Source organism: Anguilla anguilla, chromosome 10 (genome assembly GCF_013347855.1).
Source record: "Anguilla anguilla isolate fAngAng1 chromosome 10, fAngAng1.pri, whole genome shotgun sequence".
Taxonomy (NCBI): domain Eukaryota; kingdom Metazoa; phylum Chordata; class Actinopteri; order Anguilliformes; family Anguillidae; genus Anguilla; species Anguilla anguilla.
Window position 1 is genome coordinate 28,792,398 of NC_049210.1, and position 288,358 is coordinate 29,080,755.

Consider the following 288,358-nt stretch of genomic DNA (forward strand, 5'->3'; position numbering starts at 1 on the left):
AGCTGTACTTGCATACCTTCGTCTATTGTTGGGTTTATCTTGTGGCTACTACGGAATATAAATTTTTGGTGGTAAAAGAATATTTTCATGTATGCCCAGTTCAACAGTTCAGTTCAACCACAGCCATAAACATAAAAATGTCTGCATACCACAATATACTGCTATACGTACATTACCTTTTTTATATCCAGCATTCCTATCCTTTTGCTTTTAATCGGCCAAAGACAAAATTATGTATTGTTTCCTTCTAACTTTATTTTCCTTTGCTGCATTCTTTCCTTTCATAGCATTATGGTGTATTAATATACATCCTTTTCAGTTTTCTGACAAACAACAAAAAAATGTATTAAACAGAGCAAGTGACAAATTCAGGAGTCAATCAGTGGTTCCTGAAAATGAAAAAAACAGCAGTTACACACAAGGGAATATTTTCATATTTACAGAATCAAAATATATTCACATGGCAAATTACTTTATAGAATGTATTGTGGAACATCAAATCCTTCAGCATTGTACATAGAGTTTAGCCACATGTCTAATGTCTGAGGAAAAGGTAACAGAAATTAAATCACAACACGTAACATTAACATTAAGCTCAGCTTCCACAGAAATCATAAGAGCAAAGAAAATCACCTTTAAGTCCAGTCCATTGTCTTGGTACCTCTGAGACTTTGAACAAGGGAGGCTCCCAAGAAAGCAAAGCACTCCACATACACTCAGAAGACAAGCACTGACCATTATCAAATGGTGTCCAGCCAAATCCCTCTCCTCCTACAGGTGACAGATCATTGATATTCACAATGAATTGAATGGAATGTTTATTTCTGCACCATTATATCACTGTAATTGCGATTTTATATTCAATAATGTTTAACTCTTGAGCCACAAATTGATTAGCATTCTCTATATGTAATATTGGACAGGCCAAACCCCCAATAGTCAACAGCAGTTCTGTTTTGTATCAGTCTCTGATGTGGACTGTGTGCATTACTTAGACAGATAACCGTGCCATATTATTTAATTAAATCGCACTCATTTTGCAGATGCTGTTATTCAGAAGGACTTATGATGAAAGAGAACATAAGTGTATTCATCTTATCTATATGAGCAACTGTGCCAGACCGGGCAAACAACATTCTCAGGTGAGCAAGGATAAATAAATCTATATCCATAAAAACATAATAACCTGAATTAAGTACAAAAGCTGGGGTGCTAGGGGGTGGAGATTATTGGGGAACAGCGATGCAGTCTTAAGATATGTCGTTCAGTCTGCATTGGAAGAGTCCCAAAGATTCTTATGCTGATCATTGCAGGAAATTCATGTCTCCACTAGGGGCAGGCATTCTGACTTCTGAATGATTAATGATGACAATTTGTCATAATCTGTTATAATCAGGTCTCTGCAATACAAGTTCAAACTATACCACAGGATTTAACAAAGTCAGCCTTTGGTAGCCAATAATCTTTTGTTAAGTGCCCTAAATGTGCTTACCTGGGATAATATAACCGTAAGGCTGGGATTAGGGGTAAACTTCAGACAGTAACACTCCAAAGTGCTCTGGGGGTTCTGGTTCCATGCTGAGGTTATGGCATTCAATGGGGAGTCCTGATCGTCACTGACTGGGCATGCTGGAGGATGGCTAAGAGGTTAAAAACAGTTTATCACAGCAGTTATTCACATTTTGCAAATTAAAGCATTATCATTTTCCAGTCTGGATATGTCTCTGACAGAATGTATTGGATATGTTCCCCCAAAAACAAACTGAATAGAAGTGGGAACTGCCATTTGATGGAGAAAAACACTTGGAAATCACTAGAATCCATGGGGTCTCTTCTGATGTTTCTGGGATGTGGTGAACATAAATGTACAGTTGAGGCCAAAAGTTTACATACACCTAGGCTAAAGATATTCAAACTCACAACTTAACACATTTCATGTTACCATACATTTCTTTTGGCAAGTCAATTAGGGCATCTACTTCATCTGTTCACATCAGAGGTAATTTTAAAACAATCGATTAGAGGCAGATGTATTTCAGCTTTAATTCACTATATCAGAATTCCAGTGGGTCAAAATTTTACATACACCAAGTTGACTGTCTCTTCTGGAAAATTCCAGAAATTGATGTAATGGCATTTTAGAAGCTTCTGATTGGCTAATTGTCATAATTAGGAGTTAATTGGGAATTAATTGGCACCTGTAGTACCATTGGCTGTATTTAAGGGCCTATCTTTAAAGCCACTGCATTTTTGCCCTTGATACGATGGGAAAATCCAAGCAAGTCAGCCAAGTCCTCAGGAAAAAAAATGATGGACCTCCACAAGTCCGGTTCCTCCTAAGGAGCCATTTCCAAACAACTGAAGGTACCACGAGCATCTGTACAAACAATTGTATGCAAATATAAAAATTTTGGGACCACACAGACACTGCATTGTTCAGGAAGGAGGCACAAATTAATCCCCAGGGCTGAATGAGCTTTGGTCCGAAAGGTTCAACTGAACCCCAAGATGACAACAAAGGAACTGGTGAAGGAGTTGGAGGCATCAGGTACCAAAGTATGTCCATCCACCATTAAGAGAATCCTACATCGCTATGGCCTGAAAGGCTGCCACGCAAGGAAGAAGCCCCTACTCCCAGACTGGCATAAAAAAGCCAAAATAAAGTTTGCAGGTGATCGCCAGGACGAAAACCTTTTGGATGAGTGTTCTCCGGTCAGAAGAAACAAAAATTGAACTGTCTGGTCATAATGATCAGCGCTATGTATGGAGGAAAAAGGGTGAGGCTTTTAATCCGAAAAACACTGTGAAGCATGGGGGTGGCAGCATCATGTTGCGGGGGTGTTTTTTTGGAAAAGGGACTGGTTCACTTCAGAAAATAGATGGCACCATTAGGAAGAAGGATTATCTAGAAATATACTGAAGCAACACCTCAAGACATCAGCTATAAAGTTAAAACTTTGTCATAACTGGGTCCAGCAGGACAATGATTATAAGCATACCTCCAAAGCTGTAACAAAATGCCTTAAAGACAACAAAGTGAAAGTATTGGAGTGGTCATCACAAAGCCCTGACCTGAATCCCATAAAAAACTTGTGAACTGAACTGATAAAGCGTGTCCGAGCAAGGAGGCCCACAACCTGAATGATTTACACCAGTTCTGTCAAGAAGAATGGGCAAAAATTCCAGCAAACTATTGTGAGAAGCTTGTGGAAATCCACCCCAAGTGTTTGATTTAAGTTAAGCAATTAATAGGCAATGCCACCAAATACTAAGAAAGTGTATGTAAACTTTTGACCCACTGAAAATATAGAACATAAAAGCTGAAATAAATATGTCTCTTAGCTATTATTTTGAAATGACCTCTTATGGAAATAAAGTAGATATCCTAATTGACTTAACACAGGAAATGTATGGTAACATGAAATGTGTGGAGTTGTGAAAAATTGAGTTTGAATGTCTTTAGCCTAGGTTTATGTAAACTTTGGCCTCAACTGTATGCTCTCTGATACCAGCATGAACACATATTGCACTCAGGTGTTGGCATTAATTCTTAATTTTCATTTCCTTGATGAGAATGGATTTATTCTAGCTCACTCCAAATTTTCTCATGCAGTTGCAGTTTGATTGGCGGATTGAAGATTGAAATGTGTAACCGTGCAGGAGTTGATCTCAATCTGGGCTCAACATCTAAATACTGGAATAAAAAAATGTAGTGGTTTCTACATATAGGGGCGACATAGCTCAGGAGGTAAGACCGATTGTCTGGCAGTCGGAGGGTTGCCGGTTCAAACCCCGCCCTGGGCGTGTCGAAGTGTCCTTGAGCAAGACACCTAACCCCTAACTGCTCTGACGAATGAGAGGCATCAATTGTAAAGCGCTTTGGATAAAAGCGCTATATAAATGAAGTCCATTTACCATTTCATTTGACATTTACACTTAAGAAATAGCATATTTCACCTAAAACCTGCATGCACTTATGTATAATTTAATCAGCTGCGCTTATTTCTACCTGCTGAAACTACTGATAATCTACAAGCAGTGACTAAAATGATATAAACACTTATTAATAAGTGGTCATTAGGAACATATGTAAAGTGCTGTGAAAAAGTACTTGCCTCCTTCCTGATTTCCTCTATTGCATATTTCCCACAGTGAATGCTTTCAGATCTTTAGACAAAATGCAATATTAGGCAAAAGGAAACTAAATAAACACAAAACGCATTTTTAAAATGATTATTTCATTTATTTAAAGAAAAAAGTTATCAAACACCCATATCACCCATGTGAAAAGCTAACTTCCCCCTAAGTTACTCAATCAACCAATTAACCAAAGTTAATTGATAATTACATTCAGCAGATTGAACAACACAGCCAGGCTTGATTGCAACTAGCCCTGTTGAATCTAAATCAATCATATTGAACCTTACCATCAGAGTGACGTGATAACCACAACGTTTCAACAAGCAGACTATGCCATGATCAAAGGAAATAAATAAAAAAATAAAGTAGATAAAATATAGTTCCTTGTTACTGATAGAGAGTTCAATCATCCAATCCCCCAAACAACTCAAAACAATAGAGTCAATACCAACAGGAGAATACACTGTTTGACATTGGCAGGGAAATTTGGCACATTTCACTTGGGACCCCACCCCACCCTCAGCTGTGCTGCTCATCCCACAAATGCATGATCCTTACACATAGGACATCATTGTAAAGGGAAATGAACAGGCTTTCCAATGAGATAACATATATTGCTAATAATACAGTGACAACAGAGATATGATCGACCAAACACAAATTTCCAAACTTTTTTTGAGGAGTTTAAAATTACTGTATTACTTTAATATAAGCCATTCAAATTTGTGCATAATATCAAGTTCATTTAGGCGTACGCCAGCCTCAATAATAAGCACCCTTCTAGTTTCCGCGCAAGGAACACGTTTCCTTGGCTGCATCCCATTGGCCAAAACGTCTCTGGCTAGCTCTGATTGGACTTTGTAACCAGGAAGTGGTAAAGACACAAGTCTGAGTTGTAACTTTCAGCCAATCGTTGACCTTGATGCTTGTGCTTGTTATTGAGGCCGGCGTGCGCCTAAATGAGACGCTCTTGAACTTGATATTATGCACAAATTTGAATGGCTTCTATTAATATTAATCCCCAAAGCAGGCAAAATGCATATATTTATTGGCAATTGTCTTTTTTCTTTTATCTATAGTGTTAATTCCTGCATTTATTTGTTTTTAATTGTTTATGGCTGTTCAATACTGTGTGCTGGGGTACTGTATTCCTTATTTATTTATTATTTTCCTTATACCCATCTGTAATAAGAATGACAAACATAACTTGAACTTGAATAATCTTTTCATTTTACTTATGTGACTGTAGTTAAAATGATAGCTACATGCAAACTACATTAATTAACTGTATGAGCTATCTCCTCCCTAGCTAATTTAATCATCAACCCTTGATGTTCCGCTTGAGGTGCCATAGATTATTTAGTGATATGTCTGCACTACGGCAGTCACTTTCTTGTTCAATAATCAAAACTTGTGGGGGGGGGGGCGCTGTTGGAAGCCGAGGATGTAGGACGCGTCTCCCTATCGCTCCTGAGTTAGTGACCAAATTTATATATTTAATCTTGCTAAATTTAATTTCTGTTTGGTCAGGCGTCTGAAAAGACCTCTAAACAAGTTAGACAAAATTTGAGAAATTTACGTTTGAAATGACATCTACTCGGCCAAAAACAGAGTCTACAAAAGTAGGCCGCAACAAGCTCCCTCTCCTGATTCACCCCCGCCATCGGGTGCTGCGGCTAATGTCGGCCCCACGGGAACACTGACTGTGGAGCTGCTACAATCCATGAAGGGCTCCCTCAAAACCGATATTTTTGGTAAAATTGACTCTCTTTCTACAAATCTCAGGTCAGAGATATCACTGGTCAAAGACGAGCTTAAAAAATCTATAGAGAGTATACAGAATAAGCTCGACACACATGGAGAAGTTTTATCGGAGCTGGAGCGCAGTGCTACGGACCACAGCACTCGCATTAGTGAGCTAGAGGCTAACGTCAGCTCACTAACAAATAAGGTGGCATACCTGGATAACAGATGTTAGGACCTGGAAAGTAGAATGAGGAGGAACAACATTCGTCTTCTGGGAGTACCAGAGGGAGTGGAGGGCCCACGACCGATGGAGTTCGTGGCCCAGCTGCTTCAGAAGCTGCTCCGTTTGGAGGAGAAACCGCTGCTAGACCGGGCCCACCGCACCCTGCGTAGTTAACCCCGGGATGGAGAACCTCCGTGACCATTTGTCTTCAGGGTGCATTTCCTTCACATCCGCAATGACATATTGAAGAGATCTAGGGAAGCATCTCGTCTCCTCTACAGGGGCAGGAGAGTCTCGATATTTGCGGACTAGCTACGGGGCTGTGAAGCGCCAGCTACGCAGCTGCCCGGGCGTGAAGTTCGGTCTCATCTACCGTGGGGTTCTCAGACTGACTCTACCGGACAGCTCCATACACAGATTTGAGGACCTGGCTCTTGCGGCCAATTTCATCAACAAAAACGTGAAAATGGCTGTTGTAGGGACAAATGGTCGATTAGCTGGTTTTGTTGGCAGGCTAGTTGGCAGACTGGCTGGCTGGCAGGCTGGTTGGTTGGTGAAGCTAACTTTGCTGGGTTCACAGATACTTGAATGCTGTTTTTCTTTTTCACTTTCAATCCATGTTGCTGAGTATACAGTTGACTCCCCACTATAATGCTATATAACGCGGATATGCATGTGTATGTATGTGTGTGTATATATATAATAGAGCCCGACCGATATATCGGCCATTATTTGACTTTTTTGACGACATCGGGATCGGCAGTTATGCAGCCGATGTGTCCCGATTTTTAAATAAGTATAATAAACAAAAAAAACATTGATTATTTATCTGTACTTGTCTGTTCTAACGTTGTAATTGCTATTTACTAGAATTATCCAGTAGAATTACTACTAAGTGTGAACTGCAGCAGCTGACGCGCTACTTCTGTAATAAGACGTTTGTCACTCGTGCCTTATCCAATATTCTCCACTGCAAGACTTGTCTGCACAGACTCGATAGCCGCAATAAAGGTATGTATATTTAGTTTTCTATGAAGTGGCAGTGAGCACATAAGCAGCGTAGGATCTACATTTCCAGAGGACATTGCTGTATTCTCAAATAAATAACCAGCCAAAATAAAATGGTGATTGAATGCATCACACATTTGTTTTTTTATCTGAGATAATGATATTAGCTACTATATGATGCTGTGTCAATAGCCAACGCGTTATTGCAAGCGAGTGTGTCATCTAGTCACGCGTCATCGTAGCAGGCTAACCAGACAGTAAAAACGCAGATAAAACACTTTTAACGTGGATCATTTTAAGCCATGTTATCTAGCTTTGTCGTGATAACATGAGAGAAGGATTGCTGTTGGAGAAGTGAATTAATTAACAGCGGGTAACCTGCACGAAAGCGCATTGTAGTTTTTTCACGTATTTCATCCAGTCAATTTAATTTCATCTAACGTTACACTTGATTCACTCATTAGCTCCACTAGATAATGTCTTACTCTTTGAGATCATGTAGTAGAAATAAAATAAGAAAATATAATTCATTTAACTTACTGAGAATATATAATAAGAAATAATGAGGCTGTGTCAATAGCTAATGCGTTATTGCGAGCGAGTGTGTCAGAGCCCATTGTAGTTATTTTCACCACCGAATTCTTATGGACAGGGAAGCTCGCTAGATAAAGTCTTACTCTTTGAGATCACATAGTAGGAATAAAATAAGAAAATATAATTAATTTACTGAGAATAGATACTAAGAAATAATACCAAATTAATAACAACAACAACAACAACAACAATAATAATAATATTCATAAAAATATATGTTTGAAACCGGAAAACTGATTTTTTAAATTAATTTTTTGTAGACGGCTGGAAAAGAAAGGAGTAAAAGCAAGGTGTGGAGTTATTTTGATTTCACACACTTAAAGATGGTGTTAATGTATATATTTAATTTAATATCATCTTTTACATTTTTTTATTTAAAAAGGTCTTTGTGCGTTTATTTTTATTTTTATTTGTTGGCTTATAAGTTAAATGTTCTTAAAACTATATACTTTTATTTCAATACATTTACTCTCATGCTTCAATGTTTTTTTTATTAAGTAATCAAATTTTTTCTGAAAACCATAGGTGCCATAATTATTGGCACCCCTAACAATTATTGTAAGTAAAATCAAACAAAATGAAATTGGCAATACAATTTTACTTAATTTAGTTCATCTCAGTCTAAAGGCACTATATTGTGTCATTCCATCACTTCCAGTTTCACTAGAGAATAAAAATGAGGTAACAAGCATACAAAATCCCTTTGTCATCCATCAGCATGAGAAAAGCCAAATAACTGTCAATTCAGAAGAGACCGATGGTAATTTACCGTCACAAGTCTGGTAATGGGTACGCAAAAAGACATAAACGGTTAAACATACCACTTAGCACTGTAAGGGCAATAATAAAAAGGTGTAAAACATATGGAACGGTTGTAAATTTGCCAGGAAGAGGAAGCAAGTGCATGGTGTCCCCACGGACAGTGAGGAAGATGGTGAGAGAGGCCATTAATTACCCAAGGATCACTGTTTAAGAATTGCAGAGATTGGTTTGTTTCTTGTGGTCAACAAGTCTAAAAAAAAACATAAAATGGCACCTCCATACCAACTAACTCTTTGGAAGGGTGGCACAAAGACAGCCCTTACTGAGCACAATAAATAAAACCAAGAATCTGGAGCTTGCCAAACCTCACTGGAATTATGACTGGAAGAGAGTGCTATTGTCAGATGAGACCAAAATTGAACCATACACACCATCGACATGTTTGGCGGCAAAAGAGGAATGCATTCAGGAAAAGAACCTCATACCTACTGTCAAATATGGAGGTGGGTCATTGATATTTTGGAGATGTTTTGCTGGCAGTGGTCCTGGGGCACTATTTTAGATCAATGGCAAAATACCACGAAATTCTGGCAGAAAATGTGGCTGTCTCTGCTAAGAAGCTAGGACTTGGTCATAGGTAGATTGTCCAGCAGGACAATGACTCCAAGCACACATCAAAATCTAAACAGAAATGCTTAAGTGAAATCAACATCCATGTTTTCCAATGGTCATCTCAGTCTCCAGACTTAAATTCCATCAAAAACCTGTGGTCTGAACTGAAGAGGAGGGTCGCAAACCCAAAGATATCAATGATTCTGAAAAGTTCTACATGGAGCAATGGTCAAAAATCCCTCCAAATGTGTTCTCTAAACTTATCACAAATTATAGGAAAAGACTCATGCCTGTCATCTTTGCCAGGGGTGTTTTCACAAAGCATTAAACCAGGGGTGCCAATAATTGTGGAACCTGTTTTTTGGGGAAATATTTTTTTTAATTAAAAAATTTAAGGTTGATTCCAATGAATCATTAATCAAGTACACTAGTTTACACATTGGAAAATAAAGCTTATGTCAATAACTGTATTATTTTTTAGTTCAGCAATTTTTTTTAGCATTTTTTTGTGCATATTTATCAAGGGTAACAATAATTACGGAGCCCACTGTATATGTTTTTTTAAATTCTTTACTCCATGCACCTTACTGCTTTATATTTGTATCATTACTATTTTATTTTGATCCAAACTGCCTCTAAGGTCAATATTTAGCTATTTGCATAGTTCAGTCGCAGTTCTACCACTTAAGCCGTTTTATTGACCTTGGCCTCGCTTAACTGATGCATGTTTGGTTTACTCAGGTTCAATGGTCACAAATCTCAGGTAGCAAAGAGTAAGAGTTATCATGCTTTGCTCTAAATGTTTTTTGTATTTAGGGTTTTGCTTGCATCTCAGTTGGGGAGATGCTTCGGCAAGGGAGGTTTTTGGGAAGGGGTTTTTCCCTCTTTATTTGTATATAGTCTTTATATGTTCTTTGTTTTGTCAATTGTCGTTGTTCTTTAAAGGAGTAACATGGTGGTTTTCACACTTTCTCGGTTTTATGTGCTATTTGCACAAGAGGCATTGAAGAAACACGATGATTAAAGTATTAAATATGTCCGTTCTTTGTTTTTGGAGAAATATGCGTTTTAAATTTATTGTCCTATTTTCAGCCGGTTGAGAATGTTATCAACTTAGTGCATCACAAGTACAGTAACCACTCCCCTTTCCACGCCCCGTAGAGAAATCTGACTGGACACATCGTCCTGCTACAAGTGTGGTGTGAAGTTTAGGTAGCAAACAACAAGGCTGAATCCTTCTGACGTAATTTACATAGAAACCATACGCTCAGATCGCCTAGTTTCACTCACTGTGGCCAAGCAGAATCGATAACGTTACAGAAAATATATAACTTTAAAAGGTTTAATTCAATCGTCTACTGTGACTTGTGCCGTTTATTGAGGGTGTGAAAGAAAATTTCGGTGCCGCTGACAATAATCAAATGTTTTTCAGATTTACCGTTCAATTGAGCAAGTATCATTCAAAGTATATTTTTATGGGTCAGTGCTGTTCGATTGTGCTAGCTACTTCACATTAACCTTGTACGGTTTATCAGTAAAGGCTAACAGAACAGCACCACTTAATTATTGTGACTTCTATCACCACTGTAATAAACTAAAAAAAAAGGCGACAAACAACCTTTTCTGTGAAAAAGGTCACAGCTCACACGCATGCACTACTGGCGACATTCTAAAACTACGTTTTGCCCTCCCTACAGTCAGTCAGATTGCTGTGAAAGCTCATTCTAAATGGATAACTCGTGACCCATAGTTTGTGCCGCTGGCTTACAGGCAAGACAATACAAATATTTGACTAACGTTAGATTCACTTATTAGAGTGCCTTTTAAGGACTATTAGACTATCTCTGGTTGGTCATATTCATTTATAGCTAGCTAGCTAATGTTAGCTAGCTATGTAGTTTGCTTTCATAATTTAATAATATCGATAACGTTAGCTAGCTAGTTTGCTTTCATAAGGACGTTATAGTTGTGGTTTTATCTTAACTTGGCTGGCTAGCTAGCTAGCTAGAAAAAATTATTATTGGATATAAGTAAACGTCCTTAGCTGTCGATACTTGATATACTAAGTTAGCTAGCTTGTGATAATTCAGTCTCTCAAGATGAGCGCGTATCATGGAGGTAGCTATGGTAACGGGGCATAGTCTGTCAATCATAGCTAACTGACAGTTCTTATTACCACGCCCAGACAGTTTGGGTGAACTTTTATAGTGGGACATTTAGGCTTAGAAAAATACGTTTTAAAATACATTTAAGTGACTGAATAATAAAAAAATTATGCACATTTGTTTTGTTGTTGCCTAAAGACAACTGGCAAGTGTCACATTCAACCACCATGTTACTCCTTTAAACGTGCACTATTATGGTCAACTAAGATCTTTAGTTTACATTGTGCCTCGTCCTTTACACGTCCTCTCTCTCTTAAGAAATGACTCAGCCTGCTGTAGCCCTTCCAGCTGGAGGGAATGGTTTTAATTTTCTTACTTGGAATTGCAGTGGCATCAATAACCCAGTTAAACGTATTAGGATGCTCTACCATCTTCATCAATTGAAAGCTCACATTATCTTTCTCCAAGAAACTCATCTCAAGGTATCACAACACTCAAGCCTTAGGTGCAGATGGGCGGGTCAAGTGTTCCATTCCACATTTCAGAGTAAGGCAAGAGGGGTGGCTATTTTATTTCACAGATCAGTACCTTTTACATGTTCTAATGTGATCGCCGATCCCAATGGGAGATACGTAATGGTCAGTGGTAGGCTGTCCAATATGAATGTACTTATTGTTAAGATTTATGCTCCTAATGGGGACAATTTTTTCAAATTGGTTTTCTCTACTCTCCCCGATATGTCCTCCCTTATGTTGATCTTAGGCGGTGACTTTAACTGTTGGTTAGACCCACATTTGGATCGATCCTCCACTAAACCTACTACCTTGCTAAACTCAGTTTGGGTTGTCTGAACCTTTATGTCTGAATATGCAGTTTCAGACCCCTGGAGAATTTTTAATCCTTCTGGAAAAGCATACTCTTTTTTTCTCACCGGTTCACCACACTTTTACGCGCATAGACTTCTTTCTAGTAGATGATAGACTTCTCCATTACATATCTTCATGCTCATATAATCCAATTGTTGTATTTGACCATGCCCCAGTTATTATGGAAATAGTCTTTTAAACTGTTGATAACCTGAGACCGTCTTGGCGTCTAAATACTCAACTGCTCAGTGATGAAAACTTTGTCAATTTTGTTTCAAATCAAATTGACTTTTTATAAGAACAAATAGAACCCCAAACATCTCTACATCTATTCTCTGGGAAACTTGGAAAGTATATATCAGGGGTAAAATTATCTCCTACACAGCACATGAGAACAAACTTTAAAAAGATATTAGTGTTAACACTCTGTATTGCCCAATTAGATGACATTTATGCCGTTTCACCATCCCCAGATATTTATAAGGAGCGTTTAACTTTGCAAGCATGAATTTGACACATTATTAACAGATCAGGTTACTGAACTGCTTGTCAAGTATAGGAGCACTTACTACGAACAGGGAGATAAAGCCAATAAATTATTAGCTCATAAGATACGTCAATTATCATCATCACACCAGATTCCTAAAATTTGTACATCATCCGGGATGTCATTAGACCCCAGGGAGATCAATGATGAGTTCAAGAGATTTTACCAGTCTTTATATACTTCTGAAAATGAAGCGGATGTATTAGAATTGGATAATTTTTTCCACTCCCTTGCTGTGCCTTTAGTCGCGATTTGGTTAAAAAATTAGAGCAAACGATCACTGCTGAAGAATTGTCTAATGCTGTCAAACCCCTTCAATCCAGGAGAAGCCCAGGACCTGACGGCTATTCGGCCGAGTTGTTTTCAAAATAGCCCCTATTCTAATTGAAATGCATTTGTAAATGGTACTCTCCCACAGACTCTCACTCTGGCAACTATTTATCTTATTCTCAACAAAAAAACTATGACCCTCCTGACTGTGCATCATACCGTCCAATTAGCTTGTTAAATGTTGACTATAAAATTCTAGCCAAACTTCTGGCAACACGTCTGGAAATAGTCCTCCCATCATTTATCTCTCCCGATCAAACAGGATTTATTAAAAATAGATACTCATTCTTCAATCTTCGACGATTATTTAATATCATATATAATCCCTCTGTCACCAACACCCCTGAGGCCCTTATATCCCTGGATGCGGAGAAAGCGTTTGACCGGGTAGAGTGTAAACTTTTTTTAAACTCTAAATAAATTCGGCTTTGGCTCCAAATTCATTACCTGGATAAGACTGTACTCATCCCCCAAGCCTCTGTCAGGGCTAATAACATTCAATCAGGATGTTTCCCTCTGCAACGGTCAACACGCCAGGGTTGCCCTTTAAGTCCCTTGTTGTTTGCCCTCGCCATAGAACCCCTTGCGATAGCATTTCGCTCCAACTCTCTCATTAAAGGTATAGTCAGATACGGCCACGAGCAAAAATTATCTTTATATGCGGATTATTTATTATTATACATATCCGACTTTTCTGTTTCTGTTCCTGCTGCCCTTGCCACTATCACATCCTTCGGTCACTTATCAGGGTATAAACTGAATCTTAGTAAAAGTGAATTGATGCCGCTTAATGTGGCCGCAAAAAGTTTCCCTTTACATAACTTGCCATTTAAAATTGCTCAAAATAGTTTTAGAATTAATTCTCTCAAAATGAATACTCTCCCTAAATTCTTATATCCCTTTCAGTGCCTACCGATTTTTCTTCCCAATACATTTTTTAATAAGGTCGATGGCCTAATTCTACCCTTTATATGGGATAAAAAGACTCCCAGGATACGAAAAATGCTTTTGCAGAGGCCCAAACCAGATGGAGGTCTTGCACTACCAGATTTTAGGTTCTATTATTGGGTTGCTAATCTTAGGATCGTTCAGTACTGGTTGCAGAGCAGAGAGATATCCCCACCCCCTGTTTGGTTAGAGATGGAGGCCGCCTCATCTATGCCGGCATCATTGTCTTCCCTCACTTACTCCTCCATTACAGGCCCTTACTCCTCCTTCACCAAAAATATGTCAAAACAACATTGAAGATCTAGAATCAATTTAGATTGATTGTTTCAGACAACTTCTTTTTCCGTTCCTGTAGGCTCAAACCTGGCTCTTTCCCCGTCTATGGTTGATAGTGCTTTCTCAACATGGTCTAGTCTCGGTATTAAAAAATTTAGAGATCTCTATATTAACGATACATTTACTACGTTTGAGCAATTATCAGTTAAATTTGGTCTCCCCAGACAATATTTTTAGGTTCTTACAGATCCGAAGTTACGTCCGCAGCATGGATCCCCGATTCCCCACCCTTCCTGGTGAAACACAGTTTGACACTTTTCTTACCCCACGTCCTACTCTGAAAGGTACCTTGACAATAATCAATAGACAAATTTGCTCTTTACAATCCACCTCATTAAACGACATTAAATCCTCATGGGAGGAGGAATTGGGTGAGGAAAAAGGGGGCACTCAAAAGGGTACACACCTCCTCTGTTTGCGCACAACACGGTCTCATTCAATGTAAACTCAATCATAGGGCTCATTGGACAAAAGCAAGATTATCCAAAATTTAAGGATGTGAACCCAAACTGCGTAAGATGTAACCAGTCTCCTGCAAACCACGTACACGTTTTGGTGTTGCCCATCTCTCGTTGGTTTTTGGAAAAAATCTTTAACACACTCTCAGAAATAAGTGGCACACAGATCGCACCAGACCCTTTTATTGCATTATCGGGGTTTCCTCACCCACATTATAACTGACCAAAATGAATAAGGATGTAATTGCCTTTGTCACTTTGTTGGCAAGACGATTAATTTTGCTTAGATGGAAATCCTCTGCACCCCCCTCACATGCTCATTGGATTAAAGCAGTTCTAAATTGCATAAAGTTGGAAAAAATTAAACACACAAGGGTCTATAAATAAATTAAAATGTGGGCCCCCTTATTTTCTTATGTCAAGTGTCTTAATTTCCCTGCAGTTCCAGAGTGATGTATATTTATATTTGTATATATATATTTTTTTTAAATCCTCACTGGACATGACACATTCTGATGATGTAAGAGGCCTGGCATGCAAGGGCGTAACTTTGGGTTGAACATTGGGGCGGTTGAGGTCTCCACCCATGTAGAGGGGGTCTGGGGGCATGCACCCCAGGAGATCTTTTTTTGCAAAAAGGCTGTTAAATTGCTGTTTCGCATGAATTTTAAGGGGAAGAGACATACCAAAACAACATGGTAAATGGACTGCATTTATATAGCGCTTTTATCCAAAGTGCTTTACAATTGATGCCTTTCACTCGCCAGAGCAGTTGGGGGTTAGGGGTAGGTGTCTTGCTCAAGGACACTTCGACATGCCCAGGGCGGGGTTTGAACCGGCAACCCTCCGACTGCCAGACAACCGGTTTTACCTCCTGAGCTATGTCGCCCCTACATGATCTGCATATCTCACCTAGTGCAGTGGAATAGCATAAAATCATTCACTTTGTGATAAAAGCACCAAATTTGTAACGCATCAATTTGTTGTTCCAGTATTAGTAAAATGGATATTTATCACTTCCTGAACAAAGATGTTCTGAACAAGATTCTGTGGTAATTTTCTGTCCCTGGTGTACAGATTTTGCAATATAACCTGTTTTCCTGCGAATGCCATGTAAATCATAGGTATGCATAAATGTACGCAATCTGTAAGCATAGCATTAATGGTAATTCCTAAATTATTATTTGTTAACAATAAATAATCACTTGATATACCTTAGAAATAATCACTAGTCATACCTCATACTAGCAAGATAATCGCAACCAGGGTGTAAAATGAACACCTGCCAAATGCGAGTGGCTGGTAAATTTGTGAGGCTCACACGCCACAGTGGCGGATGCCCAACATTTGTCTGTACTGTGTTATCGCGTTATTTACATGGCAGTAACCTGGCAACCCATCTCGCGTCACAGCCCTGAGGTGATATTTCAATGAGAAGTGGCGACATGATCAGATGTTCGAGCCGTCTAGCAAAAAGTATTGCTCCTACTGTAGTATTTAGCCTTTTAGCAGCAACTGGTGAGCTGAAAATTTTCCTTTAAACTATTCATTGATCTCAAACTGTTTTAATTCATTTTCAGTGATTAACAAGCATGCAAACAATCTGACTAATCAATTAGAAAGTGACACAGCTTCTTCACATTGTGTTAGGGAGATTAAATGATAAATGCGATTTAGAAAAATCTGTTTTAATCACTAAGCAGTGGCGGAAACTTCCCCTGATTTTCTTTGAGTATCAATACAATTAATCCACAAAATAGGCTACTCAATACTATCATGTATAGAGGGTATGCACATGACGTCACAGTAGGTGGAAGTCACTGCGGTTACACCCACTGAGTGGCAGAAAGACTACTGAGTGATAGCGTTAGCGTTCAGCTTGAATGCCGTGAAAACACAAAAAACACATCTAAAATGGGAAAGAGCTGTTGTGCGATTGACTGTACAAATAGATAGATTGAATTTATGATTTAATCCCACTAACACGGTATGAAGACGCTGTGTTAAGCTACTTGCCATTTGATTAGTCCTATCGTTGGCACGCTTGATAATAAAGGAAAATGAATGAAAACAGTTTGAGATCAATGATTAGTTTAAAGGAAAGTTTTGCATCCCATCAATTTTCAGCTCAGTCTCCGCTGCTTTAATATTGATTTTTAAAAAGTGGCTGGTAAAAAAAGGTGAGTGGCTGGTAGAAGTTGAGAATCTACCAGACACAGTGGCTAGTGCGTAAAAAAGTTAATTTTACACCCTGATCGCAACTAGCTAGTAGCTACGGTAAAAGTGGTCTGATTCTATGATGGCTAGTCTAGCTAGCTAACACAATGAAACCACAGAAGAAAATAAGACTTTCATTCAATTATTTGACTCGAGTGGCAGCGACATTACAGTGGCATACCTCCTGTTGGGAGGAGGTTTTTCTCTTTTTGTTAGACCAACAACTTAAAATTGTTGGTTGGTCTTTTGTTGCTCCTCTTCTCATTTTGTACGCCGGCTTGCTACGGCTCGCACCAGCTACTACTGCTACTAGACGCGGGAAGAGGAGGATGGGTTGGGCGCAACCAAGTCTTACAATACAGAGGCGGGGGGTTGAAAAAATGTTATTCTTTGCTTGCTAATTACATTGAATCGAGAAAACCAACCACTTTAGTTAATATTTTTAATTCATCGTGATGATATGATTATTTGGGGGGGTTGTATTGGCCGGTTTTGATTATTGGGGGGGTTACAACCCCCCCATCCCCCCCGTAATTTACGCCCATGCTGGCATGTGTATACACGACATCTATGATGTTAAGGATGACTGTATTGTCTGATCTAGATGACCTGTAAAACAACTGTATCAAAATACATTTTTGTTTCTTTTTTATTTTTATTATATATATATGTATTTATTTATTTTTCTGTCTTAATTTTTATTTTTATTTATTATTATTATTATTATTTTTTTGTGATTACCCTGTGTTATTGTATTGCTGTTTTTGATGTGTTGTTCTATACTCCTACCAAATAACTTACAAGTGCAATTATTTTATAAATGCTGATTACGTTGAAAATCCAATGAACAAAGTTTGAAAAAAATTAAAAATAATCAAAACTTGTGATTACAAATATGTAATTAATTGAATTTGTAGTTTCATTGCCCAGGTGAAATGAGGAGCCCAGTTCCGCTCTGTACTCATCCATTTTGCGAACATAGTAGTTCCCAATATGAAAAAGATTGATAAACAACAAGCTATGTTATTGTTTTGTCTGGATGGTATACCATTAGGTAGCCTAAAATTAAAGTTCATGTGTGGGTCATACTATCCTTGTAGCCTGTAGGCCATAAATTCCAAATGGAAACTCACCACACCTGAGGAGTGCCATTTTGCAAGGCACATATGCAACATATGCAAGGAGCAACTTGCCACTCCAAAGGGGTTTAGTTTGTTCAGTTTAGTTTAAGTAGGCCACGCCATTATTTTTTAGAATTTTTTTCTTTTGTCTGAGCAAAAGCTGACCTACTGAGTCATTTTCTTGCTTTCAATGGCATCATTGACATTGTTATGATCTTCCCTGGTTCTATTTTGTTTAATAAAATTTTCCAGATACTATTGTCATCATTTCTTAGTTAAGCAATATAGCTACAGGTTTAATGGGATTCATTTGAACAAAATTTTTGGAAAAAGTGACAGCCCTATTCTGCACCTCCGGCACAAGAATGTAAGTTTCCTCTTGGAAGAGGCTTCTTCTGATGAGTGAATCCTCATCTTCGATTGTAGTGGTAGATCATGGACATTGGCAGTACGCAGGCTCTTAATGTGAATGAAAATAGGTAATTTCATTGGCTATTATTGAATTCAGCTGCAGCACACCCACTTATAATATATTCAGCCTAATCCAGCCCACTTTCCACCTGCGCCGTGCGCCATGAGCGGTACACATAGTACACTCGAAAATACCAAAATTCAGCCGCCATGCCCAGTGCGCCTCCCTGTGAAGTTCCAGGAACAATGAGTGTTTTGTACTGCTAGGCATGAGCTGAATGACTTTCTCGTAGAAGAATGTTACTTTATCCCTCCTGCGGAATCTGAGATGCCCGTAGATTCTATACCAAAGACAGTGGCTCTTCAGGTGGTGCACACAAGCCTAATCAGGTAGCAAATGACAGTATATTGGTGTTTACAACTTTTTGGCCACTACCTGTAGTTTTCCTCTACCTACCATAACTCAATACATTGTGCTATGAATGGAAAATCTTCATGAATGACTCACGGAGTTTGAGGTAGAATGTATGCAGGCGCAGTGACCCTCAGGCATGTAAATGTTGATCCAGTCTCGCCACTCAACCCATTGTGTATCAGTTCAGGCTGAGAGTAGAACAGCAGTGTCAAGTTCAGAGACTCGTTTCCAGCAGAACCTTTAAATGGAAAGAAAGAGATAAGCCCACATACTTCATAAAGGAGACCTCCACAGGAAAAAAAAACTCAATTTGAAAAACTCAAAATTCTGTGAATTATGAATTTAGAGTATGCAATTACTAATTAGTCTCACTTGGGGCTCTATAACTTGTCTAATTACCTCCTCTTCTGTATCTGATGTTCTCCTCTCTGACTCTATTCACTCGCTCTCTTCTCAACTTCTGACACTCATAAATTTCTCACTAGAAACTGTCCAAAAAAAAGTATTATATTTAACATATAGTGCCATCTCAAAGCAGACAAGACTTTTTATATTACACACTAGAGTATTTGGCATGCTGATCACACAAAATCACACAACATCAGTGAAAGGCTTTAGGTAAATTCAAACAATCACAAATGTTAAACTGACAAATATATTTGCAGGAGGTTGGAGCAATCTACCTAGTTAATACTCAGTAGGAAGAAAGCTCTTTTGAGTGACATTGGAAGCTAGCAAACTTAACCTTAGCAGCTCACATACTAAATATCCATAGCTTAGCTACCTTCACACAAAACAGGTTAATACATACTACTTAAACTGGCACAATGTATTGGTAATCCAAAATAGGATCTTCACATAGGGTACAATATAATTTTCTTGTCTTAACTACGTCGCATGGATGCCAAATTTACAGCTTTATAACTCTAGGTGTGAGCATCACAGAGACGTAGAAAAAGGCTCAAATTAAGCAAGACAGTTGTACCATTTAGAATATAATAATTTAGTTAGAAATTAATTGCCAGAAATGCAATTATCTTGGTGAAAATGCAAAAAATGTTGCTGTCCTTCAGTTTGAAACGAAAATACTGAGAGATCCCATATGTAGAAGGTAAAACTATATGTCCTGGATCATGAACTCCTTGACCACAAATATGCTAAATCTGAGGGTAACTGCTAAAGATGTATGAAGCAAAAAGTCAGCAGTGCACACTCGTGTTCTCACTTTTGCATCATTTTTAAGTGAGAATGAATCTTTTCATCAGTATAGGGATCTAAGATTTCTAGGAGTTCAAAAACCTGTCCAAAACCAAAAATGAAGAAAATGTGTTTTGTCCATTATTAAGCATATACATTTGCCCCTTTATGGCGATTTAGATAAAACATTGATATCACACTGAAAAATAATGCAAAACCATTGTGACACACTGTATCACACATACATAAGTATTTCCTACTTGTATGTTTTTCTATACTCTACAGTATGACATCTTCTGTTGTATGGGAATGGGATGACATATTTCCATTATGATCAAGGGAATTTTTTATCTAGCACATATCATCACACAGTGAATCTGAAGGAGTATTTCCATTTCCATTCCATACTAACAGCGAGGGCTGTAAGTTAGCCCCAATACAAATGTGCTGAGCATTAGCAAAGGTTAACCGTTATTGCTTATGGTCAAAGCAAATATACAGCAATATCAAAAATATGACACAACGTAATACGTGCATGTTTGTATACTGTATGTACTAGCTAGACTTCATGATTCCTCTTTTTCAGACCCACTCCCTAAAGAATTTGCTTTAGCCACACTGATGAGTTGGCAAAATTAGTAAAATCTTCCAAAAACTAACATAAAAAATTTTTGGTGTGGAAAGAATATTTTTGTGAACTACCAGATGGGCACTATTGTCCAGTGTGTCACGTTTGGGGGGTATAGTTGCAGATGAGACTGCTGTGAGACCTGCGTGACAATGGTGGCACTCAGTAACTCTGTATTTAGTATCATTGTAGTGTATCGTGTACTAATAAAGCTAAACCAAGTTTGTTGTTTCTACTCAGTTTGGTTGCAGAAGCAATGAATGTCTGAATTGACCACTAGGGGGCTTGCACAGAGGGGTTAATGAAGCAACAAACCTGCTCAGCAGTCACATGTACTGAAGTAAACGTGTGGACCTGGCTTTTGTATGAACAGCAGGTCAGGTTTTTACCCGTGACCATTGTGTGGTGTGAATGGGTGAAATGCAGGTTGTGAACAGGTGCTCAATATCCCATGTCAACCCTGGGTATTGTGTGAAAGGGGAATTTGTGTATGTGCTCCAGTTAATGATAATTGGCATTACTCCAAGTTGTATAAGCATCAGCTATAGCTGCAGATGATAAATGTATTCTCTGCTCAAGTACATGAGTGAACCAGGGTATTTCGTTGGAACAAAAACCAGCAGGCAGACCGGCCCTCCAAGCATCCCTCTCCCCAGCGACTTATTTCTTCCAAATGTATGCATATAAACTAATCTAAGTCGGTATTGTAAATGGTACAAATGTCTTGCTTCATTTAAGCTATTTTTCAAGTCTCTGTGGTGTTCACATCTGGAGTTATAAAGCTTTAAATAGGGTACCCCCTAAATGGGCAAGGATTGGCCAGATTTGGCATGTGCACTAAGGGGTTAATGAATCTATTTCAGTAGACTGATTTACGTTTATTATCTTTGAACTCAATAAAATCTTCCAAATTGATTAGTGTTACATTTATATTTTTGTTCAGTATAGAAATTATTTTAGGTATGTAAGGATGATCAGTGGCTCCTAACAGATTGAGCTCCTTTCTTTTGTTTGTACACCTTTTTCATCCTTTAGTTTCGGTTTTCATGTTCTCTGCACCCTGACTTATGTTAAATGAACCTCGCCATTGTCTGGCCATGTAATCAAACATTAGGTAAATGCTCTTTGATATTGAGAAACACCATCAAATGGCTGGATGAAAACTACACATTGGTAATTAAGTCTTGCACTTATTTAGGCTAACTTGATAATGTAATTTTGTCGGTAATAACGCTTCCTAAAGCATCGGTACATTACCAAATAGCATCATACTCTTGCAACCCCTTATAGCATAATTCTAGGTCAGCCTTACATTTTCCAGTAGTAGCCAAACATGGTAGCCTATAGTAAAATAATCAAAGAATAGCTGGAGAGGAACACATTAAACACAGTACAGTATTAAGCACTGAATACAGTATAGACCCTTCAGACAAAACCCATTGCAAATGATACGCAGATCAGGCGAAATATGACAACAGTAGTTTTGTTATTCCAAACAAAGAAGTGGTATGCACCCGATAGCATCAGAATTTTCCACTTTACCATAATAGTAATAGTTTAGTGAGCTATATAAACGGCAGCATTTGTGTAAAACCGCCTCCCCATTGTATCAATATTCACATATCACTCAATTGTGATACCACAGATAAAATCTTTTAAAATCAACTTTAATTTTATTTTTAACTGCACTCAGGGTACTTATAGGAATGGGAAGAAATGGCTTCTTAGAATATTGACAAATTCATAACCCAGAAGATCTTCAAAAGCAAAGTCTAACTTTACACAGACTTTATTTAGAACTGCAATTACACTACCAATTTGCAAAGCACCGGAACAAAATTATGTAAAAGGACCAAACTAAACATCAAATCATTGAACTCTCATCTAAGAGAACAGAAGCATACACAAAGAGCGAAGTCAAAAGCTAAAATATATAATATCAGTAGCCCAAAATGTAGCAAAGCGAGCAGCCAAAATAGCCAAGCATGTAGCTATGTGAGTAGCCAAACAAAGAGCCATGCATGTAACAAAACCAACGGCTAATCATGTAGCTGAGCAAGTAGCTTCACCTGTCACTAAGCCAATTGCATTGTACAACGCAGGTAGCAAAGCCAACCACATTGCAGGTAGTCCAGCAATTAGCGCAGCAGTATGCCATCTCTTTTGATGTCATCACTGAAGGTCTTGATGAGGGTGAGAATACCACTTTGCTGGTTGTCGTCTCTGGCAAAAGTCTTCAGGTCATTCATATAGAAGAGATTGTACAATTTGCCATGTTGCAACATCCATAACTGCTGTTATTGAGCAAAGTACTAAGTGGTGCTACTGCAATGCAGATGAGCAATGCTGAGAGTGAATCTCCTTAGAAGATCTCACATTTAATGTTGATTGGTCTAGATGTTAGTGACCCACCCATATAGTGGGAATTAAGGGTGGTCTTCCAGGACCTCATGCTCTTTCTAAATGGTAAATGGACTGCATTTATAGAGCGCTTTTATCTATAAATTTATATATCCAAAGCGCTTTACAATTGATGCCTCTCATTCACCCACTCACACACACTTGCACACCAACGGCGAAAGGCTGCCATGCAAGGTGCCAATCAGCTCGTTGGGAGCAATTAGGGGTTAGGTGTCTTGATCAGGGTCACTTCGACACTCCCAGGGGGATCGAACTGGCAACCAGGCAACCGCTCTTACCTCCCGAGTCATGTCGCCCAGAGGTAAAACACCTGATGGTGATATAGCAGATCTTACACATTTCCAATCTCCTCTCAATCTAGAAGTGTGGCACGCTGCAACTGCCTTCTTGTAACTGATCCAAGCAGTGGTCACGTTCTTCTTTTTTTGATTTTACCTCTTCTATAATCGATTTACTGATGAGAAGTTGGTCCTTGCATCCATAAATGTCTCTGTTCCACCCCTTTTGTTCTGCGGGTAAGAAGTTTTTACTCTCAAGGAATGTATAAATCCTCTCAGTGATAATGGAGGTGAGGACCTTATTCATGATTGGCAAGCAGTAGTTCTTTGGGTCCTGGGTCTCTTCATTCTTTGGAAGTAGATAGGTGATACCTTGCATGAGCCAGTTAGAGCATTCTTCTTTATTCTTAATTTTTCTGTATACTTGCGCAAGGTCCCCCTGCATATTTGGCAGGTACTTGATTCAGAAGTTGGCTATTCCACCTATTCCTGGGGATATCCAATTACTGGTCTTCTTGATGGCAGTAGTAGTCTCAGTGGTGATAACTGACAATTCTCGGTTTTCCAAATTCTTGTACCGTTTATCCTACTTTGGAATTCAGGTGGCCCTCTTATTGTGTCATTTCACATTCTCCCAGAAGTTAGTCCAGAACACTTACTTTTAATACCTATTATAAGCCAGTCATTTAATTTTAATAACTCAGAAAACTGACATAGTCTAAGTATTGTCAACTATGTTTTTCAAACATCTGTATTTGTCCAATGTTAGCAAAGCTACCCCATTAAAATTTAAGCATTCCCCTCTTCATTTGAGTAGGGGTGTGAAACAATCCAGTGTACCGAAAAATCGTACCGAAAAATGGGTTGTTTTAGCCCTGGATGCTGATTTCTTTACCGCGACTTGTTCTAATGGCTGCTTGAAAGAGAAAGTGCTATCTGATATAGGCCTACGTTGGCTAAGTAGATACATCGTTTTCTCATAAAATGTAGTCGATAAAATAGTACTTCTTTGAGACATGTAGCCTAAAAAAAAGTCTTGTTTCATTGAAAATAACCAGCACATTTAAAAGTGATGTTCGATTATTATCTATTTATTATCCATTATTCCATACCGTACCCACTCTCCTCCCTACCAGCAAGAGGAATAAAGCCACGCCCTCTGGGGACGAGATTGTACCGTACCGTGAGCTCTGTATCGTGATACGAACCGTACTGTCAGTTCAGTGCACCGTCGCATCCCGACATTTGAGTGAAAATAATTATGGTCTTCTTCAATATCATAGTGGAAAATATTCTGATGGGTATTACTGTATCACCTTTAAAAGATTCAGTCCTTTACATTCTAATCATGCATGTGTGATAGTATGCTGCAGAGACCACATGCACTCCTATATTACATACTGGTTTCTAATGCAGTAATTAGGTCAATATTTAGTAACAACATTAAGACTTTTTAAAAGACAGTGGGTTGTTGTTGCATCATAAATGTAATTGTAAGCCTTCTTTTTTTTAAATGGACAGTTCAACCAAAAATTAAATTAACGTACGTTTCCACTTACCTCGATTACAATCTGTAAATCGAGTTTCCCTGAAATGTTTCCCTGAAATGTTTTCTAGATGCTCACTGCAGCTCACCTGGACAAACTTTGCGGGTTCATCTTCGTGTGGCCTTATAAGGACTTTATCATGATTTTAGTTGTCTGTAGATTCCCAAAATGCACCAGGACTCCCCAAGTCTATTTTGCCGCCCCGAGGTTACAAAATAAGGAACAGTTGGCGATAAAACAATGGTATTGTATAATTGTCTATAGAGATAGAACTGTGAGATTTAACACCTTCAAACTGTATAGTGTGACCAGATTGATTGAACATTTTACAGTAAAAACATGGAATGAATCCAAATAAACCCCCACAGCTCATTTTCGGGTTAAAGGGTATTTTATACATGTTTTTTTATTTGGTTTCACCATGTAGAAATTACAGCACTTTTCCTATTTCAGGGCACCATAATGTTTGGGACAAATGGCTTGTTATGTTCCCTTGCTCTGTGAGTCCGTGTGCATGTGTTAATTCCTTTCCTGCAGTTGGAGCTGATTGGGGCTTGATTGCTTGCCAATGCGCACCTGGATCCACCTAAGTCAACTGGATAAAGCCTGAAGACACCTCGGTTGAATGGGTTTTTTGAGAGACTCCTTTTTGACTCTGATGCCTTTCTAACACTCCCTTTACTTTTGTGTTGCTGCTGCTACCACATTTTGTTGTCTGTTTATGTTTTGTTTTGGTACTTTTCTGTTGTAGGTTGCAGGTGGTCAGGCAGTTTCTTTGTTTTAACACGTTTTTAGATGGTTAGGCCAGAGCAGGAAAAGGTTTGCCGGAAGACTCACTCCTTTTGCTTTGCCCCGGTAGTGAGGTTTAGAACGGTGCTTTCTTTTAGATGAAGAGTAGCCTAGCTCTGGTCTGTTTTCTACCTGAATCATCCTGTTAACCTATACATGGTAATGTGTTCTGTTTTTTGTCTTATTGGTCGTAACAAATATTATATTTTTGTTACTATACATAGATTTTGACTTTGTTTTGTTTGTGGCATTTGTGTTGTTGTCCGTTGTTGCGCCCGGTTATTGGAACTCGTGTTGGCTTTTGGGATGTAACAGGCTCCACAGATGGTTCTCATTAGTCAGATATGTTCAACTGCTTCCTTAGTGCAGGTATAAGACAGCTTTTAGTATCGAGACAAGGAAGACCTCTACAGTTGATGACTGAAGAATTCTCACCATAATGAAGAAAAACCCCCAAACATCTAACCGTCAGATCCGAAACACTCTTTCAGGAGGCAGGCATGGATGTGTCAGTGACTACTGTCTACAGAACACTTATGCCAACCATGGAAACTATGCAAACCACTAGCCACTAATACAGGATAGCCAGGTTACAGATAGCTAAGAAGTACCTAAAAGAGCCTGAGTTTTGAAAAAGGTCTGGTGGACAGATGAGACCAAGATTCACTTGCATCAGAGTGATGGTAAGAGCAAAGTGAGGAGGCCACTCATCTGTGAAACATAGTGGCCAGTGTATTATGGTTTGGTGATGTATGGCTGCCACAGGTACTGGCTCACTCATCTTCATTGATGATGTAACTGTTGATAGCAGCTGCAGAATTAATTCTGAAGTGTACAGAAGCATCTTATCTACTCAAGTACAAGAAAAAGCCTCCAAACTCATCGGACAGTGCTGCATCCTACAGCATGACAGTGATTCCAAACATACTGCTAAAGCAACAAAGGAGTTTTTTTTTTACTTTAAAACAGAAAAATTATTGACTGACCAAGTCATTCACCCGATCTGAATCCAATTGAACATCAATTTCTTATGCTGAAGAGGCAACTAACCCCTGAAATGGATGGCTGCAGTACAGGCCTGGCAGAACACCACCAGAGAAGATACTCAGCACCTGGTGATGTCTATGGGTCACAGACTTCAAGCAATCATTGCATGCAAAAATGTACTAAACATTCATACTTTCATTTACATAACTGAGCTGAGAATGTGCACTTTAACCACATCTGAACTGGTTACAAATCTAAAACTATGGAGTACAGAGCCAAATCATTTAAAAATGTGTCTTTGTCCCAAACATTATTTATTTAATTGTGTTAAAATTGTGTGGATTAATTTTATGCATAGTGTCTATTTAAATAAACATAACCAATATTAACTAACACCACACCAGAACTAGGGCCACCAGTATGCTTCCCCTTCTTTTCTTGCATGGTATTTTAGTCCTCTGCTAGAGGATGCAATAGCCTCTTTGTCAAGCCCATTCTTAAACAATTATCCCATTTGCACCACTGATAAAGTAACTGAAAGTAATTGGCATTACATACGCACAGATGTTTACAAGGACAATCATGTTAAATTCAGTTCAATTACTTACTACTGTGACTATGCCACAGTGTTTTCATATGTTGTACAGGGGTATGAAAGTAGATTGCAGCTGAGGTACAGTGACGTGAAAAAGCATTTGCCCCTTCCTGATCTCTGCTATTAATGCATATTTGTTACACTGAATGGTTTCAAATCTTTAGACAACATTTGATATTAGACAAAGGGAACCCTCAATAAACACACAAAACACATTTTGTATTATTTAATTTAGTTAATTCAAAAAGTTATTAAACACCCATATCACCCATGTGAAAACTTCCCCCTTGAACTTCGTAACTGAAACCAAATGCTTCCTATAATTAGATATCGATCTTCAAATTTCAGCCCACTCTTCTATGCAGAACTGCTTTAATTCAGACAAATTGGTAGTTGTTCAAGCATGAACTGCTTGTTTCAGGTCCTGCCACAGCATCTGCATTGGGTTCTAGTCAGGACTTTGACTAGGACACTCCAAAATTTGGTCCTGCTCAGCCAATCAGATGTGGACTTGCTTTTGTGTTTTGGGTCATTGTTCTGCTGCATAAACCATTTACGCTTCAACTGACAAACATACTTCATAAGAATTTTCTGGTACAGAGCAGAACTCATGGTTCCTTCAATAATGGCAAGTTTTCCAGGTCCCAAGGGAGCAAAGCATCCTCACACCATCAAACTACCGCAGTGGTAGTTTGACTATTGGTATGTATGATATTCTTACTGTGAAATGTTGCATATGCTTTACTCCAGACATACTGGGACCAGTGCTGTCCAAAAAGTTCCACTTTTGAGTTATCTGTCTACAGAACATGACAATGATTTCGTAGGCTGTGTGTTTAGGGTCAAAGTATTCATCAATGGGAAGGTGTGATAAGTTTTGGACTGGCAGTCAGTTGAGCATGCATTTCACTGGCTGAACAGGAGATTGCAGACAGAAACCCCCGAAACAAAGATCAATTGAAAGCAGCCGCAGTGAAGGCATGAGAAGTTATTTCCAAATAACGATTTGTGATGTCAATGGGTCATAAAGTTGACACAGTTATTGAATTTAAGGGCAAAAATGGTAAACAGATGCATTAAAATATAATTTGAGATCATAGCTTTTGAGATCATCTTGTCCCGGGCAGTGGTGTAGGTTTTGTTTGAACATTGGGGGGAACACATTAAGCGGGGGTCTGGGGGTCTTCCCCCAGGAAATTGAGGGTCAAACACTTCATTTCCTGCATTCTGGTGAATTTTTATGCACAAATTTGTGCCTTTTCTGCATCAATTTATGGTGGAAATGTAAAGGAAAACACAAAATGCAGGGGGACAAATGCACATGTTCTAAATATTGAGGGGGAGCTAACGTTAAAAAGAGATATTGATAGCTAAAACAAACATGTAATTTTATAAGACGTGTCCATAACGTTACACAAAATATTGGCTAAAATACTAACACTGCAACATGGGGAGTCACATAAGTGAACATCACATTCAGACAGTGTACCGACAGCTATTAACTAGCTAGCTACTTATCATACTATCAGATATCATAGTTCATTCATTGATAACTAGCTAGCTAACAATGACGTTAGCTGGCATATTGATAGGTAACGTTACAAATAAGATTACCGTTACCGTTCTTTCCAACCCCTGGGATTCACTGACTTTAGCTGACGTTGTCATAAAAGTTTTCCCGACCGTAAAAACTGCCTGGCTTGTTTACATTTTGGACAGATGCTAGTGGGTAAATCTATCGCTGTTTCTGTCGCAGAACTTTCGACACAAGCAAATTCAGAAGCGCTATCCTAAAATTTCTTCTTACCATTTTTATTTCTATAAGGGTTATGGGTAGTGAAGTCCATAGTATGATCGGCTTGAGCAATCACCTCTAATTGTTGACTACATATCCCATTTGTGCTTTCGTAAGCGCAAACTTTTCGTGGCTATGGGGGTAAACCACTGCTACTGTGTGAAGAGGGGAGTCAATAATTCACGTTATGTTTACAGGCGTTACAGTCCTTTCCGCATAATTTTGAAGTCATCTTTTATTGCTGTTGCAGCCTTTACTGAAAGTTTTACATGGGAGAGGGATCAGTTATGGTTGGGGGGGACAATTAGATTCTTTACAAACATTGGGGCGGACACGTCCCACCCGTCCCACTTGGTTCTTACGCCAATGGTCCCGGGCACGAGCAAGACACACAGCAGGCCTGGTTCCAGCATAACACATAGATTCAATCACACCAAATTGAAATAAAAACTTCTTTACTTAGTAAAACAATATTTGGAGACGAATCGAAATTAGTGGAGCTGTACCTAACAGCAGAAAGTCTTACCCTTTAACCCAAGCTCACTTCCCTGTAGCACGGCATGAAGATTTGCTGGGCCTCGGCCCTGGCTACTCTCAGCCAAGGCTAATGGCACCAAGAGAGACAGATGAGTGGAAGCAAGAGGAATGTGGGAGGAGTTCAAAGGGATCCCAACTGCTGACTTGTGATCCACAAACTGAGGAGAGGAAACTGCATGTTCCATAGGAAAAGATGGGGCATCAGTTTCATTGGCAAACACACAGAATTTCAGGTCTGCGATAGAAGCCAGAATCTGGTTCCAGTCCTGCAAACAAGAAAGGAAAGGAAGTAAACAAGCACAAATTAAATTATTTTTAACTTTTCAGGAAAAAAAAAACTTTTTAAAAGAAGTAACACAAAAAGCCTATCTTTAAATAAAAAAATGTACTCACAAAATTTAAAAAAACAATCTGTTAAAAGATCAGGGATAAACACTCATTTGTGATTTCCACCCCCCCCCCCCCCCCCCCCCCCCCCCGTTCTCTCTAATTTCAATGCACAATCATACTTATCCGAGCTAATTCCTGCAAGCTCCACTAATGAATGATTCAGGACAATGCAGACTGACGTGCTTTCCTCCGAAGCACATGATGTCAGTCGCATGACATCTTATCACACTGCAGTTTAGTATGATTTAGTATTACTATCTCCTAACTTTTGATAACTTTCATATACTTGCTTGATGGATAAGATAACTCCTAATCTTGCTCCTCCTCCAAGAAAAGAATTCATTTTACAGTTTTCAGATATGGCTAGGAAAACTAGAAAGTCCATTAGAGGTGATTGTGTAGTTCATCACAGACCATGAATTTGGTCGATCAGCATTTTCAATCAAAGCAACAAATATTTGGAATGCAACACTTACCAGTATAAGAAAATGTATCAGTTTTAAATCATAATTTATAACTTGACTTCATGGCGGAAATAAAATGAATCGTGTGAACAGTTATGTAGTAAGTACTGTGTTTCTTCCTTTCTAATTCCATGCACACTGTCTTTTCCGGTTACCTGCCTAGGGACAACAGATGAATATTAGCTTGATAGCGAATTCTGGGACAGTCAAGTGGCTGCCCACTGTCCCTATCAAATAAATAAACAAGCAAATAAATAAACAAATAAATAAATAAATAAACAAATAAATAAATAAATAAATAAATAAATATAGATAGCACCAGAAACGACTGAAACTACTACTGCAAGTCCAAATATATGAGTATAACCACATTTAACAGCTACTTTTAATTATGAATACAGTATTGTATATGTACCATTTTTTATGGATCATGCTATAGGGAGGAAGTTTATGGGTAGAGTTTAGAACAGTTAAACAGTAATGTCTAGAATGATGAATAAAGACATACCTTGAAGTGAAAGAGACCCATTTTAGACCACAAAATTTGCTTAAAAGTAAGCTTCACAGAGAACTATAAATACCCCCTCCCGGTTGTATGCCTCCGCCAACCAAGGCAAAAACATGTTTTGTGAGGTAACAGTGACCTTGACCTTTGACCACCAAAATCTAATGAGTTCATCCTTGAGTCGTTTGTGCCAAATGTGAAGAAATTCCCTCAAGGCGTTCCTGAGATATCGCGTTCACGAGAATCGGGATGGACGGACAACCCGAAAACATAATGCCTCCGGCCACGGCTGTGCCGTCACAGAGGCATAAAAAATGTATTCAGATGTACCTCTTACAAAAACCCTTTACAATCCTTCATGTAATGTTTTTAAATAATTGTCCCATGAACCAAAAAAGAGAGCGAAAAGTACAATAGCTGTGGTTAGGAAGGCATATTTTGGATATGTCATTTGTACCTTGTTAGGTTGCTTGTTAGTTTTAAATCATCCCATTTTTTCCTCATATAGTCAGCCACAAACAACTGTTTCTGAGATAATAACTGATTGAAAATTTCCGTGTGTCTGTTGAGCCCACATGAACCCCCAGCCTCATGTGGGGATATCACCAGGTATTGGCAAATGTAGTAAGCCTTAATTGACCTTAAGACATGAGGTATTTGCAAACATAGTAAGCGTTCATTGACCTTAAGACATGTTGTACTGCAGCTGCAACAAAGAAAGTGTGGTAGTGTGTCAGACCCACAACAGAAAATATTAATCAACTACAGAAAAGATGACTAGTTCCTTGTCTGCTATTTGTGACCGCTACTGTATATCCATTCCTACTTCATTATGTTCCATTCATATTTATGCAGGGGGTTTAAGTGCCCATCATGACACTTTGGGCTCTATTTTCCAGAATGAGTGTCATGCGGCACATGGGTGCAGTCAATGGCGTGGCACGTGGCAAACTGGGTGTAGCTTGTGATTGTTGGTTTTTTTAGGATAAGTTGCGAGAAGCATACTGTGCAAAATGTGTGATGTGACACAAAACAGGGCAGGGTTATATTGAATACATTATCAGTGGCTGTGGTGCAGCTGAATTTATTAGTAGTCAATCAAATGACCTCTGTCCATCCCCTTTAAGAGCCATGCACATTGCCTACCACTGTAATGAAAGATGGGGATACCAATATACTAATCAGATGTCTCTCACAAGACATTCTTTTGCTGGAGGTCCAGAGTTGGGCTGTCAATTTTTAGCAAAAATTGAGTTCTAACTAATCTCATAAATAAGAGAAATTTGTTTGGATTTAAAAACTTTAAAACTTCAGATGTGAGCATTACAGAGACAAAGCATCAGTCAGTTGTTGAATAGTGTGTCAGAGTAGACAGAGACACATTTGCACTTGGGTAATAGCACCTGTTGTTGTGGAATGTCTGGCAAGGGTTTTGTAAAGAAAATGGCACAGACTACCTGTGTTTCATTACTGAATCTTTTTTTAATGCAGTTACTTTAAGCCCAAATATTTAGAAAAGTGGAAGGAGGGGGATAATAACATTTACAGCGTTGGAGTAATTTCATATTTAAAGTCCCCAAAGCCCCATGGTGGCACTCTGGCCTATCTAGTGTTAAGGGAAACTGTCTCTCTGCAGGTGTGTATCTAAATTCAGGAGGAGAAAACATTTGAAGAGAATGAATTATTTGAGTGTTGCCGAATATGGTATTTGTATTCGGCACCATCCCTACTGTGAAATGTGTGCATTCAATGGTAAAGCCCCGAAATGACCAATTAACCAGATGATGGCCTGCGCCATACGCCATACATGTGGTCTGGGCAGTCAGGTGGCGAATGGTGCAAATGACAGAATGGACTGACCCAAAAATTTTAAGGAGCTGCCGAAATTGCACTGCGCCATGCAATATTGACTGACATAACCCAAGCAGCGGCTCTCCTCCCACTTCGGCACATGGTGAGTGACAAACCGCTCAGGTGTGTTAAAATACATCGCAAAAATTCCTTTTTGCCAGTACAATAGTTTGCAACACGCTATACACCAGCCAGAAAATACAGCCCTTGATGTACAGTAATTGGTTCACTATCTGTAAAATTCTCCTTTCCCTTTGTCAGAAAAAATACATAAGAAGGGTTGAAGTCCTCTTCTTTTTTTAAAGAATAAATCCAAGGACGTTATACTTATCTTATACATTTGTTAGACCACACTTGGGAGTATTGTGTGCAGTTCTGGGGACCATACTACAAGCAAGATATATAGGCTCTGGAAAAGGTTCAAAGAAGAGCAACCAAATTATTTTCTGGTATGAAAGATAAAAGCTATGAGGAAATACTTAAGGTGCTTAATCTCTAGTTTAGCAAAAGGAGACTCGGGTGAGTTGATTGAGGCTTTTAAATTCATAAAGGGGATCAACAAAGTGAAATATAAGAGATTCTTCAGGTTGAGTTCTGTTAGTAGAAGGAGGGGAAATAAATGGAAATTAGCAAACCACCGAAACCGGTGAGCATCAGAACTGCCCTATCGGCAAGTAGAAAAAATAAATCTTGGCTGTAACCCCATCGCGACCCTGATTTCCAAGAACATACCTTGCAGGAGTACATATACCTGCTGGGACCATGGATCAGCTGACAAGCTGACATCACTAAACAGAGCAGGGACTGGATGTCCCCTTCTTGCCGTTAAGTATTAAAATGCATTTTATTTAGCAGTGACATCAATCAATAGGCTAGCGTAAAGCTTGTAGTACCCGATTGAGTCACCTTCTTGCTGTTTGTCTTTTTGTTTATCTTATGCATGTGTTGGTCTGGGATAACAAATTCCCTGACCTTGTTGTTTTACCCTGTTAAAACTTTATCTCATGAGACACATAATATAGGGGAGCATGTCACTAATCCATAACAACATAACCTTTGTTAAATGGCAATACTGTTAACTTCAATATTTAGTCGTCAGAGATTGAGTCATATATTATTGAGTCATATATTATCCCTCATGTTATGCATATGATTGTTTTCAGTTAGCCTATTCATGCACTCATTACAATGGCTTATGATTAAAAAGTCGACTTACAGAAAGAGTCATATAAGCAATTATATGAAATATCATATAGATCTTATGGTAACTTGGCAAATGTATTTCTGACGGTGTACCTTTAAAAGTCTAGATTGTCTAAATGTATGCTGTTTCACCCCATGCCATGTCCCTTTTGAAATGTAAGCTAGAGCGGATAGACTTCAGCTGTGGTATAAATAAAAGTGCTTTAGGGGACTAAAGGACCTCTCGGCCTGCATGGTCAGTCTTGGTATGGACTCCCTGATCCTAACTTATGATTGGCTATTAAATAAAATCTTGGATGGAACAACAGTTCTTTGTCTCTGAAAACTATATAAACTCAATGATTGAACTTTAGGTTTTAAAGACTGTACTTATACCTCTTCCCGACCAGTCGTATTATTAAATTATAAAAAGGAGCTCCTAACTCATTTGTTATCTTTATGTTCAACACCATCATTTTTGTTAAGAAATTCCAATTATCATCGCCAATAAAATGCACAGTGGTTTAGGGTTTCATTTGAGGCATTTCTGCCAGCGAGAGAGAAATACCTGCAGGGTTCTGACAGTAGGGGGCAGCAGCATTTTTCCTCATAATGACTGCATCCATTATTCAGCATTGAGAAATTGCAGTTAACGTGATACCACAATGCATTTCGGGATGACTCGCCATCTTTAGAAGAATGCTTAGCTCTGTGATTTGGAGATACAGTATCATTCAGTATTTGGGGAAAAATAATGTCCCAAATAATACTGGGCTAATATTTTAGGATAAAGGTCAGCATAGCCGCCAATTGAAATATTTTTATGGATCTGGTAACTCTCTTATCATATTACAGTATAATGTCTGCAATGTAATAAATGCCACAGTATAATGAAATAACAACATATAAATCGCTAACTTTCCAGAAAAGAACGGCTGTTCATACAATTCTAAAAATGAGAGGATTCCCTCTTCCGTGTAATCACTCTCAAGGGATGGACATCACAGCACACTGGCAGCAGGTTTGGAACAGCAGGTTGTGAAAAGGTGTATATTTTGCCCATTTGTAATACTAAAATACTTTACAGAAGATCTTGATAAAGACCTACAAAATCTTGTTAAAACTAGTTTTTTAAATATATGAAAGTATGAATAAATATGAAGTCTTAGTGAGTAGTGAAATAGTGAGTTTTTCTGGTAATAAAATGTGTAACAATGCATTCAATTCGATTACATTCGATTGTTAATGCATTTCTGAAAAAAAATTAATAGCTATCGCCTAATTTTGTTTATTTAATTGTTAAATGACCGGTTAAAGTGAGCCCAGATGCCAATTTCATTTTACGTTTGTGATTACACACATTGTGATTACATAGCGGGAAGAACGTTAGGTTAAAAACAGTAATCCAGGTGAATGTCTTATTTAAAACCAATATGTTCACAGAAGCACCAAGACAGTAAATCATACCCAGGGTAGCCTACTGTAAGAGAGAAGTCAGTTGCAAGATTTAATCAGTGCTTGCAGCAGTGACATACTAATGCTAGTTCTGCTGCAGCTGCAGAGATATTTGGCTTTAAATGAAAGCACGCTGAACCCAAGCCAAAAAGTTACTGCTCACAAACATTAATCCAGTGACACTGAAGTGGAGACTGATAAGGAACTACTGTAGTTGTTTAACAAACGCAAGAGAAATGAAGGTGGCCATAAAACAATTTAGCTGTCACTTGGCTGTGATAGTTAATAGGTACCTACTACTTGTTTGTGATAGGTACCTGCCAGCTAGCTAACTAATAAAAATGTTTTCATGAAATTTTTTAGGAGTTAGGTGAACTTCTGTGTATTTTATTCCAACAAACTCAATAATATAACCTAAGTCTGACAGAATTACTTAAAATTTAGGACAGTTTACTGAAAATAAATGTAGGCCATTTGTGTCCTTTTCCTCACACCCAACTGCCAGACAAAGTTAGGTGTTGAAGTGTGAACATGCCTGTCTCTCCTCTGGCCCACTATTTAGCAACTGAATTACGGAGAAGAGGAGGAGGGATATTATTCTCTGATAATAATTCTTATTCTCTGAGCATCAAACATCAGTGGAATAAACTATCTTCACATTGTAAGCTAATGTAGGCTATTGTACTACCATGGAGACACACAAACTAATAGGCTATATTTGAGAAGCGCTTTAATTATATTAAAACAGAAACAACAGAAGACCACAGATACTGTAGGTAAAGCACTACCTCAGCGGGATGAAAGAAATCTAATGAAACTCGGTCCAGTGAAATCACAATTGCTCATTTAAAAAAGAAAAGGAACCTGCGTGGTGCAGGTTGAATGGAGATGTCCAAATAAAATTTCGTTAAGATCATCACTTGCTTTCTAGCGAATGTGGTAACAGAAACAGAACATTACAAAAAAATAGTATTTCTGTGGGTTTTTACACAAATGTTTTAACACTAGGGAGGCTGTGTTTTTATTACTTCCTATTACTGTCCAACATCACCACATCGTCTTCTCACCCAAAGCGACCCAATTTCATAATTACAAAACCGTATGTCGCAAAACATATGGTTTTATTATATTGAAATAAAGAACACATCTGAATCAATTCCGAAAGTTACAATCCAATTCCAATCGTTTACACTTCAGCAGTTGTAATCTATCCCGTTTATTCAAAGTTTCAGTGAAAAACCAAAAATACTTTAGAGGTGTTACCACCACAAACCTCATTTCTATAACTACAATGCACAATTGTCCCCACCTTATAGAGGGTATGCACATGACGTCACAGTAAGTGGAAGTCACTGCAGTTACACCCAGAGTGGCAGAAGGACTACTAGAGTGGCAGCGATAGCGTTCAGCTTGACTGCCACGAAAACACAAAAAACACATCTAAAATGGGAAAGAGCTGCTGTGCGATTGACTGTACAAATAGATTCAACAAGAAATCGGAGCCCAAAAATCCAACATACCTGACACAAAATAACAACCGCAAATCCACGTTTTGGTGCCTGGATTCGAGCTGTTACTGCGAATTGCAGCGATCCATTTGTTTCTATTTTCTTTAGCTTTCGGCAGTCTGTAAAAAGATAGCTCCGATTTTTTGTTGAATGTTCATGGACCACTGGTTCCTTGGTAAGTTGTAAGGATCACTGTCGAGCCCAACTGCCTTTAATTTAAGCAGATAATTGTTTGTAGGTTTTGCAATTTCCTCTACTAAAGGCAGCCATGTCGCAGCATGTTTTGCCACTCAGTCTGAATGAGGGGGCATATTCTGGTGGAAAAGTGACGTCAGTGCATACCCTCTATAGTCTTCATCAACTTCATCATTCAATGCAATGAATGATGAATGACTTTTGTGTGATTATATGTGTGAAACAATTGTGCAGTTTGTATCAAAGCGTCGGTCATAGAATTGCACAATACCGTGCAACGAGAGAGTGACACATTCGCACCTGGCCGCCAGGACATTTTGGCAATTTTTTTCCATTTTCCAAGATTTCATCAAAAAATTAAAAATAAATAAAATACAGATTTTCCAGGAAGTGTAGGAACCGTGTAAAGGATAAGGCTGCCATAATTATATATTATATATATAATTATATATTAAATATTTTCTTATATGACGATATCCTGGAAAAGACCAAAATCTAGGCTACAATTAAATAAACAAGTACACCTATTGTCAGTATAGCCAACACCAGGTACGGCCTATCCAATATCCCCTTAGTCACACAACTTCACTGTCGTCCAAAAAACTATTAAGACAAGTTGCTTCAGTCAGCATAATTCATCACCACGATGAACCAATCCTTTGTACTTCTTAGCAAAAGTTTTTAATACAGCTATGCTTTTTTCTAATTTTGGCTTGCCTATTCACTACTGCGTCGAATCTATACAAATGTGCAGCACCGACATAGGCTTCTGAAAATAGTCCCCATCGAAATGAACATTTTCCTCCGCTTCAAAGTAAGTTTGGCAGAAGGGTGACGAATTAAAGGTAAAACCTGAATAAATGAGCGAGGAAACATAACGAATAAAGATGTTTCCACACAGGTGTACTGCATGATACAATTAAGCAATTAACATCCTATCATGCTCTGTGGCATGTATAAAAATGCTAAGCAGGTCGAGTTGACCTCAATTTTGGAATATGGCAAGCGGTAAAGATCCAAGTGACTTTGAAAAAGGGTTAATTATTGGGGCACGGATGACAGGAGCTTCAGTCACAAAGACTGCTCAACTGGCTAGTGTTTCGATAGGAACAGTGACTGAAGTAACATCTGCATTTAGATCTATGGGAAAGACATCAGTAAACAGGGCCGGAAATTGTAGTCGAGAGCGCACATTCAGTGACTGTGATGCTTGTGGATTATTGCGATATGTAAGGAAAAACAGAAGAGCAACTGAGAATGACAATGCAGGATGTGATCAGGCTGTCAGCAAGAACAGTCCGTTTACAATTACATATGGAAGGAAATTATAGTAAGGTTGCTGTGCATACACATGCTGACGTGTTCGACAGCACACTCCACCACATCATGAAAACATCAAATGAGGGAATATCGTTTGGAAGAATGGTGCTCCATCCCTCTAGTAGAGTACCAGACTTGTAAAATCTATGCCAAGGCCCAATGAAGCTGTTCTGACAGCGAGGTGTTGGGCCACCACGAGCTAAGACACTTTATGTCCTTTAATTTGTCACCCCTCTATATATATTATAGTGAGGTTTGGTCATGTTTATATTTGGCCAGGTTTATTCAGAACACATAAGTTCAACAACCAGTTAAAATTCTGTATGTCTGTAAAGATAATGCAGAAAGAATGAAACTCACCTGAGTTATGTCTGGGTTCCTCACATAGTGAGCCTTGATGTATAATCCAAAGCTGAGAAAAGTTATAGCCAATGAGAGGAGACACATGAAAAAGATGATGGTTGGTGGGTGACGCTCCAGGTAACTCCTAAGGTTACCAAAAGGTTGCCACATTCCCATGCCAAGTGTCAAGAAAACCTTGAAAGAAAGAAAATCTACAAGTTAACTGGAGTTTGCATGTTTAGCATGACAGTGCAGTGCATAACTACCTGCCAGTAAACATAGTTCGGTTACACGGTCACACATTCCAAGTAGATTGCTAAAATGTATAGGTTAGACTGTCGTAAAATTTCTTCTTACCGTGAAGAATCCCTGACTTGTTTACATTCTGGACAGATGTAAACGAAGTAAAACTATCTATATACGAAGAGTCATGAATACATGAATACACAAGCTTACTTGAACTGGGAGTTTTTGTGTTGTTTGATGTTCTTCTGGCACTGAGGGGAGTTCAGGAATAAGCTGCAGTCCTATTATCATGCATTTTCAATGACCTCTCAATAATAATAATAATCTTTGCCGGTGCATTGTGTTCGGCATTTGTTCTGAAACTAGTAACCAATTCCAGAACCAGTTCTCATTTTTGGAACCAGGTAATATAATCGGTCCCAAAATCCATATAAATCTAAATACATTTAAAATGTTTCCCATGAAATGCTGTAAGCATGTTGCTATATTAATTAGGGACTTCACTTGCCGTTAACCAGAGCCCAGAAAAAGAGAGCTGTGTTCTCTCTGTTCACTCCACAGCTCAAATTTTAGAGCAAAGGCACATCGAGGAGAGTCTCAATCGTTCGGAACACTGTGGGAGTTAGTACGAACAGAGTAATAATGCAGGATGCACTTTTCACAGGTAAGAAGTTAAAATGTGAGTTAAAGCATGTTATCTCATTATTTTTGTAGGCCAGTTCACAGAAGTCTGCCACTTAAGGGCTCATGTGTAAACTTACTATTTTCACATACTGCTAGTTATGAAAGTTTTTGTTTATGGGGGAGGAGAAGGAGAAGGAGAAGGAGAAGAAGAAGAAGAAGAAGAAATAATGGTAAATGGACTGCATTTATATAGCGTTTTTATCCAAAGCGCTTTACAATTGATGCCTGGCATTCACCAGAGCAATTAGGGGTCAGGTGTCGAACCAGCAACCCTCCGACTGCCAGACCGCTCTTACCTCCTGAGCTATGTCACCCTTATATATATATATATATATAAGAAGAAGAAGAAGAACCACCTAAGTTTGGGGCTTTATTGTGTGGATGTGTGAAGTTATTTCTGAATTCTGTCTGTTGACATGAGTTCAGACGGTACAGAAACTAATGTTGTTAAGAGCTGAGAATCTGTGGTAATTTCTGTATGAGACCCTGAAAACTGCCAAACTCTCTGTGCTGTATAAGTATGCGGCATGCCGCCCCGCCAAGGCATAACTTTCCGGAATGTTACATTTCCGGAATGTCTTACATATTATGAAACAAAAGCTTAAAACCGTAGCCAACAGCATTCACTAACCAGAGAACATGCTGATGAGGAACACAACAGCTAGGATACAAGTTAAACATTAAGCTTTTGTTTCATAATATGTATCATCTCTTGGACTCAAAAGTAACATTATCTTTACTTCTATACAACTTGGGCATATGAACACAGATATATTTGCATGTATAGACAAACGATTGCTTTGTATTTTGTAATCATTCAGCCGGGTTCATATAAAGCTAGCTATACTGACAGATTCTTCACTCAGCCACACCAATTAAAATAGAAAAATGTTTGATTAAATACAAGTGTTATAAGAATGCTAAATAAATCCCAATTAATCATTTATGTGTAAAGTTGTTACTTTATCAGCCTAAAATGAAAACCTTTTTTGCATTTAATGTTTTAATGAGTTTTAAATTTAAGTTTGGACACACCTGCTTAAACCAGTTTTTTCATGATTAAAAATGCTTTACACTGTATAAACTTATCTATAAACACTTAATATTTCATTATATGATATCTGTACTTATACAAGCAGATAATTATATGTTAATTGCATTCAAAAGTTTAATTTTTAAATGAAAATGGAATACACCCCATTCATTTTGAAATATGGCGGGTGGTCTTTATTTTTTTTAAATATGAAAAATTCTACAGGTCCTGGAGCACCTGTTAAGATAGATGTGATCATGAACACCAATACGTACCTAGATATTTAAATAACAAAACAATGCACCCCCCCTCCCAATGAGCTTACAAGATTTCCATTTTCATTTAAAAATCTAACTTTTGAATGCAATCCACTTACGATTATCCGCTAGTACATATATCATAAAATGAAATATTAAGTGTTTATAGACAAGTTTATACAGTTTAAAGCATTTTTAATCATGAAAAAACTGGTTTAAGCAGGTGTGTCCAAACTTTTGACTGGTACTGTATGTATATATATATATATATATATACATACACACACCACAGTTTTGTGTTCCGAACTCAAACATGTTTCTTAAAGAACTAAGCAGAATAAAGCCATCACTGTGCCGTAGCCGGAAGTTGTTTCTGTGCTCCGTCAGAGCCACAGATCAAATCAATTTCACCACGTCAGATATTTAATCAGGGCAGCATAGTGCAGTGGATACTACTGTTGCCTCACAGCAAGAAGGTCCTGGGTTCAAATCCGGCCTGGGCCTTTCCATTTGCATGTTCTCCCCGTGTCTGCGCGGGTTTCCTCCGAGACTCTAAACTGCCCATATATGAGTGTGTGAGTAAAACAGCAACTTAGAGGAGGCCTATCTACAGCTAAGCATATCAAAATACCTTACAAACCTTAGAAAGAGTAAGTGCGTCTCAAGGAAATAACAGAAAACGGAGCAGGACAGGAGGATACACAAATTGCGACCTAGGGAGCTCACATTCTACGAGCTTGCTGATAATTTTGAGAAGCCTCGTTGGATGCCCGTCAGAGTACATAAACTGAGGACATTTATGTTGTATTTCTGATGCAAGGGTCAAGTGACTTGAAACAATTTAGAAAACATTGGGTTGCATTTCGTTGGAATACAGCTTCTTTAATTTCGGTGAGGCAAGATACCCTAAATTGATTTTGGTACAGTAAATTGGTGTCATTTTGATATCAACACTTTTAATGGCAGGCCTAGATTTTGCCAATTTGAATGAATGAGTTATAGACAGTGCCTTGCATGTCGTAAGTTGGAATTTTTGTACGTTGAAAACGTGTTTTTTAATGAGATTATACCATATGATAGGGATAGACCTAAAGGCTAAAGTGCACTTTGACACAGTGGACCCTACAAAGGTCTATAAGCACACCAATATAGCTTACTTTCTTAAAATAAAAACTATTATACACTTCAGGAAAATATTCTTGAGCTTATACCTGAACTTCATTTTTGTACATCAAGAAAGCTCAAGTAGGCTAAGCTACAGAAAATCGTGCAAAAATACTAAACTAGTAGTAAGCCACTTTGTTCTCACTGTGTGTTTGAGTTACTCTTGAGTTTTATGCACTACAACGTGAACCAGTTCAGTCCCAATTGAAATATGATTCATTGAAAGATTTCGAAAGTACTGCGAGGGTCACAGCAATATATTCGCATCTGTCCAGAATGTACACAAACCACTCATTCTTCAATATAAATTTTACGACAACGTGTATTTACGTTATTTTTCTGCCTCAACTTTGGTGTACCGTTCATTTAAATTCAGCCAATACACAGTTCAGTTTCAAAAGTTCACGCTGATAAATACATAAAATTACGACGATACATGGCAATACGTTTGGAATGGGAAAAGGAAACTTCCGCAAAGTGCCCAAATGGGTGGAAATATTTTGAAGCGATATCTTCCTAACGTTCAGCCTACCTCGTTTGGTTGATCAGTTAACGTTAGCAAATGAAGCCTATCAAGCGATCTTACATTTGTGCGCTGCAGTTGTCTAGTGCCACACGACAATCGTTTAAAAGTGTTTTTTTTTAACAGCAATTTGCCTAGAGGCCTAACTAGTAGTAAGTGCAAGTTACATACCCATGTGCTCAACTCACCGAAAAATGACACGCCGAACTATCCCACTACCTTTAGTCATAAAGTATTCTGTATTACCTACGGACTGGGAGTTCTGCAACTTTCTATGTGAGCCACTGATGACGAGGAAGTGTTTCAGATTTGTCTGGTCACGTGCCAAATTTCTGAGAAGGGTCTGTCCAGAGCATTTTTTACAGTCTCTGGTCCAGAGCCATAGGCTTCGTCCGAATAGTCTTCTTGCTTAGGAAGGTTCCTAACTGAGTGAAACGACCCGGAAGTATTGTGACAGCCATGATAAGAGCTGGGCTGCGTCCGAATAGTCAAAAAAAATTACGCCCTATGTCTTTTCCTAACCACTTTTAATTGACCTCGATGGAAAACGTCATGAGGTTAAGGAAATATGTGAAGGAGAATTCATAAGGACTTAGGAAAAGACAACCGCGGTGCTAAGAGAATCCGACGGTACTTACATTAGGCTACGTAATTATGCGACGGCGGATGTTATTGACGTGCGTCTGTGGTGAAACTACAATGTTCCGAAGATGGACTACTACTTAGATACTTCGCTCCGTGCGTTCTTACCGTGTTGTTTCATGCAGGCTATATAAACGTAGACAACCCGGTGAAAAATATTACTTAATTACCAAGCTTGGAATTGAAATAAAAAAGGAATATAGGCTACCGGTCACAAAAGTGAAACGAAATGGTTGTCACATTGAGAACGGTTGCTCATGCTCACCCTCCTGTCCACTCATATTTATCGATATGAATCCCAATTAGTATGATTGTATGAATTGTTAAATGTATGCAAGATAGGCATAACATGCTAGGCCTACAAATCTGTACATATCATCATTCTTAAGTTTCAAACATGTTGAATTAAAAACATCATCTGGCTAAAAACGTCTCATATCTCTTTTTCTTGAAAGACAGATTTCTGTGTTATGGTTAATATGCTGATTATGATCTGATTATAAGCCTATGCATATAATATCTTAAGAACCACCACACAACTCAGTCATGTTGATCGTTTGTTTTCGTGAACAGCCGAATGGTGCGTCGCTTTAAACGTTGCTGCTGCAAGGAGTTGTGGGACGGCATTATTTCCTTTCTTTTCGTAAATGATGGTCCAGTGTCCCCTAAGAGAATTCGAACCAGAGACTGTAAAAAATATGGACAAAGCTACTGTGACATCACCCATTGACTCTCCGTGGGTCTCCGAAAATACGTTTTGAAGCTCAATGGCGGGCGCGGCCATTTTGGAGTTGGAGCCAAAACCACAGAGTTTAAAAGCCGCTCTGTGATTTTTACAATTTGATTGACAGTCCGGTGCGGAAAAGCCCATCAACCTGAACGAGGCTAGCTGACTGTCTGCAGTTATGTTTTAAAATATATTATCAGATGTTTACGGAGTTTAATTTCCATCCGTGACTGTACTGTCATGTAATCACGTTATATGTATGACATTAAAAATACAATTAGGCTATGTTCAGTTATCTTCAATTCATGTTTCTCAGCAAAACGAATATGCTTAACTAGCATATCAGCTTGCCAGTGAGCTAGGTAGGCTATCCGTGGTTAGCTCACGCATTAGCAATATGAACCACAGGGGAAGAACATTGACTACACTGATGGTCAATCAATCGGAGATGTGTAGGCTACTGGTGATTTGACTAGGCTAATTTTCGTATAACTGTCTGGTAGATCTGCTGTTAACCGAGCAAGTTATCGTCGTAGGTTTTCGCCAGTCAGTTAATGAGCCAGTAACTGCTACTACTAGCTACTCCATCGCCGTTTGTGGTGTTCACTTGCTGGGTGACGCTAGCTGACCGATCGTTCGCAAATCACTTTCTACCGAATAAAAATTAACACTGTCAGCGGTTATTAACAAATCTACCAAGTATTTTAATAACTGATCTGCAGGCGTGTAAATATGACAACGCACTTTGTACAGCAAGTTTTCCACCTGGTGCATGAAGACAAAAATAATGTAGCCTACGTTGAATTTCTAATTATTATTAGGCTATCGTTTTTTTCTTGTAAATCATCAAAACCAATGGAGAAAAGCCAATATACGCAAGGAGCCCCCAGAACCGATTCTGAGAACCACTGTCTTAAATGCCTAGCTTGTCGGTCTCTTAAATGCTAAAAACATATTCCTTTCTAAATGCCAAGATGGTTAATTTCGTTAAATTCTGTGTGTGTGATTTCAGCAAATGAACCTTGAGACTCTTAATTCGCTTCGTGAAACTGAAAAAGTGTTTATCCCAAAATCGGGATTATAGTAGCTTTGTCACATGCTTGAAGCATGGCCCAGGTAGACATTTACGGAATGTACACGACTGACAAGCCGCCAAACACGTCTGACAGATTGAATGTTTGCCGGTTAAGGTTAGCTAGCTAGTCAAATGGCTTGGTAGCCGAAGTTGCGAACTGTTTTAGCATAGGCTACTACTGGACTACCAAATATAGCAAGCTGATTACGCTTTCTGCCAACTAATTATTTGGTTAAGTAGGCTAAAGGAAATAGTAAAAATGACTCGGCTACCGAAAAACTTAAGAGGAGGATTATTTTATGGTCGTCTAGTGCAGCTGTAAATAGCACACGCCATAATTAAATCACCACGAAATGGGATGCTTGCATTTTCAGACTTAGCACAGGCGGACCGTAGCCGGCGCCGCAATGTCAAGGCCAAGAGACGCCACCGCCCACCCCAGTGACCATAGACTGTAGCCCCTACTATAGCTCAGTCCTCCGCAGTAATCCGGAAGTGACGCAAGCTGTACCTCATTGGTCCAGAACAAATATTGGCACTGTGCCCAAATGACGCAATAAATCATGAAATCGACCCATGGACAGTCATAAGACCAATAAAATACACCTATTATGACTATTTGTTCTTGTGAGAAAAAATTATTGACTTTGTATTTTGATCGCATTTGTACCGTAGACTTACATGGAAACCGGATATGAAAACACCTATACTGGAGCCATCCGTAGTGGCGCTAGTGAGCAACCAGGAACTACAACACCAGGAAATGAGCTTCAAAAACGAAGTCTGGTTTTGATTCGAACAGTTCTTATAATGGCTGCCACTTAGATACTTCCGGGAAGCTTCCTAAGCAAAAAAGATTATTTGGACTCAGCCCTGGTCGAATTCTCTAAATGCTAAGAAAAGGTGCTTCAGTGCTTCCTTTCTTATCTCCTTTAAAATAGGGCACACTGGACCGTCCTTTACGAAAGGAAAGGAGATAATGCCGTCCCACAATTCCTTGCGGCAGCAACATTTAAAGCGACGCACCATTCGGCCGTTCACGAAAACAAACAATCAACATGACGGAGTTGTGTGGTGGTTCTGCCCTACAAAGCCAAAGTGCAGTATCTGCAAAAATGCCAAACTGAGAAAAACAGCTTTTTGTGTTTTTCTTTCGCCAAATGTAAGCATCAAATTAGAAGTGAATTTCAAGCATATTGTAGGTTGACCTTCAGGCTGACCTTGGCAGCTTTACAGCAGATACTGTACTTTGCCTTTGTTTTACTGCAGTATAATTATATGGCCATACAGTGATAAGCTGCAGTAAGTAAGCATTTGTGGGAGGAATTTCACTTAGCCAGAGCAGCACAGTCTACAGCATGACAGCCAGCATAGAGGTCATCAGGATAAGCTCTGCTGCCCTCTACTGGTGAGAACTGCATACATAGTTTTTGAGCAATAGCGTAATACTGTATGTCATAAGGGCAATGTTTTCTGCCTAAAAGAAATGCAAGACAAATATCAATGTTTACTTATCATGAACACATTAAACAACAACATACATTTGTTGTATATTGTATTTATTTGTGGAATTATTCAACATATTATATAATTTATCTCTCACTTAGTTTTTAATGTAATTTTAATTTTAATTTTTTAAAATGTAGTTACTAAATTTTCAGTCAGACCTGATGCCTAAACAATGGCAAAACCCAATCTCCTAAAATACGTACATATACATGTAGAAACTGAAGAGAACTTTCATTGGGTACTCTGAAGTATTTTAGAGCTCCCTGTAATAGACAAGCATTACTGCACTAGCATTTCAGAATACGCACTAAAATCAAACTGGCCTTTTGTAATGAAGTACAACAAAAATAAACACAGAGTTATCAGATGAAAATGTCTTTTAATGTTATTACAAACAAACTCTTACAGTACAGGCTTGCATGTTTGGGTATGGGAACAAGAATTTAACTTAACTTTTAACTTAACTTTGACGGGAGATAGGCCTACACATGTAATTGTGTAACAGTTTCAGTTTAATTGGCCAGGACATCCTCAACAGCCATCTCAGAAACTTTCAATTCCTGCCAGAAGCAGGTCCCTGGCATAAGAGGGGTGAGCTTGTTGATGATGTCTGTCTTCTTGCTGAGAGGTACTCCTCTGTCCTCCTCACAGAGGTGAGGTGGTAGCCCTGGCTGGTTCTTCTTCAAGTTCTTCTTCAAGAAGTCAAGCTCACAGTGTTCTTCCTGGCCATGAGAGGTCTTGTAGAAGAGATTCTTGGAGTATTTCCTGGCCTGAATCTCCGTCATGCTAGCCAGCTTCACCCCAGTCTGCTTGAGCTTTGCCTGACTTTGGCCACCCTTCCAAGCCAGGACATCTTTGTTCTTGAGTTCAATGACTTCAATGTTGGGGTTGGAGTTGCTGACGATGTCGACAAAGTCATCAAAGTTGTACAGTTTTCCACCAGGGAGCTTCTTCATTGCCAGCTCCACCCCATGGTGGATAGAATCTGCACTCATGAAACTGTGCCCAAGTTCGAAAAATTTGAGCATTATGTCCTCCACTGCTGCCTGGTCTTTGACAATAGTGACTAAGCTTGTCAACAGAGTCCAGTTTTTGTTCTGGGCTGTGCAGTTATCAGCCCAGATAACTGCATGTTTGACATCTCGTTCTGTGTGGTGTGTCAGTGCTGTTGTAAAGGCAGAGGTGATTTCTTCTGCATTGCGTCTCGCAATGCCCTCATTCCATACAACCGACAGTGTCTCTTTCTTTTTGGTAGTCTTTTGGGTCCTCCTCTTTGGTTGCATGCCAACTGTAGCAAAAGTCTCATGAAACACCACCAGGCGTTTCGTGAATATCGCCGTTTTATTGCCAGGCATTCTTGGTAGCATCACTACCTTCTGTAAATCAGCACTGCGAACAGACCAGTCATCTGGCCAGTCTTTGCCTGAATCTACCTGGTAGTGACGTCTCGCGCTGTCAGCTGCTTTCTTATGTTTAATCCACCCCATGCATTCAGGGAAGTCAGTGGTTTGCTTGTCTGTGTTTGTCTGTTCATCAGTTTCAGTATCCATGGCCACTGGTTCATTGTGTGTGCTCGTGCCTGGTCCCACTGGTTCGTTGCTGCCTATTACTATGTCTGCAGCTCTGGCCTGTGTGTCCGTGTCTGTACCCATGTCTGCTGTACCTGCTGTCCGCCTGTCACCCTCTTCATCTGTGTCTCCAGCTGTCTCATCCGTGCTCTGTTCAGCCCTGCCTTTTTGACTTTGAATGGTTTGTTCATGACCAAATGCTTTAGCATGAATTTCAATCTCAGAACATTTCTCCCATTCTTCCTCTCCCAGTTTCGTGAAACTAATGTTTAATTCACGAACAACTTTGCGGTAGGTCTCATCTGAACATTTAGTGCTAGGATTCTTGTCTTAGAAGTCTTAGTACATGAACCTGATTGTAATGTCGCTTGGCAGGTATCTCCGTTTGGGGGCATGTTCTCGTCTGTAGTGGCTAATGGACGGGCCAAATGACTCTATGTGAGCCTTTATTGGGTTGGTGTCCAGTTTGTTTGAGGGGACGTGCTTCCCCCATCTGTCCCTTGGCGATACAACTGACTCAAGTGACGTTGACCGCAGAGCCGTCATGATGAACCGATCATTTTTGGGGTGGTAACTGAGGGTTGCTAAGAAAAAAGTCTTGCAGACATCATAGGATGTTCCATCTTCTGCTTTGAGGTGGTACGAGTATGTCATACTCCGACGACTGATGTGACCCCCGCTAGTTGTGTCCCTGTGTTTTAACCCTCTGGGGTCGAGAGCTCCGCCGGCGGAGCTCGACAAGATGAAATTAACTTTCGTTTCTATTTGGATGATTAACTTCACGTGCTGTTATCATACAGACGCAACAAAAACATTGACAGAAACCTTAGAATCGCGACTTTCCAATGCGCCCATTGGCAAATAATATGAATTGTTTTAAATGTTCTAAATTTGATTAATTAGATCATGTATGCTTCGTTAAACTTTACTCATTACTATGTGAATTTCGCTCAGCAGGAAGTCCGCCTAAATCGCATTCACATGTTAACAACATTATAATTACTCTCCATAGAAGGAGACTATAGGAGGGGCGATGCGAGATCCATGTGAGAAATGCCAAGTCTGCGAAAGCGGGATAGAATGTCAAAGTGTCGCCTAATTCACTTCTTTTGAGGTGAACATTTCGTTTAATTTTGGAAAATGGTCCGTCCGGAAGCCGACACTGATGAAGAGCGGTATCATTTCGAACAGCAAACAGATCCAGCTGAGGACCAACTTCATGCGTAAGTACATTTCTTATGATCATATTGGTAAATATGTGTACTGTATTGCAACGTATCTGTGTGTTTGTAGGAATATCCAGCAATATGCGCGTTTGTAAATTCCCACACTACGAACGATTCAAACTATTGCATCTCAAAATTATAGGCTAGGCTCTCTGCGTCTGGTTGTGTTAGAAGTATCAGGTAGACTGTATGTTTTTCGATCATATTGGTAATAAATAGCCCGTGGCGTGGCTAAGATTCTAAAACTGATGTCCTCGCACAATCGATATTAACATACTGTAAGTAAATTCGGGAAATAGCAATATAATAACCACTTAGCTAAACAGACCTAGCCTACTTCAGATTGAGGCATTGTTATTGATGAGTTGCGTGTAGTTGAGCTGGAACAGCAATGTTTATTTAGTTTAGCTAATGTTGTTTCGTTGATAGCTTGCATTATTTGTAAATGTGTGCTGTATTACATTCTCTGTGTGTTTGTAGGAATATTCACTAATATGCGCGCTTGTAAATTCCCACACTACGAACGATTCTAACCATTGCTTCTCAAAATTATAGGCTACCTCTCTGCGTCTGGTTGTGTTTGTTTGGTTCTTTGTTTGTATATGATGTAACCATGTCACAGTTTTGTTTTCATTCGTTAGTGGTTTGCCCCTTTTTTGTAAAGCACATTCAATTTTCACCTGTTGAAGGAAATGTGCTATATAAATAAAGTTTGATTTGATGTCACATTTCCTAACAATTTTGTTTTTATCATATTTACAGAGATGCTGATCAGGAAACACGGCCTAGTTCACCACTAGCTAAGAGGCCACGCAAGCGTTGCAAGAGTACACCAGTCTCATCTCATCTTCCATGTGTATAGTTTGCTTCAATAAATGTTCTGAAAATCAAAAGATGTCTTTGTTTCTGTCTTCTAAATGGCTCACTGAGTCTTTGTCTTAGTGGTGGGGAGGCATGCGGCCAGGTGTGAATAGCCTACTTAGCTGGCAGGTCGTCCTACCCAATGCATATTCATTACAGAAAGGCCATTTGCCCTCCCATTCTCACCTGGTGTTGAAAAATAGTAGTCACAACACTAACTTTTAGCAATGTATTTAATATTTCTCATTGGATTTGCTAAAATATTTTGTCATCTTTTGATACCCAAGACCTTGATGAACACATTTCAGTGACCAAAAGTCTTAGTCACAATTGTTCAGTGTGCTTTATTACAACATTCCTGTGCATGTTCAAAACTACTGTTTACAGTTTGTGTGTTTTTAGAGCTGTTTACAATCCAAACATGATTATGACCTACTTACTGCTGCCATATTATTGTAGCTGAGTCTGTGCTGAAAACAAAGATATGAAACACTTTGGAATCACTGCATATAAAGTTGATGGAATTTACACAAATGTCAGAGCATCGTACAATCACCGGTGTGCCTCATTTTACCCTTAGACCCCAGAGGGTTAAGCCCCTGGAGACACTGTTGGAAACCCATGATTTTCGTTCATGTCAGTTTATGGACCAGTACGCATCAAATATTGTCTTGCGCCTGTCACGTGAGATGTTCAAGGTACATTTCTTTGCACATCTGACTTTGTCACACTCCAAGACTCCAAGAGAGGGAATCTTTGAGTCATTTGATGATGATGGTCGCTCCCTTGCCTTTGGCTGTGACATGCTGACTCTGGGCTTTTTCTTGGGTAGTTCATCAGCAGCTAGAGGGGAATCAATCTGCTCAGGATCTTCATCCGTGTCATCTTCCTCAGATGGGATGTAGCTGGGGTCGTTTTCATCATCTAAGCTGTCGTCTGCACTGGAGACAGTGGTGTTTGCTATAGCATCTTCAAGGTGGGGGAGGGGCTGCCCTACAACCTCGTAAAGCTGGAAGGTTTCCTCCGTCTGAAGGATCTCTACAAGATATGGCTGGCCCATCTCGGCATCCTCCACAGCATCTGGCTGGCCCATCTCCATTTCAGCAAAGAGAGACGCAGCCGTCACAGCAGCTTTCTTGGTGTCATCTGGAACAGGAATACAGTGCTATTTTAATTCCGATGGTACCATACGCTTAATATTACAGCAAGAGTGATAATGCACTGCAGTAATTTCGCAGAATTTACTATTATTTTATAACTAACACCAGTGTAATGCAGGAGCAGCGGTCATATTTCATTCGCTGCAAGATGCATATAGGGGAAACACTGTAGTATGCATATGAACAAATAAATAGCCATCTAACATTTATGACCCTGTCATTGTGGTATCAAAAGGTATCAATGGGAGGGCTAATGGCCTTGATTCATGCATAATATGCATAATATGTGGCGTGCTCTCACAGAATCAGTCAGAAGTCGCAATGGCTAATTTCCATAGAAATGCCTTTTATGTCAATACGTTGATTTTTGTCCGTTTTGGGCTTGTTATCTATGTTATGTTATTTAGATATGTTACTGTTAGCTACAGCTTAGGCTATTTCGTGATAGAGCTAGCCAAAGTTTGTGAAGTGAAATGGGCCAGCTAGCTAACACTAATGAACAAAATTGACTTCAAACTTTGAAGGCTTTTTTCTACACAACATGCTTTGGTGACATCCGATATGGATGGTCAAGGAAAAGTGGTTAGGAAAAGACATAGGACGTAATTTTTTTGACTATTCGGCCATAGAAAGAGAGAGTTGCGACCAGTCTATGGCTGCGTCTGAATAGTAAAAAAAAATTACGTCCTATGTCCTTTCCTAACCACTTTTCCTTTGTGCTCGATGGAAAATGCCATGAGGTCAAGGAAAGATGTGAAGGAGAATTCATAAGGACTTAGGAAAATACTACCGCGGTGCTAAGAGAATCCGACTGCACTTACACTAGGCTACGTAATTATGCAACGTGTTGGTTTGCCATGGTAAAACTACAATGTTCGGAAGATGCACTACTAAAAGCACAGCCATGGACTACTAAAAGCGTCATATATCTTTATATGGTCTATGATTCGGACGCAGCCTATGGTTGCGACACTCCCATAGACTTCTGTTGTAATCGGAGAATGCGGAAGTAACGCGTGTCGTGGGGCGACCAATAGTTCCAATGTTTATCGTAAGATAATAGCTTGTTATATCCTAGATGCAGTTAGCTAACGTAAGCAACACTTCACTAGCTACCATAACCAGATGTCAGTTGGCCTACATTTACCTCCCATTTCAGATATCTACAATCCAATTGTTACTAGTATAAATATTGTGGACATCCATAATTGTAATTCCAGAATGCAGTTTTAGATATCTGAAATTGTAATTCTGGATATCCAAAAAGATAATAATAAATGCAAAAATGGTTATGCCAGTTATGACTAGTAACAATTGGATTGTAGATATCTGAAATGGGAGTTTTTCCTAGTAAGAATTCTATTGCAGATATCCAGAATGTTCATTCTGGATGTCAAGAATGAACATTCTGGATATCTGAAACTGAAAGCCCAATACACATGAATGGCAAATGTGATGCCATTTGTCCTAGGAAGAATGACGTTGTGGATATCTGAAATGACAATTGTGGGTAGGAAGAATGTCATTGTGGATATCTGAAATGTTCTTTTTGACTAGGACGAATTGAATTATGGATATCTGTAATATACAGCATATCCAGTCGAGCTATTAAATGTTAAATCGGCCACTTATACTTTTTAAGGATTTTTAGATATCTTAAATTTAGTTTTGACTAGTACAATCAAAGTTGTAGATATCTTGAAATATAATTTCTACTAGTAAGAATGTTATTGTGGATACCTTTAGTTACCATTCTGACTAGTGAGAATACAATTTTGACTAGGTGAAATGCTATTATGGATATCTAAAATGTAATTACAGATAGGAGTGTGGATCGATTAAATATTAAAACAACTTGAAATACACGCTATGCCTATCACCGTGCATGGCTTAACATAAGTTTTTTAAATATGCAAATGATTACGTGGTGACGTCATACATATGCAAATTAATGTATGACATCATCTAGCGACTTTTAGAGGAGGCCTTAGCTACTTTCCATAGAAAATAGTTGGCAACACTGGGGAACAGTCCCCCTTCCCAGCCAAATTAAACACAGAAAACTGATTAATGCTGTCTCTCCGCCACTCCTTAGAAATGCTATTATATATATTGAATATAAGTGTTGTAAGTAAATTGTAATGTGGGCTAATGAATAAAAGAACGCCGGAGTGTTTAACAAGTGCTGTTTACTTCAACAGGCTAACGTTAAATGTAAAGTAAAACAATAGTCCTCAGTAGCTGGCATAGTAGCATAGTATTATAGCCATCTCTAGCTCTGCTTTTACTTGATATTGCCGCTTAGTGATATAAAGTAAGTAATATAATATAAATAAATGTAAATAATAATAATAAAGTTTCAGACATATAAATGATAGAACACAACAGTAATCAATGCACATTATGCATTAATATTTACCGAAAAGTGCTGTAAATATAGTCACTGCTGCTGTCTGTCCCGCTGAAAACCATTCAAACAGGTTGACAGCGCGGATTTGTTTGGAACTATTGAGAGCTACATGAACCACGTGATCGCGTGGCGGCGAGATCAAAGAGTGTCACGACTCTCTCTTTCTATGGCTCTGGCTTCTAACACTTCACATGCGTGTCTCGCATAGTTCCCTTATCGCGTGAAGCAAACAACATAGTTCATACCTCAATGAAAACGAGCCAATATTGCAGCAGGTGACAAGTTCTTATTTTATTACTACACATTGTTTATATGCATAGCCAAAAACATAAATCACATTGCATGTTTCCATTTGAATCAAAAATAAAATGTAATATTGATTCAATCTTTTGCTTTCTATGCACCGTACAGACATTCAGGACAAAGCAAGCAGATAAATCAAGGGAATTATATTAGCTAGCTCTTCCTGTCTGCATTCACTTTTCACAACAATGCATTTGGATTGAGAGCAGAGTCACGCTGGCTAAGAATAGTTAGGGAGGTCATTTACGCACCTGTTACACTACAATCAATCACCGAGTTACAGTTACTAACGATCACATTTATATCTATTTTGGAAGTCACTTATCTGTTTCCTTTAAACAACAGTAGACTAGCTAGCTAGCTCCCATAATAACACAGAATGGCTGAGAGTACACACTTTTTGACTGCTGTATTAAAGTTTGTAGTCCTAAAACCCGAAAGTAAGTCCGCATTTTTGAGCCATGGGTTCCCTCGTCAGATTTCCAATGCATTTTTCTCATAGGAATTTTGTTTTCTGCAGAAAATATGGTCTGTGGTTAGCGTAAGCCAAAGAGAGTTTCATGTTTTGTTCTATGAGATAAATGTCATGGAAGTGGTGGTTTCCAGAATACGACCGTTTTGTAGTTTCATTATAGCAACTAACCGATATTAATCGGTGTAATTTATCTCATAGAACAAATCATGAAACTCTGAGACTTACGTTAACCGCAGACCTTATTTTCGGTAGAAATCAAAATCAATATGGAAAAAAGCATTGGAAATCTTCTGAGGGAACCCATGGCTCAAAGATGCAAACTCTACTTCCATGTTTTAGAACTGCTTTCTTGTGTCGGGAAGTTAGATTCTTTAAAATGAATCAGTACATTGAAATCTATAAGTGAAAATTAATCAAATGAGTTTGAGTCATTTGATTTATTTTTTCATACAAAACTCTCGCTTTGCCGAATATAGCCTACTAAGACGTTGCACCTAACAAAACGTGGTCAACGATTTTTCGAAATTTCTTGGAAAATACTATTATTATTGAGGACTTCTGGGCATAGGCTATATGTTTGCCGATAGACCTAGCTGACATCGTTTTCTGGATCAAGACAGAAGTGGATAGAACTGCATTATTGATTTACTGTCTCTGTCTCTACTGAAAACAGATAAGATTTCATCACTGAAGTATTACTGCTAAAAATATTTCGGTTATATACGTTATTTTTGAAATTGAGTGTCTTTAAATAGGTTAATGGTATTTTATAATGAGAATATTTCACACTGTAATGTAAGCATTTTTTGGTAGTATAGTAGTTTTTGTGATGCATGCAACAGTGATGACAAGAGTGTTGGAACACTGCCAAAACGTGGTGGACGGTTGAAAATTGTTTTCATGTCCTCCATCCCCACACAAGAAAACATAGGAGAGTACAGAGTATAGAAATACATACAAGAGATACGTATTACACATTTAGGTACTGTACAGCATTGTGTGACAATATTTTTGCATTATTTTTAAATCTGATATCAATGTTTCATCTTAAACCTTCAAAAGGGGCTCATTAATATGCTTTACAACAGACAAAAAGCATTATATTCCTTTTTGGAGAGATTTTGGATATGTTTCTGGATCCCTAGCTATTTTAGACTACTGTACTGACGAAAAGCTTGTAATTCCCACTTTGAAATGATGCAACAGTGAGTTTATTGAGTCAAAACAGTTGATTTGTAGTGAAATACTTGAATATGTTGTGATTTACAGTAATGCATAATTTAGACATTTTGGGTAGATTTGGAGATGCTGGGTACACTGCTTAGTTTTTGGTTCATATATCTTTAGTAGTTCTACATATCCACCCTGAGATTTTATGAACTTGTGGTCAAGAAGTTTTTGATCCAGGATACTTTAACCTGCTGTATATATGCAATCTCTCAGTATTTCATTGTGAACTAAAAAAGAGCAAATCCAGTGACCTGGGAGGCTGTGCTGCAGTTGAAAAAGAAAGAGCCTCATATGGTGGGAGAGGTCAGGGCTCTACTAGGCTTTCTCAGTTATTACAGTTCATTTATCCAAGACTTTTCTAGACTAGCCAGACTTTAGTTTGAGATGTTACAAAGTGCAGGAGAAACCAGTGGAAGAACTATCATGTCCAAACCCACTAAGAGCAAATTCAAACCAGTGGACAGCTGCCCTGGAAAGAACCAGTTCAGTGGACCTCTGAACATAGTGTAGTTGTAGTTAGATTGCGTTTGTGTATTCAGAATATCTACCATTCTCGCATACCCAGACTTTGACTTGCCTTTTGTTTTGCATACTTATGCAAATAAGGAGGGGTTAGAAGCCGTGCTTTATCAACAGCAGGGAGGAAAATTGAGAGTAATAGGATATGGGTCCAGAACACTTACTCTGGCTAAGAAAAGTTTCTTGAGTTTTTAGCTCGCAAGTGGGCAATCTGTGACTAAATAAGTTTAGGGACTATATTTATTATGCCTCCACTTTTACTGTATACACTGACAACAACCCACTGATTTATGTTCTGAGCATAGCGAGACTAAACGCAGTTGGTCACCGTTGGATTGTGGAGTTAGCGGACTTCCATTTCGACATAAAGTACTGGCCCGGGAAGATGAATACAGACGCTGACACTAGGCTGGAGACAAAAGTATTTGTGTTGCACCGCAGTTTACTGTTGCTTGTCAATGACTTACCTCTGGAGAGGTAAGTAGTTGACTTAGTTAATGCACTCGTGTCTTAATTACTGCTTGTATTTTTGCAAAGACTGCGTTGTTGCTGTTCTTGTTTGTGTTAATGTTAATCAGTTTAACCTGCAGGGTCCAAGTTAAACTATGCGGTTGTTCCCTGCACTTGGAACGGTACTTCTCTCTAGGGTTTTGACACACTTGTTCCTGGTTATGGTTATACACATTTTTGTACGTCGCTCTGGATAAGAGCGTCTGCAAAATGCTTGTAATGTAATGTAATATAATGTAATGTAACGGAGAAAAATATTCAATCCAAGCTAGTGAAAAGACACACAGATAAAATAAGATGAGCAGTAGTGATGTGGTTGAGCAGGACTCTGACAATTCAGATGTGGAGGACTTATACTTTGTCCACCCAATACCCCACTTTCAAGTGACTGTCAGACCCCAGACAGCTCTATCTGAAGAACGGAGAACACAGTCTTAAAAGCACTATAGGCTCTAGACTTAGCCTGAGTCACTCTCCAAGCTAAGAGCGCTGGCAAGAGAGTGCCAACCTGGGAGACAAGCGCACTTTGAGGAACAGGAGATGGCAGCAGAACGTGAGCCTGAAGTGGAAGAGATGCAGGTCCAAGAAGAACTGGAGGTCCACAGTGAACCCAAGCAGGACGCCTGTGATGAACTGGAATCAGTGCTGCAAAGTGAAGAAGAGACTGTGAAGAGGTCAGCCCGTACTGCCAAACCCAGAGAGCTGTTCACCTATAACCGTCCTAGGCAACCGTCATACCAGCTAAGGAGACTAAGTGCACACACATAAAGCTGATGCCTCCCATACAGTAGACGACTTGTAGACAACAAAAGTCTGACACTCCCACGTTTAGCAACAATCTATCCTAAATCAGGGGTTTCTAGTCTCGAAGTGCACACATCTTAAGATTTTGCAAAGACTGTGAACTATGCAGCTTCACACATTATATAATTCCGACAGAATTATTTTATAGATTTTTACGTTCATTTTAGCCCTCCTCTGCCTTTGCAAAACTCACTACCGATTTGCTGATGTCAGACAAAAGCCCTGTTTGGATGGGAATAGTTTCACTAGGGGAGGTCAGATCTTACTGCATTTTTTCCATAATTGCTTATGGGGAAATTGAGAGGTGTTGTGCACTGGACGCCATATTGGTTTCTGCAACTTCAGCAATCGAAGCAAGAGGTGACGTCCATTCCATATGATAGAGTTCAGTGGTTTCCATTCATAAACACGCGCTAAAAGCCTCTGCGTTCGCGTACTGCAGCGTACATACAAGTAGGGCCTGTTAGGGTATGTTTCAGGCCTAGGTTTGTTCACCACATATTTGAAGCATGAAGTCTTTGTTCAGTGAGGGTGGACATGGCTGATTCCAGCGTCGTGTTGTACCAGCTGCTTGGACCTCAGAATCGGTGCTTTGCAGCTATATTATTCTTTTTTTTTTTTTTTTCTTTTTGGGGGAATTTGTCACCGTTGTCTTTGGGGTCACACTCCAGCCCACTAGGTGGGGGTAATGCATCACTGTTGGTTATCAAAACGCCATAAACTTCAAAGAAGAAGAACACGAAGTAGTTCTTAAGCAGTTCTGTTGTTCACACCAACAGTTTTCGTCTTGCTTTTGTTTTGGAGACATATCGCTATAGTCGAAATCTTTGTGACAGGAAAGCATCACAAGACCAGCAGGCGAGCCTCGTAATTCTAGATATACAACGGCATTATAACATATTTTATGTTTTAGGTGTTTTAGGCTAGATCTATAGGAGACATTTTATTATGTACATTCTAAAATAAAATTATATCTCTAATAGACTTCCAACCTGATCTAAATTAGGCTACTAGGCTAGCTGTGTTGATAATGTGAGCACATTGCAAATGGTTATCCGAAGCTAGCTATGTAACTGACGTAGACTAGGCTATTTCTATCCTGTGCAGTGCTTGAACTTTGGAATAGATTCCTTTGATTAATATGGGGTGTTTACAGTACAGTAACTTGCTAATTTAGTGTTAGTCTAGCTAGCTAGTTGCGAGAAGTGTGTATCAATGATAATTAACGTTAGGTTTAATATGCCCACACTCCCATAAGATTACTTAGCAGTTTCAGTAGTTTCATGTTAACATTCGCCAACGTCTCCTACGTTAAGTTCTTGTTGAAATTTACACAGAACTGATGCGTTTTAAAATGTTTGGATTTTGCAGAGTGTAGCCGAAACTGAGTTATAGCTATGGCAGTACGAACACTGATTGTGCCACGGTTGTTGCTGGGTACCCACATTACCAGAGGAGCGTTCCCCAGACAAAGTCGTTTGCTGTCCACTGGCCATCTCCAAGGAAGGACAGAGAGTCGTCCGGAGCTCGGAGTCTTCACACGTTCTTCCATCGGTACATTCTTTCAGGACAGACCACTTCTGAAGAACCCATTTCTTGAAGATGCTTTACTCCAAAAATACCTCAGTAGGAACCTGCCGCCTCAGGTCAGTTAATTTAGACAGTTCTGTTCGCTGACATTTTTGCGTGGTGTAGAGTCGACACACAGCTGAGAGAGCCTGCTAGCAGTACACGCAACTTTATGTAGGATTGACGCTATAGTTAAAGCAGCTAAATATTTGTTAAACTAAATTGGCACTGTTTCTTCATATTGCCATATAATATCCCGTTTGGTTTGAGATACTTTAGTTTTTGCGATTTTCTTTTTTCAATTTTAGTGCATGTTTTTGATCCTTTTGACCAGGACAGTTTTCGTGTGACAGTTTTCGAATCGGAAGTGCTGTCCTAAAATTTCTAGAAATGTGTTAACACGGCGACACGATTAAATCGAGAAATATCACCTTTGGGGTGGAAAAACCGCGATATGCTGTGATTGCATTTAGATCAATTTGCCATGCATAAAAACACTCGTCAGTCACCCACTCAATCTGTGTAGCCTATAATGCCATCATAGCGCGGAGTGTATAAAACCATAAAACACACCCTTACCAATAAAATAAAGTAAAAACTGTTCTGCCAACTGGTCGGACTTTGACCTTGTGACTAAAATGGCTCACGTTTTAGTTAATAAAACTCACAAGCAACTTGTGGACATCCAGAGCACTAGTGACTTACTACTAGTTTAGAATTTTAGTATCGTTTCTGCAGCCTACTTGAAAATACATTGTGTACTAAAAGTTGACAAGACGTTCAAGTATAAGCCTATGCATATTATCCTGATGTAATAATTGTTCAAAAGTGAACCAAGTACACTTTCTTATTAGAAAGTATGCTATATTTGTGTGCTTATAAAACTTAATAGTTAAAACTTTTATTGTAAAGGTTTCCTTCAGTCTAATACTGGTTATTCAAGAAGTAGGCCTATCATATGATATCATGAAAGACTTCCCTGCACTACTCCATCATACAATTTAGGGGAGAATCCATAGTTAGTCTACATAAGAAAATTTAAGTGAGCCTCCACCATGTTTTTGGGTTAATGAAACTGACTGCACAGGCTAAGATATAATTATTGAGAAACCATTGAAAATGCACAATAATAAGACAGCACCTTATTCCTGAATTATTCCTGTGAATAGGATAGATTCAATAGCTAAACATCTTATGGTGTGTTCACACAGTGAGTAACTCATCAACCAAGTTGCCGGAACTCCATTCATTCTCTATGGAGCTGAGCGATGTCCAGCAACACGAGCAACTGGGTGACCGAGCGAGCAAAGTTGCCCAAAAAAAGTTTGCCACAGTTTAACTTTTCGCGGGCATCGCCCGTCAACAGCCAGTCAGAGTTTCTGGCTTCCTTTTTCTCTAAGGCCAAGGAAGGAGTTCAGCTAAAAGAAGGAAGATTGGAGCTGGCGGTACTCTCTCCCAATTTGAGCACCGGCCCCTAGCAGCAAATGAGGCAGACGGGAGCCAGAGCATACAGAGTTTAGTGACAGGCCTTTCCAGGTAGCCTATCTTGGTTCTCTGTCTCAGGCTCTTCCTGTGGAGCCTCAGGCCCTACATGTGGAGCCTTAGGCTCTTCCATTGGCATCCCAACTTCATCAGAAGACTTCTCTTTAAAGTCTTGATTGTACTGAGCAATCAACAGATTCTCCACTTTGGCAATGGAAATTCTGTTGGCAGTGACTAGGGCAGCTACTCTTCCCCAAGTCACTCTCACCTCCTCTTAGTAGACCGTTCACAACCCACCCCAGTAGGGTTCGGACGGCATAGGGTCCAGCTGTTGATAATTTCCCATGGTTCAAGAAGCTTTGGGGTGTTGGTGCCAATCAGCAAATCCACCTCAGCATCAAGAAAGGGAGCTTTGGTCTTTTCAAGATGAGGCCATGTTCTGAGGTCTTCCTGGGTCACAATGTTGTCTTTGGTGACAGGCATGTTCTTTTGAGTATGGACATCAGGGAGATCACCGTTGTAACTAGAGACCTCCAATTCAGTCAAGACAAGGGTGTTCACAGTGTTCTCCTGGCCCATGGTACGGAGAAATATGCTGGTTTTGGTGCCGTTTAAATCCAGCTTCCTCATTAGATGTTCTGTACAGAAGGTAGCTGAACTACCTGGGTCCAAGAAAGTATATATTTCCAAGATGTTGTTTCCACTCTTTGCTTTGATTGTACCGGTACAATTGAGAGAACATAGTCTTGTTTCCCCGCCCCAGTACGAGCACAGGTTTGCTGAGATACAAGGGCACTGCTTAGTGGTTGCTCTTCAGATTTTTTAGGCTTAGCTGTAATGTGGAGTATTGTGGGATGCTTTAGGTTGCACACACTGCATGTGATGCGATTTTTACAAACATTGCTGGTGTGTCCAGGTTTTAAACAGCCAAAGCAAATTCCATTCTCTCTGAAGAGATCAATCCTTTCACGGTGGGTCATCTTCTTCAGCTGTGCACATTGCTCTAGAGTATGACCACCTTTACATGCACAACAAAGAACAGACTTGCTCATAGATGGAGTGGAAGTACTGTGGGCCTGCTGCTCTGTAGACCTTATATCCTCAGAGGTGTTGACGGCTGCCACAGTGGCAAAGCATCTTTCTTTGCTGAGAAATTTTGACATGACTTGGTGTTTGACAGAGTTGTGAGGCTGTGTTTCCTGTATATTTCCAAAGAGGGGGTCAAAGAGAATTTTCACCTGTCGCTCGATTAAGTTCACCAAGTCAGGGAACATGACCCTGCAGCCCCTGCACTCCTGTATCTCACAGGCAACAGCCCTCCACCTTTCCCACAACCTGTATGGTAGCTTCGTTGCAACGAGCCTGAGGTTGGATGGCACATTCATCTCTTCCATATACTGTAAACTTTCCATCATATTACAGCACACTCTTAAGTGCGATTTATGGAGACATTAGATACACTGTCGTCAGGTCCAACATCAGAGTTTATCACTGATGCATTATCTTTATTTTCATCCTCCGTATGACAAGATTTTCTAGCATCCAACAGCTATTCCCTTGTATGATGCAAGAATATTTCATTATTTTTACTTTGGCGTCCAAACCAGGTTTGTTGTTTTTTGTATTCATCTTCAGGAATTGACATTTCCATTAATGAAGAATGGGTTTCAGCAGCATCATTGCACAGTTTGTTGAAGTCCTTTAAAAGATTTTCAACCTCAGACAGTTTCAGTTGTGATTTTAAGAGATAGCAACTTATCCACCTTTTGTTTGATTTTGTTGACTTGAGTTAGTTTAGATTTCCGGGTTTTCTGAAGAATATCTAACAGGTGCCTTTAGTAGCCATTTTCCTTTTTCTTTTTCCCATTTCACTTGTGGCATCATTGCTATCATTTTCAATAGTAGCATCATTTTTAACAGCATTAACATTTTCAAAAACATCTATTTTGACAGCTTTTCAGTTCAATATGTCTTTTGCATTGAAATTCATTTGCGGCCAAGTTGAAAAACGTTCACAAAGCAAGTCCTCGAGCAGAGTTCATCAACAAGTGTGCGTGCGTCACACGCGACAGGACAAGCCAGTTCAAACCGCATAGGCCTGTAGTTCAATGATCCAAACAATAAAATTTCCATACAAAAACATAAGCAAGCCAGACCTGTTCAAATTTCCATTCATATATGCCACGTTTTCCAATAAAAACCCAAACTTCATACAACAACTCAACGCAGCTCCAAACGTTCGGCAAGAGAAAAGCACAGCTTGGCTTATCCGTCGGTGCCTCTCTTACCTTCGGATTTGCAGCGGAGTTTTGGCGACTCGTAGTGCTTGTGATGAAGGCGATTCCAATCCTCCAATGCGTCCTTTCCAGCATCCTTATCCGCTGGATCCTCTGCTCCGTTCTTTTCCTCAGGGCGGGTTCTTTGTACTTTTCCTCCGAGTCAGTTCTTTATTCTTTTCCTCCGGGTAAGGTTCTTATTTATGTTGTGACTACCGATTCAATTTAAGTGTTCCAACGTAGTCACTTGCATAGGTGAAAAAGAATGTTCTTGACACGTATCCAGTGAGGGAGTGAATGTCCAAACAATGACGTATCTAAGGTTTAAGGTTTATTTTATTTAAGAAAGGGACAGTGCACATTGATAAACATGAGAACTTAGATGCACCATGTAAATGTGCCTAATTTTCATCTGTAGTCCCTGGGCAGGTTGATGGTTTAAGGAACATAAAAGAACATGCATAACGCATACGCACAGAGAAATTAGTAAAACTATTGAGCATTAACAAGATGCATTACGAGCAGCATAAAAGAACATACAAGACACGTAAGCACAGACAAGCTAGCATCAACAAGTAGCATCACAAGCAGCCACAAGCCCATGGAGCACATGGAGACAAGGAGCCCGGCACCCATGTGCCTACGGCTGCCCGAAATACCACCTGCCAATGCCCGCCCGTCCGCGCCTACCAACAATCCAACATTCAAGCATAGGGATGATCATACAGCAGGAAACACACAAAGCATAGCACAGGCATCTAGATGTCAGTACCATAAAGCATGACAACACATCATAATGAACACTTGACATCACAATATGACATTACTATTAACCTAGTTTCTGTTATGAGAGCATTTTTGACTGTCCAATAACCACTGTTTTATAAATTTGGAAAAGGAATTAAGAGATGTGTGATGTCCCTTAGTTCTTTGGGTACAGTGTTCCAGGTATGTGCTGCTCGATAGGAAAAGGCTGAATGCCCAAAAGCACTTGTTCTAGAAGGTGTTTTACAGTCCCCTCTGGTTACAGCTCTGGTGGATAAGTTTTGATTTTTCTTAATGAATTCATTGAGTGGAGGGGGGGCTAAGCCATGGAAGATTTTATATACAAGCAGAATGTCTGAAAATTTGATCATTCTTTCTCAACTTAAGAAATAATATTTATTTAAAATTTTACAGTGATGATATGACTTTGGCTTTTTATCCAATATTCTGAGTGTTTGCTTATAAAGTGTTTCAACTGATTTTAATGTTGACTTACACATGCCTGTGTCCAGCTAGTAAGACAGTTCATGTATGAAAAATCATAGCGTCAATGTACAGCTTTGAGGCCTCAGTAGTTAAATTATTCCTAATATATCTCAAATTTGCCTAATTAAATTTGATTGTGTTTGCAACTTTTTAAACTTGTTTTTGAATTTGAGTTGCGAGTCAATTAATATACTTATATAAATTCATGCACTATTGCTAGTCTTCTCCCTGTCACAAAAACATCAGGATCTGGGCCGACTTTGGGGGAAAAAAAAACATACACACAGTTTTGCTAACATTGAGATGTAAACAAGAGTTTGTTAACCAATTTGAGATATTGACTATGGAAGCTGATAGTTCAGCTTTACCTTGCTTCTTATTTTTAGCATGTATGTATAAGACCGTGCCGTTGGCGTACATCTGGCAAATAACAGTAGGCGGGCAAACGTCAGGTAGATCATTGATATACAGACTAAATAACAGAGGACCTAAAATTGAGCCTTGGGGTACAGCAATATCAATACCAACCGTTTCTGATGTTTTATGGTCTACACAAACACACTGTTTCCTGTCTGTAAGTTTTGATTTAATCCATTTAATTACATTGGGTGAAAAATTTAACTTTGATAATTTGGTAAGTAGGACCTCATGATTCACCGTGTCAAAGGCTTTCTTTAGATCAAGGAAGACAGCCCCTACCATACCTCCCTTGCCCATTTTGGACTTAATATTTTCTAGAAGGAAACTATTTGCAGTTTCAGTAGAATGATGGTTTCGAAACCCAAATTGCATAGGATGCAATGCGAAGGAGCTGTTGTTCAAATGTGATATTATCTGTTCTGCAACCCATTTTTCTGCAATTTTAAACACTGCACAAGACTCCAGAGTGTGACCATTTTTGTTGCACATGCGACCAAAAATCTGTGAAGTACGACTAAACATTTTCATTGGTCGCACCGGTGCGCCTGACATTTAGCAGGTCTGGCTCTGTGTGTTATGACAGAGTATTAGGGCCACATTGAGGGGAAAAAAATTCTGAGATTTCGAGAATAAAGTAGTAATTTTACGAGAAAAAGTCCTAATATTATGAGAATAAAGTCATAATTTTACAAGAAAAAAGTCGTAATTTTAGGCTACATGTTATTTTAGACGGGAAATATCAGAAGAGCAGCCTGCCGTCTGCGTTAAAATGAGGAAGGTGGAGCATCTTGTGAAGTTATACTTTATTATAGGTTTCACAAATAACAAAATACTCTTTTGGCACATCAGCACCACATTATCATAAGTATCAGGACATTGAAAAGATTGTGCAAGAAATTGTGTCTATTCCGAAGAAAGAACCACACGGACTTGGAGGAAATTGCAGGCTCAGGCTGCCATTAGACTGTCCTCTCGCCCGTTTTGTTGGTTGCTGGTAATATATTTTCCTAAAAATGATGTTTTTTTCCTCAAAATTTTACGATTTTATTCTCGTAATATATTTTTTTTCTTGTAAAATTACGACTTTATTCTCATATTATTCCGACTTTTTTCTTGAAATATGACTTTATTCTCATTAAATTTGTTAAACTCATTAAACTCAGAGGACGGAGTGTAGCACAGTGGGTAAGGAACTGGGCTTGTAACCGAAAGGTCGCAGGTTCAATTCCCGGGTAGGACACTGCCGTTGTACCCTTGAGCAAGGTACTTAACCAAAATTGCTTCAGTATATATCTAGCTGTATAAATGGATACAATGTAAAAATGCTATGTAAAAGTTGCGTAAGTTGCTCTGGATAAGAGCGTCTGCTAAATGCCTGTAATGTAATGTAAAAAAAAAAAAGAATGTGGCCCTAATGTGGAGTATTAGGGCCACATTCCCCCTCAATGTGGCCCTAATACTCTGTCGTAGTACAGTGTGTATATATGTGTAGCGTTATTTATTTTTCCCGCCCACATTCTGCAAAGACCCACCCCTACTCAGCCTCTGATTGGCTCTGACCATGATATTCTTCTTCGCTGAATGTGGGTGGGGAAAAAAAATAAGGCATGTATGTGTGAAACCGCACCCTGTACTCCTCCGGGAACAGCGCACACTTTCGTTTGAGTTATTTGACTTTGATTTATTTATTTGAGTTTGTCAAGCACAACAATTTATGGATAACATGGGAGAGATTGTTGTTGATTATTTTTCTTGTATAAGGGAATGGTTAGTGTTATCACTGCATGATAAACAGTTCAGTAGCATGTTGGCTTCCATGGCCGGGGTTGGTGGAGTCTGTAAATGGCTTCAGTATAAATGGTTAAATAATACCTTTGTCTTTCTTTTCTAAGCAGTCCCATGCTTGTTAGCTCTCCTTTGCGCTCTCCATCACCCTATCCCCTATGATTAGTTATTCAGGGATTTCCTCCATGGCAGCCGTGTCCTGCAGGTCTTCCTCTGAAGAGCCCACACGGGCAGGGTGCTGGCCAGAGGACAGGGCACTGGTTCTTGGGCAGCACAACTGCTGTCTGTGTCCCCCCAGCTCCCTTTGTGTCTGCTGCACTAGGCATTGCTCCCAGAAGACATTCCCTTTATTAATTTAAATCAATCAAATTCCCCCATAGTCTCCTTTTACTAAACTTGAAGAGATTAAGCAACCTAAGTCTTTCCTCATAGCTTTTATCTTTCATACCAGGAATCAGTTTGGTTGCCGTTCTTTGTACCTTTTCTAGAGCCTCTATATCTTTCTTGTAGTACAGTCCCCAGAACCACACACAATACTCCAAATGTGGTCTACCAAATGTATTGTATAAGATAAGCATAACTTCCTTGGAATTTTATTCAATACTTTTGGCTGTATATCCCAGCATCCTGTTGACCTTTTTACTGCTCCTGCACAGTGCCTAGAACCTGAACGGCTTTGATCAACTACTACTTACTATTACTTCCAGGTCTTATTCATAGACTTTTTAAAAGACTTTCCAATTTTCCACATTCCAGTTTTGTTTCTCCCATAAAGTAATCCTGCCTAATGATTTTATTTCTCACGTGCAGAACTTTACATTCGACTACATTGAATTTCATTTGCCAGGTTTCCGCACTTCTGGATTTTATCAAAATCTTTTTGGATTACTTTAGTAGATTCCCAACTGTTAACTATTAGCTGGGCCTCCCAGTTTTGTATCGTATGCAAATTGGACAAATTTACTCTCTCTGTCCCTGTCAGGATCATTAATATGAATGAAGAACAGCAGTGGTCCCAGAACCGATCCTTGTGGGGCTCCACTTCCCACAGTTCCCTGCTCAGATAATAGCCTTCCGACTACTCTTTGTGTTCTACCCTGTAGCTGAATCTACTCTGAAATACCTCCTAGTTCCTTCCGTCTTCATTTTTTTAACAAGTCACTCATGTGGTACCTTATCAAATGCCTTTTGGAAACCCAAGTTTATAATATCATAAGCCTTGTTATAATCAAAACACTTGGTAGCTTCTTCAGAAAATACCTAATTTTATAACTTTTTTTTTTTTTTGCGGGGAAAAATTCTGAGGGCCTGGTGGAAAACCACCAGCCACAGTGGCTGATGCACCAAAAAGTTTATGTCAAGCCCTGCTCATCAGGGAAAAATTAAAAAACTTTAATGTTTTTATTATTATTATTATTATTATTATTATTATTACTACTGCTATTATTATTACAATTTATGTTCATAAATTGTTTGAATGAAGTATCATACATTGGATTTATATGAACTCTGTGAAAAGGTACAGTTAACAAAAGTTGTTAACCATATTAGTTTCCTTTATTGTTTTTCAGTATGGAGCTTTGTTTGATGCTAGTGAAATAAAGGCAAAAATTTGCCTATTTTGCCCTTGGTAGGAGTTAATGGAAATTCCTATGACTTAGATGAGTAGATCCTACTCCTTCAGATGAATAACTATGCCTGAAGAACCGGCATTGGCAACCATTTTGTTTTTCCGCCATTTTTTACGAACTTTTGTGAACTAGTCTGTAGCCATTTGGCTTAACGTCACCAAATTAGGCTTGAAAAAACCTCTGGAGTAAAAACCTCAAAAATCTTGACTTTTCAAAACAATATGGCCACCACACATCAATACATTTTTATGGGCATGGCCATTTTTCAGCTGTGAACAGCTGTGAATGCTATGTCCAATCCTCACAAACTTTGGTGTGCAAGTACAGTACATGATTATGAGGAAGTATGCAAGATAGGGCACCTCTCTGCCAATAGGTGGCACTATAGGAACCAAATAAGTTTAAGTGCCTGTAACTTCAAACATTTGACCAATCAGGCTGAAATTTTGAAATCTACATATCTATGAAAGAACACACCAGCAAATATCTTTGCCTCCAGAAACAAAATCAGCAAGCATTTTGTTTTTCTGCCACTTTGAAGTTTTGACACAACCTACTTTTTGCGAACTAGTCCTGGGCTTTAAACCCCTTAGCGCACATGCCAATCCTTGCCCATTTAGGGGGTACCCTATTTATAGCTTTATAACTATATGTGAACACCACAGAGACTTGAAAAATGGCTTAAATGAATCAGAACATTTCTACAATTTACAATACGAACGCAGATTAGTTTATATTCATAATTTTGGAAGAAATAAAGTGCCACAAATGCAATTGTGTAGACAAAAAATCTAAAATGAATTTGCACTTTTTTACTTTGCAATGAAATACTGAGAGATTGCATATATACAGCAGGTTAAACTACACATGTGCTGGATCAAAAACTTATTAACCACAAGTTCATAAAATCTAAGGGTGGATATGTAGAACTACTATAGATGTATGAAGAAAAAACTAAGCAGTGTACCCAACGTCTCCAAATCTATCCAAAATGTCTAAATTATGCATTGCTGTAAATCACAACATATTCACGTATTTACATTACATTACATTACAGGCATTTGGCAGACGCTCTTATCCAGAGCGACGTACAACAAAGTGTATAACCATAACCAGGAACAAGTATGACGAAAACCCTAGAGAGAAGTACCGGTCCAAGTGCAGGGAACAACCGCATAGTTCAACTTGGACCCTGAAGGTTAAACTGTTTAACACTAACACAAACGAGAGCAGCAACAACACAGTCTATGCAAAAATACAAGCAGTAGCTAAGACAGGTGCATTAACTAAGTCACCTACAAAACAGCTACCTAGTTACAACCCTAAGCTTACAGTCATTTACAGGGAGGTAGGGTGGGATGGGGAGAGGTGCAGCCTGAAGAGGTGAGTCTTCAGTCGTCGCTTGAAGTGGGTCAGTGTTTCAGCTGTTCTGACCTCCACGGGGAGGTCATTCCACCATCGTGGGGCCAGAACAGACCGGAGACCTGTTTGGGAAGCGCAGGTGCGAAGAGGGGGAGGTGCCAGGCGTCCTGAGGTAGCAGAACGGAGGGGTCTGGCTGGCATGTAGGGTATGAATATCTTGTGGAGGTATGATGGGGCTGATCCCTTGACTGCCCGGTACCAATGTTTTAAATTTGATGCGAGCTATAACAGGCAGCCAGTGGAGGGTAGTGAGCATGGGAGTGACGTGGGAGTGTCTGGGGAGGCTGAAGACCAGACGAGCTGCAGCATTCTGAATGAGTTGCAGGGGTCTGATGGCAGATGCCGGTAGTCCAGCCAGAAGAGAGTTGCAGTAGTCCAGGCGGGATAGTACCATTGCTTGGACCAGGAGCTGGGTTGAGTAGATGGTGAGAAAGGGGCGGATTCTCCGGATGTTATACAGGAAAAATCTGCACGCCCGGCTTACTGCTGCGATGTTCTTGGAGAGGGACAACCTGTTGTCCATCACCACTCCGAGATTCTTGGCACAGGGTAATGATGTCACTAAGGTGTCCCCTAGGGAAATGGAAAAATCGAGGAGGGGAGAGTTTAGAGCAGGAATAAAGATTAGCTCTGTCTTTCCCAGGTTGAGCTTCAGGTGGTGATTGTCCATCCAGCTCTGGATGTCCCTCAGGCAAGCGGAGATGCGGGCAGGGGCCTGTGTGTCCGATGGGGAGTAGGAGAGAAAGAGTTGTGTGTCGTCGGCATAGCAGTGATAGGACAAGCCATGGGCAGACATTACAGGGCCAAGGGATCTGGTGTACACACTGGTGTCACTACAAATTAACTGTTGTGACTCAAGAAACTCACTGTTGCATCATTTTCAAGTGGGAATTACAAGCTTTCAGTCAGTACAGTGTTCTAAAATATCTAGCGGTCCAGAAACATATCCAAAATCTCTCCAAAAATGAATCAAATGCTTTTTGTCCATTATGAAGCATATAAATGAGCCCCTTATGAAGGTTTAAGATGAAACATTGCTATCAGATTAAAAAATAATTAAAAAACATTGTCACACAATGCGGTACAGTACCTAAATGTATAATAATTAACTCTTGTATGTATTTCTATACTCTGTACTCTCCTATGTTTTCTTGTATGGGGAATGGACGACATGTCCTATCGTTTTATAAAAAAATAACATATATAACCGAAATATTTTGAGCAGTAATACTTACATAGCAAGGATGAAATCTTATCTATGTTCAGCAAATGGAGACAGAGACAGTAAATCAATTATACTGGTCTGTTCGCTTCTGTTTTGCTCCAGAAAACGATGTCAGTTAGGTCTGTCAGCAAACGTATGGCTTAGCTATGCCTAGAAGTCCTCAATAACAATAGTATTTTCCAAGAAATTACGAAAACTCGTTGACCACGTTTCATTAGGTGCAGTGTCTTTTACTGCTACCACAGAGTGAATGCAGTACGCAGTAGCGTCGAAATGTTGGTCGTGTTTGCACATTAAATATTTAAAAGAACATCCGTGTGCTCCAGTGGCTTGCTCCGGTTAAGTCCTTTTAAGTGAAGTTACCCAGAGTGTTTTTGCTGATCTGTATGTCTATTACTGAGGGCACTGGGATTCTGAAGAAGCTGGCTGAAGCGCGAGTGTGTCTGTATAATTGGGCATATGAAAGGTTGACCTCCCAAGAGGAGGGTGGTCCTGCAGTGCTGAAGATTTTACAACAATAAGAGTACTTTTATCCAAAGCATGCGGTTTATCACACTTTGTTTAACTTTCTTTTTCCTTCTCTCCAAATAAAGTCCTTGTGACAAGACGTGCAAAGAAATAAATGAAATATTTTTTTTGGAGGAATAAGTCTCCCAAACTTAAAAAGGATGTCCTTTAAAATAGGAGATCAGACGGATGCTTAGAAGTTCTTGATTTTGTTGGTGTTAATGTTACATTTTAAGTTAATTGTTTAAAAAGGTGCCTGTTAAATGCAGAGCCAATTTGGTATTTCATCCCTAATAACATATTTAACAATGTGGACGGTCTTATTTTTTCGATGACATGTAATTATATGCATTACCAATCAAATTGTCAAAATTACATCAACAAGCTTTATTTTCATGGACAATGTTTTCTACATGATTACTTACCCCACAAATAATAATGGTGACTGTCAAAGGAAAATCTTTATTCCTTAAGAAACGGCATGAGAACTTAATTTTATTTCTGACTTGCTAGATCAAACACGTAATATCCTTTGCTATGATACATTTATATCATATATGGTTTTCAAATTTTTCATTCAAAATAAATGTAAATATATATACTTTCAGGTTCTTCGCAACATATATCTATGTAATTCTATGTTATCCAAATTTTGCGATGTTTCTTCATTCTGTGGGAATTGTAGTGCGGACTTCATTGATTTGTTCTACAGCTGCAGTTGTGTAATAGGTTTCTGGAAAGACCTTGCCACATATTTTTATGAATAATGACTTCATCAAATTTTATTTGAAAGACATTGTCGGCTACTTTTATTATACTAATCAAGCAATTGAAAACATTTTTTGTGTGAATTCCAGATTTTGGGCACCATCAGAGCAGACCTGGCTCAGTTTGGGAAGCGGATTGTGACAGAGTTGGATGTCCTGGGCCAACAGTGTGAGGACAGTCCTCCTCGTCTGCAGCACTATGATGCTTGGGGTTGTCGTATCGACCGTATCCTTACCTGCCCTGCCTGGGCCCGCATGAAAGAGATCTCTGCCCAGGAAGGCTTGGTTGCAGCTGGCTATGAGAGGACATATGGCGAGTGGAGGTAGCTTAAAATGTATCCACTCTGATGGAATGTTTTTCAGGCTGTCTGACCAAAATGCAATGAAAGCTATCTAAGGTGGTTGCCCAGGGTATAATGAAAAATGTCCATCATGTACAGGCATTCCATTTTTTTTTTTTTTTTTTAAATAGAAATCAGAACTGTTAGAAAAATGTAATGTTTAATGAACAACAAAGTAATAAATTGCATTTGATTTCTCCTCACTCACTCACATGCTCTTCAGTGGTGGCATTTTTCCAAGCTCTTTTGCTTCCGGCAACTATTCTAATCACTGAATTTTGTCGAGTGTCAGCATACCTGGCATATAAGCAGTCATCTTACTGATAGCCTGGAGAGCAAGACCAGATAGATAACCCTTATGTTTTTTATTGATATTGCTGAGACCAATGTCAGACCAGAATACAAGCTTAACAAATGGCGGAGTATGACTGCCGACCGCATTGTACAGGTGAAAATGATGCAATGGTAATATATATAGAAAAATGAAAGGGGCTACCAAAAAGTGGCCATTATGGATAGTTGGCTGCCTTGGACTTATCAGTGTAAATATGTATAAAATTTATAACTTGTCTTTTTCCATAGCCGAGTTTTCCAGATGTCGAAAATATATCTCTACTCCCCCTCTGCTGGGCTCTACACATGTCCATTGGCAATGACTGATGGGGCAGCCAAAGTTATTGAGGTTAGCTTATAAGCATCAAGATTGTTGTTGGATCTTAATCTGCATAAAGGGTGTTGTACTGAGATATTTTTGTGGGGACATACAGTGCTTTGCAAAAGTATTCAGACCCTTCATCCATTCTCACATTTTACTGAATTACAAGTGATACATTGAAATTTTGTTCTGCGTGACATTTGATTTAAAAACTGTAAGTATCCACTCAGATACACCAACAGCGGAAGTATCTGCATGGCAGAGAACACGTGTAGTCTTACCCAATGCTACTGCAATGGTATTCATTTCATGTTATCTTGGTTATCTGACTTAAAATAATGTTTTAACCTTTCCATTGTGTTAACAAATATACATAGAAGGAGACTGCAGGTGAGGGCCTAAAGCATATTTCTGCCAGTAGTCTGACTCTGTAATGATAGCTATCTATTTTAGTAGACGCGGACATGCCACTGGCTTGCGTGGCCTACAAGTATACAATTGTGTATCTTGCGATGACACTAGTGTATAGGTGAGTGACGACAGATTGCACATATCCTGAGCTCTATGTGAATATTAGGACCTTAAAACCGCAAAGTGTGTAGTGGTACTGTAAGAGTCAAAGAGTAATGCCTGGTTAAAGTGAATGTAATTTATTATACAGGGTGTTCAATAATAGCAATATACAATGTGCACTGCAGAATTTGTGTGGTCAATTGGCTATACGCAAATGTCTCGCAGGTGGTCGGATTGATGAGTTTTGACGAAGCATTCCACTTTTCCCCTTATATACCCAAGAATCAAAGAAAAACCCCAAGTTATAAAAGAAAGACACAATCACAACAAAATGGGAGTAAAATTTAAGATCCTGCATACGCATACAGCTGGCTGCTGACTCATGGGTACCCTCCATTACCTATTACTTATGAATGGTGTTCCAAGATGCTTATTATGTGCCCACTGTGCCACGCAATCAATGACATTTACAATGACGTTTACACTTGGTTTTAAAATGCGTCTTGGGCGATCGGATCGCAAGTGGAAAGCGCTAAATACAAGCGTAAATGACCACCAAGACGCATTACATTACATTACATTTATTTGGCAGACGCTTTTATCCAAAGCGACGTACAAAAAGTGCATTTCATGGTAATGGACAACTACAAAACACAGGTTCAATAAGACACAATACTTATTTTGTACAGCTATTTCTAGCCAAGAACACCTAACCTCTGCAAAGCCAACTAGGCAGAAGAACAAGCTACAGTATTAGGACAAATACAAATTAACAAAAAGTGCTGGGATGGGAGAACATGTAACGAGTGTCATGAAAGGGGGTGGATTTAGAATGAAATATACAGAGTGCTGGTAGTTAGTCCAGGTATAGTCTGAAGAGATGAGTCTTCACACCACGGCGGAAGATGGGTAGTGAGGGAGAGGTTCGAAGAGGGACAGGGAGTTCGTTCCACCACTGGGGAGCTAGGGTGGAGAAGCTCTGTGATCCTTTTGCTCGGGTGGGAGGAGGTACAAGGTGCCCTGCTGCTGCAGAGCGGAGTGGTCGAGCAGGCGTATAGGATCGAATTATGTCCTGCAAGTAGATAGGGGCTGTCCTGTTGGCTGCAGTGTAGGCAAGGGTCAGGGCTTTGAACCGGATCCTGGCAGCGACCGGTAGCCAGTGGAGTGATCGCAGCAGAGGAGTGACATGGGAGAATTTGGGAAGGCTGTAGATGAGTCGGGCAGCGGCATTTTGAATCATCTGTAGTGGCTGCATGGCACAAGCTGGCAGGCTTGCAAAGGGAGAGTTGCAGTAATCAAGGCGGGAGGTCACTGTAGCCTGGATGAGCAGCTGGGTAGAGTGTGTAGTCAGGTATGGTCGAATCCTTCTGATGTTGTACTGAAGGAATCTGCAGTACCGTGATGTTGCCTTGATGTGCTCCTTGAGGTCCAGTTGGTCATCCAGGACCACCTCCAACCATGATTGAGAGCTCACGTAGTAAGGAGGTCTTGTATGGGAAGAAGAGCAGCTCAGTTTTGTTGAGGTTGAGCTTCAGGTGGTGGCTGGCTATCCAGGTAGAGATGTCAGCCAGGCAGGACGATATCTTATCATCGACCTGTGAGGTCGAGGGGGGGCAAGAAAAGAAAGAGTTGTGTAGCATCTGCATAACAATGATAGGAGAAGCCATGTGAATTAATAACTGAACAGATTCAGTGTATATGGAGAACAGCAGAGGACCCAGTACAGATCCCTGCGGTACTCCCATAACAAGGGGATGAGAAGCAGAGGCAGACCCCATCCAGGTGACCTGGTAGGACCTATCTGCAAGATAGGAAGCGAACCAAGACAGGGCAGTCCCAGCAATGCCTATCTCAGCGGAGTATTGGGCATTGCTGGGTGGAGAGGAGTATTTTGTGGTTGACCGTGTCGAATGCTGTAGACGGGTCATGAAGGATCAGGACAGAGGAGAGTCGTGAGGCTCTTGCACTGGCGAGTGCCTCCGTCACAGCCAGAAGCGCAGTCTCTGTTAAGTGCACGGATCGGAAGCCAGACTGGTGAGGGTCTAGCAGGTTGCTCTGATGGAGAAAAGAAGTTAGTTGTTTAAGCACTGCTCGCTCAAGGGTTTTGGACAGAAAAGGTAGAAGCGATATAGGTCGATAATTCATTACATCAGAGGGGTCTGAGGTGGGTTTCTTCAGGAGTGGGGGGGAACATGAGGGAACATGACCAGAGGCAAGAGAGGAATTAACAATGGAGTACAGATAGGGAAAGATCTCGCTGGAAATGGATTGGAGAACTTTAGATGGGATGGGGTCAAGTGGACAGGTGGTTGCACGATGAGAAGTGATGAGTTGTAGTACATCGGAGTCCTCCAGCATCTCAAAGGAGGTCAGTGTGGCTGTGGGTTTGTCCCGGGGGGTTGGGGGGCTCACTGGATGGGTAAAGGAGTTCCGGATTGTAGCCACCTTTCCTTCAATGGCGGCCAGAAAGTCATCTGTGGAAAGGGAAGAGGGGTGGAGGAGGAATGAGGAGGGAAGAGAATGTGGAGAATAGTTTGTGGGTTAGAGACACATGCACTGGTCTTAGATTGGAAAAATGAGGCTTTAGCTAATGTGAAGGCAGATATGGAAGTCGCCAACAGGGTATGATCTGTGGTTAGGTCATCAGAGGATCGGGATTTCCTCCACTTCCTCTCTGCAGCCCACAGTGATGTTCTGCTGGAGCGTAGTGACTCAGTCAGCCATGGGCAGGGGGGTGAAGAGCTTGCTGGTTTGGAGACAAGAGGACAAAGTGAGTCGAGGGACTAGGAGAGGCAGGAGTTGAAGGTGGAGGTAGCAAGATCAACTGGCAGGTTAGAGAAAGAAGCAGGAGGGGGAAGTGTAGAGAGAGCAGTGGAGATGAGGGAGCATTGTGACAGAGTAGAGAGATTTCTCTTGAAAGTTACTGTGGGTGAGCTGTTGAATGAATTGTGGGGGAGTAAGTAGGAGAAGGAGAAAAAAAGAAAGAAGTGGTCTGAGACATGGAGGGGCGTCACCGTGAGTTGGGGAATGAAGCAGCTTCTGGCGAATACAAGGTCTAGTTGGTTACCTGGGGGTGTGCAAGAAGGAGTATCCCGCAGACGGTTCAGCTGGGGTGGCGGAGTTGTCGGGAGTGATCCATGTTTTTGTGAGAGCCAGGAAGTCAAGAGACTTCGTCTTGGCAAAGGCAGTAATGAAGTCAGCTTTCTGGACAGCTGACTGGCAGTTCCATAGTCCACCTGTGACAGTGAATTCCTGAGGTGTGGACAAGGGTGGGTAGATCAGGTTAGATAAGTTGCGCCTGCGGTGGATGGTCCATCTAGGGCGAAGCAACGTGCACAAGGGAATTGGGGTTATAAACATGACAAACTGATGACGAGGCAGCATCCACTGGAGCTATAAATACGGGGGTGGCAATTACGTAATTGCATTGCTGTCATTAGGGCAGATGAGCAGCAGGTGAAGCTGCTCGAAATTAGCTAAACAATACCGGGCAATTTAACACCAACACCCATAAACAGTTTCACTAATGCGTAATTATGTTCATTAGTTTACCTAACAACAGAGAGTCAATTACGGAGATTCTGAGCTAACGCACAACTATGTTTGCTAACTAGCAACAGCTGAGACAAATTAAAGAGAGATTATCTAAATTAACACACAACTATGTTCTCTAACTAGCAGTAGCAGAAACAAATCAAGTAAAGATACGCTTATCTGAAACGTAGAGTAGAAGCGACGACACAATCAGATGCACACACAGATGCACATGCATCTGTGATCCGATCACTCAAACCACTTGTCGAGGTGGTCTGGGACGCATTTTACCACATATCTTTTGTAGTGTAAATGCGTCCTGATGCGTCCCTGACAAGGATGTAACAGGAAAATACGTCATCAATGCAATTTTTCGTCTTGCCCTGCGCTCTTTTGCAAGTTGCAAATGACTTTGTCCTGCCAATCTCAACAGTAGGAATAGCCCATACGTTTATATTAGTTCTTGAAACATTTTTGTTTTCATAGCTAGCCCGTGCGAAACAAATCTGGCACTTGTCTGGCGACAGACTTTTGACCTAGCGGAAGTGATGTAGGCAGTAACGAAATCTGAACACAAGTGGTCAGCTGGACACCTGGAGACGCATGATAGACACAGGTGTGAACGGCGACGTGTCTCGGCTGTCCGCTTGTGTTCGGATCACCTAAATGCATTTTAAAACCAAGTGTAAACAGGGTCTATGTCAGCACCATTAACAAAGTCTGTTTTCCTTTGGGGCCGTAATAAGGGGCACACTTCTGTAAACCATCATACAAACACTAACTCAAAATGTATTGTTTTAAGGTATCTTTGAAAATATTTTAAAGAAAAAAAAAACGTAAATATGCCTGTTTGCATAAGTATTCAACTGTGAAGTTTACACAGATGAAAAAACTTGACTTGTCCTACCAAGCACACTGTTGCCATACCATTGGCTTCTACATGTGAACCTTAAAGATAACTCAAAACTAGATGAAAATTCCAAGCTATTTAAGGATCATTGGTCAGGCTGTCAATCTGCAGGAGGTGTGAAAATGCAGACTAAAATACTATGATCCACAAGAAGGTTCATGTTTTCAAAGCGAACGCACAAATGTATAGGAAAACACACTCAAAACCAAGAAATTATGTCATGAACACATACAAAAAGCTGAAGCAAACCCAACAGTGGAAACATTCTGGAAGTCAAGTAACAGGCTAAGGCAGCGTTTTAGTGGCTCAAGAACAAAAAGGTGAATATCCTACAGTGGCCCAGCCAAAGTCCTGATCTCAAATCCATTGAGAATCTGTAGCACTATTTCAAAAATTCCATCGCACTGGAGGTTTGTGCTGGTGTAACGAGATAAATACAGCATCCCTAAAATTTATGTGTATGGGTTAATGCATATGTATTTTATGGCGTTCTGATGTTAGACTGCAAAAATATGGGTGGAGAGAAAGGAAGTGTATGTACAGTTGAGGGCAAAAGTTTACATACCCCTAGGCTAAAGATATTCAAACTCAGTTTTTCACAACTCCGCACATTTCCTGTTACCATGCAAGTCAATTCTACTTTGTTTGCATCAGAGGTAATTTTAAAACAATCGATTAGAGACAGATTTATTTCAGCTTCAATTCACTATATCAGAATGCCAGTGGGCCAAAAGTTTACTGTCTCTTTAAACAGTCTGGAAGATTCCAGAAGTTGATGTAATGACTTTTTAGAAGCTTCTGATTTGCCAATTAAGTGGCACCTGTGGCTGTATTTAAGGGCCTACCTTTAGAGCCATGGCCTTTTTGGCCTTAATACCTTGGGAAAATCCAAGCAACTCAGCCAAGACCTCTGAAAAAAAATTGTGGACCTCCACAAGTTCGGTTCCTCCTTAGGAGCAATTTCCAAACAACTGAAGGTACCATGAGCATCTGTAAAAAAATGCAAATATAAAAATTTTGGGACCACACAGTTCGGGAAGGAGGCACAAATTAACTCCCATGGCTGAACGAACTTTGGTCCGAAAGGTTCAACTGAACGCCAAGACAACAACAAAGGAACTGGTGAAGGAGTTGGAGACATTAGGGTCCAAAGTATCTACATCGACCATTAAGAGAATCCTACATCGCCATGGCCTGAAAGTGTCTTGCAAGGAAGAAGCCCCTACTCCAAGATAGGCATAAAAAAGCCAGAATTAAGTTTGCAGGTGATCACCAGGATGAAGACCTAGCCTGTTGGAGTAGTGTTCTCTGGTCAGATGAAACAAAAATTGAACTGTTTAGCCATAATGATCAGCGCAATGTATGGAGGAAGAAAGGTGAGGCTTTTAATCCAAAGAGCACCATCCCAACTGTGAAGCATGGGGGTGGCAGCATCATGTTGTGGGGGTGTTTTGCTCAAAAAGGGACTGGTGCACTTCAGAAAATAGATGGCATCATGAGGAAGGAGGATTATCTAGAAATACTAAAGCAACACCTCAAGACATCAGCTAGAAAGTTAAAACTTGGTCGCAACTGGGTCTTCAAGCAGGACAATGAACCTAAGCATACCTCCAAAGTTGTAACAAAATGACTTAAAGACAACAAAGTGAATGTATTGTAGCAGCCATCACAAAGCCCTGACCTGAATCCAATCGAACATTTATGGACTGAAGTGGAAAAACATGTTTGAGCTAGGAGGCCCACAAACCTGACTGAGTTACACCAGTTCTGTCAGGAGGAATGGGCAAAAATTTAAGTGTTAGAGTTAAAATAAAAATACCTATTAGAAAATTAAGTGTATCATTTGTAATTCAGAAAAATTTAACATTCAATGGATCTGAATACTTGACATTGTATGCTTAATTTCTGACCCAAAGTTAAGTGTTCACACTACACAAGATTTGTGTATAAAAATCAATAACAGTATTTTCCATGGTGACATGAGGTGTTTAGCAATGCCTTTTTCTACTTGATCAATGTATGGAGGATTGCGATCACTATAACGCCAAGTATTTGTGTGGCAGTCCTTGGGGATGACATGGCCTCTGGAGAAGGCATTTCAACGGCTCACATGTCGTGATCCACAGCGATTCTGGACATCAGGACAGTGGATGACTGAGCGGAAAGGGGGCTCGGATGTGGGTATGGTCCTTTCTGTGCTGTCAGTCTTTGAAGTTTTGATTAGGTTCATGGCAGTATTCTGTGGGGCATGTCTGTTGAAATACATTAAACATTTTCTGCTCTGTCTGAATTATATGGCTTGGCTGTTGCTAGAACCAAATAATTTAATGATGAAAAAATAACCTTGATTTTCTTTTTCCATTTTCTGAACCCTTTCACCCTAAGTTGGAGTACTCGCTATACATTGACCCATTATTTGTTGTTTTGCCCTAAAATTGGGAAGTCGTTGAGGACCTTTTTTGGTTTACATCGAATCAGTCCCTGCACTTTCGTTATGTCATCCCATTTCATGCAACCAAGTAGTGCTAATATTTTTCTTTTTTTGGCACATCAAGGCAATCTCGGCAGGACCTCATGATAATATGATGGTGGGTGCTGTGCATCTGTGCCTCCATCTCGCACCCATGCTTACTTTTCTTAGTTCTGTCAGAAAGTGTATGTGACAATTTTCTGTGCTTTGTTTTATAATACAGTACTGTATCACTTTCAGTAACATTGCTGAATGAGTGACAAATGCAGATAAATTGTTAAGAATGCACCAATACCCAAGAGAAAGTGATCCAGTGTAAGCATAATGTTGTTTACTGTGCCAGAACCTAGAATAGGCTGCAGAAACATAATAAAAATATGTGTTTGTGATGAAGAATGCAGTACAAAAAAAAATGCAGTAAAACAGCTGGACGTATGGGCTTGTGTGTGCATGCATGGTCCAAAATTGACATGCCATGTGCCAAATGCTGGTAAATATTCTCTCTGGCGGGTGAATCATGGAGGCCCAACCTCTGGCATGTAAAAAAAAAAAAATGAAACATACATTCTAATTTTTAGGTAAAATTGCCATGCTTTGGTTTGAGGAAAAGAAACAGAGACGCGCAATCGCTTAGTCCTCTTGAGACACTGTAGCTTGTAATTTTGTGTGCATGAACAGCTGGTGTAAGTACTCCTGCTGCTGCACCCAATTTACAGTTCCGGTGTCATTGTGTTGTATTTATCCTTTATTGGATACAACACTATCACCTGTGACACATACACATTGAATGACCACATTCTCTTCAGATGGTAAGATGAAAAAACACTGGGCCAAGTTACTTGAAATAATTTAGGAAACATTGGGTAGCAGCATTGCTTTGGGATATGGCATGTAACTTGTAATTTTTACATCAGTACTTTTAGTGGCAGGCCTAGATTTGGTAAATCTTAATGAGTTGTAGTTAATGATTTGTATGTGTGAGTAACGCATTTTTGTGTGTTGAAGACATGTTTTTCTTCAGATGTGCTAATTCACGTAGGACTAGCCTGCTGGCTAAAGAAGCACTGCAAGCTGGGTATGTAGCTATCGCTAGCTAAGTGGTCACCTAGACCGCTTCTAGCAATAACCGAAGCGTAGAAGAATCTCCTCTGTGTATTAAAAGCAATAGGTTAGCATCAGGATTAACTGATGCTATGTTAACTATGTAGTGTAATTCATAACCGCTAGCTAGCTAGCTAGTTAGGTAGCCTTCTTAGCTACTATTTATTAGCTACATTTAGAGTTCAAAGGCTAGCGAGGCTACTAAGTAAACTAATCTACCGGTAACTATACATATGCAAGCGCAAAATAAACTTTCACCGTACATAGTCATGTGATAACATTGTATCCAGTGCAGGTGAAGTTTGGGGGTGTGATGACTTGGGGGTAGGGAGGCCAGAGTATGAGATTTTGGGGCTCCAGTGGTGCTCTGTTTGTCAGGGAGTGAGGATGACAGGGATTATAAACAGCCAGGGGTTGTTTTTTTGTTCCACCTCACACAGGACTTCCTAGCACTTCTGAGAGGATGGTGTGATTTCCTGACGAGCCATTTTCCTATCAGTTCCCTGCTTGGCGGATTCCCTGACACAGTTTGAGGACCAGTGTTGTTGGGGGTAGTGTCCTGGACAATATCCCAGCCCATCAACTCCTCCTCTCTCCACTCCAATGGTCACTGCACATATTGGTTTTAATGGCAATAAATCCCTCTCTTCCTTTGCATTTGGAGCCATGGGGGGATTTGCTATGCTGTCTGTATGGGACTTTGTAACCAAGCCCACAGAGCTGTCCCATTCTCCCTGCACAGCAATCAGAGATTCCCTGGGTTTTGCCAGGAAAGCCGCAGAGTCCCCAGGGGGTTGGGCAGTGTTCTTGTTCTGGGTTAGGTTGCCAAAATCCGGAGAGCCAGTGATGTGATGTGATGTCTTTCGCAGAGGTGAAGCTGCAAATCTCTCTCTTGGCCAGGTATTGGTCCTAAGTGGTTCTTGAAGCTCACTTCCTTGTCTCATTGAGAGACGTTGCCCACTAGCGCCAGTGTGATTGGCTCCAGTATAGGTGTTTCTGCCACCCATGTTAATGTAAGACAATGGTAACAATACAGTCAAAATACAGTCAGTCATTTTTTTCCACAAGAAAAAGTAGTCACAATAGGTGTTTTTTCTTCGTCTAATGTCTCTCAATATGCAGATTTGTAAATGGTAAATGGACTGCATTTATATAGCGCTTTTATCCAAAGCGCTTTACAATTGATGCCTCTCATTCGCCAGAGCAGTTAGGGGTTAGGTGTCTTGCTCAAAGACACTTCGACACGCCCAGGGTGGGGTTTGAACCGGCAACCCTCCGACTGCCCTCCGACTGCCAGACAATCGCTCTTACCTCCTGAGCTATGTCGCCCCCGATTTGTCAAGTTATTGTGCTATTTGGACAAGCCAGCAATAATTTGTGGATGAATGTGGGACAGTTTGCATCACTCCCGAGTCACTGTATCTCACGCGCTTAGTGGATGACAGAACTTCATGTCCCTACTGCGCAGTCTCTGGCTCCAGTTAGTACAACATGGTGGCGCCCAAGAACTGCACTTCCCGGACTTCAAAATGCTTTTGACCAAGCCCATGGAGGGTCAATGGGTGACATCACAGCAACTTTGTCCATATTTTTCTACTGTTTATGGTTGTTCCCCATGTTGTGCAACCAGAAACGGACCTTTGCTGGATCACTGGCCTCCATCTCTATAGGTGTCTATGATGTTCTGGAAAAACTGCTGCGCTAGCATTTCCATAGCAGGAGCCCATGTGAGGAAAGGGGGCTGTCCCAGTCTCTCCACTTTTGTGCCTGCATGCATTGGGGTCCATTTTTAATGCTAAAGGGGGTGTTTGTGGAGGTATTTCCTCAGTATGTTGGCTACAGAAAAACTCAAACATTTGGTTATTGTAGCCACTATACCCATGGGCAAGGGAACACAGTATTATATACTGTTCTTTATTGAGGCCATTTGAGGACTCCAGTAGTTCCTCGAGGCTTGGGTAGCTCTGAAGAAAGGACTCCTTCAAAGTAAAACACTCCATGCAAACCTCCCCTGTCAGTTTTGGATTAGCAGCTAAGGATAGCACCTCCCTCATTTCTCTCCTCTGTGACTGCTCAATGCTAATTTGTAACTTAATTTTTAAAAATTATTATGAACAAATTGTACAACAGATATAGTTTACCACAGTTTGCTCAAAATCCTCTTTCAGTGGGAACCTCCAATATGTTGGTGAAGTGAGGATCAAGTGTAATGTTACATTTTCTGAATCCAGAAGTTTTAACTGCTAACACCATTGCTTGATGTCCGGTACTCTGAATATCGAATACAAGTGCATCAACAGTTAAAACCCCTCACTTATCCAACATGCAAAATAAATTTTGTCAATTTGATTTAAGTTGTCATTTGATCAAAATCTTTCAGGTTCTAAAAACTGCTGTAGCAGTAAAAATGGTTGACAGGATGTTTGGATATGTAGCCAAAAAAATAAATGCAAGGAAGTTATACTTATCCAATACATTCGTTAGACCACACTTGGAGTATTGTGTGTAGTTCTGGGGGCTGGACTACAAGAAAGATGTAGTGGCTCTGGAAAAGGTTCAAATAAGAGCAACCAAATTAATTCCTGATATAAAAGATTAAAGCTATGAGGAAAGACTTAAGATGCTTAATCTCTTCAAGTTTAGTAAAAGGAGACTTAGGGATGATTTGATTGAGGCTTTTAAATTTATAAAGGGGATCAACAAAGTGAACTACAAGAGATTCTTCAGGTTGATTTCTGTTGGTAGAACAAAGGGACATACAGTAAATGGAAATTAGCAAAAGGTAAATTCCATACAGACATTAGGAAGAATGTTTTCACACAGAGAGCTGTCAATGTGTGGAATAGCCTGCTAGTAGAGGCACAAACTCTGGGGATTTTCAAGACTAGGCTTGATACGGTGTTAGATACTGCCTAGTCTGTCATCAGGACACTAGGTACAGATTAGTCAGGAAAATGGTGAACAATGTTGGGCAGATTGGCCTGTGGTCATCATTATATAATGTAATGTTAAAACAATCTGAAACGTTAGTCCTAGCTAGCCATATCAAAGCAGTTGGACAGTTAGCTAGCTAGTTAGTCTAGTTAGTTTGACATGTGTCGTCATGAAGATCCTAGCTACTGAAAACATAACATTAGGCACCCCAGCTGTAATTAGCTGTCTAGCTAACAAATAGCAAAGACTATACGATACATAACATTAATAGAACAGGCTAGGGAACTAGGGCTGTCTGGGTAGTGTAGAGGTAAAGTGTAAAAGCACTCGCCTACCACCGCAGAGACCTGGGTTCAATCCCCGGCAGCGGTACTTCCGGCTTGGTCAGACACTCCTACGAACATGCTTGGCTGTGTTCGCGGGTGGGAATTTGGCGAATCCTACTGGTTGGTCGGGGCGCCTGTTCAGCAGGGACGGGATCTGGTGTGAACCTCCGCACGCGTTACGCTCTCCCAGTGAAACTCCTCGCTGTCAGGTGAAAAGAAGCCCCCTTAGTTTGGGGCTTTATTGTGTGGAGATGTGAAGTTGTTAATGAATTCTGTCTGTTGAAATGGGGTCAGAATGTACCGACATTAATGTTTTTAAGGGCTGAGAGTCTGTGGCTGTTGCGGTTATTTCTGTGGGGAACCCTGAAAAGTGCCAAACTCTCGGTGCTGTATAGGTATGGGGCATGCCGCCCCGCAAAGGTGTAACTTGGCGGGATGACTTACCTGCCGTACCAATCAGACACAAATTGCCTGCTTGCCACTTCAGTGTGTGACAAGGGAAGGGAATGCGTTTGTTCGTTTTCTCCGCAATCACGTCATTTTGTTCTTAGGACTTCGCCGAACTTCGTTTCTGCAAGAAGTATGCTGCCCGCTTAAGTTTTCCGTGATTTACACCGACCTAGCTGCTCTCTCTTGGGCGCTTTACTGGATTTGACACATTATCACAAACTGAGTGCTGATCACTTTGTACAATCAGTAACTGGCTGTTCCTACTGTCAGCATGCCTATCTGCAGCTGCTGCCTGCCTTTGACACCGTCACTGGACATAAATGTCTCCCATTGTCCTCATCTAATGTTCGTTTTGAATTTTAGAACGATGGAATTATTAAAAATTGGAGAAGCTAGCCTGATTTTGTAAGTTAGAATTGTGTCTTCCCATGTTGAGTCTATGGACATTTTGGCATCCAAACAAGTTTTAAGGTCTCATTCAAATTTAATGTAAATATAAAAAGCATGCATGTCTCAATGGTGAGTCCATGGCGATTGTAGTCCACCCAAATTAAATGGCACTGAGATTTGTTTTGAAACAGCAGAGGTACTGAATTTCAAAAATTGGGTGTTTTTTACAATATATTTGTACCTTGCTCAGTGTATTTAGCTATGGGAAACTAGGATACTTCATCTAACCATTCTTCTAAAGGGAATGTGGAGAACATCCTGAATGGCCAGTGTATGCTCATACCATTGCTGTTCATTCAGGTCATTGCAAACTGCCTTGATACACCATGTGCTGACTTGCACCACTTGCATTAGTGTCTTTGAAATGCCAAAATTAAGTTTCCACTAGCGCCTGCCAACTGCCTTTAAGAAAAAGTCAGTTTTATGGTGATCATCAAAAGCCAGCTATCAAAATTTCAATTTTAAATAAACTTTGAACTTCTAAATAAATGTAAATAAACATTGCAATTGTGTCAGTGTTTAAAAAAAAAATTGAATTGTCATGTTTTAGACCTATACTCATGTTTCCAGTGTGTTTTAATACTGTACGGTTTAGGCATGCATGGACAGGGCGCTTATCCTGTTCATGGTGGTATACAGCCATGCAGCCAAATTTCCAGACAAAGAAGAAAATGTATAATTTCCTGCCTTCAGGTGATTTACTCCTCATCCCACAGAACTGCCACATCCCACAGCCAGGGCCCTTTTTCAAATGACTGCCGTAATTACTTTTGCCCTCTTCAGCTAACGGGACGGAGACAGTTGCCTTACCCCAGGCTGACGGGACCTACAAATTGTATGGCTTCAAGTGGTTCACTTCTGCCACAGATGCAGACATGACCCTCACACTGGGGCGGGAGCTAGATGAAGAAGGATTCCCCAAGCAGGTTGTGTCCGTAGTCTGACCACTTGAGGCCTCATTCATAAAATTTTTATACACATTGGTTTGATTGTAAATCATAACTTCACCAAAATCAGATCCTAAAAAACCTTGAACTTGATGTGTAATTGTGTGCACCTCTAAGAAAGATCTAGACCATGCATACAAATTGTACTTTGTGGCGGGCAGTTGTACCGGTCCAGAGGTACAGTAATAAAAAAGCCAGCAATACTCCTAATATAGGCTTATCCTGATGTATTATAATGTAAGTGACCAACACAAGAGAAGGACAATGTAGGCACTGAGCTGAAAAGTAAGAAAAGTGTTTGAAATGTGTAGCATGCGACAGCAAAATCAACTTTATAGGCCTGAAATACAAAAGATGGAGAATGTAGTATCACAATACGAGTGTGTTTTTGAGAACCACGACAACTGAGCATGGCCATTAAGTCAGTTGAGTAGCAATTTAAGTTATTCAGTCAAGATATTAGAGTGTTCATGGGGTGGCATCTTAAACTTGTGCAGGTTTCATTTTGTGAATATTTGATTTATAAATGAAACAAGTATGTGTGATTTTCTATTCTTTTGAAAACATCATGAGAACGCACATAGAACCGCATTTTGTTATGTGTGGTTTTCCTTAGGGGAGCAAAGGTCTATCTCTGTTCTATGCAGAGGTGCGGGATGAGCAGGGGAATCTGAATGGCATTGAGGTCCAGCGGCTGAAGGACAAACTGGGGACGAGGCAGGTGCCCACAGCAGAGCTGCTGTTGGACGGCCTCCCTGCGCATAGGGTGAGCTTTACAATTTTGTTAACTATCATGCAAAACCTGAGTGAAATTTTAGAACCTGTAGGCTGAATACAAGCTTGGTGCTGATGCGCAGTGCCAAATGTAGTTTTTAAACCAGCACTACTGAGTGTTTTTCTTTCTTTTTTAAAACAAGCATTTAACAAAAGTGATTCACTGTGTATTCAAAGCCAGTGTACTGTCTTGTACATTTACTCTTATTGTACATAACAGCCTTCGTAGTCTGGAATGTCAGAAAAACTTAATTTCATGCTGGTTCTTTTTTTTCCCTAGATCTCAAGTGAAGGGAGGGGTGTGGCCTCAATCTCCAGCATGCTGACGATCACCCGCATCCACAACACAGTCTCTGCAGTGGCTGCTATGAGGAGGTACTGTATGACTAACAACCAACATTTCATGAATATTTTGAATACCTGAAATATAGTCAGGGCCATAAATATTTGGACATTGACAGAACTATTGTTATTTTAGCTGTCTACCATAGCATATTGGAGTTGAATTTAAATAATGAATATGGACTAAGTCTAAGTGCAGACCTTCAGCTTTAATTTGAAGGTATTTACATCCAAATTGTGTGAACGGTGTAGGAATTACAGCACTTTTTATATGTGGTCCCCCCCTTTTTAAGGGACCAAAGGTAATTGGACAATTGGCTGCTCAGCTGTTCCATGGCCAGGTGTGTGTTATTCCCTCATTATTTCATTTAAAAGTAAGCAGATAAAAGGTCGAGAATTGATTTCAAGTGTGGCATTTGCATTTGAAATCTGTTGCTGTTAACTCTCAATATGAAGTCCAAAGATCTGTCACTGTCGATGAAGCAAGCCATCATTAGGCTGGAAAAAAAACAAAAAACCCATCAGAGAGATAGCAAAAACATTAGGTATGGCCAAATCAACTATTTGGTTCTTAAAAAGTAAGAATGCACTGGTGAGCTCGGGTACACCAGAAGGCCCGAAGACCACAGAAAACAACTGTGGTGGATGACAGAAGAATACTTTCCCTGGTGAAGAAAAACCCCTTCACAACAGTTGGCCAGACCAAGAACACCCTCCCGGAGGTAGGCGTATCTGTGTCAAAGTCAACAATCAAGAGAAGACTTCACCAGAGTAAATACAGAGGGTTTACCACAAGTTTACCACAAGTAAACCATTGGTAAGCCTCAAAACAGAAAGACCAGATAGAGTATGACAAAAAACATCTAAAAAAGCCTGTACAGTTCTGGAACAACATCCTATGGACAGATGAGACAAAGGTCAACTTGTACCAGAATGATGGGAAGAGAAGAGTATGGAGAAGGGAAGGAACTGCTCATTATCCAAAGCATACCACCTCATCTGTGAAGCATGGTGGAGGTAGTGTTATGGCGTGGGCATGTATGGCTGCCACTGGAACTGGTTACCTTGTATTTATTGATGATGTGAATGCTGACAAAAACCAGCAGGATGAATTCTGAAGTGTATAGAGCTATATTATCTGCTCATATTCAGCCAAATGCTTCAAAACTCATTGGACGGCGCTTCACAGTGCAGATGGTCAATGACCGAAGCATACTGCGAAAGCAACCCAAGACTTTTTTAAGGCAAGGAAGTGGAATGTTCTGCAATGGCCAAGTCAATCACCTGAACTGAATCCGATTGAGCATGCATTTCACTTGCTGAAGGCAAAACGCCCCAAGAACAAGCAGGAACTGAAGACAGCTGCAGTAGAGGCCTGGCAGAGCATCACCAGGGAAGAAACCCAGTGTCTGGTGATGTCTATGGGTTCAAGACTTCAGGCAGTCATTGACTGCAAAGGATTTGCAAACAAGTATTAAAAATCACAATTCAATTTATGATTATGTTAGTTTGTCCAATTACTTTTGAGCCCCTAAAATTGGGGGGGGGGGGGCGATGTATAGAAATGGTTGTAATTCCAATATTTTTTACAAAACCCTTAAATTAAAACTGAAAGGCTACACTTAAATCGCATCTTGATTGTTTAATTTCAAATCCATCCAAAATGATGAAAATTGTGTCACTGTCCAAATACTTATGGACCTGACTGTATAGCACTGTGAATACTGTGTGCAACACAGTAAAATAAAGTGTTTTCATAGCTGAAAGAGAAGGTGTATACTGAATAATTAGTATCATGTTTGTAAAGAAAAGAAGCTGCAGAATCATCATTGAAATTGAAATCTCTAGATTTTTATGTCATGTCACATTACTTCATACTTTGTCATGCAGTGCTGATTGGACAGCCATACATTTATTGTCATGGATACGTGTTATTTCACCGAGCGCTGCCATATTTTCAGAAATGTAACTGTCAAACAAATTGTCAGGAGTTTGGCGTATTGTTACCATGGAGACAATAGAACCCTCATCAGAGACTTTCACAGGAGTATAAATGCAAAAAGTTGTGCAACACTTTCGTTTTTGTCACACGACACTTGTCAAAATGGTCGTGCGACAAAGTATAAATCAGGCTTAAGGCTTCACTCACTCTTCTGTCAGGATCATTCAGCTGGGAAGGGAATATGCTGCAAAGCGCTTTGTCTTTGGGAAGTTCCTGAGGGACCATGCCCTTCATGTACAGACCATGGCTAGAATGGAGGTGAGCCCGTTCGGTCCAAAAACACAGTGCCTGTAGTACGCAAATTGACACCACCAGTCCACATCCAGTATCTGACATCTGTATGCCTTATGTATACTTAAAGTCCAGAGGTCTTTGGTATCATATCACTCAGAATGCAAGGGAAAGCCAAAGTGCCGTATTCCTGTCAGATAACTTGTGCTACCCATTTTTAGTCTGCAGGAACTTCATGTAAGGAACTTTTGAAGTGCATCAAACCATGCTTTTAAGGAGCCAGTCCGTTTGGATTTTTTCTTGCATTTGAAGTGTTCATTTGACCACCTGATGAAGTATGCTTTTCAAATTTATTATTCACAAAAAACTATTATAAGTGAAATGTGTACATTTGCTGAAAGGCTCAAAGACGGGAAATTAAATTTATCAGCCCTAACATCAGCCTGCTGCCCATCATCGTGTATCAGCACAGATCTTTGACAACTGCCACAGCCCTGAATATGTCCACCATTCTTCAAACAACATGTAGTCACCACTGAGCTGATTGCTAAACCACGTAGCGCACGCCCCCTAGTGGTCGGAACGCCAGTGTGCCTATGGGCTATATTTTAACGATCTAAGCACGCGGTCTAAAGCGTATTTAGGGCGTGTCTAAATCCACTTTTACTAGTTTAATGGCGGATAATCTGAGCGCAAAGTAAGACGCATGGTTCAAAGGGGTTGTACTTAGTCTCTTAGTTAATCATAGGTGTGTTTTGGGCGTAACATGAAATAAACCAATCAGTGTCATCTCCCATTCCCTTTAAAAGCCAGGTGTGCTTGCACTTTGGCGGATTGCTATTATAATGGCGGATTTGCCAAGTAGTAGGAAAGAACGCTTCTCTGCAGAGGAAATAACAGTAAAATACTGCGCCATTGAATTAAGACCAGGTTTTGTTGGTCAATCGCGCAATCGCTTTCTGCTGCCTCAAGTTAGCAATGCGCCAACAATGCCACACCTCATTTTAATACCAACACGTCCATGGGCGCTCAGATGGGCGCAAGTACATTTGCTATTTAAACAAAGAGGGCGCTGGACGGGAAAATGACAACTGCGTTGGTCTGAAACTAGCAAAGACACTTGCATTGCGTTTGGCACGGCTTTGCGCCGGGTGTAAGATAGAGCCCTATATTTCTAAATTCAGATATGCTGTTCTCCTGCAACCAAATTTTGAGTTTAAAACACGAACTCGGTGTTCTAGTTTTATTAGTAGACCATTCAGGACAACCATGCCGAATACGGAGTTTCACAGTACTACCATTGTTGCACTGGTTGTGCATTTACCAAGCACCTCCTCCTTCCAGTCTCATCTGTAACTACACTCCCCATGCATGACACAGTGGACAATAGTGTCGATCTGGTGGTCATACATGAAAGCATTCTTTTACCACTAAAAATGTGTATTCCGTTGTAGCAACAAGATAAAACCAACAATAGCCGAAGGTATGCCAGTACAGCTGTGAAAAATGCTGCTGAACACTGAAATGAGAACAAGAAACAAGAGAAATTTTTCAAAAATTATACCGTGTCATTCTACTGTCAATATCTGCAACTAAATATGGAATGAATGTACACTTTTACCAGTGGTTTATGCGTTTTAGAGATGTCCCTTTCAAGTCGGAGTGGTCATATATTGTCTTGGACAATCCGTTTGTGAAATGTGAGCATTTGTGACACCTGGGTACCTTCCAAAATAGTTGTGCGTAATACCACATGTGTTGTTTACGGCATTGCCGCCCTTTTTAGTACAGTCTGGCTTGATTGACAATTCATTTATTCAGTAGGTGAGAGTATAAGCTTTCTAACGATGTATAACATGTCTAATTCTTCTTTTGGAATAGTGTTTTATGGGCGCTGCACCTAACGAAACGTTGTCAACCATTTTTCATAATTTCTTGGAAAATACTATTATTATTGAGGACTTCTGGGCATAGCTAAGCCATATGTTTGCTGATAGACCTAGCTGACATTGTTTTCTGGAGGAAGAAAGAAGCAGACAGAACTGCATCATTGATTTACTCTGTCATTACTGAAAACAGATAAGATTTTGTCATTGCTATGTAAGTATTACTGCTCAAAATATTTCGTTTATATACGTTATTTTTTAAATTGAGTGTCTTTAAATATGTTAGTGGTATTTTATAGTGAGGATATATCACACTGTAATGTGAGCGTTTGTTGTTGTGTAGTAGTTTTTGTGATGCATGCAACAGTGATGACATGAGAGTTGGAACATTGCCAAAACGTGGTGGACTGTTGAAAATTGTTTTCATGTCGTCCCATCCCCATACATGAAAACATACGAAAGTACAGAGTATAGAAATACGTACAAGAGTTAATTATTACACATTTAGGTACTGTACAGCATTGTGTGACAATATTTTTGCATGATTTTCAAATCTGATATCAATGTTTCATCTTAAACCTTCCTAAGGTGCTCATTTATATGCTTTACAAAGGAGAAAAAGCATTATATTCCTTTTTGGAAAGATTTTGGATATGTTTCTGGACCCCTAGCTATTTTAGACCACTGTACTGACGGAAAGCTCTTAATTTCCACTTAAAAATGATGCAACAGTGAGTTTCATGAGTCAAGACAGTTGATTTGTAGTGAAATACGTGAATATGTTGTGATTTACAGCAATGCATAAATTAGACATTTTGGGTAGATTTGGAGATGCTGGGTACACTGCTTAGTTTTTTCTTCATAGATCTTTAGTAGTTCTACACATCCACCCTTAGATTTTATGAACTTGTGATCAATATTTTTTTGATCCAGGACATGTATACTTTAACCTGTATATATGCAATCTCTCACTGTTTCATTGCAAACTAAAAAAATCACTGTTTTACACTGGGGAGCTCACTTATAATAAAATACATTAAAAAAAGAAAAGAAAATGGGGCTGACAGAACCATTCTTGTTCTAGTGTATGGGTGGACCCTCATGGTGCAGGATTGAGACCAGACCATACCAGTGCTGACTGTGACCAGTAACCCTGCAGCATGATAATTGGCAGTAGTGTCACCCAGGGTTAAGGAACGTTTATCATTCTCTAGCAACCCACACTGGTCGATTGGGTGTCTGCAGGTCCACCTCTTAAGCTGCACATGAAGTGTTGTTCTGACTCATCTCTATATGAGTCTGACTTACAAGTTGTCATAACAGTGTTTCCGTTAGGTCTCAAATATATTTGTGCTGGTAGTCTGTGTGGGGTGCGGTGGGGGGCAATGCCACAAAAAATGGTCTATTATATTATAAACCCCTTTGCGCAAGCCCCCTATAGTGGCCAGAATGCCAGATCGTTAAATAGCTCAACTCAGACATGCAGTTGTCCTGCAATCAAACTATGAGTGGATACAACAAACTTTGTGTTCTAGCTCCATTAGTAGACAACACATGACAACTCTGTCAGTTTCTAAGTGCCATAATTGTTGTGTAGTTCATCCATTTAACATGTGCCACCCGCCCAGTTTCATCTGCAACTAGCATGACACATTGGACAATAGTTTCAATCTGGGAGTTCATAAAAATATTATTTCACCACCAATTTGTATTCCATCATAGCCACCAAGAGCCCAAATGTATGCTAATACCACAGTGAAAAACACTGCTCACTGAATAGTGAAATAAACAAGATGAATTATTGTGTAATTGTACCATGTGGACCAACAAGTGTTATTTGCTGATAAATATTGGGGGAAAGCCCCACTTGCTTTTATGCTGTTGTAACTCTTTTCAGTTTATTCTGCTTTGATTGATAATGCTGTTATCCAGTAGAGGACAGTGTAAGCTTTCCAACAGTGTGACATGTCTTATTGGAAATTTATAACCACGATTGCGAGCCGAGCAAAACAGAATGAATGGTTGCTTCAGCACAGCGTTGTGCAGTCAACCATAACATTATACAGTAATATAAAAGCAGTCATTGAGGTGTAATTGTTGTTTTCCTTCGGCTTTTGGAAGATTTTACAAATTTTGCCAGCTCATAGATTTAGGGATTGGGTCATAAGAGGAGGCAGAAGTCTAGCATGGATACATATGAACATGGCAAAGATGGACTTATTCCTGCTTGTAAGATTTCAGTTATTTGAATTGACATATTTTTGATATTGTTATATTCACAATGGCCATAACAGACAACTGTTAACCTTTGCAAATTGAGTGTCTTTCAAGAAATCTGCACTAATTTCCAATGCGGGCGTTTCAAATACTGTAGTGAAAGCATTCATAGGTGGCTCAGTCATGTTATGTTTGAAGCACCAGTTTACCATGAAGTTAGAATATCGCCAACATTTGGTGGTGGAATTTTATTTCATTGTAAAATTATTGTACATAATGTTGGGTATTGGTATTGCACGGTGCAATTTGGAGTGCTCCTGGACTTTCACCATTGCTGAAGACTGGTGAAACCACAACTGCCACAAGTTAAAATAGACAAACAGCAACTGGAAGGGGTCAAACGTACAGGCAGATTACCCCCCTGGAATACTCTGCTATGGACGATACCAGGTGAAGGGGTCAACAGGGCAGGACAAGGCTGGACACTGATGGAACTAAACCACTCTCCAATGCATCAACAGTGCCACACACAATAAATGTGCATGAATGAATGTTAAAAGAGGGGAAAGAGTTAAATAAATGTATATGAATGTGGAACTGAAAGTGAAAGAGGCAGTGATATAGTATAGGAATAAATGTGGGAATGTGGTCGGAAATAGGGTTTATCAAAAATGGGCTTTACTTTCTTGAGTGGATCACAGAGGGATCATTACCTTAGAACTCCATAGAAAAGTATCTTGGAAGATAGTTACGATCATAGGATTGTGTGGAGTCGCACAAAGTATCTTATTTCTATCAATAGATCACGAAGGAGTATACTCTGCGGTTTCTCTGTTTTTGGAGAAGAAGGGGTTTTGGTGCGTATTCCTGTCCGGACAAACAATGGGTATGGCTTGCTCATGATTGTATTTATGGGAAGCTCAAAGAAGCATACAGGGAGACACTGCTTCTCCTCGTACCATAGTCATTGCTGTACAGAAATGGGAGGAACTGGGGAATGTAATTTCTGTTTTCGTTTTTTTAATACGCACTTTGTCTTTGTTCTGGAGTGGTGACACCTTGTCTGTAAATAAACAAATTGAATAAACAAACACGAAACTGTCCATACCCATGGCGCAACTTGGCGAACTATATGTTTTGGTTGATTTTACGCGCTCATATATGGCAGTTGGTTGAAAATAGACACTTTGCTACAATCATGATAACGGCAATGACTGCTGTGAAGTTTAGGTAGCAAACAACAAGGCTGAATCCTTTTAACGTCATTTACATAGAAACTATACGTGCAGATCGCCTAATTTTACTCACTGTGGCCAAGCGGAATCGTTAACGTTTCAGGAAATGTATAACGTTAAAAGATTTAATTCAATCTTCTACTCGGAGTTTTGCCGTTTATTGAGGGTGTGGCAGAAAATTTTGGTGTCGCTGACTGTAATCGAATGTTTTTCAAATTTACTATTCGATTGAGCAAGTACCATCCACAGTACATTTTTATGGGTTAGTGCTGTCAGATTGTGCTAGCTACTTTACACGAACCTTGTGCGGCGATCAATAAAGGCTAACAGCACAATACCACTTACCTCTTGTCACTTTTACCACCACTGTAATTAACTAAAAAAAGGCTACAAACTACCTGTTCTATGAGAAATGTGTTGTCAAGCTCACGCGCATACACTGCTGGCAACATTCTAAAGCTCCATTTTGCCCTCTGTATTATATAGCTAGCTAGATATGGCACGTCCTCACCTCTGTAACGTTATTTGTTGTCCTCCGTGTGTTGATACATCTGTGTCGGTGGTGGTAGCTGTGTGTCCTTAGCTCCTGCTCATGCGTGCAGGATAGCATCCGTACGCGCTAACTAGGTTAACTAAAGTAGGCGATCCATACTCGCTATCTAGGTTAGTTAAAGTAGGTGAAACGCGAACATGTTAGGGTTAGCTAAAGTAACATTAGGCGATAAAGCTATGCTTTAAAATGTCGTGCCGTACCACTTGTGCATGCGTCCTACTAAAGCAAGCACCACCTGCGCATGCGTCCCACCAGACCTCCCTCAAAGGCTGTCCGTGAGTGAGTGACCACAATTTGCCACGCATAGCCCACGGCGCCAGTTGCTGCGCGCTGTGGGGGAAAAAAAAAAAAAGTCCCAGTTCCCCACTGGGGGGTGCTAGATGAACATAAAATTTCCCTTGGAGTGATCATAAATAGTAACATTTGTAAAGTGCCATCCGATCCCCATGCAGGAAAATATTGCATACTGTAGAGTACAGAGAGAAATGTACAAGAAAGAATGATTATATATTTAGGTATTGCATTATTGTCAGTGTGATATCAATGTTTCATCTTAAACCAGCATTTTATTCATTTTTTGAGAGATTTTGGATTGGTTTTTGGACCCTGTATCTTAAAACCCCTATACTGATGAAAAGTAATTCCACCTAGAAAATGATGCAAAAATAAGTAGCAAAAGATAGTCAAAACTCTTAAATTATAGTGAAATATTTGGATTTGGAGCCACTAAAGGGTACACTGTTTATATTTTGCTTCATAGATCTTTAGTTCTGCATGTCAACCTCATATTTTGCACACTTCTGGTCAAGGAGTGTATGCCCTGGACATGTGTCGTTTTACCTGTTTTAAATATGTGGCTCTCAGTATAGATAAGAAATGGTTCATCGTGTTCTTTAAGGAGTGTAGTACATGCTTGTCTGCTCTCTCCCAAATCAATAGTAGAGGATTCAGTAATGAGACTGATATATTATTCATCATTCCAAATTTGGAGAAAAAAGGGGGGAAAGCAATAAATAAGTAAATAAAAAGACAAATGATAGAATTTTCTTTTGATGTACAGAATGTCATTTCTATACACAAGAGCTGGCATATTTGCACATTGAATCAGCAATTTATGTAACAACTATAAAATATTTTCTAAATTTTCCAGCAGTTCCCACAAATTATCAAATTTATCTAACAAATATGAAGTCCAAGGTTCATACTGATAAATATTAGCTCACAGGATACAAATGGATGGAAATAACCATGCCTACTTAAAGGGGCAGAGATTTATTGCAGAGCCATTAAAATTAGCAACATTAATGATCTTAAATTGCTTTAAAATTTCTGTAATCTTTTTGATTTACATCAGTTTATTAAGGAACACCAGAGTTTGTGCTTCCACCCAAACCACCATTGACCTCATTCTAGTGTCAGACAAATCAAGGATATCAAATAGTGGGGTCATAAGCTATGGACTAAGTGATCACTCCATTATTTTTTGTACCAGGAAAGTTCAGAAAACTGTATTCAACTGTCATAATTCCATTAAAATGAGGTCTCTACTACAGTGCTGACATCCTTATTCATTGTTTATATAAAGTGGATTGGTCTATGGTATTGAAATGTAGGGAGGTGGACAAAGCATGGCAATTTTTTAAAACATTGTTTTTAGAGGTTGTTGACAAGCTTGCCCCAGTAAAGATGGTCAGAATTAAGATTAGAACTGAACCATGGATGAACAATGACATTTTAAAGGCAATCAAGGCAAGAAATACTCTTTTTTTAGAATACAGGAAAACCAGGGAAGAACATTTTTTCTCAGAGTCTAAGCAACTTAGAAACAAGATTAACAGAAAGATAGAGAAGGCTAAAAAGGAATACTTCAATTAAAAAATGGTAGAGAACAGGAACAACCCACGTAAGCTATGGAAGTCTCTGAAACGACTAGGCTATAGAGGGTATGCACTGACGTCACTTTCCCACCGGAATACGCCCCCTCAATCGGACTGAGTGGCAAAACATGCTGCAACATGGCTGCCTTTAGTAGAGGAAACTGCAAAACCGGGAGTAAAACAAACAACTATCTGCTTAAATTAAAGGCAGCTGGACTCGACAGTGATCCTTACAACTTACCAAAGAACCAGTGGTCCATGGACATTCAACAAGAAATTGGAGCTATCTTTTTACAGACTGCCGAAAGCTGAAGAAAAGAGAAGCAAATGGATCGTTGCAATTCGCAGAAACAACTGGAATCCAGGCACCGAAACGTGGATTTGCCGTTGTTATTTTGTGTCAGACATGTTGGATTTTTGGGTAAAATCATACCTTAATTTATATGCTTGGCTAGCTAACACTATCTAACCACCCCCCATTTGTTTGTAGAATACGAGGCTCATTATCATGGATGTTTTTTAATAAATGCTGACAAACTTCACAGTTACACAGAATATAAATGAAAGATGCTAAATATTTAATTGATGAGTAGTCAATACAGTACATAACTTAAAGTATGATTTTACCCAAAAATCCAACATACCTGACACAAAATGACGACAGAAAATCCACGTTTCGGTGCCTGGATTCCAGTTGTTTCTGCGAATTGCAGCGATCCATTTGCTTCTCTTTTCTTTAGCTTTCGGCAGTCTGTGAAAGCTCCGATTTCTTGTTGAATCTATTTGTACAATCGCACAACAGCTCTTTCCCATTTTAGATGTGATTTTTTGTGTTTTCGCAGCATTCAAGCTGAACGCTAATGCTGCCACTCAGTAGTCGTTCTGCCACTCAGTGGGTGTAACCGCAGTGACTTCCACTTACTGTGACGCCATGTGCATACCCTCTATAGCAGTGGTGTCAAACTCGTTGCCATGGAGGGCCGTGTGTATGCAGGTTTTCATTCCAACCAATTAATGCTGCCTTAATTGAGTCCAATTACTCATTCAGCCATATGCGTTTAACTGCATTGAAGCACAGAATATAAGAAAAATTTTATTTAGACAATGCGGGTCACCATAGACGTCGGGTCACCATTGTGCACAAACCTGCATCCCTAATTCAGCAAATAATTTAACTAATTATATAATCAAGATCTGAGGCTGGAATGAAAACCTGCATACACACGGCCCTCCATGGCAACGAATTTGACACCACTGCTCTATAGTGACAGGCTCAAGACCACAACTCACAATCTCAGCCAGGATATTGGAGGCAAGGATACATCAGACAAGGCTAGGGTAGCTGATAGTCTAAATAGTTACTTTACAACCATTGCAAATACCTTGGTTAACAAGTTGCCAGGTCAGTCAGGAACCTATGGAGAGATCCAAGTTCAGACTTTTTACTCTAAACAAGGGGTCCAGGCCGATGCTTTCTCTTTGGCAAAAGTGTCTGAGGAAGCAGTGTTAAAGAAACTCAAAGAACTTAACCCATCCAAAGCAACTGGCTTGGATAACATTCCTGTCAGATTTCTTAGGGATGCTGTGGAACCCATCACCCCTTGTGTAACGCACATAGTAAACCTTTCCATTGAACTAGGGAAGTTTCCCAGTGAACTTAAACTGGCAAGAGTTATTCCTCTCTATAAAAAGGGAAGTAAGCTAGACCAAGGAAATTATCGGCCTATATCCATCCTATGCATACTATTAAAGGTAATGGAAAAGATCATTTTTGAGCAGATAGATGCATACATTTCTTCTCATGATTTATACTATACATTTCAATCTGGCTTCAGGAAATCTCACTCCACTGACACTTGCCTACTCTATCTTACCGACTACATCAGGAAAGAGGTAGATGGGGGAAAGTACTGTGGTATGGTCATGTTAGACCTCCAAAAGGCATTCGATACTGTTGATCATGCCATTCTACTAATCAAGCATTGGGATTTAACAACTAAGCCATAAAATGGATTAGCTCATATCTGGGAGGCAGGAAGCAAATGGTGGATGTGGATGGGACCCTGTCTAAACCCAAACCCCTGGAATGTGGGGTCCCTCAGGGAAGTGTCCTAGGCCCATTGTTTTTTTTTTTGGCTATATATTAATGATATGAAATCTGCCTGCTCATGTGACCTTTTTCTATATGCAGATGATTCTGCATTATTAGTATCTCATAAAGATAAATCGGAGAGAAAGATAAATTGTAGCAAATTGTTTTCCGTTTATGAAGTTATACGTGTGCTTTTGTAATTGGATACACTAGTCCTAGTCATCCATTTTGTTTCTTGTTTTATTGTTTTGCAAAACTGATAATTTATGGAATAACAATAACTTAAGTGTAAACAAGTAAGAGATCGATAGAGATATTTATTTAGCTTAAGTTCAGAGTTAATACCAATCACATTCCATTCTGAATACATGAAAAAATTGTTGGGAAAGTATTATCAGCCAACTAGGCTAACTAATGTTCACTAGTCACGTTAACGTAGGATTCAGTGTTTTTTAAACAGAAAAATAGTCAAAATGCAGGAAAAAAAGATTTTTAAAGATTACAACAGATAATGACCCAGCCTTGAACCACAAGAATTACTCCTGTTTCTCTGAGTCAGTCGTCTTTCCTTGTCTGACATTTGTGGTGTATATTGATTATAACATTTACACAGCTGTTGGCAGCATTGCGTGATTCAAAGAGGAATTGCTTCATTTGAATGAAAAGTTGAAAAAAAGATGGCATGCTCTAGCTAGCTTGCTGAACATCTTTAAAAAAATTGTTTTGATCAGAATGCCAAAATATTATTTGTAGCTGATTTCATCCCACAATTTCATCCTGATTCGGTTACAAGTGTCATAATAAAACCTTGAAAGACATATTTATTGTGTTATTTTTGTGAGCTGGCATATTATGGCAAAGCAATTGCTTTTTATCAGAAAGCAGGTGAATTATGGTAAAATGCAGATTTCTAAATGTCCTGTGATCTAAACATGCCGCAATCCATGGGCTAGCGCGCCCATTGGCTATGCTACAACTAGGAAATAATGACAGCGGCATCTTGAAGTTTTATTTAACAAAATAAAACCAGAGAAGATTATAGCAATGCCTGTGATTCGTTCACAGCAATAAAATGACTTGGTTGGTCAACTGTAGCTCAAAGGAAACAAAAAACTATGACACATCATTAGTTCACAACAGTGGCAAAAAAAGGGGGGGAAAAGTGTATTCCTTTGGGGGTTGGAGGGTAGTTGTTGCTTGCATACGTTGAAGACAAGTTTTGCCTTGGTTATTATTTTGTCTCCAATTTTATATTTCCAAATGGAACCTCTGAGGTGCAGTGGAGTCACAATTTTTTATCAGTCTCTTTGATATTGAGCATTAGCTTGGGAGGGAATAAATAATGCAGTTAATGCATGTTGTTTGCATATAGATCAAATTTTAACTATAGTCACATAATGTAACTATTTTTTAATATAGTCACATTCTTCTCATTACAGATGGATTAAGAAAAAGAATGGAATGCAGTACCACTGAGATCACAGTGCAATAAAGGAATAGTCATAAACAATTAAAAACAGAAATAAATATATGAATTAACATTAAAGAGAAAAAAGACAATGGACAATAAATTCCAAAATTATGTGTATTTTTCTGCTTGGGGATTTTATCAAAGTCAATCAGCATATGATTTACCAAAACAGTTTATTGGCCTTTGAATAGGCTATGATCATGCTCGCCTTGATTGAAAAAGCCCCAAAATTAGCAACTGGCTGCAAGCTGGGTGACAACTAGTACGAAAGACCTGGGCTGACTTAGCAGGTGTGAATCGTCTGGGTAAAAAGAGCCCTTAATGTTAATTTCTGATTTGACATTGGCTGTAATTAGCATTGAATAACAGTTATTTATTGCCAGTCATCCAGTCATTCCCTGATGATTATAATTTACTTTTAGGTCATCTTGCCATACATTTTCCCCTTCAGATGAGCCATTTTTTCTCTCCTGGTAACTTAAATTTAGCAAACAGACCACCTGGGTTAAGTCAGTACACCAGGAAAAAAATTACGCACTTGCAGATAGGTAATGTTGATAGAGCACACAAAAATAATAGACTTTTATTTATCTGCTCATATTAGTTTTAGTGCTGTAAGTATGATTAAAATACCTATTTTCCATGAGCTCAGCTGAGACTCACACATAGCTGAATCTTCTGGGAACTGTTTTGCAGCAGAGCCCTCTGGAGTCTCTTATTCTGCCTCTCTGTTCAGGTGGAAACCCGTGGGGCCTTCCTGCTTCTGATGGAGGTGTGTCAACTCCTAGGCAGAGAAGAGTGCGGATTGACATCTGAGCTGGATTGCCACCTACTCCGTCTTCTCACACCTGTGGCCAAGCTCTACACCGGGAAACAGGTACACCAACTCAGAGTTTGATCTACATTTGCAATTTTCTGCTGTTATATTGTGCTCAGACTTTGTTTTTCAAATTCCTGTATATGTTCAAGAAACAAGTCTTCATTTGATGGTGATGTGTCTGACAAAGCTATCTAAAAAATGTTATTGAGAAAAAAATTTACATCGTTTACCATGGAAATCTCTGCTTTCTTGAAGAAATGAGCCAGTTTGTTCATTCTTTTGGGCAGTTCACACAGACCTGCCTCCTATCAGACCCCCTAAAGGAAAACAGACACTTAACTGTGCTGGCAGGTAGTCAACAGGTGTGATAAAGAGACAGTGCTCAGTTGCAAAACATCCTGCTGAATCAGCATTATGTGAACTTTAGGTTCTCCATAAGTAATCATGTTTTGTATTGCTAGAAAGTCAATGTCATGGGGAACAAGCTGGTGTCTTTGGTTGTGGGGTGCTGACTTCAGATCTTGACTGTGTCCCAGTATGAATTCAGCTGCCTTGGGATGCTGCATTTGAAGGCAGTTTACTACAGTTGTGGCCAAATGTTTACATACACCTAGGCTAAAGACATTGAACCTCAATTTTTCTCAACTCCACACACTTCATTTTACCATACATTCCCTGTGTTAAGTCGATTAGGGTATCTGCTTTATTTCCATAAGATGTCATTTCAAAATAATAGCTAAGAGACAGATTTATTTCAGCTTTTACGTACTATATCAGATTTTCAGTGGGTCAAAAGTTTACATACTGTGGCAGGCTCACGGGTGTGGGGTTTCCACGTCACCAATTCGATAACTAAACACGCACACGAAACACAACTGGAGTGCAATTGGGGGATTTATTTCGGAAAATTTACACAAGGAGGGAAAGGGGGAAATTCAGCAACCAATCCAAAGTCCACAATCCGTTCTCGTTGTCCTTTTTCCGTATTCCAGGGGTAATCCAAAAACCAGGTCCTCAGCCAAAACAGTTCGGTACACAGCGGGGTTTGTCAAACAGTCCGGGTCACAACAGGTAATCGCACAGATATTTTCGCTTTCTCTCTCTCTCCACAACACGCGTTTCCCTCACGGTACTTTGCACTGTTTGTGCAACCCGCTTCCCCTTTTATCCCCCTGCACTTAATGGCTTAATGAAGCCCAGGCTTGCCCCGTTGGGGCAGGAAGTCCATATAAGGCTCGGGGGTGGAGCCAGCGGGCTGCAACATATCTGCCCTCAATTACCACTCCCCTCACCTCTCCCTGCCGTCTGCCACAATACACTTTGTTAGTATTTGGTGACATTGTCTTTTAATTGCTTAACTTGAATCAAACGCTTGGGGTAGCCTTCCACAAGCTTCTCACAATACTTTGCCAGACTTTTTGCCCATTCCTCCTGACAGAACTGGTGTAACTCAGTCAGGTTTGTGGGACTCCTTGCTCGGACACGCTTTTTCAGTTCAGTCCACAAATCTTCTATGGGATTCAGGTCAGGGCTTTGTGATGGCCACTCCAATACTTTCACAATTGGCCAGTTAGCAGCTTCTAAAAAGTAATTACATCAATTTCTGGAATCTTCCAGACTTTTTAAAGAGTCAGGCAACTTGGTTTATGTAAACTTTTGACCCACTGGAATTCTGATATAGTGAATTAAAGCTGAAATACACTTGTCTCTAATTGATTGTTTTGAAATTACCTCTGATGTGAACAAAGTAGATTCCCTAATTGACTTGCCAATATAATTGTTTGGTAACATGAAATGTGCAGAGTTGTGAAAAACTGAGTTTCAATATATTTAGCCTAAGTGTATGTAAACTTTTGGCCTCAAGTGTATCTTCACTATTTTTCACACTTGTCCTTCATAGTCATGTCCCAAACCAAAGTCATCAAAAATGCATCCTTCTAAGGTGCCTTATTTTGGTTAATTTTTAAGGCAACATTTGATGCATCCTTCAGCTGGAAAGATCCCATTGGTCATTGTGATTTCCTTAGACTTCTGTTAAATTAATGGTGGCTTAAACCAACGAAGTGGTGGAAATAAAATCGATAATTTGTTATAGTCACACCTAAAAGTACATTTTATTTGTTTTGTGCACTGGATTAATACATTTAATGTTTTTAAGCCCCGTCAGTTTTCCCTGAACTAGCCAGCTAACATGCTAGTAATCACGTTACTTTCCAAAAGAACAACGAAGCTAGCATTAACTTTGCTTACATACAGTGAACATACTGAAATCATGATAATATGGTTAAAACCAAAAAAAGTGGCTGAACTAGTAGCTGGTTATGTAGTCAGCTGCATGTAAAACTAATTTTGTTTTCCTTTAAATAGAAAATCAGGACAATTCCGGATACGAGAGAATCTATTTATTTGCGTTGGGTCTGTCAGTTGGAAAGTAAAAGCCGTCAACTGTAACAGTAGAAATACTGATCTAGTGTGGGTATGAGAACACTCTGTGATGCCATTCTGCCTTCAAAGTGCGTTCTAATTTCATTGCCTTTTGAGGTTCCTTTACTGTTAGGATGCTGCCTTCAAAGGGAGCTCATTTCTAAGGATGCAGGCAGTAAAGCAGCTGCCTTCGTATTGGGACACAGCCCTTGAAACCAATGGGTCAGCGCCCAGCCAGATACAAAGGTTAACCTGGTGTGATATTACATTACATTACATTACAGGCATTTAGCAGACGCTCTTATCCAGAGCGACGTACAACAAGTGCATTAGTTCAAGGTGCAGAGGTGCAAAATGCTTGGTAGTTATGTCTCATTGTACTGGTTTCCCGTCTTGTGGATATAATTCCCCAAACCTGGCATTTGTAACAGTGCACCTAATCATTGTTTGCAGAAATGGACTAGTGGGTAAAATACACAGGCATACATTTGCACAAACATAATACATGAGCTACATAAAGCACATATTTAAGAGTAGCACATACAGAAGCTGAATAAACATACCAAACATAATCTCAATATTAAAATTAGGCCTACTTTGTGAGCCTAAAACCTGGAAGATGATCGAAATACTGATACAAATTAAATTGCATAGCATAGTAACACAGCTAATAGTAACATACCTAGTAACCAGCTAGTATAAACAGTTTAGACTCACAAAGTTCTGAAGAGGATATCCGTCTTCATGTGCTGCTGCTTCTACCGACTTGATGCTCTCCAGTCCAGAGTCGCTATCACTGCCGTACTGTCACTCACCAATTCCTTCAGTACATCCTTCAAAGTCTTCTTCTTACAGTTGCTTGCCATGATTTTGCTTTTGCAAGCATACGCCGATGAACAAAGACTTTATAAACAATTTTTTTTATTTTTACTATCTTCCTGCAAATTGCTCGTTACACAATAGAATATCTTGCGTATTTCAGCTAGAAAGAAGCCGTAAACTAATTTCAAAAGCTGTGGAAGTGATCTTGAAGTATACAAGACTCTCAGATGACAGTAAAATTTAACGGGGTTTCCAGCAAGGGCTAGGCTCACGATTGGCAGATCACAGAGAGGGTCGATTTTTCCAGGTGGGTACTTCAGGTAATGTACTCACTGGTTGTAAGCTGAGAAGTTGCTTATTAAGAAGTGCTCCTGAAAGGGCATTCAGCTTAATGGAAAATAATGCATCAACTTTTCCTAGCCTATGTTCAAAGAGTGGAAGACTGTTCATTTGTTTTGGCTCAGGGGGTAATTTGTTTGTGTAAATCCCTGTAGAGAAGGATTCGCAGCCGTTTTGCTTGTTGCAGATATTTTTTTGATTATAAAATATTGTCACGCTGTGGCTAGGACTGTGGACTGAGGGAGAGGGTGGAGGTTTGGTGGTTAAGGTACTGTGTTTTTGTGTGGGGATTTATGAGAGAAATGTTGCTGTGGGGCTAAGTGGCTGTTAGTTCTGTGGCTGGGTCACTTTGATATTTGGGACTGTGTGGAAAGGGGGAAGATTGGCTTTGAAAGAGAAGCTGTTTCATCGTCTTTGTAATCGACCGTCTAGTTTGTGACCGGTCACTATAATATTGTAATCATCAATTTGGGATGTCAGTTTCAGCCTCCCATTGGGATGGGGGACAGCCTTGTTATTTCTTTTGTTATCTCTAATAGCTTTACCTCTCACAGCAGGCAGGCTCAATAGTGTGACCGTTTTGGTCACATATGTTTAGTGAGATTTCGTCAAGTTTATTCAGAACAATGGAGTTCAACAACCAATCAGAATTTGGTACATGAGTAGAGCCCGACTTAGAGAAAAATCATAGACACGACAATGGTTTGGAAATAAAGGATATACATTTTTTGCTTATGATAATGAATATGTGAATAAGCTCATTGAAAACAATGATTTGCATAATATGAGGAATAATATTATACGATTATAAAAAGAGGAAATGATAATTCTGCGATGGCTAAACACAGAGGTCAGTAGTACTACCATTTAACAAAGATTTATTTGTGTTATGTATTAGTGATATTCTACGTGGTTAGTTCATCTAATCAGTCTCATAAAATAAAGTTTTAACAATGTAAAACAACAAGGTCAGGGAATTTGCAACATACAGACAACAAACAAACAGCAGTAAAATAACCTTATCAGGTATTTCAAGTTTTACGCTATCCTATAATAATGTCTAAATTATGCATTGCTGTAAATCACAATATTATCAAGCATTTCACTACAAATCAACTGTTTTGACTCAAGAAACTCACTGTTGCATCATTTTCAGGTGAGAATTTCAAGCTTTCAGTCAGTACAGTGGCCTAAAATAACTATGGGTCGGGAAACATCCAAAATCTCTTCAAAAATGAATAAAATGCTATTTGTCCATTATAAAGCATACCAAAGAGCCCCTTATGAAAGTTTATGATGAAACATTGATATCAGATTTAAAAATAATGCAAAAGTATTGTCACACAATGCGGTACAGTACCTAAATGTGTAATGATTAACTATTGAGTGTATTTCTGTACTCTACAGTATGTAATGTTTTCTTGTATGGGGATGGGACGACATGAAAACAATATTCAACTGTCCACCACGTTTTGGCAATATTCCAACTCTCACGTCATATCTGGTGTATGAAACACAAAAACTACTAAGCTACTAATGAACACTTACATTACAGTGAAATGCCCTCATTATAAAAAAACTCAGTTTCAAAAGTAACGTATATAACCGAAATATTTTGAGCAGTAATACTTACATAACGATGATTAAATGTTATCTGTGTTCAGTAGATAGACAGAGACAGTAAATCAATGCTGTACTTCTCTCTGCTTCTGTCTTACTCCAGAAAACTGTCAGCTAAGTCTATCAGCAGACATATGGCTTATCTATGCTCAGAAGTCCTCAATAATAATAATATTTTCCAAGAAATTACTAAAATCATTGATAACATTTAGTCAGATTTAGTTTTCTTTTACTGCTACCACAGCGTGAGTGCGATGATGTGAAAACCTTCTGCTGAGCTATAAAACGCTATTCCAAAAGCAAAATTAGACATGTTATACATCGTTACAGAGCTTATGCTGTCACCTACTGAATAAATGAATTGGTAATCAAGCCCAGTGTTTCCAATTTAGCGACTTTGTCACTATATTTAGCGACTTTTTGACCTTCCCTAAAAATTGACTTTGACTAAAAATCTTATCTCGCGACTAGCGACAAATTTGGAAACTTCTTGCAACTTTGGCAACCTCGATTCTCATTTCGAGCAACAGCAAAAATCACCTTTCACTGATTTGTGAATGATGTCACGTCTGCCTTTCCTAGTGCTCTAGCGTTGCTCACGTTTATAAAAGTAATGATTGACCTATGTAGAATCAGCCGCTGTAATTACACGGAAGTCGATGTTCTACAGATCTAACAGATATACGCAGCTCGGCCAACGTCACTGAAGGGCAGGCGCTATGCCTAACATTGTGTGTGGCTTAACATACGTTTTTTTTATATGCAAATGATTGTGTGGTGATGTCATACATATGCAAATTAATGTATGACGTCATCTAGCGACTTTTAGAGGAGACCTTAGCTACTTTCCATAGAAAATAGTTGGCAACACTGATCATGCCGGACTGGAAAAAATGGGGACAACGCTGTGAACAACGTGTGGTATTACGCAGGGACATCTCTACGTGTAAAACCAATATTTATTCATATATATTTAGTCCCAGATGTTGACTGTAGAATGACATGGTGTAATTTTTGAAAACTTATTTCGTTATTCAGTGAGAAAGTGTTTTCAGTGCTGTATTGCCATATCTTAGCGCTATTGTTGGGCTTACTGTATCTTATTGCTATGACGGAATACGAATACGAGTGGTGAAAGAACATTTTTATATTGTCCATTATGTCATGGGTGGGAGGTGTAGTTGCAGATGAGACTGCAGGGAGGAGGTACTTGTTAAATGAATGACCAGAGCGACAATGGTGGCGCTGCTAAACTCTGTATTCGGCATAGTCGTTGTGTATGTCTACTAATGAAACTAAAACAAAGTGTATCTGTTTTCAAATCATACTTTGGTTGCAGGAGCAATGAATGTCTGAGTTGAACAATCTAGACACGCCGGCGTGCCGACCACTAGGGGGTGTGCGCTAAGTGGTTAAGGAGATGCGTCTGGTCAGTATGACAACGCCTCACCTCAGAGCAAAGTTGTTAGGTTTTTTGGATAAAATGTATGCTCAAAAGTCACTGATGCGACGGAACCCCACGTGTGATCTCGGTAATTTGATTGGTGTATTATTTTGGGCGCACAAACATTTGATTGGCCTGTGGTATTGGAATGGTCAATAAAACATGGATAGAAATTGATTACTGCTTTAATGTTTAACCCTGTTAAATCGGGCTTCCCATTCCTCCAAAAGGGACTGTTCCTTGCCCCAAGCTGATGCCTAATTGATCAAGCAGAAAGTTTATTGCAGGGTCACAAGAGGAAGGGGACAGGCACTTCATTATGCCTTGATTGACCAAAAAAAGTTTATGATGAACGTGACTCAGCAGAGGGTCAGTCCCATAGTCAGGGAGCCAGAGGCCTCAAAGTTCCTGTGTATAGTTAAACGTCGTTACATATGCAACCTAAATTTAAACTGTTCAACCTCAAATTTAAATTGGGAGCACTGTTTCGACAATAAACAATTGTCCGGGTGCAACTTTCAGTTTGAATTTCAATGCAAATAATATGTTGCAGTCAGAACTACCATCTTTATTTTCCCTGTAACCATTCTAGCCAACCGTCAGCTTCTCTAACTCTATGCTGGTTTTAGAAAGCTAGCATTCCCTAACGCTTTGTAACAAGTCCCAATGAACCACACAGGCACGGAGGTGTACGATGCGCACGATTTATTAAGTGCACGGGTCACAGTACTGTCGTTGTCATCGTTGTTGTTGTTGTCATTGTTGTCGTTGTTGTCGTCATCGTTGTTGTTGTTGTTACTCTCAGTGTCCTTGACCGTGGCCGTGTGCATCTGTTCATCAGTCTCACTGCAGGCAGCACATATAAAGGTTAGCACTGATCAAGTAACTGCCTGTAGCTATGACTGCCGGTGCCGGCTAAACCACTCCCCCATTTCTCTGCCTTCAACCGGCACCACAATCACGCCACCCCCTCACTGTAAGGTAAAATTTTGGCTGCCCTAGCCAAAATTCCAGGATTGGGGTCGTAAAGAACAGAAGGCTGCAAACACAGCTGAAAAGACAATTGCCCCGCAATCTGGAGATTGCCGTATGACAATCTCACGACCTTTTTACCCCACCAACACTTGCAGGAACCCAGAAAAAGGATTACCTGTTTTCATGTCGTTAAAGCACCCACAGGCACCGTTGGGCTAGGCAGGAACCTGGTTTACCATTACCCACATTATGGACTGTTGAAAGTGTTATATGTATGTGCATGTAAGTTACTGGGAATAGTGTGATAAGTGTGGTGGACTGAGAATAATACCATTTGTAATGCAGGGGATACTTTATGTGCGGACAGGCACAACGACCTATTATAAGTTGGTATGGGGAGGTTTATCCCAGGTATGTATTGCCTACATAAGTGTTTGCATTATAGAAAGACCACCACCTTGGGCCTCCATAGAAAATTATCTTAGAGACAGATAAAAGCATAAGGTCACGTTCCATTGTATGACGTATCTTATAAATGTCACTAGATTTTTAATGGTTCCCCTGTGTCTACAGAAGAGGAGGGAGTATGCTCCCTTAAGGAAAGTAGTAGGGGGTGGGAGTCTCTTGGTGGTGTGGAAGGTGTTCCTGTCCAGACCGTATTTGGGCATACAAGGGGAGGTGTGTAATGTGGAAGGCTTGCTCAGGATTGCATTTAAGGGAAGTCCAAAGAAACATTCAGGAGAATCTGCTTAACAGTTCTCCTGGTACCACCGTCGAAGGTGAATCTGCTTGTCAGTTCTCCTGGTACCATAGTCTTCTCATATGAGTATTTTGTAATTTCAGCATGCGTCATTCGTCTCTTTGTGTTCCTTTTATTTGTCTTTGTATGTCTTTTCTTATAGAATAGCTGTCTTTATTTGTCTTGTTTTGTTAATGCAATATTTACCTCTAACTGCCTGTCCTTGGTTAATGTCAATGGTCATAATCATTATAAACTGTTTTTCCTTTTCAGTGCATCTAACATACGTGGTTTGCATATACGCTGAACAGGGTGTGCATCTCTGCAAGGACCAGTCAATGTATTGGCCTTATATACGGTTTCGGGGTAACACCATAATTGGGTTACTCACTGGGCATAGTGATAATTTCACTGACCGGAAGTGCAGCTGCTCCGAGACAGATGTTAGTTTCAATGTCCAGATGGATCCTAGTATTATTTTACATAAATAGTAATTGGGTCATAGTCTGGGATATTTAGATAGTTTCACTAACCAGACGGAGTAACCTTAGTTAGTGCTTCCTGGGAGAGATGTTAGTTTCGGTACCCAGACAAGCATATTTTACAGATTAAAGTCGCTTATTCATGGCGTAACATTATTTGCAAGATTCCCATATGAGTAGCACCTTTACCTGCCAGGATAGAAGGTCTTAGTGTCAGAGAACAATTAGATGAATGCTTGGCAGCAGTAGATAGTCTTGTTATCTACAAGACTTGCCACCCACTATTTCAGCACACCGCAGTCAATACACGTATACGCATACCTATATTCGCACAAACATCCACAATACATATTTATGGAGTCAGATAAACTTGGTTTTCCTCATTGCAAAACATATCTAAATAAACTTCTTAATCTTCTTAATCACTTGATCTCTTAGTCCCTGTCATTAATTTTAAATCCTTACAGTTTGGTGTCTGGATCGATGTGATTGGCAGGACACTAACTTTAAACCCTTACATCACATACCCCTACCACCCGACTTAGGCCGGGGAGCTACCCGGCCGATAACAGACTCTCTCTCCCCAACCGGGAGAGGTAGTCTGCCACCACCATCCGCACCCCCAGCCTATGGATCACTTTAAACTTATAGGATTGTAATGCTAGTAGGGCTGTGCCCTAATCGGATAAATCGGATTCGGCAGTTCAATATGACTATTCGACGATCCGTTTTATATAGAAAGGTCTATAAGACTTTCTGGCAAAATAGTACATTGGCATGCGTTTCAGTGCTGATTTAGACCACATTAACATAGTCAAGTGCAACAGAGTCATATTAACATTTTTTTGAGCATTTAAAATCAATAAATCCGTGAAGACAACTGCATATGACACCAGATGGCTGAATTGCCGACAATGTATTAGCCTGCGTGCGGATTTGTCGGAATCATGTGTTGGAATAATGAGACAGTAGGCTACACAGATATTTCTGGTTAAACCTAGCTCTTATAACTTCTTTATTTTGCTTTAAACATTAAAAATGAACAAACAACAAAAAAAAAAATGAAACATAAATTCACGGCATTGTCTGCTTTGAAATAACTGACATATCATATTCAACAGGATAGAGGCCTAGGCTACTTCTTTATTTCTCATTAATTAGCCTATAAGAAGCCTAATATAGGCCTGTACATCTAAACAAACATGTAAAAGAAATAAATTATCAGATGAAGCAATTGAATTATTTCAGTTGAAAATAATGCATTTGTAAACAACAGTTTAAATAAACGGTATTGTCAGCCTTGAAATAACTGACGTCTCGTCTTCAATGAGACCCTTTTCTCTTAAATACAAAAAAATAATATATAAATCTAAATAAACGTGTAGAATAATACATTAACAAATTAAGCAATTTAAGATTAGGCTTCTTTTAGATTAAAATAAATGCAAATGGTTTAAATAAATTCTGGGCATTCTCCGCTTTGAAATAATAACTGACCTCTCTTCAAAAGAATATTCTATTTCTGAAGGCTATTTTCCTTTAAACAGCCTAAAAAATAACTAATAAATCTAAACAAGTGTAAGAGCCTAAATAAATAATCAGCATAAACACAAATTAGGATTAGCCTATAATTATTTAAGATGAAAAAGCACACGTTTGTATTCAGGCTTTTCCTACACAACAAAATAAATAATAGGGCTATAAAATGAATGATTTAATGGGAGTGGTCTTACTTTCCCAAGTTATGCAGTGTTCTTCAGGTTTCGGCTTCTCCCTCCAGTTTACCGCGCATGTTGTCACATGGAATTTTTCTAGCATGCGCAGGCTGCAAGAATATAAACACTAAATTTATAATTCAATATTGTAATATAACCACTGTCCATTTTTGTAAGATTCTATAATGATGTATTCCGGTATTGTAATGCACATTGACTGTCCAAAAAAAAAAAAAATACTGCTTGACTCGAAGAATCTCAGTTGACTGAGGGGTCTCTGACAGATGATTTGAATCGTCGACTTTCAGGGGGCAGTCCTACATGCTAGATACCAACAGGTGATGCGTGCATTGGCATCTTTCATGCGGTGGAGCCACTGACGGGGAGCGTGGTCCGAGCCGAGGGTGAAAGAGCACCCCATGATGATAACGGAGAGCACCGACCACCTACTTGATGGCGAGACACTTCTCCACTGTGCTGTACTTCACCTCCTGCTGAGACAGTTTTCGGCCAATGTACAGCACAGGACGGTCGACCCCCTCCACCTCCTGGGACAAAACGGCCCCCAGCCCTCTGCTGGATGCATCCATCTGCAGACAAGCAGGGAGAGAAAAGTTAGGTGTATAGAGGAGCGGTTCCCCATGGAGAGCCTGTTTTACCCTCTCAAATGCCTGCTGGCATCGCTTCGTCCACTGGACCCGATCTGAGGCACTCTTTCGGGTCAGATCCTTCAGGGGACTGGTCAGCTGGAATACATGTCCTATAGTAGCCTGCCAGCCCCAAGAACTGTCTCGCCTCTTTTTTATGCCTCCGTGACGGCACAGCCGTGGACGGAGGCATTATGTTTTTGGGTTGTCCGTCCGTCTGTCCGTCCAATCCCGATTCTCGTGATCTCCTGATATTTCTTCAAATTTGGCACAAACGTCCACTTGGACTCAAGGATGAACTTGATTTTGGTGGTCAAAGGCGGAGGCATGCAACTGCGAGGCGGTATTTCTAGTTTGTCTTGGGCCGAGAGCAGGCCGCAGTCGCTACCTTCTTATTCACCTGGGGACGCACCTGCCCTCCACCCAAGTGGTATCCCAGATACCGTTCCTCTCTCCGTCCAACTGCACACTTCTTCAGGTTGGCCGTAAGCCCCGCACGCCTGAGGGACTCAAGCACCGCCCCCATGCTGCTCCCAGTTGTCACTGTGAATGATCACATCATCCAAGTAGGCAGCAGCATATGCAGACTGAGGTGTTGAAACGTGGTGCCCCAAACAGCCCGAAAGGAAGAGTGACAAATTGGTTTGAGCCATACTGAGTGGAGAAGACCGTTTTCTCTTTGGACCCCGGCGACAAGGGAATATTCCTGTAGCCCTTGGTCAAGTCCAGCGTCATGAAAAAACGAGTAGTGCCTAACTGGTCCAGGAGGTCATCGACACTAGCATTGGGATAAGCGTAAAAACGTGAGACCTCATTCACCTTGTGATATTCAACACAGAACCGTACAGACCCATCCTGCTTATGTACTAACACAATGGGCCTGCACCATGCACTGGTTGATTCTTCTATTACTCCCATTTCTAGCATATCCTCTAATTCAGCCTGCACAATTTTCTTATTGTGCTCCGGCAGCCTATAGGGTCTGGAATGTGCTGTTACTCCAGGAAAGGTTTCAGTATGGTGGTGAATGAGATTTGTGTGCCCTGGCAGGGGAGGGAACACATCCGAAAAGCGTTGCATCCGCCCTCTGGGTCGGCGAGAGATTATCAAAAAGGACTGGGGTGGAATTGGCTGCTTTTGTCACCTCAGGTCCCAACTCATCTCTCTAAATTTCCGAAGTAACCAGAGAGACAGGGACCACCTCTCTCCATGCTTTCAATAAATTTAGGTGGTAAATTTGTGTTGCTGTCTGATCACACAATCTCCGACTTGCTGTTTAACCACAAACGGCCCTTGCCACTTAGCGAGTAATTCTGGGCTAGATGAGGGATGCAATACAAGTACCTTATCTCCCGGTGAAAATGTCCTCAGTGGAGCGCCTCTATTATATGAGCGCCGCTGATGTGTGGAGTTTTGCTCGCAGGTCCAGAACATATTGAATTTAATTTTTATTCGCGCTTGGACCCACCTCCCAGCTTTCTTTAACCAGGTCCAATATACAGCGTGGTCGATGACAAAAAAGCAGCTCAAAGGGAGAAAATCTGGTGAAGGCCTGGGGCACCTCATGCACTGTAAATAATAGAGGGTTCAACCACTTATCCCAATTTTTGCTATCCTCGTGTACAAACTTACATATCATTGTTTTTAAAGTATTATTAAACCGCTCAGCCAGTCCGTCCGTTTGCGGATGGTACACAGAAGTCTGGATCGATTTAATTCCTAATAATTTGTATAGTTTGCGTAGTGTGCGTGATATAAAGGAAGTGCCACGATCAGTTAGAATCGCTTTTGGGATTCCAACTCGGGAGATTATCTGAAACAATGCTTGTGCAACACTCTTAGCCAATATGCTGCTCAATGGCACTGCTTCAGGGTATTGCATTGCACGTCGCCAGCACTCCTGCCCAGACATCTGAGGAGGCAGAAGGAGTAGCGGCGAACGCCGCGTCCGCTATCGACGAGGGTCCGGCAGGTGGTCCTGTCCTCAGAGACTGGAATTCCCTCGGAGCAGGAGCAGCAGATGGGGCAGTATATGGAAAGCGAGGCTGGTAGGTGTTTAGATGATCCTCCTTAAGGCTTCCAGCGAGATGGGACGATGGCAGTGCACCAAGTCAGCGGCAGCAGTCAGCAGGCTTAACAAGAATTGCTTGAGTTTCACTTGCTCGACCACCTCCGCTGCTTTAGCCACCGGTTTGCAGCGTCCCGGAGTTGCTGTGCTAAGGCGAAGGGACAACCGGTGTCCTCGTAATGGAGGGACCTGAAACAGCGCCGGTGATCTTCAGGGGTCCACCCGACCCGGTCAAGGATCGCTCACTTCAGGTCCTCGTAGCTGGCCCTCGAGAATGCCGGCAGGCTGTGCGCTGCTTGCTCTCAAACGTAGCCAGGTATACCTCCATGTCCTCCGACTCCCCCAAGTGGGGCATCTGTAGCCCAGCACACCTGCCCGCTGAGGCAACCGCGGGCTGTTGACCAGCTGGGTCTGGGCGCAGCAAACTTTGCAGGAGAGCCTGGAGTTTGGTCACACAGTTTTTTCCTCAAGATTAATAAAATCAAACGAGCAATCATTTTTGCAAAAAATAAAGTAACATAGATCTTAGGAATTCATAAGATGCGACCCCCTCAACCTGTGGTTCAAGTTGACTGAGGTGTCCACCTGTTCACCCACCAGCAAAGAAGTAACCATAGCTAAGAGTGTCTAAAAGAATTCTCCTGGTTAAGGTACGAGGCAGGCAATATTCACTGCAGTCAATGTGGAGTGGAGATTGCAGGTCCCAGTTTGCAAAACGGCAGCCAAGATAGGCTCGCTTGTTGTTCGATATTCAAATTCAATCATGGATAACTTTTTATTGTAAGTTTTCTTTGTGAAAAAAATCCCCACGGACAGAAAGCGTACCTGCGTCCGCCATGTGTGCTGTCTGAGTTAATAATTCAGTGACCAAGAGATTTCAGACTTGCATTTTGTAGAAGGTAATTTGTGTTTTTTTTTCTCAATTTACCGTGTCTGCCCCTCATTCTTATGTCAACGAATAATACCAACAATGTCAGAAATTTTTGTTTCCTGCGAAGTAACCCTATGACAAAGGTGTCTGAAATGAATCGGTAATATGTGTGGATTTTTCATACCCTTTGTAACTGTAAACAAGTGCGAATCCGCAATAGCTGCGATCGCACACGTGCATGTATCCATGTGTGCATGTATCCATGCACACACAAACACGTGACCTCTTCTTTGGTTCATGACCAACCTTTCCACAAAATCTGTGAATCCATTCAGGAGTTATGCGCCTTTTTGTGATAGGCCACGCCCATCGCCACGCCCCCTCACACAAATATGTGACCTCTTCTTTGGCTCATGACAAACCTTTCCACAAAATCTCGTGCAAATCTGTGAATCCATTCGGGAGTTATGTGCCTTTTTGTGATAGGCCACGCCCATCACCACACCCCTCACAAACCCTCACACAAACATGTGACCTGTTCTTTGGCTCATGACCAAGCTTTCCACAAAATATTGTGCAAATCTGTGAATCCATTCGGGAGTTATGCGCCTTTTTGTGATAGGCCACGCCCATCGCCATGCCCCCTCTTGGTCAATTGGCCTTGAAAGTTACTCAGATCTACCTTCAGTCATGACCAATGTCCATGCCAAATTTCAGCCTCCTGGGGCGAAAACTGTGGTCGCTACAGGGTGGGACACTTTTTGTGGACCAACCGACCGACTGACTGACCGACCGAGAGAGACACAGCTATAGAGCTGCCGGTCGCAGCTAAAAATGTTTATTATCAATTAAAGGTTTGTTGCATTAGTGCAGAAATTGAGAGGCATCAATTGTAAAGCGCTTTGGATGAAAGCGCTATATAAATGCAGTTAATTTACCATTTTACCATTTACTAAACCTACGTTCAGAAGTATTTGCACTTAAGCTAGCTGATGTGCACCTCATGTAATTTTCGAAATGTAATTATGGAGCGTTCCCATACAGGTAACGCTGGCTACATAAAGATACTGTAGCTATACTGGATTAACTCTAATCGAATAGGTTAGTTATTAAGTACACAGCAGGTTTCAAGGTTCATTGGTGACAATAATCTCAATCATCTGGATGAAGTGGATCCCAAGTAAATCTTTTTGCAAGCTTTTCCTGATTTGTGAACCCTTTCATTAATTTAAAATTATTTTTATAAACCATGTTCTATAACTCATCATGGACTTGGAATACACTATTCAAATTAATTTTGCCACTTAACCAAAACACATAATGGCCTTAGTCCAACTCTACGATATCTGAAAGAGGGTATATATAAATGGTATATTCAGTACCCCATTATGGGCCTTGAAGAAGATATTCAGAAGCCTACTGCTCATTAACCAAACTAGACAGTATATTAACTTAATTCCAAGTGTACATGGACAAGGATCCCATGTGCTACTATTCATTCACAACTTTTTTAACTTTTATTACCAACAGACATACAACTGCTGTCCACTGTTAATTATGAAATTGCTGGTGCCCCTAACTTTTTGAGTTTGGGAGCACTGGTGCAAGTAAGTAAAAAAGTTAAACTGAACACAGACAGGGTTTTTTTTGCATCAATATGTGAAGAGTTTAACCCTGCATTCACACAGTGAGTGATTTGGTTGAGTTGCTCAAGGGTAGGCTGAGGGAGGGGAAAGAGCTTCCTGTTGTGTTCTCTTAGTGGTCTTGTGCAGCTACACATTTTTGAAGATAAATAATGGCATTACACAGTGCATCAAAGATGTATTTTTGCCATGTGGCCTTACAGATTTACTCATTGGCACATCTCAGGTTAACCCCTATGTGCAATCCCCCTAGTGGTCGTGCCTAGATTGCTCAACTCAGACATTCATTGCTCCTGTAACCGAACTATGAGTTAAAAACAAACTCTGTGTTCTAGCTTTATTAGTAGATGATACGTGACAACTATGCCGAATACGGAGTTTCGAAGCGACACCATTGTCGCGCAGGTCTTCCATATAGCAAGCACCCCCTCTCTGCAGTCTCATCTGCAACTACACCCCCGCACATGACACACCGGACAGTAGTGTCTATCTGGGCATTCATAAAAATATTCTTTCACAACCAAAAATTTGTATTCCGTCATAGCAACAAGATAAACCCAACAATAGCCCTAAGATATGTCAATACAGCAATGAAAATGCTGCTCACTGAATAATTAAACAAGATACATTTTTCTAAAATTATACCATTTCATTCTACTCTCAGAATTGTTGCATCCCAAGTCCGCCCACAATACAATAACACGGAGAACAAAAATTTGGATGCAACAAAATCACCTGTGCCCAAAACAAAGCAAAGTCCAAAAGAAACTTCCCAAAGTAACATAAACGCATTTATTAGAGACAGACAAAAATAACAATACCAAAAAACCATAAGATACAGTGGCCCCAAAAAGTATTTGGACACTTAAGCCACGCTTAAAAATGTATGGATTTCATTGAATTAAATAACAAAATTTTAAACCAAGTGGCATTTATGTTAAAGACAGATACCTTAAGCACACCTTTCAAGCAAAACATTTCACAAAAAGATGTTTGTTAGGTTTTAAATTATAAAACAATAGATATACTGTTCCAAATTAGGACAAAAAAGTATTTGGACACTCAAACCTATACTGATTGTGAAACTTAGTGGAACATGTCCATGGTTAATTTGATGATGAACTACACCTGTGGTTGGATCACCTGTGTGAAATTAAGGATAATTGACTCATTTACCCACTATAAATGATCTTGGAGCAGTTGTTTGAAAGTAATTGCAAAAATGGCTAAGAAAAGTGAAGTAAGTTCTGAGAAAAGGTCTAGCATCATTTGTTGGCACAAAGAAGGCAACTCTATTCGACAGATCAGCAAAAAACTTAATCTCCCATCTTCCACAGTTGGGTATATTGTAAAAAAATTCAAAGATGAAGGACTTGTGAATGAGAACAGAAAACGCAAAGGCAGACCCAGAAAGACCACCAGCAAATTGGACAGGATAATTGTTGGTAGCATCAAGAAAAACAGGCGAGAAACAGCAGCAAGGATTGCCTCAGACATCAACAAGAATTACCAGATACAACTCAGTTCACAGACTATTCGAAACAGGATCAATGAGCATGGGTACAGAGGGCGAGTAATGCGGCGAAAACCATTCATTAGCCTAAAGAACAGGAAAGCCAGGGTAAAATTAGCAAAAGAACATGCGCACAAAGACGGCAGCTTTTGGAGTCTTATTTTCTGATGAGTCCAAATTTAACCTCCATGGATCTGATGGCAGAGCATTTGTGTGGAGAAAGCCAGGAGAAGAATTCCAACCGGACTGTAAAGCATGGAGGTGGAAATGTGAAAGTCTGGGGCTGTTTTTCTTACAGTGGTGTTGGTGAGCTTGTGTGCATTGATAGAATCATGAACTCTGAAGTATACAGATGCATTTTGGATGCAAACTTACAGAAATCAGCAAAGAAATTATTCAAATGACAGAAGTGGATCTTTCAGCAGGATAACGATCCAAAACATACCAGCCGCCTGTTGAAAGAATACTTTGCCAAAAAGAAAATTTCAGTCTTAGAATGGCCGTCCCAGAGCCCTGACCTAAACCCTATAGAGCATCTATGGGATGCAATGGAGAAGAAAATGTCAGGCTGTCGATGCACTCGTGTGGATGAATTGAAAGCTTTGCTGGTTGAAACGTGGAGGAAACTTTCACCACAGCTGTTCATGAAACTAATTGATTCCATGCCCAGACGTTGTCAAGAAGTTTTGCGAAGTAAAGGGTGGCAAACTAAATACTAAAACACTTAAACTGTGATCTTTATTGAAGGCATTATTGAGTGTCCAAATACTTTTTTGTCTTCATTTTCAGCAGTATATCTATTGTTTTATTGTTTAAAAGCCAACCAACATCTTTTTGTGAAATGTTTTGCTTGAAAAGTGTGCTTAAGGCATCTATCTTTAACATAAATGTTATTTGGTTTGACATTTTGTTATGTAATTCAATAAAATTCATAAATTTCTAAGCATGGCTTCAGTGTCCAAATACTTTTTGGGGCCACTGTATATACAAAGAGTTGTTGGTGTTGGACCAGACACAGGTTAGGCGAAAGCAGGGCGTACAGAAGACCCTGATCTAATAGAAATAATCATCTTTCTCCTGATAAAAAAAAAAATTAAAAAAATGGTGAGTCTTCAGAAGTTTTCATAATCTGAACTTAAACCTAACTAATACATGCACTTAAAAGAAAAAAGAACATTATCTGTCCAAACACCATACATAAAGCATTCATCAAACAAAGCTGCAAAAGTCTATATCATCATGCAGGGTCCATCCACAAAACTGCTCAGCAACGCATCTTTCTTCTTCAGCTGCTGCAGGGTTATGTAGGGCCAGAGGGAGGTGAACCAATCCGGCAATCAGCAGCTGAATCTTGCCTCTGAAGACTTGTATGGCTTAAAGGGGAATTGCACTTTCAAACACAAAAAATGAAGGTCGATACATTCATCAGAAGAAAATTAGAAATAAAATAAGCCCATATGGGTTTTAAAGTGTAATTCCCCTTTAACATGTTTTGAATGCCCTCAACTATGGAAATATGTTGTAAAATCCACATAAAAGCCCTGTTTTTTTTTTTTTTTTGAAGCCCTGTCTTTAATGGGAATTTTAATCTACGGAGGTATTTATTTTTTTGACGCGCAGTATACTTTTGGTAGATGCCATGTTGCGGCTTTCCATGCGCCATGAAACCATAAGCCGTGGACAATGGGGTAGATCTTCAACGCACCTCCAATACAAACAAACTAAAGGTCCACTCAAAAATAAAACTCAAAATGTTTATTATAGGCGTTCAGTACTCAAACACTTTCAGCGGTTCCAAAGCATTAATAAACAATGAAAATTCTATTTACGAGTGTTGAATTCTAAATGCAATGATAAATGTGGTGTGGTTAAAAAATTGTATGGTTACCCCTGGTTGTATCACATTGAATTCCTTCAAGGCAGGTTTCCATTTAAAGGTAATGCATCCACAATCCATTTAAGGTGAGTATGACTGAAGGTAAGGTTAATTGCAATTACCATGGTTTAAGTTAGGTGGGGTTATCATTCCAAAATGTGTTGATGTTAAGGTGAATAATGATGGTTAAATAAACAGGATTATGTATAAACAATTAATGATTTCAAAAAACATGATTAGTTATGTATATATAAAAAACGAATTAGTCAAACACAAAAATATTCTACTTCAAGAGAAATGGCTCTAACAGTTGCACTGGAGGTTAGCTCATTTGTTTTGTCCAGCAGTTGCGGTTATTAATGGTGAAAAAAATCTATATAATGCCACAAAATTTGTGCGTGAAGTGATACACGGGATATATGGGAATAGGGTGGATTCAATAAACATCTTGGGTTTCCAGCATGTATTATTGCAAAGTATTATGCTTTTAAAGGAGGTATTATCACCAGTTTAAGCTTATATCATAACATTATTACACGTTGTTTGTATATATACAATGTTACGTCAATTAAATTAATGGGGGTGATGACACGTTTCAGTTTCACCAAAAACAATAGCTTGACCAATATGGTAAAGTGACTTTGAACAGCTGCTGATAGAAAGTGCAGCTCTTTACAACAGGAAACCTTTCCATCTCTGTTGGCCTAGGCGAGCATTTGCTGCACAGACATGATCTTTAGTCTTATACCCTACTCTCATCTCCTCCGATCTTCATCGTTTTAAGGGCTGTTCTCTGTGCTTTCTTCCTGAGTAATGTCCCGTTCTAGCTTGATTTGAAAAGGCTGAACAGAATACATTTTCAATGCTGCTCTATGGACAATAGCAATGAACCAACACCTGCGTAACCATTTTACGTCACTACCCAGAGTGCATTGCCACGGTAATAACAATGGCGTCCTACGAGTTGATGGATTTTAAAAAAATATTTAAATAACTAAATACTTTCATGTGGTTTTAATAACATATTTATATAATTGAGGGAGAGAGAAGCACAGATCACCAACACATAATCCCAATTAATTGTTTTTAAGTGGACATAACCCCACTTAACTTTTTAAGTGGAAGCATGAATGTAATCTAATGATAAATACCATGCAATAATATGAGATCCCACCATCTTTGTACTATTGTCTTCTAGGCTGTTGCTGTTGTTTCTGAGGGCCTGGAGTGTTTTGGGGGCCAGGGGTACATGGAGGACACAGGCTTACCCAGAATGTTACGGGATGCACAGGTGGGCTCTAAAGCAGTGGTTCTCAAACTCAATCCTGGCGTACCACTGTTGGTACCACTGCTGGTTTTTGTTCCAACTGCATTTCCAGTCCCAGAATTTTGGCAAGCTGCTAATTTCCGCTTTTTATGTTTAGAGGAATTATTTACCCTCTAAAGCCGCATGTCAGAACTAGCAATGCATGCTATGAAGAATAAAAGTCCCTTATTCACATTGTGCTATATTGCAAAAGATTACATAAAGAGAGGTAAAAAAACAAGTAATGTTTTAACTGATCAAGTTAAATGTGGATCAGTAGGCTACTAATTTGTGAAAGTGTGGACTCTTGTTCATGAGCGTGCCACCCAACTCACTAGAGGCAACAATAACATGCAGAGAAACTGTTCAGGAAACATGGTGGAACCCTCTTCTCATTTATATTAATAGGCTGCTATTTTCTGCCCCTTTATTTTTTTGCGTAATAATTCATGCAGCTACTCCAGGGAGAAAGTATTTGTACGCTAGTAATAATTTATTAGCTAGTAAAATTTATGTCTTATTTACTGTGACTACAGCTAATTATGCAATCAGTGAATGGGACTGCCTAGTAATCGTGTTATGCATATGAAGCATAGCTTAAATGAGTTTCAAAAAACTCCTGTTTAGTGCTTTAAATGTCTTCATCGGATGTGGGAAAATTGATGTATCTGATGGTACACCATGAGAGTGTATCCAGCACTACAGACATTACTCAATAAAATGCATGGACTGTGGTATTCCAACTGCGGTGGCAATTGTTGAATTGATCAGATGCACCTGTAATGTAAGGTTATTTCTATACGTAGGTGCTTGTCAGGGAAGTTTGTCATGGATTTTTGTCTTTTATTTTTTGGCAGTTCCGTGACTTTACACGTTTTTAGTGCTTTCCATGATTTTTTGGCAGTTTTTGATGGTAACAGTCAGCCTTAATCCAGCCTAGTCAGTTGTTGCAATCAAACGTTGATGCTCCTTCTACAATTACCTCACAATGTAGGATGCATGTATAAAAACTAACTCTAAAGAAATACATACAAACACATGGGAACACACCTGTTTTATAAAATTTGTTTAGTAATACAATTTAAGCATGCTCGGCTTTGTGGTCTCGGCATTTGCCTCCCACCTGTAGGGTTTTTGTTGCTGTTAACCCCGATTTATGCACTTGTTTTCTCATTGTAATCTGCTAGTAATGTACTCTATTGTAATGATCAAACACTAAACAAACACTGATCAAGCTTCAAGCTGCTATGTATGGGAGACCAAAAATGACAAAATTATAAAAATAAAAATAAATGAATAAATAAATATAAATGCAAGAAAAATGTAAAAATAAATGAATGTACGCAGAAACAAATGAATTGGTAAAATCTGACGTACAGTAAATGGTTATTTCTGGATTTATTTATTTATTCATTTCTGTATATATATTTATTTCCATATTTGTTTTTTGATTCATTAATTTCTGTATATATTTATTTTCGTATTTATTTCTTGATTAGTTTATTTCTGTATATATTTTTTTTCATATTTATTTATTTCTGTATTTCTCCCTCCATATGATAATGAAGGGCGTGGTCTTTGCATTCAAGCTATCAAGCCGAAAGGCGGGGAGTAGGAGGTCAGCGCAGGCATGCTCGGAGAGAGATAGTGCATAGTTCCTAGATAAGATATATGATCCAGTATCCTAAATCCAGTTAAGATGGACTCGTACATCTAGACAAACTTTAATTGATAGGAGGCTTGTTGCCGTAAGATCTCAGACTGACCTTATGCCATACTTTGCCATCCTATGGTGAACTGTTCTCACAAACCCCTAAAAGAGTTTCAATGCCATGGACAGACAAACCAGAAAATAAATAACTCACCACAGCTTCTACGTGTAATATGTGAGTCCAATGTAGTCTGATTTTGGAGTGAAACATTCAGGCGAAGAGCCTCTTCCTCCAAATTGCTGAACACTACAGGGTCAACCTATGCAGCTAAATGGAACAAATTGTCAAAACATCCATGTGAAATAATAAATAACCGGGACTACCATTTTCAGCTATGTTAGCCAGTCTTAAACCTCTGGCTACAGTTGAGGCTAAAAGTTTATTTCAGCTTTTATGTACTATATCAGATTTTCAGTGGGTTAAAAGTTTACATACACCTTTTAAGTATTTGGTGGCATTACCTTTTAATTGCTTAACTTGAAGCAAACACTTGGAGTAGCCTTCCACAAGCTTCTCACAATACTTTGCTGGAATTTTTGCCCTCCTGACAGAGCTGGTGTGACTCAGTCAGGTTTGTGGGGCTCCTTGCTCGGACACGCCTTTTCAGTTCAGTCCACAAATTTTCTATGGGATTCAGGTCAGGCTTTGTGATGGCCACTCCAATACTTCCACTTTGTTGTCATTAAGCCATTTTGTTACAACTTTGGAGGTATGCTTAGGATCATTGTCTTCCTGGAAGACCCAGTTGCGACCAAGTTTTAACTTTCTTTCTGATGTCTTGAGGTGTTGCTTCAATATTTCTTGATAATCATCCTTCGTCAGTCCCTTTTCCAGCAAAACTCCCCCACAACATGATGCTGCCACCCCCATGCTTCACAGTTGGGATGGTGTTCTTCGGATTAAAAGCCTCACTTTTTTTCCTACTTACATAGCACTGATCATTATGACCAAACAGTTAAATTATTATTTAATCTGACCAGAGAACACTCCTCCAAAAGGCTAGGTCTTTGTCCTGGTGATCACTTGCAAACCTCATTCTGGCTTTTTAATGCCAGTTTTGGAGTAGGGGTTCTTCCTTGCGCAACAGCCTTTCAGGCCATGGTGATGTAGGATTCTCTTAATGGTGCATGTAGATACTTTGGTACCTGATGCCCCCAACTCCTTCACCAGTTCCTTTGTTGTTGTCTTGGGGTTCAGTTGAACCTTTCTGACCAAAGTTTGTTCAGCCCTGGGAGTTAATTTGAGCCTCCTTCCTGAATGATGCAGTGACTGTGTGGCCCCAAGATTTTTATATTTGCATACAATTGTTTGTACAGATGCTTGTGGTACCTTCATTTGTTTTGAAATTTCTCCTAAGGAGGAACTGGACTTGTGGAGGTCCACAATTTTTTTTTCTGAGGTCTTGGCTGAGTTGCTTGGATTCTCCCATGGTATCAAGGGCAGAGGCAGTGACTTAAAGGTACAGTAGGCCCTTAAATACAGCTACAGGTGCCAATTAACTCCCAATTAACTCCTAATTATGACAATTAGCCAATCAGAAGCCTCTAAAAAGTCATTGCATCAATTTCTGGAATCTTCCTGACTGTTCAAAGAGACAGTCAACTTGGAATACATAAAATAGGCTAACCTATTTTTCATTGATGTTAAATTATAGTTAAATATGAGTTAAGTATATTTATGAAGATGAAGTTTGAGTTGAACAAATCCAATCATTTTATCGGTTTTGCTTTACAGTAGACGTTGGAGCCATTTTGGCAAATTAGTAGGCTATGTATTGTTGCACGCGTGTCCAATGTCAGACTAGGCAGATCTTGAGGAATAGTTACGGCATTTTTTTTTTTTTTTGCAAACCAGAGTTTCCAATACATGGAGGATTAGACTGACTCAGAAGCCCAGATTACAAGCCTTTTTATACTTCACTACTGTAAATCACGAACATACGTGTTACCCTGCGTTCACACAACGAGCAACTCGGTTGATGGATTGCTCAAGTGTACTAGGCTGAGGGAGGGGCAGGAGCTTCCCGTTGTATCCTCTTAGTGGTCTCATGCAGCAACATATTATTGAAGAGAAATAACAGCATCATCATAGATTTGCCATATAGACACACATCCTCTCCTTTCATTTTTGTAGTTATATCAGGACACTGATAAATATTATTTTTACTGTTATCTCGCCATAAATCTCTCTCTCACTAGTTAGCCGTCTAGCTAGTGATCTCTCCATATCAAATTTAAAAATTCAAACCGCTTTATTGGCATGACAAATACAGGCATTTTTGTTGCCAAAGCAGGTTGCATAAGAAAACTATGTACAATATGGATGATAGATCATAATAATAATAATAATAATAATAATAATCCTAAAACCAAAATTACCATGGGATGTTAGGTGTGTGTGTGTGTTGTGTGTGTATGCTTGTGTGGGCTTATACATGTGTATGCTGTGTGTTTGTAGTATGTGTTTGTAGTATTTGCCAAATTCTTGATTGATGGGTGGACCCAACACCACACTGCTATAAAGAGCAATTGGTTCAATTATAGCTTCAATGATTTTAAGCCAAATTCTAATTGGAGTTTCTAAAGAAATTTGTCCTTTTATTGTTAATTTATTGCAATGTTGAAATGCCCCTAAATAATTTTAGAAAGAATGTTCAATATAATATGTTCCTCACATGAATTTGTGTTTAGTTCCCTGAGATCTGGATCTTTTTTGGAATGTCATAATTTTAGTTTTATTCAGGTTTACTGCCAGGGCCCAGGTCTGGCTGTACTGTTCTAGCAGATCTAGGCTTTGCTGTAACCCCTGTTCAGTGAGCGACAGGTCATCTGCATAGAAGGGGCTGGTTAGCTGCCTAGCTGACGATCTCTTCATCTCTCTCCCTAGCTAGCTAGCAAGCAAGTTAAAATTGCTGTCCAAACATAATTTGTTTTAGACGCTTGTCCCTGTACTCTTTTTAAAAAATGTTTTATAACACAAAGTGTGATTGTACCATCATGATAAGTTGTTCCTCCATTTTTCTTCACTGAAGAACAATAATTCACAAAATGGTATCATATCGGTTGGAGAAATAGAAAGCCAGAATCTCTGATTGGCTGTTGATGGGCAATGCTCGCAAAAAGTTGGGGCATTGCCCAGTTGCTAGGGGGTTGCTGGACGTCACTCAGCTGAAAAGAATGAGTGGACTTCCGGCAACTAGTCAACCAAGTTATATGAACATGGTTACATTACCTAGCCCTTCTGTGGCTAACTAGAGACATTACAGTCTGTAGCTGAGGCTAACTAACTACACAGTCTCACTACAGTATAAAGTACATGCATGTGTACTTTCTACATGGCAATATTTAGCCTCGGTGGTTGGCTAACTGGAACTGACACTGCTCTTTTGTAGAAAGTCTTTGAAATCTCTGACATTCCACTGATTTTCATTCAGCTAGTTATGGATTGGGCTTTTCCTGTGGTTAAGTCCCAGAAAGCCTGCGACTCCCTGTTGGATCTGCGCTAGCTTCACAGACAGCTTTACAGTCATTAGTAATAATAATAATACAGTTTATTTATATAGCGCTTTCCATCATACAGAGATGATCTCAAAGTGCTTCACAGAAGGCAACAATAAAACAGTAAAAAAATAAAATAAGAAATGTAAAATCACTGGATGATAGTAAAACAGTGCATTAATATAAAATCACATATATTTTATCTGTATCATGGAATGGATAAACAGGGATAGGTACACTGATAAAAATGGGTTTTAAGCCTGGCTTTGAATGCCGAGACTGACTGTGCCAAACGTAGGCGATCGGGCAGACTGTTCCAAAGGCGTGGTGCCATGGAGCAAAAAGCTCGATCACCCACAGTACGAAGCCGAGTTCTGGGAACTGCTAAGAGGCTATGATTGTTGGACCTCAGTAAGCGGTGGGATTCCAAGGGAGACAGGAGTTCAGAAAGGCAGGAGGGGTCATCGCCATGCAATGCGTTAAAAACCAGCAGCAGTATCTTGAAGTCAATCCTGAAGCTGACCGGAAGCCAGTGGAGCGCAGCCAGGACAGGAGTGATATGCTCAAATTTCCTGTTTCTGGTGAAACTCTGGCTGCACTGTTCTGGACAACCTGTAGCCTCTGGACTGACCTTGCAGGAAGCCCACTGCATTACAGTAGTCAATTCTTGAGGAAATAAGAGCATGGATGAGTTTATGAAGGTCGGGGCAGGGAAGAATCGGATGCAAGCTAGCTATGTTCTTGAGGTGAAAGAAGGACTTTTTACAGACCGATTTGATATGTGTGTTGAATGTAAGTGAGGGGTCGAAAACAACACCAAGGTTTGTGACAGAGCTGGATGGAGAAATGACATGGCCATCAATGGTGGGGGTGATTATGGGATTGTGTTTTAGTTGATGTGGTGTGCCAGTAGGGCTTCGGTCTTGCTTCCATTCAGCTGGAGAAAGTTTATGGACATCCATGCTCTTATTTCCTCCAAGCAGGTATTAAGCTTGATTAGGGCAGTGAAGGGGTCAGGTTTGGTTTCAATATAAACCTCAGTATCATCGGCGTAAAAATGGAAGTTGATTTAGTATATAATAGGTGTCAGACAAACAAAGAAGGGACAGCACATTTGTTCGGAGAAAATATTTTTTATTCTTTTAAAGATACAAATTCTCATCTGTTATGTTCATTGCTAACCACTAGCTCCATATGCTGTGTTTTTATGCTATGTGTCCAATTTACCTGACTTGGCTAATCAGCGCTGTTTAGCCACATCATGCTATGGAAGTAAAAATTCAGTAGCATGGTCGTGTGATTAATATGATTTGTGATGATTAATATTTTTATACTCTACTTCCCAGAACCAGAGGGAAATAAAGATCAAATGCTTTAGAGCCAAATTAAGTACAATGTTAAAAATGCAACCCTCTCGGCCAGTCATTTTAGAGCAGGGGTTCTCAGCCTTTTGTAGACCAACGCCCCCCTATTGTATGTTCAAGTCCCATACTGCCCCCCCCCCCCCCCCCAACAAAAATTGAATTATCAGCCCCAAATGTAGGTTATTATTTGTTGATGTTCGTGATATTATGTTATTTTTTCTTTTAATCAAACAAGCCCCTACCTATGCTGGTTAATTTTCAGACAGGAACTACATTTTAGCTATGTGTCATACCCTTGGCTGCCACCAGAGGGAAGCAAATGACTTATGTCTTGTCTAATCTTTCGTATTCACTGCCTTACATTTGCTGGCTGTGATCTCTTGTGCTTCTTGTTACTCATTGTAATCGTGCTTATTTTATTATAGTTTATTAAATAACTCTTCATTGTTTATCCTTGTTCCTACCTTTTGTTTCTCTGTTCACCTTGTAGCCTACCTCTCATAACAATTTGGCATGTTCTTTTTATTTTGAGGCATATGCTGTGTTTTTCATGGACCAAACAAGCCTAGGCGATTGTACAGGAAAAATGTTTTGGCTACAACAGCAGCAGCCTATAGTCCAGCAATTATTTTCCTCATAAATATGCCTATGAATTAGCCTACCGCTACGGACAATGACACAGAAATATGATATAGACCAGTCAAACGTGTTTCACAACAGAAAGGGCAAACAGTAAGAGCAACAGTAAGAGGATGGCTGAAATACTAATGTGAGCCCTGTGCTTGGTGGTTCCCCGCCAGTTTTTTCACCGCTGGTTGGAGAGAGGTGAGCTTCAGCCGTAATGCGCCTGAGGTGGTCAAATTCTATGAAGGTATTATTGGAGCAAAACAACTGAGCACTTGCGACAGTGGAATTTGTAGTCACAGAGAAAAATGCTTTAATGCACACACCCGTATCAATAAATGTAACTAAATGTAACTTTAAATTTTTTTTCTCTCCCACACACACAACACAACAGTTACACCTTCTCAAATTCTTCATTGCAGGTGCACAAATCCTATTCTACGAATCACAAATTAAGAAACTTATACGCTCACATTTTTGCTACAGTTGCTGTAGTGAATATGGTGCAAAGCGCATTCACACACCCGTATCAAAAAATGTGAAGTCATGGACAAAATTTGCACATCCGCAAATCAATATGTGAATTCATGCAATGAGAGTTGCACACCTGTAGAATATTTTCTAACAAATACATTTTTTTTTCTTGGATATTTTTCTAGAACAAACACAAGTCAATAACTACAACTGCTTGAATCTGCTGCTACAAGTCTCAAATGCTGTTTTTTTGCTTAGAAATGACTAGTTCCACTCGCTCTCACTTTTGCACCACATATCTCAGTGAAATGTGGAGCAAAAGTGATTTGTGCACCTGTAGAGCCAGGGGTGGGCACTGTTCAGAGATCAGAGAACCCTTTTGGCCAATCAAAGAAGCTTGTTTGGACGCCTGTCCCTTGGCGCTGTCACACCAATTTTGATCCGGGCTGCAAAAATGATCCGGGTGATGCAATGACATTCTAAAACAGTTGTTATACCCATTGTGACGTACTTAACGTTTCGTTGCAGCGTCCGTTGCTATGCCGATGCTGCCAGCCTTGTTGCATTCTTAAAGATTCTAAGACAACTCAGCAATTTCTCTGGTTTAATGGGTCATTTTCCAGCCTGAAATGCGATCGTATTAGTAAATGGCTACACGTCTTCTAATTTGCAAGTAGTTGGCTGTCTCCCTGGATATGAATGAAATGTTTTTAAAAGAAAATAATAATAATAAATGCGATTTTATCCACGGAAATGACTATACTAAAAGGCAAAATAAATATTGTGGTCGCGATCGCCGTCATAAACGTCAGAAGGAAATCTCACTGACAAAATTTTTTTTAAAGTTCGCTCTCTTTGCAGTGGTGTTTGGGCTGGAAACGAGCTGTAAGAACGGAATAAGCCCCCAAAGTGAAGCACAACACTGCCTACTGATCGTAGATGAGATCGCTGTGAGGTTTTTGAAGATTGCTTTCTGGAGAGGATTTCAGCTGCATGCTCCCATATTCCTGAAAATGCTGCAGCGTTGGCCAGCTATAAGTGTATACCACCGTATGACTGCTGTGCGTTTCTGTAGCAGTTCTTTGGACAAGGGCAAGATGAAAAAGTGCAGCAAAATTTAATAACAAAAGGTACAGTGAAACGCCCATATATACCTCAGCCCTTCAACTGTAGGATTACAAATTCTTGAACAATACAAATATTTTAATTCATTGCCCTTCTGTGGAATACCTTTTTATCAATTATTTGCTCGATAAAATATGTGAATTCTGCTGTGGGAGAGATAATGTCCATGACTAATTTATCCGACACCTTTCATCTCATGAAAAATCAATAGCTTTCTTGGTAATAAATACATTTTAAAACTAAAACACGTGCAACCACATTAATACAAGTGAGGTGGCTCCAAAGCTTGGCAAATGAATGCATCTAGTTAGTGACTGAACTTTACTGAATAGAACACATGCAATGGTTAGTTTCAGGCAACATGGTTTGAAAACAGTCACTGAACTGCTAGAAAACAGTCAACAGAACTGCTAGACCCACTTTTCGAACTGCATGGAAAGTGATTAAATGACTACTGCAATTAGTGTCACAACAAACTGGTTAATATATTACAGAATACATCAACATAATGGGGGGAAAACATGATTCGCTGCACTATTTACTTTCATGCCACTTGTACCCGAATTCTTCTGTGGATGGCAGCTGGCCTTGATGCTATGACGTTTTTATTAAGCAAAAAAATGGGAGTAATTAAGCAATATTAAGTGGCATGTTCCATTTTTCTTATGTTGATTAAACCTGCTGATGCTTGTTAGCTACCTAGGCTACCGCATATTAATCAGCTAATGTGAAATTATTTGCCTCACTTTTAATAGTTTTCACCGCTACAGTGGGTAATAAAACACATAGTGATGATCAATTTTCAAATAATGGACGTAACAATTTACATATATACCACAACTTTTGTTTTCGAGCATAATTTACTCATTGAGATGTTGCTTGCTTGCAGGACCAACAAAGAAGAAAAAAAACACATAGCCAGAACAGTTTTGATACATCTATGTTTTTGGAGGAGGCTTTTGATTGGATAATGTATGTGACTCGGTCAATAAAAACATGCTTTTGACGTACCCCCTTTGCTTTTGACATGCCCCTTGATTTTTACACGCCTCGTACTCCGGTTTCTCTATACTTTTAACTCTCATATGAAACACTGCAGTAGGTTTAAACTGCCTGGGGTGTATCTGCACTGTTGACTGGCTAGCAGTCCAAGCAAGCTTGCATGCTATATCCAAACTATGCAATTTATTTATTGAAATCTGTGTTTAATGTGAAATACGTTGCTCAAGCTTACATGCAACCACCTAAAAATATATATATATATATATGTGTGTTACATTTAGCATTTTACATCTCCCCTAAAAATGTAAACCTAGTAAAAAGCAACTATTGAAGCAAGGCATGTACGGTGGATCTACTCACTCTGGTATTGATCAGCTAATAGGCCCCAGAAGTCATGCCATCATTCCCTTCAATTTCATTACATTTTCAGGACTTCCAGATCAATAAAGGTAGACTGCCTATGGGAGAAATTAATGGCATTTTTTAAATTCCTTCAAAATGTATGATATTTGGACGTTTGTTCAATTTCGCCTGTTTTTTATAATCTAAAAAAGATCAGTGTAATTTTAAAGAGCAAATTGATAACGGCTAAGTGGTTAGCGACCTGTCGCATATTATAAGGCTGTATTTCCAGCTACCATTCAAATTGTAAGTGGTTTGCTGTTACCTGTTAGTGTAAGAAAGTATATGCTTGTTTGCTTTGTACAATTGTATATATTGCTGGAAACATCTTTGTTTTTGTCATTGTTGCTGTTCTCAATAGTAGTTTCCTTAAGTTATTTGAGGGCTTTATTTAAATTTCTTTGCTGGCTAACTGTAGCTTTGACCAGCTTGAAAAGCCAGCAGACTAGTTGTGCCGTAAATAACATTGGCAGCAGTGTTAGCTTGCTATCTTACGCCTTTTTGACATTTATTAGCATAACCAAATTCACATTACAGATATCTGTAATGAATTTACAACTAGTCAAAATGCTAATTTAAGATATCTGTAATTACATTTTGACTAGTAAGACTTAAGTTACTTATGCCATTAAATTGTATGGAGCCTTCAATTAAAGATATCTGCAATAACGTTTTGACTATCCAAAACTTAAATTCCAGTTATCTCCATTTAAATTATGATTCAAATTCAAGGTATCTCCACATTAGTTCCGACTAGTGATAATTTAAATTAAAGATATATATATATATATATAATTGATCATGATTAAAAATATCTGAAACTAAGATATTACTTCTTAATTGTAGATCTTGAACTGGAGTTACGACTCGTCAAAACTAAACTGGAGATATCCTGAATTTAACCCTCCTGTTATGTTGCGGGTCAAATTGACCCTTTTTAAAGTTTGAAAATCTAGGAAAAATACTTAAAAGTATGAAACTTCTTCTACTGGCCTTAATTAGTGTAATCAACATTTTAAATGAAAATGGTTCATTTCATGTATTTGCAAACCCCCCCTGTATGGGGATTGACCCGGGAACATTTTTGCTGTACCTAAAAAATGAACAGAACAGGAGGGTTAAGTTATTACTAGTAAAAAGTCCTTTTAAGATATCTACAAAGGAGTTACGGATATCTTAAAAGGAGACAATCTTATTTTGGAGATATCTTCAGTTATCATTCTGACTAGTTGGAATGCATTTATAGATATCTTCAATTATCATTCTGACTCAGATTGATCTGATTCAGTCGTAGATATCAGGTCTTTGTTCTAGTAGTCTTTGACAGGGTTTTCAATCCTGCGGCCCATGCGCAAAAGGAGCTGCTAAGTATAAATACAGATGTATTGTTACATGTCTGTAACAAGATGACTGTTTTGCCGTCTCTTTCCAATTCATGGTAATTATCTTACTTTTTTATTTTTTATTACTACCATAATTTCTATTAAAATTGATCACACCTGGTTTGCAAAACATGAGCGAAGTTATTAAATGTTGAAGGGCTTGCCATAAGGTTGCTGTTAGAAAAAAAATTAAATCAGTTGGAAAGCGTTGTCAGAATTCAGTGGATCCAGGGCCGTTTAAGAGAAGAATGTCCATAGAGAAATTATGCTTTGATCCTAAAATACATATATGGGCCAAGGTTTTTCTCTGTTTTATGTAAGACTTCTGAGGCACCTGGGAATAACTTGACACCATGACATACTTTTATTGACAGCCGCCTCATTATCATATGGATGAATTAATTTATTTCTGTGGTAATTTATTTTTGCATTTTTCTTCCATGTATATTTATCTATTTTATTTATAATTTTTTCTTGATTTAGGCATTTTTGAAAAAAAAAATAATACAGCCAGTCTGGGCTGGGAGTATGTGATTGCTACCTAGCAAGGTAGCTGATTTTAGCTATCATTTATCAAGCGAGAGCCATCTCAGTAGTCACGCATGTTACCGTAAAGTAGGGCTGGGCGATATGACCAAAAATATCATATCATATGATATTTTTCATATTGACAGTATGATGGTAGTATCTGGTTTTCCAATATAAATTATATGAGACAGGTGTAGGAGTAGAGCAATATCAATATTCATATTCGGTCAGAAGCATTACATTTGCTTAGTTAAACTATAAGTCCAGAGTCACAGCTTTACTTGCGTCCTTTGGATTGGTTTTGTTGTCTGAATGCTTTCTGGTTTCCAGTGCAAAATCCTTAGGATGTGGAAATGGGGAATCTGTGCACCCTTTTCTTCAGTTTTAAGACATGCAGCTTGATCCTTGTCACAGGCCTCTTGCCTTGTGGGACTTTCTCTGCACGATACGTCCATTTTGCGTGGCTTTCCTGGAGTGGCTCGTTCCTCCCGCGGCAGGTAGCCAAGGGTATACGCGAGATAACTTTGCTTGGTAGCAGGCCTCGCAAACTCTTCCTGGATTGCGGGCTGCACGCGACAGCGTGACTGGAGAAGATGTGGTGTGTCCAGTGAGAGGAAATGGAACGGAGAGAATGACGCAAAGGTGACCTCTGTTTTACTGAGGATCACAGGTTTCAAAGTTATAGGCTGTCTCTCAAACCGCATACTTCCATGCTTCGAGTGCGCATAGTGAGCATTTTGGTATGTCAGTCCAAACTGAAGTGCGCTAGTGCGGAGCATGGATAAAGTACCCGGATGCGCACTCCGTTTGATCAGAATTTGAAATATAAAAATATTTGTGACCGTATATAAAAATAGTTGAAATGTCGATAACAACCTGTACCTAGTTATGCAGAAAAAGTGTACTTGTTATCCTCTGGAAGTTATTTTTTTCAGTACTTCCGTAATTTTTTTCTGTGCTGGCAAGTATATCAGAAGTCGCCCAGCACTAGCATTAGCCACTAAGGGGGCATGTATCGACCACCAGTGGAGATTTAACAAATTGTAGAAGTGTCTCGTCTTGCGTATTTCTGGTTAATATGAGAAAGGGTGGTCCCTACAAGCATTTCTAGCAATCCGAACATATTCACACTTGTAACCCAAGTCGCAGGAAGCAAAATAGCCGTTAGGAAAGCAGTCTGAAACTATGAAGTGACAAGAATTTTCCAGATAGTTATGGAAAAGGTTAAAGATTATGAGTCAGGTGGCATGCCCCTCTCAATGAACTGTTTTTTTGTGCTACCATTCTGATTTTTTTTTTTTTTTGTCATTGACGATTGCTCTGCACATCTATGAATAAACAAATTAGATTTTTGTGTGGTTATCACAAGTAATTTCTTTTTAAAATGTTCATTTTACACTTTCACTTATCTCAGTTAAATCACAGACTGCTAATAAAACCAATTGAATTATGAATACTGCAGTGAGCTAAATGGATAGAGGAGAGATTGACAGAAAGTGGAGTATATAGAGGACTTTGAGAGAGGATAGCGACCAGGATAAATGCGTTAGACTTAGTATAGATAGGCCAGAGGGGATTGATAGAGGACATACATGAGAAAAAATGTAAGATACCGAGGGAGGGATACATTGAGGAAGAGAGTTCATTAATCAATCAGTGTGTGGCTTCAACTATTATATTCAGGTGTAAGTCTTACCTACTCTTTCCACCTTTGTCTAAACCATTTAGATTACATGTTCCTAGGTCAGCAAGAACATGTAATCTAAAGCTTATTTCAATGAAGATTGGCAGCTGACAGTTTATCTGCCTTTTCGATTTATACAGCAGATATACACCTAATTAATAGCTCAGTAGATAGATAGTGCTCTGTTAGATGGTTAGACCTTATATCTAGTGGACTACACAAATAGGAGGGGTCATGCAAATAGATTCCTTGCTTCATACCTGCAATGCATTGGATCTTTGTGGTGTAATTCATTGAGGACTGTGTGAAAGCAGCCCTTCTTCTGTCTCTTTAGAAGTCAGCTGTGCACCCAGGAGTGTTTCTTTCTACATTTCAAGGGTTTCCTCCTCATTTTCACGGATATCCAAAATTGTGAATGCACATAAAGCTTTGCGTTACCTTGTTGAAACATAAAGGACAAAAAACGTGGCAAACAATGTGCCATTATAGTATCAACTGTAAATTCCCTTACAAGGTTACGAAAATAAACAGCATTAGAATGTACCAGCACAATATCGAACAAGAATACGTAACACACTTTATTCTGATGGGCGATTGACTGCAGAGTCATGGAATATCCTTCATAAGACCCAGATTGATAATATTTGTAAGTGTGTAAATTAGGGCTGGGCGATATACCACAACCATGATTATCGAATGCAGTAATGGACTTTGTCATCATATCATGCATTACCTTTTGAACAAGGTCTAGGACCTCTGATGTGAAGTTTTACTGGACACGTTGTGGGGGATGACAAAAGGCAGGCAGTCACTGTCAGATGACACAGTTGAGGAATGAGACAGGCTGGAGTTTAGTTGAATAGAATGGTTCCTTTTAATTGAATGGAAATGAATAAATGAATCGCTTGCACTGGCAGCGTGGAGATGTATGTGTGACTTATGGGAATTTGTCTGAATAATGCTGCAGTAAAGAGGTTAAATAAATAACTCCTAAGACTAAAGGGTGCTGCATAGTAATCCAATTACAGGAAATTGAGAAAACAGAAATACATATATAATTAGTAACCAATATAATTAATCCATGGTATTATTAAGCATTAAGCAATAGTTTGTTCATAGATATATATGTCATATATATGTATATTAATTTCAAATAAATATTTTTGGTGAGTACAGTATGTCTACTTCTATTAAGTATCTAATTATCATATTAAGTAATTAATCAAGCATCGAATGACCCTGCACACCCTATAACGCACCTAAATAAATTTACCAGCAGAAACCATGTCCTACACAAGCCACAAGCCAATTAGATCATTATCAATCACAGCCACGCTTCAGATATCTGTTATCTGTTGGGTGTTGATAAGACAGCCAATGGGCAGCAAGGTTGTGCAGCTTCCATGTGATCATGTCATGTATTTTTATCAATCACATGGAAGTATTTTACATGGCCTCTGAAATGTGGTTGTTTGCTACCGCACCAGGTATAATTAAATAGAAAAAGCTGAAAGGAAAGGCAACACACCGCATCATGGTTATGGCATTCGATAATTGTCATCATGGTATATTGCCCAGTACGTTTTTCAGGATTGGGCCCTATGTAGGTAAACCCCACTAGAAGAACAATCCAGAATCTTCAGTGTGTGAAGATTGTCATCTAAGTCTTCCCTATTTCATATGTCTTTGCCTCTCAGGTGTTAAGTATTTGGGAAGGGACCACAAATGTCCTGTCTCTGGATGTGCTTCGCTGTTTAGCCAAGAGCAATGGTCAGGTACTGGAGGCATTTTACTCTCAAGTCAAGGTGAGAACAAGAAGTTAAATATATTTTACGTATTATTCTGTCCTAATTTGTAATCACTGTGCTTGAAATGGCTGATTATCAAATATAACAAAAATTCTGTCCTGCATTTCCTATCTTTACTGTTCTGCAGAGGTGAGAAGAGGAAGGTTTGAAATTGCATCTCAAAGCACAATGATGCATCATCTGTTAGTCATGTGCACTGTCTGATTTTCAGATAAAGCTAGAAGCTGCCTCAGGAAACCAGGCTCTGGCTTCACCAGTGATGGCTGTGGACTGTGCCCTCTCCAAGCTGGGCCAATTTGTACAGGTGGCAGCTCGTGGGGCCACCAGTTACCTGGAGCTGGCAGCTCGAGACCTGTCATGCAGCCTGGCACGCATCTACATGGGTACAGCTACAGACATTATATACACTAATATGCAGTTATATAATTATTTTTGGAGATTTTTCTAATTGTTTGACTGTATTTAATTGTTGTATTGTATTCAAGTATGGAGAATTGTATCTTTGTTAGTAATTGTTGGTGAGAGTAAGTTTACTCAAAAGGGTAAATTGTGGATAAGGGCCAGTTTAATCAATTCAATTTTCATATTTTATCCTCAACAAACTATATACAGTATACACACATGTCCACTGGCTACTTTAATAGGTACGCCTGCTCATTAATGCATTTGCCTGATCCTCCAAACAGGGAATCACATGGCTGGAACTCAAAATATAAAGCATGCGGTCATGGTGAAGAGCTTTAGTTTTTTTATTTGACCAAACATTAGAATGGGCAAGACTGCCTAATGTAATCCACTTTGACAGTGGTATGATGGTTGGTGCCAGAAGTGGTGGTTCCAGCATATCAGAAACTGGGATTTTTATGCAGTACAGTCTCTAGAGTTTACAAAGAATGGTGCAATAAACAAAAAACATCCAGTGATTGGCAGTTCTGTAGCTGAAAACACCTTGTTAATGAGAGAGGTCAGAGGAGAATTGGCATACTTGTTAAAGCTAACAGAAAAGTCACAAAGGCTCAAAGAACAGCTGTTTTACAACAGTGTGTGCAGAAGGGCATCTCTGAATGCACAACATGGCAAACCTTGTAGCAGATGGGCTACAATAGCTGAAGACCATGCCAGGTTCCATTTCTGTCAGCTAAGGACAAGAACAGGGAGATGAGGCTATAGTAGGCTTGTGATCAGCACAACTGGACAATTGAAGATTGGAAAAATATGGCCTGGTCTGACGAATCACAATTTCTGCTGCGACATGCAGATGATAGGGCCAGAATTTGCTGTAAACAGCATGAATCCGTCAATCCATCCTGCCTTGTGTCAGCGGTGCAGGCTGTTAGTGGTGGTGTAATGGTGTGGGGAATGTTTTCTTGGCACAACATGAGGCCCCTTAATATCAATTGACCATCATTTGAATGCCACATCATGCCTAAGCATTGCTGTTGTCTACCCTTTTTCACATTGGTACATCCAGCACGATTCCAAAATGTGCCATGTCAGAAACCACAGATCTTCTCAACCTGGTTCCACAAACATGAGAGTGATTTCAGTTTTCTCCAGTGGCCAGCACAGTTCCCAGATTTCGATCCAATAGAGCAGCAGTTCCCAACATTTTCAGGCTCAAGGCACCCCTGTAAATAATATACATTTCTGCGGCACCCCAAAATGACATGCAGTTTGCATCAGCTTATGCACATGCTTTTAAGTGAAAAAAAGCTGTTCACCCTGTCAGTGGGTTGTAAATAAGCATAATGTTAAACAGAAATAGATGAACATGTCAAAATATTGAACCTGTTTCATTCAACAAATTACATTTTTAGGAATGACATATTTAGGCAGTTCTTACTAGTCAGTGACACTTGAAATAACTACTGACTTGAAGTGGTTAGTGTGACAGCCTTTTCCAGGGAGGATTGGGGTTTGAACCTTACCAGATCCTGGCTCTTACACCTTGCTATTTTGTTACATTTATACAATAACAGATCAATCTATTTGATATCTGAGGAAAAACACGTTTTCAACGTACAAAAATGTTACTCACACGTACAAAGCACTATCTTTAAGTCATTAATTCAAAATGACAAAGGCCTGCCATTAAAAGTATTCATATCTACACTGAACAAAAACATAAATGGAACACTTATCAATTTTGAAGATTTTACTGAGTTAAAAGGTAATAAACGTAAATCAGTCAACTCAATGTGATTGGGGATACAGATATGCATTTGTTAGTCACAGATTCCCCAAAAAAGAAGATACCATGAAATGAACAGAATACCTGTCAGTATCTTGTGTGACCACCATTTGCCTCATGCAACGCAACACATCTCCTTGACACTGAATTGATCAAATTGTTGATTGTAGCCTGTGGAATACTGACCCGTTCCTCTTCAATAGCTGTACGAAGTTGTTGGATATTGGTGGGAACTGGAACACGCTGTTGTATGCGCCGGTCCAGAGCATCCCAAACATGCGCAATGGGTGTCTGGTGAGTATGCAGGCCATGGAAGAACTGGGACTTTGAAGAATTGTGTACAGATCCTTGCAACATGGGGCCGTGCATTGTCGTGCTGAAACATGAGGTGATGGCCGTGGACGAATGGCACAGCAATGGGCCTCAGGATCTCATCGCGATATCTCTGTGCCTTCAAATTGCCATGGATGAAATGCACTTGAGTTCTCTGCCCATAGGATATGCCTGCCCATACCGACACCATGGGCCACTCTATTCACAACGTTGACATCAGCAAACCGCTCACCCACCCGATGCCATACACGCTGCCTGCCATCTGGCCTGTACAGCTGAAACCATGATTCATCAGTGAAGAGGACCGTTCTCCAGCGTGCCAGTGGCCAGCGAGGGTGAGCTCTTGTCCACTCACATCGATTGTGACGCCGAACTGCAGACAAATCAAGACCCCGGTGAGGACATCGAGCATGCAGATGAGCTTCCCTGAGGCGATTTCTGACAGTTTGTGCAGAAATTCTGCGGTTGTGTAAACCAACTGTTTCATCAGCTGTACGTGTGGCTGGTCTCAGACGATCCCGCAGGTGAAGAAGTGGCGGTCCTGGGCTGGCGTGGTTGCACCTGGTCTGCGGTTGTGAGGCCTGTTGGACAAATTTTCAAACTCTGAAACGACGCTGGAGGCGATTTATGGTGGAGAAATGAACACCCATTACTCTGGCAACAGCTCTACAGGACGTTCCTGCAGTCAGCACGCCAATTGCATGATCTCTTAACTCTTGAGGCATCTGTGATATGGTGTTGAACAACAAAAAACTCAATATTTTAGGGTGGCCTTTTATTGACCCCATCATAAGGAACACCTGTGTAGTGATCATGGGTTTTAATCAGCATCTTGATATGCCACACCTGTGAAGGAGATGGATTATCTTGACAAAGGAGAAATGCTAGCTAAAAGTTATATAAATAAATTTGTGGGCAAAATTTGAGAGAAATAAGATCTTTGTGCACATAGAACAAATCTTTGAGGTATTATTTAAACACAAAAATGGCTGCAAAAATAAAAGTGTTGCATTTATATTTTTGTTCAGTGTAAATTACACAAAGTTACAAGAAACAATATTTGCTATCTTACCTCACACAAATTAAACAAGCTGTATTCCAAAGCAATGCTACCAAATGTTTCCTAAATTGTTTCAAGGATTAAATAGGCACAGAATAATTAAGTTGGTAGTTTGTGTTAATTAACAAGGGATGAGAATTTGATTTGGTGTGGAAGAAGTTCCGTCCACTTACTGCGCCCTTTTATATTTGTGTCTCAAGGTGCACTTTTGATAGAGAATGCCACTTGGGAGGGGGCATCTGACTCGGACATCTATGCTGCTACACGGTACGCTCTTCCCCTCCCCATTTAATCTGTAATAGCCCAGCTCAGGTTTTTGGTCCAGGGCTATGACAAACCTTTCTCAGTGACACTATCAATGAAAGATTGTTTTTCCATTTTATTGTCTATAGATTTTAACTGACATTTGTGGAATATCTTATTTGATACTCAGGACTCAACTTGCTTAACTTGATGATGCCACACTTAACTTGGTAATGATGTGCCTCATGGAAAAGTCAGAATATCAGATGGAATCCCTTTGCAGGTGGTGTGAACAGGACCTTTGTCCAGTGGTCAATAACAAGGACCATGGCTGGTACAACCCTGAGACACCAGACAAGGATGCAATGCTGGTGTATGAAGTGAGCCCCCACCATGGTCAATCAATGGCAGGAGAATAACTGATCACATGGATAGTTACTAGATAATTACTCCTGACTAGTGGATAGTCACACAGGGTCTGTTGCAAAAGTTGAAATTTAAAGACTGATAATGATCATGAAGTCATTCTTCTCATTTCTCATTTTCTTCTCAAGACGATTTGGCAGAATCACAAAATAATAAAATGGCAAATGCTGTGTGAATGTTTTATATTAAACTTGAATTATATTTTAAAATATATTACATTATACATTTCTTTGCCTATTTGAACATATATGTACCGTTCATGAACTCATATCAATAAATTCATGAACAATGGCAGTGTTCTTTCCGCACACTGATTTTTAAGATGACCTAGTAAACTTCATATTTTTTTGACACTTGAAATTATTTTGAGTTGAGCCCTTTCTATGAAACAATTATGGAAGTGTTTGGCTTATATGTGTAATTACTGGAACTTTAAAACCCAGGCTATTTTTAAGAATTTCAATCTGTTTTCCATTGTGTTAAATAAAACCCAGTATCACCTTGTGACAGCTGTGCACTGACTCATCCTCTCTTCTCCGCGTGTGGAGCATTGCATTGTGAGATTACCTCCTTGCTGGAAGCTTGCAATTTATACCCTTGGTGGGAGGGAGGAAAAACAAGGGAGCAGGGGAATATAATTGTTCACTCCATTTTCATAAATTAGAACCAAACACCACTTGGTGTGGCTGCCAGATTTCATCCTGGCAGTTTGGGGATTCCCCCTTGAAGCAAGGGAAGGAAACACCAGGAAGAAAGCATAAAATTTGGATCCGAATCCAGTCCAACTTTTACCTTGCTGTGCCCTGTCAGGAGAATGGGAGGGAAGTGGAACCGGCTTTGAGTAACCCTATAATGTGCATATGTTAACACTGGCTGTGGGAAATGAGGCAGAGCCTCAGACACTACCAGTGCTTAAATAATCAACTGCAAGCTAATTGCATGCTAAAGCCACAAGATGGCATCACTGGGCAAGAAATCACTCATGCAAATTTAAGGGGGGAAAATTGAAATCAATCAGCAGGATGATCCAGTAATACCAGGATGTGCAACATGTCAGACATTCGGCATAGTAAAGCAACTGTATGATGTCAGAAAAGACATGGATATTTAGAAGAACTTTGATGACCTACTTTCTGGATTAGGTTGCTTACCAGGACAACACCGCAAGCCGCAAGGTCAAACAAATTGTGCGTATTCCAGGGAGTTCTCCAGTAGCCCTCAGAGATAGTCATCAAAGAACTATCACAAATGGAATGGATGAATGTTATCACAAAGCAAATGGTATCATCTGAGTGGGCCAACAGCATAGTAACTATTGCCACAGCAAAGAAGGGACCCAAAAGACAAACCAAAGGAGTAAAAAAGAGAGCTACCCATTGCTCACAGTGGAAGAAGTAGAATCCTGCATACCAAACGCAAAGTACTTTCCAGTTCTAGATATCAACCAAAGGTTTTGGCAAATAAAAATTGATGATGAGAGTTCTAAGTTTACCTTTTTGAATTTCACCAATGTCAGAGATGTTCCAGAGGTCCAATAGTCAGCCTGGATGGGGCTGTCAATATTATTGATGACTTGCTGGTGTGGGGAAACTCGCAGGGAGAACATGTTGTTGACTGGTGAACCTGTTGAGCAAAAAAAAAAACAATCAGAAATGAACCAAGAACAAATCAGAATGACAGAAATCAAGAACATAGGTCTTATCCTCAGTGGTAATGGGTTGAAGCCAGGCAAGGAATGAGTGAGTCGTTGTGCAGCTATGACTACCAGAAGACAAGCAAGAACTCCTGAGGTTCTTGGACATGATGCAACTCCTTGTTACAGCAATGGCCATGTTAATTAGATACTACATTATTGCCTTTTTCTGTCACTGATTCAAGATGCAAAGACTTTGCACTTTGATGCAGAAAAAAAACCCCTGTCTTGATCAAAATAACAAGGCAGTCCTCCCCAAAGGAGTGCTGAAATTGACAGCTCAGGTTGATGATTATGATATTTCATAATCTAATAATTTTCTGCAGCAAGATGACTGCTAATTATACTGAACTGGAATTGATTTAACCAGATCCCCCACTTAATCATAAGCAATCAATCCACTCTTACACAGGCTAGGAATAAGTCGATGCATTATTTCCACTGTGCTGAATGCATTTTCAGGAACACCTGAAAATAAGCACTTCTGGGTAACTTTGTACCTTGCAGTGAAAAAAATGTCTCAATCAGACATTCCGGTATGGAGTAAATCACCTGAAAGCAAGCTCCTACCTGAAAAAAAAAATCAACCCTCTCTATGATCTGCCCATTGTGACTTTAGCTTGCTAGGGAACCCCATTAGGATGGTAGGTATACCACCCCCATACCTATACAGCACTGAGAGTTTGGCACTTTTCTGGGTTTCCTACAGAAAGAACTACACTGACTCTCAGCAACATTCATTTCTGCACCTTCTGACATTTCAACAGACAGAATTCACAAACAACTTCACACATCCGCACAATAAAGCCCCAAACTTAGGGGATTTTGCATTTTTTCTTTCTTTTTTCTGCCTGATTACCTCATCACAAATGCTCCAAGCCCACAAACAATATCTCCCTATGGACATTTAGGATGCTATACACCAACATAGGCCTACATAATTGCCATCATGGCCTTTTGTTCAAAACTGACATGATTAGACTCAAAGAGCCTATGTGGCCACTGCCCAGATCTTGAAGAACTGGTGCTGCTTTCTCCATAGATACCAAATCCAAATAATCTTTAAGCCAGCTGTCTATATTGAAACAATTCAATTTCCTCACCTTCCAATTAAGTATCGTCTGTTTCACTGAGAGAAAGGCAAATCCAATCAAGTGCTGTAATTCTATTGATGTTACTCCGTCTATCTTACTTCCCAGTAGATCCACTGTTGGACATAATGGGAAATTTATATCCAATATTTTGCACAAAAAGTCTTTCACATTTACCCAAAAATCTTCTTACCTCTGGGCAGTGCCACAGTTGATGTATAAAAGTACCAGTTATCCCACAGCCATGCCAGCACATATCTGAAACATAACAGCTCATTTTCTTTCAGTTTGTGTGGAGTGATATATGACCTAAACAAAATCTTCATTTGTATAACTTTATACCTCACACAGTGCGAAAGATAGTTTGAACGACTCAATATAGCTTCCCATTGATCTATTGTGAGAGGTACACCCAGATCTTTCTCCCATTGTGCTTTTATGGATGCACTACAGTCAAAAAAGGTATGGCATAATAATCTATACAGTTTGGAAACAGTTCCTCTGCCAGTGGCTGCATCTCTTAATTGAATATCAATTTCATTATTACCAAGAGTAATGTTTTTAAGTGTGTAATTGCAGAGAATAGATTTCAGCTGCAAATATTGGAAGAATTTTGAATTATTTAAACCGAAATATATCTCAAGTTCATGAAAATTAATTATATCTCTATCCTTTAGTAACTGACCCAGCTCAGCAATATTTTTATTTTGCCATATGTCATTAGAAAGAGGTTTACCACTAGCTGTAAATAATGGGTTCTTCCATATGGGACAAGAGGGCATGGATAAACCGCTGATTTTAAGACGTTTATGTAATGCTTTAACCACTTTGCACAAAAACAAAATTAAAGGGCTTTTGATGCGCTTATCATATTTAGGGTGATACCAGAAGGAAGCTAGGGAAACGTGTTATTTTCAGAAACAATCTTCTGCTCCAGCCATCTCCAGCTACCTGCATCTACATGATTTGGTTTATAGGCCGAGGATATTGGATATACACCATTGTGAGTAAGTAATACAAATACACATCTGGTATCCCTAACCCACCTTTGTTCTTAGGAATAGCTCATTTTTTTAGGCTGATTTTAGGCTTTTTATCTTTCCATAGGAACACTGAAAATACTTTTCTAATCTCGTTGAACCATTTCTGAGGAAATTTTAGTGGGATTGCAGAAAAAAGGAAGGCTAATCTGGGGAGTACATTCATTTTAAGTACTTCTGCCCTCCCCTACAGTGATAACAGTAAGTTTGTCCATCTCTTTAAATTTTCTCTAACAGTTTTCAACAGCTTGGGGCCGTTCATTACATTACATTACATTACAGGCATTTAGCAGACGCTCTTATCCAGAGTGACTTACACAACTTTTTTTACATAGCATTTTACATTGTATCCATTTATACAGCTGGATATATACTGAAGCAATTTCGGTTAAGTACCTTGCTCAAGGGTACAACGGCAGTGTCCTTACCCGGGAATCGAACCTGCGACCTTTCGGTTACAAGTCCAGTTCCTTACCCACTGTGCTACACTCCGTCCTCCTCCGTTCAACTCAAAAATACTATCAATTGGAGATCTGATGTTAACTCCGAGATATTTCATGCCCTGTGACTTAGGACCACACGATAGGAGTTGAGGTCAGATGTCCAGGGCATGTAAGAGATGGCCTCGCTCTTAGACCAATTGACTTTGTACCCAGAAAACAGGCCAAAATCACTGATAAGTTTAAGAAGATGGAACTGAATGATCTGGACTGGACAATGTCAATAGGATATCATCTGCATAAAGGTTAGCTTTAAAATCATGATTGAAAAGTGTGATACCGGTTATGTTCTGATTAGCCCTAATAGCACAGGCAAGGGGCTCAAGTGCTAACGTAAAGATAACTGGTGAGGCTGGGCATCCCTGTCTGGTGGATCTGAAAAGCTGGAAAGGGGTGATATTAAACCATTAGTTTTGACATGCAACTGGGTTATGGTAGAGGGCCTTAATCCATTGCATGCATATTGGACCAAAACCAAACTTGGGCAGTATATGAAATAGATAAGACCACTCTATCCTATCAAATGCTTTTTCAGCATTGAGTGAGATGGCAACAGCTGGGTGTTGGAGAGATGCAGCTTCTGACATTACATGAAAAAGTCTTCTCATATTATGAGCAGCATGGCATCCAGCAATAAAACCCACTTGATCTAAGTGAATTAATAAAGAGATAACTTTCTGAAGACGCATCCAAACACTTTATAATCATTATTTAACAAGCTAAGGGGATGGAAATTGCCCATTTGTAAATGGTTTTTACCTGGTTTTGGTAACAGGCAAATAACAGCTGTGTTCATACTACTAGGCATGGACTGAGTGGCAATAATATCCTTATATAATAAGGTCAGGATTGGAGACAGGACGTCCTGGAAACATTTATAGAATTCTATACTATAACCATCCTGTCCTAGTGCTTTACCAGCAGTAAGAGCTTTAATGGCTGCCTTAATCTGTCTCCAAGTCTTTTCATTGTCTTTCAGCCGTGGGAGGGGTGCATTATTGAAAAAGTCATCTACCATATTTGGGTTGTGTTTACATTCTGATTCATAGAACTTTGAATAGTATTCTTGAAATGCCAAATTTTTTTGTTTCTGCTCACATAATGGAGATCCACTGCGATCATGTATGGCGGATATTGAAGAGTTACTCTCCATTTGTTTCAATCTGAGTGCTAGCATTTTGCCAACTTTATCACCAGATTCAAAATACTTTTTCCTGAGTTTATATAATGCAGATGAGGTTTCCTCATGTAGAATTGCTTGTAACTCCATTCTAGTGAGTAACACCGAATCCTTTAATTTCTGATACCTGGATGTCTCATATGTTGCATTTCTAGGTTTTTCAGTTCCAACATGAGCTTATTTTTTCTTTGGCTTCTTTCTTTTTGCTTTGCAGTGCCATAACTAATACACAACCCTCTACATGTGGCTTTAAAAGCCTCCCAGACCGTCTGTATTGATGAAACAGAATTCAAGTTTCTCGAAAAATTCTGATGTTCTATCCTTTATCAATGACACAAATTTCTCATCCCGTAAAAGCATGTTAAACTTCCACTGTTTTGTTTTATGTAAATTAAAACAGGGAGAGAATGCTACAGATCTGGTCTGATATTAGGATATTATGAATCTCTGAATTGATCACATTCTCAATTAGTGAATTCAACAATAACAAATAGTCTATCCTAGAATAGGAGTTACGCACTTTAGAGTAAAAAGTATATTCACGAGAGAGTAAATTAACACATCGCCACACATCAGTTAATCCCAGCATCTTCTGGAGTTCTTCACGGGCAGCGGAGAGAGCATTATCTGCTGGAAGGGGACGACTAGAGCGATCTAACAGAGGGTAATTTACCAGATTAAAATCCCCACCAAGCAGAACAGGATCTCCCATAAACCTTCATAAAAGAACAGTTAAGTTTGATAAGAACTCAACTTGCCCAGAGTTGGGGACATAAATGCTCATGAGTGTAATTTTTTTATGTTGGAGAAGTCCAGATGCTAAGATGTACCTTCCATCTTCATCAGCGATTAAGTCTGTGAGCTGAAAAGATATTTTTTTGATACAGCGCAAAATCACTGCCAGCTCTTTGCCAGGATCACTGTTCTCCAATAAGCCTTCCTCCAGGCCCACCATAAGTAAGTTGTTTCTTCTGCTGTGTGATTCCAGGTAGGAGACTTTGGCTTTTAAATTCGTTATCTCCTTTGTGAAGTCTTGAATGGCATCCTGGTGGGCACTATGTTTGCCCTCCAAGGTCCCAATGCGTTTCTCGGCATTCCCCACTCTATTTTTTTAAGCTCTTTTATTAAGTTGTTCAAGTCATCGAACCTTTGTTGTAAGAAGTCTTTTATGCTGGCAACCTGTGTCAAAAGTTCTTGTGCCCAGGCAGGTGGTTCCTCCTCGCCACAGCTTTGTTTAGTGGTATGCAACTTGGCTTCTAGCTTTCTCGCCATTTGTCTCGTTTTTCGGGAGCATACTCGTCTTGACATACAACCGACTTTGTGTGAAAAATGAATTTCCTAGTTTTAATTTCGAAACATCGAGCTATTAGAGGTATTTATTTATTGAATTCTCAGGCCTGTGGACACCAAAGGACTTAATCCACCATACGCTCTAGTCACGTGATCAAAAAGCTTAACAATCAAAGACTCTTAATAAAATCATTGGCCTACACTATTCTAGACTTCTACACTATTTCAGTAATTGGCCCTGTGTTTCTTCTTACCATCTGAACTCATTCTGGCCACTCAAAAGTGTCACATCAAAGTATCACCGCATGGAAGAACACATCATTTCAATGAATGAACAGCTGATAAACACTTACACGCCAGAAAGGATATGTTTATACTTGCTTGTCAAGTTCATTTTACAAAATGTACAAGCTCTTCAACATTTGCAACATTTGCGGCTGTAAAATATTTGTAATACTGTACATACATACATATGTAGAATAGAATACTTATCCCCATGATGACATTTTCCTGGCAGCATATAATATTCACATTTACAAAGACACATTTATACAAAGAAACATTCAATCATTCGCATGACGGGGGGAGGGGGGGATGAATAAATATATTAAAATGTGAAATATTTAGGCCAAATAAATATTGAATCTTACAAACCTATCCAGACATATGTTTGCCCCAATAGTGTACTAAAGGCTTTATATTCAAATTAAGTAAAATTTCTTCTGCTATGTAAAATAATAACATATCTTATTTCTGAACAGAATGTTCCAAACAAAACTTTTTGATTCATACATTTTCTGCAAGATGTGCTTCTCATACACCCAAAGCACTGCATACAGGCAACTGTTCAAACATATTGTGTAGTCAGTAAACACAAAGAATTTGGTGTAAAACAGCTGAAATTATTCAACAAGATTACTCCTTATGGCTTATGGAGCCAGATACTTATGGCTTAGTATCTGGCTCCTGTTGCTAATTGTGTACCTCGTTAGATTTAACTTTTCCTTGTGTTAGATATCTAGCTGTTGCTATCTGAGTGCTTAGGATTGGTAGATTGGCTACTTGTTCTCATTGTTATTATTGGTAGGTACCCTGACTGCGAATTAGCGTAATCAGCGCATTATCTGTTTCAGGTTATTCAGTTGTTAATTAGGTGCACTCGGAGCGACGCCAGCGTCGCTCCCTCCCTGTTATGTGCCAGCACCCCATACTTGGCCATCTGCTCTCTCCCCCACAGAAGGTGCTTCCAGCGATGTGGCCCCCCACGACGACGGAACCTCTCCAACCTCTGCTACCTTCCGCTGACCCCCTGTGAGAACTTCATGGTCACAGGGGGGCTATGGAACTGCCAGTCTGCTACGCGAAAGGCTGACTTCATTTCCGCCTATGCCTCCCTCCTGTCCCTTCAGTTCCTTGCCCTCACCGAGACCTGGATCACACCAGACAACTCCGCTACTCCTGCTGCCCTCTCGTCCTCCTACTCCTTCTCCCACACCCACCGGCCTTCTGGCCGGGGTCATGGTCCTGGTTTGCTGATCTCCCCCACTTGGAAATTCTCTGTTCTCCCCCTCTCTGACCTGTCTATATCCACTTTTGAATATCACTCTGTCTCTATCACCTACTCTACTAATCTCTATATTGTTGTTATTTATCGTCCCCCAGGGCCCCTGGGAAATTTCCTTGATGAGCTAGACACCCTGCTCAGCTCCTTCCCTGAGGACGGCACCCCACTGATCCTCCTGGGAGATTTCAACATCCACCTAGAGGCCTCCCAGTCTGCTGCCTTCCTACCACTACTCCACTCCTTTGACCTTTCCCTACAACTCTCCCCCAACCCACAAGGCAGGCAACCTCCTAGACCAGATCTTCCTGAGGAACTGCTCCTGCTCTAAGCTCACGGTTACCCCTCTGCATACATCTGATCACCACTTCATCTCCTTACCCCTCACTCTCGCTCCCGATCCCCCCTCCCCTCCTCCCACCCCCACTATCACAGTCCGTCGTAACCTCCGCTCCCTCTCACCCTCTTCTCTCGCTCCCAGAGTCACTGCTTCCCTCCCCCCTCTTCAATCATTCTCCGAACTCCCCACTGACTCTGCATCCTCCACCCTAATCTCATCTCTGTCCTCAGCACTCGACTCTCTCTGTCCCCTTGTCCCTAGGCCAGCACGCTCATTCCCTCCTAGTCCATGGATATCTGACACCCTACGCACCTCCAGGGCCAGTCTCCGCGCTGCTGAGAGGAAGTGGGGGAAATCCAGGGACCCATCCGACCTTTTGTCCTATCAGTCTCTCCTGAAGGCGTTTTCTTCTGCTGTCACTGCCGCCAAGGCAAATTTCTATCAAACTAAAATTAATAACAACATTGCTAACCCTCGCCAACTGATCTCTATTTTCTCCACTCTCCTCAGCACGCCTCCTCCCCCACCTCAGTCCTCCTTCGCTGCATATGACTTCGCAGTTTCCTTCAATGAGAAGATTGCAAACATCCGCAGCTCCTTTCCGACCACCCCCCTCTCTGTGCCCTCCCTCCTCTCCGCGCCCTCCCCCTGTTTCTCCACATTCTCTCCCCTCACAGACTCTGATGGTTCCCAGCTCCTGCTCTCCCACCGCTCTACTACCTGTGCCCTCGACCCTATCCCCTCACCTTTCCTCCAGGCAATCACACCAAATATCCTCCCATTTGTCACCTCCCTCGTGAACTCCTCCTTGTCTTCTGGATGTTTCCCCTCATCCTTCAAGAGGACCCACATCATCCCGCTGCTGAAGAAACCCACTCTAGACCCCTCCATCATCCAGAACTACCGCCCAGTATCCCTCCTTCCTTTTTTATCCAAAACACTTGAACAAGCTGCATCTAATCAACTCTCTGCTTTCTTCTCCCAAAATAACCTGCTCAACCCCCACCAGTCCAGCTTCAGGCCTGCCCACTCGACAGAGACTGCACTCCTCTCTGTCACTCCATGCTGCACGAGCAGCCTCCCTCTCCTCTGTTCTGATTCCATTAGATCTCTCGGCGGCCTTTGACACCGTTGAGCACTCCATCCTCCTGTCCTCCTTGGCAGCAACTTGGATCTGCGGCACAGCCCTTGACTGGATCGAGTCCTACCTCTCCGGTCACTCCTTCCAGGTTGCCTGGGCTGGTACAGTATCGCCGCCTGGTCCCCTTCTCTTCTCCCTGTACACCAGATCCCTTGGCCCTGTAATCTCTGCCCATGGTTTATCTTATCACTGCTATGCTGATGATACGCAACTCTTTCTCTCCTTCTCCCCATCAGACACACAGGTCTCTGCTCGCATCTTCGCTTGCCTGAGGGACATCCAGAGCTGGATGGACAATCACCACCTAAAGCTCAACCCAGGCAAGACGGAGCTAATCTTCATTCCTGCTCTAACCTTTCCCCTCGTTGATTTCCCTATTTCCTTTGGGGACACCTTAGTGTCGTCATCACCCTGTGCTAAAAATCTTGGAGTGGTGATGCACAACAGGCTGTCCCTCTCCAAGAATATCACAGCAGTAAGCCGGGCGTGCAGATTCTTCCTGTACAACATCCGGAGAAACCGCCCCTTTCTCACCACCTACTCAACCCAGCTCCTGGTCCAAGCAACGGTACTGTCCCGCCTGGACTACTGCAACTCCCTTCTGGCTGGCCTTCCGGCCTCCGCCATCAGACCCCTGCAACTCATCCAGAATGCTGCGGCTCGTCTGGTGTTCGACCACCCCAGACTCTCCCACGTCACTCCCCTGCTCACTACCCTTCACTGGCTGCCTGTTATGGCTTGGATCAAGTTCAAAACATTGGTCCTAGCATACCAGGCAGTCAAGGGGTCAGCTCCAGCATACCTCCGTAAGATTTTCAAACCATACATGCCAGCCAGACCCTTCCGTTCTGCTACCTCAGGACGCCTGGCACCTCCCCCTCTTCGCACTTGCGCCTCACGGTCACGTCTCCTGTCCGTTCTGGCTCCTCGATGGTGGAATGACCTTCCCATGGAGGTCAGAACAGCGGAGACCCTGACCACCTTCAAGCGGCGACTGAAGACTCACCTCTTCAGGTTGCACCTCTCCCCACCCCTCCCTACCTCCCTTAGCATCCAACTGACTATGTATGCTTAGAAATGTAGCTAGGTAAGCTTTTTTAGTTTATTGTACGGTACTCGCTTAACTAATGCCTGTTTTATTTGTATAGACTACTTTTTGGTGTGTCAACAAGATTACCTACAGGGTCCAAGTTAAACTATGCGGTTGCTCCCTGCACTTGGAACTGTACTTCGCTCTAGGGTTTTCAGCGCACTTGTAACTGGTTAAATTTACACACTTTGTTGTATGTCGCTCTGGATAAGAGCGTCTGCCAAATGCCTGTAATGTAATGTATTCCCACTATAAATGATTGTCAATTGACACTTTGATGTGACACATATGCTTTGAATGACCACATTCTCTTCAGATGGTAAGAATAGAAACACAGGGCAAAGTTACTTGAAATAATTTAGGAAACACTGCATTGTTTTGTAATGTAGTTGTTTTGTTTAATTTTCTAGCTATAGCTAGCTATACTATTGTGAATAGCCTACTCTCAGTCATTCCTCTGTCACTGTCGTTATCTTATGCTCGCCAATTTGTGCACAGGAGCGAATATAAATGCATATTCCTAGTATCGATAGCGATACAGCTTCTGTCAGGGTAGCAGGGTTGATGACTGGGTTACCAGACTGGGGAACATTCTCCTAAAAGTAGGGAATTAAAAATATTATTTGGGGAAGTTTTACAATAAAAATGTGTTTGGTTTAATGACAGATGGGCACTTTAAAAGGGGGTATGGGGGGAAAATTGTGATAAATTTGTATGGGAGTAAGTTGACGATGGGGATTTTTGAGGAGTTTTTTCAGGGGGAATTATTTCTGGCATCTGGCAACTTTGGTTGTTAAACTGCCGGTTGCTCCTTGGAATGCTCAGTTTTGCGATTGGACCTGTTTGTGTTTTCCTGTGAACTTGACTAAATACAAAGATGTCAGCTAGCTGGTCTGTAATCGATCAGCTTTACTTTGAACGTTCCATTGATCGCCTCACAGAATTGCAATCAATAAAGGCTAACATCACACTAGCCCTTGCTTTGTGTAAGTCCGATCACCACTGCAGTGAAGTTAACAGTCAACAGGCTACAATCAGTGTTGCCAATTTAGTGACTTTGTCGCTAGATTTAGCGACTTTTTGACCTTCCCTAGCGACTAAAAATCTTATCTAGCGACTAGTGACACATTTGGCGACTTCTCGCAACTTTGGCAACCTCCATTCTCGTTGTCGAGCAACAGCAAAAATTACCTTTCACCGATTTGTGAATGACCTCTGCCTTTCCTAGTGCTCTAGCGTTGCCCACGTTTATAAAAGTAATGATTGACCTATGTAGAATCAGCTGCTGTAATTACAGTAGATGTTCTACAGATCTAACATACTACGCAGCTCGGCCAACGTCAAGGGCAGGCAGACACAAAACTTACGCTATGCCTATCGCCGTGCATGGCTTAACATACATTTTTTTAAATATGCAAATGATTACATGGTAACGTTATACATATGCAAATTAACGTATGACGTCATCTAGCGACTTCTAGCGACTTTTAGAGGAGGCCTTAACTACTTTCCATAGAAAGTAGTTGGCAACACTGGCTACAATTCCTGTGAGAAATGTGTTGTTGCGCTGAAGTGCACACACTGTCGTCCACGTTTAAAGCTCCATTTTGTCCTCCCTAAAGCTAGTCTTAGCAACTAACGTTGGGAAATGAACATGTCGTTATTTTGATCCAGCGCTCAAACATTTGCTTAGCTTTTTATTCATTATTCAGCTGGGGGACTGCAACATTAATCATTTAGCACGCCATGAACTAGATAACATTAGCTGGCCTAGTTAAGAACCCATCTGATTAAAAACTTATTGCTTGTTAGCTAGCCGATAACCAGTCCATTAGCAGTTGCTTGGCTTCCTGGTGTAGTATTTGTTGGAATGAATGAGGATGATGGTTCTTTCATTAAACGTTTATTGACATAAACTGGGATTCATCATTGTATGTACAGCGGTTACCTGTGAGACATGACTGATTATGTAACTAACTGACTGACACGTGACACTGCACTATATTGGTTTGTTTACTTAACTGCGCTTTGCATGAACACACATATAAATTAGTTAATTTATATGACACCTGGCTGTCTACTGCTGGTAGATTTACAGATTTATATTTTTAAACAAATGTGTAACTTAACTATGTAGTTAGCACCCTAAGTGGCTAATGTTGCAATTGCTAGCTGAATTATGAAAAACATTAAGTAAATGTTGAGTGCTAGATCAAAATAACAATACTTCCTTCCTCGTAATCATATAAGAGGGCAGTTCGTCAACCCTGCCAATCCTGACAGAAGCTTGGAATATGCATTTATTTACGCTTGTGTATATATTTTATATTTACCAGTAAAAGATATAGCTTGCGAGCAACAGCCAGCTCTATTGGGATGGCAGGTATGCCATCCAGCCAAGTTACGGCTTGGGGGGGCATGCCATACCTATATATTTTATTATACCTATACAGCACCGAGAGTTTGGCACTTGCCAGAATTCCCCACATTAATAATTGCAACAGCCACAGACTCTCAGCCCTTAAAACCATTCATTTCTGAACATTCTGACCCCATTTCAAAAGACAAAATTCATAAACAACTTCACACATCCACACAATAAAGCCCTAAACTAAGTGGATTTCACGTTTTCTCCTTCTTCATTTTCCTGCCACAAATGCTCCTCGCCCACTAAGAATAGTCTCCCCATTAGTCTCCCCATTGGTCATTTTACATACATCAACCAACAAAAACATCGGATACAAACACAAAATGAGCATATTTACAAGTGCGCATGATTAAAACAGTACAACTTTGCAGCTCTGACATTTACTTTCCCCGTAGCCTAGTGGATAGTGCCTTTGCCTTGTGGAACTGTTTACACGGCTGATAGACCCAAGTTCAGTCCCCCCCTCTGACTGAAGCAAATCTCTAACTTATTTCACTGGCTTGCTGGCTAACTAAAAATACAACATTTAAACAATTGCTTTTGCATCTGTAAAACCTTTCCGGGACAGTTCCGCTTTCTGAGTTTTCAGCGTGTTTAACGTTAGCTACCTTGTGTGTCGGTAACTTGCCATTCTTGTACATTGAAAACGTGTTTTTCATGACATACATATTACTGCAAGAATCTGGTCAAATTTGCAAACACACGTTTAGTTTTCAGAATCCTTAATGGTCTCGCTCCTCCTGTGCTGACAGAGTTTGTGAAAAAAAACTACAAGTAGATCCACTAGGGCAGTGGTGTCAAACTCGTGCCATGGAGGGCCGTGTGTATGCAGGTTTTCATTCCAGCCTCAGATCTTGATTATATAATTAGTTAAATTATTTGCTGAATTAGGGATGCAGGTTTGTGCACAATGGTGACCCGACGTCTATGGTGACCCGCATTGTCTAAATAAAACTTTTCTTATATTCTGTGCTTCAATGCAGTTAAACGCATATGGCTGAATGAGTAATTGGACTCAATTACGGCAGCATTAATTGGTTGGAATGAAAACCTGCATACACACGGCCCTCCATGGCACGAGTTTGACACCACTGCACTAGGACATCCACAAGAGGGGATTGCATAATACCATAATTAAATTTAAAAATTTAGTTATTGGGTAATCAACAATGTCAACATGATATCTAAATATGCTGTCAGTATTTAAAATTTTGTTTATATGTGTATACTGTGTATATGTGTGTATATATATATATATATATATATATATATATATATATATATATATATATATATATATGTATGTGTACATGTATGTATATATATATTGTGGAGTCTTTGCATGTCATCATGTGATGCATCGTTTTGTGCTTTTTTATGCTTTAATACTTTCTGTATAAGCTGTTCAGGACCCTACCTCAAAAATATTACATACAAACATAGCAACATGCATCTTACAATATTTGTCTAAATCAGCTGATTGTAACGATGTGCAATTTTATACTACTAACCATTCAAACTTATGGGTAATATAATGATCTATCTGTACAGAGCCACAGTATACATTAGGCTATAGGCTATGGCATATGCATAAAGCTTTGATTGTTACCATGGAAACAAATAACAATTAAGCAGTTAAAACAGTTGAAATTTGAATTGCTGTTCTGAAGATCTGATCAATCAAAGTCTCTCTAAAACCTAATGGTAAGTTAATTCAACTTTTATTTGATGTTACTTTGAAATTTCACATCTACCTTTGATACATCTTTGATACAATTCTACACATTAGATCTGTAATCATGTAATCATGTTTTTCTTAGATGCAGAGCGAGTGATAAACAAAATGTAGACCACAACATATTGTTACTCAAACAGCTAGGCCCCTACAGGGATCACCTATATGCTATCTCTGGGTAACCATGAATACATGAACTAGTTACTGTAGTAATAGTAATAGTTAGTAAAGTCTAAATCGGTTACCCAACAATTTAGCTATTTTGCAAAGTCTAAACATTAGTAGTCACACTGTGTTTTTGCTTCGGGTTCAGAAGGTGACAGAGTAGGGGAGAGGTGTGCCTTGCAGCGGTGCCTCAGAGAGTCAGTGTTTGAGTTTGAGCTCTTCACCTTCAACAAGCAATATGCCCTCCCAACTTATTTAGTGTTTTTGTGCCTCAGGTGAAAGAGTAAATGATGAGAGCCAAGTGGATAACTATTTAGAAATGGAGAGAGGCAGTCAACTTAAAAAAACAAAGCAAGAATGCATCATTCATCTGTCTTCAACTAAGTGCAATGAAGGATCTTTGGTCAGCCCACATACACATGAATCATGACTGACTCTGGCTGAGGCTGCACAAGTGAGAGGCCATGAACCAGTTCTAGAGATGGCAAGGCATCTTGGAGAGAAGGAATTACCCAAAATCCATAATCAAAGGAAATGTAGGAGCCTATTCACAATGAAAAGGGAAGTTATGGCATTAAAATGAAAATGAGAGGACAGAGTATGTGATGGGGTTGAAGAAAGAGGTTCAGATATAAAAAAAGCCTTCAAGAAGATTGTCCACTGAGATGTCACAGTCTAGGGTGTATAAATCTGAGTGCATTTTTGTGGAAAGGCCAAGTACATGAAGCGCACAAAAAACAAAGAAAAGCTGATAAAGGCTACACAACTAAGAGATTAAGGGAGTATGCTCGCAAAAAGGAGGATACAAAGATTCTAGTCATTACAAGCATAGACATAGTGGCTGCGGAGGCCCATTACCATGCAACCTGTTACAAAGACTATACCAGAGTACGAACATCCAGAGAGTGGCCTGATACTAACAGCGCTGATGATGTATACAAAACAGCTGAGAGAGAGGCATATGAAGATATCTTACATTATATCAGAAATTATGTCATCCCAAACAAGCAAATGGTCATGATGACAACATTATCAGATATATTGCAGCAATTCATGCAGGAAAAAGGGGTAGAAATTCTGAGTCAACAAAAAAACACCTTAACAGGAGGCTGTCAACAGAGTTGGGAGACGCAATCCAGATCATCTCAGACCAGAGAGGGAAACTGATCATTATACCGCACAGTGTGTCAGTAGAAGATGAGGTTTTAGAAAACTAAATTCTAAAGAGAGAACTTAACATTTTCAAAACCAAGTCATCAAATGTAAGATCAACCATCGACCAGACAGCCTTACATATCCGAACTGAATTACAAAAACATCAGAAGTCAACTCCCTGGCCTTATCACCCTTCCAATATGCAAAAAGAGTCATTTGTAATACCAGAGCATCTTCAAAGATTTTTTGTTGGGCTCTTAACAGGAGATCCTGATAACGAATGTCTCTCACAAAGGGTGGAGATGCTTATAGAGTCATTCAGTCAAGATATGATATATGCAGTGACATGTGGCAAATAGAAACCTCCAAAACATGTTCTTCTTCCATATGCATGTAAAACCCTGAAGGCAATGTGGAACTGATTCAGACACTAAACTGGCTGGGACATGGTGTCTCTTATTCTCAACTGGAGGAAAATGACACAGCCCTGTGTCTCCAAAAGTTAGCAGCTGTTCAAAACAATCAAATGGTCCTTCCAGCTTCTATTCAACCACACATATTCACAAGTCTGGCCTGGGACAATATTGATCGTTTGAAGGAGACCCTGACAGGCAAAGAGACATCACACAGAGTCAACGGCATTGCAGTGCATCCAAAGGTTTACGGACCACATCTACCAAAACCCACGTCTCCGACTATCTGTGAACAAAAGCAGAGATCTATCTCTAGTGAGAGACAAGAACTTCCTTTGTATGTCTCCAGTGAGAGACCCCAGCCTCTAACAACAAATGACAGCAACATACATGAGGGAAAGAGAGCAGCAGACATTGCCAGAGATAAGAACTTAATTTGGATATTTTCAAGACAATCCAAAAACAACAACAACCAAAAGGTTCCAAGCTGGACTGGTTTTAACATCAGCACAGCAGTCACAGAAGACACAATTAGCTACCTACCAACAATAAATGCACCTGCTACACAGCTTGCTACAGTATTTGAAATTCTGAGTCAGTCTGAACTAATCCGAAAACAGCTGCAATTGCAAACCCTTGTGGTTGTGATGGATCAAGCCCTCTTTGCAAAAGCAACAGAAATTGCTTGGAAACACAAGGACTGTTCCAACAACATCATCCTACACATGGGAGCCTTTCACACTATCTGCAATGCCCTCAGTATTATAGGGAAGTGATTTCAAGATGCTGGTCTCGGAGACATCTGTATTGAAGCTGGGATTGTTGCAGAGGGATCAGTCAGTGGCGTTCTTGATGGGAAGATGTACAATCGCGCAGTCAGAGTGCATAAGTATGAGGCATTGATGAGAGTGGTATGGACAGAGTTTAACATCTGGGTGGATCATCAGCACAAGAGCACAGTGGTAGGGCCATGTTTGGATGAAGTGAAAGAGATGGTTGATGATCTATGCCTGACAACATTTCACTCTGTTCTGCAGAACCAGGCATTAGAAGACCTCAGAGGGCTCTGGAATGAATTCCTACAACATCTCAGGCACAACAACAAAGACTTATCAGCATTTTGGATGTCATATGTAGACATGGTGGAAAATGTCCTGCTTGGCCTTCTCCGTGCCTCCCGTGAGGGGGATTGGGAACTGTTGTTTGCTGTCACGGTACGGGTAGGGGGGACCCAAACGCAGAGGGAAAAAAACGCAAACTCAAAAAGGGAAAATTAACAAAGACTTTACTTACGACAGGCAAACAAGCAGGGAACAGACAAGGCCACGATGGGCAAAAACACAAACTCAAAAAAATCTAATAAAACAGAAAACAACAGGAACTCAAAAACACAGGCAGGGCAGAACACAGGCAGGCAGAGTACAAGGGCAAACAAACACAAACAGGTCAAAAACACAGGCAGGTACACACGGTAAGCAAAAAACATAAGTCGGGAACAAACACAAGGAACCAGCACCCGAGTCAAGGGAACAAAGAACTTAAATAGACAGGGGGTAACAAGACACAGGTGAACTCAAAAAACAATCAAACCAGAAGGAGGGGATAACAAGACACAGGTGGGAACAATGATGGAATAACGAGACAATTGAAAACAATCATACAATTAACAGGGGGGGAGCAGGACACAAAACAGAAGTGCCGCCATCTGGCGGCCCAACAAGGGAAACACAGACAGGAAAACAGGACCATGACATTTGCAGAGAGCAATGCGCTTGTCAGCCTATCCACCGCCAAAGCAGCACCTCCAGACATTGCTTCTGATTTGATGACAGCATTAAGAATTGGAGAACAAAGCTATAGCACCTTCAAAGAACGCTTTGAGAAAGATCCTCCAAAAGTACTATTCCACAATCCCATCAAAAGACACAAACTCAAAACATTCAGCAACATGTGTGAGAAGAAAGTGGTCAAGATCTTAACATGAGTGAGATTCTCTCCCATCCCCTTGGTCCATTACCATGGGCTTTGGCAACTCCAGAGGGTCGCTTGTGGAAAACCAACAAGGCAACTCTAGCCTCCTGCCTCCAGAGGAACACCCCTCCAGCCGAGGAAGTACCTATACATAATGCAACAATCATTGATAGAATGCATTTAGTCCAAAAAGTAAAAGGTGATCAAACAACATTTGGAGAGATAGTCATGTCCATACTGTATATGGCACTGAGAGATGGCAGTAAGAGCCAGAGGATCAATGTTGTCTTTGATACATACAAGGAAATATCTATTAAGAACCTTGAATGATCTGCAAGAGGAGAGGAGAAAGGCCACCGGCTGCGGAACATTTCATCTTCACAGCTTGTGAGACAGTGGAGAAACGTTTTGAGTCAAGGGAACAACAAAAGCAGCCTGATCTCCTTTGTAGCATGTGAATGCAGAAAAGAAGAGTACACAAAAGCGTTGTATGGAAAAGAACTCTTTGCAACCACAAATGAAAAATGCTACAGGATCACAGAGGAAAGCAGTGAAGAAGTCAATGCCCTTCGATGCATGCAAGAGGAAGCAGACGGCCGTCTGCTTCTACATGTAGCTCAAGCAGCAAAAGCAGACCATAAAGCTGTTGTGATCAGCTCAGAGGACACAGATGTTTTTGTAATGTGCCTGGCATTCCATGCTGACATTGATTCCCCCTTGTTTTTTTAATGAGAGAGCAGATCTCACACCAGATTAATCAATATAGGGAGGATAGGAGCAACCTTGGGGAGCAACATCTGCTTATTGGGCTACATGCATTCACTGGATGCGATTCTGTTTCTGCATTTGCTGGAAGAGGGAAGGCTGGTGCCCTTAAGCTACTGAGGAGCCAAACCGATGTCCAAGAAACATTCATGGAGTTAGGCAAGGATTGGGATCTCTCACTGGCACTTCAAGAAAAACTGGAGACCTTCACATACCTTCTGCATGCACCTAAAGCCTCTGTGTTGAAGGTCAGTTACCTCAGATACCATCTTTTCTGCATACAGAAAGCGGAGATAGAAAGCCACCAATTACCACCCTGTTTAGACTCTCTAAAACAACATGCACAACGGGCCAACTATCAAGCTGCATTGTGGAAGAGATGCCTGAAAAAGATCCAGAGACACCCAGACCTGTTGGAAGAGGGTGGAAAAATGAAAAATGAGAAGCTAGTTATTGACTAGACGGAGGGCCAGCCAGCACCAGAAGCGGTTTTGAATTTGCTGGCATGCACTTGCAGCAAGAAATGTGAGGCACCAAAATGTGTACGCATAACAAATGGGCTGAAGTGCACTGACATGTGCAGACTCCAGCACTGTGGAAACCAGCCATCAGATGAGGAAACAGTAGAGGAAGTTGACCTTGAAGATGACTATGATTACTAGCCTCACAGCAACTGTAAACCAACATATACATTATTTGAACATAAATAAAACAAAAAACATTTAATATAAGAGGTTGTATACAGCTTTTTTATTTTTTGTATCTACTTTAGAAATAAGAAAAAGGTAGATATAATGTGTCACATTAATTCATTGAGTATTGCATAAAAGTCTGAAATTCACATTAGGCCATTTGTTATTTTAAAAAATGTTTTCTAGTTACACAAACATTTAGAGATGTTAGTAGTATAAAATTGCACATTGTTACAATCAGCTGATTTAGACAAATATTTTAAGATGCATGTTTATATGTTTGTATGTAATATCTTTGAGGTAGGGTTCTGAACAGCTTAAAAATCCATCATTTGCCCTGCTTTTTGCACATTTTTTCCAGAACACTGCAATAAATTTATATAAATTGTACATCTGGCATGGCTGCCTTATTTGATTGTATTTTCTACATGTCTACAAACATTTAGTGCCATAATTGGGCATTCTACAACAATGGGGTATGAAGATATGGTTAGGCGAATTCCAGCCAATAGGACGCCATTCGGCTGTATGGCAGCCATGTTAAAAATGGGTCTAGAGGGGGAATTATGCAAAATTATGGATGGGTCTGTTAATAAATATAATTCTATAGACCTGGTCTAAAAGTGTAAGTAATTTGGTGGTCTAATAACAAAGGTACAATTCCAAGACCTACACTGTAAAAACTTTTTGCTGAGTGCTGGCAGCAGAGACACCAGCAATATACTGTAATTCTACAGTATTCATACTGTTGAACTATTTCACAGTCTATTACAGTAAAAATGAAATGCAGTCTATTTCTGTGATTACTTGAATTTACAGTGATATTCTGGTTAGGGGGTTGCCAGTAGATTACTTTAAATTCTCACTGTTTACTGTAAACAGGCATAATTGATAATACAATAACTCAATTTAGCAGTTTAGAATATCTAAAATATCAATCTTCAATGCAATTTACATTAGAACTTTATTGTTCTGTGGTCTACAGACATCTGCTTTTAAAAATCTGCTACGACAGCATCGAGAAGCCAAGTGTCAAGTGATGAGGTTCCTTGACAGATTTATAAATTGTATTTAGTTATTTAGTCTGTAAAACTATAGGTCATAGCTTACAAGTAAGATAGCGATTATGATTGTTAATTGTACAGTGTGAAATATCCTCATTATAAAATACCACTAACCTATTTAAAGACACTCAATTTAAAAAATAATGTATATAACCAAAATATTTTGAGCAGTAATACTTAAATAGCAATGATGAAATCTTATCTGTTTTCAATAGATAGAGACAGAGACAGTAAATCAATGACATAGGCTATTTCTATCCGCTTCTGTCTTACACCAGAAAACGATGTCAGCTAGGTCTATCAGCAAACATGCTATGCCCAGAAGTCCTCAATAATAATAGTATTTTCCAAGAAATTACAAAAAATCATTTCGTTAGGTGCAACGTATTTTACTGCTACCACATGTGAATGCGTAAGTGAATGCGATGATAACAAAACTTTTGATTATGCTGACCAATAAAACGCTATTCCAAATGCAAAATTAGACGTGTTATACATCGTTAGAGAGCTTATACTCTCACCTATTGAATAAATGGATTGTCATTCAAGCCAGACTGTACTATAAATGGCGACAACGCCGTAAACAACACGTGTGGTATTACACACAGCTATTGGAAGGTACCCAGGCATCTCAAATGCACCCTCTCTAGAGCCGTTTGTCCGTTCTGGGCTACTGAAGAAACATGGCGGTGCAACATGGAGGTCTCCGTGGAAGAGGACCCACTCCCTATGTTGATATAAAGGGCTCATTCTAAGGTTCTAAAAACACAACTATTCTTATTTTCATGGGATTATACACTAATTAAAATATACTTATGAATATTATATTCCATTTCTGCCAAGTACATTCCGCTAAATTCTACACACTGCACCTTTAAATTGCATGTCAGAGACTGCCCCTTACGAAACGTGAAAACATCTAAGACATACAGTAAGTTGTAACTCCTTCAAAATTATTGTTATAAGTGACTTATCTTACTAAACTTGAACTTGACCTTGGATCAAACAATTGGGCTGAATACCAAGGCAACTAATACAGAGGAAATAAGTCTTTAACCTATAAAGAATTCTGTGAGGTACGCTTATGTTCTCTCAAAAAGCAGTTTAAAATATCTACAATATCTAAATTTACTGCAATGTATTCTCTGCCGTCTGTGAAAATATACATCAGTAAGAACATTTTGAAAATATGCATCATTAGCAACATTCGGAAAACAAACTGTACTATTAAGAACATTTAGAAAATGTGCATTCAGACCATTTTGAAAATATACGTCATGGTTCCTTATTCCGTTTGCTATGCGGCGTCGTGGGTTGTGCTAATCGACGCCGTTTCCTGCTAATCAGCTACTCAGTATCCCTGTTGAGGAAACCGAGTGCTGTTTCAGGTAACTGAGTGTGGTAGTTGCGTGTGGTCGTTAACACTTCCCCACCCTCACAATACATCAGTAAGAACATTTTAAAAATATGCATCAATAGCAACGTTTGGGAAAAAATTGTAGGTAGGCTTGTGCTTTACCTCTTAAAAGAGTCCTTTGAGGTAGGCTCATGTTTTTCCTCTTAAAAGAGTCCTGTGAGGTAGGTGCATGCTTAACTTCAGGAAGAGTCTGGGTGGGTGTGGACAGTCCTGATTCAAAGAGGAATCTTCTGGGTCAGGTAGAGATAAACATCACCTTGCTGGCCGTTTTTCCTCTCCCTAGATTTATTCGTGTTGCCACTGTAAAACAGCAACAAACATAATAATTAATCAAAATAACTCTAGAATCAGGAATGTACAATACAAAAGGCTCAAAATAAACCAATAAGGGTTATATTAAAAGTTCATCCACGTACACATCTTGACCCTGCACATTTTAAAAAGCTTAACTGGTTGACCGTGGAAAAAATAACCATTTATATTAAGATGCTGCTCACTTACAAAATTGTTAAAAATATGGTACCAAAGTACTTATTTCTCACTACTAAGAGACACTCAAGCTTCTTTACAAGAGGTAGCTCAACAGACTTCATACCTTTTCGATTCAATAGTCTAATGGGCAAAAACACATTTCTCTACAGTGCAGCAATACAGTGGAATAATCTGAAATTGAGTGTTTCACAGAGCATGTTTAAAGTGGCCTTAAATAAATGGTTACAAAGTACAATGTAGCATATTCAATTTTAAGCATATTAAATTTTTAATTTTAACCAAGAATTTTATGATTTTAATTTTATGACCAAGAAAGCATGAGCATGTTGTTATAGCTACCCCGCCGCCTGCTATTTATATGGTGATTGTATTGCCTTTGCTTGCTGTCTTGTTGTTGTCTTGCTTTTATCTTGTGGTGTGTTAAGTGTTAGAGGACCACAATGGAAATAAGCCTTCGGGCTTTATTGTGTTTTCATCCTCGGTGATTTTTAATGTATGTAATGACTGCAGTGCAGTGTTATATGTGTTTTTTAATCATCAAATAAATTCATTCATTCATTCAATGCCTAATCAATGCTTATGAAGCTGATAATATCAAAGTCTCTTGTGGCTTAATGTGGCAACGTCAGTCTGTCAAAACAACACATGGAGTGAGAGAGATGAGAGAGAGCTCACTGACCTATATGAAGTCCCATTACAGTCAATGAGGTTCTTCAGTAGTGTGGAGACGTGTGTATTGACTGGCAGACTTCTTCTGGACAATCACACCTGTTTTCTTGGAGACTACCTTGCCCCGGATGGCCTTTGTTCCTCTCTCTGGACTGATACCAATGAAGCGCCTGAAATCAGAATAGTCTAAGATCAGAGACTGAATGGAAAACTATGAGGAGCACTTTGTAGTCTTAAAGGGGTAGTTTGAGTTTTATAAAGGTGATATGAGTTACTATCCGGTACTGATATCATAAGGTATTTTGTGTAATTCTGCTGCTTGATTTTCCTATCAGACCTTTCTATATCTTGGAACTATTTTATTTGCTGAATATTGCCTAGCGTAATTCAACAAAGAAAATATTTTTAAGATATACAGAGATCGGACAGGAGCATCAAGCAGCAGAATGACTAAATATATGTTGTATTCTAGTGTGAATGGTTCACGTTTTTGTGTGTGTTGTGGCTTGAAATGTTTTTGTTACCTGACCCCATGTTCTGCTACTCTTTCAGCTCCACCTGCACCCTCCTGTCTGTAAATCTCCGCCAGTCTTTGGCGGTTCTGCTCCACAGTCTCATTAGCTTCTTCTGGAGGGAGCTCTGGCTGAAATCTTGTACATCCATAAGTGTCGGTTGGCCTCCTCTTGTATGTAGAACTGGATCTAGAGGCTCGGGGGCGTGCACAGCTTCTGTCACGGTTCACATTCTCAATGCGGTTTTTCACTTGAATCAAAAGCGATGTATAACCTCCACCCAAAAGTGACCCGTCTGCTGTCATATCAGCCAAACTCTTTGGGTACTGCCTGATGATATTTCGAATCACAGTGAGGCACTGTGAGCAAGTGGGTTTAGCCTCATACCTCCTTATTTCATCTACGAGTACTCGTACCATCTGGCGTCGCTCCACTGGTTTACGTCTCGTGCCGTCTACAATTGCAGAACATATTTCCTGTGGCATTTGTTCCCAAGGGACCTGGAATGTTTCTGGCCATGTTTTCAGTATTTCAGTTGTGGAAGGTCTGTTGCCTGGATCGCTGTTTCCTGCCTGGCTTGACAATAATGCAATGGCCGACAGCTGTGATGGGCTAGAATGAGGGGAAGTGCCTGATGATGGTGATGGAGACTCAGAGACTGACAAAGCACTACTCAGTGGTGAAGAGGTTAGAATAACTTGCAGACCCAATGTAACTGTCTCCATCTCTAAAACAAAATGAACAAAGAAAGATTTAGGGTACATCACTAATAAGCTATATCAGTGTCACCGCAGACATTTGGCCAAATGTGGATTTAGAACTTTAAAATTAGCTAAAAAATAAAAAATAACTTAGTCTTTGTTTAAAATCCACTTAATTATCTTATATTAGGCATGTCTGAAAAGCTTAACCTGTTTTGCACCTGCATTTGCACTAACATTCTTACAAAAATGTGTATTGGTATTGGCTGATACAGGTGGGAACATTTTGGATATCGGTATCGACTGTTAAAAGGGTGTCCAGCCCCCATGAATCACAGTCTTTGTATGGTGATTAATAGTGGTATAGCCTCAAGTCTATCCCCAGCAGTTATCTCAGACAGATACTGTCTGACATACCATGATAGCATGGCATGGTATAAAAAATGGAAGTGAACGGCATGATTGTCGTTAGCTCTGAGGCACTTTCAGATGACATCAATCTGCTTTGCTACTGTGATTGGTCAAAAAGTTTTCAGTTTGGCATAGAAATTACATCAGTGAATCAGTTGGGGACAAGCTTGTGTCCAGACCCCTATAAATTGCCAGTCTTAAAGACAGAGAGTGAGAGAAAGCAATGAAGCATTTTGAGTAACTGTTAACTGTAAAAGTCTTGTCCAATACCAAATACTGATCTGATCCATAATAAGCAACAACAATACGATAAAATATGAGGTGAAATCCATTTTATGATAAATGTTTATGAAAAATGCAAAATAAACTCTGTTTCTGTTATGTTACACGTGGCTCCTGGTATCAGAATGTTTCTGGGTAAATTATACACCAGCTCTCTATACCTGTACCCTATTTTAGTATGGTATCAGCCTGATACCAGATACTAGTATAAGTATTGGGGCATCCCTACTTAAATGCCAAACTGAATTAACCATACATTACCTAATTTAAATGCATCCAGGAGTATTCAGAGCTGCATGACAGGTAACAGATCAGCAATGTCTTCCTGCTGTACATATTTTAAATCTTCTTTTGACTCCAAGCCAGAGCTCTGAAGTTTAGAAATTATTTGCCACTGGGTCGTTTCAGAGAGATTTGGCAAGGTCTTGCAGATGATCTCCTTGATTTCTTCACTCAAGTTAGCCATTATTCTGGAATAAAGGGAAAGAATGGTGAAGAATTATCATTGGTGTGCCATGGACAGTGTACTCAGGGAAGGGGTAGTAATCTAGCAGATTCTCCTGATTAACACAACAGTAGCTTCTCTGCATCAGCGTAAGGCTATAGACACCCATGTCAGGAAGACGCATGGCATGATATTTTTCAGCAATAAAATATGCTGCTGAATCCTTATGAATGAGAACCACTTTGATTTTTCCAATGACAAGCCCCTCATCATCATCATCGATCACGATCGATCATGAACATGTTCTTTTTGTATTTTGTACCCTTCACAGTCACAGTGACACATGGGCTATCAGAGTGTTTACAGCCTCAAAATTATGATGTGCAACTGCAGAAGAAGTTGCCAACACTCAGAAAGACCTGTAAAGGCCTCTCTGCAAGAGTAGAACATGGATTCTTAAAGTTTAAAATATGTGTGTTTGCTCTCAAATCTTAATGTCCATAGACGAATAAGTGGCCCAAACTGGATAATGAGCTCTGGATAATGACTGACATAATGATGTTTGGGCTTCAGTGGGTGGTCAGGACAGGCTTGCTTTCGGCAATGTAAATATTAATCGATCAGAACTCTTAGATAGGCTATCTGGCCAGTCAAAATGGCTGGTGCACAAATGAGCTCCACAACTTCTCTAAGTTGTAAAACCAACTACCATATTCTGTTGTCACCTGGATTTTCTATTTTGTCTCCAATCAAGACGGGCAACATTCTGAGCAAACACCAATTTTGCACAGCATGTCCCCCAAGTTTTACACCCTCTGGATTAACCTCACAAGGTTTGAGGTTAGCATCCATACCGAGATACTTGAACTGATTTATTCATCGATTCAACTCAAGATAGCTGAACTGTTTATCCACCTTAACAAGATGGTTAATGTACAGTGCCAGATCAGAGGATACAATACCTTCAAAAAGATCATGGCCAAGACATGGAGGTAACCCTGGCTGACAGACATGGAAGTATGTGAGCGTATTAAACACAAATTTTGTCAGAGTCAGAGTCAATTTAACATCTCCACTAGATGAAGACTGTCCTTCACTGCTCTGAACATGATCACTGTATGACTGCATTGTGCGGTTAGTGCCCTGGATAAAAGGATCTGCATTGAATGCTTCTCTGTTGATCTCACAAATTATCTGCAGAAGTGTGAACTTCTGCTGAAATTCTCAACAAAGCCTTCTATGTTATGTGAGCCTCGGTTGTCCCCTGCAATGGCACACAAAGTTCCCTTGTAGACCTTTCCATCAGACAGGGTAATGCCATTGAGCTCAAGATCTTTAAAGTCATTGACCAGGGAGCCCATACCCAAGTCTTGACTGAAATATTTAAAGTCCTGTTCTCTACAGAGAAGAACAAGTTGCATGTGATCAGTCCCCGATCTATTGTGTGGCATTAAATCTTCAAGAGTGAGACACACTGCAAGTGTCTCTGTCTGGAAGAATACATTCTCTGCAATATTTCTGCCATCCCACACATCCCGAAGAATATCCTTAGAACCGATACTGGAGTGTACTTGCTCATATTGTTCCCGCACTGACTCACAATGAAAGAGAGATTCAATCGTTTGTTTAATAGGAACATACTGAGCAAAACACTCTTTGTCTGCCTCATTCTGACCTAGACAGATCTGAACTGGCTCAGCATAATTGAAGCTGTTCTTGAAAACAGTTTTTCTTTTCTGGTCAGTTTTAAATGACTGAGCGTTGCAGGCCCTAAAGAGATCCTTAGTTTTCAAGGCATTGATCACATTGCTTGTGTCAGCTTCCGAAACCCCAAGTGTAACCAACTTCTCTTTCAGTTTGAAAAGCAAAGGTGACTGGCTTATATCATTTATTTCCTGAAAATCTTCAATATTTGTCTGAATGACAGAGAACGGAAGCAACAACTTTGCTTGCAATTTCAAACAAAACAGGGCTACATTTTTCAAGAACTGGGATTCATCAGCATTTTCTGCGTAAACCTGATTGCTCATCACCTGCATCACTGGGAGGATAAATCTGCATATCAGACTGCTCTTGTTCACTCTCATGGGAAATGCCAGGATTCACAACTGAATCAGCCAGATTTTCCAGAGTTTCCTACTCATGTGTGATGTGAATGTGGATAAAACTGTAAAGCTCTTGTCACAGTGTCCATAAGGACAAGCAACTGTTTTCCCCTCTCTGATGTGTATTTTCAAATGAGATTAAAAGGCCTCCAAGTTCTCACACCTTGCACTGCAGAAGTCAACATGACATGTTAGTTCAACTACACCACACAACCTAGGCCTAACCACACATTTGTCTTTATGTCTGTAAGTGTGACACTTAAAAGTTGAAAAGTTTTGAAAAGTCCGACAGAAATCTGGCAAAACACACTTAAAAGTAAAATTAGGTGTATTTTTATTTTAGCCAAATGCATAATCAAACATATTATGCATTGATGTTAATTACGCTAAAATATGTAAACAAGAAGCCCAGTATAATTACTGGCTGCTTTTCTGTACCACCTGTATCAATCTTTGCGCTGAAATTTCTAGTCTTAAACCAAGTCGCAATGTTAACCTTGGTTGGCTATGAAATCAACAGTGAAAGAAATCAATGTTTTAATTGTATGTAAATACTGTGGCGATCTTGCCTGTGTGTAACTAAATAATTGTTAGCTTGTTAGCGGTTAACTTGTCCCGCCCCGCAATCGTGTAAATACTCGTTATTTTGAATGTGTGTAGCCTGCTAGGAATCGCTTCCGTAGCGCTAGCAGCCCTCGGGTTTATGATTTGCACCGTCATGTTTCTGTCATTAGTCAATTAGCCAATACTATTGTTGTATTCCCTGCCTGTCTCTGTTTTGCGTGTCTCGTGCTGCTGTTTCCCGCTGTATGTAAATTATCCGACCTTTGTGTGATGTGACGTTAAGGCTGTGTGATTGGTTAGTCCCGTTGCGCCGGGGCAGCCAATCACGGCGAACGGGGTTTGACAAATGCAGGCTTCGCCCAGCTATGATGGTCAGTCTACGAATTACCGTTTTGAAGAGATATCACAAATAAAGCGAAGCTCCCCGCGAGCGATTCGAAAACAGCCAAGCCAGTCTCCGTCTCTGCTTCTTCGCGAAACCGCCACAATACTAACACTATCAGCTCGCTCTCCTCTCAAAGATGAACCACCTTTCTACTTGAAATTATCCCATCACCATTACAACCGTCAAGTTTGTTTAGTGTTTTTTTGTGGCATTTGCAGCTATCAACAAGGCGCAAAAGGCTATCAGCTAGCTACCTATTAACAACCACTACCAATCTTAAGAAAATTGACCGATGATCCAAAACGGTTAGCATTTGATAAAACACGGTGACTCTAAAATGCACGTAAATATAAATGTTTGAGCTATTCAAATTTCAGCCTCACTGATAAGTGACATTTTAAAATCACACACTCACTAGCTATACAGCTTGCTGAGCATCAGTTTGATTTCAAACATTATTTTTGGTAATGCTACCTTTATGAATAAGATACTGATGAGGAAAATAAGATTGTTTTTAATTACCGTCTAATTTGTAGATGCACAACCCGATCGATGCAGATGAAGCAGGACTTCTTGTTGATGTGTAGCACATGTCCTCCGAAGTGTGCCCTCCTCTGGAAAAACTGCTTTCCAAATGATGTTTCTGAAAAAGTCCCCTCACGAGTGCCTAATGGCAAATTATTTCCGACTTTTTTTTCTAATGGAAAATTAACTTAACTAACGAACGTTGACAAAATATCAATTTTGGAATTAAAAGGCTAGCTAATTTATTATCAAACTTCTTGTCAAGCGCCAATATTCCCTGTGCAACACCCAATTTCGAAAAAAATATTTTAGTGTACTGTAATTTAAAACATTAGCATACTGTTTAGGGCTTCTGTGCTGTTGCTTCAAATGGACCAGCCCATGACGCATTGCTAACTGCAGTACAAAACCGTATTACATAAATACATTAGATTAGTGTTGAAAATTGGCTGCAAATTAACAGCAATTGCTTACAGTGTAGCTGCTCCTCTGTGGAGAATCCTATGCTATGCTGAACATTCTAAAGGAAGCAGGTGGCACAATCTTTAAGATTAGAGCCCGACCGATGCCAGATTTTTGGGTCCGATGCCGATCCCGATATTGGAGAGTCTTAGCCCACCGATGACCGATGTTTTGACTGATAATTTGTCAAAAAGTGCAACATTTTAAAATCAATTTGAGATAGAAGTTAAGAACATTTAACTTATAAGCAAACAAATAAAAATAAACACACAAAGAACTTTTTAAATAAAAAAGTAAAAGATGTATATTAGCACCATCTTTAAGTGTGTGAAATCAAAATAACTCCACACCTTGCTTTTACTCCTTTCTTTTCCAGCCATCTATAAAAAAATTAATTTAAAAAATCAGTTTTCCAGTTTCAAACATGTATTTTTATGAATATTATTATTATTGTTGTTATTATTATTAATTTGTTATTATTTCTTAGTATATATTCTCAGTACATTCATTATATTTTCTTATTTTATTCCTACTACATGATCTCAAAGAGTAAGACTATCTAGCGAGCTTCCCTGTCCGTAAGAATTCGGTGGTGAAAATAACTACAATGCGCTCTGACGCGTGACTAAATGACACACTCGCTCGCAATAACGCATTGGCTATTGACACAGCCTCATTATTTCTTATTATATATTCTCACTAAGTTAAATGAATTATATTTTCTTATTTTATTTCTACTACATAATCTCAAAGAGTAAGACATTATCTAGCGGAGCCAAAGAGTGAATCAAGTGTAACGTTAGATGAAATTAAATTGACTGGATGAAATACGTGAAAAAAAACTACAATGCGCTTTCGTGCAGGTCACCCGCGCTAACTGTTGGTTGATTCACTTCTCCAACAGCAATCCTTCTCTCATGTTATCACGACAAAGCTAGATAACATGGCTTAAAATGATCCACGTTAGAAGTGTTTTATCTGCGTTTTTTCTGTCTGGTTAGCTTGCTACGATGACGCGTGACTAGATGACACACTCGCTTGCAATAACGCGTTGGCTATTGACACAGCATCATATAGTAGCTAATATCATTATCTCAGATAAAAAAAACAAATGTGTGATGCATTCACTCACCATTTTATTTTGGCTGGTTATTTATTTGAGAATACAGCGACGTCCTCTGGAAATGTAGATCCTACGCTGTTTATGTGCTCACTGCCACTTCATAAAGGCTTGCTAGCCAGCTAGCTTGCTAAAGTGAACCAAATATGTTATCTAGCTCGCTCGCTTGATAATGAGGATTGATAAACATAGTGGTCTGATAAACATAGTGGTCGTATAAACGCATTTAATTAAAAAACTTTCACTTTATTGCGGTAATCGAATCTGTGCAGACAAGTCTTGCAGTGGAGAATATTGGATGAGGCACGAGTGACAAACATCTTATTAGAGAAGTAGCGCGTCAGCTGCTGCAGTTCACACTTGTATTAGAGCTCCCTCTACTGGATAATTCTAGTAAATAGCAACTACAACGTTCGAACAGACAAGTACAGATAAATAATCATTGTTTTTTTGTTTATTATACTTATTAGAATATCGGGACACATCGGCAGCATGACTGCCGATCCCGATGCCGTCAAAAAAGTCAAATAATGGCCGATATATCGGTCGGGCTCTAATCTGTATGTCTGCTCGACGTGCAAATCAGGTTCAGTATCTGGACGTCTGACTACGACCCCTCTTCGATGTAGACGTGCAGTTCAATATTTGAACGTCTGACTAGGAGATTTTTTGGACGTCTGTGGACGTGCAAGACAGGTGCAGGAAATCGACATGTGATTAATGAAATATTTTTTTATTTGTGATTAAACAAATAAATAATATGTATAATTTATTAACAACATACTTATTGTTATTATTGGAGAGAGCGTGAGAGAGAGAGAGTGTGTGCCTGTTTTTTATCAATCAAAAACCTAAATAACAGCATTTCAATAGCTTACACTGTAAAGCATGTAAATCCTTTGGTAGACGGTAAATGCCTTCTGCACAATAAATCCTATCTAAACTAGCTAAATATAGTAAGTAATATAATGCCCAAAATGCACATTACTTTGTCTTACAGAGACAAACAGAACTAGCATATGTCTACAGAAACGTAAGTTACGATTTAATAGACGTAGTGCAGCGGTATACGCGCTCACTGACCGCCGCAGAAACCCGAGTTCAATCCCCAGCGGCAGTAGGCCTACTCTCCCCAGACCAACGGAGAATAGCGCATCGACCAAGACGGTAACGCAGGCTACACACCGGACGCGGAGCGCTTGTGCAGCGATTTTCTGCCCCCTTGTGTTCCTACCAGCTGCGCTTTTCTCCGCTGGCCTCATGTTCTCCGACAACATATGGATGAGATTAAGCTAACAACAGAAGTAGAGAAATATACAGAATTATATGATCCCCAAAATACTTTTTATAAAGACAATGTACGCAAAGAAGATGAATCAGACTGCCAGGTGATTGTAATCAAATAGCAGGTGATTATCATTAAATGACAATCGTGGCCAATGAGCTATGGAATTGCGCCATATTAAGTAGGCTATGGCAAAACACGTCATGATAATAGCCTACTATGAATAGATTCTGGGATTATTCACTTTATGAACAACAAACAAACCACTGCAGTGCTTGTATTGCTTCCTAAAGCCGGGCACCCACCGCACGCGTATCAACCGCGAGCGCACTACGCGCGTATTACGCGCGTAACTGAAGCGTAGTTGAAGTACTGTTATTACAATGGCAGCGGGCGACGTCGTCTCCACCAGAAGCGAACCGGCTGCGAAGCTCGCGCGACACAAGCGAACTGAAGCGTAGTTTTTCGCTTCTGTTCTATTTTTTCGGCTTGTCGCGCGTCACGATGGCCTGTTTATACACAGAAATATGCTCTAAAATGCTAGGTATACATGCTCTGATTTATATTTCATCCTTATATTACTGGGGGTGTGTCCCTAGTTCCCTCCCAGACATTTTATAAGCAGCTAAAAAAATACAAGCCTTTTCGTTTTTGTATTGTCCTTGCAGAAAAAAAAACAAAAAAAAAACTGGAACCTGGGGAAAAGGCAAACTTAGTTTCGCTATCTTATTTTGCGGAGGGGGCGGGGTAAATTTGAAAATACACCACAGAAAGACGTAGCCTATTGAATGATGTAGACGTGAATGCACCGAGCAGCGGTTTGTTAGCTCGAGTGTTGTAAGGTAGTTTTTAACCAACCATTGCTCAGCCTATTTGACTTTTCCGATGTCTTCGTTCGCCGTGCTTTTAAAAAGGGCTTGTTAATAAAATCAGATAATCCACAGTGCTTTAAAAAATCTGATTTAGTGGTCTTGCCGATTAAAATGCACCTATTTTATAAATTAAGTTGTAAGCAAGCCTTTATTGCACTTGTACTTCAAAGCTTCCGGTGTTCATGACGTTGTGGTGTTCATATCCCTTCAAGTTTAAACTGTTACGCTATCTTTTTGACGATTAACTGATTTTACTAAATATGATCATATAAATGTCTGGACGTGAATAACAAGACGACACGGGAATTCCCAATGGTTGATTATGGATTATTTATTATTATTATTATTATTATTATTATGATCATTACATATTCTTCATAAAGTTGGCACGCTTGTTAACCAAGCAAATGAATGAATGCAGTTTGAGATTGATTATTATGTAGGCTACGTTGCGATTTAAGCTTATGGTAATTCTTTAAAGCGTTTACTTTCTCACGTATTTACATGTGTTAAAAAATATTACCATATTAACAGACTGAAAAAGGTCTCTCACCAAGTATTCACTTACCCATAATCAAAAGTCCTGAACAAACGTGAAATACATGATGTAAGCCCACTGCAGACTGCGAGAGCTACTAGGAATATAGAGCTTTAAGCAAGCCTTTGCGCGACACAAACGGAACCAGTGGAGACACGCTACGCGTCGCGCCGTGCTGCTTTGCCGTGCTGCTTACGCGACGCGTGCGGTGGGTGCCCGGCGTAAGCTAACGTTAATGTTATATGAAACATCCCTTTTCCAATAGCTTAGCACAACATATTTGGTAGCTATCTACCAATTCATTGGGATGTCTACGTTACTTTCACATGGTACCTCAGTTTAGACTCTACATTAGTTAAAAAATTTAGCCGTGAAAGTCGGTAATGATGGCGGGGTTTGCTGAACATTCGTTACTTGGGTGGGATAACGAGTAGAATCTATAACGTTAGGCAACACTGATAATGTTGTTATACTTGGGAACAAGACATAACTTCAGTAACATGGATTTAATTTACCCATGATGAAGCGAAACTCGCCAACAAATGTCGAAATCCTGAGATTACGGTAGCTAGGTAGGCTACCTAAAATCCGCTTGGCGCAAGGCAGAAAAAACAGAGCTGAGGTGGAAAAGATAGCTTCACGTCCGCGGCCAGGCACGCAATCCGTGGGCTGTGTGAATAGACCAGAGACTGTAACTTGGAATTTTTGTACGTTGAAAACGTGTTTTTTATGATATATCATTTCTTTTTGCAAAGCGTTTTATTCTGAGAGTGAGAAATGCGAAGTGACCCTGTAAGAAACGGTTGTGGATTATGGCTATCCTTGTGTGAATTTGTACAGTCTGATGAGCGTGTACCGTTTAGCAGTTTCGGTTTGCTATATATGTAAAACAGTTCAGAAGGGTGCGGTGGCGTAAGCGTAAACACATCAGAAACGCAGGTGAAATATGGCCAGTGTATGTACTCACGGATTTGACGGCCATCCAATGAGCCTTGATTGACAAATAATCAGCAAGCCCGTAGAATTAGAACTCCCTAGGTCGCAACTTGTGTACCCTTCTGTACTCTTCTGGAGATGCAATTTTAGTGTTTGTAAGGTTTATAAGGCATTTTGATAGGCTTATCTGCAGGTAGGAATCCTCTTCGCTGTTTTGCTAAGCTAGAACCGGAGAACTTAGTGGAGAATAGGAGCAGACGCATATGTCCCAGCAGGCTTTGCATATGAGAAAATAACAACAGTGTGAGATAAATTCAGTCCTTCAACCAGAGGTTTACCAGTCTGTGACATTGTTAGTGCAGCACCATGACATAGCTATGCAATGTGTGAAATATCATTAGCAAACCTGTCCGTGGTTTTAAAGAAGAACACAGGCCAGTAAGCACAGAAGAGCTCCCGTTGAATCCATATGGCTTTGCAATATTGTAGCCGGTTAACCCGGCACACTGGTGATTGTGCGATGCTCTGACATTTGTGTAAATTTCATCAACTTTATATACAGTGATTCCAGAGTGTTTCATATCTTTGTTTTCAGCACAGACTCAGCTACAATAATATGGCAGCAGTAAGTAGGTCATAATCATGTGTGGATTGTAAACTGCTCTAAAAACACACAAACTGTAAACAGTAGTTTTGAACATGCACAGAAATGTTGTAATAAAGCACACTGAACAATTGTGACTTTTGGTCACTGAAATGTGTTCATCAAGGTCTTGGGTATCAAAAGATGACAAAATATTTTAGCGAATCCAATGAGAAATATAAAATACATTGCTAAAAGTTAGTGTTGTGACTACTATTTTTCAACACCAGGTGAGAATGGGAGGGCAAATGGCCTTTCTGTAATGAATATGCATTGGGTAGGACGACCTGGCAGCTAAGTAGGCTATTCACACCTGGCCGCATGCCTCCCCACCACTAAGACAAAGACTCAGTGAGCCATTTAGAAGACAGAAACAAAGACATCTTTTGATTTTCAGAACATTTATTGAAGCAAACTATACGCATGGAAGATGAGATGAGACTGGTGTACTCTTGCAACGCTTGCGTGGCCTCTTAGCTAGTGGTGAACTAGGCCGTGTTTCCTGATCAGCATCTCTGTAAATATGATAAAAACAAAATTGTTAGGAAATGTGACATCAAATCAAACTTTATTTATATAGCACATTTCCTTCAACAGGTGAAAATTAAATGTGCTTTACAAAAAAGGGGCAAACCACTAACTAATGAAAACAAAACTTAGGAAATGTGACATGGTTACGTCATATACAAACAAAGAACCAAACAAACACAACCAGACGCAGAGAGGTGCCTATAATTTTGAGAAGCAATGGTTAGAATCGTTTGTAGTGTGGGAATTTACAAGCGCGCATATTAGTGAATATTCCTACAAACACACAGAGAATGTAATACAGCACACATTTACAAATAATGCAAGCTATCAACGAAACAACATTAGCTAAACTAAATAAACATTGCTGTTCCAGCTCAACTACACGCAACTCATCAATAACAATGCCACAATCTGAAGTAGGCTAGGTCTGTTTAGCTAAGTGGTTATTATATTGCTATTTCCCGAATTTACTTACAGTATGCTCATATCGATTGTGCGAGGACATCAGTTTTAGAATCTTAGCCACGCCACGGGCTATTTATTACCAATATGATCGAAAAACATACAGTCTACCTGATACTTCTAACACAACCAGACGCAGAGAGCCTAGCCTATAATTTTGAGATGCAATAGTTTGAATCGTTCGTAGTGTGGGAATTTACAAACGCGCATATTGCTGGATATTCCTACAAACACACAGATACGTTGCAATACAGTACACATATTTACCAATATGATCATAAGAAATATACTTAGGCATGAAGTTGATCCTCAGCTGGAGAAAATTTAGTTCGCTGTTCGAAATGACACCGCTCTTCATCAGTGTCGGCTTCCGGACGGACCATTTTCCAAAATTAAACGAAATGTTCACCTCAAAAGAAGTGAATTAGGCGACACTTTGACATTCTATCCCACTTTCGCAGACTTGGCATTTCTCACATGGATCTCGCATCGCTCCTCCTTTAGTCTCCTTCTATGGAGAGTAATTATAATGTTGTTAACATGTGAATGCGATTTGGGCGGACTTCCTGCTGAGCGAAATTCACATAGTAATGAGTAAAGTTTAACGAAGCATACATGATCTAATTAATCAAATTTAGAACATTTAAAACAATTCATATTATTTGCCAATGGGCGCATTGGAAAGTCGCGATTCTAAGGTTTCTATCAATGTTTTTGTTGCGTCTGTATGATAACAGCACGTGAAGTTAATCATCCAAATAGAAACAAAAGTTAATTTCATCTTGTCGAGCTTCGCCGGCGGAGCTCTCGACCCCAGAGGGTTAATAACTGAACGTGCAGATGCAGTGTATACGTTCAGTGAACGGCGGGTAGATGGTGCAAAAGCAATAATTGAGTAGTAGTAGACAATTATTAGTGAGGGTAAAAGCAGGTTACAGAAATGTGTTCCTAGCTGGGCTTGAACCTTGGACCCCGTGTTCCTAAGACTGTAACCTTGCCCACTAGGCCACAGCAGACTAGCTGTTTAAACGGGTAATGTTTCAGTATAAAAAGGTATGGGTATTTTGCGTGTGTATGCAAGTTTTTGATTGGGTCGTGTAGGTGAAGATTTGGCTGGTGTCGGTAAAGTGTCCAATGGGGAGACATGTTGTTAGTGGGATAGGCGGCAGGAAAAATAAGAAGAAGAAGAAGGAGAAGAAGAAGGAGAAAACGCAAAATCCCCTTAGTTTGGGGCTGTATTGTGTTGACATGTGAAGTTGTTTATGAATTCTGTCTGTTGAAATGGGGTGAGAATGTACAGAATTTAATGTTTTTAAGGGCTAAGTGTCTGTGGCTGTTGTGGTTATTTCTGTGGGGAACCCTGAAAAGTGCCAAACTCTCTGTGCTGTATAGGTATGGGGCATGCCCCCGCCAAGGCGTAACTTGGCGGGATGGCATACCTGCCATCCCAATGGCTATTGTCGGGTTTATCTTGTTGCTATGACAGAATACGATTTTTGATTGGCATTTTCATTTATATTAGCTTCTCCACTGACCTAGCTTACGGAAGAGGACGTGAAAAGGCCGTATGCGGAGTCACAAAACTAACGTAATGTGAAACCAATCAGTGAATACGTCATTAAGCCTGCCCACCCGAACGGTTTTGCTGCACTGAGCACGGTTGTCTAACCGTGCCGAAAATATCGTGCTGGGCACGGTTTGTAATCGTTCCGCGCCAAACCGTTTCCAGGTGAAAACACCATTGGAACCGTTCCTCTCTGTGCTCAGAACCGTTCGGCCCTGCAGTGGAAAAGGGGCTAATGACGTTGAAAAGGGGTCTTTTGGACGTATCTTTGCTCAGTGGGTTGGCTTGTTTATTTCGTTATTCAGTGAGCAGCGTTTTCACTGCTGTCTTGGCATAGGCTATTTCTGGGTTTATCTTGTTGCTATGACCGAATACGATTTTTGAGTCGTGAAAGAATATTCTTATGAATGCCCAGATAAACAATATTATCCATTATGTCATGGGTGGGGGTGTGTAGTTGCAGAGACTGCAGGGAGGGGGTGCGTTTTAAATGAACGACCAGAGCGACAATGGTGGCGCTGCGAAACTCCGTATTCGGCATAGTTGTCGTGTATCGTCTACTAATGACCTGAAAGAAAGCGTTTCTGTTTTTATCGCATACTTTGGTTTCAGTAGCACTGAATGTCTGAGTTCAGCAATCTCGGCACGCCGACCACTAGGGGCTTTGAAATGAGAGGTTAATATTGGGCAAAGGCCCCCCGTAATGGCCACAACGCCCCCCTCTCATCCATCGTGCTTCCAGCACCCCCTTGCAATCTCAGAACGCCTCCGTTGAGAAACCATATTTTAGGATGTGATGTCAAGTGTAATTGCATAGCTAACAACATTACATAGCCTATGATAGGGAGGTCAAACCTGTTTTGGGGATCTATAAGGAAAACATATTTTGACAGTTTATTGCATAATGCACTCCATGCATAATGTTATAAATGCTATAAATGCAGTATAGTCAAATAACAACATATAAACCGCTAATTTGCCAGAATATAACTCTTTTTTCCTATTCCAGTTTTAGAAATTTAGCCGCTTCCCTTCGCATGTAATCACTGTCGTTGGAGGGAAACGTATCATCACCTGCGGGACTTTTAGGGTGGGGTTATCTGTTTTCCTTCAACAACATGAACCAATATTTTGTGATATTTGTACAGTAAAACAAATATTCGGTGCGCATGTAGCCTACTGGTATGTATTGTTATGGGATGCGTCATTAAAAGTGTACTCTCAAAACGCAATACGTGCCAAAATGTCTCAGTTTCAAACAGTGGGCCCGTGGCTTCAAAATTCCATTGCACTTTGGGACTGGAATCTACGGAGCCCGTCTGGTGACATTTGTGAAAAAAAATAGCCTATATTACGTGGCCACGAATTAATAATGCGTGGGAACGAGATAATTAAGTCGTGGCCACGAGATAATGCGTGGGAACCAGAGACTGTAAAAACGAGATAGTCGTGGCCACGAAATAATTATTGTTAGTCATCTCCATGGAGAGACTGTTCATTGTTGCTTTACAAGTTTGAATTAATTTCGTTTTATTTTAATCTGGGAATGAATTACAATGTCATACTTCAGTCACTTGCTAGTGACGGGCTAAGCCAGTTACATATCCAGTGGGTTGCCGAGGTAGGCATGTGAACTATACTGTTTACCTGGCGAATTATTAGCCTAGCTCGGAGAGTGGCCAGCTCGCCTCTGAGAGTGTAATTAAGGAAGAGATCCTCCCAGTCTTTCATTTAGCATTGCCATCGGTGACAGGTCCGGCTTCACATAGACGTTAAGCTCCTCCGGGCCCTCAATACTAATAGCCTACTATAATACTATAATACTAATAAGTAGCCTTATTATTGGCATTTCATAGCGCCATGGCATAGGCTAATACCAAAGGGACTGTAATGTGTGTCCCACAATGATATAGGTTCGTAAAGGCATACGCACATCCAAAATTTAGCGCAGGTGCTTGGTAAAAGAGAAGAATAATGCAAAATAAGAAAATAATACCAGCACACTGCTATTATGCTTTCAACTGATTTATTTAACTTAAATCTGTGAGCAGTGACAACGTTTCGACCATGTTGGTCTTCGTCAGGTAGGCTAATTATTTTCCGCAATGATATAGGGACACATGGTGTCAGCCACTGGCGTGTTCAGATCAGCAGAAAACAGCATTTTAAGTAGATTCCATGGATACAACTGCTGCAGCCCTAGTTGAATTATAGGTTTATACTCTTGAATATAGGCTAAGTATAGGCTAATTACTTTTATTCACGAATAATAAATCACTCCAAAACTGACAACCATCCCGCCACATCTGGAACTTGGCAACAAATGGCGACAAATGAATTATCTCGTTCCCACGCATTATTGATCGTGGCCACGGAATACATTTTTTTCACAAATGTCACCAGACGGGCTCCGTAGGAATCTACCAGGGTCATGTCCCCATTTTCACCCTAATAAAAACAAGCACGAAACCATCCAGAACCCGTCCTATATAGCTAGGTAGCTATGGCATGTCCTTACCTCTGTAACGTATTTGTTGTCCTCCGTGTGTCCATACATCTGTGTCGGTGGTTGTAGCGGTGTGTCCTTAGCTCCTACTCATGCGTGCAGGATAGCATCCGTACGCGCTAACTAGGTTAAGTAGGCGAAACGCCTAGGGTTAGCTAAAGTAGCCTAACGTTAGGCGATGAAGCTGTGTGTAAAAATCTTGTGCCGTTCGAAGTGGTGATTTTGGGAGATGCAGACAGATAAAGGCGTTGCGCTAACTAGGTTAACTAAAGTAGGCGATCCGTATGCACTGACTAGGTTAGGTAAAGTAGGTGAAACGCCAACATGTTAGGTTAGTTGAAGTAACGTTAGGCGATGATTTTAGGAAATGCAATGAAAGGCATCGCTAGCACCACCTGCGCATGCGATGATTTTAGGAAATGCAAAGACGAAGCACCACTTGCGCATGCGTCCGACTAAACGTCCCTCTCAGATCGTCCGTGAGTGAGTGGCCACAATTCGTCATGCATAGCCCATGGTGGCAGTTCCTGCGCGCAGTGGGAAAAACAACCATTCGTAAAACTAAAATCCTTTATACCATACTGTAGACATGGTCCTGGAGAAAAAATATATGTAAAAATATTGTTGTTCAAACGAGTTTTTTTCGGTGACCTAGCCACCAGAAAACATGTACACTGGCACCAAATCATAGCTAGTTATGGAATAATATTCAAGCTGCTTGGGATTCGGATTCCTGAGGGTTGTGCATGTCTCATTTTCACCGTAATTACAAATACAAAAAACACCTATTCCTAAAACTCAAATGCTTTATACCACACTCACTGTAGATAAAACATTGACGAAGACATACATGTAAGGATCTTGTTGTTCAAATGAGTTTTCCTGGTGACTCAGCCACCATTAAACATGTAGGCTACACCGGCAGCAGGTTATAGCTGGCTATGGACTACTATTCTATCTGCTCGGGATTCAGATTCCTGAGGGTTGTGCATGTCTCCTTTTCACCATAATTACAAAAACACCAAACTCAAATGGTTTATACCACACTGTAGATAAGAACTTGAAGACATACATGTAAGAATCTTGTTCAAACAAGTTTTCCTGGTGACCTAGCCAACAGAAAACGTGCACAGTTTTTCACCAATTAATAAACATTTCACAGTGAGTTTTTCTTGTGGTGAAATGAGTAATAATACCTTCAATGAGGTTAGATTTTTCATAATGCCCCCACTCATTTTGGTGAAGCGTTAAGTGCAGGCACAAATGCTTGTAAACAGAGTCAAATTCGCATAATAATTCCTTATTTCTGAAGTAAAAAAGTAACATCGCTGAACTATCAGTGCACTTTTGAAACAATTTAATTGCACTGTCTACTCCGATTTTGTATATTTCCTTGTTAAACAAACTGTTAAAGTGAGCCCAGATGCCATTTTTGTTTTATGTTTGTGCATGGAACTCCCATTGATTACATTGCAGGCAGAACGTTTGACTTCCCTACATATACTGAACAAACTGATTTTATACTTATATACATATACTGATTTTATTGAGTTCAAAGGTAATAAACGTACACCAGTCAACTGAAATAGATTCATTAAGCACTTATCTATTGATTTCACGTGATTGGGGATACAAATATGCATTTGTTAGTCACATATTCCCCAAAAAAGACACTATGAAATGAACGGAATGCCGATCAGTATCTTGTGTGACCACCATTTGCCTCATGCAATGCAACACATCTCCTTCGCATTGAATTGATCAAATTGTTGATTGTAGCCTGTGGAATATTGTCCCACTCCTCTTCAGTAGCTGTACGAAGCTGTTGGATATTGGTGGGAACTGGAACACGCTGTCATATGCGCCGGTCCAGAGCATCCCAAACATGCTCAATGGGTCTGGTGAGTATGCAGACCATGGAAGAAGTGGCCATCGAAGGTGAGCTCTTGCCCACTCACGTCGACTGTGACGCCGAACTGCAGACAAATTAAGACCCCAGTTGAGCACGCAGATGAGCTTCCCTGAGGCGATTTCTGACAGTGCAGAAATTCTACGGTTGTGTAAATCAACTGTTTCATCAGCTGTCTATGTGGCTGGCCTCAGACGATCCCGCAGGTGAAGAAGTCGGATGTGGCGGTCCTGGGCTGGCGTGGTTACACGTGGCCTGTTGGACGAACTTCCAAAATCTCTGAAACGAGGCTTATGGTGGAGAAATGAACACCCATAGGACATTCCTGCAGTCAGCATGCCAATTGCATGATCTCTTAACTCTTAAAGCATCTGTGATATGGTGTTGAACAACAAAAAGCTCAACATTTTAGGGTGGCCTTTTACTGACCCCATCATAAGGAAACCTGTGTAGTGATCATGGCTTTTATTCAGCATCTTGATATGCCACAACTGTGCAGGAAATTGATTATCTTGACAAAGGAGAAACGCTAGCTAACAGTGATATAAACAAATTTGTGGGCAAAATCTGAGAAATAAGATCTTTGTGCACATAGAACAACTCTTTGAGGTATTATTTAAAAGCATTAAAACTGGCTGCAAAAATAAGAGTTGCGTTTATATTTTTGTTTAGTGTGTGACAATACATCCTAAAGCAATAGCGTTAGCTCGCTAGCTGACATTACTGTGATAACTTAGCGGTTTTTAACTAAACTGCTTTTAACTTAATTATGACATTAGTCAAAAGCAGCTCAGTTAAAAGCAGCGAGGCCTAAGTCATCACAACAATGTTAGCCGGCTAGCCAACGTTGGTTCTTTAGTATGTGACGTCATATGTAATGTTGCTGTCTACGCAGTCATATAAGAATGTCATATAACATCCTAAAGAAACCAATTAAACTAACATACAAATAGCCGTTTCTGACACAGCCTCTTAGAGCTATGTATAAACCGCTGTCAAAACCGGTGACAAAATGGCCAATGTTACTACAAATACACATGCACCTTATTTGGGAATGTAACCCACCACTCACCATCGTTTCGGCAGTTTTATAATCCTGGTAATCCGCCACACCACCTATTTCCACCCCAGGGAACGCCCAACAAATCAAATTGTAGAGCTGTGAACTGTGGGTATTGCAGTAACAGAAGATGGAGAATGGCTGGATGAATATTGAAGATGAAGGCTGGAGAATATTTCAGAGAATATTGCTTGGAATTTCTTTATTTAGAAAACAGCTCATGATAAAACTTTTTTTTTGGCGGAACATATTTATGGTGAGTTTATTGAAATAATGGGGAAACGTATGAAAATAGGGGGAAACATATCTTTCGGTGCAGTTCCCCTCTAAATCAGGCAAGCCAGTTGCAGGGCGACGTCTTCTCGAAACACGCCCAGTGTATTTTTCTCTGTTGGTGAGTTCTGATTGGTGTACGTGGTGGTCGTGCCGTGCTGGAGGCGGGATTTCTCTCTGTGAATCAAGTTCTTTTTTGTTCCTCCGTTGACTAACGGCGTCTGCGCAACTCCGTAGCTGAACGAAGCAGTGCATTGGATATTTTCACGGCCTTTCAAATTGTTAAGATTCATTCCGAAATCTAACCGCAAAGATCAAACCTAAAGTTTTACGTCTTTTAACAGTTGAGGATTGACGGAAGCAGTACCTCAAACTGGAATCGCTGGCTGTTGAAAAGGTTTGCTGAAACATCGGATGTGCTAAACAAGCAGCAAATGTTAAGCATCTGGCTAGCTAGCTAACTGCAATATCAGTAGTGTGTTGGTGACTGAATAATGGGAACATTACGGGTTGCGACGATTAGATGGCAAACGTTATTAGTCATGTAGTGCACAAACACCCATTCATTTTGTAGCCAATGGAATAGCTAACGTTAGTTATGGAATCACATATTGTTTTCGTCGTGTGAATTGTGTAGCTAGTCTGCTTTCTACAAAATAATCAATGAGTGGGCCTTCCACGTGAGGACGCGCGACCTGTTCTCACTGAACAGACAAAATGCCATGAATGACTTTAATGAGTTATGTAATATATTGCCAATTTGTTATAAAATGTATGCTGGTATTCGTGAATACGGCATAGCCATACAATCCCAGTTGTTCAATTTAGTTATCCAGGTTGCATTTGGACATGGCAATATACAACATTAGTGTCTTTTTGTTTCACTTATTCGATTGCTTTTTAGATGTTAAATGCATTTTACCTGGCTTTGTTGAATTGCATGTTGCTTGTCAATTCTTATTCGTTCATGATCTGACTGTATGCACAAAATACACTTGAGCAACTCTTGCATATTTTACTTACAGGAAAATCAGGACCATAAACAAATGATTGGATTATAAATGGACCGAAACTATTGGATTAAGAAGCCTGTTGAAACTAAAAGGGAAGGATCTTAAAGCGTTTCACCCACCAAGAGTTGTATTTCTTATAATGGCCTTCTCAAACTACAGCAGCTTAAACCGAGCGCAACTCACCTTTGAGTACCTGCACACAAACTCGTAAGTGTCTGGGCAGGGGGAATTCCATTGACCTGCTGCATAAATCACCCCCCTTCTGATTTGGGAAACTGCTTATTTTAAATATTTTTAAGTTAAGTTTATTTGGGGTAAAGGAAACTATTGGGGTTTCCCATGGAATCAGAGTGCATCATTCCTTGTTTCAAATGTTTTCAATTATATTTAGGCCTATTATTCTCACAAAGATTAAGTGTTGTGTTTTTAGTGGTAAACATTATTGGCATTCAAATGTTCATGCCTGTATGGAAGAGATTGTATCAGTAAAAGGCAATTGAGCTACATTTTGATGCTATTACACCTTAAACATATGACTTGCTGAAAGCATTTTGAACATGATGTATGTCATTGTACACTGCAGAAATGATTGGGCATTGTTTTGAAAAACTGAAATTTTTATTGCAAGAAAAGATATTTCAGAAAAATAAAGTACAGTATGCAATGGTCTGCCTCAAAATAGTGAATGGAAGATTTTGATGAAATAATCTTCACTAACTTTCTTTGAAAGCTGATGAGTGACTTTGTTTCGGAGGTATAATAAACTGTGTTAAAGTGGTGCAGCCTTGCAATATGAATAGTTTAATTAAAATTATGGCAATGACATTGCTGTTATCTGTTGACAAAACCCATAACAAACAACATATTACCAGCTAAAGATTGTTGGCAATTAGGCCTAGCAATATTCTGCTCAGTGGTCATCAAAATGACCAGTTCTGTGAAAGCAATTTTATATGCTTTGCTGAATGTTAAATGTGAACTGTTCAAAAGGATGGGAGATACGTAGTCACTTGCAATCCATCTGGTTTGAGAATCTGCGTCCAGCTACGAAAAAGTTGTATTCAGATTATAAACGCAGTATGTCAGCTATGGAAGAATTAAGTTGGTTAGGTTCTAAATCAGAACGTTACTTTCTTCAGACATGGAAAAACTTTATACCTAAGAAGATGACTACAGATTGTGTTAAACATTTGAATAATATCTGTGTTCATTGAGATTTGGATGCTATGCTGTGTGTCTCTGCGTATAACTAGTCATTTCTTTTTATCAAAGTGTTATGATTTTGTGGAATCTGTTACAGATTTTAGTAAAATCGTTTATTATGGTCTTTTTAATTCCAGTACAAACATAGAAATCCAGTGTTTTTTTTGCATAGGCCAAATCAGCAATCAGACTATTCTTTTGTGTTATGTGCTACCACACCACTTGAAGACTGTGATCAGCACACCTTTATATAGTGATATGGCATGACACATGCAAAAACTGTCATTTTGCATCACTATACAAAGGTGTGCTGATCATCTCTTTAGTTCTTGGTGGTAATGCACATCTCTGAGCAGATTGCTGACATGATTTGTCCTATGTAATAGGGAGACAGCAGGCAAATGGCAGCAATTTTAATTATAATTTAATTTAATTTTTTCTAAGAGACTTGGGCTATCTGATAAAAGTCCCAGATGTACTGTAATCTGCTCTTCTTATGAGTGTCAATACAGCACTGGTTCATAAATTAATATTAGAATAGGTTGGTAGTGTAGTTTAATTCTGGAGAAAATTTAGCTGTAGCTTTGTTTTTCTTCTGTACACAAAGAATGTACCATGCAGCAATACTTGACCTTTTTTTGAGGTTTTAATATCTTTAAGCCTGTTTTTGTTGACATTTTAAGTTTTTCTGTATGTGGTATATTAGGATTTTCATATGATTTTTCCTCCTTCTGCAAAGTGCTTAGTGTTAAGAGTAGGGGTGTGGATGTAATGATGCACTCAGCTCACGATTCAGTACAATACACAGTATAGCCTTCACGATTCGATGCACGCGTGCTGTTTTAACAGTTTGAATATAAACAAATTATGACTGCAGAAGACGACTCCTTTATTACTGAGTCATAAGATGTACAAAAACTGCATTACAGGCCAAAAGTATTAGGTCAGCTGTGTTTAAAAAAATGACTTCAGGTAGAATAGAATTTGTTCATTTGTGTGCTTTTTTTAAATAATAAACCAAAGTCTAAAAAATTGTTTTCAATTTCTACCTAAAATAACACAAAAATAAGTTTTGCTTAAAAATAATCTTAGACAAGACTTTCCTCAAAATAGCCTCCTTTGGCTTTAATTACAATTAAAGGAATTATTGGAAGTCTGTCCAATCATTTTGCAAATGGGGGGTTGGAGGGAGGTGTGGAGGGGTAATTAAATTGATTGAAATCTCATCTACCTTAAGTTTTTTTTTTAACCACAGGTAGCCTAATACCATTGGCCTGTAGTTTTAAGTAAAATAGGCACTAAAGTTGCTAAAATATGGCAAAGATAAAGTTAGGCTTAGATGTGTGGAGCCAAGTAAACATATTGTGGCAAGGCTATTCCCAATGAGCTATTGCAAAGAGGCCTAAGGGAATCTTTTAGGTTGGTTTACCCTGTGAATTAATATGCAGTCTCTTGCCAGTATATATGATGGGTCACAGCCTTATAATTGCAAGACGCCCAAGGTGCCGGGAACAGGCAAGGGTGAGAGAAATACGGCAAGAGATTAAGTTGTGGTGTGTGGAGAACCTGTGGTGAATTGGACCGGTATCTTGGTGAGGACTAGTACTGAGAGCTACTTTACTATGACAAAGTTGCTTCTACTTAACATTGTTAATACATATCAAGCAGTAGCAAAAATGAACAACTGTTCATATCCAGTAGAGGCTGCATTTAAAAATTTTTTAACTAGTAACGTCCCAGTTAACTAGTTGGAGAGATAGAAAAGTTGTGGTAACATATGACCAACTGACCCTGGTTTTCTAATTAGGTTATTTGAACAGATGTGGTCCCCACCAGACAATAATGTCCAATCTGAGTTTAATTGACTGAACAAATTTACCATTAAATTGCACGAAAATAGCTGTCAGAAATCCCCAAAATGTTTGTTATTATAAAGTCACTCAAAACCGAAGTTACCTCACTGACAATGTCTTGACTTCTGGCTAACGGTATTTGCTGCCTGATCAATTGGTTGGTGTAGCTAGCTTCCTAGGCTAACAGCAAGCTAAAGATTTATTCACTAAACATTGCTCCTTTATCTGGTAGTTATCTAGCTAGTAGTAATAACTTGCCATATGCGTTTCATGTTTCACGTTTCCTTCGAGCTGAATGTGTGTTAGCTCTGTGAGAAATTTTCTCACCGGCGCCAATGGCAGAGGCTGCTGATGTCCATAGAACTGCAGGACCCGAGCGAACAGATGGGACCACCCCAGGTATCAGTCTCACATGCTCCTTTCTTCGAAATTCCATCCTGAACTCCATCATATCTCCAGGGACAAAATCCTCCCTAAAATTCCCACCGCAGACTGCCACGTTTTTTGTGACAGATGCAGCAGCAAAGTCTCCTCTTCCCACCAGCACAAACCACACCCACGCACAAAAATAGGTACTTTTCCTGGGAGGGGGTGAACTCCGTACTATAACAGGCTAGAGTTTTTTTGCACTTCCCGCACACAGTGGTTCAGGTACCTTCCTAGCTAGCTGTGAAATGAAAACTAAGACAGTCACTGGCTAAACTGATTGGATTGACTAACAAGTGACCTACTGCACTCTGGTATGGTCAGGCATGGAATAGACTCCCCTTTGTTACGTCATTGGCCGATATTGACATTTTTTAAGGGGCGTGGCTTATAATGCCCACTTTTGATTGTATATTTTTTTCCAAATCATTCTTTCCATGAGGCCAGAATTGTAAATCCATAAAAAAATGTAACCGGCATGTTACCCTTTAAGATTTTGAGGGGCAGGGTTCGGTACAGGGTCCAGCTAATGGGCAGAAATGTTAACAGGAGAACATCTGGGAGACAAATATCTTGTGTCTAGCAAAATAAACCATCATAAAACTGTGCCGCAACTACAGGAAGAAATCAATGCAAATAGAAAAACCAATTTTCCTGACTATCAGTCAATCAATCAAACTTTATTTATAAAGCACATTTCCGACAGCGGGTGCAACTCAATGTGCTGTACATAGAAAGACAGAAAAAAACAGGGTGATTGAAGGATATATAGGACTATAGTGTAACGACAACTATGATCTGTATCTGCCTTTTCCCAATCTTTCTTGGTCCTATTATTGATGGTGCTTATCCCATTGGAGTCTTTTTTTTTTCTTGTTAATAGCACGTAGCAAGGGATTTTTCATAGATACAGTGGCCAAAAGGTTACATACATCTAGGCAAAAGACATTCAAACTCAATTTTTCACAACTCCACACATTTTATGTTACCATACATTTCCTGTGTTAAGTCAATTATGGTATCTATTTCCATGAGAGGTAATTTCAAAATAATAGCTAAGAGACAGATTTATTTCAGCTTTTATGCACTATATCAGATTGTCACTGGGTCAAACGTTGCTCGAACACACTTTTTCTGTTCAGTTCACAAATTTTTATATGGGATTCCGGTCAGGGCTTTGTGATGGCCACTCCAATACTTTCACTTTGCTGTCTTTAAGCTTTGGAGGTATGCTTCGGATCATTGTCCTGCTGGAAAACCCATTTGAGACCGCGTTTTAACTTTCTAGCTGATGTCTTGTGTTAATTCAGTATTTCTAGCTAATCATCCTTCCTCATGATTTTCTGAAGTGCACCAGTCCCTTTTCCAGCAAAACACCCCCACAACATGATGCTGCCACCCCTATGCATCACAGTTGGGACGGTGTTCTTCGGATTAAAACTCTCAACCTTTCTCCTCCATACATAGTGCTGATCATTATGGCCAAACAGTTCAATTTTTGTTTCATCCACCCGGAGAACACTCCTCCAAAATACTAGGTCTTCATTCTGGCTTTTTTATGTCGGTCTTGGAGTAGGGGCTTCTTCCTTTCGCAACAGCCTTTCAGGCCATGGTGATATAGGATTCTCTTAATGGTGGATGTAGATACTTTGGTACATGATGCCTCCAACTCCTTCAGTAGTTCCTTTGTTGTTGTCTTGGGGTTCAGTTGAACCTTTCAGACCAAAGTTTGATTAGCCCTGGGAGTTAATTTGTGCCAAAAAGGCAATGGCTCTAAATGTAGGCCCTTAAATACAGCCACAGGTGCCAATTAACTCCTAATTGTGACAATTAGCCAATCAGAAGCTTATAAAAAGTCATTACATCAATTTCTGGTTTCTTCCAGACTGTTTAAAGAGAGTCAGCTTAGTCTCTGTAAACTTTTGACCCACTGGAATTCTGAAATAAAGCTGAAATACATCTGTCTCTAATCGATTGTTTTAAAATTACCTCTGATGTGAACAAAGTAGATGCCCTAATTGACTTGCCAAAAGAAATGTATGGTAACATGAAATGTGTGGAGTTGTGAAACTGAGTTTGAATATCTTTAGCCTAGGTGTATGTAAACTTTTGGCCTCAACTGTACACATCCTTTTAAACCTGCAGATCACAGTCACCCTTTCACTGTGATCAGGGAAACTGATCATATATTGTCTTGGACAATTCGTTTGTGAAATATGCACTCATTTGTGATGCCTGGGTATCTTGCCAAATAGCTATGCATAATACCACACATGATGTTTATGGTGTTGTTGCATTTTTAGTACAAACTGGCTTGATTGTCAATTATTTTATCCACTCGGAGACGGTATAAGCTTTCTAACGATGTGTCGCCACCTTACGTATTCAGTCTGTTATAGCAGTAGGCAGGGTGTAAAATTAACTTTTTTATGCACTAGCCACTGTGTCTGGTAGATTCTCAACTTCTACCAGCCACTCACCTTTTTTACCAGCCACTTTTTAAAAATCACTATTAAAGCAGCGGCGACTGAGCTGAAAATTGGTGGGGTGCAAAACTTTCCTTTAAACTAATCATTGATCTCAACCCGTTTTCATTAATTTTCCTTCATTATCAAGCGTGCCAATCAAATGGCAAGTAGCCTAACATACAGCGTCTTCATACCGTGTTAGGGGGATTAAATCATAAATTCAATCTATCCGTTGAAAATCCGTTTTAATCACCAAGTAGTCTGCACTTAACAAACAAGATACACCAGTCTCTTATCTACCGTGTTAGCTTACAGAATAACCAGCAAAAACAAAACCTGCACTTCAAGATTGTTTACAGTCTACGCATTGCAAATATTTGACATGAATATGAGTGCAGAGAAAGAAGTGCAGGTATCCGCAAATTATGTTGATTAAAATGTGCACAATTTTGTACTGCAAATGAAAATAAATGTAGGCTATAAGGGCTAGGCTACTCGCTAAAACCGCCTATTTGGGGAGAGCAGGCTATATATGATAGTATTGAGCAGCCTATTTTGTGGATTAATTGTACTGACACTCAAGGAAAATCAGGGGAAGTTTCTGCTACTGCTTAGTGATTAAAACAGATTTTTCTAAATTGCATTTATCATTTAATCTCCCTGACACAATGCGAAGAATCTGTGTGTCACTTTCCAGTTGATTAGTCAGATCGTTTGCATGCTTGTTAATCACTGAAAATTAAGTAGAACAGTTTGAGATCAATGATTAGTTTGAAGGAAATTTTTGCTCTCCACCAATTTTCAGCTCACCAGTCGCCACTAAAGGCTAAATACGACAGTAGCACTGGGAGCAATACTTTTTGCTAGACGGCTCGAACACCTGATCATGTCGCCACTTCTCATTGAAGTATTGTCTCGGGCCCGTGACGCGAGATGGGTTGCCAGGTTACTGCCATGTAAATAATGCGATAACACAGTACAGACAAAGTTTGGGCATTCGCCACTGTGTGAGCCTCACAAATTTACCAGCCACTCCGCAAAATCACCCACATTTGGCGGTTGGCGGGTGTTCATTTTACACCCTGCAGTAAAAGACACTGCACCCGGTGAAACGTTATCGATCAGTTCCGTCATTTTTAGGGGTCCAAGCAGCGAACCTGGTGGAACCCTATTGTATCTGTTAGGATTATTATTATTATTATTATTATTAGGGGTCCAAGCAGCGAAGCTGGTGGAACCCTATTGTATCTGTTAGGATTATTATTATTCTTATTTTTTTCCGCTAAAAGTGTCTGAGGCTCAGCAACCATAGGTCCTGGAGCAACCAAATTTGGCAGGTGCTACTCAGGCACTAAAAACCACGTACGTCGGCCAGATGGTGGCGCTATAACAAAGGGTTTTGCGTAACAGGCCATAACTCCCACACCATAAGTTAGATCAACACAAAACTCCATCGACTGATGCATCTGACTGTGCTCTACAACTTTTCTATTGGGAGCACCTATGTCCGCCGTATGGTTTGCACACCATTTGGACTTCTTCATTAGGTGGGGTGCGGAAAAGCTGGAGCTCCAAATCTAAACGGTTACGACATCGAGTAAACTTCTTTACGGCAAGGGACAACCATAGCGACGCAAGTAATCCGACACCGTAGGTCTAGTTTTTAGCAGTGAAAGCACGGTCTGACTGTGCCACCTAGCGTGCATGCTAGGATAGGCTACCAAAAGTAAAAGCTTTCTGAGAGGATGAATAATTACTTTTCTTTGGCATGGATCCATTTGAAGACAGTTTCGGGTGAGTTCGTTAAGTCTTTAAATCTGTCATTACGCTGAGAAATAGCTAAACCATTTTATTGATAGGTTCTGAGTTTCTGTGCAAACGCGCGAAAACACGCTGGTATAATGAAACAATGACGGTAGCCTCATAGTCCGCTTCATTCCGTTGCTGCCATAACATAACGACCTACAGCTGCAGTTTCTCGCTGCATTTACTAATATTGAATATAAACAAAAGACGCAATTTATGCTGTAAATCGTATTCTCAATTTAATCTCTAAATCGACTGTAAGCTTAGGGTTGTAACTAGGTAGTTGTTTCGTAGGTGACTTAACTCGTCTTAACTATTGCCGTAGGGTCTAGTTTTTATCAGTGAGGGGACTATCTGACCGTCGGGAAGCATTGGAAGACAGTGTCGGGTGAGTTCGTTTAATTTTTAAACCAGTCATTATGCTGAGAAATAGCTAAACCATTTTATTGATAGGTTCTGAGTTTCTGTGCAAACGCGCGAAAACACGCTGGTATAATGAAATATTAACGGTAGCCTAATACATATATAGTCCGCTTCGTTCCGTTGCTACCATAACATAACGACCTAGAGCTGCAGTTTCTCGCTGCAATTACTAATATTGAATATAAACAAAAGACGCAATGTATGCTGTAGTCTGCCAATGTCTAGATAAGTAATACGGTCCGTTTGAAGACAATATCGGGTGAGTTCGTTTAGTCTTTAAATCCGTCATTATGCTGCGAGAAATCGTATTCTCAATTTAATCTCTAAATTGACTGTAAGCTTAGGGTTGTAACTATGTAGTTGTTTCGTAGGTGACTTCACTCGTCTTAACTATTGCTTGTATTTGTGCATGGACTGCGTTGTTGCTGTTCTTGTCTGTGTTAGTGTTAATCAGTGTAACCTACAGGGTTTAAGTTGAACAATGCGGTTGTTCCCTGCACTTAGAACGGTAGGCTACTGCCCTCTAGGGTTTTCGACACACTTGTTCCTGGTTATGGTTGTACATTTTGTTGTACATCGCTCTGGATAAGAGCGTCTGCCAAATGCCTGTAATGTAATGCAATATTCCGTAGCAACAAGATGAACCCGACATTAGCCCTAAAATATTCCAATACAGCAGCGAAAACGCTGCTAACTGAATGACGAAATAAGCGAGACTAACTTTTTTTTTTAAATTACCACGTCATTCTACAGTCAATATCTGGGACTACACATTGAATAAATATACAATCTTACCATTGGTTTTACGCGTAGAGATGTCCCTTTTGCGAATGAGTGGCCATATATTGTCTTGGATAATCCGTTTGTGAAATGTCGGATTTTTTCTAAAATAGCTGTGCGTAATACCACACCTGTTGCGTACGGCGTTGTCGTTCTTCTTAGTCCAATTTGGCTTGATTGACAGTTCATTTATTCAGTAGGTGAGATTATAAGCTTTCTAACGATGTATAACATGTCTGATTTTTCTTTTGGAATAGCGTTTTATAGGTCAGCGTTACTAAAACTCATCTCATCTGCCAATGTCTAAATAAATAAATTAAACGGTAGGCTTCTTTGCGAGCAGCACGCAATTCGCGAGTTGATGTTCAGTCTTTCTTCCGTTTTTTTATGTCGTATTTATTATTTGAAATGTGCATTCATGTGTTATTATTCTATGTCTCTGTGGCGCTGTGAAATGTGCATTCTCTGCTAAGCTGAGCAATGGATTGGAATATGTGTCTGAGGTAGTGTTGCACGGTATACCAAAACTTCAGCACTTTCTCGGTACTTAAAAAAAAAAAAAAAAAACGGTTTCGTATTTGAATTTTCCGACGTTCTGTAGTTCTGCGTCAAATGTAAAAGCCAGGGAAATGTGTCTCCCTCATTACTGATTCAGAGGATGAAAAGTGTAGTTTGTCAGAATCTTCGCTAGATGGCAGTAGCAACTAAGGTTGCCAAGTGAGGTGACCTGCGCTTGTGCATTCTCTTCCCTGATACAGCGCAAGCTTTGACTCAGTTCACTTCAGTAGCAATAGGTGTTCCAATTTGGAAATATTTTATTATAGATAGATGCTGTGTTGTTATTACAATATGCTGTTTTTAAATCTATTTAAAGGTGAAAGACCTGTTTTAAAGATTATTTAGTTTACAACTGTTAAATTTCAGAAATATATTTAACATATTTCACCATTGTTCAGTGTTGTAACACTATAGGCCTATGCATATTCATATGTTGCAGAGGCTTCAACTTAAAGGTTGTTAATGAACCAGGTTGTTCATAAACCATGAATTTGAAAATGAGGTCAGCCCTTGTGGACATTACGTTCCTGATCTATTAAGGTAATTTCAGTATCGTTAGGTACCGAGTATTTTATCAGTATCGAGTATCGTGATACTAAACCTGGTATCGGTATCAAAGTCAAAATTTTGGTATCGTGACAACACTAGTGTGGCGCTTTTTTTAGTTGCGGCAGGGAAGCGCTGCAGCTGTACATACACGCTCGGCCATCTAAGTGTTACGACATGCCATCTAAATGTTACGACATAGTCAAGGCCTTGACGGGAAGCGGCCAGGACACATCCATGGCGACGTAACTAAGTCATCTGACAGCGTCTCTTAGCTCAAAATTGGCTATAACTCATCAATATATCATACGATCATCATGATATTCAGTAGATATGTTGGGTGAAGGCATATGATCATGAGGACAGAGCCTTTTTAAAATCGCTCCATAGGGGGCGCGATGCTGCCACTGCTTGGACCCCTTCCAACGCCGCTTGCGGCTTTAATTATTATTATTACTATTACTACTATTATTTTTCTCTGCTAAAAGTGTCTGAGGCTGAGCAACCATAAGTCCTAGACCAACCAAATTTGGTAGGTTGGGTCCTATGGCCCCCCACTACTCAGGCACTACAAATGACCTGTGTTGGCCAGATGGTGGCGCTATAACAAAGGGTCATGCGTAAAAGGCCATAATTCCAACACCATAAGTCAGATCAACACAAAATTTCATCGACCTCTGCATCTGAATGTGCTCTACAACTTTGCTATTGGGACCACCTATGTCCGCCATATTGTTTGCCCGCCATTTTGACTTTTGTATTAGTTGCGGCGCGGAAGCGGTGCGGCTGTACATCTAAAGCGTTACGACATCTAGTAAACTCCTTTACGGCAAGCGGCTAGGACACATCCATGGCAACGCAACTAAGTAATCCGAGACCGTCAAGTCTAGTTTTTATCAGTGAGGGGAGGGTCTGAACTTCATAATGGACAATAGTATGTATCTGGGCATTCATAAAAATATTCTTTCACCACTCAAAAGTCTTATTCCGTCATAGCAACAAGATAAACCCGACATGTCAATAGCCCTAAGAAATGCCAATACGGCAGTTAAAAATGCTGCTCACTGAATAACGAAATAAACAAGACAAAGTTTTAAAAAATGATACCATGTTATTCTACAGTCAATATCTGGGACAAAATATTGAATAAACATACAACCTTACCATTGGTTTTATGCGTAGAGATGTCCCATTTGAGACTGAGTGGTCATATATTGTCTTGGACAATCCGTTTGTGAAATATACGCGCATTTGTGATGCCTGGGTACCTTCCAAAATAGCTGTGCGTAATACCACACCTGTTGTTTACAGCGTTGTTGCCCTTTTTATTCAGTAGGTGAGAGTATAAGCTTTCTAACAATGTATGACATGTCTGATTTTGGTTTTGGAATAGCGTTTTATAGGAGAGCGTAAGCGAAAATGTTCTTATCATCGCATTCATTTACCCATTCACTTTGTGGTATTAGTAAAGACGCTGCACCTAACGTTGTCAATGATATTGCGTCATTTCTTGGAAAGTACTATTATTATTGAGGACTTCGGGGCATAGCTAAGCCATATCTTTGCTGATAGACCTATCTGACATCGTTTTCTGGAGCAAAACAGAAGTGGATAGGACTGTGTCATTGATTTACTGTCTCTGTCTCTATTTACTGAACACAGATAAAATGTCATATTGCTATGTAAGTATTACTGCTCTAAATATTTCTGTTATATACGTTATTTTTTAAATTGAGTGTCTTTAAATAGGTTAGTGCTATTATATAATGTGGATATTTCACACTGTAATGTAAGCGTTAGTGTAATAGTTTGTGTGATGCATGCAACAGTGATGACGAGAGTGCTGGATCATTGCCAAAACCTTGGTGGACAGTTGAAAATTGTTTTCATATCGTCCCATCCCCATCCGTCCTTATGCTGAGAAATAGCTAAACCATTTTTATTGATAGTAATTGAGTTTCTCTGCAAATGTGCAAAAACACGCTGGTATAATAAAACAATGACGGTAAATATAGCCTATATAGTCTGCTTCGTTCCGTTGCTACCATAATATAACAAACTTGTGTCTACAGTTTCTCGCTGCAATTACTCATATTGAGTATAAACAAAAGACGCAATTAATGCTGTAGTCTGCCGATGTCTAAATAAATAATGTGGTACTCTGCCCACAGCACGCAGGTAGCAGGGATGGCGAGTTATTTCGTTTTTTTCAATATCATGTTTATTATTTGAAATATGTATTATTATTCTATCTGTCTCTGAGGCGGTATACCGAAACTTCAGCACTTTTTCGGTACTTGGAAAAAAAAAAAAAAGGTTCAGTATTAGAATTTTCCGACGTTCAAAAGGTGTCTCCCGCATTACTGATTGAGAGGATGAAAGGTGTAATTTGTCAGAATCTTCGCTAGATGGCAGTAGCAATTAAGGTAGCCAAGTCAAGTGACATGCGCTTCTGCATTCCGGCTCGGTGATACAGTGCAAGCTTCCACTCTGTTCACTTCAGTAGCAGTAGTGTTCTAATTTGGAAATATTTTATTATAGGAAGATGCTGTATTGTTATTAAAATATGCTGTTTTTAGATTCATTTTAAAGTGAAAGACCTGTTTAAAGATTCTTTAGTTTACAATTGTTTAATTTTTGAAAGATATTTAATATATTTTTATTTGTTTAGTGTTCTAACACTATAGGCCTATGCTTATTAATATGTTGAACAGGCTTCAACTTAAAGGTTGTTAATAAACCAGGTTAATTAACCGTGAATTCGAAAATGAGGTCAACCCTTGTGGACATTACGTTTCTGATCTATTAAGGTAATTTCAGTATCGTTAGGTACAGTGTATCGAATCAGTATCGTTTAAGTTTCAAGTATCGTTTCAGTATCATGATACTAAACCTGGTATCTGTATCAAAGTCAAAATTTTGGTATTGTGACAACACTAGTCTGACGCATTTTTTAGTTGTGGCGCGGAAGCACTGCAGCTCTACATACACGCTGGGCCATCTAAGTGTTACGACATGCCATCTAATTGTTACAACATAGTAAAGGCCTTTTACGGCAAGCGGCTAGGACACATCCATGGCGACGCAACTAAAGCCGCGTTTCCACCGCAGGAACTTTACCCCGGAACTAGAAACCTTTTGAGGAACTCAGTGCGTTTCCACTGCAGGAACTAGGGTCTAAATTAGTTCCGGGGGCTTTATTTTACCCCCCAAAAAGTTTCTGCTCGGGGGGTAGTACTTTCCGAAAGTACAGGAACCTTTTGGGTGGAGCTTGCAGCGCTGAACATTTCTGATTGGTCGAGTACTCGCAGCATTTTTTTGTGTTTATTTTCAGCCGCCATGTTTAAAAGTATGCAGCCGCAAACCAATTTATTTTCATAATAACTTCAAATCAAACTTGTATGTTATGCGGCGCAGTAGCCTAGTTTTGGTTATAGCCTGCCAACGTCTTGGAATTATAACGTGTGGTCTTCTGTTCTTTTCTTGCTTTAGTATTCATTTTATAATTTTTTTTAATAAAAAGAATTCGTGCTGGGACGTACGCATATTACGTACCAAAACATTCAAACGGATTAATTCGGTTGCTGAATATTTTCTTCCGGATTTTCTTTGTTAGCCCGTTGTAATTGACTCAAAACGTTTGATACAGTTATGTGAGGTATGCGGTAGTTCTGCGTAATTCACATTGGTGATACAGTAAAAGCAAACTGGAAATCACCTTCCGCACTTTTTGTCAGGGTAAAAAAACATCTTAATTCTAGTAATCGTCCCTTTAGCTTTTTCAGACTGCCGTAATTTTACTCTGCCATTCTTCAATTCCACAAAAAGACCAGGAAGACTATGGACAAATTTATGGTGCATGGTTCGCATCTGGAGGGCACACTTCGCTGCTCGGCTAGCAGTAACTTCGAAGGAAAGCAAACGGTGGCTGTACCACTACTAATTAAAATTTTCACGCAAGTCCGAGTTTTCGTTCTATTCTTGTCATTTTGCGATTAGCCTATATGGAATTGACGATGAGAAAGTAATCAAACAGCAAATTGTTTACAACGTGTGCATGTTTTCTGCTGTTGTTGCCAGTTATATTGGAAATGTGAATGCATTCTGTCGCTTCGGATGTCAAGACATGAAAGCGAATGTTCGCATAAAAACATAATGAATGTGTTTGAGAGGATATATAAAACAGTTACAATCTGACTATTGGCCTGTTATATCCTATTTTTTGCATAACAACGGTCCAAGTTCAACTACCAACGACAGTTTCCTTGACAATGGTAAAATATGCCCAAACGGCTGCAGAAGAATATTTCAATTTCAGTTGATTAAATCGATAAAAAAATAAATACAAAAGTAACCATATATAATCATTGTTGGTAACCCGTTGTATATAAGTGGAATAAACCCCTCCGGGCTGTCCCGGTTATTAGAAAATAATGTAGGCTACTTCGGTGGTAGTATGGGGTTACAGAAGAAATCATAGGACAGATGGACCGACGACAACGTCGCTTTTTCATACGTCAGTGGGCTAATTTGCCTAATCTTCGCGGGACTTTAGACCGCGGTGGAAACGCAGACAACCATGGGCTGAAGGAACCTTTTAGTTCCTTGAAAAGTAGTTCCTGGGACTAAAAGTACTTTTGGTGGAAACGCGGCTTAAGTAATCCGACAGCGTCTCTTAGAACAAAATTGGTCATAAGTCATCAATATTTTATAAAATCATTATGATATTCAGTAGATATGTTGGGTGAAGGTATATGATTATGAGGACAAAACCATTTTAAAATCGTTCCGTAGAAGGAGCAATATTGCCAATGCCGAGACCCCTCCCAACGCCGCTTGCGGCTTTAATTTGGAAAATATTATTATTATTGAGAACTTCTGAGCATGGCTAAGGCATACATTTGCTGGTAGACCTGGCTGATATTGTTTTCTGGAGAAAGTCAGAAAAGGAGAATAACCGCATTGATCCCTATTGAACACAGGTAAGATTTCATCCTTGATATGTAAGTATTACTGAAAATATTTAGATTGTATATGTTTTTGTTTTGTTTTAAATTTAGCATCTAGCTAAATGTTTATCTTTAAATAGGTTAGTGCTATTTCATACTGAGGATATTTCACACTGTAGCATAAGCATATTCTGGACCCTAGATATTTTGAACCCCAGATAACATTACACTGAATTCATGTATGATTTTTTAAATTTAGTATTCTATTTTGACCAATTCTCTCCTTACCCATAACACGTGACCTATGTTTGAAGAAGTAGGCTACTTAGTTTTTACAGCAAAAATGTAGAATATAATAAAAATACACTATTCCAGAGTAGAGACTTTTTGTGACAAAGTAATATGATTTAAATTCCTCTCAATATTCATGAAGTATTTTTTAAAAATGAATGCGTTACGGTAATGAACTGCATTATGGAAGATGAGGAGTACAATTATGGTAATGAGCACAAACAAGTCTGAAACAAGCTACTTAATTTCAATCTAATAAGAGTACTTATGTAATCAACAATCTCATCAGTTATTGTGAAAATCACATAACTGGCATATGAAACAAAAGAAAACCAAGTTCACTTTAACGGTAAGAGGAGCATATTCAAACCGGAATAGCCTACTTGTTAAAAAAAGAACAGATGTGAATTCATAAACACGATAAATAAATCAAATGAGAAATGCATAATAGTGAAAAATTGTTGGAATTACAAGTGGTGTCTACTTTAGTGCCCCTAATAATCATGCTTATTGTTTGTTTCATTTAGTTTCTGAGTGTCTATCAAATTTCTACAGTGGCTCACAAGGATAATCGCGCTTCAAAAATAAATGTAGGCCTACATAAAAGTAAAAAAAGATACAAATGGGCGATTGTGCTTCAAAAAGGTATAACAAGTAAAAGGCAATAAAAAGGTAAATAAATGAAAATACCCATTCTTATATTATCATCACAAATCCATTATTAGTTAGCTCGCTTCGGCAAGCCCACTCTTGATATCATTCATATTTTTTACCATGCGCTTCATTCATATTACCTGCACTTTCCGCCCAATCTTTCTAGCTCTAACTAGTCCTACAGTTTTTGCACTACATTCAAAGTTTTTACACCAAAATGCCCGGCTAGTTCTAGACATTGTTCCTTGTATTCAGATTTTTTGAAATATTCAAAACTTTTAGAAATATTCAACTTTTTGCGAGCAATTTTTCCCCATAGGAAAGCATTGTAGAATGTTCAGATCCTAGTGTGTGGCACTTGGTTTTTCAGTATTTTTTTGCACTTTTATAACTGGTCACAGCTCCTTCAATTCTGACTCTTTCTAGACTTTTTTGACATCAAAACGTTCAGCTATTTGTCTACTCTTTCACTAAAAAAACATTTTGGAATCGCATGTTTCAGTCTCCCAGGACTTGTTTGACAGTTATGCTCCACATACACATGAATGGGCTGACCACTCTAGCTGAAGTTGGTGATTTTACAGTTTTGACATGTATTTAGATCATCACAGAGGCCACAATTTTCAACAGAATTACACATAATCGCACACAAACCTTCAACTCCTCCTTGCAAAGATCTAAGCTTTTCCTTTTATCATTTAGCTGCTATTGCATTTTTTCTGAGCTATGTGCCCTCATTGAAATGTATTGAGGACAGTGGCAGTTAGGCCTACTTCAGACTTTTTCCTTACTTTATCCTTACTTCAAGTATTCTGGTAATGATTTTCAGCAAAGCAAGCCCACACAGTGGAATTGTAACCTTTATCATGAAAGAGCAACAATTAGGATCTTGTCAACTGCAGGTTGTTAGCTGGCTATGAACTCGGATGGGAACATTAGCTAACTAGCGAGTTTGTGTAACCTCACAGCAATTTGCCACAACACTAAACTAGTTAACAACCCGCACATCTGTTCTCTTCCCGCTGTGGCTTGTTTCTTTCTGTGCAAGAGTACATTACATTGCTTGACTTCCCCTAAGTGGTAGTGTTGAGGTGTTCAGTTCTTTTTCCTGACTCGTTCACAAACAATTTTTTCAGTGAAAAGAACATCGAAAAATCTTTCGATTTGTTCACTTGATTCAGTAATTTCCACTTCCCCCGAGTGCATAGGAACCCCCCCCCCCCCACTGGAAGGAAGATAAATATTGTGATTCTTGTTCAGATCCAGCTTTACTGTTCTCAAACGATTAGTTGGCCCATGAGTTCTAAACCATTACAATACATTGTTCCGATCACAGACTCAACTAGACAGTGCACCTGATTAGAAGAACTTATGAGTTGTTATTCTCGAGCCCTGAAAGAGTTGTGACTATCTTTCATTTTGTTCAGTAGCCTAGGGTAATGCTTTTTCATTCACTCATAAAACACGAGTTGGCAGTTAGCAGCTAACGGATGTACTTTTGGTTTTACAATATTATGTCCTGGAACATTGTCATTTAAACGCATTTGCACAATGTGATAAACTATCTTGTTTAAAAACATGTTCATTGGAAGCTGAGTGTGATGTAGGCGGAGCCACTCGGTTAATGGAACGAGTAAAATGAACGACTTAACTGAGAAAATGAATCATTACTCCTGAGTCAGAAAGAGTTGATCAATTCGAATGAATCTTTCGCGAACTGCAGACCAAGTGCACTTACCTTGTATCAACTGGTTTTGGTTTTCCTTTGTTTCTGCTTTTGTTTTGAAGCGTGATTGTCCATTTTAGCCTAATCGTTGTCTGATTTGGAGCATGTTTCCCTTTTTGTTTGTACTATTATTATTGAAGCACGATCGCTCAATTAAAAGAACACCTTTTAACTGAGTAAGAATTCAAATCTGATCTGATTTCTTTGATATGCTCAGGAAAAATCTATTTTACATGATCGATAGATTAAAGGCATAAAACATCAATACTTATCATAAGTATAATATTACATAAAGTTGCATTTAATTGCTCAAAGTTTAAATAAACTCATATGGAGAAAAGAAGATATCATTATCGTGACACTCAATAAAATTATGCAGTAATGAGCTACATGTTACGGTAATGAGCTGTCCTTAGCTAGTTTTGTAAACACTGGTAGTAGCCACAATGACCTTGCAGAAATACTTTGGTCAACATACCATTCTATAGTTTTCATTCTATTTCCAAAATTTCTTATCAAGAGCTTATCACATTAACAAAAAATAGCCTGATACGGTAATGATATACATAGTATGTACACTAAGTAGGGCCCTGTGAAATCCGTTTTATTTTTTTCTAAATTCCGTTTTAATTTTTTCTGGATTCTGTGTTTTAAGGTTTAATCCCATTTTACCATCAAAAATAGTGTCTAATCAATTGAATTCATAAGACATTATTAATTTAATAACAATTTATTATCCTTAATCAAATGAAAATATGACAATACATATAGCCTAACAATGAACACCACAATGCACAAAATAGCTTAATCCAAAACAAAACATTTCTAATTTTGGTCAAATGAAGACACTGCACAAAGGAGCTTCACAATGAAAACATCTGAAAAAAAATCTGTTGTAGCAATGAACAAAACTTAAAGAACTGCTTAATGAACAGAGCTATCTGTGTCTAAATAAGTTCTCCATCTCTCAGGGACATCTCCATTGAAATACATGATTGTCAGCCTCTTTGTGTTCAGTTCAGTGAATGTTGTAACTTAATAGGTCACCTGGTTAATTTATTGTAATTAATTGAAAGCTGTTAAGTAGGCCTATATCTATATTATTTGCAGTTAAAAGAGTTAAAAAGGAATGCATTTCGTTTGTATTACGTTTGATTGATATTGATTTGAGATGCATTTTTCTGTTGTATTGGCTAACAAATGGTTAAAAAACTGTAAGTACCAGAATGCCTTGCGGCTGGAAAGTAGGAAGAAAAAGCGACCTTTTGTTTGTGATTTTATATGCGACTGAGACGTAAATGTCAAATGAATAGCCTAGCGCTTGTTTATTGTTTGTAAGTACAAAATGTATGTCAACTGTTTTTCAATATAGAAAGCTTTCGTTTTCATATCCGACGTCCTGCTACTATTTTGAAGGTAGTTATACTACAGTGAGTGCCTCACGCTTGTCTGTAAGGAGTTTATTTTTCTAGGTTCGTTGATGTGTTGAACGCACCTACAAAACCCCGCCACACATACAAGTTCCCAAAACGGGGAAATGTTTCTCTTTGTCATTTTATTTAAGCAATATCACACGAGGGAGTGCTGTTATACTGTTTACAATAATTTATAATGGCCTTTGATTAATTTAATCAGAAACCTGTTAAATTTCATGAGATTTTGCGTTTTACCGTTAATTCCATTTTTATGACTCGATTCCGCGATTCCGTCCGCATTTTCCGCATCGCGGAAATCATAGGCCCCTAACTAAGGGGAACAAATAACTCATAATAAAACTATAACTATATGAGTGACCATCTTACATTATAGCCATATTTGACCTTCGCTTCTTTGTGATGCATTGTGGGTATAAAAAACATTCACAAAATCACAGTTGTTTTTGCTTCAAGGTTGAAAAATTGTTACGGTAATTATAATCATCGGACACATTTCTCATTTTTGCTTCAAGGTTGAAAAATTGTTACGGTAATTATAATCATCGGACACATTTCTCATTTTATTTCAAACGGGTTTTGCGCATTATATTAAATCAATAAGATTATTTTAGTTTGAAGAAATGTATATGATTTTTTACAATTTTTATGCCTCCGCACACACGGTGGCCGGAGGCATTATGTTTTCGGGTTGTCCATCCGTCCATATGTCCGTACATCCCGATTCTTGTGAACACGATATCTCAGGAACACCTTGAGGGAATTTCTTCAAATTTGGCACAAACGTCCACTTGGACTCAAGGATGAACTGATTACATTTTGGTGGTCAAGGGTCAAGGTCACTGTGACCTCACAAAACATTTTGGTCATAACTCATAAGAATTCATATGCTAATTATGACAAAGTTTCACACAAATGTCTATTAGGATAAAAAGTTGAAGTGATGACATTTTATATCCAAATGGTCAATCTAGCCAGGAAAAGGAACCAGGGAAGGAGTGAATTATCACATGCATGAAGCCTTTCCTCCTGGCTAGACCCCATTGTTTAGAGATTGTACTGAAGCTGTGCCCTTTCAAATGCAAGCTCTCCCCCGAGACTTAGCTGCAGAGAGCCATTGGAAAGCAACCCTGGGTGACTAGAAATTATAATATGTGAAGAGTCATTGATCTAGCGAGGAAAAGGAACCAGGGAAAGAGTGAATTATCACATGCATGAAGCCTTGATGAAGTGATGACATTTTATATCCAAACTGGCTACTGGTTGGCGGAGGCATGTAACCACGAGGCGGTATTTCTAGTTAAATATATTTTATTTCAGATTTTTCACCCATCAATTCCCTAAGTGCTTAGTCCAGATTCTAGGGTCGCGGTGGCAAAAGGGCAAGCAGAGCAGCCCTGACGTCCCTCTCCCCAGCGACTTCCACCAATTCATCGCAGTGGATCCCAAGGCGATTCAAGGCCTGCCTATGGATACAATCCCTCCAGCATGTCCTAGGTCTGCCCGTGGGTGTCCTCCCCGGTGGCCGTGCTCGGAAACCTCCAGAGGGAGTCGCCCTGGAGGCATCCTTATCAGATGCTCAAACCACCTAAACTGACTCCTTTCAGTGCGGAGGTCCTCCTGGACAGCTGAGGTTCTCACCCTATCAAGGAGAGTAAACCTTGCCACCCTACGGAGAAACTCCATTTTGGCCGCTTGTACTCGCGATCTCACTCGGTCACTACCCATAGTTTGACCTTAGGTGAGAGTAGGGATGAAGATCGACTGGCAAATCGAGAGCTTTGCCTTTCAGCTCAGCTCCTGCTTCACCACCACCGTCTGATACAATGCCTGCATTACTGCAGCCACTGCACCTAGATGGCAGTTGATCTCCAAATCCCTTTTTCCCTCACTCCCTCCCTCACTGAGTATCTGGTCTCTTCCCCCCGGGATACTTGTCTCCCCCACCTGGGGCAGTTGCTCCCCCCTTACTTGAAGGGGGCAAACCATCTTTTTCCGGGAGAGGACCATAGCCACAGACTTGGAGGTGCTGATCCTCATCCTGACTGCGTCGCACTCGCCTGCAAACCGCTCTAGTGTGCATCGAAGGTCACAGTATGATGAGGCTAAGAGAACGACAACATCTGCAAACAGCAGAGATTCCAATCCTATGTCCCGGAACTGGACACACTCCATACCTTGGCTGTGCCTTGAGATCCCGTCCGGATGACGGAAACTGATTTTTATTATTTAAAAAAAATATATACTCATACTTATATATACTTATTCACCGTCCTGAAAATGACACCAGGATGCATTATGGTAATGAAAATGGTGAAAATGTTGTAAAATATTGACATAAATGAAGATTATGATGAAAGTAATTTTTTTGTTTTCTATTAAATAAAACCAAATCAGCTACAAATTATTTGAAAAATATATACTTTTCGACTATTTTTTTTGTTTATTAACCCTGGACTTTAACCTTTTATTTCATGAGTTCAAGAGAACAACCCATTTGTTGGTGCAGTTCATTTCTCCTCCGCCTATTTCTTGGTTGGTGTTCTACCTGACCTTTAGCAAATGAAGGATTTACTCTTACGTCCCAAAAGCCAAACAAAGTTCTAATAACCAGGGACAACAATGAACAATAACACAACAAATGCCACAAACAAAACGAGTCAAAATCTACATACAATAACAAAAATAAAAGATTTATTACATGCTGTAAGACAAAAAAAAAAAACAGAACACATTACCGTGTGTAGGCTAACAGGATGGTTCAGGCAGAAAACAGACCAGAGCTAGGCTACTCCTCATCTAAAAGAGCACAGTTTTTAACCTCACTACCGGGGCAAAGTAAAAGGAGTGAGTCTTCCAACAAACTTTCTTCCTGCTCTGGCCTACCTATGTGTTAAAAACAAGAAAGAAAATAAACTGCCTGACCACCTGCAACCTACAACAGAAAGGTACTAACACAAAACATTAACCAAAAGCAAAACATAGTAGCTGTGAATTGTAGCACACAAGGAAGCTAAGGGAGTCTTAAAAAGAATCTCTAAAACCAACGGGAATCTCTGAAAAGCCGTCTTCAACTGAGGTGTCTAGGATTTATCCACTTGGCTGTTAAGTGGACACAGGTGCGCATCATCAGGCAACCAAGTCCTAATCAGCTTCACCTACAGGATTAAGACAGGCATGCAGACTCCAAAGCAAGGGAATGTAACACACTGCACTCCACCATTCCCTGCTTTTAAATGGTTGCTATGTACAACGTCCTCTGGCATCAACCTCCGACACTGTCTGTAATGGTATAGACGGTTTCATCAGTGGCACGCGCGTTGCCAAGGTTGTGCGCTTGGCCCTAAGTTAACTTCCGGTCTGTGTTTGTTTATTATTGGGTTTGTGTTTACTGGCTAATATGGCACCGATTACAAATGGAGTGAAAGTTAAACTGATGAACAGACTGATGTTGGGCTCAGGTTGTTGTGCTGTGGGGTGCAACCTGACCTCAGGAACAAACTATATTTCGAAAATTAGTAAAAATACATAATTTAACTTTGTAACCTCACTAGGAAATTGTGAAACGAATTGATGAATCCCTGCGATTATCATAGCTGGTGCTTGCCCGTTGTTACTTCGTATTTTTGAGAAATAACTGGACATCGTTACCTATTAAAATGTAAGTCCTGTAAAAATACACATAATAAACTGTATTTTAAAAAATCAACTTCATACATACACATTTAGTAATACTAATACAGCCTTATTTACTATATCAACTTAAGACAATGAATTATGTCATCGCGACCCATTAAAGTCAATGGCGCAGACTTTGCTTCATAATTTCAAACTGCTTTCCTAACGGCTATTTTGCGTCCTGCGACTTGGGTTACAACAGTGAATATGTACGGATTCCTAGACGTGCTGATGAGAGACCACCCTTTCTCATATTAACCTCCAATATGCAAGACAGGATACTAGCAAATTTCCATTCATTTATATGGGGTGGTCGATACACGTCCCCTTAGCAACCAAATGCTAGCGCTGGACCACGTCTGACTTATTTGCTGGCACACAAAAAAACGTGAAAGTACTGAAAAAATAACCACAGGAGGATAACAACGATATTTTCCCTACATAACTAGGTACAGGTTGTTACCGATATTTCGCCTATTTCATATATAGTTGCGAATCAGTTTACGCTTTCCTGTCTGTCGAACGAAGGTGGTCGAATAGGTGCTCTCACTCTAGCACTTTGTTTCAGGTAACAAACTCATAATAAGCGATAACTAAGCTGACCAGTAACACGCCTGAAATAGTTATGAATTAGCTAACTAAATTGATTGTAGCTTAATTAATTAATTCTAGTTAGCTAGCCAACTAGCTAGCTAGCTAAACGTAGCTACCATTTTATAAATTATGCACAGTAACGTTAGCTCAATGCTAGTAGTTCATACGCTTTAGCTACGTTTTTTACTAACGTTATGATACCTGTTTCCAATGACTTGACAGCGTTACATTGCCTGATCATTTTTGTTGTGGTAACCTAGCAAGATGACCCAAACTATAAGAGCCACGATGTTTTCCCATAAAACATCTAGGTTAAATAAATAACCTACAGTAATTGCATTGGCTACACATGCTGCCCACTAGCCCCAGTTTGTGCTTCTAATCATCGTTTTTAAGCAACATCATAGAAAGAGTGCACTTTTTATACAGGAATGAATGTGCATGTAACCCAGAACAGTTATGGATTATGTAAGGAATGTATGATGCTCAGCAAGGTGCAATACTGTGAACAGTTATCTGTCACTTGATTTTCTGGTAATGTAACATTATCGCATTTCAGTTTGGCCAAGTAACGGTTCTTTTCTTCGACTGGTAACCCCAAATAATACGGGCTAGACATAGTTTTAACTAGCTAGCTAACGTAATTTACTTGTTATTTACTTTGCTTGTTATCAGAAATAGAGGGACTCTGTTGTTATTGATTGTTTGCGGAAGTCTGCCGGAAGTCAAGTTAGGGCCAGAACAACGCACATGCGCAGTAACGTTTGTTTATGTTGTTACCGTTGAAACCGTCTATAGTCTAGCTGATAGTGGAAAAAACTTCAGCTACCTAAAGCATAACTGTGACTGGGACAGTTTTTAATTGATAGGGCAATTACGATCTTGAATAATTTCCACCTAGTACTCCTTAGATTATGTCAGTAGCCTACCAGAGTTCATGATGGTAGGACACATTACAGTACAGCAAATTGTATAAATAGGTTGTCGTTGCCCGTATTGTATGTTTTTCTTGTAAATAAAAGAGCCAATCTTTCATTTGGTGACAAGCTCTTATTTTATTACAGCACATTGTACATAGCTAAAAATATAAAGCAAGTTGCATGTTTCCATTTGAATAAAAAGTATTACTTAATATTGATTCTGGTCACCATTCTGATTCTGAAACTATAACTAGATGAGAGACCATCTTACCTTATAGCCATATTTGACCTTATTTGAAATTTGAAGGCAACGTATTCCCAAGTTCGAGTCTGAACAATGGGTACAGTTGTAAGCACAATCATTTGTTGTCACATCTAAATTACGCCCATTTATCTCTACCATGGATTTTGAAGCTGTTACATAACATAACTCTGAGTTGAAGAAATCCAATCAATTGGTTAATTAATAGTCTACTGACAGCAACAGCCTACAACAACCCACGTTCCGTTTAACCCCACAGGGGGAGTGTCTACACTTTTGCCTGGTTAGCAATCCCAGGATGCTATATCAAAACTATGTTACTAAAAGACGATTACATATGTTTGGATTCCTTGATGTACACACGAAATACAGTATCCAAAAAACACTTAAAAATTCTCTTTCATATAAAATTGTTTTCATGTCGTCCCATCCCCATATAAGAAAACATATGAGAGCACAGAATACAGAAATGCATACGAGTTAGGCTAATTATTACACATTTTTAGGCACTGTACAGCTTTGTGTGACGATGTTTTTGCATAATTTTTTAATCTGATATCAATGTTTCATTTTAAACCTTCATAAGGGGCTCATTTATATGCTTTGTAATGGACAAAAAGCATTTTATTCATTTTTGGAGAGATTTTGGATATGTTCATGGACCCCTAGAGATTTTAGACCATTGTACTGACAGAAAGCTTGTAATTCCCAGTTGAAAATGATGCAACAGTGAGTTTCTTGAGTCAAAACAGTTGATTTGTAGTGAAATACGTGAATATGTTGTGATTTACACCAATGCATAATTTAGACATTTTGGATAGATTTGGAGATGGTGGGTACACTGCTTAGTTTCTGGTTCATAGATCTTTAGTAGTTCTACATATCCACCCTTAGATTTTATAAACTTGTGGTTAAGAAGTTTTTGATCCAGGACATGTAGACTATAGTTTAACCTGCTGTATATATGCAATCTCTCAGTGTTTCATTGCAAACTAAAAAAAGAGCAAATTCATTTTAGATTTTTTGCTCAGACAATTGCATTTGTGGCACTTCCTTTCTTCTAAAATTATGAATATAAACTAATCTAAGTAGTCTAATTAGTATTGTAAATGGTACAAATGTCTTGCTTCATTTAAGCCATTTTACAAGTCTCTATGGTGTTCACATCTGGAGTTATGAACTTTAAACAGGGTACCCCCTAAATGGGCAGGGATTGGCCAGATTTGGCATGTGTGCTAAGGGGTTAATGTTAAAATGCTCTGTTACTTTTTCATGTAGACAAGTAATAATAAAAAAAGACATCCAAAGAGCTTGCAGAAAAAAGCAGAGTAAAAGTATTGCTCTGAATCCAATAACACCAGTAACATACCCATGTTCTTACAGATAAAATGCACTTGCCAGTTAATTAGCCTGCATTGAGGAAATGACTGACTACGTTAATAAGTGTATGGGTACACCATGAGTCCATCTTACCCCAACCAGAACTAGACCAATGGAACCCCAGTATTCATTGCAAAAATAATGTGGTAGCTTGTGGGAAAACGAGAGTGAACATCGGTCTCACTTTTGGTCGGTGAAGAAAGCTGAGGGAATTGAAAGGGCTGAAAAGTGATTGAATGGTTTGCTACCCTTCATATTGACAAGTAAGCTTAGTAAGTTAAAGTAATAGTCTCGAAGATTTAAAATCAAATAAATGTCTAAGTCAAGTCACTATCTATTGCCGAATTAGGTAACACAATGGTGATTGAGCCTATTATTATATTGATTTATATTATTATTATTATAATAATGTATGATTAATGAACTGGGTGTCCGTGGCGACATTCCCTGGAAAAAATCACAAGCGGCGCACAGTTAGTGACACGTTTTCCATCACCCATCAGCGGTTGGTCCGCCAGAGAGGGTAGGCGGAGCTAATGCAACAGGCTCGCTCTTCAACTCACTTGTGTTTGAGGGGCTTACTGTTTTTTCTGGTGTCTGCTAGTGTTACAATAACAGAGAAAGGGGCGGGGGGGGGGGGCGGGGGAGGTTATGGAACCCTAAAGTTTTTGTGTAACATGAGAGGTCATATTATTTGTTGATGTAGATTTCATATTACATTTGATGACAATGTAACGTTACTAAATTACATAGCTGTTTGCACAGCTAACGCTAGCTACCGGACCATGTCAAGAAAGGCAACATTAGTTTAGACAATGTTGCGCACAGTATCCATCTCTCATATTAGGTAATGTTGCGCTAGCTAGCTAGCTAATGTAATTAACACAATCTAATCTCAGCTAACAATTAGAAAAAACACTAGCTAACATTACCAACCTCGCAAACCGTCTCTCGAATGCAATGCTATCTTGTTGCAACATAGCTAACTAAAGGCCAGTTCAGATCAATGATCCGCAACGAGACTGGATGCAACTTGCAAACTTCCAAGACGTCTGATTGTAAACGTTCTAAAATTGCACTTGGCGATTTGACAAGGTGGGTCTTTTGAGACCCCAGGCAACGGCTTCAGACGCTCTGCAACTAACCAGTTCACACCGCTGCAATTCTCTCTGCCACATTCTAAAACCGTTTTGTCTCGTTGCGAATCATTGATCTGAACGTTACCGTTATTTACATTGCCATCAAGTTCATCAATATATTACAATGATTGAAATAAAGCCAGGGTATAGGTGGAGCAGAGCCGGGTCTGATTTCTGTGTAAAGATGTCAAGCCAGAGAAAACTAAATAAAAGAATACAGCAGTATGGATTAGCGTTGTTATTACGCTTCCTCATATGTTCCTTCAGCCTTGATGCCCTTTTTTGATGAAATCTCCTTTGTTTTTGTTTTATTCTTCTTGTTGCTAATTTAACACCCAGCTCAGCTTTATCCTCAAGCAGTTTAGCTAGCAAAACCAGAAACACCAGGGGTAACTTTTTGCAAGGCAGTTGTTTCAAAAATATCACACAACAATCATTCACGAGAAAGACTGTTTATTATGCACGAGACACATAATTGCACAAGCTACAGCGAATCTGGCAAATTCTTCTCTGCAGTACAAAGATGTTCATACCGGGCAAAAGGTGGATAAAGAATGTCTGTGGAAACTGATCATCAATAATTCTACCCCAGGTCTGCTACAGCATTTTAACCCGGCTCAGCAGTGTAAAGACAGCTTAAGTTAGCCTAATGTTAGACAATGAATGAATATGTACATAATGTTACTTTTATAACAACCATTTTTTATTCAGTAAATAGTAGCCTAAGTGCTATAGTTGGCGTGGCCCAGGTGCCAACTGACTAACGTCACACTGGTTGGATCCGGTTGGATCTCTGGGAAGTGAGGTCCAAAAACACACCTGCAATTACCGCTTCTCGCCATTGGTACCGCCAAAGAGAACAAAACGGAAATCTTCGAGATTGTAACTTTAACTTTATAATAATAATAATAATAATAATAATAATAATAAATTTATTTTATATAGCGCTTTTCATAGTCTCAAAGACGCTTTACCATACATGAATTATCAAAAAAAAAAGATACAAATATACAATAAAAAAACATACAATGCAGAAAATGCAGTGGGACCAGTGGTGCAGTGGTGGAAGGAGGGGGTGTGAGAGTTGGAAGACAAACATCAAGGGAAGGCTAGGGAAAAGAGGTGGGTTTTAAGAGGTGAGTGAGTCTGAGGTACGGATGTCGGGGGGAGGGCATTCCAGAGTTTGGGGGCGGCAGCACAACCAAAAAGAGCATTGTACAATGACATTTTGAATTCTGTAGCCTTACGTTATATGGTCTCATTAGTCATAGGGCCACCAGTTTGTCTCCCCTTGTTTTCTTAAAGAGCATCTTGCAGGTAAAATGTTTTACGAAATGTATACTTAACCTTGTCTGAAAATGACCATTTGAAAAGTTAATAATTTATTTAATTGATTTTAATTGATTTAATAATTTTTACGAGACATAAGGGTACAGATTCAGAGGAAATAGTGGCTGTTTGGAACAAAGCTCCTAAAAATGCCTTTTTTTCAACATCGCGTCATATTATGTTACAGAAGGGAGTCTGCCTGCCTGTGAGTCGAGCGGTCGTGATATAGTGAGTTGATCTTTTTTCAGTAGTTTTATATTGCATTTCACCGTGTATCACCATGGTGAAACTCCAGCCTGTCAGGACATCGAGTACTCAATTTTCCTAACAGGAAAAGGCACGGTGCTAACTTTCGTGCCTGGGTGCGTTTTGTGCAGGTGACGGGACGGGACTTCACTGCTGTATTTGTCTCCTGCCGGGATTAGACGACCAATACTAGTTTTGTTATAGCCTGATACATGATAGCAAACTTTACAATGTTGTGATGTGAACACAGCGTTAGATATCATTAGCTAACGCCTATAGATATATGTGTTCATTCTACAGTCAATATCTGTGACTAAATATTGAATAAATATACAACCTTACCATTGGTTTTATACGTAGAGATGTCGCTTTTGAGACTGAGTGGTCATATATTGTCTTGGACAATCCGTTTCTGAAATATACGGGCATTTGTGACGCCTGGGTACCTTCCGAAATAGCTGTGTGGTAGCAGTAAAAGACGCTGAACCTAACGAAACATAGTCAACGATTTTTCGTAATTTCTTGGAAAATACTATTATTATTGAGGACTTCTGGGTATATCTAAGCTTGACGGAATACGTTATTTTAGTGGCGAAAGAATATTTTTATGAATTCTCAGATAGACAATATTGTCCATTATGTCATGGGTGGGGGGTGTAGTTGTAGATGAGACTGCAGCGAGGGGGGTGCGTGTTAAATGAACGACCAGAGCGACAATGGTGGCGCTGCGAAACTCCGTATTTGGCATAGTTGCCGTGTATTGTCTACTAATGAAACGTGTTTCTGTTTTTAACTCATACTTTGGTTGCAGTAGCACCGAATGTTTGAGTTCCATAATCTCGGCACACCGGCGTGCCGACCTCTAGGGGCCTTGCGCTAAGAGGTTAAATAGGTCAGTGGTATTATATAATGTGGATATATCTATAAGCTAACGCTGGTCACTCACCAAGACACCTGCCCAGTTCTCCACTGGTCCTCCTCACACCATAACTCAATTTCTCTCCTCTGACCTTTATTCCTTCTAACCCTGGTCTGTTCCTGGTCTCTTGGATGCCTAGCAGGCTCATAATGGTAAGGCTGTGGTCCGTCATATGCGTTTGCATAAACATTTTCAACCTCTTCAGTGTCAAAACTAGCGTCGAGATCCATTCTTCTTATTGTTCAACTTGACCGTTCTCCCTTCTGTTACGTAACTTCCGGTTTAGCATTTTTAGATGTGGAAGTAAAATTCTCTCACAAAAAACGACTCCAGAAGTCACTGTAGTGTATACATAAGTATATTTTTATGAAAATCTAGTTCCTACATCATTTTCCTACACATTGATTCACTGGGGTCTCCAACCTGCAATATGCTCTAAGTCCTCTGCCAGCTACAGGTCACGCGTCTCTGTCAAACCCTTTCTCAAACATTTATCCCTTTTGCACCACCTCTGTAATCTAAGTTAATAAACAAATTGGCATAATATTTTAAAGTATTGTGCAGGGGTATGATATGGTTTTCTTAGAAGCAGTGGGAAATGTCTACATTAAAATGGGAACACTTGTATAACATTTAACTTGCACACAGTTAAATAAAAAAATGTGATTCAGCTAATTAACTATTTATGGTCTTCAATCAAGACTTTAAGTAGAGTCTGGCTGAAACAAAAATCACACCAACCCTTTTGGGATAAAATTGGACATCCCTGCATTTATATTAGGGATGCTGATTTTCGATTATTTCACAGATTAAGGATTTGCATAATGTGCTTGATTCCTTGCGTGGGTAAGTGGGTGTAACCACTGATTGTATAGAAAATACTTCAGGCATAACAAAGCACATCAGTACCCATATATATAATCATAATATAGAATGAATTAATTAATTGACATAATTAATTATGTCAATACTAATATACAAAAAAAAAAAAATTTGAACTCACAAATGTGCTTGCCCACAAAACCAGTATCAGCTGTGCTTAATACTCTATTCTGATTTGCTGTGATGTGTATTATTTTTCCATATACGCCTGACTATGTAGTATCTTCTGTAAAAGTTCAAACCCCATTCTAAATTAATGTGTGGACTTGATAAATAAAGTGGAAATTTTTAAGAGCAAGCTAGCCAACAGTTGCAATATCATACTTGCTAGTGTCAGCCTGGTGTCCATAAATGACTGTAGGCTATATAGAGCAGCTAGTCTAGTTACAGCTCGACTTCATTTATAGTTTAGCCTCTATTTTGAACATAATTCAGTAGTTGGCTATCTAGCGATCTGTGATAAAATAATATGCTGTGAAACCGTTTTGACTTACAACAAACCTGAATTGTAATACTAGGTAACCCAGTTGTGGTACTAGAAAGAAGTGTTCATTGCTATAGTGGTAGCCTATAGGGTATGGGATATTTGCTGTTATAATGTTTCCTTTGCAATGGAATCGCTTATTTTGAAATTAATGTTTTCATAACAAGTGAGTAATTAAAGCTGCATTATATTCAGCTACTCGAATATCATCCAGCACAATGGCTCACCAACAAAAAGCATAATTTCAATCAAAACATGCATTTCTAAATATATATTTGCTTTTTTCTGTTTATATTAGATGAAGAAATATCCTCTATTGTAATGTGCTTCTTCTTTTTTTACATGGGCTAATGTATGATTAATTAATAAATGGAGCGAAGTTCCAACACATAGTTGTACATGCATAGCCTTTATGAGAAATTAAAAAAGATAGTGTAGGCACATATCCAACAAGTAATCAATCAATCCATCACATTTTTCTTTATAATGCAGTCCAGGTTCTGGAGAGTCTGCTTGTTTTTGTTTTTTCCTTTCTCCTTCCTGACTCTCCCCATATCTGATCAACTAATTGTTTTTATAAATGTCTCAATTAGAAAAAAGTTGTATGATTAGTCACTTGACTGTGCAGTTGGAGTGCCTATGGAGACCCCTGGAGGATAACCATTGAAATACAAGATTAAATCCCTGCAGGTCACATGGTGGAGACCAACTGTAGGCCCAAGTCATATAGAACCCTGACAGGCTAATGTCTGAATATTTGGTATATTTTGCTGAATTTTGACTTCAGAGCTACATACTAATTTGTGACGGGTGCTGGAGAAAAGGTCCGCAAGTCGCAAATCTTGAAATCGCGCTAGGAGGCAAAAAAGGTTTTTTAAATTTTATTTTACTGTTTTCCTTTTTTTCATATTACGAAAGTTAAAGTGTTGAAGAAGTCACTCAATAGAATAAACAACATTTTTAGGGTCACTAAATACTTATAATTTGTCAGCAAAGTCGGCTTGTTTTAGTGATTCTTACAGCCGGGTTTTGGAGGCGTGATGGGAGTGCAGTTTAATTAGCATGTTTGATTTCGTTGGCTATTGTCACTTTGTTTCGGTCAAGCCACCGCCCATAAATAAAGCCGTGTGGTTGTAGCCTATGTTTGTTTACTGTGTGAGGTTGCTAAAATGGCGGACGCTCAATCAGTAGGTGAGAGTATAAGCTTTCTAACGATGTATAACATGTCTAATTTTGCTTTTGGAATAGCGTTTTATAGGTTAGCGTAACCGAACATTTTCTTACCATGGCATTCGCTCTATATGGTAGCATTAAAAGACGTTGCACCTAACGAAACGTTGTCAACGATTTTTCGTAATTCCTTGGAAAATAGCCTACCATTATTATTGAGGACTTCTGGGCATAGCTAAGCCATATGTTTGCTGATAGACCTATCTGACATCGTTTTCTGGAGCAAAACAGAAGCGGATATAACTATCATTGATTTACTGTCTCTGTCTCCATCTACTGAACATAGATAAGATTTCATCATTGCTATGCAAGTATTACTGCTCAAAATATTTCGGTTATTACGTTATTTTAGAAATTGAGTGTCTTTAAATAGGTTAGTGGTATTATGTAATGTGGATATTTCACACTGTAATGTAAGCGTTAGTTAGTAGTGTAATGGTTTTTGTGACTCATACAACAGTGATGAGGAGAGTGTTGAAACATTGCCAAAACGTGGTGGACGGCTGAAAAATGTTTTTATATCGTCCCATTCCCATACAAGAAAACATAGGAGTGTACAGAGTATAGAAATAGGCTACATACAAGAGTTAATTATTACACATTTAGGTACTGTGCAGCATTGTGTGACTATATGTTTGCATTATGTTTAAATTATATCTATGTTTCATCTTAAACCTTCATAAGGGGCTCGTATGCTTTACAATGGACAAAAAGCATTATATTCCTTTTTGGAGAGATTTTGGATTTGTTTCTGGACCCTTAGCTATTTTAGACCAGTGTTAATAATTTAGACATTGTGGGTAGATTTGGAGATGCTGGGTACACTGCGTAGTTTTTGCTTCATAGATCTTTAGTAGTTCTACATATCTACCCTTAGATTTTATGAACTTGTGGTCAAGAAGTTTTTGATCCAGGACATGTATACTTTAACCCGCAATCTCCCAGTATTTCATTGCGAACTAAAAAAGGAGCAAATTCATTTTAGATTTTTTGCCTTGACCATTGCATTTGTGGCACTTTATTTCTTACAGAATTATGAATATAAAGTAATCTAAGCTAGTATTATAAATGGTACAAATGTATTGCTTCATTTAAGACATTTTTCTAGTCTCTGTGGTGTTCACATCTGGAGTTATAAAGCCGGGCACCCACCGCACGCGTATCGGCCGCGAGCGCACTACGCGCGTATTACGCGCGTAACTGAAGCGTAGTTGAAGTATTGTTATTACAACGGCAGCGGGCGACGTCGTCTCCACCAGATGCGAACGCGTCGCGTACCGGCTGCGAAGCTCGCGCGACACAAGCGAACTGAAGCGTAGTTTTTCGCTTCTGTTCTATTTTTTCGGCTTGTCGCGCGTCACGTTGGCCTGTTTATACACAGAAATATGCTCTAAAATGCTAGGTATACATGCTCTGATTTATATTTCATTCTTATATTACTGGGGGTGTGTCCCTAGTTACCTCCCAGATATTTTTTAAGCAGCTAAAAAAAATACAAGCCTTTTCGTTTTGTAAAAATAAATAAATAACTGGAACCTGGGGGAAAGGCAAACTTAGTTTCGCTGTCTTATTTTGCGGAGGGGGTGGGGTAAATTTGAAAATACACCACAGAAAGACGTAGGCTATTGAGTGACGTAAAAGGGAATGCACCGAGCAGCGGTTTGTTAGCTCGAGTATTGGAAGATAGTTTTTAACCAACCATTGCTCAGCCTATTTGACTTCTCCGATGTCTTCGTTCGCCGTGCTTTCAAAAAGGGCTTGTTAATAAAAATCAGATAATCCACAGAGCTTTAAAAAAATCGGATTATTTAGTGGTCTTGCCGATGAAAACACCTATTTTATAAATGAAGTTGTAAGCAAGCCTTTATTGCACTTGTACTTCAAAGCTTCGGGTGTTCATGGCGTTGTGGTGTTCATATCCCTTCAAGATTAAAACTGTTACTGACTTTTTCATGATTAGCTGATTTTACTAAATCTGATCCTATAAATGTTTTGACGTGAATGGCAAGACAACACGGGAATTCCCAATGGTTGATTACGGATTATTTATTATTATTATGATCATTACATATTCTTCATGAAATTGGCACGCTTGTTAACCAAGCAAATAAATTAATACAGTTTGAGATTGATTGTTATGCAGGCTACGTTGCGATTTAAGTTTATGGTACTTCTTGAAAGCGTTTACTTTCTCACGTAGGCTATTTACGAGTTAACGAAATATTACCAAATTAACAAACTGAAAAAGGTCTCTCACCAAAGTATTCACTTAACCCATAATCAACAGTCGTGAACAAACGTGAAATACACGATGTAAAAGCCCACTGCAGACTGCGAGAGCTACTAGGAATATATAGCTTTTACGCAAGCCTTTGCGCGACACAAACGGAACCAGTGGAGACACCCTACGCGTCGCGCCGTGCTGCTTCGCCCTGCTGTTTACGCGACGCATACGCGACGCGTGCGGTGGGTGCCCGGCGTAAGGCTTTAGATAGGGTAACCCCTAAATGGGCAAGGATTGACAGGTACTCTAGTGGTTGGGGTGGAGTTAACTAGCTATTGTTCCCACCCATTATCTCCCTGTGAGAAGTGTGAAAAGTTCAAGATCTTTCAAGGGGATTTTCTCTGCTACTTGATTTTAGGAGTACCAACATTCAAATAAGCATATCTTCTTCAACTATTTTCAGATTTCAATGTATGACACATCATTTGAAAGCTTATAATCTGCACTTTCGTAATCTGTGAAAACTGAAAAATGACCTTGCCCTACTTGCGGACCAAAACACCAGCACCTGTCACATTTGTGTGTAAAGACAAAGCTGTTTATTAATGTTAGCTAGTTCTTTTGGTGAAAATAACATCACATGTAGCCTGAAGGTGCGGTCACACTACAGTTCACACTTGCAAAATCATTACAGACCCCGCAGCGAAACCGACGCTTTGAAAATAAAATTTGGCCTTTTTATAACGGCCTGTGTAGCCTATAACTACCACATTCTGCCGCCATAAACATAGGCGGGAGGCTCAAAGCTAAACGGCAAACCATGTGGCTGCAACCGCTAAAATAAAGAATTTTTAAAATGGTAGAATAAGATATGTTTACCATCGACTCCAGTTTCCCGCGACTCGGTAAACCATGCTGCCTCTCTCCTTGTTTGCATCTTATATTCCTTTAAAGTTGAATTAAATAAGATTGAATGATGGGATACAGCCAAAATTATAGCCTCCTCCATTTTTCTTCAGCTTAGGGGTCAACCTGTGACCGTTAAGGTCGTCTATTGGTCAGATACATTTGCGTGAAGCAAATTTGCAGGTCAAAGTTCACTAAACTTGAACTCTAGTACAGAGCGAAATGCGATAATTCTTCGCATACGGATACGTATCTTTCCTCCCGCCCTCTGCATGCCTTTGAATGGAACTGAATGGAACACAAAAGACTAGTGTGGCCGCGCCTTAACTCGGAGCTCTTGAAATGGAAGAACTGTGCAGAATGCAGAAAATAAGCTAATTAGCCTAGCTAGCTAGCTAGCTAGCTAACATAGTAGTGGAATTTTACAACCCAGTCTGTAACGTAAGCCTATTTGTACTTGTACCTTGGTAGCGATAACTAGCCTAGCGGCTGTGTTGTGCAGCTGGTATCACTAAGGTGGCTTGTGGATGTTCAATTTTCCAACTCGTTCCTATAATCGCTGTCTATTAAAACCTGTGCTACTAGATTGTTTAAATCTATGCATTGGAAATCTTAGCCATGAGTATTCACTGTGTGTGAAAGCAGAGAAACCCGGGTGTAATCTGTGTTCGCCACCTTCTGCCACTGTTAAATCAAACACCGTGACAAGCCTGGCCCATACAAGGAAAATACTATCTGTGTAGCTAATGCATTGCTAAAATATATTGCAAAGTTGTTGTATAAATATATTATTCATCACTTGTCTGACACGAGTCTCATTTTTGTTGTTACAATTGCGAACGTCCTGTCATACAATGCTGAGCGTAGTTACCCCACTACGCGGAAAGACACAGGCTGTTGGGAAATCTGGCAACCCCCTGCTTAGGGTTGGGATTGCAGTTTTCCCTTGTGGACGCTAGATGGGGGTGAAAATAGCATATAGCTTCTTTAATGAAAGAACAATTGATAGTTGTTAAGGTAAATTCCATTAACTACGTAGCTAATATGGCTCATCAATAAAATATGAGACGCAAGAAGCTATATTTTTCAGGGCTCCGGGCTTTGTGAACATGTTTTCATCCACAGGAACCAGTACTTGGATGTCTATGTGCAAGCCTCAGTAGGTTAAAATATGCAGTCCATTAAAATACACCGCTCATTACATTTTCTCTGAAAGGGGTGCAACATTAAGGAACCCAAAATAAATTAGGCTAAATCTTTTTATTCGCTCTTCAATTAGGCTAATTAACATCCGTACTGCAGGATTAACTTTTTGGATGTATTCCATAATCCAAATATTTTATTGTATACAAATATTCTACATGAAAACCGCCTTAATCAATGTGATTTACTTTTGAAAATGAAAACTTTTCTTTACTTGCAGGACAACCCATGAGTTCCTCTTTGGAGCCCTGGCTGAGCTTGTGGACAATGCAAGGTAACATTTTTTAGGGGACCAAGTAGCCTACCAGTGTTACATAGGATTTGTATTGTTTTGGCTAGGATTATTTGGGGGTCCATGCACCCAGGGTGTTGGACCCCAACTATTTTTGCTAGCATTCTTTCTTATTCGTATTGTTTTTCTTATTATTCGTCTCCTTATTCTTATTCTTCCTCCTAAATTAAAAAAAAAAAAAAAAAAAAAACTACAACGACTGTCGCGTGCAGGCAGGCTAGCGGTGGTTGCCAGAAATCTGACCATTGTTGTAGTTTCATTATAGCAACCTTTTAGCAAATTACTTTTTTAAAGCAAGTAACGGCCTGAAATTCACAGCTGAGATAATGGTGTGCTGTAATTTATCTCGTAGAACAAAACATGAAACTCTCTTAGGCTTATGTTAACTACAGAACTTATTCTAGGCAGAAAATGAAATCCTTATGGGGAAAAAAGCATTGGAAATCTGCCGAGGGAACCCATGATGGAAGAAACGTCCATGTTGGCCTTCAAAAAGACTTCATCACTGTAACACTCTATAGAGAACAAAATTTGATATGTTTAAAAATGGCCGTAGGACAACAATTCAGATTTAATCAGAATGGCTGACCCTGTCCAATTTATGCATATGGCACCAAGTTTAGTTTGATTGCAATGATTGCAGGGGATGACTAAGACCCATATTTTGGACAGGCTTGCACAGGCATGTTGTAGTGCAACACATATAGGCCTAACATAATGTGTGCTTGTACATGAATTATGTGTGTTGTAGTGCAATATGGCGTATAGCGGGCGATTTTTTCAATATACTAATTTGCATTGGCTTCTTAATATGGAGGACTAAATCATGTGCCAAAACTAAATAAGTCATTAATTAAATAAATGTGGAATTAAATAAATAAATAAATACTTCATTTTATTTCAAAATAATTTAATAATTCCCACCTCATGGCTATTTAATTATTTCATGTTTTACTTCCGAATGGCTTTTTTCATTTCATAATGACGCTTTTCCAAATGACGTATTTCCGAATGGCGCTTTTATTTACGAAACTCCCTTTTTCATTTCATAATGACACTTTTCAAAATGGTAAGCCCTCCTGTCAGTCAACACAAGTAGGGCTGGACCTGCCCACTGATTGGGTAATCTTTTGCAATCGATTAGGCTACTTGGTCTTGTTCTGAGCAGCGCAGGTGGAATTGGTGGAATCAGTAGAGGTTCCTATGTAGGCTCTATGGTGGAATCTATGGGCTGGTAGTTAGTTTGCTTACTATGCTCGTTTCATTGCTATAACGTAATATTTGGATAGGAGGAGCAAGGTAATGCATCTACTGACTAGGCTATATGATGCAGATGTTTTCTGTACATGACACGAAACTAGCTTTCTAGCTTTGGTTAGTGCGGAGATAGTCCTGCTGGCAAGACCTGCGAGTGAGTGGCTACAGTGGCTTGCTAGTTAGGTAACAAGCAATTCGTTCATCATCAAGAGTTCTTAACTAGCTAATGCCAGCTGAATAATAAATAAAGAGTAGTTAAGTAAATGCTGGATCAAAATAACTGCACTGACATGTGCTAAGTAGCTAGTTAAAACTAGCTTTCTAGCTTCTGTCAGCATTCGAAGAGACAGTAATAAAGGAGACTGCCCTTCTGGCCGGGAACTGTGATTGGGGTGGCTAGTGACAGTAGCCCTGCTAGGAACCAAACTGTAGGTTCTTAAGCAGCGATGTTCCTAGCTAGTGTTAAAATATCTACTAAACATGCTAATGATAATAGTTATGAAAAAACAATCAAGCAAACCTTTGAGTGTTGGATCTAAATAAAGGAACTTTCATTTGTTAGTCACTAGTTAAAACTAGCTTCTGTTTGTGTTCTGGGAGACTGCTATGAAGACACTTCACCAACACTGCTAAGCAAGAACTATGATTGGGATGGCTAGCCACATTAGCCTCTCTAGCTACCTAGCAAGCAAGCAATGATCTTAATCACAGGAGTATTAGAATTGGTTAGAATGACGTAGCGTTCTCCTTTATGAAGTTTAACCTTTGTGTTTTGTGTTTTTGCGACTTGCTTTCATTCCAATAAAGGATTTGCACTCATTCAACAAATATGTGGATGCATTGTTTATTGATTTGCACCCTATGTTGGGAATGGACGTATGTAAAGCAACTAGTGTATCACAAGAGCTGTAGCACTAGCGCTTACTATGTATAATTTTAACATGCAGACCGATATTTGCGGTGCTGCTGCTTTTGCCTGAGCAAATCCGTGATCAACCAATGACTGTGAGTGATCACGCCGTGCTTGTGTTGATTGACAGGAGGTCTTGCCATTTTGAAAAGTGTCATTATGAAATGAAAAAGGGAGTTCGGAAATAAAAACGCCATTCGGAAATACGTCATTCATCACAACAAATGTGTTAGCTTCACCAAAAGCCACAGGCAAGACTATTTAAATGAACTTGATCGAAATCCTGACGACTGAGCTTTACTGTTCACTTTAGCAAAACAATGAACATCAGGTACACTCTCTCTTTTTCGGTAGCTTATCCAGGCATGGAGTATAGGCCTCAGAAGTCGTGTCGTCATTCCCTTCGGGTTCGTTAGCATTTTCGAGACTTCCGGTTCAAAAAATAGACGCCCCTATGGGACAAATCAATGGCAATTTCTGAATTCCTTTAAAATAAATGTGGACATTTGGACATTTTTTTTGTATATGAAAAAATAATGCTTTTTATCCATTTTTTATAATCGAAAAAAATTCTGTCATTTTAAAAAGCCAATTGCTAACGGCTAAGTGTTTAGCCACCCGAGATGACCCGTCGCATAATTACAACATCACACACAGAGCTGTTTCGATACATGCGCGAAAACGGTTTTCTTCTCGTTGTTTCCCGTTAGTGTAATAAATTATACATTTTTCTATTTTTTACAGTTCTATATATCGTTTTAAACATCTTAATATAACTAGGCTACTTGCGCTTCACAAGCATTGCCAGGGCACAGCAAGAGCTATGACGTAAATAACATACGCAGCAGTGTTAGCTTTTTGTTAGCAAAATAATTGTTTTGGTTGAAAAACGACATCGTAATTCAGCAGATTCAGTGCCATTTAAGAGAGAACTGTCCGGATAAAAACGTCCAAGTTTTAAACGGCAGCTTAAATCACAGACTGTGACAGGGACGGTTATGTGAAAATCCATTAATTTTTTCCTTAGAGAAATTTTCCTTTGAACCGGAATTCCATATATGGGCAAGGTTTTTGCTCTGCGTTACATCAGACTTCTGAGGCCTATAAAAGCCAGAGAAAGCAGCTGCCATAGGCTAGCTAACGAAACTCCTCTGAGCCTGCTCTGGACTGTCAAAACCTATGCCAAAAGTAAAACTTACACGAGGAGGACTGGCAAAACTAAAAACAAGCAAGCGAGTCCTGTGTGCGAGAAAAAGCCCACTTGCACGCCCAAAGTTCTTGTTGCTTGTGCACTGTTGTTTTTTTCTCCTGCAACATTTGGTTTCTGACCTTCACTGTTTTTTGCGACCTTCGCTGTTTTTTTTTTTTGCTTGTGAGCTTGGGATTTGTGCACGCAAAGTTTTCTTTTTTGCTCGCGAGCCTTGTAGCTACGCACGCAACTTCTGGCAATATTCTGATTCCATACTACAGCATCGCTTCAAAATTGCAGTTTTCAAAGAATAATTATTACAGATGTACACTCCTGGGCAAATAAAATGGGCCAAGCCCAAAATGGCAAAATATTAAGCTTTTAATGGTCTTAACAACAAATCATTGGTCAGAAAATTAGCAAGAATTAAACAAATGCAGTCCTGAGACCTCCTATGTCACCATTTGCTCGTTTACTTTTGCTGCAGTGAACTGTTTGGGGAAATGCTAGAAACAGGGAAATTCACTTATACAGTAGACAAATTAACATAATGTAAAATAGGAGAGTCATGTTTTGTATTTGGTTGCATATCATTTGCATGCCATGACTTGTGTCCTATCAACATAATCAGAGTCTGGATATCTTATTTTCAGGTTGTCCTACAAGCGATACAAAAACTCTTTGCATTTGAATGGATCTCTATGGGAATTGGGGGGTGGGACTAGGTTCAGCTGTAAATTATGCTGATACAGTATAGAACACATTTGTTGGCTAAATGGCTTTAAGTCATCAAGGGTCCAAGGTATCAAATGAGCCTCAATCCACCGTGCTGCTGCCAGATATGCAGTAGATACTACAAGCATTGTTTCTCCTGAATATTTTTTATTTTTTACTAGTCGACTAGTAGTCGTTAGTTCAAGCCATTAGTCGACTAGTCGTCGTACGTTTATGATATTAATTTAATTATTTAAATATATTTTTTGGGGCATCAGAAAATGATTTGAATTCTAGGGCTGAAAAAGAATGTTATAAGTAACATTGTTAACACTGAGCTACATTACAGGGAAATAGAAAACCGCAGTAATGAGCCTTTAAAATATACATTTTACAAGCGCACGCACGTAGCGAGCCGCCTGTTAACGACAATGCTAACGGCAAAAGCGGTAATGATTCTGAACATTTTGTTAATTTATTTCACACAACTTATGAACTTGTAACACCAACACAATAACTTATAAAACAAATGATAAATAAAAACAGCCTTTTGTTAAAAAAACTAAATTGAAAAAATATTTTCGTTTCTTTTTAAAATGTAAATAAATATAAATTAGGCTATAGAAAAAAACGAATACATAAATATACAGCAAACTGAAACACTTAAAAGAGAAATATCAGTGCAAAAATAAACAGGGCTACAGTGAAGTAGCCTCAACATGGAATGAAAACTTTCAATTTTTTCTGAGGTCAGAAAGCAAACAAAAATGTAACATTAACACATTTAACGGCTGCAATGAGTTGGCGGTGTATGATTGGTTTCATGTTTATGGCCCTGACTTTGAAATGGCTATCGAGTCAGAGTAATAGAGTACATGGTCATAGCCCTAACTTCCATGTCATTTGTGGAATAGACGGCCATGCAGAAGATTACAGCGTTTTCAATTCCTTCTACCACGTTAAACGCACGCATGCTTTGTACATGGCGAGTGGGCGTCCGCCAGCAAACCGGGCTCCAGGGACCGAACTAAAGCTACGAGACAGAGATTAAAAAGCACCTACGTTGCAAACACATCTTTGCATGCAGAGTTTGCATGTCACCTTCTTGGGGTCGTCCGTTACACGCTCGAAATGATCCCACACTTTGGATAATTTCCTGGCTGACATAGTTTCATAACTTTTTAACGACAAGGCGCAGCTCCCGAATGGAGCTGAGGGTTTTTTTTTCGTGCGACTAACCGACCAATGAAAACTTGTTTGACTAAGACTCTTCTCATCGACTAACGGTTTGGTCGACTATTAGGGGGAAGCCCTAATAGTATCTACTGCATATCTGGCAGCAGCACGGTGGTTTGAGGCTCATTTGATACCTTGGACCCTTGATGACTTAAAGCCATTTAGCCAACAAATGTGTTCCATACTGTATCAGCATAATTTACAGCTGAATCTAGTCCCACCCCCCAATTCCCTTAGAGATCCATTAAAATGCAAAGAGTTTTTGTATCGCTTGTAGGACAACCTGAAAATAAGATATCCAGACTCTGATGATGTTGATAGGTCACAGACATCAGGAAGTCATGGCATGCAAATGATATGCAACCAAATACAAAACATGACTCTTTTATTTGACATTGTTAATTTGTCTACTGTATAAGTGAATTTCCCTGTTGTTAGTTTTTCCCCAAACAGTTCACTGCAGCAAAAGTAATGCAAAAGTAGTGCAATTGTTGCTAATTTTCTCTTTCACCCAATACACGCCAACGTTTGGATGAATGGTATTTGGATTAGGTTTTGCAGTTCATGATAAAGTACCTCCCAATGTTCTATGGCTCACCTTTGGTGCTTGGCCCCCAACAACGTTGCTTGCAGCTATATTTTTTAGTTGGAATTGGATACCCACCCAGTTTTAACAGATGCATGTCTCTGTTCCCCGTTTCATTGAAGCTTGTCTAGTTCTTCTGCATATAATGTTAAACTTTCAGTCAAAATAATCATTTCCCCCACAGAAATTCAAGTCTCTAGTCACTGTATCATGTCTGATTAATTAATTAATTTTTTTTTTTGCAGGGATGCTAATGCAACAAGAATTGATATCTACACAGGTATGTCTCGCAGCGAAATGTGGAAAAGGAAAAGGCTGTTGTGTGCACTTTTAGCAAGGTTTCTGTGCCTGATGGCAGGTTATCTTATGTTCTTGTATGATAAACAGACATTGGTAAAGTCTAATAAGCAGGATTTGTTTTATGTGATTAATGATTTTTTTGTAATCATTATATTGTGTTTAAACATGCATTTCCCTTATTATTAATCAGTGTGCTTTGGAAGAGATCAATTGACAGTTGGTAATCCCTTGTCTGTCTGTGTGCACCTTTCCATTTTTTTAGCACGTAGGACTTTCATATATTGGAATGCCTTCTATTTTCATTATCCTTTTTGTGTGGTTAAGCAAAGGACAGAGGTGTTATTCGGGCTGTTTAATCCCAGCCCTTTACACACTGTGCGGTCTAGATTTCAGTAGTAGCCTGCAATGTGCTAGTTAGCAATATTTATTAGTTCTCCAAGTCTGGGAATAGATCAGAACTGTATAAGAACTAGAAAGGAAACAAGGTAAATAATGTTACTATGAGCCACGTAGCCTAATGTTAACCAACTAAACAGCTGGCATCTTTCCTGCTGTTGTTAATCTGGTGTGGTATTTTAACTAGGGCCTATAAAATGCATATCCCCGAATCTGTCTTTCCTAGGGATTCAAATTTTATACAATGTTTTAAATCAATCACCAGCGCCCATTGATCTATTAATAATTATAGATCAATTAACTGAAAATCTTAAAATCTACTCTTTCACCTGTAAAAAGTAGTGTTGTCATGATACCAAAATTTTGACTTCGATACCGATACCAGGTTTAGTATCACAATACTCAATACTGAAACGATACTTGAAACTTAAATGATACTGATTCGATACTCTGTACCTAACGATACTGAAATTGTCTTAATAGATCAGAAACGTAATGTCCACAAGGGTTGACCTCATTTTTGAATTCACGGTTTATTGTCAACGTGGTTTATTAACAACCTTTAAGTTGAAGCCAACATATTAATAAGCATAGGCCTATAGTGTTAGAACACTAAGCAATATAAAAATATATTAAATATCTTTCAAAAATTAAACAATTGTAAACTAAAGAATCTTTAAACAGGTCTTTCACTTTAAAATGAATCTAAAAACAGCATATTTTAATAACAATACAGCATCTTCCTATAATAAAATATTTCCAAATTAGAACACCTTTCGCTACAGAAGTGAAATGAGTCTAAGCTTGCGCTGTATCAGCGAGGGTGAATCCACAAGCGCACGTCACCTGACTTGACTACCTTAGTTGCTACTGCCATCTAGTGAAGATTCAGACAAATTACACCTTTCATCCTCTCAATCAGTAATGCGGGAGACACATTTCCCTGGCTTTTACATTTAACCTAAAAGTACCGAACATCGGAAAATTCTAATACAGAACCGTTTTTTTTTTTTTTTTTTTTAAGTACCCAGGTTTCAGTATACCGTGCAACACTAGTAAAAAGAAGATTCAAAATAGGCCTACCAGTTAATAATAGGTTTTATTAAGACATGCAACAAAGAAACAAAATTATATAAACACGGATTCATGGACTGAGAAATCTGTTTTGTATTGCAAATGGTAGGCCATTCATTTAACAAAATAGTTTAAACAGTGGCATTCCGAGTAGGCTATACCTACAAAATAGGCTACCCTTTTCACCATGGACATTTCTATCATTATTTTTTTTTTGATAGACTTGCAGATTGCAGATGTGCAGAGAGAAGCTAGTCCATGAAAAGCCTAAAAGCGGTTGGGACGAGACCTACATCCGAACCTACCAAAGACAGTGGATTGTTTGTGTAATGTTTAGTAATTGTATAATTAAATAAAAACATAATTTAAAAAAATCATGTATATGTCAGGGGCGGCACGGTGGTGCAGTGGGCAGCGCTGTCGCCTCACAGCAAGAAGGTTGTGGGTTTGAACCTCGGCTTGGGGCCTTTCTTTGTGGAGTTTGCATGTTCTCCCCGTGTCCGCGTGGGTTTCCTCCGGGTACTCCGGTGGTGTCCCACAGTCCAAAGACATGTAGGTAGGCCGATTGGAGACCCTAAATTGCCCATAGGTACGAGTGTGTGAGTGAATGGTGTGTACGTCCGATAGATTGGCGCCTGTCCAGGGTGTATTCCTGCCTCTCGCCCAATGCACGCTGGGATAGGCTCCAGCACCCCCCACGACCCTGCTTAGGATAAGCGGGTATCGATAATGGATGGATGGATGGATGTATATGTCAGTTTTTTAAAAATCTGGATGTTGCTTAATGCATAAATGACTACAGGCAAAATTACCTAGGTTAACCTCTTCGTGCAAGGCCCCTAGTGGCCAGTGCTGGCGTCCTACAATATGCTGCTAGATATGGAATAAATTCATGATCCTAGCATTGGTTGGACACATAGAGATGCCCCTTTCAAGATTGAGTTGCGATTTATTGTCTTAGGCAATCTGTTTGTGAAATAACACATTTGAAACACCCAGTAGCCTATGTCTTTTGAGATAACTGTGTTTAAAACCATAGGCTGCTGTGGCCATTTCCACTTTATTCTGATTTATCCAGTAGAAAACAGTATAAGCTTTCCAATGATGTATGACATGACTAATTGGGAACTGCAATTTGAAGTCGGAGCGTAACGGCAAGTTTGGTCGCATCGTCACAGGTTTATGCATACAGCTACAGTGTTGGCAGGAGAAAGACACGCTCCCAGTAAGGAGTAATTGTTGTTTTCCTTTCATTTTTGGAAAATATTATGAATCTTAAACTAAGGTCAGAACACCTTAGTTACCTTACTGATATGCATATGTGCAGCGAGTCTGAAGAGGAGAGCACATAGTGTAGCATAGCGTTCGTAGGTGGCTCAGTAATGCGCTGTGTTTGCACCCATTTGAAACTAGAAAAATTTCCAGCATTTTCCTGATGATGAAATATTATCTTTTTATTGTTCATTGGGTAGACAATGGGGTATTACTGTCTCCGTGGGAATGCAGAGTACTTATTTATATTTACTGCTGATATGTGCTTAGGTCAATGTAAAATTTCCCTTTGACTGAAACACACTTCTGAGAAATGTCATCCCTGGGCATGCAACAGAAGATTACATACTGTAGAGAGCAGAAAAAGTGTTATAATGCTTTTGCGTCATTTGTTCCTATTATAACTAGGGATGTGAACAGTGTGTTGATTGTCACTTGCAAGCACGCTTGTCAAATCGTTTATCGAAAACTGCTTTTTTCTTTTTTCTTCCAGTGGTACCTAGGGTACTAGAGGGGGCTGGCGGGGCTTGTGGTTCCATTTAACGTTACTTACCGTTAGTTTAAAAGATAGCCAGCTTGCTTAAGACTGCCATGTGTGGAATGATTTTGAAAAGTTAAATGAAAACACTGTTCAGTGCAAAAATGTGCTACAATTTTGCATTCCACACATGACCCCTATCATGTAAACCCACCTAAGAACCAAATATTTGAGGCCAAAGGATCACTGTAAAACACCGTAAACTGCACCCAACTTCGTAGCGAGACCTCATCAGTGTGACAGCTGTCCAACTGATACCACAACAGATTTCATTGCTGAAATGGTAATGAAAGACATGCTCCCAGTAAGCAAAGGGAGGGTGGGTTTTGGGATTTACTGGCATTTGTTTGGCCCGAATATATTCTTGTGTGATGTACTGTTCTGCGAAAAACCATCACAGCTTGACTTGAATGTAGTCGCCTGTCTCCGTACCATTCCAAGTCCGACAATGTTGTGATTACCGTGTGGACAGCAATGACTATACTGAGTCATACGTGACTATAACTTGCCTCTTCATTGAAAATCGGGCCATGTCCTAACCTATGCAGTGAGTGAAGCGGCATACAATCATTCTGGGGCATATCAAGATATGCTACAGATTCAATGTACCTTCAAGCAAGTCCAGTTTATCTGATCCTATTTATTGGGAAGTGAAAATGAAAGTGAATGTTGAAATTTAGTTGTTGCAATTTTTAAAAATACCATCTGAACTTGCAGAACTGACTGTAAGCTGCACTATTCTGCCGCACTCCAATTTAAATTAGCTCTTTCTTCATATTCCAGTTCAATTAAATATAGTCTGCCATCAAATTGAAGAGGCTTGACAACATCCTTGTAATAGTGTGATGAATAATTAGATTTTCAACATTATCTTATAAAGATAATCCACCTTTTGAGGAGCTTACTAGAGAAATGCAGATGTCATTCCGTCCATCGTTGCACTGAAATGTCTCCTAAGATAAAGCACTGGAGCAGATTGTGGTGTGAAGCTGTCAAAATGCACTCTTCTGGAAGCAGTTGAGAAAAGATTCAGCCACATTGAATCAGAGCTCCTTCACTGTGTGGCTACAACAACAATATAACAATAATGCTGTTAATAATTATAATAATAATTATTATGAAAGTATCTGAATGTATTGGTGACCGGTAAAGCAAATAAACACTCATGTTTTGTTCCAAGTTTTTTTTTTTTTTTTTTTTTTTTTTTTAACCTGCTTCTTTGTTACCTGTTGCTTAAAAAAAAATAGAAGAATTAAAAAAAACTTTAAAAGTCCGCTATCGGAATCTGCTGATTTGGCTTAACCGGCAACCAAAAAAAAAAAAAAAAGTCCTCGGTACATCCCTAATTAAAAGTGGTATGAATTCTAACAAAGCAGGTCACTACAACCCACTATGCTGTCACTCACTGCCCAGGGTACGCTAACTTGCCCCAATACTAACGGCTATTTAGCCCCCTATACAGATATGCCGAGCATTATTAGCAGAGACTAACAGTTATCTTATGACCAATGCGAATATAACTATAAAAAATGACACAACATAAATAATTCTAATGTTACAAGCAGGTATGTCTTTGCCTTTGTCTACACTTCATGCTTCCTCCTCCTCTTCTGATCTACTCCACAAATCCATGTAAGCAAGGCATTATTTTGCTTTTGCCATGCTGATGAGTTGGTTAAATTTTCTAAAAACCGATGGGGGGGGGGGGGGGGGAAGCAATTACGCCTAAACAGCTGCTTTGTATATTACTACTTAATGTTACGGTTGATTGCACAGCATTGTACTGAAGCAACAATTGAAGCTGTTGCTCAGGGCTCTTATTGAATTTGCTGTTAGAAATGTCAAATTAGACATGATACACCATTGAAAAGCTGTCTTCCCTCGCTTTCTATCTGCCTTTATTTCCTGATACGGATTGTTCAAGTCAATAAATGACCACTGAATCTTGAAAGGGACATCTTTAAGTGTAAAACGGATGATAAGATTGTAGATTGTATATTTATTCCATATTTAGTCATAGATATTGATAGTTCATTGATGTGGTATAATTACACAATAGTTCCTTTTGTTTATTCTGCTATTCAGTGTTTTTCACCACTGTATTGGCATACTTTTTTATCATGTTGCTATGACCGAGTACAAATTTTTGGTGGTTAAAGAATATTTTAATGAACTCCTAGATAGAAGTTATTGTCCAGTCTGTCATGCTTGTGGGGTGTAGTTGCAAATGTGACTGCAGGGAGGAGGTGCTTGTTAAATGGACGACCTGCGCAACAATGGTCGCACTTAGAAACTCTGTATTTTGAATAGTCGCTGTGTAGTGTCTACTAATACAGCTAGAACATAGCTTGTTTTTTCCAGTAGTAGTTTGGTTGTCGGAGCACTGAATGTCTGGGTTTAGCAATCTCAGGACACCGATGTCTTGGCCACTAGCGGGCTTGTGTCAAGGGGTTAAAGAGGGGTTAAATTACCATCTTTATCAACAAATTAGATGAATGCATGCTTCCATACAAGAAATTGCATGAGGAAATGGAAAATCTTTCCATAAGATTAGCTGATTTGTTCATGTTAGGATTATGTAAGGATCTTATTTACACAATCCTCAATTGCTTTATTGTACCCATGAGAAACATTGATATGGTGAAAATTCATCCTCACTCTCATATCTTTCTCATTGATGGTTTTCATAAAACAGAGAGCAGGCCAGACCTTCGAGGAGGTTTCATGCTATGTTTCCTTGATGATGGAACAGGAATGGACCCCAGTAAGTAAATATGTACATGCTTGTAGCAAGTAAAACGTGGTACAATCCATTGTTTAACAGATTACTATTCACCATGTTGTTCAATATATGTACAGTGACTCCTAGTATGTTTTTAAAATGTAACTGACCAGCTGAAATCACGTCACCTACAGATGAAGCAACTCATGTAATCCAGTTTGGGAAGTCCAGCAAGAGGTCCCCTGAATCAACACACATCGGACAGTATGGAAATGGGTTGAAATCGTAAGTGCTTGTGTCGGTTAGTGAGGATACCATTGAATGTTGAAGAAGTGGGTGCAAATGAATTTTGATCATTCCCTTTCTTCCCCTGTAATGTATTTGTGTATATGTTTACATTTCAGGGGGTCCATGCGGATAGGGAAGGACTTTATTCTGTTTACCAAGAAAGAAAACATGCTGACCTGCCTATTTCTGTCTCGGACCTTTCACGAGGAGGAGGGTTTAGATGAGGTGATAATATTACTGACACTTCTGTCAAAGTTTAGTGGAGTTATTTGATGCCTAATTTAGATTTTTGATTCGATTTTCAGGTTTTTTGTTAGTAATTATTAAAATGCCAGATGTAAGTGGAAATAACACGGCTTTTTGAGATGGTGGTGTATTTCAGCCACTTCACTTTGCAAAGCTAACGTTGCTTCTGTCTGCTGCCATTCATAGAGGTGGCACAGTTAGCATGCAGCACATAGATATTGTCTAATATTTTTGTCCTGGACAGACAAGGATGAAATTGGTATTAATCTTATTGTTTAACTATGGGTAAGATAGCCAAAATGCAAATTTTCCAAAAGATTGGACTATTCCTTTAAGAAAAATTAACTGCTTGTCTAAATTGCAATTGTGAACCAGGGGGGGAACCAGTGCCATAGGCTGATAAAACTTAGTATTGATATCTTCATCCTGAGGACAAACCTGAAGAACTGGCCTGAATATGCCACAGGGTGACTGCGACAATGGCAAGCAGTCAATCAGGAGGCCGACAACATAAATAGGGTGAACAGTGAAAATTATTTTATTAACATACAAAAAAAATAAATAATAATAATTACTAAACTAAATAAGCAAATAAAGAAACCAGGCAATCACTTCCCAAACGTTTCCTTCGGCAGTATCTTCACTCAATCACTAGCTCTCCCCTACTGACCCAAATGGTGGCCTGAAATACATTTTTAGCCCCCTCAGACCATACCATTCTTACTATTAAAATCAGTTAACTAAACAGAAATAATAAAAAGTGTAATTTGCTATCCCACATATAAAACATGAAAATACACAAACGCCCATTCAAAAAATATTTTTTATCTCACTACCAATACATCACAATTACACACAAAATATTTAAACCAATTCCCCCTCTGCCATGAACCACTGTGAACTACACTACCCACGAGGCATAAAACTACCATGATCACAGGTACAACACTCCTTTGCCCAAATTCTGCAGAAACGATTCACCATGAGTATAGCCGGGATTTCCTTACTACAGAATGTTTGAGATGTGATGATATAACTGGACATTAACATAGCGTATTGGAAATGCAAATTAATGTGTGCACCCATTAAAATGCATATAAACAGTTCACAATTATTAACACAATAAAATGTAATTTTTTTATATAAACCTGTAGAGATTATGGACTTGGTTTCGTTTGATTTGTACTGATAATCTCCCACACGATTTTAACAAACAAACAAACGTGAAACGGACATGGTATGGCGCATTTGCGATATAGGCCTAAGCCTATTAATTTTGTGACGCATTGTGATCTAAATTTGATGGCAAATAGGATGCATTCCTGTTGTTTTTGTACTTTTTGGAGTAGCTATGGCTTGTTTGAGAGAACTTTTGCTGCAGCAGTGTAGCAACTTGTAGCTGTTTGTATTTATCAGAACCGGCTGCCAGCTAGCTTTAGTGCCAGTTTTCCTTCTGTTAAATATGACTTTAATCACTAGTTTGTTACTTCTGCACCTCTGCAGCAAACAGTACAGAAGCAAAAATGTATTTGTAAATACTGTATATATTATGAATATTACTATATCTGCTGTCATTGCAGTATTAATGATGTATCCTCCATGATCGAACTTGGGAATGAATGGGGAACTAAAATTTGAAATGGGGGAAATTTGCACTTTGGATCTTTAATCTGATTGGTTATCACATCACAAACTTATTCAGTTCAGTGTTCCCCCAGTGCCATGTTCTCCTTCGCTTGTGGTTGCTTTGCCACCGTGCCTCGTTCCTAGCAGATGCGACAGATAGATGCTCATGAAAATGAAAGGAGACTATGTTGCCACCCAAAAAAATGCTTTTTGTTGGATGCAGTGTGGCTTCACCATAAGCTATGTGAGGCGGTAGTAAGCCCAGTTGATGTGGATGGATTTTTTGCAAAAAAACACTTAAATTCCAGAGTTTTGTAACTCGGAATGTTAGGTATACAAAATTAAAATTACTCCTATTGTCTCCTGACATTTTAAAACACTGTGTGCATTAGATATGTGTAATGCTCTAACACAAAAAATGTATGTTGCTCTTAACATTTCAAGATGTCAAAACTTTTTAACAATCAGTAACTTTTCACTCTGGATAAACTCACATACTCCCAAAAAATTAAGTGCAAAAAGGTTTGCTAAATCCTGGACTACTTACAATTAGAAAAAATACAATGATATAACTGCATTTGGGCCCTCGCACAAGATGTCTGTGTGACCTTTTGTACAAGTATGATATTTAGAAAATTTAGAAATCATAATGCACATGACATGAGTTTCATGTGATCAGTAACTAAACGCAGCTATTGCCTGTTTATTAAAATAATACTTTTACTCTACAAACGTGAACGTTTATAATGTTTATACTAGTAGTGTTTATACTAATAACAGTAATATCAATACATAATAATAATCATGATTCATCAAATCATCCCGGTGTTGTCTGTGCAAGGAGGTTGATGGGCACAATTTTTTGTGTGGTGTAACGTGATTTCTGTTTCGTTTGTACTCCCATTTGACAGATGGGAATGCTTTTTTGGTTTTAGCCATCAATCTTGATGTCTGACACAGTAGAAGGAGAGTTTTAATCTTTTCCCTCAGGTTATTGTTCCTCTTCCCACCTGGGACAATCAGAATAAGCAGCCAGTCACACAGGATCCAGAAAAGCATGCTATTGAAACTGAGCTCATCTACAAATACTCACCATTCAAAACGGAGGCCCAGCTCATGGAGCTGTTTAAGAAAATTGAAGGAGACAGTGGTAAGTCCTATATTGTCCAGACTGTCAGTTATCAGTCTCCTGTTATATTGAATTGCACTTGAACTCAAGCATGTATACCCAGAGGCCTATCAAATGTTTCTATTTTTTGTTTCCTGTTTTCATATTATTGCAGTTATAGTGATATTTCTAGCTAGCTAACCCTTGCTTTTTGAAAATGTCACTTGGGTTTTTCCTGGCTCAAAATAGGGCTTAGCTGGTGTCATTGTGTGACAGTGACTGCGGCTGGTCCAGGTTTACTGTCATTCTCAACTCGATCATCCCTATATTTAGCTACATTTAGAATGTAAAGTTCTAGTCTTTAAGAGAACACCACAATGCATTGAGATGTAGGCTGTATAAAAATGAAATGCGTGACAAAATTTTTTAAATTGGAACTATTTTAATATTCATCAAAGGGGCTGTGTCCCAATATAAAGTCAGCTGCCTCGGTGCCTGCAGGCTTAGAAAGCAGCACCTTCTGCAGGCATTATCCTAACAGTAAAGGAACCTCAAAAGGAAACAAGTTTGGGACGCACTTTGAAGGCAGGATGACGTCACACACAGTTTGCGTGCTCGCACGAGATCAGCATTTACTGTTACAGCTGATGCCTTTAACTTTCCAACTGACAGACTCTATGCAAATAAATGCGGATTCTGTCGTTGTAGCCAAAATTGTTCTGATTCTCTAATTAACGGAAAACAAAATTTGTTTTATGTTCAGCTGACTACATAACTAGCCACTAGTTTGGCTACTTTTTTTGGTTTTAACCAGATTATCATGATTTCAGTTGTTCGCTGTATGTTCTAGCCAAGTTAACGCTAGCTACGTTGTTCTCTTGGGAAGTAATATGATTACAAGTAAGTTCGCTGGCTAGTTCCGTTTCACTGACTGAGATTTAAAAACATTAAATACATTATTCCAGTGCATTAAATGATTAAAATTTACTTTTAGGTGTGACTATAACAAATGATCGCGTTCACTGTATATTCACATTTCCACTGCTTCACTTGTTTGAGCTGCCATTAATTTAACGGAAGTGAGAAGTCTGAGGAAAACGCAAAGACCTATGGGATAGCCTTCCAGCTGAAGGATGCATCAGAACTGCCTTCAGATTTAACCAAAATAAGGCACTTTAGAAGGACGCATTTTTTGATGACTTCGGTTTGGGCATGTCTACGAAGGACAAGTGTGAAAATAGTGAAGATGCTGCTTTCTAAGGCAGCTGACTTCGTATTGGGACACAGCCCGGGTTACATATTGTTCAATTGCATTGCATAATGATCTATAAATGTATGTTAAAAGTCAGAAGATGTGACGTAAATAAACAGACAGTTGCCCTATAAAGACACAAAATGGCAAAAATTTTCGAAGTTGAAAATCATGTCAGTAGCAGACAGTTTCATTCTTTTATGCAATTAAGCAGATTCAACTGTAGTTCATTTAGCATGTGTAAGGTTATACGTAAACTTGAAAGCACTCAAAACTTTAAATTTTTGGCACAATCCCGAGTGACCCTGACACCGGCATGAGATTTTTCAACTCATACATTCAGTGCTCTTGCAACCAAACTATGAAAACACAAACTCTGTGCTCCGGCTTTATTCGTAGATGATTTGGGACAACTATGCCAAAGCCGGAGTTTCTAAGTACCACCATTTCTAGTACCACCGCTAGTCGTCCATTTACCAAGCACCGCCTCTCTACAGTCAAATCTGCAACTACACCCCTCACCCACGACATACTGGACAATACTGTCTATCTGGGAATTCATAAAAATATTCTTTCACCACTAAAAATTTGTATTCCGTCGTAGCAACAAGATAAAGCGAACAATAGCCATAAGATATGCCAATACAGCAGTGAAAACGCTGCTCACTGAATATCTAAATAAGACAATTTTTTCTAAAATTATACCGTGTCATTCTACTGTCAATATCTGGGACTAAATATGGAATAAATTACAACCTTACTGTGACAAGATGAGTGCCACTCCTCTGAACTTCCAACACACAGAAACACGGGAAACCACAAGTTCTTTCCGCACTTACGTGCTTTTTTATTTCAGCCGATCTGGCTTTTGATATATTTACACCAGACACGGTTTTTCTTTCCGTTGTCCTTTTTTTATATAACGAACGTACGTTTCCTGCATAAAACCGATGCGGGTTCCTTTTCCGCTGGCAGCTTCTTTTTTCAGGACTCCCGGTCTCCGCTTTTAAATCCTCAGGCTCACTGTTGATCAATCAGAGGCAATCAGCGCAATCAAACAATTAGCAATTATCGGCGCTGATTACCTCCACCTGACAGCTGTGACGTTGGATCCGAGAGCCGCTCCTGTCACTCTCTCTCTGCAGCCGACGCCAAACCACGCCCACCCTACCACACTTACCATTCGTTTTATGCATAGAGATTTCCCTTCGAGTCTGAATGGTCATATTTTGTCTTGGACAATCCATTTGTGAAATATATGCTCATTTGTGACGCCTGGGTACCTTCCAAGATAGCTGTGCGTAATACCACACATGCCGTTTACGGTGTTGTCGCCCTTTGTAGTACAATCTGGCTTGATTGGCAATTACTCTATCCAATCAGTGCCAGAATAAGCTTTCTAACGATTTATAACATGTCTAATTTTACTGTAGAATTGCGCTTTATGGCCCAGACTGACCGAAAGTTTTGAATCATTATGCCTGCCTTATGCATTCACTCTGTGGTAGCAGTAAAATACGTTGCATTCAGCAAAACGTTATCTATGAGTTTCGCCTTTTTTGGAAAATATTATTATTCTTGAGGACTTCTGAGCATGGCTAATGCTTATGTTTGCTGATAGACCTAGCTGATTTACTGTTTTCTGGACAAAGTCAGAAGAAGAGAACGACAGCATTGATTCTCTGTCACTAGCCGTGTTTCCATAAACGTATTTTGATGCGCATTTTGCCATTTTGCGCATTTTGCAATTCATGGAAACAGCAAAATGCGCAAAAAGTACCTCAAATTCGCAAAAAAGTTTTTACGCACGCTTGAAGTGGATTTTGCCTTTTTCGAGAAAGAGTTAATGAGCAAAATGAGAAATGGAAACAGTTTTTTTGAATAAGTTCTGACGTAGCGAACATTTAAGTCACATGACTGATCAGCTGTTTCCGTTGTCGGCGTCTTCCCGGATATATATGGCCCTTTCTGCGTGCATTAGAATCATTGCATTTCTTTCTCTTCGTCTCCAGACAGCATGAAACATGGCAAATACTAGCTGACATGAAAGAACAATTACAACTTGCCCAACTGAAAGTAATTCCTGAAGACCTCTCTCCATTTTTCGCTGTAGTTTTTCGCTCGCAGACTTGTTTTGTTTCCGGTTTGCAGCCTCTTCTTCTACTCTATTTATTACAGCCATGCGTAATGTAGCCTATACCGCCAACTTCTGACGTAACTACGCTTTGCGTAGCCTGGTTCATTCACTCCAAACCAGATAATGGAAACACTCTTAATTCGCATTTTCTTTTTTTTTCTTTTTTGTGATATTTCAAAAGTTTACTTGACAATTTAATGGAAACGTGGCTTCTGTCTACTGAACACAAATAAGATTTCATAGTCTACATGTAAGTGTTGCTACTCAAAATATTTTGGTTATATACATTTTTTTTTTTAAATCAAGTGTCTTTAAATAGGTTAGTGGTATTTTATAATGACGATATTTCACGCTGTAATGTGAGCGTTGTTTGTTGCTCTGTTGGTAGCTTAGTAGCACCAGATGTAACGTGAGCTGGAACGTCGCCAAAATGTGGTGGACGATTGAATATTGTTTTAACCCCTTAGCGCACATGCCAAATCTGGCCTATCCTTGCCCATTTAGGGGGTACCCTATTTAAATATTTATAACTCCATAATAGAACATAATGTTGCATCATAACCAAGGAAAATAAATAATGCAAAACTGCTGCATTCAATTCCGAACTCTCTCTCTCTTTCATTTGTATTACTACTATGTTATTTTCTCATAGTGGTTTTATTTTTGGCGTATTTATCATTATGCATCATTGTTGACTTAGTGTGGATTATCTTGATTGCAGATGGAACTCATAAAATAATATGGCTATTAAATAGTTCCACAATGTAAATAAGGCTCAACAGCAGATCTCTTGGAAGTGAAAGGCAGACAGGACATCAAATGATTTATCAACTTTTGGAATAAAAATGTTTGTTTACAAAGCATTATCTCTGCATTAGCAAGTATGGAATTTGGGTTCATATACTCTTCTAGTATTCACATGGCTGTAAAAAACAGGTGGTCTATAGCTGGTGAATTCCTGAAATTGCTGCAACATTATGATTTTCTTTTACATCCCTATCTCTTTTTTGTTGCAGGCATTAAAAATTCTGAAGAGATTCTGAAGAGATGTTAGTTGGAATTGAATTTAAATGATGTCTTGTCTTATTTGGTTTCAGGTTTTAAAATAAACCAAACTGGTTTTGCGCATAGTTTAATACCTTATGTTTGTTTTTCTGTTTATTCTGAAATGGCCAAGAATGGAACGTTGTTCAATTTATTACTTCAGGTCCTGAGCTCATAGAGTGTAGCATGTCCCACAATGTCACCTGTTTTTTTCAGGGACCCTGGTCATAATCTATAATCTGAAGTTGATGGACACCAGGGAACCCGAGCTGGATGTGGAGACAGACCACCAAGACATCCTGATGGCTGGGACAACCCCAGAAGGAGTGTCAGTGAAAGCTATTTATTCATATGAGCCAATTGAGGTTTTGGGGAATGTAACATGCAGAAAATCTGTGGCTTACCCTTGAAAATGCCCCAACAGGATTAGTCTTCGGTAAAACTTTGATCACTTTGTCACAATGCAGTGCTTTTTGATCTGGCAGCAGCTGTTAGTTTTCAGTAAAATCGTTGCAATACTGTGTGGTTTGTTGGATTGTTCATACTTTTGTGGTGAGGCGTCACTATTGGAGAAAGGCAAAAGTGTCATTTTTATTGGTGTTCAGGGAAGAAATCTGGTATTGAGCTTTGTTTGGTATGATAACCTAAATTGGGAAGGCAGGTATGCCTATATACCCATTCTGCTAACAACATATTGTTTCAACTACTCCATTTCATAATTTCTCCTCATTTCTCTCATACTACTGTTATTTTCTAATATGCAAAGATTGCTGGGACATATGCGTGTGCTGCTATTCTCCCCTGTCTAGCTAAGCAAAACAGTGAACAGCAAAGCATATCAAAATGCCTTATAAACCATAGAAACTCTGAAAGTGCATCTCAACGAAATAACTGAAAACAGAACAGGACAGTAGGGTACACAAGTTGCGACCTACGGAGCTCAAATTCTTTTGTCAGTGAAGGCTCGTTGTATGGCCGTCAGATGAGTGAGGACATACACGGGATATTTTTGTTCATTTTCTAATGGTGCAAGCTTTCTTTTTATACTTACGCCACCGCACCTTTTGTAAAAGCCATTGTTTTACATATATAGCAAAGCGAAAGTGCTAAACGTACACGTTCATCACACTGTACAAATTCACACAAGGATAGCCATGATCCACAACCGTTTCTTGAAGGGTTACTTCACATTTTTACACCCAGCTCCGCTGTTCGAATCGAATCGTGTCTCCCAATCAAACCAGTCTACATTCGGCACTGCCTACGCTGTATGCGTGTTTGCATATATCTATGTGTACGCATACTTCTCATTGTGTACATTTATATGCATTTTTATGCCTCCGCGACGGCACAGCCGTGGCCGGAGGCATTATGTTTTCGGGTTGTCCGTCCGTCCGTCCATCCCGATTATTGCAAGGATGAACTGATTAGATTTTGGTGGTCAAAAGTCAAAGGTCAAGGTCACTGTGACCTCACAAAATACGTTTTTGGCCATAACACAAGAATTCATACACTAATTATGACAAAGTTTCACACAAATGTGTAATAGGATAAAATGATGAAGTGATGACATTATATTTCCAAACGGTCAATCTAGCCAGGAAAAGGAACCAGGGAAGGAGTGAATTATCACATGCATAAAGCCTTTCCTCCTGGCTAGACCCCATTGTTTAGAGATTGTACTTAAGCTGTGCCTTTTCAAATGCAAGCTCTCCCCTGTGACTTAGGGGCCGAGAGCCATTGGAAAGCAACCCTGGGTGACTAGAAGTTATAATAAGGAACCAGGGAAGGAGTGAATTATCTCATTCATGAAGGCTTGATGAAGTGATGACATTTTATATCCAAACTGGCTACTGGTTAGCGGAGGCATACAACCGCGAGGCGGTATTTCTAGTTAACAATATGTTTTTATGCATAGAGATATCCCATTCAAGAATCAGTGGTCATTTGTTTTGAGCAATCCATTTCAGAAATAGACACGTAAGTAGGTATTTACATCAGCAACTCGCAAACCCCAATGTTTTCTTTTGCCTTTGTAACTCACTTTTCAGTTTGTTCTTATTTGAGTAATAACTCTTTTATCCAATAGAGGACAGTATGGGCTTTCCAGTGGTGTATGGTATGTCTCATTGTTTTATAGTGACACTTGATAGCCGAGCGCAACAGCATGAATGGTTGCTTCAGCACAGCATTGCACAGTCAGCTGTAATGTTACGCAATAGTATACAAGCACCCATTGAGGCGTAATTGTTGTTTTCCTTTGGATTTTGGAAGATTTTACTCATTTTGCCAACTTATCAGCGTGACTAAAGCTTCTCATGCTGGCATAGATTTGGGGAGTAGGTCAGACGAGTCAGAGGAAGAATGAAGTCAAGTGAGAATACATACAAACATGTTGAATATATGCAGACGGGTGACAAATTAATGGAAAAACCAACATAAAATATCTTGGTAAGGTGTTGGGCAGCCACAAGCTACCAGTACAGCTTCAATGCACCTTGGCATAGATTCTGCATGTTTCTGGAACTCTACTGTAGGGATGGAACACCATTCTTTCAAAAGATATTCCCTCATTTTGTGTTTTGATGATGGTGGTGGTGAGTGCTGTCCAACAGGTTGGTCCATAATCTCCCATAGATGTTCTGTTTGGTCCAGTTGGGTTGAGTTAATCTGTTTACTGTGAAGGCCATAGCATAAGATTCACATGATTTTCATACTCATCAAACCATTCAGTGACGCCTCGTGCCCTGTGGATGGGAGCATTGTCATCCTGGAAGAGACTCCTCCAATCAGGATGGAAATGTTTCATTGTAGGTTGAAGGTGATCGCTCAGAATAACTTTGTATTGATTTGCAGTGACCCTTCCCTCTAAGGGGACAAGTGGGCCCAAACCATGCTAGGAAAATGCCCCCCACAGCGTAATGGAGCCATCGGACCCGTTCACTGTAGGGGTCAAGCATTCAGTCCTGTACCGTTCTCTTGATGCATGCCACACCTGCACTCCTTCACTTGTTAAAAATATAGTAAAGGTTGATTCATCTGACCATATCAATTTTCTCCACATCTCTGTAGACCAGTGCCTATGGTTTTTGCGCCTCAGAACTCTCAAATGTGCATTCATCTTTGTAATGAGGATTGTATGCACTGCAGCCCTACTATAATATCCCTCACTGTGTTGTTGTCGACACACTGTTCCTGCTGACACAGACTGATCACATTCTGTATTAACATTCTCAGTCACTAATGCACTAATGCACATTGCACACAACTTCATGGTCATCGAATGTGCGCGTTTGACTAAAATTTCCAACCCTATTTACTGATGGCTTTTCCATAGATCTAAATGCAAATCACTTAGTCACTGTTCCTATTGAGACACTAGCCAGTTGAGCAGTATTTTTGACTGAAGCTCCTGTCATCTGTGCCCCAAAAATGCATGCCCACACAAATGATTACCGAAGTTTTTCCATCATAGCAAAGTCTTAATGCTTAAACACAGTCAGTGTCAGATAAAAGATTTTTATTTTCAACTCACAAGTGTTGCATGCCCTCAAAACCTATATACCACGACTTTGCTGTATATTCCATTCTGATTGGCTGGAACTTGTGCATTATTTTTCTGTATACGCCTGGTAGTGAATTAACGCCTACAAAAGTTCAGTCACTGTTCTAAATGAATGCCCATCAGTCTGACTCGATAAATAAATGAATAAATAAAGTGGAACTTTGTAAGAGAAAGCAAGCCAAGTTACATTATCAAGTGTCAGCATGATGTCCATGAATGACTGTACTCTATAGAGTAGCTAGAGTAGCTTGACTACATGATAGTTTAGACTCTGTTTTGAATATGATTAAGTAGTTGGCTAATTAGCTGTCCTGACAAACATGCTGCAATACCATTTTGACTTAAAATACAGGTATAGGTAACCTGGTTGAGGAACTAGGAAGACATGGGATATTTGCTGGAATACTGGAAAACATTTCAACTGCAGTAGAATCGCTTATTTTGAAACAAGTCTTCTTATTTCAATTGAAAGAGGTAGTAACATAAATTCGCCTCGGGCAATTTCATTCAGTGCAGGGCATTCAACCTGTGGAATTCTCAGCCCCTCGTTTATTATCCTGCTCATAAAACTGCTTCCCAACAAAAAGCATAATTGTAATCAAAACATGCGTTTCTATATATATATATATATGCTGTATACTGTTTGTATTAGATGAGGACATCCTCTATTTAATGCATTTCTTTTTCATTTTTATTGTGTTTTACATATGATGAAATTCATATACAGTGCCAATTTCCAACACATCTACATGCATAGCTTTTATGAGAAAATAAAATGATCTAGTGTAGGCTTATTCGATCAATCCATGACTTATACCCATCCCTACTAGCTAGTTGTCTGTGGCTATTGATAGTAGCTATGTTTGGTAACTTTATAGATGGATAGATGGGCTAGCTAGTCGCCACATATCTAGTAAGGGGCAGATGGTTATAACAATTTACATCTAACTATCCTGGTAATCCTACTTTGAAACTGACTGTCTTCCAGGCTGTACTTATGGCATTTCCTCATGGTAGAGGTTATTAGCAGTACCAGAAAGAGCCAGGCTCTCAGAAGCTGCTGCTGTCAGCTTTGGGTTGTGGTGCTTGCAAGAAAACGTCAGAGGCGTTTTTCTGCATTGTACCACATCATATATTTCAGTGTGATTGAGGCTTATGCAAACAGGAGAACTCCAGAAGAATGGAATTCTTCTGAAAGTTCTAAACAACCCAAAAACATTTTTTTGGCACAAAGTGTGAGCATTTATGTTGCAGGTACAGGAAGAACTGGTATTTCAATGTGTAGGTTGTGTTATTCCTCTTTGTTTTACAATATTTTTCTGAAGCATTGAGGGATCCCTTAATTGTGTAATTTGCAAAACATGCTTCTCACGCGCCTCCCCAACACAGGAAGCCTGAGCGCCTCTCTTTCCGGGCCTATGCTGCTGTCCTCTACATCGACCCCAGAATGAGGATCTTCATCCAGGGGCACAAAGTGCGCACCAAGAGGCTGTCCTGTTGCCTCTACAAGCCAAGGTACACAAATGTTGGATTCCAGACCAGGTTACATATTTCTTAATAGATATTATAATAATATATACAGTTGAGGCCAAAAGTTTGCATACACCTTGGCTAAAGATATTCAAACTCAATTTTTCACAACTCCACACATTTATTGTTACCATACATTTCCTGTGTTAAGTCAGTTATCGTAACTACTTTATTTCCATAAGAGGTCATTCCAAAATACTACCTAAGAGACCGATTTATTTCAGCTTTTATGTACTTTATCAGCTTTTCAGCCGGTCAAAAGTTTACATATACTTTGTTAGTGGTGGCATTGCCTTTTAATTGCTTATAGGGGAATTTCACTTTTTTTTTTAACACTTCTGGGGTCATTTTCACACCTACTCAGGCTTTTGTGTTCACCCCAGATAGTTTTTAGGTTGCTTGCTTCAATATTTAGATATTTGGCTATTTAGATATACCTGTGTAAGCAAACCCCCCCCCCCCCATCCAATAGAATACCATTCAACATCAAACTCCACGTTAGACTCATTATAAACACACAACCCTGCTTCTCATGACTGATATTGTCCTTCTAATGAATGTGTCGCCCTTCAATTTACGATTCGTTATTTCATTATGTTCATATTTTACGCTGTTTTGTTGCTTTCCTTTACAAATGCAGGAAGTAGACCCAGGCAGCTTAGTGTCGAACTCAAGGATGCATATCATTGCGCAACTTCTGATGTGGGCGTACCTGCAGACAATAACATTAGGTTGGTCGTAGAAATAGTGTTGTATTTCTACTGGCTAGCGAAACCGAAAATGTCTGAGGACGAAATAAATGGATGGTGGCAACCCTATAACAACAGCCAGCAAGCTGTCTAACTGTTACCGTAGACATCCTATGTATCACAGACAGACGCGATAGCATTAGCCAGCCCGCTTAGTACCTACCTTGAGTGGTTCGACCAACGATGGGAAAATTGTGGATACAGCTCCAGGCTTCAGACGGTCGCCTTGGCAGTCTGTGTTATAAACCCTTACGCCGGGCATCCACCGCACGCGTCGTGTAAGCGTCGCGTAAGCAGCACGGCGAAGCAGCACGGCGAAGCAGCACGGCGAAGCGGCGCGGCGCGTAGCGTGTCTCTACTGGTTCCGTTTGCGTTGCGCAAAGGCTTGCTTAAAGCTCTATATTCCTAGTAGCTCTCGCATTCTGCAGTGGGATTACATCGTGTATTTCACGTTTGTTCAGGACTGTTGATTATGGGTAAGTGAATACTTGGTGAGAGACCTTTTTCAGTCTGTTAATTTGGTAATATTTTTTAACACATGTAAATACGTGAGAAAGTAAACGCTTTAAAGAATTACCATAACCATACCTTAAATCGCAACGTAGCCTGCATAATAATCAATCTCAAACTGTATTAATTTATTTGCTTGGTTAACAAGCGTGCCAATTTCACGAAGAATATGTAATGATCATAATAATAATAAATAATCCGTAATCAACCATTGGGAATTCCCGTGTCATCTTGTCATTCACGTCAAAACGTGTATAGGATCAGATTTAGTAAAATCAGCTAATCATCAAAAAGATAGCGTAAGTTTAATCTTGAAGGGATATGAACACCACAACGCCATGAACACCGTAAGCTTTGAAGTACAAGTGCAATAAAGGCTTGCTTACAACTTCCAACAACTACCTTCCAACACTCAAGCTAACAAACCGCTGCTCAGTACATTCACTTCTACATCATTCAATAGGCTACGTCTTTCTGTGGTGTATTTTCAAATTTACCCCACCCCCTCCGCAAAATAAGATAGCAAAACTAAGTTTGCCTTTTCCCCAGGTTCCAGTTTTTTTTTTTTTTTCTTCTGCAAGGACAATACAAAAACGAAAAGGCTTGTATTTTTTAGCTGCTTATAAAATAGCTGGTGTTTATCTGGTTTTATCTTGTTCTCCACTACTGCAAGAGGGAACTAGGGACACACCCGCAGTAATATAAGGATGAAATATAAATCAGAACATGTATACCTAGCATTTTAGAGCATATTTCTGTGTATAAACAGGCCATCATGACGCGCGACAAGCCGAAAAAATAGAACAGCGAAAAACTACGCTTCAGTTCGGTTGTGTCGCGCAAGCTTCACAGCCGGTTCGCGACGCGTTCGCATCTGGTGGAGACGACGTCGCCCGCTGCCATTGTAATAACAGTACTTCAACTACGCTTCAGTTACGCGCGTAATACGCTCGCGGTCGAAACGCGTGCGGTAGGTGTCCGGCTTTAGTCCTCGTTTGCAAACTTCTTCGGCTGTTATGTTGGGGTGTCTGATTACATCCAGCTATGTCTGGCACAAAGTTGCATCGTGTGGAAAACTATGAAAATGTGCTTTCAAGGCAAGTTTAACGGGCCACTATAACAACCTGGTACAATGCACCTCATTATTACACCGATATCGCATCAAACAAAAGCTAGCAGACGTTAGTTTATTCGATTTCAACGCTAATGGAATGTTTTGCTTCGCTTCTTCTCGATTTTGCCGCAAAACGAAATTGAAGAAGAAGAAAAAACGGAAACCATACTACTATGTGGACTTGCGCTAAAAAAATTGGTCTTTGTTTCTAACGTTAGACATTTAAAATGAAATAACTAATCAAAAAATGGAAGGCGACACATTCATTAGGACAATATCAGTAATGAGAAGCAGGGACGTGTGTTTACAGTGAGTCTGACGTGGAGTTTGATGTTGAATGGGCTTCTATTGGATGGGGGGGGGGGGGGGGTTTCCTTACACGGGTATATCTAAATATCTAAGGGTGCACACAAAAGCCCGGGTAGATGTGAAAATGACCCCAGAAGTGTTATAGTGTAAAGTGAAATTCCCCTTTAACTTGAATCAAACACTTGGGGTCGCCTTCCACAAGCTTCTCACAATACTTTGCCAGAATTTCTTTCTCATTCCTCCTGACAGAGCTGGTGCAGCTCATTCAGGTTTGTGGGCCTCCTTGCTCAGACATGCTTTTTCAGTTCAGTCCACAAATTTACTATGGGATTCAGGTCAGAGCTTTGTGATGGCCACTCCAATACTTTCACTTTGTTGTTTTTAAGCCATTTTGTAACAACTTTGAACGTATGCTTAGGATCATTGTCCTGATGGAAGACCCAGTTGCAAACAAGTTTTAACTTTCTAGCTGATGTCTTGAGGTGTTGCTTCAGTATTCTAGATAATCCTTCTTCTTCATGATGCCATTTATTTTCTGAAGTGCACCAGTCCCTTTTCCAGCAAAACACCCTCACAACGTGATGCTGCCATCCCCATGCTTCATAGTTGGGATGATGTTCTTCGGATTAAAGGCCTCACCCTTTTTCTTCCGTACATAGCGCTGATCATTATGGCCAAACAGTTCAATTTTTGTTTAATCTGACCAGAGAACACTCCTCCAAACGGCTAAGTGTTCCTTCTGGTGATCACCTGCAAACTTCATCCTTATGCCAGTCTTGGAGTAGGGTCTTCTTCCTTGCATGACAGGCTTTCAGGCTGTGGCGATGTAGGATTTTCTTAATGGTGGATGTAGGCTAGATACTTTTGGTACCTGATGCCTCCAACTCCTTCACTAGTTCCTTTGTTGTTGTCTTGGGGTCCAGGTGGACCTTTCGGACCAAAGTTTGTTCAGCCCTGGGAGTTAATTTGTGCCTCCTTCCTGTATATTTGCATACAGTTGTTTGTACAGATGCTCGTGGTACCTTCAGCTGTTTGGAAATTGCTCCTAAGGAGGAACCAGACTTGTGGAAGTCCACAATTTTTTTTCTGAGGTATTGGCTGAGTTGCTTGGATTTTTCCATGGTATCAAGGGAAAAAGGCAGTGGCTCTAAAGGTAGGCCCTTAAATACAGCCACAGGTGCCAACTCCCAATTTACTCCTAATTATGAAAATTGGCCAATCAGAAGCTTCTAAAAGGCATTACATCAATTCATGGAATTCTCCAGGCTGTTTAAAGAGACAGTAAACTTTGTGTATGCAAACTTTTGACCCACTGGAATTCTGATACAGTGAATTAAAGCTCTAATCGATTGTTTAAAAATGACCTCTGATGTGAACAAAGTAGATGCCCTAATTGACTTGTCAAAATAAATTTATGGTAACATGGAGGGCTCTATCTTACACCCGGCGCAAAGCGGCGGCAAGCGCAACACAAGTGTCTTTGCTAGCTTCAGACCAACGTAGTTGTCATTTTCCCGTCCAGCGCCCACATTGTTTAAATAGCAAATGTACTTGCGCCCATCTGAGCGCCCATGGGCATGTTGGTCTTAAAATGAGGTGTGGTGGTCAGGCGCATCGTTGGCACATTGCTATCTTGAGGCAGCGGAAAGCGACTGCGCGATTGACTAACAAAAACCTGCTCTTAAGTCAATGGCGCAGTATTTTACTGTTATTTTAAGGGTGCATTATTAAGATAGTAATATGTGCCTACATAGGCAGGTGCACGACGTGCACGAGCAGATCCGTTTCCTCTGCAGAGAAGCGTTCTTTCCTACTACTTGGCAAATCCACCATTATAATAGAAATCCGCCAAGGTGCAAGCGCACCTGGCTTTTAAAGGGAATGGGAGATGACACTCTGATTGGTTTATTTCATGTTACGCCCAAAACACACCTATGATTAATAAAGAGCCTAAGTACAACCCCTTTGAACCATGCGCCTTACTTGCGCTCAGGTTATCCGCCGTTAAACTAGCAAAAGTGGATTTGGACACGCCCTAAATGCACTTGCGCCATGCGCTTTAGACCGTGCGCTTAGATCGTTAAGCGAGTTTGAACATCTTTAGCCTCGGTGTATGTAAACTTTTGGCCTTAACTGTACGTACGTAGTAACCACTGCTCAGTCTATTCCAACAATTGACTCGTAATAGTGTTTGATTGCCATTTTCAAAAAGTGTAATTTAATCCATGTACTTAAATAAGAGCTGAGTAAGGGTAAAATCTAAACCCTTCTCTGGAATTTTGTAATGATTGTCTCTGAATGCTCATGTCTGACGACTTTCAAGGCTGTCATCCCTGTGGTGTTTCACTCCTTCCCAGGGTATACAAGTACACTTCCACACGCTTCAAAACCCGGACTGAGCAGGAGGTGAAAAGGGCCAACCATCTTGCTAAGATAGGTGAGTGAAATGGACCTTTTGGGGGGGGGGGGGGGGGGTTGGGGGGGGTGCTTTAACATTCATAACCTTGCACATTTGATCATTTTTTAAGAACAAGAACATTATAAAATAGCTTTTATTCATGTGCATGTGCATCAAACTTGTAATCCATTTAGAGCCAACTCATGGCATAGAAAGATTTGTACCAAAGCAACATCTTAACGTTTGGTTTCAATCACCGCTTGTAAATACACAATTTTGTATGTTTTTTTTTTTTTTTTTTTTTGTTTCGCTCTCGACTCCGCAATTTTAGATTTGTAATCAGAGAATTCACATGCAGATAAATTGCAGATTCTCTGCTTTTATTAAAGGGTATTTATATACATTTTGATTTCACCATGTAGAAATTACAGCGCTTTCTATACATAGCCCACCCCTATTTCAGGGCACCATAATGCTCGGGACAAATGGCTTCTCAAGTGTTTCTGATTATTCAGATGAGTTCAATTTCTTTCTTAGTGCTGGCATTAGAGATCATTCAGTATCTTGTCCCATTTCTAGGCTTTTGATTGCCTTTGGAGTCTGTTATGTTTGTCAACACGACGACCAGAGTTGTGCCAATGAAAGTCAAGGGAGCCATTTTGAGGCTGAGAAATAAGGAAAACCAGTCAGAGACAGGCCAAATCTAAGCCTGTTTGGAACAGAATCAAAATCAACTGTTTGGAACATCATTCAGAAGAGCACTGGTGAGCACAGTAATTACAAAGGGCCTGTTAGGCTGAGGAAGACCTCTGCAGTTGATGACTGAAGAATTCTTATCATAATGAAGAAAAAAACCCAAAACACCTGTCCGACAGATTAGAAACAATGTTGTCCTATTGTCCGTAGAACGCTTCACAAATAGAACTACTGAGGCTACACTATAAGAACAGACCAGTCATTAGCAGCATAAAAGTACCTAAAAGAAGCCTGCAAAGTTCTAGATAAACTAATGGTGGACAGATGAGACCTAGGGTAGCTCTGTTTTCTGGCCAGCGCAGGGCGAGTGGCAAGCCGTTGCACTGGCAATGTGGTATTTCCATCATGGATTTTGTGACTGTTTGGTAATTTGCTGTCTTGATGTGCACCAAGGTGGGTGGAAGAGGCACTGTTGGGTGTATGTCAGTGAAGATCAAGCAGCACACTGTAATTGCGGTACAGCAGATTGCAATTTTTGTGTCAGGGAAGTCTGCCATTCGCATCTGCGCTGCCCACCTGCTCAGATTAGGTTTATGGCGCCAGTCAACCCAACGTAAGGCAAGTTGCTAATTTTGTGGCTTTCCCAAGCAATGCGCACAGGATCATAATCAAAATGGGAAAATTCTATATTCATAATCATATTCAAAAGCCCAACAACTTTGAACTGTGATAAATTCCCCCGAACAGGGAAAATGCATACCTTGTATTTATTGTTCATCGTCTTATTTCTGTTTTATAATGTTAAATTTATATTTATTTTCTATATTTCTGTTTCACTTGTCTTCACTGATGATATAAATGCTGATAGCAGCAGAATGATTTCTGAAGTGTGCAGAATATCTTATCTGCTCTAGTTCAAGCAAATGTCTCCAAACTCATTGGATGGTGCTTCATCCTAAAGCAAGACAATGATCCCAAACATACTGCTAATGCAACACAGATTTTCATGGCCAAAAACTGGAACATTCTTGACTGGCCAAGTCGGTCAGGAAACTTGCATTTCATATACTGAAGAGATAAGTTAAGGCCCCCAAAACAAGCAGGAGCTGAAGATAGTGCAGTAAAAGCCTGGCAGAGCCTCACCAGAGAAAATGTTCAGCACGTGGTGATGTCTGTGGGGCGCCAAGCAGTCTGTGGGACTTCAAGCAGTAATTGCATGCAAACAAAGTACTAAACATGGGGAGCTGTGTATAAAAAGTGGTATAATTTAAATATGGTGAAACCAAAATGTATGAAAATATCCTTCAATAAAAGCTGAGAATCTTTACTTTAACCACATGTGAATTGCTTGATTACAAGTCTAAAATTGTGGACTACAGAAGTCAAATCAAGAAAAAAACATGTGTTTGTCTCAAACATTATGGAGGGTACTGTATGAAAGTAAAAATGAACTCTCCCTCTCCCTAACTGATTTACATAATTGTTGTGCCACCTGGAATTTAATACCGAGTGGAAACTCTGTGATTGACAGTGACATTAAATTATGTTTGGATGTAGCTGAGGAGAAGGCGAGAGAGGCAGAAAGCAAAAGTTTATCCCTAGAGCTGAAGCTGGGAGGAGACCTTTCCCGAGATGCAAGGGTAAGACACCTCCCTAACAGCCCACTGCTGCCGGAGTGAGTACTTGATGAGATGAGTGAGAGAGGCTTGATTTTGTTTGCTCACTTTCCAGGCCATATCACTATATGGAAGTTCGAAGTTGGAATATCCTCTGGTTGTGCTTTGGTAATATTTGTACCCACTGAAGATGTGCCAGGCTCAGCTACTATCTCATGTGTTCTGCCCAGAAAAAATTGTAGGAATGTCTGCTATCTATTTCAGGAAATTAGACATATCACTGAACCACCATGTGAAATTGTTCTCAGCCATGCCAGCCAAATGCTGGACAAACGCCTGAATCTTAGCACTATTCTCCAGTTGGTGCACCCATCTGAGCACATATTTTTTCAGTAATACAAAGAAAAACCCTGGATGTGTCAATGCGTCAATACAATGTATTTGGATTGCAGTCCTATTTCATCTTTACAAGGAGTTGACATCATTGTATGCTGACCCTTGACATTGTACTCTCTGATCAAGCCTGCTAATGTGCACGCTCTAGCTGAATCATTCTAGTCGGCTCTCTCATAATTTAATTTTGGTGGGTGGCGCGAATGCACTGGTTGGAAGACGAAGAAGAAAGAAGACACTGAGTGGTCATATATTGTCTTGGACAATCCGTTTGTGAAATATAGGCGCATTTGTGATGCCTGGGCACCTTCCAAAATAGCTGTGCGTAATACCACACGTGTTTACAGCGTTGTCGCCCTTTTTAGTACAGTCTGTCTTGACAATCCATTTATTCAGTTGGTGAGAGTATAGGCTTTCTAACTAATTTTGCTTTTGGAATAGCGTTTTATTGGTCAGCGTAATCGAAAGTTTTGTTATCATCACATTCACTTACGCATTCACTCTGTGGCAAAAGACGCTGCACCTAACGAAACGTTTCAACAATTTATTATTACTATTACTACTATTATTATTGAGGACTTCTGCTGAGCCATATGTTTGCTGATAGACCTAGCTGACATTGTTTTCTGGTGTATGACAGAAGCGGATAGAAATATATCATTGATTTACTGTCTCTGTCTGTATCTGTTGAAAACAGATAAGATTTCATCATTCCTATGTAAGTATTACTGCTCAAAATATGTCGGTTATGTACGTTATTTTTGAAATCGAGTGTCTTTAAAAAGGTTAGTGGTATTTTATAGTGAAGATATTTCACACTGTAATGTTAGCGTTAGTTAGTAGTGTAATAGTTTTTGTGACGCATCATATCTTTCTATGATTTACCATGCAAAGCAGCTAACGTTAGCAATAAAACGCTACCATAATGCGGAACCATTAACAATCATAATCGCTATCTTACTTGTAAGCTATGATCTATAGCAGTGGTGTCAAACTCGTGCCATGGAGGGCCGTGTGTATGCAGGTTTTCATTCCAGCCTCATATCTTGATTATATAATTAGTTAAATTATTTGCTGAATTATGGATTCAGGTTTGTGCACAATGGTGACCCGACGTCTATGGTGAACCGCATTGTCTAAATAAAAAATTTTCTTATATTCTGTGCTTCAATGCAGTTAAACGCATATGGCTGAATGAGTAATTGGACTCAATTAAGGCAGCATTAATTGGTTGGAATGAAAACCTGCATACACACGGCCCTCCATGGCACGAGTTTGACACCACTGATCTATAGTTTTACAGACTAAATAACTAAATACAATATTATAAATCTATCATGGAACCTTGACACTTGGCTACTCGATGTATACTGTCGTAGACGATGACATAATTTTTGGAACTTATAGGACACCGTGGCTTCTCCTACGTCATTGGAAAGGGAGGGCTGAGGGGAGGTGGGGGGGGGGGGTATTCAGTTGGTTGCAATCTGCAACCTCACCGCTAGATGCCACTAAATCCTACACACTGTACCTTTAATTTCTGGTATTTCACGTGCAATTAAACTCTGTGCACACTAGCTATCTACAGCTACCTTTTATTTACTTACCTATATCGGACAGTAGCTACAAAATTACTCATCATTACATGGGAATAGCCAACTTTCTACCTTGCTAGTTCCCCTCTAGCAGTTCACTCTTGGTCTGTTGAAATCTAGCTTGACCGTTTCACCAGCTGTTGTTGGGGAACTTGTGACCGGCAAGTCCCACTGCCCTTTGATGCAACTCTTATTACCAAAGGTTGACAATTTTACATGCCAGAAAAAAATGTCTATATAACATGTAAGTTCATCAGTAATCCCTTTGTTTTAAGTTTGTTAAGCTTTGTTGTTGCATAACATTAAAATGAATCACTGTGCATTCCACTTCATACATATACACACATAATACATACATGGCGCATATATTTAGCCAGTTGGGGATAAAACGGTAGAATTAAAAAATTTTTTATTTATTTATTTATTTATTCATTTATTTATTTGGCAGATCCTTTTATCCAAAGCAACGTACAATAAGTGCATACCGAAGGTCATTGGAATAACTACAAAACACAGGTTTGATAAGGTAAAATAAGGTACTCCGTTTGTAGCAGTTATTCATAGCCATGAACACAAAGTCCAGTCCACACCGTAAGCATTACTCTGACCTGACCTATGTTAAGTCAAACTAGGAGGCATGACAAGCTACAACATCAAGGTAATGATACAAAGTACAATAAGCACAGGATGGTACGTGTAACACGAAAATGGCACAGGAGGTACATGTGTTGCATGAAAGAGGAGGATTTAAGTGATATAAATTATCCCAGATAGAAATGATCCCAGATTGGGAGTGCCCTGCAGAGTGGTGATAGTCCAAGTATAGAAGAGATGTGTCTTCAGACCATGGCAGAAGATGGGCAATGAGGGAGTGGTTCATAGAGGAACAAGGAGTTTGTTCCACCATTGGGGAGCTAGGATGTAGAATCTCCGTAGTAGGGACGAGCGAGAACCATTTATCCGGATGGCAGGGGGTGCAAGTCACCATGCTGCCGCAGAGTGGAGTGGTCGAGCTGGCGTGTAGGATTGAATCATGTCCTGTAAGTAGGCGGGGGCCGTCCTGTTAGCTGCAGTGTAGGCGAGGGTCAGGACTTTGAACCTGATCCTGGCAGCGACCGGTAACCAGTGGAGTGACCTCAGCAGAGGAGTGACGTGGGAGAACATAAGAAGGTTTAAGACAAGTCGGGCAGCAGCATTTTGAATTTGGCAACATTGGAGTGGCACATTTACACTTTATGGTAGAATGGTACATTTTCATCATTTTTGAAATAGTTTTCTCCTCTATTTGAAATTTTCCAATCATGCTCACACTGTCACATTGAAGGCAGCCTTCATTGTTATTTGAAAGAACGCAGATGTGTGTCACTCCATGGTTGTCACTAGCACCAATTGTGCGTCATCCTGTGGGGGTTGCAGCTGCAGTTGATGCTGGCACAGTCAAGATTCTGTACCAGACCTTGCGGATCATCTATGCAATGGATCAGTGCCATAACAGGGTGAGCCTACTAACAGCCCCCTCATGTACATAATTACAAATTATGCACAAATATTGCATTACTTCGTATTATTATTATATGCTATAACTACTTATTATTTTCCACCTGGTTGCTTTCTGTGAAACTTTGCACATTGAGAAAGGGTTATTCCAAATAGTAATTGAGCAATTTTGGCCCCGATTGGCCACTTGGTGATGCTACAACAAACGTGCTTAATTTAACAGGCAACTTGACACCTTTGAGCAGGAATCAAAAAACTTTTTTCCCTAGATTCCTCTCCCCTCCAAGGTTTTCCCTGGATTTTTACTGTACTCTGGTGGCTGAGAGTGACTCGGTGTTGTCAGGGTTTTTCCTTTATCAAAAAGAGGCTTATGGTAGGGCCTAGACATGGCTGATCAGCACAGGTGGGTTGAGCGCTGTACTTCAAATGTTTTGTTATTTGGTATAATGAATGCTGTGGGACAAGCAAGGATCAATTAAAAATATGTTCATTTTCTGTATCCAGTCGTTTCAACAGTCAGTGCTCTTGTTAAAATGTAATTGTTGAAAACGAGTTATCAGTCTACACTAAACTGGTGGAATCAACCAACAAGTCAAAACAATCTCTGTATCAGGTTTTAAGATTACATAATTGAATTCAATACAATGCTGTCAATTAGATTCATGAATTGAAATCATACATTCTTTATTGAATGCAGTCTCACTACTTCTAAACTACTTCTAAACGACAAAACAGAAGACATTATACAAAACATCAAACAGTTCATTTTAAAATGCCAGAAAAGAGAGCAAGAGAGACGAATGAGCCAGACCTTCCCGAAGTGTTACCCACTTCGAGTTTAAGTGCCACAGGATGAAAGGAAACACACAACCAAGGAACTACCACCAAAATAAAAAGAGAAAAACTCTTCTCCAAGGCTGTGAAACCAACCACAACACAAATACAACTTTTTACTGTGGCCATCTAAATACCTTACCCAGCATGGCTTGAGGATGTCTGGCCTGATTGGGTGATGTTAAGTAAAGGTGTAGGAGGGAAGGGAAGGGGGTTCAGACTCATTTATGACAAGGACTGGCCTGCCTATAAGCTGATTGTGTACTTATTGGTTAAAGTGAATTTATGTTGTTGGAAGCAGGCCTAAGCACCGTGCTATTATTATCAAAAGATTCTTGAATTAACTCTTTCTAACAAGATAAAACATGAACATGTAAGGAGGTAATTCAGCTCAGCTCTTGAAATTAAGTCTGCTTCTACAACAGGATGATATTTCTAGAAAGATAATTGTCAAAGCAAGGACAGGGACAGGGAGGTCAGACTGCCTGGACGGAAGCTGTCAAGGCCACCTCTAATAGTGTGAACACCAATTAAATCTTTTTAAAGCAAAATTTTAGTAAATGTGGCTTGGGACAGTGGAGGGTGAGGGAACAGGAGATAATGTGTAAAAGTAATAATCTGAAATGAAGCATAAAAAAAAAAATTGGAACGAAGAGTGGGGGCTATGACATAGTTGGGATTAGAGACATTGCTTGGGGAGGAGGATGTAATTACAGAGGGGTACAAACTCGTTAGGAAGGATAGATCCAGTAAGTGTGGTGGGGGTGTAGTTCTCTATGTAAAAGAAAAAATAGGGGAACATGAAAAGGGCCTAACGATAGGCATGTGTTACTGGCTGCCAGCTTCAGACAGTAGTGTGAATTCAGTGCTATTTGGAAGCATTAAACAAGGTTGTCAGGATCGTGAAACTATTCACAATTTATGGGAGACTTCAGTTATCCCGCTATTAATTGGGAATTGATGACAGAACAAGGAAAAAGTGAGGAAGAATTATATAAATGACCTTTTTTGGCACAGTATGTCAGTCATCCTACAAGAGGGAAATAAGCTGTGGATCTGGTACTATATAATGATCCTGATAGAATTTGTGGCATAGAGGTCATTGGGCCACTTGGGACTTTCGATCATTCGGCAGTTAGTTTTGATGTATTTTGACAAAATAACAAGGTCTCCTCTACGGTCAGAATTTTTTTATTTTGTACGAGCCAATTTTAATAAGATGCAAGAAAATTTAAGTAATATTGACTGGGTGAAACTTCTTGACTGCAAGACTGTGAATGAAAAGTGGGGGCAGGGTTATTCTTGAGGCAGAATATAAATTTATTCCAATGGTTAGTAAATTGAAGAAGCAGTCTCCTCAGTGGATGAACAAAACCATATGGGGTTTGAGAGCAAAATAAACTATATGATGTGTAAAAATGACAGCACTAAGAGAAATAAGGCTGAATAACATGCATGCTAAGGTTAAAATAGAGGTACGGGAAGCTAAGTGGCGCTTGGAAAGGTAAATTGCCCAAGATGCAAAAACTAACCCTAAATGTTTCTTTCAATACTGTAGTAGGAAAATGAAAGTGCAGGAGAATGTCAGGTGCAGCAACAGTGAAGGGGCATTTCTTTATAAGAATAGAGAGATTGCTGATTACTTATAGTTATTTTGTTGAGAGATTTACTAGAGAAGAGGTTACTAATAGACTGGAAGGCATATTCAGTACTCAGATCATCTTAGCAGATATTTACATAGAGGACAATGAAGTACCGGTTAATTACATAAACTGAAGACAAATAAGGCAGCAGGCCCTGATGGCATTTACCCAAGGGTGCTCAAAGTGTTAGGCGATATCATCTTTAAACCACTGGTAGGTATTTTTAGACAGTCTTTAGAAATTGAAGAAATACACTAGGACTGAAAGCAAGGTAATATAATGGCAATATATAAGAAAGGGGACCGTACTGATTCTGGAAACTACTGGCCTGTCAGTTTAACTTGCATCGCATGTAAAATTCTGGAATCTGTCATTAGAGACAAGTGGGGATAGCCTAGCATGGTCTTCACAAGGGAAGGTCATGCCTGACCAACCTTCTGATACTCTTTGAAGAAGCTACCAAGTGTTTTGACTGTAACAAGGCTTATGAAATATATATACTAATCTATAATATATACTTAGATTTCCAAAAATCATTTGATAAGTTACCACATGAGAGACTTCTTAGCAAAATGAAGACTATTGCTGCAGTGTGCCGCAGATTAGTCTTTGTAGTGGAAACATTGAAATGATTGTTAAAGGGAGCAAGTAAGGGAACTCATGAAGGTGCAAATGAGTCAACTCAATGAGTCAGTGAGTGAACAAGCAAATGAGCAAGCGTGTGAATGCATGAGAAAGGATGAATGAGGGAGCCAGTCCTCTCTCACTCTGCCACCCTTCTCTTCCCAGACTACACTCCGGAAATCTCAGGAGTTGGCCATGATGCTGCGCCGAGAAGCAGATGTTAAGCGGAAGATCCTGGAGAACAAACAAAAGTGAGTTATTAGTGCCTTGTGTGATGGTGTTTGTGTCAGTGGATGATCTGCCAGTTATAGATTAGACCTTACATTGTTTTTCTGTGGGATCAGATAGCATGTCACAATCGGCATAATCCTAGAGTACCATCCTGTGCTAGCTACTATCTTGCTGAAATGGAGCGAGATTGTAGCTAGCACAGAATGGTACTCTGAAATTCGTCTGACTGAAGCATAAAATGTCCTCAGAACACTTTGTAAGCACCACATCTCATAATGTGAAACTACATGTTTGATGTACATCAAGCTACAGTCATTGAAGATATTAGACATGTTATCCAAATTATTAGGTGTGTTTCCATTAACTAATTTTAAGCGAGGAAACAATCTCTGTGTGCCCCCTTTCAATTTGCTTCCATATCCTCAAGAACAGTGGTCATCTGAGGAGTCTTTACAATTATTTGTAAGAAGCAAAAGTAAACTTCCGTGCTTTTTGTAAGTATTCAATAGCTTAACTGAATTATGTCTTAACATATTCAGGCTGGGTCTCGTTAAAATGAATCTTTTGATAATATTAATATGGTGCTTAACCCTGCTTTCAACAACGTGAGGTTACTTTAATAAGTACACTGTCATCTTTTAGATAGGCCAGTCCTTGTCATGAATGAGCCTGACTCCGTCCTTCACACCTTAACTCTGTATCACCTAATCAGGGCAAGCATGCTTATGCTTATAAGTATTTAGTTGTGTTGTGTTGCACTTGGTTTTGGAGCCTTGAAGGAGTTTTCTGCTTCTTATTTTGGTGGTGGTTCCTTGGTTGTATGTCTTTTTTTTTTTAGCTTGTTTCCTTTGTTCCTGTGGCGTTGAAACTGGAAAGAGGTAATACTCTGACAAGGTCACAACAAATGAACTGTTTTGACTCAAGAAACTCACTTTTTAAAGTGGGAATTACAAGCTTTCCATCAGTACAGTGGTCTAAAATATCTAGGGGTTCAGAAACATATCCAGAATCTCTCCAACAATGTACAATGCTTTTTGTCCATTATAAAGCATATAAATGTGCCCCTTATGAAGGTTTAAGATCAGATAAAAAATAATAGCTAAAACATTATCACAATGTGGTAGAGTACCTAAATGTGTAATCATTAACTCTCGTATGTTTTTCTGTAGACTACAGTATGTAATGTTTTCTTGGATGGGGATGGGATGACATTAAAACATTATTTAATCATCCACCACATTTTGGCAATGTTCCAGCTCATCACATCTGGTGCATTAAACACAAACCCTACTGGACTACCGACTGAGCTACCTACGAACGCTTACATTACAGTGTGAAATATACTCATTATAAAATACCACCAACTTATTTATTTAACCACTTCACGCAATGCCCCTTGTGGTTGGCACACCGGTGTGCCTAGATTGCTCAATTTTGACTTTCTGTGCTCCTGCAACCAAATTATGAGTTGAAAACACAAACTCTGTGTTTTAGCTTTTTAGTAAACGATTCAGGACAACTATGCCGAAAACGGCATTTCTAAGAGGCCCCATTGTCACACTGGTCGTCCATTTACCAAGCACCCTCTCCCTGCAGTCTCATCTGTAAATACACACCACATGCATGACACACTGGACACGAAAACATTCTTTTACCACTAAAAATTCTTATTCCATCGCAGCAAGAAGAAAGGTATGCCAGTACAGCTGTGAAAAACACTGCTCACTGAACACTGAAATAAACAAGAGAAACTTTTCAAAAATTATACCATGCCAGTCTACTGTCAATATCTGTGACTAAATTTGGTATAAATATACAACCTTACCATTGGTTTTACGCATAGAGATGTCCGTTTCGCGACGGAGTGGTCATATATTGTCTTGGACAATCTGTTTGTGAAATATACACTCATTTGTGACACCTGGGTACCTTCCAAAATAGCTGTGCATAATACCACACGTGTTGTTTACAGTGTTGTCCTCCATTGTAGTACAATCTGGCTTGATCGACAATTAATCGATCCAATAGGTGACAGAATAAGCTTTTGAACGATGTATAATATGTCTAATTTTACTTTTGGAATTGTGTTTTATACCTCAGTGTAACCAAAGGTTTTGTCTTATTATAGCTGCATTATGCATTCAGTCTGTGGTAGCAGTAAAAAACACTGCACCTGAGGAAATTTTACATTTCACCACTTAAAAATCATATTCCCTCATAGCAACAAGATAAACCTGACAATAGCCCTAAAATATGCCAATATAGCAGTGAAAACACTGCTCACTGAATAACAAAATAAACAAGACAAAGTTTTTAAAAATTATACCACGTCATTCTACAGTCAATACCTGGGACTAAATATTGAATAAATATACAACCTTACCATTGGTTTTACGTATAGAGATGCCCCTTTTGAGACTGAGTGGTAATATATTGTCTTGGATAATCCGTTTGTGAAATATATGTGCATTTGTGAGGCCTGGGTGCCTTCCAAAATAGCTGTGCGTTATTCCACACGTGTTGTTTACGGCGTTGTCGTCCTTTGTAGTAGGGGTGTGCAGAGACGTCAGTATCTGTATCTGTATCCGTTCAACCAACAAAATTATCTGTATCTGTATCTGTATTCGGATAGAATACCGGAAGTGGGCGTGGTTTATACCGGAAGTATAAATCAGGCAAATGTTGTATTTTCTAACCTAATATTCATTGGCAATGCAATGGCATATACTTAATTATGAAATATATTTCCACATCCTCCTACTGTACCTTTCATTTCTCTCTCTCTTTTTATTTTTAACTAAACTAAGTTTTATGAACTGTCTGAACCCCAGCACCCCCCCCCCCCCTTTAACTGGGGTGCATTGAACAATCTTAAACAGAAAAAAATGTTTTATAAATCGAAAGATTCTGTGTTGCATTGGAAATAGAAACTATTTACAGTAAAGATATATAGAAACATATGCTTCGGTTGAAGGGAATAATCTTAAATTTCAATGATGCTGCGTTCGCGTTTCTTGATGTGTTAACATTACTGTAGTTCGCTAGGGAAACATGAATTACTGCTTTACAACAGTAATCACATATAACAGTAATAGCCTACATGAACTTTTTTTTGCCTGTTTTATTTTTAATTATTTATTTTTTCCCCTACTGAACTAAGTTTGGATAGACTGCAAACCATCTGATGTCCTCATATTTTCCCTTGGTGGCAACTGTTACCATGAATGGATTTCGTGCTCATTATAGCCAAGACCTATGACTGATACGTACAGCATGTTACATCTTAAACGGATGAATATTGACTGAAATACAAGGTAAAACGTTGTTTTTTTCAATATTATGACTGGAAAATAACACATACAGCTAGAAACTACAGGTTCTAAGCTTGATTTTGGTGCATAGGTTGCGGGGGTTTGAAAGAAATCCAGCTGCCACACCAGGCTTGTGTCTCGCTAGCTCCCACACCTCCTCGATGCGAGAGTTTCCCTGAGTGATAGCTCTCAGCCCGCTGCCTGCTGTGCGCTGACTCGGTGGGGGCGACTACAGAATATACCGATCACTTTTCAATAATGTGTAGTAAATGAAACGACTAGTTAGTGAAATCTAAGTCCTATGTTGCAAACAGAATGGTCATTTTTTTATCTAGTGGCCATCCACAATGATATGAATCGATTTGAAGAAACATAATGGCTGACGCGTAGAACTTACGCCATCTCTCTCTCTCTCTCTCTCTCTGCCTGTGTAACGTTAGATAGATGCTATGAGAACTGGACATGGAGCTGACCTTTTTTTCCGAATAATTTTTCAGAATAATAACGAGCAACTTCGGGTAGAAGAAATATCTGTTTCCATCGCATTATTCGTGCTTTCCCGAATACAGTATTCGGATTCGGGTACATCCCTACTTTGTAGTACAGTCTGGCTTGATTGACAATTCATTTATTCAGTTGGTGAGAGTATAAGCTTTCTAAAGATGTATATCATGTCTAATTTTGCTTTTGGAATATTGCTTTATGTCTCAGCGTCTCAGATTTGGCATTAAGAGGTTAAACTGCTTGTGGGGTTTTCCAGTATTAGCATTGTTTATTTTAATATGTTGTATGCTTGAATATAGCTGTGACATCAATTTTTAAATTCCATGATCCTGTTGTTTTTGATGTCTTTGAGAATAGCATCCTGTGACCCCCCCCCCCCCCCCCCCCAATCTGTCATCCCCAGAGCCCTGAAGGAACCCAAGGAACTTTGCTTCATATTTGGAGTGAACATTGACCAACGGGAGCTTGATGGCATGTTCGTGTATAACTGCAGCCGACTCATCAAGATGTATGAGAAAGTTGGCCCCCAGCTAGAGGGAGGCATGTAAGTAGCAAGTTTTCTCTGATTTCATCCAAAAGTTTTTTCTCATGTTTCCTTATCTGCAGCCACGTTAGCCCACGGTGGGATCAGTATGCTTAAAATGTTTTGATAAGTTCAAATAGTGAGGCATGGTTAAGGAAACACAACAACAACTGTGCCCAAAAATAGTCCAGTTTAAAGCTGAAGTATTTACTGTGCATTAAATCTCCAGAAATTAAACCTCTAGGATGTAGTAGTCATTTGACATGATTTCTCATGATAGACGGTCTTAAACAGGTCTTAAATGAACTTTTGTGAACCAGCCAATGTGGCAAGTGGATAAAGAAATTCTCAAGCCTCTAAGTTAATAACTTAAATATTTTCTCACACAGCAAGAGGCACTTCTCATTAAGTCTGACACCATCCTTTTGCATACAACATTTTACAATTAGGCACTTAAACCTTGTGACATGGCCACTTGTCCTGGTGCACCAGTGTACAGTAAAACGTAAATGAATCTGAATGCTTGTTTGGAAGTGTAACACATGACAACAAAATATCAGTGTTTTAAATTTTTTAATTAATTGACTTTCGTTCACAAAAAAAGTGATCATTGGTAGCCCAAAACTTTGTCTGAAGGAAGCCCTGATGTACAGTCTTTTATTTTGTCTTGAAGCTGCTTTTCTTTTTTAATGTGGCATAGTTACTCCTTATTGTGTCTCTACATCTCCATTAACTATTAAACCAGGTTCCACTGAAACTTTGAATATGGTGGGATGTATGTTCATTTCAATATCTGCCGTAACCGTAAGTATAATAATGATCATTTTGTCCATTAACAGGTTGCTTTAGAGGGCCAGTTTATTGACATTCACTGTGTCTATACCATTTACCCCACTGGAACAGAAGACAATATTAGAGGAAAGGTGGAGGCAGAACAGTCATTAGGGTTGCCATAATTAAAATTGATAATGCAGAAACCAAGGACGGAGGGTGATGGAAAAAGGAAGGGTAAGACGATGAATGGAGGAGTGAAGCAGTGGTGGAACAGTAGTGCTTCTGTCTTTCATCCTTTCTGAATAGCGTAACAATCTCCAGCAAGGTCAATGGAAGGTGAAATCTAGAGTGGCCAGGTGGACTGGGTGGATGTGATCTCCTTCACCTCTATCTACCAGTTAGCCCCCTGGCATCCAGCCGCAAGTTTAGGCTTCTCTTCCTTGAAGCAATTTGTTGAGTTGTTTCTGACCCAGTCTGCGCTGGTTTGTCTTGTGGCAGGGCATGTGGGGGTGTGGTTGGAGTTGTAGATGTGCCTTACCTAGTCCTGGAGCCCACACACAACAAGCAGGACTTTGCGGATGCAAAGGAGTACCGCCACCTGCTGAAAGCCATGGGTGAACACCTGATCCAGTACTGGAAAGACGTGTCAATTGGTAGGACCCGTGTTTATTTGCTGTTTTTTAGGGTGGCTAAGTGTTGACAGTAGTGACTAGTGTAGGCTTTTATATTATAAAAATTTATCTGCCCAAGTTCTCCCGCCGTCCTGTAATTTGCCTATGTTTATTCTCATGCTCTGTTCAGCCGAGAAGGGGATTGTAAAATTCTGGGATGAATTTGGCTATCTCTCTGCCAACTGGAACCAGCCACCTTCCAGTGAGCTGCGGTACAAGCGGCGTCGAGCCATGGAAATTCCTGTTACAATCCAATGTGGTGAGTAAAGCCCTCTCCCAAATATTATGGAGTTTACTGTTTGTGTGTGTGTGTGGTCAAGTCCTCATCCATACTTTCATAAAATTACACACTTTACTGTAATTCCACATAACTAGCTCCATACAGGCTCGCAAGTGGTCATTTGTAGAAGCTTCTCATACATGGTCAAACTCAGCTCTCTTCTTATTTCCACAGACAAGTGTTTGAAATGGCGCACTCTCCCTTTCCAGCTGGATGCCGTGGATAAGCGGTATCCTGACAGCTGGGTCTGTCTTATGAACCCAGACAGCATGCAGGACAGGTAATCCCTTGGAATGTAATGTTTTCAGCCCAAGCGCAATATTTTTACAATATCAGCCATGTACAGGGTTTGTACGGTCATGAAAAACCTGGAAAAGTCAATGAAATTTAAAATGGAATTTCCAGGCCCTGGAAAAGTTATGGAAAATAATATTTTTTGAAAAGTAATGGAAACACAGCTAAAGTTGAATCAAATATAATTACTAATTAATCCAATCATAAAAATGGTATGTATAGTAATAAAACGTAAATTGGCACGTAACCTTCGCGGTATTTTGGTGGTGTGAGAAGTTAATTCGGTCTGGCTCAGTCTGTTTACATGCACGCCCAACAGGCACGCTTCTGTTAATGTAGCAGTTAGTAAACTTAGGCCCTACTGTGCTGACAACATGCCAGGGAAGTGCAGCTTCAATAATATGTCAGGGCTCGAAATTAACTTTTTTACTTCGTAGCACTGGTGCTCCCAACTTCAGAAAGTTAGGAGCACCCACCAAAATGTAAGGAGCACCAACAATATATGCAATAGATTTTTTATTGATAAAAAACGACAATATAACAGTACGGTTTACAAGTAACAGTTAAACTGTCACGCCTAAAATGTGTTGACTCTTCAAGGAATTGCGTGTTATGCATTCAAACGACAAATCGCTTCTCGTCACATTAATACCGCAAATTAAATCAACCGCCAGTAAACTGCATCGGAGAAATTAGCTGTTTCAACCGGGTCGCTACACAAAACACTACGTTAACGTTTCAAAAAAAAAAAAATGCCGTAATCGTTCGCTTCAACTTTTCAGCTTTCGATAACGCTAATAAATTGAACATAAACTTTTGTCTTCAGGTAACATTAGTTAACGCGTTAGCGCTCTCTGTCGCGTGACAGTGGAGTGCAACGAAAGGGAGTGATTGAAGGCTAATATTAACCTATTTAAAATCAGCATTAAAGGTAAGAATGTCAAGCTCATGATTGGTTAGAAGGGTCACCGTCAGCTCACAAGGCACATACTGAGTGTACTAACTAGCGAATGTACAGAGAAAGACGTTCGACTGGAAAAAGAAAAAAAAAAAGGTCGCACCAGAACAATTATTTGCACTCGCACAAATGCTCCCAATTATATTTCGAGGTCGCACAGATTAAATTTCGGAGCATATGCGACCAAAATGGTCGCAATTTCGAGCACTGTTTGAGACATTGACAAAAATGTTAAACTATTCGAATTAAAATATGAGAGAATGTATCTAAGTGTGTCTGTCTGGTGTTTATTTGTTTTAGAGAGGCACCATATGTTTCAGATGCAGACCTAATTTTACTTAGTGTTACAATAAATAATTTTAAATCGTCCCGCTGAGATAAAGTCACTTGTTTTGGTCATGGAAATTCAGTTAAAGGTTGTGGAGAAGTCATGGAAAAGTCATTGAAAATCATTGGTGAAAAAGTGTATGAACCCTGCATGTACACAATGAACAGTAGCCCTGATATCACTCGGTATGTTTTCTAAAACTTTCCTTGCAGGTGTGATGCTCCAGAGCAGAAGCAAAACCTTCCAGTGGGAGTGCTGCGTAAGGACACAAAATCCACAGAAGACAAGCAGAAAGAGCTTTCTGAGAAGATCAGGCAGCAGCAAGAGAAGCTGGAGGCCCTCCAGGTGAGTACAGCACATCATATCAATGTCAAAAGTCAGAGTACTCTTACTTGGACAGGGTTTGTAATGTCATTGAGGTCCTGTAGTTGACCAAGACTGATGTTAATATGGTTTAATATTTGTTAATATTCCAGTAATAGTGTATAATAATATTTTGCAAAGTGACTCCAGCATGAACTTCAACAAGATGTTGTCCTAGTTAATTTCTATTTCAGTGTTTGATCTAGGCCAAGCCATAGTGGCTGTTTCCCATCTGCCCTTAAAACTGTTATTGTGCGACCTCTGCTGAAGGAATTTGGACTCTTCAATTCTTGACAATTTAACGTTTCTCAGAAAAATACATTACGTGGTTGAAGTTCCAGTTTGGAGACAGCATTAATCAAGGTCCGCACAAAAAACTCTGTGTTCTTGTTTTATTAGTAAACGATGCAAGACAACTACACAAAATACAGAACTACATGACAGTGTCTACATTGTCATGTAGTTCCTATATTTAACAAGCACCCCCTCCCTGCAGTCTCATCTGCAATTATACCTCCCAAGCATGACACACTGGATAATAGCATCTATCTGGGAGTTCATAAAAATATTCTTTCACCACCAAAATTTGTAGTGCATCATAGCAACAAGATAAACAATAGCCTGATGGTATGGTGCTCACTGAATACTGAAATAAACCGAGGAACAGATACCACATCGTTCTACTATCAGTATCTGCAATTTAATATTGAATACAGATACAATCTTTCCATTGGTTTTACACAAAGATATATTCATTTCCTGATTCAGTGGTCATTTATTATCTTGATCTTGACAATTTTTGAGAAATAAACACACAAATAGAAAACGGGGGTCAGCATTTACACTGGCCTCAAGCAAAACCCCACTTGCTATTTACAACGCCATAACTCTCATTTTGTTTTGGTTTGATTGATAACTCATGTCAAGTAGAGGACAGTATAAGCTGTCCAATGGTGTATGGCTTGTTTCATTTGAAGTTTATAGCAATGACTCAGAGCCTCATGCAAACAGCAAGAATGGTTTCTTCATTATCGTGTTGCGCAGTCGACCGTAACATTAGTAAGTAATCAGCAGTAATGTACAAGATCTTGTTTAGATGTAATTGCTTTTCACCTTCAGTTTTTGGAAGATTTTACTAATTTTGCAATGCATGGCTGAAGAAAATTCTCTGGGGAGTGGGTCAGAAGAGGAGGAGGAAGCCTGAAGTCTAGCGAGTATACATAGGATCATGGTAAAAATGTACGTAGTACTGCTTGTAACATTTCAATTATTTACATTGTGTTATTTAGTTTTTTGATTTTCTATTCCCATCAGTCATAAGAGACAGCTGCTAGCCTTTGCTAATAATACTAAGCATATATGTATTTGGGGTTAACCAATAAGCCTAGCCGGTAGTATTGGGGTATTGTTAAAGTACCCTGGGCAGTACCCTGCCAGCTGCATTCACACCAGATCAGGCAATGCGGCAAAAACGGCAGTCCTCCCATGGGGGTAGTGCGTTTAGGCTACGGGAGTGGGGACCGCATGGGGTGCAGAAAAAAAACGCAGCGGCCTGCGGGAAGAAGTAGAACCAGAATCAACTTTTGCCGTAACGCAACCCGAGTCATGCTGTGGTGGCCAATCACGTAAGTTGTTTAAATTACCATGTAGCATTCTGCTGTTTACCGAGCAACTGTCAGATTCATTACTGACGCGATTCATTTCCTAAGATTTGATTTTAGGATCATCATCGTGATGTGACAGTGCCGGGTAATGGGACGAGTACCGACACAATAGTTACTAGCTAAATATCAGTTCCCAACATCAGAATTAAGCTGTATAAAAAAGATTCTCTATTTAGCAGTTCTTGCATGCCAGTTTATTGTACATAGCACTATGGAGTTCATGGACCAAACGATGATACTCTCCCAGGTGTGTCCTCGCTTGGTTTATTTAGTGTACCCAGCTTCGACGTCTGCTTCTGGCTTGCAGTCTATGCTCCAAAATAACGAGAGCAAGAAGCTTCCTTCGGTTTGTGTCCATTTGTTTGAGTTAGCGGACAGGAAATGGAGGGGGGGGGGGTTAAAGTTCACAACATGACGTTACGCAAATGGGCGATGTAGTGACACGCCCACACCTCCGCAAAGCCCTGCGGGAAGGTGCCGCATTGCCTGATCTGGTGTGAATGCAGCCTTAGCATAGTAGCTCTTAGTTGCCTCCTTTATTAGAATTCATACCACTCACAATAAAATCGAGTGTCTTTCAAGAGGTTTGCGCTGTTCTGTAATTGGGCATTTCACAAACTATAGTATTAAGCGTTCATAGTCGTTTGCACCAGTATACTGTGAAGCTAGAACATTGCCAACTTTTTTCTGATGGTGGAATATTATTTTATTGTAATCTTTTTGTAAATAATGTTGGGTATTAGGATCTCCATGGGCTATATCTCCATGGCCATGGAAGAACACTCATTCAGATTTACTGTGTGCAGAAATGTGCTAGATGAACATAAAATTTCCCTTGGAGTGATCATAACTAGAAACATTTGTAACATGTCGTCCCTTCCCCATGCCATGTAACAGAAGATACTGTAGAGTACATATAAACATACAAGAGTGAATAATTACATATTTAGGTATGTTATATCGCATTGTGTGACAATGTTTTTGCATTATTCTTTAATCTGATATTAATGTTTCATTTTAAACCATCATAAGGGACAGATAAGGGGCACATGTATATGCTTTATAATGGACAAAAACCATTTTATTGATTTTTCGAGAGATTTTGGATGTTTCAGGACCGCTAGATATTTTAAGTCACTGTGGAAAGCTTGTAATTCCCTCTTGAAAATGATGCAACAGAGAAAATGATACATGATTATGTTGTGATTTACAGCAATGCATAATTTACACACAGATTTTGAATAGATTTGGAGACACTGGGTACACTGCTTACTTTTTGATTCAAAGATCTTTAGCGATACAGGATTTTTCAGCTAACACAAGAAAATTAGCAACATTCATGTTAGATAAGTATCTTCATTGTTACAATGCTCAATGTTGCAGTGATTAACTTTAGTCAAAGTCCTTAAATGTACTTCACTGCTATTGCATTCTAGTAGCATAAAATTCTCTCAGCAATTGCCATAGAGCATACATAGGAGCTAGAGAGGGTTGGCAAGGAAGTAATGTGCATGTCTATTTCTGCCCATTGAATTCAGTGTAGGAAAGCTGATTTAACAACCAAATATCAAAATATGTCAAATAACAGTTACAAACAGCAAGTGCAGCATTTGAATTGAAACCAATGTAGGTAGATGCCTGTCCTTACAAAGAACAAGATGTCTCGTAAGGTCTCCATATTGGATTTTCCACCATTTTAACCCCTTAAACCCCACTTAAGGCCCGGGGCTTTTTGTAAGAAACCCCCTGTCTTAAATAAACCCCATTATCGCCAAAATTATATACTGTACAGGCATTGTACAAAGCTTGAAATAAAGAGCGCATTTGTATCAAAATGACAAAATCCCCTGATCTTCTGGGAGTCTCACTCGGTAAACATACAGGACATATTTATTCTGAAAAACAACAAAGAAATCCAAAAATCATTTTGTATTTTTTTATTCTGTAGTGATACATTATATGTACTTCTGATACTGGGCCAAACCAGATTTTGTTTTCCAGTCGTATATGTATATACCATCAGGATAAAAATTTGAAGTGAATTGAACAAAACTGTAAAATTTGACATTTGTGTTTTCCCAGAGGTGGGCCCACATGTCCCCAAAACCTCTCCAAATGGCACCAAACCTCTCCAAATTGGAAATATTGTGTATATCTTCTTTCCAAGCCATATTCCACTTCCAGATGCTAATTCCATTGAAAGTGGTACCCTCTGGAACCCCACAAAACAAATATATATATACACATATATAATATACACATATATATTTTTATATTTATTTTTTTTTTTTTTTTACCCATTCTCTTTTTTATTAAGCCCTGTATTTCAGTCAAATGTTGTTCTTTTGGAGAGCTCTGTACAAAATGTGTTCTTAATGGTCACTTGTCACATAAAGTAAACACAATTAGAAACAATCAAACGACTTAGTTTCACCTTGCTGTGTGCTATGACCTGTATTGAGCTGTCAGGCTTGCTGTAAATCAGGCTTGTACGCAGTAAACCGCTGTAATTTGCATATGGATGAAATGAGGCACAGCATCCCAGCACCCCTTATATTGGTTATCTAAAGTCGCTTTTCCACCGCATGGTACCGGCTCAACTCGAATTGACTCTACTCAACTTTCTTGGTTTTCCATCGGGCAAAAGTTGTGTATAGTACCTGGTACTTTTTTTGGTATCACCTCCGTCGAGGTTTTCAAGCGAGCTGAGGCGATACCAAAAGGTGACGTGAAAACACTGCAGACCACTGATTGGTCAAAGAGAATCGTCACTAGAATCGTCGCCTTTGAGCAACCAGAGTTGTCTCGTCATCTGAGCTCTGATGTAGGATTTCCCAAACTCTCCTGTTTTTTCAGCAGTCTTTTGTCTGCTGCCTTCAGCCTTTTCTGAAACAAAATTTGTCTCCTTGCTGTGACAAACAGCCGCATACCAAGAATCAAGAACACCATCCCTTCGATATCCTCCATTGTTCCTGTGTGCGTCGCGTTGAAGATGACGTCACGGCAGTTTCATGCGGTGCTGCTATAACGACCAGCTACATTGATGGGGGTACTATCTGCAGTGGAAAACGAAGTACCTGGTACCAAAAGCGAGTAGTGTCGAGTTGAGTTGAGCCGGTACCATGCGGTGGAAAAGCGGCTTAAGCTTTCAAAAGAATTTCACAGGGAAGTGTGAAGTGAAGGAACTTATGTCTTTCTTCAACAGCCTCTCACGCAGACACAAACTGATCTCACCCTGATCTCAACTGGGTGAGAGCCCTCAAGGAGGAAAATTACAAAAATGTAAAATCTAATCATAAACAATTTACAATAATATAGTGCCCTTTATGAATACTGCAGTTTTTATGCAAGCGTTTGCTGATAAACAAATAAATAGCGTGCGCTAAGCTTCCACTCCTGTGCAATGCAAAAACGCGTAGTGGAAGTAACTGGGTACGCAGCAAGATAGACATCATTTCAGCCAGAAGAAAGCCATGAACTGCGTCTAAAAGCTGTGTAAATGAGCTAGAAAAAGATGAAACTGTAAGGTTACTGTAATGTAGTAGCTTGCTTTTAGGTCATTTACTTTCTATGGAAATGTCAAATTGAGAATTTTTTCACTGTTTGTAAGATAAGTTGCTTTCTTATAAAAATGCACTTTTTGCTTTTGAAATGTATTTACTTACATAGAAGTGCTCATTTTCAAATGCTCCTGCAAACACTTTTAGCTGAATGTAAATTATGCATAATGAGTAAAGACTCCTGCTAGCCTGTATACAAAGGGCAGATTGATTGCTTATGGATTAAAGGGGGATTTTAGCCATAGCAATAGCATCACTGTTGTATTAGCAGTTGTTTGACTTGTTGTAGACAGTTATTGGCTTATAAAATACCACAATAATCAACCTGGAGTGTCGATTTCAACCCTCCTTTGGGGAAGGGGACTGCCTTGTTATTTCTTTTGTTATCTCCAGTGGTTTTACCGATTGAGATGGGTTTTTTTTTGCATCAAAATGTGAAGAGCCTGAGCGTTACAATCGTGTAGGTGTTACAGCAGTGCACCTTGAATCAGTCACCGATAAAAGCAATAATTTAAGAGAATGCCATTTTTTGACGCCGGAATCTAATTGTGGCTATAAGAAATTAATTTTCTTCCTCTTTGGACCCAGCTTGGTCCACTGTATTTATTTTTGTTAATTATGATAAAATGTTGCGATTTTATGAGCCAGTGTACCTATTTGTGGATGTGGGTATACACAAATATGCATGTTGTTCCCTATTTCACATAAAGTGATGAAACTTGGTATGTGCATTGGCAATCACAAGAGACTAGCTCTAAGAGGTTGACTCAGGAAAAGCATATGGTGGTGCTATAAAATGGCAAATATGGGGGAAAAAAGGAGAAAAGTGAAATTTCACAAAAAATCACCGCTGCGTCGGACAGCGCCCAGAATTGAGGAAGGGTGGTCCATCATCTCAATTTGAACATACATATTAAAAGTGGGCACATTTCGTCATAGATTTTGTGTTGCTTGCAATGCTTGAACCCCGGGATTTGTTGCTTGCACATACAGTATATGTATCTAATCTTTTCTTTTTTCTTTCTTCTAGAAAATCACTCCCATAAAATCTCAGGCAGATGTGAAGAAATTACCTCTGGATGTCAGCATGAAGACAGCAAGTCCTCAGGTGGCTTAGCACTGGTTACACATCTTACTGGGAAATGTATTTCAAGAAAGTGGGTTATACAAGCAATACAGCTGTTGAAATATTATATTTTACTATCATTTTGTATGATTTATTCATAGCTTTTCATGTCACTTTATAAGACTGACAACTGTAGTATTCATTTGATTTTGGCTTCAAAACGTTCAGTCTACAGTTGCGTAGTAATACCCTTTCGCAAAAACATCACATTTCATATTCTGATCATATATATTCTAAAGATAGATATTATATCTTTACAATAAGTGAATGAACATGAAAGCCATGACCACTCTCCTCATTATGAAATGCAATAATATTGTTTGGTTTTGCACTGGTTAGGCCACTCGGGCATTTGAAAGAACAGTGCGACCTCGCTCCCCACCACTCCCGGCTGTGATCAAGAATGCGCCCAGCCGACTGTCCATGTCCAAGCCCCCGCCACTCAGCAGGAAACCTAGCACCCCGACACGGACAGCCAGGACTTCCGTCTCCTCTTCCCCACAACCTCCACCTATCAGAATGGAGGACTCTGCCCCCAAGGGGCGAGCTGCAGCTGCCAGAAAGACTCCTCCATCCCCCAGCTCTAGGACTCCAGCCGTCAAACCTGTCACCCACACACTGCCCCCTAGCAGAGGAGCAGCCAGTCGCAGACCACAGGTATGTGTATGACCTGATTTGGCATGTGCTGCTAAATATGTGGACCTTTCTCTGTTGTCGGCTTTTTAATTTGTGCAGTTCCAGAAGTATTTGCAGCAAGCCATGAGACAGGCATACATTTTTCTGTGTTCGACTCTGCATCGATATGTTTAACGGATTTTAATGCTGCCTGTGAGGTTAGCTGTTGCAGTCATGTCTGGGGTTTTCTAACAAATGGTTTTTCATTAAACTAATCTCTGATTCCTGTTACTGTGATACTGGTATACACATTTTCACTTTCAATAGTATAGCTGCCATACAGCTGTTATGAGCCACTTAACTGTGATAATTTCATTCAATATATTGTGTGTGTGTGTGTGTGTGTGTGTGTGTGTGTGTCCCGACCCCTGCCTCCTCAGAGCATAGCAAAGCAGACCCCTTCAACAAGCAGACAGCGTAAGATGGTGGCTGACAAGGAGAGTACTGATGAGGAGGAAGAGGAAGATGATGAACAAGAAGAAGAAAGTGAAGAGGAGAAGGAGCCACAGCCAAAGAAAAGCAAACTAGGCTCAGCAGTGGCAGAATGCGGCAAGGCAGTGAAGAAGGCAGAGCCAAAGCTAGGGAAGATGATGGAGGTGCAAGCACAGACAGCAGAGGGTAGAGTGATGATGGAGGTACAGTGCTGGCATCTTCAAAATCCCAAAATACACCCTCACCTTGGCTCATTCAGAGAAACCACAGATAGGGAGGGCAAAACGGAGCTTCAGAATGTCGCCAGCAGTGTATGCGCGTGAGCTTGACAATACATTTCTCACAGAAAAGGCAGTTTGTCGCCTTTTTTAGTTCATTACAGTGGTGATAGAAGTGACTAGAATTAAGTGGTACTGTGCTGTTAGCCTTTATTGATCGCCGTGCAAGGTTAATGTAAAGTAGCTAGCACAATATGACAGTACTAACCCATAAAAATGTACTTTGAATGGTACTCGGTCAATCGAACGGTAAATGTGAAAAACATTCGATTATAGTCAGTGGCACCGAAATTTTCTGTCACACCCTCAATAAACGGCAAAAGTCCCAGTAGAAGATTGAATTAAATCTTTAAAAGTTATATATTTTCTGAAACCTTATCGATTCCGCTTGGCCATAGTGAGTGAAACTAGGTGGCCTGAGCATACAGTCGCTATGTAAATTAAGTCAGAAGGATTCAGCCTTGTTGTTTGCTACCTAAACTTCACAGCACACTCATTTCCGTTAGCATGCTTGTAGCATGAAGTGTCTACTTTCAAAATCCATTTAAACCATTCACAAATGACTTGGGACTTTGAAGTTATAAAGCGTGATGTATCAAGTGTCCAGTGAAAATACTGTCCTGGCTATCAGTCAAAATTCTGAGAGAACCAACTGCCATAAATGACCGCGTAAAATCAACCAGTAAGAGTTATTATGATGTCACTGGTTCAGAACCCCATAAATGTGAACAGTTCGAATGTTCAATGAAATCTATCGGTTTTCGGTGCCGTCAGAGTCATGATCTTATCATTGATGGACTTTTGGGAAAGTCGGAGCTAAAAGGCCACAAAAACAGCCAATATATCACATCAATATTCCATATATGTACAATCGCTGTTCACAATACGTTAATTTAAGGCTAAACTGGTATTTTAAAATACAATACTTATGTTAATTTCCAGAAATAAATTTTTCGATTGTCCTCTCTACCACAGATATCGACCAACACATGCTGTTATTACTACTGTTTAATTTGTTGTTCTTGCGGTTGCAATTAACAATAAAAGAAACGTTCTGGAATCAATCCGCACTTTGAAAGTGGACATTAATGCGCTGGAGGTGCATCTAATGATATTGCATTTGTGCTTTAAGATTTAATTTTCCCAATAAACTAGCCAATAGGTTAAGCATTATTAGATTAAGCCTACTACATAATAACTAGAAATGTTTTATGGTTTGATTTAATAGCCAAATGATAAGGCAGTCAATTTTACATATCCTAGATCCTGCAGGTCAGCACTGAGAGAATCAGCACAGCAACGCTGCAAATGCTGTTGCTGTTGAGTAAAACTTCAAGCACAATTGCGGCGCATACAATGGAATTGATAAATAATGAATTTGATGTCTTTAAATGTGGAAATAATAAATGTTTTACCATCCGATTTGTCGTCAAAAAAACTGCCGGATAGTTGCCCTAGATTTAGCCAAAAACAGCCTTAGTGGACTTTAGCCAATCAATGACTTAAGTGAATCCCTCATGATGAAACGCACCGAAAACCAGCAGACACTGCCGCTAGCCAGGGCTCGAGATTGACACTGATCTAGGGTGTTTTCATATTGCGGTTTTTGACAACTTGCAGCAAGGGTGAAGTTCTTGTCAGCCCATAAGGTTTTCATGTAATTGCCTGTAATCCTCACAATTAAAAGAAGTTTGAGTATTTCCTGCTCACTCAATACCTACTAATACCAGAGGACAAATCAGTTAGTTGGACACGATTAGGTACAACCTGGTTGAGTAATATTAATCGGGAATAAGGAATAAGTGGTGCGTGCATGCATGCCTGCGTGTGTTTGTGTGTGCATGCATTTACACACACACACACACACACACTCACCTGCATATTTGCCTGTGTGTTTGAATGAAACCTCAATGTCAAAACTTCAAAAGAACGATATTATTTTCATACTGTGCTGTCAGTGTTTCTTCATTTTTCCAATAAAGCAGTAAACCTTTTTGTAAATCAGTGCATAGTGAATAGGGACTTCCCTGGTCTTTTTTCATTTATAAAACTATGACAATACCATTGCATATGGATTTATGTTATGTCATCATGTTAAATTTTTATTCAAGCAGCCCTCAACATTTTATTGACATTTATACAGTAAAGCTAAAGGAAATCCTGCTAGAACAGCTATTGTTTCAGTTGATAGTTTACTGAAAATAGTCAACTTTTTTAATTCATAGAATTTTTCTGGAAAACTATAATAAAATACAGTTAAAAAACATAACCTATACATACATTTTGTGTTTACAAAAGTACGTCAGTCTCTGGAAATGGGACATAGGTTCTGCTTGTGTATGATTTAAATGATCATGTAGCATCCCTGCAAAAGTGCATCCTAGCCTGGCATCACCTAAGTATGCAATAACTGTCCTAAAAAAGTGCAGAAGCAGGTGGTGGGCCCTCGACACAGGACCCTCCCCCATTCTTTGCCCAACAAGGAGATACAGAGCTGGTGGCTGCAACTGTGCCCCAGCATGCCCAGGCAGTGCCAACCACACCCTGGCTGCCTGCTGGCCCACATCTTGGCAAACCAGTGGTGGAGGTATAGTGGTCCACCTTCTCCTGTCTTTGGAGCAGACCCACCCGCCCCCACTCGCTCCACTGCATGGGGCAGTCTGTCCATTACGGAGCATCTGATAGCTGCTAGATTGTCTGCATTGTGACATTCCACAACATCTACCTACCACCGCATACTCGCAGGCCTGCCAGTGGTGACTATAGAGAAGGAACTTTGGGGCAGATGAGGAACCTGCTAGAAAAGATTAATAAGGTTAAAACTAACAGCTCATTGTGCATGTTTAACAAACCATTGCATGTACACTACTACATTTTTATACAAAGTTATGATAAGTAATTGAATTCATGCTTTCAACCTGCTTTCCTTTGGTAAATGCGAAGGTAGACACCCAGTGTCTGCCATCGCATTTGTATTTTTGTTTCCTTTTTTTATATATGCCTGTCATTAAATGCGTTTTGAGTTTAAATTAATTTTATGTGCCAGGTACAAAAAACACGTTTTGTATCTTCCATTATTAGAAAAGAGAGTATATTGAGAAATCTCACTATTATGCATGAGTTTGAGGCAAAAGGCATTGTTACAGGAAGAACATCCTGGTTGGGTGATCTTCCTGTAAGCTGTGGCCATCTGCATTTTTGTAGCAACAAAAAAAAAAGGCTCATGATGTCAATGGTTTGAGGGGAAATTTTAGCGTTTTTGGAACTGTGACTTTTATGAACTGTGGTATACTGCGATACTGGAAACCAGCCCATGCCTAGAAGTGCTTTGCCCCTTTTTTTGAAAATTTGTGAAGTCACAGAGTGTACTGTCCTTGAACCTGCAGAATGTCCCAGGCTCCCAGTGCAGAACCTCCCCTCTGTCCATCAGCAGTACAGAGAAAGAGGGGAAACAAAAACAGGGCTCTCGAAAGAAGGGGCTAGCAGCTGCAATTGAGCCCCAGCTCACCAGGGCAGCGCTGTCTGTGCCCGCCCCCATGCAGCCCCCTGCCCTAAAGTTCAGCAGTCGAGCAGTAGTGAAGGTACAGGATGCCCCGATGCCCTCCTCCTGAACTGTGACTCTGCTCCCCTCTTTAAACCTCCCTCCTTGACCTCATGGTGACCTCTACCTATGTGTTTTTGGGGCTGTGGAAAATTTTGTGGGTCTTGAACGGGTATGCACAACCACATGGTGACATGAGTCCTAATAACCCCCATTTCCCTGGGAGCTGTGAAGTCTTCATCAGTAACAATGGACTGCCTTAACCAAGTAGTGTTCCTGAATTATAGTCCCTCTTCGGGGATGTCCTTTAATGGATACATTTACCACCCAATTAGTTAATTGTCAAAAAGAGTGAAATGTGGTTAAATATTTTCTAGTATAAAAAGGTTTATACTGCTTTATTCGGGGATGTCCTTTAATGGATAAATTTACCACCCAATTAGGTAATTGTCGAAAAGAGTGAAATGTGGTTAAATATTTTCTTGTATAAAAAGGTGTATACTGCTTTATGGAGGCTGTAATGTCAAAATATTTGTGGCACCGATATCTTATACATACATTTGGGTTATTTACATTTTTGAGCTTCACAATGAAATGAAATTTTACAAAAGTATGATTGTATTTTAAGAATGTATGAATTTGCAATTCATCTTAAGGATGTGATTATTGTTGCTGCTAGTGCTGGCTTGCGTATAAGGTCGGGTGAGAAAAACAGTGCACAGCATCTCCAGAGCTTTCCCGTGTAGCGGGGTGGTTTTTGCAGAGAAGTTTTGTCTGTTTTTTCTGCAGATCACAGACAGCACAGAGGATCAGGAGTCAGAGAAGGACCTGAAGGACGCACAAAAAGGTGAGCCACACCTGTAGCACGCACTTTGGGCGATATTTAATTTAATTTATTTATTTTTACTCCCGTCTCTTGACATAATATATTCTGATTGATAACACTGTTGACAGTTTAATTTTTGCAAGATTTATAATAAGAACTTTGAAGTGTCTTTATATATTGGGAATCAAACAGATATACAGTGCCGTCCAAAATTATTCACACTCTTTGTAAAGATGTGTAAAATGAATAAACTATTATATGTGCAAAAAATTGGAAATTTGTAATTATTTGTAATTGTGCTTTTAGTTATTCACACCCCAAAAAAATATTATCTTTCTTATTCCCCAAAATTGAGTATGTATCAATATGCTTATATTTAGTAGGAAACAGCATTGTGGCTTCTGTTCCACTGGGATATAAAAATGAGCAGGGTGTATTTATTTGCATTAAAAATTATTTTCAAAGAGTGCTTCACTTAAAGGAGCTTCAGTAGTTTTCTCCATTTTATCAGATTTTTTCAGGAGATGATAGATTAGCCTTCAATAGAAAATAAGTGCTTACAAAGGGTTCTGGCCACCTGAATTCTGCCATTTTGAAAACTCATTCTCTTGCTCGAAATGGAATGCCAAGGGCCTGATTTTGTGTATTTCCCTTGCACTGTTAAGTTAAAGGAGTGTACCACACTCAATATGAGAACAACTTCCAGATTTTAAAGTGATTCCCCCAAGTGGAAGCGTCAAGCAGAAGGGAATATTGTACTGTAGCCTCCGGTAGTCATTTGAAAATCTGAGGGTATTCTTTAATGGTGTACTCTAAACTTGGGCCTGAGCTTAAAATGTGCCAGTGTTTTCTCAAAATGTTTAAAAATTCCAGCCCAAGAGGAGGGTAATTGATAATACATTCTAAACTGTAATAAATTCAAATTAATATGCTTGTTGCCGTAGAACAGAAAACAGATGTTTTTTAATTCATTTTTACCAGTGAACCCTAATTGTGTTCATAATTGTGTTTATTTCTGAAAACTAAAACCAAAGATTTATTTGGGCTTCGTAGCAGGGTTTCTGAAAATGATTACAGTAATGATCTATTATTATCCTCAACATCTATGTTATATATGGGCAGCAGTGTAGTATAATGGGTAAGGAACTTGTAATGTAAAGGTCACAGGTTTAATTCTCAGGTGGAACAGTGCCGTTGTACTCCTGAGCAAGGTCCTTAACCTGCATTGCTTCAGTATATATCCAGCTGTATAAATGGATACAATGTAAACACTATGTAAAAAGTTGAGTAAGTCACTCTGGATAAAAGTGGAAATGTGTTGGAAGTGTGAAAGTCGGAAATGTGCTTTATAAATAAAGTTTGATTGATTGATTGAAAGCGTCTGCTAAATGCCTGTAATATAATGTAATGTATCATTTCATGTATCATTTTGTGTGTAGCACACAGTAAATAGCAAATAATGTATTATACGTTTTACACCTTTTGTAATGGTTATCTGCAAAAATACTTTTTTAAATTGTCTTCTGTCAATTTAATATGACTTTGTTTATAATCTCATCAATTATAAACAAAATCAAAATATTGAAGGTTGTTTTTTTTTCTTGTTCCCTCGGGCAGACAAAGGTCAGCTGGTTGAGGTGAAGGTGAACAGGGAGTGGTTCACTGGCCGGGTGGCCGCCGTGGAAGCCAGCAAGCAGAGCATTCGCTGGAAGGTCAAGTTTGACTATGTTCCCACCACTGCAACACCTCGTGACCGATGGTGAGATATTCATAAGAGCTAAAAGCCTCGTGGTTCCTTAAATTCAGTAATAATACCAAATAGAATAGCAAATAATACCAAAGAGGTTCCACTGGCACAAAGTCACACTGCAGGTTTCCCTTAATTCCACTATCAGGAAGGTGAGGACTATGTGAAATATTTGACATTTTTCAAACCCAGCAGTTTTAACTGTTAACATCCGTGTTTGACATTGGATTGACATTGACATTTTGACACTTATCTGACATGTAAAATATATTTATTTGATTTCATTTGGTCATTATTATCAGAAATGTAAATTATCAATTATTTGCCAAATTTGTGATGCATTATAGAGAGCCCATTATAGTGACTTATTTAAAACTTTGATAAACAGTGCCGGTGAAGAAAGAATACTTTGTTATACAAGAGAATAATAATGCAATTTCAATTCTTTATTATTATTATTATTATTATTATTATTATTATTATTATTATTGATGATTCTTTATTGTCTTTTTTCTTCCAAAAGAATCAAAAAGAATCATTAAGAATATTGATAAAGTATGGATCCAATAAGTGGTATTGATAAGAGTAGTACCATCAATAAAATTCTAATGATACTCATCCCTTGGTGTGATAGTAAAGCAATGTCATCAGCAAAGTGAAAATCATCCAGTTGTGACTAAAGCTTCCACTGAATTCCTAGGGTTTAGTTCTTTGCATAATCCAGTATCCTTAGATGGATATGCAGAACCACTAAAGATCTATGAATCAAAAAGTAAGCAGTGTACCCAATGTCTCCAAATCTATCCAAAATGTCTAAATTCTGCATTGCTGTAAATCACAACATAATCATGTATTTCACTACAAATCAACTGTTTTGACTCAAGAAACTCACTGTTGCATCGTTTTCAAGTGGAAATTATAAGCTTTCCATCAGTACAGTGGTTAAAATATCTAGGGGTCCTGAAACATCACCGAAATCTCTCCAAAAATGAATAAAATGCTTTTTGTCCATTATAAAGCATATTTATGTACCCCTTATGAAAGTTTAAGGTGAAACATTGATATCAGGTAAAATAAATGAATGCAAAAACATTATCACGCTATGTGGTACAATAACTAAATGTGTAATCATTAACTCTCGTATGTTTTTCTGTACTCTACAGTATGTGATGTTTTCTTGTATGGGGATGGGACGACATTAAAACAATATTCAATATTCCACCACGTTTGGGAATGTTCCAGCTGGTCACATCCGGTGCATTAAGCACAAACACAATTAGCAAACCAACGAACGGTTACGTTACAGTGTGAAATATCCTTATTATAAAATACCACTAACCTATTTAAAGACGCTCAGTTGGTGGCCATTTGAGGTGTGTGTGTTTTTGTGTGTGTATGTGTGTCAAATAGGGTGCCCTGGGAAACCCCATGCTAGCATTGCTCATACTCATCAGAGTCTGTACATTAAAAATTGGTTAATACACCTGCAGGCCCTATGTTAGACATCTGGGCAGTCAAAAGTGAAAAAGAAAACGCACACCTTGTTTTAGAGAGGTGCAGACCAGAAGGACATGCAAGTAAAACTTAAAAAGAAAGAAGGGTCGCACACTGTTTACTCCAATGCAGATTTTTAACGTTTCGGCAGCAAGCTGCCTTCGTCAGGGCTCTGGGCAGGCCATACCAGAACAAAGCAGAAGTCGGTGTGTGTGCTGACTTTGTAACTTGGTTTAATTGTTGCCAGATCTAGTTCCTCCACATAGTAGCTCACCAACATTCCCATAATGGCCAAAGCTGTCCCTCCCAAAAAGATCTAAAAATTTTAATATTTAATGTCACCATAATGCTTACAAGGACTGGGTCCTTGTAAGCATTATGGAATAATGGTCTGGGGCTGTTTTTGTGGTCTGGGCAAGGCCCATTAGTTCCAGTGAAGGGAAATCTTAATGCATACAGTGACGTTCTCAAGAATTGTGTGCTTCCAGATTTGTGGCATAAAGTGAGGTCCATAAGGAAATGGTTTGCCGATTTTAATGTGGAAGAACTTGACTGGCCTGCTCTGAGCCCTGATCTCAACCCCATCGAACACCTTTGGGATGAATTGGAACACCGACTGGGAGCCAGACCTCACTAATGCTCTTGTGACTGAATAGATGCGAATCTCCGCGGCTATGTTCCAAACTCTAGTGGAAAGCCTTACTAGAAGAGTGGAGGCTGCTATAGCAGAAAAGGGGGGGACCAACTCCATATTAATGCGTATGGTTTTGGAATGAAAAGTTCAACAAGCACAAATGGGTGTCATGTTTTGGTGTCCACAAAGTTTTGGCTGTGTAATTTATATAAAAGGGAAGAAATCAGTACTCCTTGGATCCTCCCTGATCATGATTTAAGTATGCACAGACCAGGAGAAGAGGGGTTGTGTCCCCCCTTCTCTTTCAGTCGATAAAATGTATGGCTTTTTAAAAATTAGTCGTGAGTTTTTAACAGTTAGTTGGAAGTGGGCATCTGAGTCCTGCATCTATGTCTGTTCTACATTTTATCTCTTGTCTTTTGGAATATTCTTTTGGTTTTTGAATTTTGGCCTTGGCACATTCTTGGGATTAATTTGGGACAAACACGCCATGGTTTGGTATTTTCTATCATTTCTTTCTTGTGTGACTGTAACCTGTCCATGTCTGTAACATTTGTTAATTTCTAAGGTCATTGGACCTCCTCTTTAGATTAGATATTAATATTTGTTGTAACTTAATACATTTCTAAATTTACCTGGTTATGAGTTGTACATTCTGATAAAGGTTGATCCAACAGTTTGCTGTTAATTGATATATTTGATAATAAATACCAAATTAAATTCAATGTATTTGACATGTATTAGTGATGTGTTTTAACTGTTTGTGCGCTTGTGTTCGGTATTCAGAGTGCCGGACATTCAACAAGGGTGTTGGCAACTG

The 288,358-nt window shown here is 39.6% G+C and overlaps 4 protein-coding genes across 13 annotated transcripts in view; 2 read left to right on the plus strand and 2 right to left on the minus strand.

Moving 5' to 3' along the window:
- Window positions 1-235: 235 nt before the first annotated feature.
- Window positions 236-43,171, minus strand: zgc:158398 (uncharacterized protein LOC568894 homolog). Of its 3 annotated transcripts, none has more exons than XM_035378594.1 (7): window positions 42,904-43,171; window positions 38,844-39,020; window positions 29,603-29,879; window positions 18,933-19,077; window positions 1,493-1,640; window positions 634-771; window positions 236-389 (listed from the first exon to the last, which is right to left on the minus strand). In XM_035378594.1, exons 2-7 carry the CDS (start codon window positions 39,000-39,002, stop codon window positions 369-371), a joined length of 888 nt encoding a protein of 295 aa, XP_035234485.1. In that variant the 5' UTR covers window positions 39,003-39,020; window positions 42,904-43,171; the 3' UTR covers window positions 236-368. The 3 variants fall into 3 exon arrangements, with proteins under 3 accessions (XP_035234485.1, XP_035234484.1, XP_035234483.1); XM_035378593.1 differs by having other exon boundaries at window positions 42,921-43,170; XM_035378592.1 differs by lacking the exon at window positions 42,904-43,171 and adding an exon at window positions 39,282-39,416.
- A 15,286-nt stretch (window positions 43,172-58,457) lies between these two features.
- Window positions 58,458-143,063, plus strand: LOC118206160 (acyl-CoA dehydrogenase family member 11-like). 2 transcript variants are annotated; one of them, XM_035378423.1, is made up of 15 exons: window positions 58,458-58,609; window positions 59,123-59,397; window positions 72,177-72,409; window positions 73,010-73,109; window positions 80,103-80,220; window positions 86,554-86,696; window positions 87,334-87,483; window positions 87,772-87,866; window positions 89,994-90,093; window positions 102,134-102,274; window positions 122,594-122,686; window positions 138,193-138,300; window positions 138,515-138,686; window positions 142,088-142,154; window positions 142,414-143,063. In XM_035378423.1, the coding sequence occupies exons 2-15, from the start codon at window positions 59,149-59,151 to the stop codon at window positions 142,547-142,549; spliced, it is 1,905 nt and encodes a 634-aa protein (XP_035234314.1). In that variant the 5' UTR covers window positions 58,458-58,609; window positions 59,123-59,148; the 3' UTR covers window positions 142,550-143,063. The 2 variants fall into 2 exon arrangements, with proteins under 2 accessions (XP_035234314.1, XP_035234315.1); XM_035378424.1 differs by having other exon boundaries at window positions 58,470-59,397.
- A 21,795-nt stretch (window positions 143,064-164,858) lies between these two features.
- On the minus strand, window positions 164,859-169,112 carry LOC118237347. Of its 2 annotated transcripts, XR_004767153.1 has the most exons (4): window positions 168,616-169,112; window positions 166,973-167,687; window positions 166,459-166,618; window positions 164,859-165,587 (listed from the first exon to the last, which is right to left on the minus strand). XR_004767153.1 is itself a non-coding variant. In XM_035435956.1 (3 exons), exons 1-2 carry the CDS (start codon window positions 167,722-167,724, stop codon window positions 166,480-166,482), a joined length of 891 nt encoding a protein of 296 aa, XP_035291847.1. In that variant the 5' UTR covers window positions 167,725-168,039; the 3' UTR covers window positions 164,859-165,587; window positions 166,459-166,479. The 2 variants fall into 2 exon arrangements, 1 of the variants encoding a protein (XP_035291847.1); XM_035435956.1 differs by lacking the exon at window positions 168,616-169,112 and having other exon boundaries at window positions 166,973-168,039.
- Window positions 169,113-186,397: 17,285 nt separating this feature from the next.
- The window catches only part of morc2 (MORC family CW-type zinc finger 2), a 109,680-nt gene continuing 7,719 nt past the window's right edge, over window positions 186,398-288,358 (plus strand). The window contains exons 1-24 of one of the 6 annotated variants that reach the window (XM_035380012.1): window positions 186,398-186,522; window positions 187,565-187,759; window positions 224,285-224,338; window positions 230,494-230,528; window positions 236,524-236,592; window positions 236,745-236,835; window positions 236,955-237,063; window positions 239,701-239,860; window positions 244,468-244,579; window positions 249,206-249,331; window positions 254,386-254,465; window positions 256,680-256,762; window positions 263,490-263,575; window positions 267,774-267,914; window positions 269,166-269,320; window positions 269,469-269,597; window positions 269,793-269,898; window positions 271,411-271,543; window positions 277,816-277,893; window positions 278,251-278,568; window positions 278,967-279,221; window positions 282,683-282,877; window positions 283,627-283,684; window positions 285,281-285,422. In XM_035380012.1, coding sequence (XP_035235903.1) covers window positions 187,692-187,759; window positions 224,285-224,338; window positions 230,494-230,528; window positions 236,524-236,592; window positions 236,745-236,835; window positions 236,955-237,063; window positions 239,701-239,860; window positions 244,468-244,579; window positions 249,206-249,331; window positions 254,386-254,465; window positions 256,680-256,762; window positions 263,490-263,575; window positions 267,774-267,914; window positions 269,166-269,320; window positions 269,469-269,597; window positions 269,793-269,898; window positions 271,411-271,543; window positions 277,816-277,893; window positions 278,251-278,568; window positions 278,967-279,221; window positions 282,683-282,877; window positions 283,627-283,684; window positions 285,281-285,422 — 2,783 coding nt within the window. In that variant the 5' untranslated portion in view covers window positions 186,398-186,522; window positions 187,565-187,691. Of the gene's footprint in view, window positions 186,523-186,733; window positions 186,937-187,564; window positions 187,760-190,988; window positions 191,008-224,284; window positions 224,339-230,493; window positions 230,529-236,523; window positions 236,593-236,744; window positions 236,836-236,954; window positions 237,064-239,700; window positions 239,861-244,467; window positions 244,580-249,205; window positions 249,332-254,385; window positions 254,466-256,679; window positions 256,763-263,489; window positions 263,576-267,773; window positions 267,915-269,165; window positions 269,321-269,468; window positions 269,598-269,792; window positions 269,899-271,410; window positions 271,544-277,815; window positions 277,894-278,250; window positions 278,569-278,966; window positions 279,222-282,682; window positions 282,878-283,626; window positions 283,685-285,280; window positions 285,423-288,358 lie in introns of those variants that run through there. The other 5 variants (XM_035380011.1, XM_035380014.1, XM_035380013.1 and 2 more) reach the window with 5 other exon arrangements.

Coding starts and splice junctions, on each gene's coding strand:
- zgc:158398 (XM_035378592.1), bottom strand. CDS start 39,362: ATGATAATAGGACTGCAGCTTATTCCTGAACTCCCCTCAGTGCCAGAA. Junction 1,641..18,932: donor TACATTCTACCTCAAACTCC/GTGAGTCATTCA, acceptor TTAACCTCTTAG/CCATCCTCCAGCATGCCCAG. Junction 772..1,492: donor TTACGGTTATATTATCCCAG/GTAAGCACATTT, acceptor TGTCACCTGTAG/GAGGAGAGGGATTTGGCTGG.
- LOC118206160 (XM_035378423.1), top strand. CDS start 59,149: ATGGCAGTACGAACACTGATTGTGCCACGGTTGTTGCTGGGTACCCAC. Junction 87,484..87,771: donor ACGGCCTCCCTGCGCATAGG/GTGAGCTTTACA, acceptor TTTTTTCCCTAG/ATCTCAAGTGAAGGGAGGGG. Junction 138,687..142,087: donor CCTGGCACGCATCTACATGG/GTACAGCTACAG, acceptor TTGTGTCTCAAG/GTGCACTTTTGATAGAGAAT.
- LOC118237347 (XM_035435956.1), bottom strand. CDS start 167,724: ATGTACCCTAAATCTTTCTTTGTTCATTTTGTTTTAGAGATGGAGACA. Junction 166,619..166,972: donor GTAGCAGAACATGGGGTCAG/GTAACAAAAACA, acceptor TTCTGATTTCAG/GCGCTTCATTGGTATCAGTC.